Below are 288358 nucleotides of genomic sequence, written 5' to 3' on the forward strand. Positions count from 1 at the left end.
TATCAAGAAAAGAAGACGTTCCACTATTGACCCTTGAGGTACCCCATAGATGACAGGGCATTCTTCTAACTGGTATTCTTAGACGATTTGTGTTTCTTCATCTGTATGTCTAATACACACTTTTGCTTGTGATCACTGAGAAATGAACGAATCCATTCAATTGCCCATCCCCTAATGCCATACAACTCAAGGTTTCTTAGAAGTGTTCTGTGGCCTACCATACCGAAAGATTTATTTAAGTCTAAGAATATATAAGTTGCTTGCCGTTTTTCATCAATATCTTTTCAAACAGTGGTTGTGTATTCACAGACTGTCCTCTCAGTCGATTTCTTACTTCAGAAACCATGTTGAGAACTCGCTAATAGTCCATTTTTGTAAATTTTATTAAATTATTGTACATTATTTTTTCCAGTATCTTCGAAAAATAGGATGTTATTGTAATGGAGCTACAGTTTATCTTTGTCACCAGATTTGCATACTGGAATAACTTTGGAGGTTTTTAGCTGTTCAGGAAAAATGCCCACCTCTAATGAGCAGGTACATATTTGAATAAGTAGCTCAATAATAATTGTCGATGGAGAACTGTAAGCTTCTGTTGGGTATGCCATCAACTCCTGCTGAGTTTCCTCCTTGCTTACGTGATCCACAAATAATGACAATGTACAGATGTTGATCTTGTTTTCTGCTGACTGCTGATTTCCAACAAAATTCCTTTTTTTTTTTCTTTTAATCTTCAGCTGTTCCAGTGAAGTACTAGTTGAATATATTTGCTGATTAATTTGGTTCTGTAATCTTTTTATTGACATGTACCAAGCAATACTCACATTGGTTTTCTTAGTTTTGTATGTTTCCTTTTTCACGATGTCTCACATAGCTTTTACTTCTAGAATTTTTATATATCTATGATTATACTTTCTATTTGTCTGTTTTATGACTTTTTGTAAAATTTTTGTTTATGTTTTGAAGTGAGTGTGCGTATCTACTGACATTATTTGCCTTGAAAATTTGTCGCAGCTCTTTTTTTTCTGGCATGAAGTTCCAATTCCGTTAGTAATCCAGCCATTGCCACTTGCTTTATTTCTGATATATGCCATTTTCATAGAGAAGGCTGTACCAAAATTCTGTACCACTTTTTTTTAGAAATATATTGTATTTTATATCCAGACTTCGTGTTTCAGCAGGCTGATCTCCGTTGTGCAGTAAAGACTTAAGGAAATGTATTCTTTCCTGGTGGAAAATTCTACGTTTAACCTTAAGTATATTGTTGTTTCTCTATCCTTATTCAATGGCGTTGGTTATTATGAAAGCTTTATGGTCGCTGATCGCACTGAATACTTTTACAGAACCCTAACATTTCTCTTCATTTGTCAGGATTTGATCCAAAGCTGTTTGACTAGTTGGTATCATTCTCGCTGCAAGGTTTACTGTTACAGTAAGATTATGTGATTTGTCTGACTAGAGCGGCTCTCTCTTTAGAACTACTGAGAACGTCTATGTTAAAGTCACCACAAATTATATCATCACATCCTCTTGCATTTACTTTCCTTAGGAACCAGCCCATTTTTAATAGAAATACTTAAAACTTTCCAGTTAGAGAACGGCACACACTGGCTATTATCAAATTTAGTTCTGGAACCTTTATCGCTGCCATCTCGAAGTCTTTTTCACAATTTTGGTGAGTAATATTAGCTGTATGACTAACTTCTATATCATCAAAATTATTTTCGAAGAGTGACGATGTACTATAGCCACCAGTGCCTGACACACGAAAAACAAAAGGTAAAGAGCGATGGCACACGAATAGTAATGATGATGACATACAACGCTATAATCGATTCAAATTTGATATCTGATAAAGTAGTAATAGCATCGTGTCATCGCATTTGTGACGCGTCTGTCCCGAGGCAAACCTTTCTTAATGCACTGCATACTTTCTACCAGATTGAAATACTTTTTCACCTTTCGTTCTGCTACGGAGGAAGGATACGTTAGTTGCCCAAATCCAGTTATCATTCATTGAGAGTCTACTTCGCGAGTGTAGATTACACCACCGTAATTTCACGACATTTTAAGCAACTTTCCAATATCTGCATCACTTTAAAATCGTACCAAGATCTTATTCCGTATTTGCGAGGATTTCTTCATATATTGCTTCACTGTAAATAATTGCATCAGCTGCGGAAAGTCTGAGCTCACTATTAACATTGTCTACGATGCCGCAAGGGGAAACTACAGCCGTATTTCTTCCCGAGGACATGCAGCTTTACTGTATGATTAAATGATGATGGCGTCCTCTTGGGTAAAATATTCCGGAGGTAAAATAGTCCCCCATTCGGATCGCCGGGCGGGGACTACAAAGGAGGATGTCGTTATCAGGAGAAAGAAAACTGGCGTTCTACGGATCGGAGCGTGGAATGTCAGATCCCTTAATCGGGCGGGAAGGTTAGAAAATTTAAAAATGGAAATGGATAGGTTAAAGTTAGATATAGTGGGAATTAGTGACGTTCCGTGGCAGGAGGAACAAGACTTTTGGTCTGGTGATTACAGGGTTATAAATACAAAATCAAATAGGGGTAATGCAGGATTAAGTTTAATAATGAATAAAAAAAATAGGAGTCCGGGTTAGCTACTACAAACAGCATAGTGAACGCATTATTGTGGCCAAGATAGACACGAAGCCCACGCCCACTACAGTAGTACAAGTTTATATGCCAACTAGCTCTGCAGATGATGAAGAAATAGATGAAATGTATGACGAGATAAAAGAAATTATTCAGGTAGTGAAGGGAGACGAAAATTTAATAGTCATGGGTGACTGGAATTCGTCAGTACGAAAAGGGAGAGAAGGAAGCATAGTAGGTGAATATGGATTGGGGGGAAGAAATGAAAGAGGAAGCCACCTTGTAGAATTTTGCACTTAATCATAGCTAACACTTGGTTCAAGAATCATAAAAGAAGGTTGTATACCTGGAAGAATCCTGGAGATACTAAAAGGTATCAGATAGATTATATAATGGTAAGACAGAGATTTAGGAACCAGGTTTTAAATTGTAAGACATTTCCAGGGGCATATGTGGATTCTGACCACAATCTATTGGTTATGAACTGCAGATTGAAACTGAAGAAACTGCAAAAAGGTGGGAATTTAAGGAGATGGGACCTGGATAAACTGAAAGACCCAGAGGTTGTAGAGAGTTTCAGGGATAGCATAAGGGAACAATTGACACGAATGGGGGAAAGAAATACAGTAGAAGAAGAATGGGTAGCTCTGAGGGATGAAGTAGTGAAGGCAGCAGACGATCAAGTAGGTAAAAAGACGAGGGCTAATAGAAATCCTTGGGTAACAGAAGAAATATTGAATTTAATTGATGAAAGGAGAAAATATAAAAATGCAGTAAATGAAGCAGGCAAAAAGGAATACAAACGTCTCAAAAATGAGATCGACAGGAAGTGCAAAATGGCTAAGCAGGGATGGCTAGAGGACAAATGTAAGGATGTAGAGGCTTGTCTCACTAGGGGTAAGATAGATACTGCCTACAAGAAAATTAAAGAGACCTTTGGAGAGAAGAGAACCACTTGTATGAATATCAAGAGCTCAGATGGCAACCCAGTTCTAAGCAAAGAAGGGAAGGCAGAAAGATGGAAGGAGTATATAGAGGGTTTATACAAGGGTAATGTACTTGAGGACAATATTATGGAAATGGAAGAGGATGTAGATGACGACGAAATGGGAGATAAGATACTGCGTGATGAGTTTGACAGAGCACTGAAAGATCTGAGTCGAAACAAGGCCCCGGGAGTAGACAACATTCCATTAGAACTACTGATGGCCTTGGGAGAGCCAGTCATGACAAAACTCTACCATCTGGTGAGCAAGATGTATAAGACAGGCGAAATACCCTCAGACTTCAAGAAGAATATAATAATTCCAATCCCAAAGAAAGCAGGTGTTGACAGATGTGAAAATTGCCGAACTATCAGTTTAATAATTCACAGCTGCAAAATACTAACGCGAATTCTTTACAGACGAATGGAAAAACTGGTAGAAGCGGACCTCGGGGAAGATCAGTTTGGATTCCGTAGAAATGTTGGAACACGTGAGGCAATACTAACCTTACGACTTATCTTAGATGAAAGATTAAGAAAAGGCAAACCTACGTTTCTAGCATTTGTAGACTTAGAGAAAGCTTTTGACAACGTTAACTGGAATACTCTCTTTCAAATTCTGAAGGTGGCAGGGGTAAAATACAGGGAGCGAAAGGCTATTTACAATTTGTACAGGAACCAGATGGCAGTTATAAGAGTCGAGGGGCATGAAAGGGAAGCAGTGGTTGGGAAAGGAGTGAGACAGGGTTGTAGCCCGTCCCCGATGTTATTCAATCTGTATATTGAGCAAGCAGTAAAGGAAACAAAAGAAAAATTGGGAGTAGGTATTAAAATTCATGGAGAAGAAGTAAAAACTTTGAGGTTCGCCGATGACATTGTAATTCTGTCAGAGACATTAGGAAATGAGGCACTTAAAGTAGTAAAGGAGTTTTGCTATTTAGGGAGTAAAATAACTGATGATGGTCGAAGTAGAGAGGATATAAAATGTAGACTGGCAATGGCAAGGAAATCGTTTCTGAAGAAGAAAAATTTGTTAACATCGAGTATAGATTTAAGTGTCAGGAAGTCGTTTCTGAAAGTATTTGTATGGAGTGTAGCCATGTATGGAAGTGAAACATGGACGATAAATAGTTCGGACAGGAGGAGAATAGAAGCTTTCGAAATGTGGTGCTACAGAAGAATGCTGAAGATTAGATGGGTAGATCACATAACTAATGAGGAGGTATTGAATAGAATTGGGGAGAAGAGGAGTTTGTGGCACAACTTGACGAGAAGAAGGGACCGGTTGGTAGGACATGTTCTGAGGCATCAAGGGATCATAAATTTAGCATTGGAGGGCAGTGTGGAGGGTAAAAATCGCAGAGGGAGACCAAGAGATGAATACAATAAGAAGATTCAGAAGGATGTAGGTTGCAGTAGGTACTGGGAGATGAAGAAGCTTGCACAGGATAGAGTAGCATGGAGAGCTGCATCAAACCAGTCTCAGGACTGAAGACCACAACAACAACAACAACCATGCCGTTAATATAGAATATGAACAGACCCAACATACTTCACTGGGCCACACCTGTAATTACGCCTATGTCCGTCGATGACTGTCCATCAAAGATAAAATGTTGAGTTCTTCCTGTCTATAAATCACAAGTGCAGTCACATTTTTCGTTAGATACCCGACATAAACGAATTTATGTGTCTGGAAAAACGGTGGACGTAGCCGAATGAAATATTCAGCGACACTCAGTTGCGAACTAAGCAATCCATACTGTAACGCAACTGTGTATCTGTGGAACAATCCGTAACAGGGCTGCATAGTGGATTCTATGGGTCGTAAATGTCTTATTTTTTCAATGTGTAGTGGACTGCAAGACACCGAAAATTACATTAGCTCAACAACCGTAAGTTCCAGCGGTAGCCATTGACAAATCTTACGCTATTGGCTTCAAAGGATTCTGCTGCCAGAAATTTGGAGACCTTTTGAGTACTCCGCAATGAATCTTTCGGATCACCTTCTTGCCATTGGAAATCTTTGTTCCACTTATTAGGCCTTCACGAGCTCACTATTAGAATTATTGAGAGAGTAACGAAGTAGCTTCCTTGCTCAAAGATCGGAATCCAACAGGAAATGCCACGAAAGTTTTCCTGCAGGGGAAGAGAATGACATTACTCTGCCTCTATCAGTACGTTGATCAATGAAGCCTAGGATGTCTATACACAGCCGTAGAGCTGTTGGTAACATATGGGCCGAAAAATTGCAGCCGGCCGGAGTGGCCGTGCGGTTCTGGGCGCTACAGTCTGGAGCCGAGCGACCGCTACGGTCGCAGGTTCGAATCCTGCCTCGGGCATGGATGTGTGTGATGTCCTTAGGTTAGTTAGGTTTAATTAGTTCTAAGTTCTAGGCGACTGATGACCATAGCAGTTAAGTCGCATAGTGCTCAGAGCCATTTTGAAAAATTGCACAATTACGCTTATCATGACAATTACATCATACTCTTAAAACTACCTAATCGTGTGTGGCGGGTGGGTATTTCTGATACCACTATCTGACCCCTACCTAACCTGTTCCACTCGCGAATGGCGCGTGGGAAGAATAATTGTCGGTAAGCCTCTGCATTGGCTGTAATTTCTCGAAATTCTTCTTTGTGGTCATTACGTGAGATGTATGTGGGAGGAAGTAATACGTTGTCTGTATTTTCCTGGAAAGTGCTCTCTCGAAATTTCAACAGTAAAACTCTTGCCAATGGACTTCGTTGAGCGTCTCTGTAACGCTGTCGTGCCGAGTCAACGATCCCGTGACGAAACGAAATCCATACACATACACTCAAAGATAAAACAGTATATGATAGACGTTAAAACGCTTTGCCTCAGTTACCGCAATCTAAACAGACAATACCACAGTACCACCAAGGAACTAACTAATAACTCTTTAGCATTGCGTCACACCAGTATAGTTCAATCTGTGGCACTGGCAAGTAAATAACAGCTCAATTATTAATATTAAATTTTTTTCTATGTTTGAAGTGGAATGCTGAATTATGTCACTGAGGCACTATCTAGAAATACATTACAACTACCGAGTCAGACTGGTCACAAATTCCGTAATTTCATCTGAACAAGTTTAGAGTCGGAATTACATTTCAATATTTAAAAGAAACGTAAGTTCACCAACGCAAATATATACGAATATCCTAATACGTGGGACCTACGAAGCCTGGTAGAACTCACTCAAGTGAATTACGGAAGCGGAATCATTTACTTGTTGCACAAGCAACGCCAACGTTCCGGCAAAAAATTTTCCGCAGCAAACATGCACGGTAAAATGGAATGATTCCATTGGCTGGTACTAGTGCGGCAAATAAAAACACATAGTACAGACATTTATGCTAAGGCCACCAACGACCTATCTATGTGGTGCCAAAATTAATAACAGCAATAGTACAGATTATCAAATTAATTGGAGCCATAAGGATCTGAAGGTCAGAAACACAAAGCGAGCATTTAAGCGTTCACACTATGTTGCTTTAAGAACACACAAATGACAGTATTTGATGAGCAAGACGAAACAAAGTTCATCACCTTTTCCAATACGATATAACCGGCACCTTTTAATAGACCTCTACATTAAATGATAATTGTAAGACTTGGTGGTTACCAGGAGCGTGAAACACATCCAACAGCCACACCAGAGCCGACGTTATCTTCAGGATAATGCAATTTATGGTAATGGTTAGTACAACACATCCTTCAGTACAACAAGTCACTACCGGCTGCTTTCTCCTTGAAGCCGAAAGTCAGATTAACTACAGTATAATTATGTTCCTCACCTAATCAATGCGAGTGGCTATACTGCGCGTGAGCTCCAAGCAAACTCACACTATGACGTGACTCCGGTGGGGAGCGGAAAGGTAGCACTGACTCAGGTTTTGCTCCTTTCTACTTCGAATGACAAAATGCCTCAGCAGTTCTTAATTCTACATGAGAACGGGAACGACGGGCCAGCCACGTACGAACGTCAGCAAGCAAGGCCAACTGCACGAATCACCAAAGACACGGGTTCCCAGGTAGATGCCGTGTTTCTTGACTTCCGCAAGGCGTTCGATACAGTTCCCCAAAGTAGCTAGTTTAATTAGCAAAGTAAGATCATATGGACTATCAGACCAATTGTGTGATTGGATTGAAGAGTTCCTAGATAACAGAACGCAGCATGTCATTCTCAATGGAGAGAAGTCTTCCGAAGTAAGAGTGATTTCAGGTGTGCCGCAGGGGAGTGTCGTAGGACCGTTGCTATTCACAATATTCATAAATGACCTTGTGGATGACATCGGAAGTTCACTGAGGCTTTTTGCAGATGATGCTGTGGTGTATCGAGAGGTTGTAACAATGGAAAATTGTACTGAAATGCAGGAGGATCTGCAGCGAATTGACGCATGGTGCAGGGAATGGAAATTGAATCTCAATGTAGACAAGTGTAATGTGCTGCGAATTCACAGAAAGAAACATCCTGTATCATTTAGCTACAATATAGCAGGTCAGCAACTGGAAGCAGTTAATTCCATAAATTATCTTGGAGTACGCATTAGGAGTGATTTAAAGTGGAATGATCATCGGTAAAGCAGATGCCAGACTGAGATTCATTGGAAGAATCCTAAGGAAATGCAATCCGAAAACAAAGGAAGTAGGTTACAGTACGCTTGTTCGCCCACTGCTTCAATACTGCTCAGCAGTGTGGGATCCGTACCAGATAGGGTTGATACAAGAGATAGAGAAGATCCAACGGAGAGCAGCGCGCTTCGTTACAGGATCATTTAGTAATCGCGAAAGCGTTACGGAGGTGATAAATAAACTCCAGTGGAAGACTCTGCAGGAGAGACGCTCAGTAGCTCGGTACGGGCTTTTGTTGAAGTTTCGAAAACATACCTTCACCGAGGAGTCAAGCAGTATATTGCTCCCTCCTACGTATATCTCGCGAAGAGACCATGAGGATAAAATCAGAGAGATTAGAGCCCACACAGAGGCATACCGACAATCCTTCTTTCCACGAACAATACGAGACTGGAATAGAAGGGAGAACCGATAGAGGTACTCAAGGTACCCTCCGACACACACCGTCAGGTGGCTTGCGGAGTATGAAAAAAAAAGCACGATAGACAAATTTCAAAAACAATGTTCACCTTCGAACGGCTGTCTCTCTCTCTCTCTCTGCCCATTCTTCCGGGCGTTGCTGTGCCCGGCCACCAGTAATTCCTCCGGCCGCGCTTCCATGCCGCGGCCCGCATCACCCCCGAGCCGCGCACCAAAATCCGTTGATTTATTTATTTCATTGACAGTACAGAGTAACCCGCTGCATTGAAATGTAAGAGGGGTCGGATGCTTCTAAATCTACCAGCAAAGACTTCTTGTTATTACGCTCTTATTGGTATGCAGCTGTTAATGCTATTTTAAGTAATATAAAGAACATAATATATAAAAATTACTCTCAGCTTAAAGAGAATTGAATTCTTAACAGTTGCTAAGTGGTTCTACATAATTTGTTTCTACCTAATTGAGGAGAATATAATTTATATAATGTACAGTCATGGACGAAACGATCGAGACCCCTCGCCTTTTCGTTGTGCTGATCCGCACAGCTTTAAAGTCTGCTACACAGCATAACAGGCTAGGCGACGAAGTGCTACCACATACCGGGTGATCAAAAAGTCAGTATAAATTTGAAAACTGAATAAATCACGGAATAATGTAGATATAGAGGTACAAATTGACACACATGCTTGGAATGACATGTGGTTTTATTAGAACTAAAAAAATACAAAAGTTCAAAAAATGTCCGACAGGTGGCGCTTCATCTATTCAGAATAGCAATAATTAGCATAACAAAGTAAGACAAAGCAAAGACGATGTTCTTTACAGGAAATGCTCAATATGTCCACCATCATTCCTCAACAATATCTGTAGTCGAGGAATAACGTTGTGAACAGCACTGTAAAGCATGTCCGGAATTATGGTGAGGCATTGGCGTCGTTTGTTGTCTTTCAGCATCCCTAGAGATGTCAGTCGATCACGATACACTTGCGACTTCAGGTAACCCCAAAGCCAATAATCGCACGGACTGAGGTCTCTGGACCTGGGAGGCCAAGCATGACGAAAGTGGCGGCTGAGCACACGATCATCACCAAACAACGCGCGCAAGAGATCTTTCACGCGTCTAGCAATATGGGGTGGAGCGCCATCCTGCATAAACATCGTACGTTCCAGCAGGTGTTTATCAGCCAGTCTGGGTGTGACGCGATTCTGTAACATATCGGCGTACCTCTCACCCGTCACGGTAGTAGTCACTGACGTTTTGCTGTCCAGCACCATCGGTCGGACATTTTGTGAACATAGTTTTTTTTTGTTCTCATAAAACCCCATGTCATTCCAAGCATGTGTGTCTATTTGTACCTCTCTATCTACATAATTCCGTGGTTTATTAAGTTTTCAAATTTATACTGACTTTTTGATCACCCTGTACTATGCACAGATGTGAAATTCAAAACTATCCGAAATTTGTCAGACTGTTTTCAACCATGTGTAAGACTATACTAATGCTGATCAGTGTGTTAAACACAACACGTAAATATAAGATATAAATGAAAGAAGAAACGCCACCAACACCCAATACCACTAAGCTATGAAACTGTAGCAAATCAGAGCATCCTCGTTGTCCATGTGATGGACAATACGACTAATTCTCAACATAAATGTCAATTTAAGCAGCAATTTGAACGTGCTTCCTGTGAATCATGTAGCAAATGTAATTTAAATACATAAAAATATCTAGTAGATTAACTAACGTAATTATGAACCACTCAAGAACGTAAATCGATGGCCACATAGTTGTCAAACATATTCTACGGTGTTGCCATTCTCCATTAGACTAGCAGCAGGAAGAAAACGTTCGCTCAGCACATGTGCTAAGATAGCTAGCAGTTGCGAAGCTCGCGCTCCGAAGACGCCACATTTTATTATTTTATTATTCTATCTTAAATGAACTGCGCAGAAAATCATTCACCAGAAGTGAATAACTTTTTAGCAAAACCAGATGATATTAACAGCTTGCCGGCACTGCTTAGCCGTGCGTTCAACGGCGTCATACCACAGACCACGCGACTACTTGCGCAGTCAGTTCGAATCCTTCCCCGGCCATGGATGTGTGTAATGTCCTTAGATTAGGTAGGTTTACGTACTTCTAAGTATAGGGGACTGATGACCTAAGCAATTTCGTCGCATAGTTCTTAGAGCCATTTTTTGACCTTTCGTGTATATTTTCTTGGCGTTGACCTAGAAGCTCACTTTTTTACACCACCAAGGGACCGTATACCGCAGAAAGTGCGGTACATTTCCGCTTATTATGTCTACCCGTACTCGAGGTAAACGGATTTTAAGGGTTGGGTAGACAGACGGTCAAGAAAGTGAGACTAGTAGGGTTCCATTTTAACCGATTTAGGTAACGAAATCCTAACAACGAAAATAGCTACGAGAGTCACTGAAGATTAGGGCCACATAAATAATTCCCCCTACTCTTTATTCGAAATGTTCTAGTTGCAATCGATACATCAGTATATTAATCGTAGCTACGCTCGCGATCCAAATCACGTTTACAGGAATGCAGATAAAATCCATTTGCCTATACACGTGGTAATTCAGATCCCAGTATTAATGCCACCGCGTTTTAGAAATGCGAGCATTCCCATTGCTAGCTACCTTATGAAACACTTCGGCTAATGAACATTTTCTGGCTGTGGCGAGTCTAATGGAGAATTCGAAACATTTTAGAATACGTTTGGCAGCTATGCCGCCGTTTATTTCCTGGGGTGGTGCAGAATTATCTTACTACATTTACTCGCTAATAACAGTATTTTGTTATTTCGATAAACATCCCGAATGATTGTCACATAAGCGGTGACATAAAGGTAGTAAATTCATGTTTTTGAGTTCAGAAACACTATGCAACAGAAACTGCAGATCATTTTGCCATTTTCATTGCGAAATTACCGGCTTATTCATGTCTGAGGGCTGTTTGCTTGGGTTTTACTGCTAGCGTAGTGCTTGCTACTGCCAGGGAGGTCTGGTTTGTTTTCGGTTCTAATCTCGATGGTGGCAGATAGACTATCAGTAAAGCAATTTTAAGAAATTCTCGCGCCCCCAGTACGTTTTATGGCTACTTTTATTCTGTACCGGTGCCTTGTGGATGTCAATATGAAACTCTTGTAGAATTTCATACTTGTTGCTGCCTACTTTTTCCGCTCCTGTCAATAACTGAATTGACTTAAGTGTGTCTCTAAATGATTTTTAACTGAATTTCGTTATGAATCTTTACGCATTGTTAAATTTGCACAATTTCATGGTAGGTCAGCAAGGGTAATCCAGTACGACTGGTCTGAACGTTGACACAGACCGTTTCGCAGCAGAATACGCGTAATGTTTTGCTAATACTTAACGATCTGGGGTACTTTGTCTTACTAAAACAGTTATGTTATCTCGATACGCTGAAATTCATTTTTATTAGTACAGTTCGTACTAATTAGCGTTTCTTCTTTCATTTATATGTTATATTTACGTGTTGTGTTAAACACACTAATAGGTATTAATATAGTCTTACACATGATTGAAAACATTCTGGCAAGTTCGGATATCTTTTCAATTTTACTCCTGTCCATTGTATATTGGTAGCACTTCGTCGCCATGCCTGTTATGTTGTGTAGCAGACTTTAAAGCTGTGCGGATCAACATAACGAAAAGGTGAGGGGTCTCCCTCGTTGTGTCCACGACTGTACGTGTAAAAAAAAAGTAATACAGTAAGTATGGTGATAATAAGTTTTAATGTGTAGAGGGAGGTGCTATAATATATTGGGATGTTTAATACAGTCTGAGTGGCTTTTTGGTTGACAGCAGCATATTTCTACCTGTTTCTGGTGAAAGCGTCTCAGCACAAACTCGAGCTATTCTCTTGTGAAATGGTTAGAATGGTTTGTGTTTAAGTATGTTTGCTGTGTTTGTGTGTGTTTATGTATTATTTGAAGTGTTGCATCTCAGGACACTACATCATATTCAGAAGTAGTTTGTTTGTCTGATTGTTGTTAGTTGTGGTATATTCCATAAATCTTAGATACATGCACACCTTGTGTTATACCGATTATATACTGATAGAGCACTTTGGAATACATAAATTTTAGCTTTGCATGAAGAATAAATTTGTTAGTAGAAATAGAATGTACTTCATTGCTACTTGAGTGCAACATTCCTTAAATAATTTAATACATTACATTTTTAGTTTTACACATAGTTTACACAGAAAAAACATTTCATATATAAAATATATTTATTGTAGCTTTACATAAAGAAGAGAATATACCTCTGCCTACACATAATACATTACTACAAATAATGCATTACTGCTTGTGCACAGTATATTTTAAGCAATATGCAATGTGTCGTTGGGGAGGAGGAGCCTTTGAATAATAGTTCTTAGAGCCTTCTCCTCCGAAGCGACGTACCTTATTAGTAGAGTCTTAGAGTGTGGTGTCACTGCCTGTGTCGGTGTTTGTTAGCTTTATGATTGTTACTGCCTGTTTTGTTGTCTGTGATTTTTTTATGGCATGCAGTGTCATGTGCTGCTGGTCTGAGTCCCTTCCGTGTTGATCCCTTCTAAGTCATGTTTACTTAGTGTGTTGGTTCCTCCCACGGTTTCGGAATCCGTGGTCGCGCTTGTGTCCTCCCTTGTGGTTTGTTGTGTTCCTTATGCTTGTCATGATGACTGGATGTTGTGTGATGTCCTTAGGTTAGTTAGGTTTAAGTAGTTCTAAGTTCTAGGGGACTGATGACCATAGATGTTAAGTCCCATAGTGCTCAGAGCCCTTTGAACCCCTTATGCTTGTCTACGCCTCCTTCAATATAAGTTTGGTACTTGTATTCTTCGGGCAGTGAGTTCGACACACAATCGGCTAAGCTATTTATTGTGTTCACTCATAGGCATTACGTATTACTCTGGCAATGTCATTGCCGTTCTTTATAGGTCTCACATGTGCTAGCCTGTTGCATAGCAGTGTGGCATGTTCCGGTGTCCCACTTTTTTCGCAGGTACATATTTCATTGTTAGTTAGTTCCATATGGTTTAAGCCTACCGTATATGGCCCGTGGACGATCAGAAAATGGAGCATTCTCCGGCTTGGATCGACATGTTTTAGTTGTAATCTTCCTCGTACGTCAGAATGAATGTGCTCAGCAACCCTTGTCGGATGCCTCCCCTCTCTCTGCCATAATCTAATCCGCCATTGTTTCATTTGCGCTTTGTTTATGATGTTGGTTCCTTTATCTTGGTGACATTGTCGAGCCTGTCCATCTTTAGCCAACAAACTGCAGCTCTATAATGCTGACCCCATCACAACGCAGAATGCCTCTAGTGTTGTGATGTTGAAGACTCCACACTACGCTGACCTCGTCTGGCAGTTGTCTTTGTTAGTCTGTATGTTCAGTCTGTGAGTCCAAGCACTTTCAACGAAGCATTCGTTGGATTCAAGCATCGCAGTACCGTAGTCCTTATATTCTTAATAGGAAATTTGTACTGAATTGTGTTGAGACTTGCTAATTTGTGCATATGAGGGCGATTCGGAAAGTAAGGAACGGTAGGTCGCGAAATGGAAACCACAGTGAGAATCAAAACTGTTTTATTTGCAACGAGACATGTGTCGCAAAGGTGTACCGTCTTTTCAGTTCCCTCGTTATAGAAGACAGCCGCCAGTGCTTTTCGACGATTTTCTACTCTGGACTGCAGCTAGTCGTCTGCGTCAAAATATTGTCCTCATAGTCAGCGGTTCATTTGAGCAGAGATGACCCTCAGGGGTAGCTAATTACGGGCTGCATTGTGAGTGATCAAACATTTCCCATCAAAAACGCTGCAGGAGCATCTTCATTGCTCCTGAAAGTGAGGCCGAGAATTGTCGTCTAGAATGAACCGCGTGACAGTTATGTCATGTGGATTACATAACTTCAGGCGAAATCTTTCGCCAGGCCCTCATACTTGGCCGGAGACGCTAATTTCTAGTCATCTTTCCGTTGTCACTGTGAGCTCAGAACTGAAAAGAACGACATGATACGATCGGCGGGCGTACTACACACAGTGCCCGACGCGTCTGCGCAAAGCTTCATCAGATTTCATTGTGTTTTCCATTTCGTGACCGATCGTTCCTTACTTTCCGAATAACCCTCGTAATTTTGGAGTCTTTGTCAATTGTCAGTTTGCTATTACCTTTGAGAGTTTGCTTTTCTTCAAGATGCAGTCCTAGATAACGTGTGACTTGCTTCCTCTGAATGCTGGTATTGTCTAATTTTTCAACTGTGTTCCTCTGCAGTAACCCTCTGAGCAGTAAATATACGTTTTTTTTTTGTTGTTTTTTTTTCACCAAATTTTCATGTTCTGAAACAGTTGCGTGCCTTCTGTCTCAAGTGCTGCTTTCGAGTTGGCTTACACCACTACAAGCAGGTCATCTGCGTACGCCATCACACCTCTTACCGTGTCATCACCGCCCAGGGTGTTCAACAATGGCTCGATTGTGATGTCCCAGAATATTGGTCAGCACATCGAGCCTTGTGGACTTCCCTTCGTTACTCTCTTGACAACTCTGCGTGTACCAGCCGTCCACTCCTTCACTTTGTCTCTGTAGTAGTCGAGGAGGCTATTGTAGGGGGAAACTGATAGCCTCATTTCCATTAATCTGGCAAAGAAGGACGGCCACCATAGACCGTCAAAAGGCCCGGCTATGTCGATTAGTATGGCGATCACGTATTTGTCACTGACGCTATTTGTTACTGTCAGTGCTTCGTTGATGGTGTTTTCTATTGATCCACTTCCTCGAAGCCGAACTGATGGGGTGCTAGGCCGAGGAGGCGTCTGTGCGATTGTAGACGGCCAGACATGAGTCTTTCCCGTACTTGCCGAGAGTGTTTAACAGGCAGATCCGTGTCGGAGACTGTTGTCTCTTTGCCTTTTGATTTCATGATTATTACTACATTATCAGTTTTCCAGAGGTTTGGAATTCTGCCTGTCAGTAGTGACTCGTTGTACATGTTTGTAATAAATGGTGAGATTTGTGTTTTCCTTGGTTTTAATGTTTCTGAAAGTATTTTGCCTGAACCAGGTGCTTTTCGGTAACAAAATAGAAATGAGCGTATGGCATCGTTGGGGGGAGGGGGGGGGGGGGGGAGGCCCCTATTCAGGGAAGTTCTGCCGCCAGGTCTTACAAAATCTTATTTCATTCGATGCCAAACTGAGTGACTTGCGCGCCGTTGACGAGGAAGAAATGATGATAACAACAACATAACATCAAGTCGTCAAGCGGGGAAAATCTCCAACCCGGCCGGTAATCGAACCTGGGCCCGCTTACTTGGGAGGCGAGCATATTACCACCCAGCGAAGCAGGCTGACTGCTTTTCGGTAACGACAGGTATATCGATACTAAAGAAACCATCGAATACCCGTTGCTCGGCACGGGTCCCTTATTGATGAACAATACTCAAGAATCGGCTGAACAAGCTCCTTAAAAACCACTTCCTTCATGGTTGAGTTCCATAGCCTTAAGATTTTTCCTCTGAATCTGTCATCTGGTTTTGCTACTATTTGTTTAATGTGATAATTCCACTTAAGATCGCTCTGTTTCCAGCAGTTTCTCATCAATAATGTAGTTATTCAATAGTGGTTTTCTTTTCCTGTGCATGCGCAGTATGGTAGATTTCCTTACGTCCAGGGTCAACTGCCAGAGCCTGCATCTGTCTTACGGCGTTGCTGCTTTGTTATAGACAAGCGTACCATCTACGAATAGCCTCAAAGAGCACCTGACTCTTTCTATTAGATTATTGTAAACAATAACGGTTCTATTACACTTCCTTGGGATACTCAGTATATTATGTTCACATTGTAAGAGGTCCATGACCAAGGAATTTATTGCTAGCGCACTCGAGCAGATGTAATTTCCATGGATTGCTCACGCACTACCTGCGATATGTAAGCTACAATAGAATCGCAGACCAGAGAGCAGTGTCGGCTGCTGTAGGGGCAGTGTCAGCAGTAGGAGTTGTAGCTAGCAGTCGGGCGGTTGGGCTGGTCGTGGAGAGCGATGTAGTATAAGGTAAAAGCAGCCGCGCGCATAAGTAATTTGTAACAACTGTTTTTGAGCTATTGTTATGTCAAGTCACATGTAAATGTTTTTTGAAATCTTGTTATAATCTTTCTTATAATGTTTTGACAATCATTCTTTTGAATTTAAAGATTTTCCTAATTTCTCCTATCCATGCTCATCCCTATTACCGTAAAGAAAAATCACTTGTTTCATTTTGTACATAACAAATTTAGTGGCCAGCATTGCACTGAACTGTGCCAGAAAAATTTCTTATAGGAGCAGATATATACGCGTTATCCGGCGACTTCATTGAGGTAAGAATTTTCAATTTATTCAGAATGACTTTTCAGGGCCATGACGCAGCATTGCTGACGTCCAGATTCATCAGTTTAGATTCAGAGTAAGTTAATTATTGAAAGGTTATATGTGAGCCACAATTTTATTGAGAGGTTAGTCACCCATTTTTATTGCGAGGTTATGGAAGTAAACTGTTGGGAGGTTACACTAAATATGAATGTTAGAATTATTTAAACTGTTGGGAGGTTACACATGGCGACAGACAGCCAGGATCGTATTTTTTGTGAATTTCTGAGAAGTAGTTAGTTATATAACTGCTCTTATTTACTTAATGTTAAATGTAGTTTGCATCTGGCGCAACGCATTTGCTAATTTGTCACTCCTTCTTTCACAGATCATCAGCAATTTATTGCTCTTTCTTATTGTTGGATTTGTTCCCTTCTTGCTTTGCCTTTGTTTGATTTTGTGCATACCTTTGAGTTGTGAAAGTGCCGCAAAAACTGCTAACAGTACATCGCGATGCGTAATGAGTGAAAAAGCCGACTTGAATAATTTGACTGATAATACTAGCGACAGTCAGTGTCAAAATGATAATCCTCCAATAACAAATAATCAGTGCGTGCCGACCACCAGTAATGATTTTAATCTGAATGAAGAGCAGACAAATTCGATTATGTCCACAGTAAATTTAACGATAATTGATGACACGACACGTTCCGCTACAATGAACGTTGCATAGTTTGATACACCTGATTTCCAAAATTTACACAATGAACAGATAAATGTTGCTAGCGAAGATGAACAATGTACTCAAAATACGTCAGATTTATTTGATTCCGATGTAGTGACCAACAGTGCACATCCAATTAGGAAACCTTTTCGTGAATCAGACAATAACCAAATGGTCATGTAACGTCCCCTTAGAAAAATTAATGAATTACTGTGCTATTAAGCCCCTAAATTATTTGATTTTCAAACAGCTGAGCAGAACTGAATGTACTCAGACATTTCGCATTTCGCTCTTTACCTGTTCTGATCAACACTAAAATGAGACACAATATTTTTAGCGCAACGCAATCTGACTTTCAATAGTCCCCACAAAAGAGTGGCCCTGACTAACATTAATCTATACCTTTCACAAATCACTTACCTCACAAAAATCTTCGTTACTCGAACTACTGCAATAGAGCGAGCGCCACTACTGCCAGCTAAATAAAAGATTCAAACTACTGAAGGCACTAACTACTGATAGGCATAGTTAGGAAATGAAAGATTTTGATAGAGAAAAAACAATGTATTTACCTTAATGTTGTTCAAAAGTCATATTATATATATATCAGTTCATGACATCCAGTCTTACAAATTTACTGTCTCTGTCCAGATCATCCGCTCTCAAAACTCCGCCATCTCACTCCCCACATCCACCACTGCTGGCGGCTCACCTCCAACTGCGCAACGCTACGCGCTGTTAACATCCAGCTGCCCAACACTACAATAGCAAATTCCAACAATGCCACCCAGCCACAGACTGCAATCAGCACAGCCAGCGATTTTCATACAGAGCGCTACGTGGCGGTGGCGTTACCAATATGAAAACCTAAACAGCCTACTTACAGTTACACAAAACGTAACAAATGCAGATACACCATCACACAGCACAGAAAATAGAGCCGCTAATTTTGGCATGGATCAAGTTGTGGCATTATTGATACAACTTAATGAAAAAACGACAACCTTAATGAATCGAACAAACAACTTAATGAAAATTTCAAACAACTTAATGAAAAACAAGACAACAGTTACAAACAACTTAGTGAACAGATTACAGCCGTTGTCGAGCAATGTCATGATACCAAAGAACAGTTACGTGAGGAAATTAAGGCTTGTGCTAGAAATAGTAGTGAAGAAATTAGATCCGTTGCAAAAGAATTACGTAATACACATGAGCCACAACAAAATTACTTAGAGATGAAATCAGTGCAGTCGCTAAACAATGTTCAGAAAATGCAACACAGTTACGCGACGAGTTTAAATTAATGTCTGCAGAACTTTCACGCACTCTGGATGCGAAAGTCGACAAGACATTTGAACAACAGAGCAGCCAAATTGACGAACGTTTTAATCACCTCCTACAAAACAGTGAAACGCGTTACCGTAAATTCGTACAGGAACAGTATAAAGTAAAGAAACAAGTCATGGAAACAATTACTGCACAGACACAGGAAGACAAGCGTAAGTTCTTCAAACAGTTGAACACTGAATTGCATGGTGAAATCTCCGACCAAAAAACAAAAACAGACACTAATATTCAGACTTTGTAAAATAAATACACGGTAGACTTTCAGACAGTGACCAGCAGACTTGAACAGTTGGAATTAATACATGATCCCGATGCCATTAAAGCAGACACTAAGAAATTAAACAAAACCGTACGTAAAATGTAAAAACAAATTAATGTTTGTGACACTAAAAATGACGATCAGGTAATGACTGACTGACTGAAAAAATTGATGAATTAGCCAGTCGTATTGACGTTATCGAAAATGACAATGACACCAATCAGACGGTACGTCACCAGTTTCATTCAATGAAACACCTGAATTCCAAAACATACAGCAGAGATAGGTACGTCCAATAATACATTACGTAGAAAACTGTCATCTTTACAGCAAGAAGTGACTAAAATGAAAAATGTTTCAGCCTTTAACAAAATAACAGCATATGCCACATACTGAACATTCTGAACATTTGTCACAGTCACACAGCCAGTGTAACTTAAATAATTTACAGAGAGTACGTGACTTAGATTCAGAACAGACACAGACAGATTATCATACAATCCTGAACCTGCTCAGACATTCAGAGACGATAATTTTGGTTACACACATTTTCTATCCGTTAGGAAATTTAAAGTATTTAAAAATGATAGAACACAGATTCACCCTTTTGATTGGATACAACAATTTATTTTTTCATTTCCACCAACTTGGCCCCTAACACACAAACTTGAATTTATTTGCAGTTTTTTGGAAGGCGAACCGGGAACTCGTACGAGACCGATCGCGAGACAATGTTATTCGGAAGAAGAATTTCAGAATGCTTTTCTGTCAGCGTATTGGTCGAAGACGACGCAGCGAGGAATCAAGGATCAGTTAATAAGCTTACCGAATTATGAGAACTCCAATTTTCTCACTGTCACGCAATTTTTTGAACATATGGCACAGCAAAACCAATTTTTATGTGAGCCATACAGTGAGTCAGCAGTTATCCACTTATTTATTTCAAAATTACCACGATCGTTAAGAGTTAGCTGGACAGCCGAAAGAAAATATTTCGGCTTTTAGAGATCTGCTACAGCTTTTGTAAGTTCAGCAATCAAATTATTCCTTCATAAATAAAAAGTTTTCACAACATAACCAAGGCCAACAAGCATACAGTAATTACGATCAGCCACGCTATTTTAATAGCAAAGGTGATAAACGCTCCAAGAACTTGAATAACAGACAAAATTTTAATTATCAGTATCGTCAAAATTATCAGCAGCAGCAAACACCTTTTGGCAACAATAGAGGCTTTTCTCCCACAACAACAACGGAACCAGCCGGTTAGCATACCTAACCAACAATATAATGTGCAAGGTCAACCAAGCTTTAATGTTTGGCCGCCTACACGTATAGCGTCGGCTCCGCCAAATAGTAATCCACAGCAACAAGGAAATCACTACGTACAGAAGATACATCATTTCAACTCCTATCGTAACGCGCCGTATAGTAACGACTATCATGACAGACGTAAAAGTAATGAGCACAGTTTTCAGCGCACGTTTAATAACAGAAGGTCTTATCAGCAGCATAATCATTCACAACAACAGTTTATTATGAATGAACCGGACAGTCGGTATCATCCTCAGCCAAGTACGTCAGGACGAAGTAACAGAACAGTACAAATAGTTGAAATGCCACAGCATCCTCCCGCAAATAACAGCACGCCAGAAAGAATTTGCCTAGATACAGTACAGGTTGCATCTTCCAGCGAAATAAACAATACTATTGTATTGCAGGTCATACGTTCCACTGCAAATTTTTGGATTGTTCCCTTATTGACAACAGACGTTATTTTAGGTACAAATTTTTTGGTACAACACGACGCAATTATTGACTTTCAAAATTCCTATTTAATGTTAAAGGATGAAAAGGTACAATTGGCATTAAAATTTCAGCACGGTTTATCTGCAGAAGAACAGGCAATTAATCAGACAGAGGTCATTTCTACATGGCGTAACATAGACTGCCATTCCATATTATTCACAGATACGTATGTACACAACTACAATACACCAGACGAAGCCGACTGTGACATTATGCAAATGTTTTCTGAGAAGGTAAAACAGAGCAGTGCAAATACAGATGATGAACGTACAGAGCTACTACGCACAATTTTTTACAGCAAGCTCCAGTTTTTGACAACGACCCTGGTACTATGTCCGGTTTTATGTATGAATTTCAAGTTAAACAGTATCACACATTTAAGTCCAAACATTATCCCATTCCATATATCCACAGGAAACAAGTCAAGAAAGAATTGCAAGCTATGCTTGACCAAGGTATTATCGAACAGACAGTTAGTTCGTACATAAACCCGCTCCATATTGTTAAGAAAAAGGATGGCTCACTTCGTCTCGTACTTTATTCACGTCATGTTAACGACATTATTATTAATGAAACAGATCCCCCACAAACACTAGAAGAACAGGTATACTTGAAAAAAGAGACAGCATTGGTCGTATATTTTTACTATTGCAGAATCGATTTTCTGTCACTCAGTGACAGAAAATCGATTCTGCAATAGTAAAAATATACGACCAATGCTGTCTCTTTTTTCAAGTATACCTGTTATCTGGTCGTTGTGCACAAGACAACATGGAGTCGCCAATCACTAGAAGAACATCTACAGAAATTTCATGGTACTGCTATTTATTCCACATTAGATTTAAAATCGGGATTTTGGCAAATTCAGCTCCATCCGAACTGCAGAAAGTACACAGCATATCTCTGTTTTGGTGATTGTTATCAATTTTGCAAATTACCGTTCGGTCTAACAATTTCTTCAGCAGCATTTATTCGCGGTTTGAGTACATTACTTTCGATAGAACTTAAAGACAGAATCACAACTTATGCTATCTCCGACTGTTATATTGAAAAAGATTGAACCACCCAACAAAATTAAAGAATTAGTATCTTTTGCTACATCACGTCGACTAAGCCACAATGAAATTATTGACACTGCGCTCAACGACATCAAACGTGCCACAGAACGCCGCAGAAGACAGCAATAACAGGTTTGTACACGCCGTGACTTCCACATAGGACAGAAGATATTAGTATGCACACACTATTTATCAGAGGAAAGAGTAGATGTAGTAAATTTGAGCTTCTATTCGCTGGTCCATATAGAATTGACAGCATTCCTTACCCCAATGTAGTACATGTCGAAACTTTGAGAACCAGAAAAACTAAGGGCTATCACCATATTTCCAATATTAAACCCTTTATTGAATAAACATACTTCATGACTTATCACACTGTAATGCTGTTTCCAGATATTTATATGAACACTTATTGATGATGATCATATTTTTTTCTTGGCAAGTGCCCGGCAAGGTAAGGTTAGCAGGTCGTTTTTCTTGTCGTTATACCTCAGACCATGCACATTTTTTTCAGATAAACTTACATATTATGTGACCACTTATACATTTATATCTATGTAACTACTTACTGATGATGATCATATTTTTTCTTGGCAAATTCCCAATAAGGTAAGGTTAGCAGGTAGCTTTCCTTGTCGTTATATATCAGACTGTGCACATTTCTAATTTTTTTAATGTATATATGATGGTTTTCCTATCGAAAGTAGAATTTTCTCTGTATGCACTATGACATCTTTAAGATATAATAAATACCTGTTGACTTTGACATTTTGCTTTATGATATCCCAATATGTTGACTATTCTTCATTTTTTTGCTACTACATTATGATATTGTGTGTACATTTTTGCAGTTGAAAATTGTTTATGGTTTTGACTTTTATATTTTCTGTCATGCTATGCTGTATGCTTAGTTATATCACTAGAAACGAGTTTTCATTTAATGGGTATATGAATTAAATGCAAGATATTAATCCATATTGATCGTTTTCAGAAAGCGATAACGTGTAAAAGAAATAAATTACGCAATCACAGTGATTTACTATGAAATGGAAACTCCACCATCAGATTGAACGAAAGAAAATGCAATACCTTGTCATGGAAAGTAAATGGATCGGAATTAACAAGCATTAACAAGAATATACTGTGCACGCCATATGATAGCAGTCTTGACTAATTATTTTTCTTTCACAATATGAGGCGATTGTGGCAGGCTGTCAGACAAATCTACACATGTTAATTTTAGTGATAAAATATGCTAGAAGTAAGAACCTCTATAATATATGAAATAATGAATGATAATAAATAGCTGTATGAAGGAAAATGGTAATATGAATAATGAATAATGAAGTGACTATTTTTTTTATGCAGATGATAATAAATGATGATGAATAGTTACATGAAGAATATGGTAATATGAATAATGAAGTTTCTATTTGCAGATTATGATAATGATGATGTTTATTATTTTCTACTAGTTAAGAGATGCTATGTAGTTATTTAAGTATTTGCTGCAGATCTTTTTGACAGTATGTCATAAGTCGCATAGTATAATGACTGAATGTTTTCCGAAAGACAGGTACAGTACATACATATTAAGTACATGTTTAATTACCTGTTAATTCGAAGTTTACTACTTTTCAGTATAATATGAATACTTAGTTATTAAACCTGTTCTAGTACTTGCATTTTTTACCCAGTTGTCTCTATCATTCATGAATGTGATCACATATACTCTACTTGTTTGATAACCTTGCTACAGCTGACTCATGACGAATGATGCTAATAATCCTTATTTCCAGCAATAAGTCAAAAGCAAATATTTTCATGCCCCAGCAATTGACTATTGATCCCAACGCAATGCATTGGGCTAGCACAAAAAAAAATATTATTACTTGTCCCAACTATTACCAGTATACAACTAAATAATGCTACCAGTTAAAAATATATTTCTGGTCCTAAATATAATGGTAATTTTTCTGATATAGTAATTCCATTACGTCTATCTGTTTTGAACTAAACACCCTGAATACTAGTTCCAGTGTCTTACATTTTAAATATGTCTAATGTCACTTGCATGATATCAAATATAGCCACTAGCAGCTTGTTGCTACACGCAATAACTCCTATATTGAATGCATAATAAATGCTTTGTAGCTGCCCAACGAGTGCCAATAATTACTGTAATGAGATGACTTATGAATAATGTTCTGTAATACTTCATAAATGCTATGCCAATTATTACTGTAATGAGATGACTTATGAATAATGTTCTGTAATACTTCATAAATGCTATGAAAATAATTACTGTAATGAGATGACTTATGAATAATTTTCTGTAATACTACATACATACTACATACATACTACATAAATGCCTTGTAACTAGCAACGAATGTCAATAATTATTGAAATGAGATGACTTTTGAATATTATTTTATAATACTGCATCCATATTACATAAATGCTTTGTAACTAGCCAACGAGTGCCAATAATTACTGTAATGAGATGACTTATGAATAATGTTTTGTAATACTCTATACATACTACATAAATACTTTGTAACTAGCCAATGACTGCCAATAATTACTGTAATGAGATGACTTATGAATAATGTTGTGTAATACTCCATACATACTACATAAATGCTTTGTAACTAGCCAACGAGTGCCAATAATTACTGCAATGAGATGACTTGTGAATAATGTTCTAGAATACTCCATACATGCTTTGTAACTGGGCAATGAGTGCCAATAATTACTCAAATCTGATGATACAATATTGTAGTTCTGAATGATGGCTAGCATAAGACTTAAGGTAACCTTCACCTTCTGTCCTAATTACCACCAATTACAGCGATATCCATATGTCCTGTCCATCCTCATGATCATGGAGCACTGTATTTGGCTTTGCACTAATTCTACGTTGATGTAAAAGTATGGATTCTACAAGAATGTGGTGTTGACATCAAGCTGTCCTCCACCTTGAACGACAGAGATGTTATTATGGATCTCCTGTTTGGCGTACCTTATAAAGATACGGACTTTTAGTGCAGCTATGTGCAACCAACTGTGCTACAACCATGATGCTATCCTTCCCATTCCTTTCCTAGTTCATATAATAATGCTAACGACACCTACAGTGCATGTGCACATTATTTCATTTCTCAATGTGTTTAAATTCTTGTAAAATACTAACGACTTTTACACTGCATGTGTACTTTATTTCATTTCTCAATGTGTTTAAATTCTTGTAAAATGCTAAAGACTTATACAGAGTGTGCACTTTATTTCATTTCTCAGTGTGTTTAATTGATGTAAAATGCTAAAGACTTATACAGTGCTTGTGCACTTTATTTCATTTGTTAATATAATCAATTCTCATAAAAATGCTAGAGACTTTTACAGTGCATGTGCCCTTTATTTCAATTCTCAATGAGTTCAGTTCTTGTAAAAATGTTAAAGACTTTTACAGTGCGTGTGTACTTTATTTCGTTTCTTAATATAGTCAGTTCTCCTAAAAATGCTAAAGACTTTTACAGTGAGTGTGCTCTATATTTCATTTCTCAATGTGTTTAATTCTTGTATGAATGCTAAACAGTTATACAGTGGGTGTGCACTTCATTACATTTGTTAATATGATCAGTTATTGTAAACTGCTGAAGACTTATACAGTTCGTGTGCACTTTACTTCATTTCTTAATGTTTTCAGTTCTTGTAAAAATGCTAAAGACTTCTACAGTGCGTGTGCACTTTATTTCATCTCTCAATGTGTTTAACTCTTTTAAAAATGCTAAAGACGTATACAGTGCGTGTGCTTTCTATGTCATTCCTTAATATGTTCCGTACTTATATTATTTATCAATATATATATATATATATATATATATATATATATATATATATATATATATATATTACTGGCCATTAAAATTGCTACACCAAAAAGAAATGCAGATAATAAACGGGTATCCATTGTACATCACTAACATGTGATTACATTTTCATGCAATTTGGGTACGCCTGGGTATTGAGTCAAACAGACATTGGATGGCGTGTACAGGTACAGCTGCCCATGCAGCTTCAACACGATACCACTGTTCATCAAGAATAGTGACCGGCGTATTGTGACGAGCCAGTTGCTCGACCACCATTGACCAGACGTTGTCAGTTGGTGAGAGATCAGGAGAATATGCTAGCCAGGGCAGCAGTCGAACATTTTCTGTATCCAGAAAGGCCCGTGCAGGACGTGCAACATGCGGTCGTTCAATATCCTGCTGAAATGTAGGGTTTTGCATGGATCGAATGAAGGATAGAGACACGGGTCGTAACACATCTGAAATGTAACGTCCACTGTTCAAAATGCCGTCAATGTGAACAAGAGGTGACCGAGACGTGTAACCAATGGCACCCCATACCATCACGCCGGGTGATACGCCAGTATGGAGATAACGAATACAAGCTTCCAATGTGCGTTCACCGTGATGTCGCCAAACAGGGATGCGACCATAATGATGCTGTAAAAAGAACCTGGATTCATCCGAAAAAAGTTTTGCCATTCGTGCACCTATATTCGTCGTTGTGTACTCCATCGCAGGCGCTCCTGTCTGTGATGCAGCGTCAAGGTCTACGAGCGTCATGGTCTACGAGCTGATAGTCCACACTGCTGCAAACGTCGTCGAACTGTTCGTGCAGATGGTTGTTGTCTTGCAAACGTCCCCATCTGTTGACTCAGGGATCGAGACGTGGCTGTACGATCCGTTACAGCCATGCGGATAAGATGCCTGTCATCTCGACTGCTAGTGATACGAGGCCGTTGGGATCCAGTACAGCGTTCCGTATTACCATCCTGACTCCACCGATTCCATATTCTGCTATCAGTCATTGGATCTCGACCAACGCGAGCAGCAATGTCGCGATACGATAAACCGTAATCGTGATAGGCTACAATCCGACCTTTATCAAAGTCGGAAATGTGATGGTACGGATTTCTCCTCTTTACACGAGGCATCACAACAACGTTTCACCAGGCAACGGCGGTCAACTGCTGTTTGTGTATGAGAAATCGGTTGGAAACTTTCCTCATGACAGCACGTTGTAGGTATCGCCACCGGCGCCAACCTTGTGTGAATGCTCTGAAAAGCAAAAGCTAATCATTTGCATATCACAGTATCTTCTTCCTGTCGGTTAAATTTCGCGTCTGTAGCACGTCATCTTCATGGTGTAGCAATTTTAACGGCCAATAGACTTAGTGAACTATATATATATATATATATATATATATATATATATATATATATATATAGGTTATAGAAAAATGTTTTGCTCATGGCAAGTCCAACTGACTCACCATCCTGCCAATTTTTTACCCCCCAGTAGAGGGTTATGTAAGACGTCCACGACTAAGGAATTTATTGCTAGTGCACTCGAGCAGATCTAATTTCCATGGATTGCTCACGCACTACCTGTGATAAGTAAGCTACAATAGAATCGCTGACCAGAGAGCAGTGTCGGCTGCTGTAGGGGCAGTGTCAGCAGTAGGAGTTGTAGCTAGCAGTCGGGCGGTTGGGCCGGTCGTGGAGAGCGATGTAGTATAAGGCAAAAGCAGCCGCGTGCGTATGTAATTTGTAACAACTGATTTTGTACTATTGTTATGTCAAGTCACATGTAAATGTTTTTTAAAGTCTTTTGATAATCATCTTACTGATAAAGATAACTTTTGACAATCATTGATTTGACAAACTGCCTATTGGCTTCTGTCTCAGGTTCTTCGGCCGACGTTCATCTAATGATTTTTCTGACGTTTCGCCAGCACGAGTGGCTGGCATTGTCAAAGCTTCACCCTCCATTGCCGGTGGTGAACTGGAGCCGAGCTCGCGGGCGCAGACTATATGTACCTGGCGCGCCAACGTCCGAGGGCTTCTCCGCGGTCATTTCCGGTGCGGTTCTCCTCTTGCTACCTGCGACGGTCGTTCGCTGCTGTACGGGAAGCCAGGATCCGTTGACCTTAAGGCTTTCCTCTTTCTTGTTCAAACTGTTCGCGTGTTTTTGTATTTCTACAGCTTCTCTGAACAAGCGCGTGTGATAGTGGTTCTCTACAGCCAGAACTTCCGTGTCGGCGAATTTTATTACGTGGTCGGTCTCATTCAGTGCGTGTTCTGCCACGGCCGATTTCTCCACCTGCCCCAACCTGCAATGTCGCTTATGCTCCTTGATCCTGGTGTTAATGGATCGTCCAGTCATCCCGACATAAACTTTTCCGCATGTGCATGGTATGCGGTATATTCCCGACATTGAAAGTGTGTCTCTTTTCTCCTTCGCCGATCTAAGACACTCTTTGATCTTCCTTGTCGGTTTGATGATCGTCTTTACGCCATGTTTGCGCAATATACGGCCGATTCTGTCCGTCACTCTGGGAATGTATGGCAGAAAGGCCGTACCCGACATTTCTTTTTCTGGTTCCTTACTTCGCCGAGTGTTTGGCTCAGTTACACTTCTAATATAATTTGTGGAGTACCCATTGCTCCTCAGGACTGTTTTCAGGTGTTGCATTTCTCGTTTGAGGTGTTGCGGCTCACATATTCGTCCTGCTCTCGTTACGAGCGTACTAATCATGCCCCTTTTCTGGCTCGGGTGGTGGTTTGACAGTTTGTGCAGGTATCGGTCTGTGTGAGTCGGTTTTCGATACACGCTGTGTCCCAGGTTTTCGCCGTCCCTTGTGACCAGCACATCTAGAAATGGCAGTTTCTTGTCCTTTTCTACTTCCATGGTAAATGTTGGCATGGAGGCTGTTCAAGTGTCTTAGGAAGTCACAGAGCTGTTCTTCACCATGGCTCCACACCACGAAAGTATCATCGACGTACCTGTACCACACCTTAGGTTTGCAAGTGGCCGAGTCCAGTGCCTGTGCTTCGAATTGTTCCATGAAGAAGTTGGCCACCACTGGACTGAGAGGACTACCCATGGCGACGCCTTCCAGCTGTTCGTAGAAGTCGCAACACAGAAGCCCTACCACCTCGGCTGTATGGATTACCCAAGGAGCATAAGCGACATTGCAGGTTGGGGCAGGTGGAGAAATCGGCCGTGGCAGAACACGCACTGAATGAGACCGACCACGTAATAAAATTCGCCGACACGGAAGTTCTGGCTGTAGAGAACCACTATCACACGCGCTTGTTCAGAGAAGCTGTAGAAATACAAAAACACGCGAACAGTTTGAACAAGAAAGAGGAAAGCCTTAAGGTCAACGGATCCTGGCTTCCCGTACAGCAGCGAACGACCGTCGCAGGTAGCAAGAGGAGAACCGCACCGGAAATGACCGCGGAGAAGCCCTCGGACGTTGGCGCGCCAGGTACATATAGTCTGCGCCCGCGAGCTCGGCTCCAGTTCACCACCGGCAATGGAGGGTGAAGCTTTGACAATGCCAGCCACTCGTGCTGGCGAAACGTCAGAAAAATCATTAGATGAACGTCGGCCGAAGAACCCGAGACAGAAGCCAATAGGCAGTTTGTCAACAAGTGGCCACGAAAGCCTCAACAATTTTGAATCATTGATTTGAATTTAAAGATTTTCCTAATTTCCCCTATCCATGGTCATCCCTATTATCGTAAAGAAAAATCACTTGTTTCTTTTTGTACATAACAAATCTAGTGGCCAGCATTGCACTGGGCTGCCGGCCGGAGTGGCCGTGCGGTTCTAGGCGCTACGGTCTGCAACCGCGAGACCGTTACGGTCGCAGGTTCGAATCCTGCCTCGGGCATGAATGTGTGTGATGTCCTTAGGTTAGTTAGGCTTAAGTAGTTCTAAGTTCTAGGGGACTGATGACCTGTGATGTTAAGTCCCATAGTGCCAGAGTCACTTTTTTGCACTGGGCTGTGCCATAAAAATTTCTTATAGGAGCAGATATATACGCGTTATCCGGCGACTTCACTGAGGTAAGAATTTTCAATTTATTCAGAATGGCTTTCCATGGCCATGACACAGCATTGCTGACGTCCAGAGTTACCAGTTTAGATTCAGAGTCAGTTAATTATTGCAAGGTTATATGTGAGCCAAAATTTTATTTAGAGGTTAGTCGCCCGTTTTTATTGCGAGGTTATGGAAGTAAACTGGTGGGAAGTTACAATAAATGTGAAAGTTACAATTATTTAAACTGTTGGGAGGTTACAACTTGTGTCGATTTTGTTCCGTTAAGATACGACGTGTTGAGTTCTGGCTGCAAGGAAGTCTTGAATCCAGTCGTAAATCTGGTCCGATACTCGATACCTTTGTATTGTATTTTCTTCATTAAATGGCAGTGCCGGATGGTGTCAGATACCTTCCTGAAGTCAAGTAACACGGAGTAATCTGAGCGCCGTTGGCTACAGCGCTGCTGGTTCATGGAGGAACAGAGCGAGATGAGTTTCGCAGGATCACTGCGGAATTTGTGTCGATTTTTAGAGAGGAAATTTTCGTTCCCAGAAAAGGGGCTAATTCTTGAGCAATTACCGTAATTCTACAACAGATTGACCTCAACAATATAGTTCTGTAATGGTGTCCATCTGTTCTGCAGCCCTTCTTGGAACCTGGAATGACCAACGCTTTTTGTTTCTTTGCAGTTGGTAGGTAACCTTCATTGCTTTATCGATCTACGATAAAGAGCTGCTAGAATCTTTTAGATATCTCACTTGGTCCTGAAGCCTTTCGAGTACTAACCTTTGCTATTCCGCGATCGGTTATCTCAACATCTGCCATTATGGCGTTCGTACTGTGATTGAAAGGAGGGACTACGACCTTCCTCGGTGAAACAATTTCGGAACATCAAATTCAGGATCTCGGCCTTGTCTTTGGTATCTTCCGTTTCAGTGTTAGTGTGCTTTCATATGATATACCACACTTGTGTAAATAAAAATCTTTCCGCGCGTTTTGTTATTTTAGCAGGTGTGTATGTTGGCACTATATCACCTGTTTATTAAAATTTATAGTACAATATCTGTGAGAATGTTATGTAATATCGGAAATGACCACCTTATGCAGTTGCTTAATTCAATATATGTAGTACCACCGACAACGTAATCTAAATGATACACATATTAACACAATTTTGTAAGAAGTTGTGAATATCAATAGTATGATATGGCTACGTAGGGCTTTGAACAGGAGGCGTTCCTTTGCCTCGCGGACTTGTCTTTTGGGCCGTCGGTGTGAGCAGTTGGCGGTGAGTCGGTGAAGCTTTTTGGAGGGGTTGAACTTTGTTCCGTGCCTGCCAGCCATACCGTTTCAATACTTTGAAATTTTACTATTGAAAGAACAATGAGCAGCGCGTGCAGACCTGCACCTTTCGCCACAGAAAGACTAACTTTGCGCGAGTGATAGTTCTATTTCGTGCAGAGCTTTTGCCAACAATTATACAACATCATTGAGGGATTTTAACATTAAAGCATAGTAGGAACTCAGATACTGGTTCTACTTTCGCTGTAGCTTATTTAATTGGCGGCACTAACAAAGCTTATTTGCTATCCAAGCTATCTTAACTGCACTTAGATCCTCCTTTAAATTTAATATGGGAAACCACATGCTCCTTATTCCTTGATATAAGACAACCGTATCTTTTGTGATCAATACATAGAATTCAGACAGAACTTTGTCACTAGTAATTAAATTTATTTCCATAGAATTTCGATTATTTTCTTTAACTTATTTATTTAATTATTTTTGGAATGTGTATTTAACTTTGAGTGTAATCGATGCTTGTCTGATAAAGCTTGTTTAGGCACATGCTTAGTGGTGCACTAAACGCACCTAAGAATCATTCGCAAGCCCGATCCCTAACAAAATTTCATAATTAACTCTAGATAATTGATGTTAAACGTTGTGAAAACTTCCCTCAAAATCGGCGTCAGCTTACACAAAGTGGAAAAAAAATAAAAGAATGAAAGAAAGAAGAGACAAAGGGTGGATGGCGCAGCCGGCGTCGTTCCTACCATTTCTGTGGTCTAGTCGGTCTTTCCACGTACCACGAAAACCATTTCCGTCCGACTGTCAACTAAAAATGCGCCCCTGGACTTTCAGACCGATACCGGCTCACCTGTAGCTATTATTGATTGGGGGTCATAAGAGCGGGTAGAGTCCCCCCCCCCCTTACACCCATTCGACATCCCTCTTCGCCATTTCAGTAAGATCTTATTCCGATATGCGGCCAGTTTCCCTCTTCCGTACAATACCACTCCATTTCATTGTCGGCTCGCATTCTGGTCATCAGTTCTCACAGTACCAAAAATCTCTTACGCATGGACCTTTCTAATGTTTTGAACCTAGAGGTCCTTGAATCTGTTCTTTCTGTCCGGATAACTGCGAATAATTCATACTTACAGGTACTGCTGGTACAGTTTGGCTCCGTCTTCGAGCAGTCCAATATAGGCATCGTTGGCTTTGAAGGCCATGAGGCGACGCCCAAATTCTTTTAGGCACGCAACGTACCCTTCGCGCTTAGGGACGCATTCCGCTAAGAGCTACAACGGCTTCAGGATGCCAATGTCCTCACTCCGATGTCACACAGTCAATGGACAACGCCAATTGTCATCATCGACGCGTACCCCATTCCCAAAGTCGATGACATTCTCTCTCAACTTTCTGGTGGACGCAACTTCGCCAAAGTTGACCTCAAGGGGATGCCTGACTGCAGATACCGTTGGATGCCGACTTCCGGTAGCTTCTCATCATTAATACACCGTTCGCCCTGTTTCAGTATAATAGGTTGCCTTTTGGTACTGCCAGCGCACCCGTCATCCTTCAGCAGTTTCTGGAGCAATTACAACGTTAGTTATTGGGCATAGCCAATTATTTAGTTGACATTCTGCTGGTAGGCAAATACGCCCACAACCTAACAATCTTATTTCTCTGTTTGCAGCGTTCCAGAAGGCCAACCGCAAAGACAACAACGACAAATGCTGTTCTTTTCTCAATCAAGTGGAATACTTAGGGCCATGTATTCAGTGCTGCAAGGATCGGTCTGATGCCCCCAATATGTGGACGTCATTAAACATCTCCCTCCTCCCTCAAACATTAGTTAATTAAAGTCTTTCCTGTGCCAGTTAATTATCTCAGGTTCATTCCTCAGGCGGCAGCCATGGCCGAACTCTTATACAGGCCACTTGGCAAGAATGTGAAATGGCACTGGTCGCCCGACTGTGACACGACTTTCCGGGCACTAAAGAAAGCTCTCGTCCATGCCACGTGCTTGGCAGCATATGATCCATCCAGATCTCTGATCTTAGCTGCCGACGCTTCCGATTACAGCCTGGGCGCTGTACAGTCCCAGGTTATGGCTGGTGTGGAGAATCCCGTCGCCTTTGTGTCAAAGCCTTTGTCAAACGCTCAACGAACTATAGTAAAATTGAAAATAAGCTTTCAAAATTATATTTGGGGTCAAGAAATACCAAGATTATGTGTGTAGCAGGATCTCCACGGTTCTAACTGACCATAAACACTTACTTCCGCTCTTTAAAATGTTAGCTTCTGTACCCACGAAAACAGCTTGCCACCTCCAGCGGTAGGCCTTGTTCTTGTCTGGTTGTAACTACGACATTCGGCACCACTCCATCACTCACCATTCTTATGTTGATTTACTTTCTTACCAACCACTTGAACAGTATCGGGCATTCAAATAAGTTCCCGACGTGTGTTTCCACTTAGACGCTGCAGCGGAAGAAGCGGTCGGCAAACTGCCACTGGAAGCCACGCTCGTCGCCCACAACACGGCCACTGACCCGATTCTGGGAAGTTACTCACTGGGCGCAGGCCGGTGTCCAGACGACCGTCGACAGCTGCGTCACACGGATCTGTAAGCTTACTGGTATAGCTGAAACGAGCTCTTACAGGCGTCCTTCTACTCACAGGCGATAATGCTTGGACCAGGGTCGTCAAACCCGCGGCACTCTGCCAGTGGGCCCTAGATGGTAGTGCTCACTAAGAGACTGGGCCGCCAAAATGTGTATTGGTGATTCATGGACGCGGACGTAACCATGATGGTCACTATTAGTCACACGTGTCAGAGTCGTCAACAGCCCCCCTTGCCAGTCTTTCCTTCGCCAATTCCTCAGCTCCTTGATCCTGTCTCCACATCGATTTGTCGGGTTCATTTTTCGGGCACACCTCATCCCTGGTCGACGATGGTACCGGGTATGTCTCGCATAAATTACATCACTTCCACCAGGGAGACCATTCAAGTGTTCGGTCGCATTTTTCCATTTAAGGATTGTCTGAGACCACTTCACGCACTCCCACACCACACCACGTATAACGGCCGAAAGGAGAGGTTCTTTAGCACATTTAAAATGCAAATACCCAAGCTGATTCTCCGCCACCCACTGGAGACAGCGTTATAGCTCTTTTTGGCATCTTACCTGTCTATCCTATGCTGAGAGCTTACATTGGCGTTCCCAGTGGTCCTTACTTTAATGAACCCGTCCACATCTCTACCCCGCATTCGGAAGACCTTTTTTACTTCCAGGACCCCAGTTTGGACATTGATATATCACAGTTGGGCACCAGGCTTTATCTCCCACATGCACGGGGTGGGGATGGGTCCATGGACGAGGTTATCTTACTTACAGGCCCTATGTGTCGGGAACATATTTATCAGTTGCAGCTCTGCCGCGGGGAGACCTCTGCTATCAGTGACTTACCTTTCTCTTCTATTGCAAACATCAGCCGTCCCAATCACCCGGAGCCTGAGATGCTCCATCCCCCAGGGCATGACACAGCTGGCAGGGCCCCAGCCTTCGCAGATGATCGTCCATCGGCGCCACAACACCCATGGACATGGACCCTAGCATCCCGGCCGCCTCGCCCGCCGACACAGGCCTGGCAGAACCTCAGGACGTCGAGATGACGAAGATAGTGTCTGCGCAGAGCGCCTACAACACCGGCCACCCGCGGAACAGACCTGTAAAGCGGGCCCCGTACCGACTAGGAGTTAGCTTTGCCGGTTCTACGGTGTACGCAAACTCTCATCGGCGGCCGCTAGACGTATCTATGGTTCTAGCTTCTTCCTCACACAGCATGACGGGGCATAGTCAGCAATGTATCCACGAGAAGGCGCACTATATAGGCCCACGCGAGGTGCGGGAGGTGTTCACATCGAACTGAGTCGCTCTGTTAGCAGCCGAGGCGCCGTCCATAGTCCGCCGATCGCCAACACGTCGACCCCTGAAAGTCTTCATATCTTCGAACACCCCCGACGGCTACTCGGCCTTCGATGGTGCTCATCCAGGCTTACTCGAATAACTGTTGTGTTGATTAACATCTACAGCAAGGTCGAACATCCGTCTTGTGTAGTATTTTATTGGTGTGGACCTCATAAGTGGCACGTAGAACGATTACTTTGTTTGTCAGAAGAACTTTTTGGTTGGCAGTTAGACTTGTAATAAAATCTTTATAACTGACTTGGAACTTTGTTTTTGTGTCCATAGCCAGTGGACATAGCACAATGGATTGCACATGACAATGGATTGCACATGACATAGTAAAACGGAAAATTCTGCCTAAGTGCTCACAAAATGATGTTGCCATAAAGTCCAACCACTCCTCTCCAGTCGCCACAGACTCAGCTGATGAAGATATCCAGCCGTTGGCGCACTGCCCATCATCTGCAACAATACTCCGTAAGCCACGTTACGTTACTTTACCTTACGTTACGTTACGTGGCGGAGAGTATTTACGGTTCCACTATCTGTACCCACTTTCCCTGTCCCATTCACGATTAATGCATGGGAAGAATGTTCATAAGTAAACCGCAGTATTCGGTCTAATTTCTCGGATTTTCTCGTTGTGGCCTTTCACGAGACGTGTGGGAGAAGAAGCAATATGTTTCGCGTGGTTCTTCCGGGAAAGAACGCTCTTGGAATTTCAATAGTAAAACTCTGTGACCCAAAACGCTTCTCTTGCACCGTCTGCCAGTAGACTGTGTTGAGCATTTCAGTAATGCTCTCGCAGCGACCAAACGATCCCGGGGCACCGGTTCGTTTGATCTTGTCTCTCGCTGTTATTAATCTAACCTGGTAAGGACCCCACACTGATGAGCAACACACGAAACCGATCGAACAAACTGTTCATTAGCTACTGCTTATGTGGATGAATGACATTTCATAAAGTTTCTTTTCATGAGTCTCAAACTTGCATCTTCTTTTCCTCCTGTTTTCCTGTGTGGTCATTCCATTTGAGGTTGCTTCGGACGGTTACCCCTAGATATATTACGGTTGTTACAGTTTCCAATTGTTTTTCATCAGCTGCATAATAGAACAGCAAACGCACCAACTCTGGCAACGGCGTAACACGGAGGCACGCAAGACAGAGTTTCGACGTAGGCATCACGCCGTCAGGACGCCGCTTTTGCTACGGGAGACAAAGACACGTGGCGAAAGCTGTTCTATATATATATATGATGCTACCTGTAGTAATTAACATGGTAATAATAACTGTGCACACAAATCTCACACTCTGTCTAAGGACGTATACGCAGTGGATTTTTCCTCATATTCCGCAACACTGTAGTACATACTCAGATTTAAAGAAATGGCTCTGATCACTATGGGACTTAACATCTGAGATCTTCAGTCCCCCCCTAGAACTTAGAACTACTTAAACCTAACTAACCTAAGGATATCACACACATCCATGCCCGAGGCAGGATTCGAACCTGCGACCGTAGCGGTCGCGCGGTTCCAAACTGAAGCGCCTAGAATCGCTCGGCCACACCAGGCGGCTAGATCAATAGGGTAATCAGATTCAAAAGGAAGTAGGTGGCGGTAATTATTCGGAAATTAAGAGGCTTGCACAGAGCAGGGTATCAATGAGAGCTGCAAGAAACTAGTCTTCACATTGAAGTCCACAACAACAACACTAACCAAATCTGGTGTATACTTCTTACGAACCGAAACATGATCATTGCCCATAGCGAGATTGACTACCAGCATTTGGTAACGTTGTGGACACGTGACGCAGAAACGAACGTATACGAGTTCGGCAGAGACGAATGGGAAACCATTATAGCGACCATACGGGCTACAAATGCAGAAATCCATTGATATAAATGAGTTTGACAAAGAGCGAATTTTCTGGTACAGCGAGAATGGTTCGCTGTTCGCGGGCTGCTTACGAGAACACTTAGGAAAGTGGCTGAATTGCCATGAAATCACGAGTTATCAACAACACTTTGGACCTCAACGGCTCATCACAGAATGAGGAAGTCCGGAGGACTGCCCGCCCTGTAAAGCAGGACAAGCGGCGACTGTGGCAGGCCTGGTGACAGAGCACAGTGCTGGTGGAGGCACCAGTGTCTCGGAGCAGATCGCTCAGCGCACAGTGCTGAAAACTGCGTTCCGTAGCAGACTTCCCGTAACGTGGATCGACTGCATCTCTCTTTGGGCTCTGCATAGTGCAGTACCTCTCGCCGAGAAAAGCCGAAAATTCAGCGGCATTAACACATGACAGCTTTTTATCGGGTCGCAACCAGACTTCGTCTGGAAAATTTTTTACGCTAAGTTATCGAAAACGTTTACATATAGTTAGAGGATAGTTTATTACATTAGATAGTTTATGACACCGGCCCACGCGATGGATGAATCGCTGCACAACCACATGTAGAAAGTCAACGAATTTAGATATTATTATTTTATTCATCACAATAAAAAGAAAAAAAAATATGATTTAAAACTACTGCGGCCGGCCAGATTTAAAACGATTCTTCTATTGCCTTTCAAGTTTCCGATAAAAAATACGGTATTCTTATCTTTGCTGTTTACAATAAAAGACGACCTTCCTGCTCGGTTACCAAGTATTAACTATCAACATTACTTGTAGCATCGAAATGAAACGGTCTGCAACGCAGTAAGTAGGAAATCAGACAGCCCCGGTCCATTAAACACATATGGAATAGCAACTAATGACGCTCCAAAAGAAGTAGAAATACAGCGTACATTATTCGAAGCAGGTATAGCCCGATGTGGCTACACTGCAGTACATGCATAAAAGTATTTATACTTGGAACATTTCATAATGATTCTTATTACACAGCGAATATACACTCCTGGAAATGGAAAAAAGAACACATTGACACCGGTGTGTCAGACCCACCATACTTGCTCCGGACACTGCGAGAGGGCTGTACAAGCAATGATCACACGCACGGCACAGCGGACACACCAGGAACCGCGGTGTTGGCCGTCGAATGGCGCTAGCTGCGCAGCATTTGTGCACCGCCGCCGTCAGTGTCAGCCAGTTTGCCGTGGCATACGGAGCTCTTTAACACTGGTAGCATGCCGCGACAGCGTGGACGTGAACCGTATGTGCAGTTGACGGACTTTGAGCGAGGGCGTATAGTGGACATGCGGGAGGCCGGGTGGACGTACCGCCGAATTGCTCAACACGTGGGGCGTGAGGTCTCCACAGTACATCGATGTTGTCGCCAGTGGTCGGCGGAAGGTGCACGTGCCCGTCGACCTGGGACCGGACCGCAGCGACGCACGGATGCACGCCAAGACCGTAGGATCCTACGCAGTGCCGTAGGGGACCGCACCGCCACTTCCCAGCAAATTAGGGACACTGTTGGTCCTGGGGTATCGGCGAGGACCATTCGCAACCGTCTCCATGAAGCTGGGCTACGGTCCCGCACACCGTTAGGCCGTCTTCCGCTCACGCCCCAACATCGTGCAGCCCGCCTCCAGTGGTGTCGCGACAGGCGTGAATGGAGGGACGAATGGAGACGTGTCGTCTTCAGCGATGAGAGTCGCTTCTGCCTTGGTGCCACACCGTTAGGCCGTCTTCCGCTCACGCCCCAACATCGTGCAGCCCGCCTCCAGTGGTGTCGCGACAGGCGTGAATGGAGGGACGAATGGAGACGTGTCGTCTTCAGCGATGAGAGTCGCTTCTGCCTTGGTGCCAATGATGGTCGTATGCGTGTTTGGCGCCGTGCAGGTGAGCGCCACAATCAGGACTGCATACGACCGAGGCACACAGGGCCAACACCCGGCATCATGGTGTGGGGAGCGATCTCCTACACTGGCCGTACACCACTGGTGATCGTCGAGGGGACACTGAATAGTGCACGGTATATCCAAACCGTCATCGAACCCATCGTTCTACCATTCCTAGACCGGCAAGGGAACTTGCTGTTCCAACAGGACAATGCACGTCCGCATGTATCCCGTGCCACCCAACGTGCTCTAGAAGGTGTAAGTCAACTACCCTGGCCAGCAAGATCTCCGGATCTGTCCCCCATTGAGCATGTTTGGGACTGGATGAAGCGTCGTCTCACGCGGTCTGCACGTCCAGCACGAACGCTGGTCCAACTGAGGCGCCAGGTGGAAATGGCATGGCAAGCCGTTCCACAGGACTACATCCAGCATCTCTACGATCGTCTCCATGGGAGAATAGCAGCCTGCATTGCTGCGAAACGTGGATATACACTGTACTAGTGCCGACATTGTGCATGCTCTGTTGCCTGTGTCTATGTGCCTGTGGTTCTGTCAGTGTGATCATGAGATGTATCTGACCCCAGGAATGTGTCAATAAAGTTTCCCCTTCCTGGGACAATGAATTCACGGTGTTCTTATTTCAATTTCCAGGAGTGTATTACGCTTCTAATGCACTTCTATGATTACACTAGTCTGCATGACGACTGAAAATAAATGTGAGTTCTTTACTAACTTTTTATGTTGATTTAAAGACTGGTATAAGGTTCATTTCACTTTTAGTTACAGGAGTTATGTTAACTCAGTAAGACGGGCACACAGAAATGCTCCGGTCTTTACGTGAATGGCTTACAAGGGGACCGTATGAACTTCCCTTCATCTACATCTACATCTACATCTACATACATACTCCGCAATCCACCATATGGTGCGTGGCGGAGGGTACCTCGTACCACAACTAGCATCTTCTCTCCCTGTTCCACTCCCAAACAGGACTAGGGAAAAATGACTGCCTATATTCCTCTGTACGAGCCCTAATCTCTCTTATCTTATCTTTGTGGTCTTTCCGCGAAATATAAGTTGGCGGCAGTAAAATTGTACTGCAGTCAGCCTCAAATGCTGGTTCTCTAAATTTCCTCAGTAGCGACTCACGAAAAAAACGCCTCCTTTCCTCTAGAGACTCCCACCCGAGTTCCTGAAGCATTTCCGTAACACTCGCGTGATGAACAAACCTACCAGTAACAAATCTAGCAGTCCGTCTCTGAATTGCTTCTATGTCCTCCCTCAATCCTACCTGATAGGGATCCCAAACGGTCGAGCAGCACTCAAGAATAGGTTCTATTGGTGTTTTATAAGCGGTCTCTTTTACAGATGAACCACATCTTCCCAAAATTCTACCAATGAACCGAAGACGACTATCCGTCTTCCCCACAACTGCCATTACATGCTTGTCCCACTTGATATCGCTCTGCTATGTTACGCCCAAATATTTAATCGACATGACTGTGTCAAGCGCTACACTACTAATGGAGTATTCAAACATTACGGGATTCTTTTTCCTGTTCATCTGCATTAATTTACATTTATCTATATTTAGAGTTAGCTGCCATTCTTTACTCCAATCACAAATCCTATCCAAGTCATCTTGTATCCTCCTATAATCACTCAACGGCGACACCTTCCCGTACATCACAGCATCATCAGCAAACAGCTGCACATTGCTATCCACCCTATTCAAAAGATCATTTATGTAGATAGAAAACAACAGCGGACCTACTACACTTCCCTGGGGCACTCCAGATGATACCCTCACCTCCAATGAACACTCACCATCGAGGACAACGTACTGGGTTCTATTACTTAAGAAGTCTTCGAGCCACTCACATATTTGAGAATCAATCCCATATGCTCGTACCTTAGTTAGGAGTCTGCTGTGGGGCACCAAGTCAATCGCTATCCGGAAGTCAAGGAATATGGCGTCCGTCTGATACCCTTCATCCATGGTTCGGAAGATATCATGTGAAAAAAAGGGCGATTTGCGTTTCGCAGGAGCGATGCTTTCTAAAGCCGTGCTGATGCATGGACAGAAACTTCTCTGTCTCAATGAAATTTATTATATTCGAACTGAGAATATGTTCGAGAATCCTGCAACAAACCGATGTTAAGGATATTGGTCTGTAATTTTGAGGATCCGTCCTACCCTTCTTATATACAGGCGTCACCTGCGCTTTTTTCCAGTCGCTCGGGACTTTACGTTGGGCAAGGGATTCGCGATAAATGCAAGCTAAGTAAGGAGCCAATGCAGTACTCTGTAAAACCGAATTGGATTCCCATGAGGACCTGGCGATTTATTCATTTTCAACCCATTGAGGTGCTTCACAACCCAAGGGATGTCTATCACCATGTCTTCCATACGGGAATCTGTACGAGACTCAAACGGCGGTATGTTTGTACAATCCTCTTGCGTGAAAGATTTTTCAAATGCTAAATTTAAAATTTCAGCATTCGTTTTGCTGTCTTCCGTTGCCAGGCCAGCCAGATCAGTGAGTGAATGGATGGAAGCCTTCAACCCGCCTACCGATTTTACGTAAGACCAGAATTTCCTTGGGTTTTCAGCAAGACCTTTTGCTAACGTATGACGGTGGTAGTGGTTGAATGCTTCGCGCATCGCTCTTTTTACAGCAGCACGAATCTCTACTAACTTTTGCCTGTCCTCATTCTCCCGATCTTTCTTGTACCGCGAGTGCAACTGTCATTGCTTCCTGAGCATTCTCCGAATTGCGCTGTTAAACCATGGTGGGTCTTTTCCGTCCGTAACCCACTTTTTCGGCGCATACTTGTCCAATGCGTGATTTACAATGTGTTTGAAATTTGCACATAATTCTTCCACGTCCATCGTACTGGAAGTAAATGAAATCGATTCATTTAATTAGTGGGATGCTTACAACTGCTTATCTGCTGTTTCTAGTAAGAATACTGTCTTAGCCTTCGTGACCGACTTTTTAACTTTCGATTTGATTCGTGTTGACAGGCTATGTAGGGCACGACTAGGGTTCAACGTGTGTAAATAACAAGACGCAACTCTCAACCGTTTTCGAGAAAGTCGTGTTTGAACTTCTTACACGTGCTTATATAGTTCGTATGGTAGCTAGTAACCAAGGATTCCGCAGCCAAGAGACAAAGAATTTATTGCTAGGAGATACGATAAAATTTGTTGTGAATGAAACGGTGCAAGGTGAAGGATGACCTTACTTCCCCAATATAAGTGTGCCAAAGTGTCTTGCAGGAGAGTCCCCTGTCTAGGTCGTTTTTCGTACTATTTCTGGAACCCTTATTGCGGTCCACAGCTGCTCGACTGGGTGGTTGGTCGTTGTTTGGAGAAGAATTCCTTTCAGGTCGGAAGAACTGTTATAATTCCTAAAAAGGGGGAACGTCTATCCATGGGCGAAATTTTAAGAATAAGGCTTTAAGTGGCTGAAGGCCCACAGCTGATTTTCCAAAAATTCAAAAATACCTTAAACTTTAAATTTTCAATTTCAGAACGCACACTAAATGAAAAAGCAACCAACGACAATAACTAAATTTAAGAATAAGGTGTTAAGCGGCTAAAGGCCCACAATTGATTTACATAAATTGATTTACATAAAACACAATAATTTTGTTTTTCTTTTAAAACATTTGCTGTAATAGATTACCAACAGACCATTAAACATCCATGAAAAGGACAATGCGGACTACGGCACTTAGAAGCCTCGAGGGGGTCGGTGTGCCCTCGTTCACTTAGCTGAGACAGGTAGTGAGCCGAACGACACTTGGTCCGTCGGTAACCCAACAAAGGGATAACCACAAACCGACCGACAAAAGAACTTGCTTGCCACCATTCGGTACATGAGAACTCAAACACAAAATGTTACGGGCGTAATTATCCACAATCAAATATGTATATATATTAAGCTGTCAAAACCACACAGCATGTTGGACAGCGACAACATGTGAGGAAAGGACACTGCCTTAAATTACGATAGTGATCAGGACAGATAGCCGGAACACTAACGGCCACAAGGCAGAAAATTCCGCTGGTGCACTTGAACTGTAGTCAACCAATATAGTTAATTCCACCGCACGGCGGATAAATTTCAGCAATACAAACACTCGGTGTTGCTCACAGGAAAACCTCCCCAACAGCGAACCACCAAAACGAACCACACAATATGAATGGACGTGGCTTGGGTACTTAAAACACCATTCAGCTTTAACGTCCTGGGTCGGTGAGCCACGAAACTCGTAGCGATCGGACAGCTTCACACACACTGTCCGACACTGCGCAGGGACCGCTAGCGGACGCAGACTACTGCACGACATGGAGATATCCTCCCTGGTCGGCACCAACAGACCGACTAGCCACAGAATGCCGACATAATCTAAAATAGTCGTCAGTGGAAATAACGCCAATTTCACACAGTACCTGACAACCACTTGCACATAGACCTGAACGATAGCCAATAACTAAGCGCGCACGAAGACAAATCGGGAGTCGATGCGCGCGCGCACACACACACACACACACACACACACACACACACACACACATACACACACTCGACTCATGAACGATCGGCGAGCCAAAACGCGTCGTCCGGTAGGACGACCGACCGACGATGCACCAAGACCGTGGCCCAGCTCAAGTGATGCGTGGTGGCAATGGTCGGGCGACCCATGTCGACGTAGACCTCACTGTTGCACTACCCGACTGCACTAGTGCCTCATTGCAACTCCCCGACTGCTAAGTCCGGACTGCGCTCCAGACGCATTCCAACTGACTGCCAGACCGGAACTCGCTTACAACAGACAACGACCGGGAAGCGATAGCAGTCGCGCAAACATACTACAAGAGGGGATCTATCGATACGCGCTGTTAGCGCCGGTCACGGTCAGGCAAACCAGCAACTCAGTGACACCACTAAATTAAATTAACGCAGTGAGGTGGAAGTACGTTAAAAACAGGGTCTAAAATACATGATGGCGGGAACACGAGCCACACACGGCACACAGGCTCGTTAGAACGACTTGGCGCACACTCGCTCCGCCTCTTCCTTTTTACGACACAGTACTTGTTTCACTCCTTATCCTCTATTTATATTTTTGAAAAACTTTATTTTGAGAAAAAAATTAATATTAAAAACAAGTGATGCTACTATAGCTGACTTCTGTTTTTAGCAAAATTTTCCTTAATACTGCATCACAAAATTAGCTACATAGTGATTTAAGATTTCCAATCTTTATCTCAAAGACGAACATACAAAAAGATTTCACTCTTACACAGATCTTCAGTACTCACTCATTTAATCACCACTGTCGGCACTGTGTTATATGTTCTTACGAATCATACTCAATAAAACATTTAGGGTAGAGGGTTGGTGTCCTTCTCGACACTATTACAAAGACGGGAAGGGGAGGAATCACTTTGGGTGCCGTCCTCCCTTCTTTCTCCATACAGCTTGTTGCCTGCCTTTTATGAAGCCTCCATTTCCCTGAGAAACACATAACATATCCCAAACTTTTGTTCTCATATCTAAGTGTGGATAAAATAATTTCTACACTCTATTTTCCTTCTATAATTTAAGTAAATAAAAACATAAAAAAAAGTTTTGCATCACCTCGCTTCCGAGAGTTCGGGAACCTCTGCAGAGAATTGGAATAGAGATCAACATAAACATCATTTCCACCCTTTTTATCGCTCATGAAATCCACACATTGCACATTGTACCACCATACAGCGAGACCTCCAGAGGTGGTGGTCCAGATCGCGGTACACACCGGTACCTCTAATACCCAGTAGCACGTCCTCTTGCAATGACGCATGCCTGTATTCGTCGTGGCATACTATCCATAAGTTCATCAAGGCACTTTTGGGCCAGATTGTCCCACTCCTCAATAGCGATACGGTGTAGGTCCGTCACAGTGTTTGATCGGTCACGTCGTCCATAAACAGTCCTTTTCAATCCATCCCAGGCATGTTCGATAGGGTTCATGTCTGGAGAACATGCTGGCCAATCTCGTCAAGCGATGTCGCTATCCTGAAGGAAGTCATTCACAAGATGTGCACGATGGGTGTGCGAATTGTCGTCCATGAAGACGAATGTCTCGCCAATATGCTGCCGATATGGTTGCACTATCGGTCGTAGGATGGTATTCACGTAACGAACAGCCGTTACGGCGCCTTCCATGACCACCAGCGGCGTACGTCGGCCCCACGTAATGCCGTCCCGAAACAGCAGGGAACCTCCACCTTGTTGTCTCGCTGGACAGTGTTTCTAAGGCGTTCAGCCTGACCGGTTTGCTTCCAAACACGTCGCCGACGATTGTCTGGTTAAAGGCATATGCGACACTCATCGGTTATGAGAACGTGAAGCCAATCCTGAGCGGTCCATTCGGCATGTTGTTGGGCCCATGTCTACTGCGCTGCATGGTGTCGTGATTGCAAAGATGGATGACGCCATGGACGTCGGGAGTGAAGCTGCGCATCACGCAGTGTAGTATTGGACACAGTTTGAGTTGTAATAAGACGTCCTGTGTCTGCATGAAAAGCATTATTCAACATGGTAGCGTTGCTGTCAGGGTTCCTCCGGGCCATAATCCGTAGGCAGTGGTTATCCACTGCGGTAGTAGGCCTTGGGCGTCCTGAGTGAGGCATTTCATCGACAGATCCTGTCACTCTGTATCTCCTCCATGTCCGAACAACACCACTTTGGTTCACACTGAGACGCCTGGACACTTCCCTTGTTGAGAGCCCTTCCTGGCACAAAGTAACAATGCGGACGCGATCGAACTGCGGTATTGACCGTCTAGGAATGGTTGAACTACAGACAACACGAGCCGTGTAGATCCTTCTTGGTGGAATGACTTGAACCGATCGGCTTTCGGACCCCCTCCGTCTAATAGGCGCTGCTCATGCATGGTTGTTTACATCTTCAAGCGAGTTTATTGACAGCTCTGAACAGTCAAAGGGACTTTGTCTGTGATACAATATCCACAGTCAACGTCTATCCTCAGGATTTCTGGAAACAAGAGTCATGCAAAACTTGATGTGTGTAGTTGAGAAGTTATAAGAAAGAATTTTTCTTTTTAAAAATTTATTACTTGAAATACAATTATCAACTGTTTCAAAATAATTATTAGCAAATCGCTGCTCGATAAAATCGACACTTTAGCGCACTTTCGCTAGTAACCTCATTATTAAGCTTGATTCAAGAACTTTGCAGTTCTTTTTTAACAGTAGCTATTATGTTCTCGATGTGAACTTTTTTTAATAGTCACATTTTGGGCTAGTCTGCAGTTAACTTCATTAGCATATGTGTTGCTTTACTTACAAAGTTGAGTAACCCTTGTACGCTCTATCTTCACATGGCTCAGTTATCATACTCATAAGTATGCTAAAGAAGTTATTTGGTCGTAAGCAATTACTTTACTTTGTTAGATACACAATTAAAAAGCTGTTTTTAATATAACATGCGAATTGGGGAGAAGAGAAATTTGTGGCACAACTTGACTAGAAGAAGAGATCGGTTGGTAGGACATATTCTGAAGCATCAAGGGAAGACCAGTTTAGTATTGGAGGGCAGCGCGGAGGGTAAAAATCGCAGAGGGAGACCAAGAGATAAATAAACTAAACAAATTCAGAAGGATGTAGGTTGCAGTAGGTACTGGGAGATGAAGAAGGTTGCACAGGATAGAGTAGCATGGAGAACTGCATCAAACCAGTCTCTGGACTGAAGACAAAAACAAAAACAACAACAACAAATGCTCTACAACCTGTTTTTTTTAACACATTTGGTTATCTGTATCGTTGTCTGTCTGTGTCAATCTTTATTTATCAGTTGATCAAGTGCCGAAAGAATGATTACGCGTTTCTAAACCCTTTTTCATGAGACGTGAGGGAATTAAACACCAATTTTTCATCATTTTGCCATGTATGTCAGCGCACTGACTTCATTACGCTTACTTCTCCGTATTTTCATTTATCCATATACTTCACTTTCCTTCATATTTCGACGCTTCTTTCTCCCTTTTGTCTTCGTCAGCCTACTGACCCCATTATTTACAGATATATATTTTATCTGATCTTTACATTCTTTTCACACATCTACTTTAACTAATACGGACACTCTTTGGTTTGCCTCTATTTGCATTATATTCTTACTCCCTCTTACCTACAGACAGTCTTACTGCCAACATAAAAATTACTAATGTATGCAGAGTTTATTCTTTCTGATATTTGGAATTGTCAGCTTCAATAACTTCTCTTCAGGCGAAGTCTCTGTATTTTGTTGTTACTAATACTTTTTGAGGACCTCATTTATTATTTATTTACTTTAGCCTTTCTTTATCTATCACTGATGCTCATAAGTTTCCCAGTGTTATATTCAGACTTTACTATTGCAGGCTGCCTCTCATACTTTCAAGTCACCATCATTTGGACAAAGTCGTTTTCAGGAATCATTCTTACTTACTATGAAGAAAGCACAAACGATTATCCTATGTACAGCTCGAAGGCAGATATTCCTTATTTGCTATAGAAGAAGATAATGGAACTTGAAAAGGAAATAAAGTTTCATCCAGCTATGACCGCACAGTGTGCCAAACTGCGCATCCGCCAAAGAGTAACAGACTCCATACAGAATCAAATTACTGTCAATTTTGAAGGACTTCAGATCTGCATTGTTTCTTAGATCTAGTTCTCTCTTACTTTTAGGGTATTTCAGTCGGTATGCGTCTGCATGACCCTTACCTACTATCCTGAATGGTCCTTGATAAACATGCATAAACTACTTTTTTGTTTCTGCTGAAATTTTCTCAGATTTTTCTTTATTTTTTAGTAACACTAGTTCACGAATGTCCGTTTGCCCTAGCTTGCTTATTCTTTTCATCTATAGAGCTCTGAGATAAGACTAGAAAATCAACCATGATTGAAAGGATGTTATGAGCTTCCTTGTTAAACATTAGTTCACGAGGAACAAAGCCTGTTGCATCTTATTTAAGGTTGTTGATGATTTCTTCAAAGTTTTAGATATGATCGGCCAAAGCTGAATGCTTTCTGGCACAATAGGTTCTACACAACCTACTTAACTCGCGCGTAAACCTCTCGCTCATATTTTCCTGTAGAAAAGGTGCCAAGATCCTTATATGGCGAATTCCGGACTTTTATAGACACATATTTTTCAGATACCATTTGCGGGTCACTATCTTATAACAGACCCTTAGGCTTGCCAATCTTTACAGAATAGTCCTTATCCAGCTTTTCTGCCATCGTGTGGGCATTAGCTGTGTTTGTTTGATATAGTTTGACATACTTGCTAAAGCCGTCAGTTACCATGGATACATTCTCCTTTAGATGTTTAGAGGGCGCCAAAAATATCGGCTCCACATAATTCCAGGGGATCACTTGATTCTACATTGTGCATATCTCCCTGCACTGTAATACTTACTGCACGTACCTTCTGACAAACAACAAAGAATACTAGCCTCCTTGCTAGTCTACGATGCATGTTGTCGAATATAACCTTCTCACTTAATTTATCAATGCATTTCTTGGCTCCATGATGGTCATATCGTAGATGCAATTAATCTATAAGCAAATCCACAAGTTCGGATGGAAGACATGTCTTCCATTTTGCTGTATTTAACTTCCTTCTTCGAAACACAGCTGCTTTTGGAAGCAATAGTATTTTGTATAATTAGGAATGCCAAAATGTCTTTTGACTAACCTCAACTTATCATCATCATTTTGCTCCCTTCTTAAGTTTTTACATACTTTCTTCAAGGAACTTTCCTCCTTGACCTCATGTACGGCCAACACACACACCTCATTCTTATCTACTGGCGGCGGAATTTCTGATTGCCTGCATATCTTAGCACTTCTTGATAGCCCACCTGCTACCAAACTCTTCTTCCCTTGTATGTATTTAATCTTAAGCTCGAACTGCTGAAAGTACATAGCCCCTTAGCCTTGGATGTCTCAGTTTTCAAGTGTTTAAAAAGGTAAGTGCCTTTTAATCAATATATATTATCAAGTTGTGACCTAACAAATAATGTTCAAACTTCTGTATACCAAACACGATAGTCAGTGCCACTAATTCCGAAATCTCGTAATTTTGCTCAGCAGGCTGCAATGAACGACTCGCAAACGTGATTGTTTTATGTACCTCTTGGTCGCCTTCTGTTTCCATGTTTCCATCTGAAACACCTCTACTACAATCCTATAGCCACTTCTTTCAACTGATATGCAGAAGGCTTTTGAAAAATCTTTATGGTGTAATAGCGGACTACTCACTAAACAGTTTTTGAATTCTTCAAAATCGGACTGTCACTCTTCAGTCGAAACTCATGGGCTTATCTTCTTCAACAATTGGAGTAAACAAGGTGCATTAAACAAGTGATTTTTTACAAAAAAGCGGTAGAATCCGAATTAACCTAACATTGATCTCAGCCGCTTTTTATTTTTGGGCGCTTCAAACTCTTCAGTGACAGATAATTTGGAAGGATCAGGTAAATTACCTTCGCTGTCAGTTTCATGGCCCAAGAACTTTATTTTGTCTCTAACACACTCAGTCGTCTCTAATTTTAATTTCATGCCTCCTTTTTCTATAGCTTCTGGCACCCTGTCTAGCAGACAGACATATTCTTCCCATGTGTGAGTTGCCAACAGCGTATCGTCCACATAAATAGTGACCTATTCTAACATTTCCTGCCCCATTACATGAGTCATCACTCTTACAAAGGCATAAACACAAAAATGTTTCATCCAAATGGGACTACTTTATAATAGTGACACGCTCCTCCTTACAAATAGGTGTATATTTACGTGATTACTTTGCCAGGGGCAAATTCCAACACACACATGTTATGTCCATTGATGTAAGATACATAACTCCTTAGAACTTTTGTACCAATTCGTCCATAATTTGTGGACAGTCACTCTGTCTTAGTACAATCACATTTAGCCAGCGTGCGTTCAGTACATCTGACGGTTCCGTCATGCCTAAGCACAACAAAAAGTGGCTCTGAGCACTATGAGACTTAACTTCTGAGGTCATCAGTCCCCTAGAACTTAGAACTACTTAAACCTAACTAACCTAAAGACATCACACACATCCATGCCCGGGGCAGGATTCAAACCTGCGACCGCAGCTGTCGCTTAGTTCCAGACTCAAGCGCCTAGAACCGCTTGGCCACTTCGGCCGGCTAAGCACAACAACATGAGTATTAATCGCATGCTCAAAGACACCCCATGTCAACATACGTTGCATTTGTTTCTTAACAGATTGCTTTCTCGCAACACGAATCTGATAGGGTATCTTCAAAACTTACTGCCCAGGCTTTACATTCAAACAGCATTCATACACTTTAACTTCACCAGAGGTATTTGAGAATACATTGTGATGATTTGTTAATACATCCCATAATCTGGCCCTCTGTTTATCAGAAATATGATGTGTTTACTGTACCTTAACCTCTATTTCTTCCAGGATACGGTTCACATCCGCAATAGCATGTTGTCAATTATTTCCAAATTCAGAATCTTCCTGCAAGTACCCCTTATTCCTCATTACTCTGATAGGCAATTCTTTACTGCTGGCCACATAATTTACAATGAAAGGCTTCATAATCAATCGATAATCTGATAAAATAAACACTAAGTGGCTCTAATCAAAGTCAACTTTATCTTGATATTTAGTTAAAAGGTCGGTACCAATCAATATTTCGTCACTTAAAACCAAAATGGCTCTGAGCACTATGGGACTCAACTTCTGAGGTCATTAGTCCCCTAGAACTAAGAACTAGTTAAACCTAACTAACCTAAGGACATCACAAACATCCATGCCCGAGGCAGGATTCGAACCTGCGACCGTAGCGGTCTTGCGGTTCCAGACTGCAGCGCCTTTAACCGCACGGCCACTTCGGCCGGCTCCAAACATAGGGGGAACTATTATTATGTTACCTATACCAATTGGTATCAAAGCTTGGTCCTGTACTGGTCTAGAAACTTAGCCAGTAGCATCTATTATTCGTAAACCATTTACTTTCATGATAGTTAACACATCGTAATTATGAATAGAATCAAAGAATGCTTGGGACAAAGCACTTCCTTCGTTGCCACTATCAAAAAGACAGTGCACCGTTGCTCCTGAGATGTTAGTTTTTATAACAGGGTGAGTTATTTTAGTTTGAACAGGTTGCTTATAAAAGACCTAATAAATCCTTATCAGTCTGTCTGCAACTAAAGTAATTTTGTCCACTTGTAAGTACATTTATGCTTAGATATACGCGCTCATCAATCTCTACAACCGCAGCTGCCTGTTCCAACCTGTCCACCAATTTTGTAAATCAAAGCACTTGATGACTTCCTCTACTGTCGTTTGCTCCACATGAGCTGAACAACTTTCTATATGTGAACAACTGAGTCCCCGCGCAACATTGTTATCTATAATGCTGTCGTCTGCTTTTACAGTTTGTAGCAATTCAATACAGTTAAAAGGTTCCTTGACCTCATTGTTATCGCCGCCCCCTTCGTCTAACAACTCCTCTTACCCAAAACCTTGCAAAACTTACTCTACGTCCTCTGACGAAACCTTAGCCTTCAGATTACCACTATTGTCAAATATGTAATCTTTTACTTCATCGTCGCCCTCATCTGATTTAAACCAGTTAATTTGTTGTTCCCTATTATCTGCAGCTTTTACAGTTTGTAGCAATTCAATACAGTTAAAAGGTTCCTTGACCTCATTGTTATCGCCGCCCCCTTCGTCTAACAACTCCTCTTACCCAAAACCTTGCAAAACTTACTCTACGTCCTCTGACGAAACCTTAGCCTTCAGATTACCACTATTGTCAAATATGTAATCTTTTACTTCATCGTCGCCCTCATCTGATTTAAACCAGTTAATTTGTTGTTCCCTATTATCTGCAGCTTTTACAGTTTGTAGCAATTCAATACAGTTAAAAGGTTCCTTGACCTCATTGTTATCGCCGCCCCCTTCGTCTAACAACTCCTCTTACCCAAAACCTTGCAAAACTTACTCTACGTCCTCTGACGAAACCTTAGCCTTCAGATTACCACTATTGTCAAATATGTAATCTTTTACTTCATCGTCGCCCTCATCTGATTTAAACCAGTTAATTTGTTGTTCCCTATTATCTGCAGCTTTTACAGTTTGTAGCAATTCAATACAGTTAAAAGGTTCCTTGACCTCATTGTTATCGCCGCCCCCTTCGTCTAACAACTCCTCTTACCCAAAACCTTGCAAAACTTACTCTACGTCCTCTGACGAAACCTTAGCCTTCAGATTACCACTATTGTCAAATATGTAATCTTTTACTTCATCGTCGCCCTCATCTGATTTAAACCAGTTAATTTGTTGTTCCCTATTATCTGCAGCTTTTACAGTTTGTAGCAATTCAATACAGTTAAAAGGTTCCTTGACCTCATTGTTATCGCCGCCCCCTTCGTCTAACAACTCCTCTTACCCAAAACCTTGCAAAACTTACTCTACGTCCTCTGACGAAACCTTAGCCTTCAGATTACCACTATTGTCAAATATGTAATCTTTTACTTCATCGTCGCCCTCATCTGATTTAAACCAGTTAATTTGTTGTTCCCTATTATCTGCAGCTTTTACAGTTTGTAGCAATTCAATACAGTTAAAAGGTTCCTTGACCTCATTGTTATCGCCGCCCCCTTCGTCTAACAACTCCTCTTACCCAAAACCTTGCAAAACTTACTCTACGTCCTCTGACGAAACCTTAGCCTTCAGATTACCACTATTGTCAAATATGTAATCTTTTACTTCATCGTCGCCCTCATCTGATTTAAACCAGTTAATTTGTTGTTCCCTATTATCTGCAGCTTTTACAGTTTGTAGCAATTCAATACAGTTAAAAGGTTCCTTGACCTCATTGTTATCGCCGCCCCCTTCGTCTAACAACTCCTCTTACCCAAAACCTTGCAAAACTTACTCTACGTCCTCTGACGAAACCTTAGCCTTCAGATTACCACTATTGTCAAATATGTAATCTTTTACTTCATCGTCGCCCTCATCTGATTTAAACCAGTTAATTTGTTGTTCCCTATTATCTGCAGCTTTTACAGTTTGTAGCAATTCAATACAGTTAAAAGGTTCCTTGACCTCATTGTTATCGCCGCCCCCTTCGTCTAACAACTCCTCTTACCCAAAACCTTGCAAAACTTACTCTACGTCCTCTGACGAAACCTTAGCCTTCAGATTACCACTATTGTCAAATATGTAATCTTTTACTTCATCGTCGCCCTCATCTGATTTAAACCAGTTAATTTGTTGTTCCCTATTATCTGCAGCTTTTACAGTTTGTAGCAATTCAATACAGTTAAAAGGTTCCTTGACCTCATTGTTATCGCCGCCCCCTTCGTCTAACAACTCCTCTTACCCAAAACCTTGCAAAACTTACTCTACGTCCTCTGACGAAACCTTAGCCTTCAGATTACCACTATTGTCAAATATGTAATCTTTTACTTCATCGTCGCCCTCATCTGATTTAAACCAGTTAATTTGTTGTTCCCTATTATCTGCAGCTTTTACAGTTTGTAGCAATTCAATACAGTTAAAAGGTTCCTTGACCTCATTGTTATCGCCGCCCCCTTCGTCTAACAACTCCTCTTACCCAAAACCTTGCAAAACTTACTCTACGTCCTCTGACGAAACCTTAGCCTTCAGATTACCACTATTGTCAAATATGTAATCTTTTACTTCATCGTCGCCCTCATCTGATTTAAACCAGTTAATTTGTTGTTCCCTATTATCTGCAGCTTTTACAGTTTGTAGCAATTCAATACAGTTAAAAGGTTCCTTGACCTCATTGTTATCGCCGCCCCCTTCGTCTAACAACTCCTCTTACCCAAAACCTTGCAAAACTTACTCTACGTCCTCTGACGAAACCTTAGCCTTCAGATTACCACTATTGTCAAATATGTAATCTTTTACTTCATCGTCGCCCTCATCTGATTTAAACCAGTTAATTTGTTGTTCCCTATTATCTGCAGCTTTTACAGTTTGTAGCAATTCAATACAGTTAAAAGGTTCCTTGACCTCATTGTTATCGCCGCCCCCTTCGTCTAACAACTCCTCTTACCCAAAACCTTGCAAAACTTACTCTACGTCCTCTGACGAAACCTTAGCCTTCAGATTACCACTATTGTCAAATATGTAATCTTTTACTTCATCGTCGCCCTCATCTGATTTAAACCAGTTAATTTGTTGTTCCCTATTATCTGCAGCTTTTACAGTTTGTAGCAATTCAATACAGTTAAAAGGTTCCTTGACCTCATTGTTATCGCCGCCCCCTTCGTCTAACAACTCCTCTTACCCAAAACCTTGCAAAACTTACTCTACGTCCTCTGACGAAACCTTAGCCTTCAGATTACCACTATTGTCAAATATGTAATCTTTTACTTCATCGTCGCCCTCATCTGATTTAAACCAGTTAATTTGTTGTTCCCTATTATCTGCAGCTTTTACAGTTTGTAGCAATTCAATACAGTTAAAAGGTTCCTTGACCTCATTGTTATCGCCGCCCCCTTCGTCTAACAACTCCTCTTACCCAAAACCTTGCAAAACTTACTCTACGTCCTCTGACGAAACCTTAGCCTTCAGATTACCACTATTGTCAAATATGTAATCTTTTACTTCATCGTCGCCCTCATCTGATTTAAACCAGTTAATTTGTTGTTCCCTATTATCTGCAGCGTTTTCGTTCTCCTTCTTGTCCCATTTTTCTAACGTGTCCAAAATGCTGTCAACTAGACAATGAGAGTGGCTTAGCACATTACTGCTGCTGTCTGTTCCTATTTCATTCTCCCTGTTAACGGTTTGCGTGTGCTGACTGACTGGTCTGTGCTTTTGTTACTTGGTGTGTTACTGTTTCCGCTGGTGAGCCTCAGAGCCCTCATAAGGGGTCTTAGCTTCCAAAACGAGCCTATTGTGTTCATTCGATTCAAAATTAGATGGGTAGCATTCTGCTGTCCGTCTTGTCTCAAGGGTACATAATTTACATCTCTGCCTTCGTCATAATAATTACTGCGAAAGCGCCATGGCTGTCTACCTCCTCTTCCTCTAGCGCGGCCGGCCACTGTGACCGAGCGGTTCTAGGCGCTTCAGTCCGCAACCGCGCTGCTGATACGGTCGCAGGTTCGAATCCTGCTTCGGGCATGGATGTGTGTGATGTCCTTAGGTTAGTTAGGTTTGAGTGGTTCTAAGTCTAGGGGACTGATGACCTCAGATGTTAAGTCCCATAGTACTTAGAGCTAGCCTCTAGCACGACCTTGACCACTATAGCTAGATTTTGTACTCTGAACTTCTATACTTCTAGCATTCACGATCACATTGTTAATATTACCTTATAGTCCAATGATAATCATTCCCGGTTTCATCTTTTCTGTCAGATGTGGCAGCTGTGAAACCCACCTTCTAGAAAACTATTTAACTGATTCACGAACCGAAGTAAACTTTTTACCACTCCAAAATTCTCTCAAAACATCGTTTCGTTTGCTGTGTGACCAGTACTCACTAGGAAATGCAGTTCTAAATTCGGAAAGGGTTTCGTATCCATTCATTACGTCAGTTGAACACCGCAAAGCATCTCGTGACAAATTACTTTTTATAAAAGAAATTTTCTCAATTTCTGACAGTACATTTAGTAAAACATAATAGGTGAATTTATTTGTTTGGATCAAAACTTAAAAACTGACAACATCCGACGAAAGCAGCGTCAGCTAAAGCAACATGATGTACAGTAGTATTACAAGAAGTAGAAGAGGTTACTCTACTTTCCATGTTAGTAATACTGCTTGTAGTTCTACTGCCTCCACCCTGTCACATTTTTTAATCAACGTTCTTACACAGTTTCACACAATCACGTTTTACTTTCTTACTATCCCTCTGACAAACAATTACTTTATTTGATTCTTGAGTTTCTCCCGGCGTATTTGATAATCAAAATATCCACGGGTGTACTGCCGGTCTACAGTGTCCAACGGGCACAATATTTCGGCGATCACACATGTCGCCATCATCAGGTGAACTGACGGACTGAGCTCCTGTGAACGTGCCGGCACGGAGATCCGTACACTATGGCTGCTCAGGTGGAACTGGGTTCGGTCGCGGCGGCGGCGGATTTAAATACCCTCCGCCCGCGGCGCGCTCACTCCGCCGTCCGCGCCCCGCGCCACGGTCGCGCGGTGGAACAGATTGCGACGGCGTCGGTGTGATGGCTCCGTCCGCCGTGGTCGTCACAACTATACATTTGCTCGATTTACTCTTGATTAACCCAATCGCTGGTTCCCAAGCCTTGCTAAGATTATAGCCACAGTCACGATTTATGAGGTCGTCATTGGTGCGAATTTCGATGGCCTCTCTAACAACGCTGTCCCAGTATCTCGACGTCTGTACCAGAATCCTCGTGCGTTCATACTCCATAGCGTGATTTTCCGACAAACAATGTTCAGCGACCGCCGACTTGCTCGGATACATCAGTCGAGTGTGCCTCTGGTGTTCACGGCATCGATCCTCGACGGTACGCATCGTCTGACCAATATACGACTTGCCACATTGACACGGAATCTGGTACACGCCGGCCTTCCTCAAACCGAGGTCATCTTTGGCGCTCCCCACCAGTGCACGAGTTTTATTCGGAGGACAAAACACCGTTCCGACCTGGTGTTTCTTCAAAATGCGGGTGATCTTTCCCGAGAGTGTGCCTGTATATGGGATAAACGCAGTGCCTACCTCCTCCTTCGTGATTTCATCCATATCCACAGGTTGTGCTGTAGTGGTTGGGCGGAGAGCACGTTGAATCTGCCACTCTGAGTACCCATTTTTTCGAAATACAGTTCTCAGATGTTCCAATTCCTGGGGTAGACTCTCTGCGTCAGAGATAGTGCGCGCCCTATGTACTAGAGTTTTAAGTACCCCATTCCTCTGTGAAGGGTGGTGGCAGCTGTCTGCGTGCAAATACAGATCAGTGTGCGTTGTCTTCCGATACACCCCATGACCTAGGGTGCCGTCAGGCCTTCTCTTGACCAAGACGTCAAGGAAAGGTAGTTTACCCTCCGTTTCAGTCTCCATAGTGAATTTGATGTTGGGGTGTATGGAGTTTAGATGTGTAAGGAAGTCAAGGAGTTTATCCATACCATGTGGCCAGATGACGAAAGTGTCGTCCACGTAACGGAAAAAGCAAGTAGGTTTCCATTCGGATGACGACAGGGCTTCCTCCTCGAAGTTCTCCATGTACAAATTCGCTACCACCGGTGAGAGTGGGCTACCCATGGCGACTCCCTCCGTCTGTTCGTAGTATTCTCCATTAAAATGGAGACAGCGCTCTACAAGGAACACCACAACTTGTCGGCCATACGCCGAAGAGGACTTTCTCTTTCTTTCTCTCTCTCTCTCTCTCTCTCTCTCTCTCTCTCACACACACACACACAAAACACACGCACGCACGCACACACACACACACACACACACACACACACACACACACACACACAAACACACACACACAAACACACACACCGTAAACACTAGCTTTCGTAGTTTGTGAAAGGTGACAGTGAAAATTATGTAGTGTAAGTTTTTACAGTGAAGATAAAGGGAAAACCAGAAAAAATAGACTGTGAAAGGAAAACTACTGTAATGCAAAACATGAAAGACAGGAAAACCACAGGATGGTAACAAGAAAAAAAATAAAAGCACACTGATTTTGCTGAAACTTCAATGAAAAATGCTTGGGGAATAGAAGGAAAAATCTGTGTTTTACTCAAGGTAGACCTCTTCCAAAAACAAATTTATTAGTGCACGAGTTGCAACCAAGATGGCGAATTCCAAAATGACCTCCGTGTTGGTAACATAGGCTTGCGGGGTTTTCCTCCACTCCCATTCACACTACTTGATTTTAAATTTCTGTTTATCTACCAATTTTTACTTTAGAAAGGCAGTTCGTAGTCTATTAACCATCCTGCGATTCTTATTTAATGCTTTCGTTTGTACTATAAAATACGTTTCGTATACATATGGGGTGTATGAGAATATATCATAGAATTTGTGATTTATTTTGGTGTAGTATACTTCCGATGTATTTGTGTTCTTCGTACTTACGTACCTTTTAGTAATTCTTTTCGGTGAGTGACAGATTTTTTGTGACGTCTGGTTGATTCTTTGATGTTTTGATAATTAACTGAATGATTCTGTGGTGGAGTTCAGAGAGATTTAGTACAACGGCCGTTACTGGAGATATTGGCTAATGAGGCATTGCTATCAGGTCCAACACTAATTAGCGAGACATATCTCAGAAATCTAGAAAATGTGAGTATATGTAATGATGTGTTTGAGACTGCACTGCAACATAAGCAGATAATTCAGTTTATGTCAGTCAAACGGCTTACTGTTCTGTTTTGTTGAGGGTGAAGGTCTGAAAATATTTGCACTAAATAGCAAAGGACGGAATTAATGCCTTTTCAAACGCATAGTACCGCTTCTGGTAGGACATTACGCAGAGACGGTTTCCTACATATACAACAGCAATATGCCGTCAGCCTAACAGGTAAACAAGTAGGAGCCGGTGCTCGCAGAAACTTCCTGAGTTGGTTTTTTCAGAGGCTGGCCACAGGAGAACAACATACACCTATGACTTTACCTGCGCCCAGAATTTATCGCCCTTCGGGAACAGCTGCTTCTCTTGCGATACAAGCGCTCCCAGCGGAATAAGCTACAGAAGCTTTTTCCACATACGCGAGAAAAAGGACGACTCACGGCGTTCGTTCACATTTAATCAAACAGCTACAATGGTAGTTCATTCCATTATCCTACGTTACAAACCGTTCATAAGTTGTGACTATAGACATTAACAGTTACTTAAAGTGAGGGATTGACTTAACTGCAGCATAAATTCGCTTTATTTTTGTAATTGATGTTATCATTCATGTTCATGATTTTCGTCTTAATCATCTTGTCGAACTGACGTAATAACAGAGAGGACTTCCGTTTCACGTAAAGGGATTTCAATTCTCGCAAACCTACTTGCAGTCGTTACAATCAAAGATAATGCCAATAACAGTGTAACAGTGGCATACCTAAACAAGGTAAGTTCGAGTTAGGATGCTCTATGACCATAAGTCGAATGTCAAGTCTTGACAAAGCTTATGCAGAAGCGACAAGAGTTGAAAGAGATTTGGCACACACACCTGAGTGCGACAGCGTTCGGAAGGCGTCTCCTCACAGCATGGATATTTTAGTGACGTCACCATTTTACTGATAACGCTTATGCGATACAGAAGAATTAAATTCTTATTTCGGGGTTTTCAATTAGCGATGTCCTCACAGTGAAGCGTTTTAAGCAATATTAGCTAGCAGATTGATAAAAACGTAAGTTTAGAGTTATTGTCTTCGTGGTGCTACTTTTGGGCCTAAATAGCCTCCAGCCTATTTCATATTATCTTACTCTTGATTTGTGTTAGTGCTCTACACTATAGAATTATTGTAAGAGTAATTTAAGAAGACATATTTTGAGGTGAGATGTAACAAGTCAGTGATCTGAGTTTCTTTATCATTCGCTTTCTTAAGCATATGTGGCGTTATTGAAGCCTCATTACTGCCACGTATTACGTAAATAATTATGTAGTCATTTAGCTGAAATTTTATGCATATTTATGCTCTTTCTGGAAGTAGATTGTCTGCGTATTTCAGAATCATGAGCACAATGTGGTCATTAAAGGGTAATCTCAACGAATCGCTTCTCTCATTACCTAGACGTCATCATCATCATCATTTAAGACTGATTATGCCTTTCAGCGCTCAGTATGGAGCATAGTCCCCCTTATAAAGTTCCTCCATGATCCCCTATTCAGTGCTAACATTGGTGCCTCTTCTGATGTTAAGTCTATTACTTCAAAATCATTTTTAACCGAATCCAGGTACCTTCTCCTTGGTCTGCCCCGACTCCTCCTACCCTCTACTGCTGAACCCATGAGTCTCTTGGGTAACCTTGCTTCTCCCATGCGTGTAACATGACCCCACCATCTAAGCTTGTTCGCCATGACTGCTACATCTATAAAGTTCATTCCCAGTTTTTCTTTGATTTCCTCATTGTGGACACCCTCCTGCCATTGTTCCCATCTACTAGTACCTGCAATCATCCTAGTTACTTTCATATCCGTAACCTCAACCTTATTGATAAGGTAACCTGAATCCACCCAGCTTTCGCTCCCATACAACAAAGTGGGTCGAAAGATTGAACGGTGCACAGATAACTTAGTCTTGGTACTGACTTCCTTCTTGCAGAAGAGAGTAGATCGTAGCTGAGCGCTTACTGCATTAGCTTTGCTACACCTCGCTTCCAGTTCTTTCACTATGTTGCCATCCTGTGAGAATGTGCATCCTAAGTACGTGAAACCGTCCGCCTGTTCTAACTTTGTTCCTCCTGTTTGGCATTCAATCCGTTTATATCTCTTTCCCACTGACATAACTTTCGTTTTGGAGATGCCAATCTTCATACCATAGTCCTTACATTTCTGATCTAGCTCTGAAATATTACTTTGCAAACTTTCAATCGAATTTGCCATCACAACTAAGTCATCCGCATATGCGAGACTGCTTATTTTGTGTTCACATATCTTAATCTCACCCAGCCAATCTATTGTTTTCAACATATGATTTATAAATTATATGAAGAACAGTTGAGACAGGTTGCAGCCTTGTCTTACCCCTGAAGCTACTCTGAACCATGAACTCAATTTACCGTCAACTCTAACTGCTGCCTGACTATCCATGTAAAGACCTTTAATTGCTTGCAAAAGTTTGCCTCCTATTCCATAATCTCGTAGAACAGACAGTAACTTCCTCCTAGAACCCGGTCATATGCCTTTTCTAGATCTATAAAGCATAGATACAATTCCCTGTTCCACTCATAACACTTCTCCATTATGTGCCGTAAGCTAAAGATCTGGTCCTGACAACCTCTAAGAGGCCTAAACCCACACTGATTTTCATCCAATTGGTCCTCAACTAATGCTCGCACTTTCCTTTCAACAATACCTGAGAAGATTTTACCCACAACGCTGATTAAAGAGATACCTCTGTAGCTGTTACAATCTTTTCTGTTTCCATGTTTAAAGATTGGTGTGATTACTGCTTTTGTCCAGTCTGATGGAACCTGTCCCGGCTCCCAGGGCATTTCAATCACCTAGACGCACAGAAGTGTAATTTCAACGGACAACTGATGCCCTTCTACAATGTGTAGGAATATAAAGCTCTTTTTAATTCAATCTTGAGATACTTTTATTGACTAATTCTGCGAAAAACGAGGTCTGTTCATCACCCACGGGCGTAGGCAGCACCTGAATTTTGGGGAGCGCCAGTAACTAGATTCATTTTGTACCCGGGAGGACGACGGTTCAATCCCGTCTCCGGCCATCCTGATTTAGGTTTTCCGTGATTTCCCTAAATCGTTTCAGGCAAATGCCGGGATGGTTCCTTTGAAAGGTCACGGCCGATTTCCTTCCCAATCCTTCCCTAACCCGAGCTTGCGCTCCGTCTCTAATGACCTCGTTGTCGACGGGACGTTAAACACTAACCACCACCACCACCATTTTGTACCTGTTAATTGTTTCTACAATAACTATTAGTCTGTGATTCCGCAGGATACAAAGTTTTATGACATGTTTCTCATTGGGAGACATAACCTGAGCGGAGTTTAGATTTGTATATCACTCGTGTATTGTATTTATACAAACATCAAGAAAAGTTTTGCATCACCTCGGTACCGAGAGTTCCGGAACCTGTGCAGAAAATTGGAATAGAGATCAACATAAACATCATTTCCGCCCCTTTTACTGCTCATGAAAATCACACATTGCATGTTGTACCACCATACAGCGAGACCTTCAGAGGTGACGGTCCAGATCGCTGTACACACCGGTACCTCTGATACCCAGTAGCACGTTCTCTTGCAATGATGCGTGCCTGTATTCGTCGTGGCATAATATCCACAAGTTTATCAAGGCACTATTGGTCCAGATTGTCCCACTCCTCAACGGTGATTCGGCGTAGATTCCTCAGACTGGTTGGTCGGTCACGTCGTCCATAAACAGCCCTTTTCAATCTACCCCAGGCTTGTTTGATAGGGTTCATGTCTGAAGAACATGCTGGCTAATCTAGTCGAGAGATGTCGTTATCCAGGAGGAAGTCATTCACAAGATGCGCATGATGGGGGTGCGAATTGTCGTCCATGAAGACAAATGCCTCGCCAATATGCTGCCGATATCGTTGCACTATCGGTCGGGGGATTGCATTCTGCATTCGCGTATCGTAAAGCCGTTACGGTGCCTTCCATGACCGCCACTGGCGTATGTCGACCCCACATAACTCCACCCCAAAACTACAGGGAACCTCCAACCTGCTGCACTTGCTGGACAGTGTGTCTAATGCGTTCAGGCTGACCGGGTTGCCTCCAAACACGTCTCCGACGATTGTCTGGTTAAAGACATATGCGACACTCCTCGGTGAACAGAACGTGATGCCAATCCTGAGCGGTCCATTCCGCATGTTGTTGGGCCTATCTATACTGCGCTGCATGGTGTCGTGGCTTAAAGATGGACGTTGCCATGGACTTCGGTAGTGAAGTTGCGCAACATGCAGTCTATTGCGCACAGTTTGAGTTGTAACACGACTTCCTGTGACTGCATGAAAAGCATTATTCAACATGGTGGCGTTGCTGTCAGGGTTCCTCCAAGCTATAATCCCTAGGTACCTATTATCGACTGCAGTAGAAGCCCTTTTTTTGTCCGTTGTTGATCATTGGGTTTGGTCGTTGCAGACGTCACGTGACATCCGTTAAAGTTCGTTTGTTGATCCTTCCACTCGGTTGTTTATTACACGGGCCAACCAGCTCCCTGACCGAACACGCTGAGGTACCGTGCCGGCGACCTTAAGCGTCCTGAGTGAGGTATTTCATCGACAGATCCTGTCTCTCTGTCTCTCCTCCATGTTCGAACAACATCGCTTTGGTTCACTCCGAGGCGCCTGGACGCTTCCCATGTTGAGAGCCTTTTCTGGCACAAAATAACAATGCGGACGCGATCGAACTGCGGTATTGGGTGGGTTTAGTGACATCTCTGACAGTTCAAATGGTTCAAATGGCTCGGAGCACTATGGGACTTACCGTCTGAAGTCATCAGTCGCCTAGAACGTAGAACTACTTAAACCTAACCAACCTTAGGACATCACACACACCATGCCCGAGGCAGGATTCGAACCTGCGACCATAGCGGTCGCGCAATTTCGGAGTTAAACGCCTAGAACCCTCGTCCACAGCGGCCGGCTCCTCTGACAGTCAAAGGGACGGTGTCTGTGTACTATATCCACAGTAAACGTCTATCTTCCCGATTTCTGGGAACCAGGGAGACGAAAAGGTTTTTTTGATGCGTGTATTACTTCTGTGGTATTGATACAGATTTTCAGATATAAAATCATCGTCAAAGTTGAAACTTACTGGAGTTTAAAACTTTGTGCCAGACCGAGACTTAAACCCGATACCTTTTCATTTCATTGGCAAATGGTCCACCGACTGAGCTACACAAGCATGACTCACGACCTGTCCTGACAGCTTTACTTCCGTCAGTACCTCATACCCTACCATAAAACTTCACAGGAATTCTCCTGAGAAACTTGCGGGACTAGCACTCCTGGAAGAAAGGATCCTGCGGAGAAATGGCTTAGCCAAAGCTGGTAGAGTATTGCTCGAGACAGGAAAAAGTCCCTAGTTCGAGTCTCGGCCCGGCACTAAGTTTTAATCTGTCAGGACACTAAGCTGCAAATCGTAAATTTCATTTTGGATTGTCAAACATGTTTTCACGAACTTATATCGACTTTGAGAGTACCCTTTCTTTTAAATGTTGTCAGGACGGATCCTGTCCATAGAATGACCACTTATTAGAAAATAGTGTACCGTACTTTCTTTCAGTGCGTTATTCCAGGTAAATATATTGTACTGACAAGATTACAAGTAAGTGGTGAATTGTCCTCCTGTTTCACCTTGGATGTGATTACGTTTCACACGTGCTGAGCTACGGAACAATTAGAACAAAAATACAGGGAGATTTTCATGCAGTCAGAAAGGTTATCCGATGTCCTTTTTTGTAGAAGAATAATGAAATAATTCATTTGTAATTAACGGCTTTATCCCCGTTGTTTCCGAAGTGGTTTGATGATTAACTATTTTCTTTAGCAGTTAAGATTATGTACTCCGTTGCGGTTAATACCATGAAGTTGATTATTTCCTATTGTGTATTTCAGTAGATAGGATTGTGAATTGGGCTGTCCAGTCAGTTGGCCCTCAAACGTTAAACATATCGCTTTCAGCATGTAACCCAAAACTTATTTTACGTGATGACGAAGACATAATATCTTGGAACGTATCTTGCTTCATTAAACTATGCATACATAAATGGTGGTCTCTAATTAGAAACTAACTCTCGCTCACATTTAGGGATAGTAGGAAACTAGCTGCCCTTCTTTGGATATTTTCCATGTGCTCTGTCAATCCTACCTGGCAAAGATCCCATACGACATAGCAGTACTCCAGAAGACGACGAACACTCATAGTGTGGGCAGTGTCTTCAATAGACTTGGTACATCTTCCGACCTTTTGCCTGTAAAATTTTCTTCTAGCGTGTCTCAGGTGTCTTGTGATGGCTGTAAAACCAAAACCATATGTACAAATTAAGTAAAATGTGACGAAGCGTACGAATTCTACAATATATTTAAATATTAAGCCTACCGAGCTCTTCTAAAGGTCAAAGCGACCTAGTTTCGTGTTATCTCTTTAATAAACCAAGAACGAATAGTTTTCAGACAAATGCTTATTCGGAGCTTTTCTTGCTTTGTTGTGAGGAATACCTCTCAGGAGTTTGAAAAAGTATATTACTTTCAGCGTGTACGCTATTTATGTGGTTTGCGTACACTTTTGAATTTACAAGCTAGGTCGCTCCTGGGTTGAGCCGAGGTGACAGTAGCCGCGGCGGAATAGTGTTTTGCGGGTTTGACCGGTGCAGGTCGATGAAGGGTGCAGGTCGGTGGCGTACAAACATGCATTCGGTAGGTAATCGCCTGGAATTTCCAGGGAGAGTGCTGATGACCATACCGAAGACGAGCGAGTGGTCAAGATGTCTTCTTCCAGCGACAAAGTACACTGCTCAAGAAAATAAGGTGAACATGACCTTGGGTGTCTGACATTCTCCATTGCCCCTCCCCCCTCCCCTGGCAGCTTATCACTCTTTGGTGACTTCGTGCCTGGCTACCAGAGGTTCCAGATTTGCAGCAACTCTTCCATTCCCATGTTGCATGTTTATCCTTCTGCTATTTCTTCCCCCTCCTTTGGAGAAAATGTCCTGGGTATCTTTGGGAATGCATTCTGAAGTTTCAATAGCCTGCCATCGGATCAGTCCCTTTTCTGCTTTTTCCTTGTTCCGTCGTTCTCTATCTCCTCCCCTTCTTACGCTTCAGCGCTTGAGGTCTCTGTTTCTTCTTCCTGTCTGTGCGCTCCAGAAGGCCAACCCATGCATTTGACACGCAGCAGGTTGACTGGGTGACTGCACTGGCAATCACAGGCTTTTTTTTTTTTTTCAATGAGCCAATAACCATGCCAGTCTACATCTACTAAACGTAAACAGAAGGAGGCTAAAGGTTCGAAGAGTCTCCCAGCTGCACCTCAGTTCCTCTCGGTATCACATTCTGAAAAGTTCAATCCATTGCTACGGTTAATCCATTTATTGTTCGGAAAGATGTTGATGCAATTGCAGGCCATGTGAAATCCTGCTCTCGCTTATGTGACGAGACTTTGCGTTTGGAGACCAATAGTGATTTTCAAGCCCAACTACTGCTTGCAGCTTCGCTCCTCCACGGCTAACCTGTTCCTGTCGAGAATGAATTCTTAGTGTGGTGTTATTTACACTTGGTTGCTTGGTCTGACTGAGGGATAAATCCAAAAGTATCAAAAATGGCTCTGAGCACTATGGGACTTAACAGCTATGGTCATCAGTCCCCTAGAACTTAGAACTACTTAAAGCTAACTAACCTAAGGACATCATACAACACCCAGCAATCACGAGGCAGAGAAAATCCCTGACCCCGCCGGGAATCGAACCCGGGAACCCGGGCGTGGGAAGCGAGAACGCTACCGCACGACCACGAGATGCGGGCTCCAAAATTATCACTATGATCATTGGGTCACTGCAGTCCAGTAGGTACTGATAAAGGTTAATGCAAATTTAATGCCTATACGCACTCTTTTTCTCACCATCGCCTTTGGGGCTTCGACAACATGTGAGATGTTTTCTCTTGGCTGATTTTCTCAATCAGTTTAACGTCATCTGTCTTAACACTGGAGCACCCACGTTCATTTCACATTCCACGCACACCTATCCCCATTTGGATCTGTGGTTCTGCACTGACCAGCTTGCCCGTTATCTTGAGTGGTCCATTCTCTCTGATACATACTCGAGCGACCATTTCCCGTGCGGTATCCGTTTGCTGACTCCTAGCCCACATACAAGTAAATCCGACTGGCAGCTTTCTAACGCCGACTGGAGACTTTACTCCTCCCTGGCGACCTTCGACGAACAACATTTCGCCAGTTGTGATGACCCAGCTGGGTACCTTACGAAATTTCCCCTTACCACCGAGGAATGTTCCATATCTCGCACTCCTTCTTTTCCGTGCCTTGTCCTGGTCCCCTGGTGGACTGAAGCGTGTCACGACGCGATTCGCGCTCGGAGACGTGCTCCACACGTTTTTAACCGTCATCCTACGATGGCGCACTGTATTCGTCATAAACAGTTGCGTGCATAGCATCCTGGCATTCTTCGGGATAGCAACCAAGCTAGTTGTATTTTATTTACTAGTTCTTTCATGAATTTCACTCCCTCTTCCATCGGTTCTCTGGGACCAAGGTCCATTCCTCGATTTCCAGCCTGACCGGACTTGATTATGGATGATGTCATTCTACCTCCAACACCTGGGGCCGCTGTTTTGCGGAGATTTAAAGCTCCACTCATTATCACCCCACCTTCCTCCCTCGGAATCGAGTGGAGGGGACCTGGATGATATCTTTCTCCTCCCAGAATCGTTACTGCTGCAATGTCTCCTTCATTGTGAGGGAGGTGGTCTATACTCTCACTTAATCCCGATCTTGCTCCCCAGGTCCGGACGATATTCACATTTAGATGTCGCGGCACCTTTCTCTTGCAAATAAATACTTTCTCCTTCTCACGCACAATCCCACTTGGACAAATGGCACGTTTCCAGGACGCTGGCGTAAAGCCACTGTCATACCCATACGTAAACCCTGTAAGAACAAACATCTTCCTTCTAGCTACCGCCCCATCTCTCTCAGCAGTTCGAGTCTCGCAATTTACCAACCACTAAACAATGTGCGCGCCACTCTGTAGTTGAGCGTCAAGTGAGTTTGTCAACCCATGACATGAATGGTTTTCTGCGGAAATGCCAGACTGTGGCCACGTTTTTTGATTTAGAGAAAGCCTACAATACCTGATCTACGACTAGTATTCTCCATACTATACAAACCCGTGGCTTCCAAGGTCTTCTGCCCCATTTTCTTCAGGAATTTTTAAAAGAGTTTTCAAAGTGCATGTGGATTCGGAATTGTCAGATCCCTTTATCCAGGAGAACGGGGTACTCATGGCTTCATCCTGAGTGTCGTCCTCTTTTCTGTAGCCATTAAAGCTATTACGGCCTGTCTGCAACCAGATACCTCCGGCACCCTTTCTGTCGACGACAACGCGATCTATTGCAGTTCTCCACGGACTTCTCTCCTTTGGCGACGTCTTCAGCGATGTCTCTATCATCTTTACTCGTGGACCATCGACAGTGGCTTTCATTTTTCCACTGACAAAACTACATGTATGGATTTCTGGCGACGCAATGGATTTCTTCCACTGTCTTCACATCTCGGGCCTGTTGCTCTTCCGTTTTCCTAAATTACTTATTCCTGGGGCTCCTGTTTGATAGGAAACTTTCTTAGTCCTCCCACGGGTCTTACCTGGGCTCACGCTGTTCCCGGTCCCTCAATGTCTACGTGTCTTAAGTGGTATTTTTTAAGGAGTGGATCGGACTACCCTCCTCCGTTTGTACCTGTCTATAGTCTATTCTAAATTAGACTATGGATGTTTCGTTTATTCCCCTGCAAGCCCGCCCATCTTACTCCGTCTTACCGTAATCCACCATCGTGGAATACGTTCGCCCACTGTTGGTTGAGTCTCAATGCAGAATCTGACGAACTACCACTAAAGTTCCGGCGTGATGTCCTCCTCGGCGGATATCCATGCCGTTTATCTGCCATACCCGGCCACCCATCCTATGCCCTCTGTTACAATGACTCTCTTCAAAAGTCCGCTTTTGACTACTACTGTGACAGCTTAACTACGAGGGCAGTTCAATAAGTAATGCAACACATTTCTTTTCTCGGCCAATTTTGGTTGAAAAAACCGGAAATTTCTTGTGGAATATTTTCAAACATTCCCGCTTCGTCTCGTATAGTTTCATTGACTTCCGACAGGTGGCAGCGCTGTGCGGAGCTGTTAAAATGGCGTCTGTAACGGATGTGCGTTGCAAACAACGGGCAGTGATCGAGTTTCTTTTGGCGGAAAACCAGGGCATCTCAGGTACTCATAGGCGCTTGCAGAATGTCTACGGTGATCTGGCAGTGGACAAAAGCACGGTGAGTCGTTGGGCAAAGCATGTGTCATCATCGCCGCAAGGTCAAGCAAGACTGTCTGATCTCCCGCGTGCGGGCTGGCCGTGCACAGCTGTGACTCCTGCAATGGCGGAGCGTGCGAACACACTCGTTCGAGATGATCGACGGATCACCATCAAACAACTCAGTGCTCAACTTGACATCTCTGTTGGTAGTGCTGTCACAATTGTTCACCAGTTGGGATATTCAAAGGTTTGTTCCCGCTGGGTCCCTCGTTGTCTAACCGAACACCATAAAGAGCAAAGGAGAACCATCTGTGCGGAATTGCTTGCTCGTCATGTGGCTGAGGGTGACAATTTCTTGTCAAAGATTGTTACAGGCGATGAAACATGGGTTCATCACTTCGAACCTGAAACAAAACGGCAATCAATGGAGTGGCGCCACACCCACTCCCCTACCAAGAAAAAGTTTAAAGCCATACCCTCAGCCGGTAAAGTCATGGTTACAGTCTTCTGGGACGCTGAAGGGGTTATTCTGTTCGATGTCCTTCCCCATGGTCAAACGATCAACTCTGAAGTGTATTGTGCTACTCTTCAGAAATTGAAGAAACGACTTCAGCGTGTTCGTAGGCACAAAAATCTGAACGAACTTCTCCTTCTTCATGACAACGCAAGACCTCACACAAGTCTTCGCACCCGAGAGGAGCTCACAAAACTTCAGTGGACTGTTCTTCCTCATGCACCCTACAGCCCCGATCTCGCACCGTCGGATTTCCATATGTTTGGCCCGATGAAGGACACAATCCGTGGGAGGCACTACGCGGATGATGAAGAAGTTATTGATGCAGTACGACGTTGGCTCCGACATCGACCAGTGGAATGGTACCGTGCAGGCATACAGGCCCTCATTTCGATGTGGCGTAAGGCCGTAGCATTGAATGGAGATTACGTTGAAAAATAGTGTTGTGTAGCTAAAAGATTGGGGAATAGCCTGGTGTATTTCAATGCTGAATAAAACAACCCCTGTTTCAGAAAAAAATGTGTTGCATTACTTATTGAACTGCCCTCGTACATTGCCTGTCAAATTCCCAATGGGTTCAACCATTCATCGCCTTAACTTCGTGCCGCGGCCCGTGTTCATCTTGGATTCCATTTGCTTCCCAAGGACACTACAGTCTATCGCTGTAAGTTTATCGACCTTCGCACGCAACTTAGCGATAGCACCTTCGTGTACACTGATGGCTATAAGAACGACTGTGGTGCCGGGAATGTCCTCGTCATTAGTACAGACCATTTTCGGTATCGTCTTCCAGAATACTCATAGATTTTTAAAGCAGAGCTCTTCGCCCTCTATCAGGCCACCCAGTACACCCGGCGACACAGACATTTTAATTTTCTCATTTGTTCCGATTATATCAATGGCCTTTAGAGTGCCTGAGTGCTGTGCACATCGCATCCCCTAGCGCAATAGGTCCAAGAAAGCTTCCACTTCCTTGCTGTTGCGGGAGCCACCGGGATGTTCATGTGAGTTCCTGGTCAAACTGGTCTGAAATGAAATGAGGATTCTGACGCTGCTGGCAAGGCTGCGTCCTCCTACCTCGCCCTGCTCTTCCATTCCTTCTTACGATCTCCATGTTTCCGTCTGTCGGCAGATAGTGTCACTTTGTTATCACCACTAGTCTTCTCTTCAGGGAAACAAGCTCTGGGCAATTAAACCTCTCCCAAAGCCTTGGCCGACCCTTCTCGGCCCTCTCGTCGCGAGGTGGTCATTTTTGCTCGGTTGCGTATTGGGGTCACTTTGGCCATCACGTTGTTAGGAGCTGATCCCCACTACTTTGTACTCATTGTCCTCAGACTTTGAGGGTTCGCCATTTCCTGATCCAATGCCCTTTTTGTAACTGATTACGTTCCAGTGCAAGTTTTTCGTCTGAGGTATCGGCCGCTTTAGCGGACGACACACGGGCTACCGGCCGCTTCTTATTTTTATCCTTCGTAGCAGTTTGGTCAAGGACACTTAATCTTTGTTTCGGGAACTCCCCTGTCTCTATGCCTTATTTTGTGGACCTTTCTCCAAGGGGAAGCCCTTATTTTATCTCTCTCTCCTTCCATCAGTTGGGCGGAACGTATAGTGACTTTCAGCTTCTTTTACTTCTTGATGTTCTAGGGCCATGACATGGGCTCTCATGACCACAGTTGTTTTTGCGCCATAATACAAAACCAAAAACAATTCTCCATTGACAAGGATTGAGGACTGTGTATGTTACCAAATTATAGCTTCATCTTTCACAATTTAAGAACACAACAGAACATCAGTACATCTTCAAGTGTTTACATAAAAAGAACTGAAATTTCCCACAGCTGTCGAAAATAAAGTGGAAACAATCATTCATCCCGTCATCCTTTCACAGGACTTAGAGAGCTTTAATAAAGTGTACGTTCTCGCTTATCATGTATCACTACGTGACACCTACGTGGCGTGCTCCATATAAGTCCAAGTAGCTCACCCTGTGGTATCCCTTCCCATTCTTCAACGAGGTCCCATCAGAGATCTTGGGGACTGTGGTGGAACAGGACAACCACGAACGCGACTATCAAGCACGTCACCCACATCATAGGGTTTATGTCGAGACTCACCGCCGGCCATTCCATTACTTAAATGTTCAGGCTTCAGAAGGCATCCTTGCTGAAGCCCGCTACATGGGCCACACCGTCCAAAAGAATCTTTTCGATGTTCCGTCCGGTGGTAAGGCGAACATGGACGACGACAAAACACATATAGTTGTCAACACTGGAGCCTCCCGACAGCAACACAGCCATCACCTTGCGTCAGAGGATATCTGGACTTGGCTGTGAATAAGACGTTTTTCCAGTGATGAATTTGCCAGGTGATGTGGGAACGGCAGAACTGAAGGCGAGCTGCAGGGTGTTGTCATGTCAAGCAGGATACTCGACGCAGTCGCATGGGTCGTAAGATCCTCTCTCGTAACCTATTGAATATGAGCAACGTACGCCACACATATTAACATTTCTAAAGAAGGTGTAAGCTCGCACACTGATAATGTTTCGCGCTCTTTCCAAAGAATTTTGATAGATTCCGAAAGATTTAGGAAATAACTTCAGTAAGTTGTAAGCAACTTGAATTATCGAAATCTGCTATAATGTACCATTACTCTATTGTAAGTTACGGACTACTGTCTAATGAACAAAATGCGGGTGTATGGAATATTAGTCCTGCTTTTCCCATGCATTGAAGAGTTTCACCAAACAGAAAACAGTATGTTGTTCTTAGTGGGGAGAAACTTTGACCTGGTGAATAATGTCAGAAGTTGCGTATGGGTGATGCTGTTGTATTCAGGGCGTCCCAGAAAGGTCGCGACAAACACCGAGGGTTTGTAGAGAGTATCCTGAGGAACAAATTGAGGATAGAAACCCGTCAGGAAGCGTCATCCAAAGACGCTACAGACCGTCAGAGCTGTAGGCGCTGGCACCTGCCAGTAGAACATAACTTCGGCAGCAAACATGACTATGTACGCTGACACACCGTAGGCAGAAGTCTCCCAATGTTGTTTATTATTCAGGTCTTGCCTATTACGAATGCAATGCTCTGTTGCACCGGTGGACGACGATTTCAGACTTGAGTTGCACCCGCTGTTTATTTTTCTCCATTGTTCTTCGATATACAGGAAAAAAGTGAACTGCAGATGGAAACCCACTTTCGAAACCATCGTCCACCAAGGCGACAGAGCATTGTACTCATAGTAAGCAAGACCTGTCTACGCAGCAGGTAGCTCCATTTCCTTCACCGGCGATGGTGCCAACCACTCGTAATCAGTGAATAATAAGCAACATTGCGAGACGTTCCGCCTACGGGGAGTCAGCATACAAAGTCACATTAACTGACGAATGGGTGGCCTACCGGCAGACGCCGGCGCCCATAACTCTTGACACTCTGTAGTGTCGTTGGATGGCGTTTCAGGACATGGGCTTCTATCACCGATTTGTTCCTCAGAACATGCTCTACAATCCCTCGAAGTTTGTCGCAACATTTTTGGGACACCCTTTATAAAGAATCCACAACTCTAGAAAACTGTAACAATATGCAGGAATATCTGCATACGATGGTTTTTGGCGCAGCAATTGGCAGTTGACTCTTCAACATAACACATATAACGTACTACGTATAGATAGGCACGAAGACCCGTTGTTTTATGATTACGAGATTGCCAACTATCAATTGAAGCATCTATTAAATATCTGGCAGCAATTTGAAGTGGAACGCCCACATAAATTGAATCGTATGAAATGTGAGACGTCCAGCGTAACCCGCAGGACAGGACACATACAAAAAATTGTGGAAAGGGGCCAAAATAAGGGGTTGTCAGTTCCACTCGAACATACAACTTTATTATTTGATCAAACATTACAAGAGCCCAAAAATTTTTTAAACACACAGCTTTAATCTTTGGGACGTAATTACCGGCTGAAAGCCACTTCAATTTAAAAACGGCTGAAGCCAATAACTTAAAACGCCAGCATAATCATAAATTTAAATGGCAAGCCTTATCTTAAAACAGTTCTTTAATTAGGATGAAGTAAACAAGTTAAATTCAAATCGGCTGAAGGCCGAACACATAAAACTTCAAAACATTAAAACTTTGTTTTTTAAATACCAAAGTCCTTGCGTGAAACAATTCTTTAATTTAGGCTGAAGGCCTTAAGAACAAACAACTGAAAGTCAAACCAGCTGAAGGCCGAAGACTTAAAAATTGAGTTTTTTTTATGCCAAAGGGCTTACGTGAAACAGTACTTTAAACTAGGTTTAAGGCCTTAATAGTAAATGAACTCTAATTTAAAACACAAAACCGGCTAGAAGTCATACAAGTACCAACAATAAGAACAAATTTTAAAAAAAGGCAGTCCACACCAGGGCGCGCAGATGTTCTAGGGTCGGCCTGTAATTCAAACACTAACGCTCGCTTAGGTGAGACAGGCAGTCGAGCGAACCATTCACGACCCGACGACAGCCCAACCGACCGACAGTCAACAGTACAATGATCAAGATCAGTTCCGCTCCACACTTGCACCGAAACTCTAACGATGCTAACAGCGGAGACTGGAACAACAACCAGAACGGATCACAGATAACCCATAAGCGGTGGACGACCCAAATACACGTCGTCTAATCAGACGACCGACCAAACGGCCAAGCAAGGTCGTTGCCACTCAAACGTGTGTGTCGGCAATCGTCGGGCGAATGATGGCTATCCTGTCCTTCCTCGCTACTCAACGCCAACCGACCAATTCAGAGCCAGTACGCCAACATTTAAAATAACTTGTCAGTCAAAATCACACAAACTACACTCGGTTTCACGAACACTAGCACGAAGAACTAGGTAATGCTAACGGCAGTGACTGTACTATAACATGGACGAATCACGAGTCGGCACACACAGCCAACCCATAAGCGATCGCCGCCCAAATACACGTCGTCCGGCAAGACGACCGACCAACGACCAACCAAAGTCGTTCCCACTCCAATCTTGTGTGTCGGCAACCGTCTGGCGAGTCGTGGCGGTCCGTACGTCACTGCTGCCGCGCCCCGACTGAACTTGTGCCGCGTACCAACTCAAACACTGCCAGGTCCGAACTAACTGCTGGCATGTTCCAACTGACTGGTTGACACACGACGACCAGGAAGTAGTAGCATTCCAGCAAAGATAATACGGCAGGGCTTACATCGATAATCGCTGCTGCTGCCGCTCACGGGCAGGCAATGCAACAACTCAGGGGCACCAGTAATTGTAAATTAACATAACTAGGTGGCAGTACGGTAAAAAAAACGTAAAATTAGAAATGGCACGAACACGAGCCACGCACGGCTCAAAATGCATATGGCAGACTGAGGATGTTCAGGAAATATAGTCCAATCACGGAGGAGGTAGCATACAGAACACTCAAGATTTGAGTATTGCTCACCAGTCTGTTACTCACACAAGATAGAAATAATAGAAGAAATAGAGAAAATCCAGGGAAGACCAGTGTCTTTCAATTTCAGAGAGCCCTTGTGACCGCCTCTCGCACTGTGTGCACGTAGACGTTCCTAAATTTCGCTCTCTTGCCTTTCAGCTCAGCTACACAGCAGGATCTTTTGCCTCTGCGTCTGCTGCGTTTGGCTCCTGCTAAAGAGCAGAAATACTGTGTGTCCTCTGCCTGCATGTTCTGCATCTGGCTCTTTTGTATTCTGGTCCTTCTCCAGAGCAGACGTGTTGCCTGCCTGTGTTCTCTTTCTACTATAGTGCTTTCACCCTAAGACTTATACTACGACTGCTGCATTTCTGTGATATGAAACTGTTAGGGCAATTTGTGCACTACTAATAAACTGCACTAGTTTTGAATGTTAATCCGTAGTATAAGAATTATTTATAAATTTTTGTGCACTGAAAAAGTTAATTTTTTTACTTTTATATGCGCAACTGTGAAAGGAAACTTTGGTAAGAGAATCTATGACGCACAATATTTATTCTTGAGCACTGAATTCACTAGTGTTATGTTAAAAGCATATCATGCTAAGTCTTTTGTGCTTGTGGGGAAAGCTCTCGGAGCTTGCCAACAATGTGCTCTGTTTTGCCTGCAATTTGGTGCATCGCTCCTTTCATGGTAACGTTCTGAGGGATGGGCCAACGGCATTGTCGCAGTGGTAACACTGGTTCCCGTCAGATCACCGAAATTAAGCGCTGTCGGGCTGGACTAACACTTGGATGGGTGACCAACCGGTCTGCCGAGTGCTGTTGGCAAGCGGGGTGCACTCAGCCTTTGTGAGCCCACCTGAGGAGCTACTTGACTTAGAAGTAGCGGCTCGGGTCTCGTAAACTGACGTACGGACGGGAGAGCAGTGTGCTGACCACATGCCCCTCCATATCCGCATCCAGTGACGCCTGGGGCTGAGGATGACACGGTGGCCGGTCAGTAGCGTTGGGCCTTTCTAGGCCTGTTCGGATGGAGTTTTGAGGGATGATAATTAAATTAATAGGAATCAAAATGAGTCGTTTTCAGTTCTAAGTTATTATTATTAATTTGTTTTCTGCAAGGTTACGCACAAAACTACTACCAATTGCACAACCTTGACTCACGTCTTTCTTGCACGCTTTCTATTCTATCCCAAACTAGCTGCTCAAGGACACACGTTACTGCGGCTCAGTCTGGTTAAATGGGAAAGAAAGGAAAGGGAAAACACACGTTTCTAATATGGATGAGAATTGGAAAAATCTCCTAATCTTGTCTTCCCTGCCTCTGTACATCTCCTCTTCCCCTCTCTTTATCCGCCTCTTCCTTCTTCTTCTCCTTCCCATCTCCTCCTGTCCCTCTCTCTCCCCCTCTCTCTATACATTACGTACTCTCACCATTCTCCCATCTTCTCCTCCCCCTGCCAAAATCGTCTCCTGTTCCCTCTCTCTCCTTCTATACTGTTTTTGCCTAATCACGTTTCCCTTTATACATTACATACTTATTTAGATACATCGTATATTAAAAATAGGTATATGAAAACACAAGCGTATTCGAATGCGATGTGGTGTCAAAATTTCAAAGAAGAATTTTCGTAGCTTTACGATTTTGTTCAAAAAAACAAATTTTATTGTTGTCCCCTGTAATTGTTACATATATATTTATATATTATATATGGCGCTCTAGTTGGTATACAAAACACGCATATTCGAAAGCAACGTTGCGTCAATGTTTCAAAGCAGTGGGTGCAGAACTTACGGACAATTAAGGTTCTGAACACATAAACATTTACGTTTTTATTTATGGGTTGTAAATGTTCGTTTGTACAAAGTCGCGAATGTCCGCAATTTCTTAAGCATATGCTTTGAAATTTTGACACAACGTAGCATTCGAATACGCATGTGATTTTACATACTTGCTGGGACGCCTTAGAATATACGAGGGTTGTCCGGAAGTAACTTCCGATCTGTCGCGAAATGGAAACCACAGTGAAAACTAGAAACGTTTTATTTACAACAGTAAGGAAAACCTTCCACCTACTTCTCTAGGTAGTCGCCGCTCCAACTTCGAGTTTTGTCGTAGTGTTGTATCAACTTTCCAATATCCTCGTCATAGAAAGCAGCCACCTGTTCTTTCGGCCAGTTATCTGCACTGGTCTGCAGTTCGTTGTCTGTGGAAAAATGTTGTATTCATAGCCAGAGCTTCTTGTGGGCAGAGATGAGACTCAGGGGCAACCTATTATGGACTGTATTGTGGGTGATCAAACACGTCTCATGGGAAACGCTGCAGGAGCGTCTTCATTGCCCCTGCATTGTGCGGCCGAGAATTGGCATCAAGAAGGAACTGCTCGGCAGTTGTGTTATGTGGGTTGCATGACACAGGCGAAATCTGTAACCAGGCCCTCTTACATGGCGGGAGACGCTATTCCCTACGCAACTATACATGCTTACTGTTCACTCAAAACTGAAAAGAGCGATGCGACACGATCGACGGGCACACTAGAGACACTGCCTAACACAGATGTGCAAAGCTTTACTGGATTTTCCCAGTGGTTTCCATTTCGCGACCGATCGGAACTTATTTTCTGGACAAGTCTCGTATACAAATATATGTATTATATGTATTTCATTTTCGTTTACTGTCTCGCACGGCGCTCCATTGGGTATAGAAAAACACGCGCAAATTCGAATGCAACGTTGTAACAAAATTTCAATGGAATTGATGAAGAAATTTAGGAGATATAAATTTTTTTGTACATACTAAAAAGAGGTTTTTGATTTTTTTTAATCTACCAAAGCAGACCTCTTAAAACTAGTTTTCTTCTGCACGTATACAGCGGTGGAGTCATTGTTCCCAGTATTATCATCACTGCTGAAAGCCTTCAACAGGTAGGGCCTTTGTCCGCATCTCGTGGTCGTGCGGAAGCGTTCTCGCTTCCCACGCCCGGGTTCCCGGGTTCGATTCCCGGCGGGGTCAGGGATTTTCTCTGCCTCGTGATGACTGGGTGTTGTGTGCTGTCCTTAGGTTAGTTAGGTTTAAGTAGTTCTAAGTTCTAGGGGACTGATGACCATAGATGTTAAGTCCCATAGTGCTCAGAGCCAGGTAGGGCCTTTAACATGTCGGTCACTTCTTTCGAATATTCTCCAGAGAGCAAAAATGACGATCTTTTAGGATGTTTTTCAGTTTCCGGAAAAGGAAAAAGTCACAAGAACTCAGTTCAGGTGAATAGTGGGGTGTGGAACAATAGGAATGCCGTTTGAGGTCAAAAATTCCGTGATGGAAGTGACTCAGTCGCGGGACAAAATTTGATGTATGATGAAATTGTTTAAGTTCAACAGGTCACTTCCATCGTTATATTACACGAGCAAGCACACGTTTGACATTTTCTACGCTTTTTTTAATTTGAAGATCTCCGTGAGAGTGGTTCATCTTCAACGTGTTCCCGGCCTTCAAAAAATTACTTTTGAAGCGAAAATTTGTGCTCTTGGTAAGGAATGTTCCCCATAGACCTGTTAAAACTTTTCGAAGGTCATAGTCGTGCATTCCCGAAGTTTAACACAACGCTGCATTGCATAACGTTGCTCTGAATTCCACTTTTCCGTTTTCGTAACACACATCAAAAACACAGCTTCACTGATGGAGCTCTGAAAACTCACGTGATGGCTGTACACAGCTGAAACTCCGACTGAGCATCTGGAAGGAATGAACAACACAGCGTTGCCAGATCGCTCTCAGTGTTGTCAGGCTCGTTACTTTTCCCTCAGAAAAAGACCGAAATAGATTAGGACAGTTTCCTTATACGGAAACAAGTAAAAAATATCTAGCAAATATGAGCTCTAAAACGTATTTCTTAAGAGGTATGAGCACTTGTTCATTTTCGATACTATGAAACAGATCTCTTCTAATGAAAGGTCTTTGCTTTCCATAGTTTGGGAGGAGGAAGTATTGACCAAAACAAGAAAAACTGTTGCTAAAACGCATACATCAAGAACTATGAGTACTATTTCGTATTCGCTAGAATGAAACATCTTTTCTACTAAGAAAGTGCTCATAACTCTTACTCTTAAGATACGCGTTTCAAAGCCAATGTTAATCAGGCATTTTTTCTTTCGGCCATCCTATATGTATATACAAATCCACAATGGGGAATAACTCTGGATAGAGGCGAGATACGGCAAAATGTTTCAGATAAAAGTTGTAGATGTGAGATGAAAATCACAAAAATTCAAATTTATACTTCAAATCTCTCTTCGCTCTTTCGAAATCTGAAGTCATAAATAGAGTTTTCCACGAAAAAAAACTCAACTTTTGGATGACTCTCGATCATTACCTTTAAGATCATGGTTATTATATAATAAATTATCCCAATCGAGGCTGGTACTTTCTTATATATTAGATTATCACGATTGCTGACTGTGCTGCAATGATGAAAGTACAAAAATCATGGTTATTGATGATGATGCAGGACCCCTCATGCACCTTCCAGTTTGTACCTAACACCGTATTTTGCTGTATTCTTCTTCATCTATTTCAAGTTAATCCCTCCTAGAACTAAAAAATATTTGTTTATTTGACCTTTGTTGAACCTTACCATGACCTTAAACAATTTATTATTTTATAATTAAAATTTACCGCTCTTTTCAAACCTTAAATCAATTATAAGGTTCCAGTTTTAAAAAAAAATCACTTTAAGCTTCCAGATCACCTTGAAATTCACGTTCACAGTCACGGCCATTAGCTAAGAGTGATCTCTGCGTCGAATTATTCACCAATAGGGTTTAAAAAGGTGCACCCTATATGGGTTGCCATTTAAGAAAAATCTCTTTAATCTCGAAATCACACACACATGAGGAAAAGTATGTCGAGGACCGCATGTTGCTATACACCGACGAGCCTCACGATCACGACGTGTCATTCGCCCATAGATACAACACATGACACACCAATGAGCTGATATGTATCTGCCAGCGTTTGAAACATACGAGAGAGAGCAAATCCCATCGTAATATATGTGAATTTGTATCAGAACTTCTGAATCACACGTTGCTGGCATTAACGGAGTGTACAGTCCCATGTCAGGGAATGTGTGTCCTGTAAGCGAAAAGAGTGGTCAACAACGGAAGTAAAATCGCGGCGTGCATGACGTGTTCACAACACCTCTGCGCTGCTCACTCTGCCCGATACTCGCCGTGTCGACAGCTGCTAATGGCCGCGTCGCAGTGTTACTACAGTACCATGTCAAGTTTCAGAAACGAGGAATACGCCGACATCCACCTCACCTACGGGCTTGCAGATGGAAGAGCTGACGTTGCAAGGCAACTGTATCACGAGAGGTTTCCTAGCCGGCGCCTTCCATCCTCAAAAACGTTTTACTATGTGGACAGACGCTTGAGGGAGTATGGTGCATGTGTAGCACCTCCAGGATTTAGTGGTCGTGGCCGACCGTCGACGTACAGTGTGGATGACGAGGAAAAAGTGTTACAAACTGTTGCGGAGGACCGAACAATAAGCACCAGGTCTCTCGCCACTGCAATCGGAATGCCACAATCTACTGTTATGCGAGTACACCATTGAAACCATTACCATCCCTTTGGCATGCAGAAGGCACAGGCATTATTGCTGGAAGACTTTCAGAGGAGGATGGACTTCTGCAACTTCATCCTACGGCGTCAGACCCACGACCACCATTTTTCACGAAAAATACTGTTCACTGACGAAGCCAATTTCACGAAGGAGGGTATAGTGAATTCGCATAATTGGCACCAGTGGGCGGAAGAAAACTCCCACAGCACGAGGGTGCCAACAACGATGCGGTGTCAATATCTGGTGTGGTATTATTGATCTCATAGGGCCACATGTGCTACCACAAAGGTTTACAGGAGAGAGGTATCTGCGTTTCTTGGATGCTACATTACCGGGATTGTTGGAAGACGTTAGTTTGTCCTCTCGTATGAACCTGTGGTACATGCATGATGGTGCCCCTGCTCACTTAAGCGGCACAGTGCGACACCACCTGAACAACGTCTTCCCTGAATCCACTGGATTTCTTTTTGTGGGGCCATCTGAAATCTGTGATTTATGAAGGAGAGGTTGTTGATGTCAACACACTTCAACGCAGAAGTCAACATGACTGCGATATTATGCAAAGAGATACAGATATGTTGGACAGTGTTCAGCAATCCTTCCTGCGAAGAGTTCAACTTTGCCACACACATCGTGGCTGTCATTTCGAACAGTACTTATTAACCGCCACTGCAGCTTCTGGTCACGTGTTTCTATGTTAGTTTCGATTTGTACAGCTGTATTGTATTCGTTTATATTAACTGCCACGTACCTGTGTAATTCTGTTTTGTATTCTGCGTTATGTACTCGTTTCTTAAAACTAAGTCTGGGACCCAAAAACCAAATCATAAAACATGCATGTACAGCAGTGCAGCCCCACCTCACGTGCCTTTCCCTATGCCAACTAACCACGATACATAATACCGGCCAGTGTAACCGGTACGAGATAGATGTGGGGCTTGTCATTGCTTGCAGTGTCACACAGACCGTCGCTTGACGCCTCATGCCTCGCCTTCTCGTGAGTGGCTAGACTACCCACAACACTCGTAAGTTGTGCCCTGTTGCCGATCTCTCCCCTTGGCCGATGTCGGCGCACATTAACACCCAAAAGTACACTTCATATTTCCACAATTTTATCATTCAATTACATTGTCATTTATTGACATACGAACATGCGGAAAACGAACTCATCTTTGTAGCTCAGTGTGTGACAATTCGCACGACATATTTTTCCTCAGTTATGAGTCGCATTATATATATTATACACAGGGAGAGCCATAAATGAGGAAAAATATGTCGTGCATATATTTGCACGACATATTTTTCCCCATTTATGGCTCACCCTGTGTCACGCAGACCGTCGCTTGACGCCGCATGCCTCGCCTTCTCGTGAGTGGCTAGACTACCTACAACACACGTAAGTTGTGCCCTGTTGCCGATCTGTCCCCTTGGCCAATGTCGGCGCACAAATAGGGTGTTCGAGGAGGAAAGGTTAATATTTTACACAGTGATAGTGTAAGTAATTCTGAACCAAAAATGTTATATGAACGTAGATCCGCAAATGCTTCGTTAGGGAGGTATGGGTATTGAAAGGAACTTTAATTCTGCAAAGTTTATGTGCACAACGTGAATGTATACGTAATACAACTAGACTGTAGCTTGATTTTCTTGAAAACAATGTTACAGAGAAGTACATTTATGTTACACATTTTTACATAATGTTTATTTACTTGACATTTAGTACATAATGCATTGAAACATGCATGTTACATATATTCAGTTGAAAAACACGTACCACATCTTTTACAAACGGCTTTAACACTTATCGTGCAGATGTACAGTTCTCAGGATAGGTTTGAATATCCCAACATGAACGTCAATGCACTTTTGCGCTCTAGCGATAACATGTGGTGTTGCTTGTTCAATTGCCTGTGGTTGGTTCCTAATCAGTTCAGCAGCGTCCATGATGCAACGAAGCATTTCACTTTGTGCACCTCTGATCTCATTCAATCCCATAAACATAAAGGTATAAGGTCAGGTGACCTTGCAAGCCAGTTAATAGCACCGCCATGGCCAATCCATAGTTTAGGGTAGGTACGGTTAAGTTGGCCCTACACACTATTGTAACATGTGGAGGGGCACCGTCATGTTGAAAGTACATTCCAGTTCGCTTGGCTAAAGGAAGGTCTTCTAATAGTTCCACAAATGAATTTTCCAAAAAATGCAAGTCCCTCTCTTCCCTCAATCGCTGATGAGTAATAAATTGACGTATCAAAATTTTACCGATCATGCCACACCAAACATTTAAGGCAAAACGAACTTGGAAATTGCTATCCACTGAAGCGTGTGTATTTTCCCGTGACCATCGATGATTATTGTGTGTGTTGTTTATTCTATATCGTGAAAACTGGGCTTCTTCAATGAATAGTATATATGGAATGACTAATCTCAATTACCCAGTGACAGAAATGAAGTCGCTGGGCATTGTCGTCAACGTGGAGGTCTTGGACACGCTGTATGTGAAATGGATACAGCTTTTCCGCATGTAATGTTTCCAATACACGTATTTGTGGGACTTTCATACGCAGGGACATTCATCGTTTGCTCATACCGGGACTTCGCTCAACACTTGCGATAATTTCTTCCTGTTCTTGCAACGTTTGTTGATGTGCACGCTCGGACGAAATATGTCTACTTGTAAGAGAGCCTGTTACACGCAAAGTGATAAACACTTTCGTAAATACCCTGCGATCAGGCAATCGTCGAATCGGAAAGCACATGTGGTATCCTTCTCTTGCAGCGGTAGCACTACCGTCGCAGAAGCCATAAACATGCACCACATATACGAATTCCTTATTACTGTAGACGTGTGAAATTGTTACCAGCGCTTATACGAACACAGTTAACATCATACACTGCACAGTTAACCAATCCGTCGCCGGTACAATACACAATGTGGCTTACACGGCCCAACTGCGCCAACAACGGGTGATTGTAGTACGTACATCACATGACCATATTACGTGGTACGTTGCATAGCGCGAACATGGAATGTAGCCGTGCATTGTTTGCAAGAAAATAACGTTAGGGCCCAATTTTATAGCGTATACGTTCATCAGTTTTGCAGAATTAAAGTTCCTTTCAATACCCATACCTCCCTAACGAAGCATTTACAGACCTATGTTCATATAACATAATTTGTTCAGAATAACTTATATTATCACTGTTTAAAATATTGACCTTTCCTCCCCAAACACCCTGTATATAAAGTGTTTTAAACTTCTGAGCCGTAACAAAAATCTGAGGTATCCAAGGGTATGGTGATCTTACGTACTATCCCCATTAATACTAAAGAAAATTTGGCGAAATACACTGCTGGCCACCGTAAATGCAACACCCTGAAGGAAGCATCCGAATCAAGTGAAATTTACACCATGGGTTTGCAGCGATGAGATATGCAACTGATAGAATTTCAGCGCATACGCACATCACGCGCGCCTGTGGCACCACCTCATAGCGCCATTTAAGGCTTGGCGATTTCGACGAGTGTACGTTCGGCACGTGTGTTTACCTTGTGGTTGTTTCACATGACGATCAGTTATGCCTCGTAGACAACAGCGAACATCTTTTGATCAAGTATCCGAGTTCGACAGAGGAAGGATAGTGGCTTACCGCGATTGTGGATTATCATACAGAGAAATCGCTAGTCGTGTTGGACGAAACCAAACAACTGTAATGCGGATATGTGACCGTTGGATGCAGGAGGGTACGACGGACCGACGTGGTCGATCGCATTCACCTCGGTGCACCACTGCACGTGCTGATAGGCAAATTGTGCGCATGGCAGTGACGGATCGCTCAGTGACATCCCGAACCATAGCACAGCACATTGCGTCTGTAACGCATCATCCAGTGTCTGCGCGTACCATTCGACGCCGTTTACAGCAGAGTGGTCTGTCCGCAAGACGTCCATTGCTTCATCTACCATTGACGCAGAACCACAGACGTCTCCGTCGCCAATGGTGTGAGGACAGACGGATGTGGACGGCAGAATGGAATGACGTTGTCTATACTGACGAGGCACTCTTCTGTCTGCAGCACCACGATGGTCGGATTCGAGTGTGGAGACACCGTGCAGAGAGGATGCTGGACAGCTGCATTATGCACCGCCACACTGGTCTTGCACCGGGTATTATGGTATGGGGCGGTATTGGATATTACTCTCGCACGCCTCCAGTACGCATTGCCGGTACTTTAAATAGCCGGCGCTACATATCCGAGGTGCTGGAGCCAGTTGTCCTTCCTTACCTTCAGGGCTCGGCCACAGCCATATTTCAACAGGATAATGCGCGAACACACGTGGCACGCATTGTCCAAAGGTTCTTCGTCAATAACCAGATTGAATTGCTTCCCTGGCCGGCTCGCTCTCCGGATCTTTCGCCGATAGAAAACATGTGGTCCATGGTTGCTCAACGAGTGACCCAGATTACATCCCCAGCTGCCACACCAGATGATCTTTGGTAACGTGTGGAAGCTGCTTGGGCTGCTGTACCCCAGGAACACATCCAACGTCTCTTTGACTCAATACCGAGACGCGTGGCAGCGGTGATCTCCAACAATGGCGGCTACCCTGGCTACTGATTCTGGCAGGAACCACATGTCACAGACGTCTGTAAACGTAATTATTTGATACTTGGTCAACATGTTATCTACAAAATAAATCATGTTGTACTACCTCTTGTCTTTCTTGGTGTTGCATTTACGGTGGCCAGCAGTGTAGTTCGCGGGTGACCGCTGGATGTCAGGTTCCAAAGGGCACTTAGGTCGGAAAGTGGTCACATAACATTCGAAAATTTGTGGACTTTGTTGGACACATTAAAAACATAAAGTTTAAGGATACCGACGTTCTTGGGGGCTTTTATTTTCTCTCCCTTTTTACCAAGATCCCATCACATGAATCCTAATGGCCTAAAAATTTGACATAGAAAAGACTTACCTTTTTTGTCATGTCTTGACGTCGACAAACTTTGTTATCGAAGGTGATTACGATGAGCGGACTGAAAGACTAGCCAGGGGATTGCACTTTCGCCCCTTGTCATCATGTATGGAACACTTCGAGGAGGAAGCGCTGGAATCATCCCAATGGAAACCACCCTGCTTTTTTCGTTACGTAAAGAGTCCTTCATCATACAGCCACATGGAAGAGACAAGGTCATTAACATCTACATCTACGTGATTACTCTGATATTCACAAGAAAATGTCTGGCAGAGGATTCAATTAACCAGCTTCAAGCTGTCTCTCTACCGTTCCACTCTCGAACAGCGCGCGGGAAAAACGAGCACTTAAATATTTCTGTGAGAGCCCTGATGATGATAATTTCTCCCAAGTAGGTGAGTGCCGACAGAATGTTTTCCAATCGGAGAAGAAAGCCATTCCACATCTTTTCTAAGCTTACATGATCAGATCGGAAGGAGTGAAGACTGTCTCTTAAAAACGCGTTAAGAGCATTTTTATCAACTTTTTTAAATAGGTATACTTTTCGTTTCACTTTGATGGTTGTAGCTATTACGGTATTCAGCCTAGCAGCAACTGCCTTGTGGTCGCTAATCCCTGTATTCGTCACGTTACTCCCTATTTGTCCAGGATTATTTGTTGCTAAGAAATCAAGTATGCTTTCGCAAACATTTACGCATCGAGTGGGATCATGAACTAATTGTTCAAAATAATCTTCTGAGAAAGCATTCGTTACAATTTCGGATGACGTTTTACGCCTGCCGCCGGCTTTAAACGTACAATTTTTCTCAGCATATCGAGGGTTGATTCAAGTCACCACCGACTATAATTGTATTAGTGGGGTACCTACTTGAAATGAGACTCAAGTTTTCTATGAACTGTTCAGCAGTTATATCTTCTGAGTCCAATTAGTAGATTAGTAGTTTAGTCCGATTGTCAAGTGTAGCCTCTACCTATACTATTCCACAGAACTATCTACTTCAGTTGCACTACAAGGTAAACTGCTTCTGACAGCAATAAATACTCCATCACTAACTATTTAATCTATCTTCTCTGGACACTGTTAAATTGTTTGAAAAAATTTCGGCTGAACTTATTTCCGGCTTTAGCCAGCTTTCCGTACCTACAACTATTTGATCTGCAGTGCTTTCTATTAGGGCTTGGAGCTCTGGTTCCTTCACAACACAGCTTCTACAATTTACTAACACAATACCCATCGTTTCTACAACTACCTTACTGTGTTTTACCTGCCCCCTTTTAGACGGACGCCCTATCTGTGGTTTCCTGATACCCTCTAACCTAAAAAACGGCCCAGTCCCTTCCACACAGCCCCCACTACGCGTGTAGCCACTTACAGTTTGTAATGGAGTCATGACCTATTAAGTGGAACCCGGGAACCTGCCACCCGATGACGATAGTCAAGATATCTGCAGCCTACAAGGTCACAGAACCGCCTGAGCCTTTGATTCAGACCCTGACTCGGCTCTGCAGCGAAGGACCACAGTCGGTTCTATCGACGTTGCTGCAGATGGTGCGGTCCGTCTTAATCTCGCAAACAAGACTGGCAGTCTTTACCATTTCCGCTAGCCGCCCGAAACCAGAGAGACCCTCGTCTGATCCAAAGCGAGTCATGTCATAGGTACCGCCATGAGTTCAAATGGCTCTGAGCACTATGGGACTTAACATCTGTGGTCATCAGTCCCCTAGAACTTAGAACTACTTAAACCTAACTAACCTAAGGACATCACACACATTCATGCCCGAGGCAGGATTCGAACCTGCGACCGTAGCGGTCACGCGGTTCCAGACTGAAGCGCCTATAACCGCACGGCCACACCAGCCGGCCCGCCATGAGTCACCACCTGCAGTTGGCTGCACCCCGTACTCTTCATGGCATCCGGAAGCACCTGTTCCACATCCGGAATGACTCCCGACGGTATTCACACAGAGTGCACACTGACTTCCTTCCCCTCCTTGGCAGCCATGTTCCTAAGGGGCCCCATTACGTGCCTGATGTTGGAGTTCCCTACTACCAGCAAACTGACTCTCTGTGAATGCCTAGACCTAGCGGGCAGAGAAGCTTCCTCTGGAAAAGGGTGGACGACTGCATCGTGCTTAGAGACTTCGTCAGCCACAGATAACGCTCGAAACCTGTTCGTCAAACGAACCGAGGAGGCCCTACGATCGGCCCCTCGGAAAGTCTTTCGCTATCTGCCAGACTTTGTAATGATCTCCCACTCGACCACAGGTGAACGGTAAACCTCAGTGCAGGTAATACCAGGCGGCCACAGCAGTAGGCCAATCGGGGGACACATGGTACGTACTCGACATCCCTTGCATCCCAACATCTGACCCCTCCCCACAGTGAGCAGCCTCAAGCTGTGTGACAGAAGCCAACACAGCCTGGAGCTGTGAGCGAAGGGTCACCAACTCAGCTCAGAAGTTGGATGCCTTCGTCATAGATCTCAACTCCACATACCTGCACACCAGTTTTACTATGGAACTCGAAGTGGATGGAGTGTTCTGCTTTCTGGATGTCCTGGTAAAAGAAGAATGGGCAACACATTGGGCCACAGTGTTTACCATAAGAAGATGCACATCGACCTGTTCCTACACACAGTCAACTGCCACCAGCTTGGCAGAGGAATGAGGTGCTCAAAACACTGGTCCACAGGGCTTTCACCCACACTGACAATGAAAGTCTCAGCCAACAACGCCTGGACACCTGACATATACCGCTAAATAATGGCTTTGGGGACCGAAACCGATTGTGTTTTTGAATAAACAGCAAAGTGCAAGTGGTGCGGACATTTTCTACAAATATATACTTGGTATTGTCAAGTTAGGGGGCGATCTACACTGAAGCGCCAAAAAACTGGAATATACATGCGTTTTCAAATACAGAGGTATGTAAATAGGCAGGATACGGCGCTTCTGTAGGCTACGCCTATATAAGACCACAAGTGTCTGGCGCAGTTGTTAGATCGGTTATTGCTGCTAGAATGGCAGGTTATCAAGATTTAAGTGACTTTGAACGTGGTGTTATAGACGGCGCACGAGCGATGGGACACAGCACCTACGAAACAGCGATGAGTGGGGATTTTCCCGTACGTCCATTTCACGGAAGAACCGTGAATATTAGGAATCCGGTAAAACATCACATCTCCTACATCGCTGAGGCTGTAAGAAGATCCTGCAAGAAGGTGCCATGCAACGTGCTGTTTGAAAGAGATCTCCACCCTCTCGTACTCTTACGGGTATGTGGACAGCCCTGCAGGATTCATGGTGTCAGTTTCCTCCAGCACTACTTCAGATATTAGTGGAGTCATGCCACGTCTTGTTGGGGCACTTCTTCATGATCGCGGGCGCCCTACACGATATTAGGCTGGTGTACCAGTTTCTTTGACTCTTCAGTGTAAGCTATTGCAGAAACGTAAGTATACCTTCAAACAGCAAAGATCAATATTGTACAGTATTTATTGTGGTGACTGGTTTCAGAAAACAACGTTGCTATCATCAGATCTTCTGCAGTACATTTCAGTGAATCTTGACCAAATGCATCTTATATTCTGAAATACTGTGCGCGTTGGACATTGACATCCGTTCCTTCACCCGTGAACTACATCGTCATGGTTTATGTCGAGAGAAGCTGGATAATCGCAAGAGGAAATTTCCTTTAAAATGGGATATACAACTTTGGCAATTCAAACCCTCTTTTTCCCAAATATAGTATTATATTGGCAAGTTTACAAATCTTTAGAAAATATATTTGGACGTCCAGCAGGGTTACCACATGCATACTTTTTTGGTAAAAGATTACTGATATCCACAATGTTCTATTTTTCCTTTTTATAACGTCTGTACAAACTCGTAAATGGCGCTCTGTAAGTTTTACTGGCTTCTAATAGTGATGTCCCGTTCACCGTTGCTTCAGCAGCCTCCTTCATCGACCTCACGTAGCATATCGTTCTGCCTCCTTTCAGTTCATTGGTCCTCACTATCTGAAGAAGATGAAGGAATAATTATAATTAATACAAAACAGAAAACATTTTTAAATGCACTATACCTAACGTTGAATCAATTTTCCGCTGCCTTAATGATAAGATCTTAAAAATCCGTTCTTAGCTCCAAATTATATTTAAACACTCTTGTGAAGTAGTTCCTCAACACACTAAAAGATGGCAACACCAGTCACCAATGTGGCGTAGGAAGGATCCAGTATCATGCCTCAGCTTATTTCACGGCTTTCATTTCTTCAAACTGCAGGAAATCTCTAGCGAATGCCATGTCAGTTTTACAAACCGTGAAATAACCAGTTGTGAACCACTTACCTTCTATACTTTAAATAAATCTTGAGTAAATTTCTTATGATATAAAACTAAATCCACGTGTTCAATAGACAGGCAAGACTTCCGACAGCAAAATTCAATTACATAACGGCATTTCCGCCGGCCGTTGTGGCCGAGCGGTTCTAGGCGCTTCAGTCCGGAACTGCGCTGCTGCTACGGTCGCAGGTTCGAATCCTGCCTCGGGCATGGATGTGTGTTAGGTACGTTAGTTAGGTTTAAGTAGTTCTAAGCCTAGGGGACTGATGACCTCAGATGTTAAGCCCCGTAGTGCTCAGAGCCATTTGAACCATCTGAAAGGCATTTCCTCTTGGCTGTTGTCGCGGCGCACACACAAAAGCTTATAGCCCTCTATTCAACTAGTCCCGCTCTATCCTAAAGAGAATAAACGTAGCAGATGCTAGAAATGTCAATGTCGCAAGCAGTCTGTCGTCAGCAGTAATGGATTTACGCATAACAGTATCTAGACTGGCAATTTTTGGTCCAATTATAAAGAGTGTTTATTTCATCCCCAACGCTGTCATTCTCGTATAATTTAGATATTGTTGTGACTGTTCCATCACAAGCTCTACAATCAGATTCTTGAATACTCCAAAACCATCCTGCCACATACACCGCTCTCTTGTCTAACACGAAAACGGTCGTTTACGTCTTTTCTTTGCCAGTAAAATTATCAAAAGTGAAGCTGCAATCCGAGGCACTGCTTCGCAATCTCTTCCTTCGCGCACAGAACTACGATAGAAAAACAACGAGGAGAGCTATCTCTCCGCTCCCAAGGACATTCTGACCCCGGTGTGTGTAAATGCTTCAAGTGGTTCAAATGGGTCTGAGCTCTATGGGACTTAACATCCGAGGTCATCAGTCCCCTAGAACTTAGAACTACTTAAACCTAGCTAAGAACATCACACACATCCATGCCCGAGGCAGGATTCGAACCTGGGACTGACGCCTAGAACCGCTCGTCCACTGCAGCCGGCTAAACGCTTCCTAAACTTGCTCTAGCAAGACTCTCAGACACTTAAAGAGAGTATTCACAGGGAACTATTAACAGTAACTGTCAGCGAAAATTCGTCCCTAGTGTAAACAATTCCGCGAGTACTCGCAGAGCGCCAAACTCTCTGAGAGTAACAATCTCTCACGTGTATCCCAGCCCTTATACCGAACGTCTCTCGAAGGGCCACTTGTTCGCTCTACACGAAGTTTTGGGACTGCAGGAGAGACGCGTAGTTTTGCTGATGTGCGGCACCGCCGCCACCGCAGCGTCCCGGGAGCCGCTAGCTGGCGTCGCAGCACGCGGCACCGCATAGCGGCACCACGTAACCGGTCGGCCTTAATGCGAGCGTCGCGACGCGTCGTGGTGGGACGCGGCGCTGCGCGAGGCGAGGCGAGGCGCCTGCATGATTGATCGCTGGTTTCGCAGCCAAAAGTGGCGCCGCGAGGCACTCACAGCTGTAGTCACGGCACCGGCGGCAGACGCTAATTGCCGCCACAGCACGGCGCTAATGCGGCAGCAATCTGAGGCACACACCCTGCCACGAGCGCCTCCCGCTGCAGATTACTGACTGACAACGCAGCTGGGCAGGAAAGCCGTAAAAAATTAAAAATTCACCAGCGAGCATACAAGACGACGTGAGTATGATCGGTAAGAACTAATAAGTTGGATTCTGTGTGTTCAGATACAGAGTTTGGACAAAAATATACTACTGGCCATTTAAATTGCTACACCACGAAGATGGCGTGCTACAGAACCGACAGGAAGAAGATGCTGTGATATGCAAATGATTAGCTTTTCAGAGCACTCACACAAGGTTGTGGCCGGTGGCGACACCTACAACGTGCGGACATGAGGAAAGTTTCCAACCGATTTCTCAGACACAAACAGCACTTGACCGGTGTTGCCTGGTGAAACGTTGTTGTGACGTTTCCGACTTTGATAAAGGTCGGATTGTAGCCTATCGCGATTGCGGTTTATCGTATCGCGACATTGCTGCTCGCGTTGGTCGAGATCCAATGACTGCTAGCAGAATATGGAATCGGTGGGTTCAGGAGGGTAATACGGAACTCCGTGCTGGATACCAACGGCCTCGTATCACTAGCAGTCGAGATGACAGGCATCTTATCGGCATGTATACTAACGGACCGCGGCCGATTTAAAGGCTACCAACTAGCAAGTCTGATGTCTGGCGGTGACACCACACGTACAGTGGGTGCTCCATAACCAAGGAAGCCGAAGTGTCTGGTGTTTCACGAGGCACCTTAATGAAAATTTATAGTGCGTACAGACAAAGCGGAAAACATCATCCGCTAAGCTACAACCGCGTACGAAAGTGAGTTTTGAATGACGGGCATTGAAGAGGATTGCGACGACAGCTGCAAACATCACTACAGAACTGGATTTGGCACTCGCGAACCATGTCAGCAGCAAAATGACACGAACTTCCACAAGCAGAGAACTTCATGGCATACTGGAATTCGAAATCCACACAGGAGTAAGTCAAGTGCCCATGATCTCAAAACGTGGTGCCGAAGCCATAAATCCTGGACTATGGAACAATGGAAAGAGTCATTCGGTCGGAAAAGTCTTGCTCCACACTACTTCCAACATCTGGCTGAGTTTAGGATCCAAGTGGGAAATGAGGCGGAGGTTGGGTGGTAATTTCGGCAGCCATTTCGCCGTATTCAAGAATTATGCGACCTTTTGGTGGATCAGGTCCATCCCACGGTACAATATTTGTTCCCTAGTGGTGATGCTGAGTTCGAAGACGACAGAGCCTCTGTTCACGGAGCTCTCATCATACAGGAATGGTTTTATGAGTTCGAGGAATAGTCGTATCTCTCATGACTACCATCAGATCTCAGTATTACTGAGCCTTTGTGGTCTGCTTTCGAGAGAAGTATACATGATCGCCATCCACCTCCGTCATCATTACCTGGACTTACAACTATTTTTGCTTGAATAAGACCATACAGCACCTGTATTGATCGATTCCGAGTCGACTGGAAGCCGTTTTTAATGCCAAAGGGTTTCCTACACCGTATGAGGCATGGTAATGTGTTCAGTTTGTGGTGTTTCCATACTTTGTCCAACACGTGCATGTTAGTGATGTCAGAGAGAACCAGTATGGCATTAATTTGATTCTATCTATTGTGATGCCTGCTTACCACAAGGCGGGCATAAGCCCTTTGGAGATTTCTATATTCCTTAAGATACCACAGAGAATGTTGTAGAGAACCATAAATTCATCATCCCCAGGTGTTATCAGCATTCTAACATCGATATCTTGTCGTACTACAACTCATTCCCGCCAAGCCAAGTGCCAAGACATGAGCACTCGCACGGGGTCAGATAACAAAGAAAGAGGCCCCAGTTACTTAAAACCAGATTACCAGCCTTACAAAATACTGTCTGTATGCTCATCTTTCCACAGGTGGTTCCAGCACATAATGTCAAATCAAAACACCTTTCATCCGTCTAAGAAATTGTTATTTTATTGAGCAACCAGTTTCGGCGATGTATTACACCACCTTCAGGCCCCCTGAGGGACCTGTAGAAAGATTCCCAACTCTGATCCAGTTAAAATAGGGACCAGCATTCAATTACTGGTGTCTGTAGATTTCGAAATTTAGATGACTGAAGAGCGTTTCGATTTGATGACATAATATTGACCGTCTTGTTACAACTAACAATCTGGCATATTTCATTTTTTAATATTACTTTTATTTCGAAGCCTGCATAACTTTGCATGCAGATTTCCTCTCTAAAAAAATCTGGGTAATAAAGAGATAACCCTAGCAAGATCCATACACATCGCTCAAAAGTACCCCAGAATCTGAAAAATGATGCGACCATGTGAGAGAACTTGGAAATTTCTCAAAAATGGCGACCACCTTTAGAATCGGCTGAAAATTTGACTAGCTCATTCTTCTTCAACGAGGTGCCTTGATAGAGAAAGTGACCTCATTTGGGTCGGTTGGTGCCTTGTCAAGTTGGGATACATCAGAAGAACGAAGGCGTTATCTGCTTTCTGTATGCCAGCAGGTAGAACAGTCTTGTAACCATGAAATATAGAAGGGGGAAAAGAGAGAACAAGGATGGATGGGAAATCGTAACAGCTTGCCGTACATGGCACTGTGGTAATGTAGTACATGGCATTGTGGTAATGTAGTGGCGAAACTTGAAAATTTCTGATGGACCGGGACTCGAATCCAGATTTACTTCTGGGCATGAACGGTTGCCTTAACCGCTTCGGCCATATGGGCACGGTTCGTGACTCACAGTAATTCCGAACTTACCGCACGCTGCAATACAGCGTCTCTTGTCAGTTAAAGTGTTTACTTACAAATTCTTATTCCCTTGGGAGCTCGGACGATATTTGGGCATTCGCACTGAAACAAACGTCGAGGAGCCGTTACCCTCTTTTTCAGAAACACAAATCTTCATCTTTCGTTATTGCATTACCACAATACCTCGTGCAGCTAGTCGTCACGATTTCCCACACATCCTTTCCCTTTCCTCCCCCTTCCCGCATTTATGTTTACGTGGATATCTCAGCTGTGTTATCACGAGTGATGTCTATTCTGTCGGACATATCCAATAGAACAGTCACCACTCAGGCATATAGAGGTAGAACTTCGCCGGTGCCTTCCTTAGCAGTTGGCTGGGGACGTTTGACTTAGGAAGGTGACCGAGAACGACTCACTCCGAGGTCAAGAAAATGATCGTGTTGATTCATTGACCAGAGTACCGTCTGACGTTGTTCAGTCACCTGGAGTTAGTCTTTATACTTAATACCAATTCGGTGAGTTGAGCGTAGATGAAGCTGAGATGAGGTTCTTACGAACAAAGCGAACAACCAGTCCCCGAACAAAGAAAACTCTCCGACTGGATGCGGAATCGAACCCGAGATCCTGTGATCCACAGTCACCGACACTAAACACTATACTAACAGCTGGGAGTAGCCCGAGGCATTATAAAATTCTGGGACGCGACCGTCTCGCCCCATTGCCTTTCAACATCAGCGGTTGTAGTTATGTAGCACGTTCGGAAGACACCAACAGCTATCGCTCTCAGCTGCAGCCACTTCCCGCCTTAGAACTTCGCTACAATTTTGCTTGCCTCGGACAGAGACGCCTAATGTTGTCCACGATAAATCGCCACCGTTTTAACATAGCATTAGCAGCTGGTTTGAGAAGGAGGATTGTGTTACCCTACTGTACGCTGCACGTCACCTTCGACATCGCCACGTGGCAAAAAGACATCGCAACCACCTCCCTTTGTCACATCGGCCAAATTCGACATCCCTGATATATCTCGAAAACTTTTTCCCAACAGTAGCTGCAGTGTAGAAGTTCAAAATAGCTTATAGAGTAACCGGAAGTTGTTCCACACCCTGTAATTACTACTCGTTTAACTATTTACTAGCAATTCCCGATTCCCTTCAAGTATCATTAGTTTGCTCATGGTTGTCTACAAGGAAACTGTACTTTGGTAAAGGGTGTTCTCAGCAACTTGAAGGTGCTTGATCCTAATAAATGAATATTTTAATGGCGACTGGTAGGAAGTGAGCAAAGAGCTCGGAGTGTAAGCTGCTAGTAAATGTAGACATATAAAAAGAGATATTTCCTCCAAAAAAATTACTTACTCGAGGTCACTGGTGCAGAAAACAACAAAATTTACACTTGTTTGTTTAGGCTTAACACGATTCATACAAGTTATGAGCTCCATTTGCACGGAAATAATTTGTAAAATGCACATTAATGAACCCTAGTAAACAACTGCTCACGGTCGCCAAGTCTAGACCTGTGCGCGGCCCTGTAAGATGATAAAATTTTATAGGTTTCCCAACACATTAGACTAGCAGCTAAAACATTTGAAAACTCTCATCACAACAGTGAAACACGTTGGAACGTGCACAATAAAAATATAAACACCATATTCTAAACTAACATTTAGGGTTTGCTTAATAAAGCAGTTCCATAAACAACACACTTTAAATCCGAATAAGAACTTATAGCTCCACAATGCGTGAAAGTATTCAATAAAAGAACTGTTACGACATGTGAATGACACACTTCTTAAATCCCATGACAACAACCATAAAGGAACAACTTGTGCACATCATCTCCACAAAACCAGATATAATACAGAAAATTTTCTTTTAACTTCTTAGCGCGGAAGCTATGAGCATCACAGCTGAAAACACAACCATGGCTGAGAACACTACAAAGACAATCCCATGACAACAACCATAAAGGAACAACTTGTGCACATCATCTCCACAAAACCAGATATAATACAGAAAATTTTCTTTTAACTTCTTAGCGCGGAAGCTATGAGCATCACAGCTGAAAACACAACCATGGCTGAGAACACTACAAAGACAATCCCATGACAACAACCATAAAGGAACAACTTGTGCACATCATCTCCACAAAACCAGATATAATACAGAAAATTTTCTTTTAACTTCTTAGCGCGGAAGCTATGAGCATCACAGCTGAAAACACAACCATGGCTGAGAACACTACAAAGACAATCCCATGACAACAACCATAAAGGAACAACTTGTGCACATCATCTCCACAAAACCAGATATAATACAGAAAATTTTCTTTTAACTTCTTAGCGCGGAAGCTATGAGCATCACAGCTGAAAACACAACCATGGCTGAGAACACTACAAAGACAATCCCATGACAACAACCATAAAGGAACAACTTGTGCACATCATCTCCACAAAACCAGATATAATACAGAAAATTTTCTTTTAACTTCTTAGCGCGGAAGCTATAAGCATCACAGCTGAAAACACAACCATGGCTGAGAACACTACAAAGACACTGAAAAGGCAAATGGCCCTTCGGAAATTAAATCAAAGTTAGCTGTGGCTACACTTACAACGACATTGTTCATAACATACAAACTACTCGGCTGCACGGTAGTAGTCCGGGAAGCACAAAAGAGTTTTGTTTTAAAATGAATCTCACTGGTTGTTGCTCCGCCTCCGGTGCACTGATGAAAAAGGCAACTGGTCGATTTGTACACGCAGCTGCAATCGGTCTTCCAGTAGTCGGATCCTTCGGACTACGACATTTTTGGCCCAAAGTCTCCTCAGACGCAGTGTGCTAAGACGATGACAGAAGTGAATAGCAGTGTCCTAAGTGCTGGTCTCAACAGCGCGACACACCCGGCGTGGGGCCTAGTACACTGGCGACCGGCAACACGAAGACGGTTGGGGGTTGTTCGGGGGAGGAGACCAGACAGCGAGGTCATCGGTCTCATCGGATTAGGGAAGGACGGGGAAGAAAGTCGGCCGTGCCCTTTCAAAGGAACCATCCCGGCATTTGCCCGGAGCGATTTAGGGAAATCACGGAAAACCTAAATCAGGATGGCCGGACGCGGGATTGAACCGTCGTCCTCCCGAATGCGAGTCCAGTGTCTAACCACTGCGCCACCTCGCGGCAACACGAAGACTCAGAGCCACTGAACGAGGGATACACGCTGAGAGCGAAACTGCGCTCGCAGTTCTCTTACACAGAAGCGCCAAAGGAACCGGTATAGACATGCGTATTCAAATACAGAGACATGTAAACAGGAAGGATACGGAGCTTCTGTCGGTTGCGTCTATACAAGACAAGTGTCTGGCGCAATTGTTAGATCGGTTACTGCTGCTACAATGGCAGCATACGAAGATTTAAGTGAATCTGAACGTAGTGTTACAGTCGGTGCACGAGCGATAGGACACAGCATTTCCGAGGTGGCGATGAAGGGATTTTCCTGTACGACCATTTCACGACTCTACCACGAATATTAGGAAGCCGGTAAAACATCAAATCTCCGACATAGCTGTGGTCAGGAAAAGATCCTACAAGAACGGGACCAACGACGACTGAAGGGAATCCTTCAACGTGACAGAAGTGCAACCCATCCGTAAATTGCTGCAGTTTTCCTTGCTGGGCCATCAACAAGTGTCAGCATGCGAATCATTCAACGAAACATGATCGAAGGCCCACTCGTATACCCTAGATGACTGTACGACTCAAAGCTTTACGCCTCGCCTGGTCCCATCAAAACCGACATTGGACTGGATACATCTTGCCTGGTCGGACGAGTCTCGTTTCAAATTGTATCGAGCGGTGGACTTGTACGGGTTTGGAGACAGCCTCATGAATCAATGGATCCTGGATGTCATCAGAGGACTTTTCAAGCTGGTGGAGCCTCTGTAATGTTGTAATAGTGTGGGGCGTCTGCAGCTGGAGTGATATGGTACACGTGATACGTCTAGATACGACTCTGACAAGTGACAGGTATGTATGCATCCTGTCTGATCATCTGCATCCATTCATATCCATTGTACATTCTGACGCACTTAGGCAATTCCAGCAGGACAATGCGACACCCCCTACACGTCCATAATTGTTACAGAGTGGCTCAGAAACCCTCTTCTGAGTTTAAAAACTTCCGCTGGCCACCAAACTCCCCAGAAATGAACGTTATTGAGCATATCTGGGATGCCTTGCAACTTGCTGTTCAAAAGAGGTCTCAACCCCTTTGTACTCTTACGGATTTATGGACAGCCCTGCACAACTGATGGTGTCAGTTCCCTCCACAACTTTTACAGACATTAGTCGAGTCAATGTGACGTCGTGTTGCGGCAGTTTTGGGTGCTCGCTGGGGCCTTCACGATATTAGGCAGGTGTACCGGTTTCTTTGGCTCTTCAGGGTAAAATCGGTAGACAGGCCACGCGCCGCACACTAGTGGACGCTAAAAAACTCGTTTTTAACGCTTTCAGCACTGCCCTCTTTATACCCGGCACTTGGCTGTGAACTGGCATATTTAGTGGATGTTTGAAATTGGATTGAAAAGAACACAAAAATGATAGGAATATGGTTCTTGCATTATTTAAAAGGAAAAGGTAAGAGCCTTACATGAATGTGAGTTCATTTTACAATATAAAATACAAATGGGTGTTATAATTAAAAAAAGAATACACAAAAATGTCATTGACAAAAAAGTTTTACATGAACTCTGTCTTGAGTAATACCATTATACTGTATCTAAATTTTTAAAAAATATCACTGAAATGTCTAACTGCGGGTACCTGTAAACTAGAGTATTTTAATAGTTCAGATGTAGTTAGTCTTTGTGTGAAAATCCTGGAAACACTGTGGGACGCAAAGGCAACGCCACAGTCCTTGCACCACCATCTACTTTCTTTCCTGATGCGCTTACTCGTCTCTTTCTTCCCCCTGTATGAACATACTTTGCAATACCTAGTAGTATTCACCTTGTTTGCAGTGATTGGGACCTTCTCTGGAAAGTGCCTTGCAAATGTCCTCTAAATTTGTGAGGATGAAGCGGCTTGTTGCTGAAAAATATTTCCGCCCTTCTCAGCCAATTTCTTTCCCACTTTGTGAATAAAGTCTACTAGGGATACATTCTTCCTAGTCTTCTCGTTATATAAAATAAAACTGTTGACAGCTGACATGATAAACAAATGGAAAAAAAGCTTTTTCCACCAATTCAAAGATTTTCGGGCAAACGGATAACAGCTGGAGAACTGATCTGCTATGTCAGCCCCAGCTTTATTCTTATTGTAATCAATAATAACGTCTGGTTTTACAATTTCTGCTATTCCACCTTTGGCCCTCGCTTGAATGATAGTGCTGGTAGACTTATGCTGTGTGGAAAGACAAAAAACATCTCGTTTTGACTTCCACTTCACTGCCAAGTGATGGTGTTTCCTTTGAAAAACTATCTGACCTTATTTAGTTTTAGTGTTTTGAATATTCATGGCAAACCTTTCCTGTTTTTCATTACAATTCCCACTCCAAGAGTTTTATTTTCCCACAACATGTCCAAAAGAAATGTACTGGTGTAGTACCTATGCATATAAATGCAATGTCCTTTGCCAAAGTACTGTGAACACAACCTTTTTACAAGGCCCTGGATACTGTTGTCAACATTCCCTGCAGAATCTGTATGTAGATCACAGTTTAGCATATAACCAATTGATGTATCGCAGAGAGCATACAGTTTTATCCCATATTTATTGGGTTTGTTTTTCATGTATACTCGGAAGCCTATTCTACCACGAAAGGGACACATTGCCTCATCTATTGTCAGATCCATGTCTGGATAAAAACTAATTTTGCTTTTATTCACAAAGAAGTCGAAAAAAGGCCTCACTTTGTGAAGTGGGTCATGCTTTTCTTCGCCTCTGCTAATGAACGTAGCATTGTCATTCAAGTGTAACATCGACAATATAGCGCAAAAATCGATCGCGGCTCAGCAATTTACTCGCAAATCCTGTCTGCAAAAACGGGTCTGTTGACCAATAATCACTGATTTTCGGCAATTTGACGACGCACATATGCAAAATAATACTGAAAAACCAGTAAATCTCTAGCAATTTTACTGCAGACAACTTACGCCAAATAATTTATTTTCAGGCTACCTTTGAGTTTCATTGCCGTAATAACGTTACCAGCGTACCGATTCGTTTCACTTGTGATGAGCCGAATAATGTCGCCATCAAAGAAATAACTAAAATATCGAAGCTCCTCAGTGGCATCTGAAAAATGCGATGCTACGCCGACTACTTCCTGGAAATCCGGCAGTGCTGGCTGATCGTCTAGTTCCGACCAATCTTGCTCTTTGTGCTCAGTGAGCCACACTCGACCAGGTACCACAGATGGTGACTGATGGTCTGTACCACTCTCTGCATAGAAAAAACGTAATGCTAAGATTGGTACTAAGAAGTACTAAATTCAAGTGAATTAATGAACACTACTCACAATACAAAATGCGGTAATAACCTCTTCACTTTATAAACAATTGAGACACATACATACCTGAGTCATCACTTGTACTTTCGTCTGGAGAGTACGAATCCTCTTTGTCAGAATCGTCCATTTCAGATCCTGCATCTCCATAAAGAATATCTAAGATCTCGGCCTCCATCAACTCGCTACGCGCCATTTTCACGATCGTAAACACCTGTGAATGAACTGCAGATAACTTCGTCTTTGCAGTGCTCACAACCGCTCCCAGCATGAGATGGCCGATAAATGCTGGCCTCTTGAGGAAGAAGAATGAACTACCTTCACATTAGTTGACGAAAGTGCTTCAGAGACACGCTAAACGCGCTTACGGAGCCAAATAAAGGCTCGCCCGTCACCAGCGTCAGGGCGACAGCGCCCGTATGGCGTACGGGCACCGTGCTGTAAGTGTTAAGGGGATCCGGAGGTGCCTATGCTGCCCATGTTAAAATCACTAAGTTTGAGGAACATTTATGAATAAACTATCAAATAGAAAAATTTGAATTGTTTTTGACATATAGATTGGTTTAGTATTGCAGTTATGACACTGGGATTTTGGAGTATCTTTTCTAGTTTCCTTCCAATTATTTTTTTTATTAATGACCCAAATTTTTTACAAATAATTGCTTTATAATTAAACTGAAATGAGACTACTGAACATATTGCCAAATGGCTGTATTACAATGTAAGTTTGACCACTAGGAGTGCTGTATAAAAATTTCATCTCTCTAGCTTGAGTGGATTTTGAGAAAATGATCCTTATATTCGAAAAATTCTAATTTACGGGAAATGGCTATCAAAGTTTCTCAATATATTCCTGCACTATAGGACGGATTATCAGAGTCTTCTTCTTCATCCTCCAAAAGCTTCCTCTTCTGTCTTCTTTTCTGGCCTGTTGTTCCATCATACTTCATATGCCTTTCTCTTCTTTCTGCTCCTCTTATCCTTTCTCTGTCAATATTTCTTAGTGCTCGTACAGTGTTCACCCCAGCTATAATCCTAATGCCTTCAGAACTTCACACTTCACACTGTTCCCTTGGTTGTAGGTTGCTATTGCATCATAAATGCCAAAGTGCAGTGTTTTTATGCTTACAAACACCCTTTTAGGAATCACTTTCCAAATCAAATTCTTTACGCTCTCATTAGGATTCTGCGTCTTTCCGTGTAGACATTTGTGTAACAATTCTGGCTGTGCTAAGTCATGAAAAATTGGTTTTATTGCATTTATCACAGCTGCTGGCAAACCATGTTTGTGATCATAGTCCTTTTTTGCATTATATTTGCACCAGGAATCTTTTGGGCACAGGCTGTGTTGAGGGTATTCATTGGAAGAGGCAGTATGAAGGAACAATGTCCACAATGCTTTTCGCATGTCACTAACATTACTAGTATTTTGCCTTATAGCATACCCATAGTACCTCTGTAGACGTTCAATCACCTCATCAGTAAGCCTGCCTCTCCCTCCTATTGTCTTTCCTTCACTGAGCTTACTTGAACCCAAAGTTTGTCTGAGTCTTCGAAGCCGTGCACCCATACGCTTTTGCACATGCCCAATGCATTCCAACTTTGCAACTACAAATTCATTTCCATATGGTTTCAGTTCCTCTATAGTCTTGAAACCTTTGGAGTCACCATCCCCAAGGTAGTATTTGCACCTAACGTTGTATCTGGGAACTGAACGTTCAAAAATTTGTTTCACTCCATCCACTTCCATTGCTCCACTTGATCCACTAAAATTTGCCTCACAGGTTCCACTGTGCTCTCCTTTGATTTTATTTTTGCACCTACAATGTTTTGATAATATTGCAACATCTATCACTTTTGCACTATCACCACAAGTAGCAGTTACAACCCCATTCAGGGATTTATGACCCCTCTTTTGCCAGGAACCATCTAATGTCACTACCAAATCCCTAGAACCACCGTTCATTTCTACAGATTCCTCCACTGCTTCCTTCATGGTTTTCAAAGCCACATCTTCGACAGAGGATCCTACCAGTTCACAGTAGTATCCAAATTTGCTTGGAGGCGATGGCAAGTTCATAATACCACAAAACAGTTTACCAGCAGCAGACCCTTTTCCAATGGATCAAAGACCATACACAAGTCGAACATTCACATCAAACACTCTAGATCGTCCATTTTCACCAAAGAGACTGGCATGTGAATTGTAGAAAGTCACTTGATACTTGTAACATGCACAGATTATCTTCATCTCACAAGCTAAACCAAAGTTCTTTGTTATCTCGCTTCCCACGCCCGGGTTCCCGGGTTCGATTCCCGGCGGGGTCAGGGATTTTCTCTGCCTCGTGATGGCTGGGTGTTGTGTGCTGTCCTTAGGTTAGTTACGTTTAAGTAGTTCTAAGTTCTAGGGGACTTATGACCACAGCAGTTGAGTCCCATAGTGCTCAGAGCCATTTGAACCATTTTCTTTGTTATCTCTAGTCCCACTCCTACACTTGAACACATTTTGCGCAGAACACTTTCTTTCAGCACAGAAGATAATAATCCAATATTCAGTACTTCGTTAATATCATCACTGTCACTAACATATTCACGAAATCTGTCAATTCCACCAGTCAGCTTCTTGCTAGAAGATGTCACAGGGCTATGGCCGGCCATGTGTTGCTTAGCAGAAGAACGCACTGTTTCAGTAATTGTAGTATCGCAACTTGGTATTAGAGTTAATTTTCTTTTCCCTACGTTCTTCCTCTTCTTATATACACGGTTACTAAAACGTGCCCGCATCTCGTGGTCGTGCGGTAGCGTTCTCGCTTCCCACCCCCGGGTTCCCGGGTTCGATTCCCGGCGGGGTCAGGGATTTTCTCTGCCTCGTGATGGCTGGGTGTTGTGTGCTGTCCTTAGGTTAGTTAGGTTTAAGTAGTTCTAAGTTCTAGGGGACTTATGACCACAGCAGTTGAGTCCCATAGTGCTCAGAGCCATTTGAACCATTTTACTAAAACGTGGCATCGTAACCAGAACAACGCTTTACAAGAAGTATAATACTACCAACAACAGGCGCAACACTGAACTAATTCGAAACGGTAAACAGCAAAGAGACGACGCTCCGCGCTCTTAGCGCTTCATTTGTCACAGACAACAATGTAGCCAACCCTTGCACACTCGCTGTATGCGTAACATAAGGCGCTGTATGCGTAACAGGCCGAGAAAATCCCAAGCAGTTCGCCAGGAAGTCACGAGAGGGTGTTAGATGCATTCAGCGGCCACCCATTTCCTCTGCAGGCGTGGGGGAAAATGGTAATAACTCCACTTCTAGGGCGAGTAGAACAATAATTCAAAGTTTACATTAAAGAGGAATGTTCCAATTAATTTTCAGTAGCAAAAAAAAAAGTCGTAATTTTTTGGATTTGACCACCTCCGGCTCCCCTTAAGTTACTACGTTAAAGATTCAATAGAAGCCATCTATCGATTTCAGCTTCCGAGTTGATACACATCTCAATAACTTATAGACGTGTGATACCCCTCGGTATCATAATAAGTTTAAAACCTCCCTCGTAGATCGAGTGCCTTACGTGGTAAAGAATAGACACCGGAAATCACACTTAATTTTACAGGAAATGTATTCGCAATTGCGAAAATGAAACACCATAGACTGTTTATTGGAATGACAACAATGAAAATTTGTGCCGGACCGTGAGTCGAATTTAGATATCCCGCCTTACGCGAGTGGCCGCATTAGCTGCTTCGGTTATCCGTGAATGAAACACGGCCAGACACAAACTGCCACATGTTTTCGTCCATGTGTTACAACCAGCTCTCGTACGCAACATGCATTGTATTTATCGAGAGTCAGGAGCCTGGTATTGGCTAATAAATACGAAGTAGCAGTGCCTGTGTTATTAAGAAGTACGTCCATTGTACTTCTTAGTAATACAGGCGCTGTTGTTTCGCATACTTAGTTTTCTCACTAACAGGGCACGTGGTGGACACATTCCCAACCCACATTTAAACGAGTGACATTTTAGCAAGCAAAAGGCTATGAAACAGTTACAGTCTGCCCAAGACCACAGCTATCTGCAGCAATGGACAGTCGCCAAATTGGCAGCCTACGTCGCTTTAAATGTGAAGGCACCAGACCGTTTGGAGTGCTGAGAATAGCGTGACGCACAAGTAAAGTCCACCCATTCCTTCATCTGCTGCATACACTCTGCCCAGTTTCTTAGACGCACAGGTGGAATATAGTGACACTTGAGATTGAGGCAGAGGTGCCCTATAACCTGGTAGCAACTGAGGAATTTTAGCTTCCGCTAACAGCCTTTACTACTAGCAAATAATTATCTTGCTTCTTGGAACAAAATAGTGAGGAGGTACAAAAGACAGGAGGCCGAACATTTAGCAACAACAGTATTATTTCTCAGTGGATCACTATTACGTGAATATTGAACATGTCATGGTAAGCATAACAAAAGAAAACGTAATTCATTCTTACAGGCATTTAGAGTTCTGTCTTGGCAAGGAGTGAAGAATAATTCACCGAATGAACAGTAAGTCACCCTTGTTCTTATGGAAGGAACCACCTTGACATTTTCCTGAAGTAATTTAGGGAAACCACGGAAAAACCTAAATCAGGCTCGACTATTTAAAGCAGTAGTACTCCATTCAGTTTATCCTTAGCGTACAATATTGCTCGTAAAGAAGTTATTCTCACTATCAATCATTGCACATTACCCATTCTCTCAGCTAATATCAGGACCGCAGCGACAATGTATGATTTCCGTTTCGTGTATCGCAGATTCCCATTTCCTTGCCAGAAACACTAAGTAACTATGGATAGAAACTTGAAATTTCGAGAAGATGAGGGTCTTGTACTGTAGGCGTCGTTTAAGAAGGGATTTTTCGAAATCCTAACTCCAAGGTCATAAAATGGGGGATAAACGGCAACCTTTTTTATAAAAAAAGAATTTTTTTTTTCCATTAATGCAATTTTAAATCTAGGCCTAGGAAAACTGATATCTAGTTTCTCGGTCAGAAATAAAGAAATTTCAGCTTTTTGAAAATGTAACCATACGGGGTGAGATAGTGGGTGAAAGCTTGCCTTTTTTAAATATATTATTATTACCGAACTACTAAAGCATTTTTAAAGTTACATCTATGAACATTGTTATTCAACTTCTAGATTTAAGAAAAAAATAGAAATATGTATTTCAGTGTTTTTGGAAATTGAACTCCAAAAGAGGTGCAATAGGAGGTGATATTCTTTTTACGAAAATATGTTATTATAAAGCATTTTTAAAGCTAATTCTGCGAAAATTTCAATTTTGCTTCTCAGTTACACTACTGGCCATTAAAATTGCTACACCAAGAAGAAATGCAGATGATAAACGGGTATTCATTGGACAAATGTATTATACTAGAACTGACATGTGATAACATCATCGCCGGCCGCGGTGGCCGTGCGGTTCTAGGCGCTTCAGTCCGGAACCGCGAGACTGCTACGGTCGCAGGTTCGAATCCTGCCTCGGACATGGATGTGTGTCATGTCCTTAGATTAGTTAGGTTTAAGTAGTTCTAAGTTCTAGGGGACTGATGACCTTAGATGTTAAGTCCCATAGTGCTCAGAGCCATTTGAACCATGTTTTGATAACATCTTCACGCAATTTGGGTGCATAGATCCTGAGAAATCAGTACCCAAAACAACCACCTCTGGCCGTAATAACGGCCTTGATACGCCTGGGCATTGAGTCTAACAGAGCTTGGATGGCGTGTACAGGTACAGCTGCCCATGCAGCTTCAACACGATACCACAGTTCATCAAGAGTAGTGACTGGCGTATTGTGACGAGCCAGTTGCTCGGCCACCATTGACCAGACGTTTTCAGTTGGTGATTGATCTGGAGAATATGCTGGCCAGGGCAGCAGTCGAACATTTTCTGTATCCAGAAAGGCCCGTACAGGACCTGAAACACGCGGTCGTGTATTATCCTACTGAAATGTAGGGTTTCGCAGGGATCGAATGAAGGGTAGAGCCACGGGTCGTAACACATCTGATATGTAACGTCCACTGTTCAAAGTGCCGTCAATGCAAACAAGAGGTGATCGAGAAGTGTAACCAATGGCACCCCATACCATCACGCCGGGTGATACGCCAGTATGGCGATGACGAATACACGCTTCCAATGTGCGTTCACCGGGATGTCGCCAAACACGGATGCGATCATCATGATGCTGTAAACAGAACCTGGATTCATCCGAAAAAATGACGTTTTGCCATTCGTGCACCCAGGTACGTCGTTGAGTGCACGATCGCAGCTCCTCGTGTCTGTGATGCAGCGTGAAGGGTAGCCGCAGCCATGGTGTCCGAGATGATAGTCCATGCTGCTGCAAACGTTGTCTAACTGTTCGTGCGGATGGTTGTTGTCTTGCAAACGTCCCCATCTGTTGTCTCAGGGATCGAGACGTGGCTGCACGAACCGTTACAGCCAGGCGGATAAGATGCCTGTCATCTCGACTGCTAGTGATACGAGGCCGTTGGGATCCAGCACGGCGTTCCGTATTACCCTCCTTAACCCACCCATTCCATATTCTGCTAACAGTCATCGGATCTCGACCAACGCGAGCAGCAATGTCGCGATACGATAAACCGCAATCGCGATAGGCTACAATCCGACCTTTATCAAAGTCGGAAACGTGATGATAGGCATTTCTCCTCCTTACACGAGACATCACAACAACGTTTCACCAGGCAACGCCGGTCAACTGCTTTTTGTGTAGGAGAAATCGGTTGAAAACTTTCCTCATGTCAGCACGATCTAGGTGTCGGCACCGACGCCAACCTTGTGTGAATGCTCTGAAAAACTAATCATTTGCATGTCACAGCATCTTCTTCCTGTCGGTTAAATTTCGCGTCTGTAGCACGTCATCTTCGTGGTGTGGCAATTTTAATGGCCAGTAGTGTAAAAATAAAATTAAAAAAAAACATGTTTCACAGTTTTTGGAAATTCAACAGCTAAGAGGGTAGAATAGGGGATGAAACGTTCTATGAAAATATGTCATTGCTAAAGCATTTTTAAAGCCAAATCTTTGAAATTGGTGTTTGACTTCTCGGTTAGGGACGAAAAAATACGTGTTACACCGTTTTTCGAAATTCAATCCCTAAGGGGGTGAAATAGGGTCAGACTGATTCACTAAGTCATCCCCGCCCAGCCCAAAAGGATTGAAACTTGAGGTTTGTGTAGGGTGTTGATCTTACACTATAGGTATCGTTTAAGAAGGGTCTGTCCGAAATTTCACTTCTAATGGGGTGAAATAGGGGATGAAATGTTTCTTGAAAGTATGTCGCTATTAAAGGAATATTGAAGCTACAACTACGAAAATCAGTATTTGTTTTCTAAGACAGAAAATTAAAAAAAAAAAAAACGTATTTCAGCATTTTTTGAAATTCAACCACCAAGGAGGCGAAACATTGCCTGAAAGTTTTTTTGAAAATAAATAATTAGTAAAGAATTACCAAAGTACTTTAAGGCTACGTATATGAGAATTGGCAATTGACTTCTCGGTCAGAAATAGGCAAACACTTGTTTCATTATTTCTGGAAATTCGAACCATAAGGGAGCGCAATAGGGGATGAAAATTTTTAAGAAAATATTTCATTATTTTAAAAAAATTTTAAAGCTAAATTTATGAAAATTGGGATTTATTTCTCGGTTAGATATAACGAAATATTTGTTAGGGAATGGAAGTCGCTTTAGAGATATCTCCCCAAGAACACAAAACGCATGATTAACACAGACTTTGGACTCCAGCTCCCAGCATCGCTTTTGGGTCAGAAGTGCTTTCGTAAAAGACCATGCACATATGGCCGCAATTAGCTTGAAAAGCTTGGAAGGTGTTGCCGCTTGTGAATAACATAAAAATTTGATGAAATAACAACCAATAAAATCTCTGCAGGTCATATAGGCCACACGAGCGAAACAGTGGGCGCTAAGTTACTCTATCTGTAATGAGTGAGACGTTGAGTGCAGTAAGAGGATGTTGTGTTGTTGTGGTCTTCAGTCCTGAGACTGGTTTGATGCAGCTCTCCACGCATACAGTAAAGCTGCATGCCCTCGGGAAAAATTACGACTGTAGTTTCCCCTTGCCTTCAGCCGTTCGCAGTACCAGCACAGCAAGGCCGTTTTGGTTAGTGTTACAAGGCCAGGTCAGTCAATCATCCAGACTGTTGCCCCTGCAACTACCGAAAAGGTTGCTGCCCCTCTTCAGGAACCACACGTTTGTCTGGCCTCTCAACACATACCCCTCCGTTGTGGTTGCACCTACGGTACGGCTATCTGTATCGTTGAGACACGCAAGCCTCCCCACCAACGGCAAGGTCCATGGTTCACGGGAGGTAAGAGGATAAGATGTTCGTATTATAGGTTTCAGGGCTTTGGGAGTAAGATTTTAATTTTAAACATGACATGCCAGATATTGTTATTATTATTACTATTATTATTACTGAGCCGATCGCTGTCGATTATCAAAGACCCAGGACCAAACTCGAGGCAGCGCCACCGTGCCGCCTCGCTAGGGAGTCGCCACTCTGAAAAATAAACGAGCACACAGGCGCTCTAGGTCCCGTCTGCGAGCATTGCCTTGTGTGACGCCGGACGCGCAGTGTCTGTAACTGCAGTTTGAGGGAAGACCCGGCAGGGGTTATGCGGTGGCGCTCTCGCAGCTGGATGCTTGGTATCGTTCCTAGGTCGACACAGTCCACCTAACAGTGGAGCAGTCGTGGTATCTGTAGTGAATGGTCGCCGGATACGGTCTACTAGTAGAGCTGCCGCACATCGGCGACCAGAAACACCACTCGCCATATGGGTCGACTTCTGTGGACGCCTCACGAGATACTTTTGCTGATGGAGAACAAAATAACACTTGAATGCATGGTGGGCGTCACGTTTGGGTGCAAAACTCTTTTGATTTATTGTGGCTGTTCTGGTATGGTTTTAGAATAACAAAGAACAGACAAATAATAATAGATAATGATTGTAGTATGTGATCAGAGTATAGAAACTTTGGGCGCTTGACAATAGCTCTTTGTGTAAGGTCTGTTCATTGTAAGTTTGACGGTGAGTGATTTTTTCTGAAAATATTTCTTTATCGGGCTTCGTAGATTGCATAATTCCAAAGCCTTGGTTCGTACTAGGTCTTTGATACAATTCGTAACACGGAACCTTTGGCCTTGCCAAGACGCCGTTTAATTCGAACAATAGCTAGCAACACAAATTGAACACAAGATTAAATAATATCACTATATTCCCAAAATATTATACTAAGTTAAATTACTTAGACACATTACTTCTGTTGCTGTGTGCAACTATGAGTACGCCTAGTGAGATTGCGTCTCAACAAAATGGCTGCGTGCCAAACGATTATCTGCAGCAATGGCAGATATGCGTCCTATCTCGACAGCTACCAGAACAAAAAAGACGCCGTCTTCTCGGCAAGACAACTGAACTGCGTAATTATTCTGATGTTTCAGCGGTTGCACGCCACAATCGATACAACCGCTTATACTAATTAATATCTCAAATAATTCTTTATTTATATTCTGAACTTAGATCTACGTTTTTGCAAACATATCCACGCCCATCCTGAAAATGTGCCTTTAAAAGCTTTTGCGATGGCATTACGACAAGAGGCTATTCGTACTGTGAACGTTCGGGTGTATGTCTGAGTTTTGAAGTTGGTGAATTTAACTGGGCCTAAGGCTTTTGTTGGTTTAAGAAGTGGTTGTTTTATAAATATAAGTTAAACTACTTAAATTTTATGACGTGTTGTTGACACAATACGTCTTAAAATTTCTTACTGTGGGCCCACTTATTTTAGTGCCATCGAGTTTCTGTACTTTTCTTAAAAAAACAAAGAATGAAAAGGAAAAATGAGTTATGATGCTTGAAACATGTTACGAAAGATTACGGCCAACTTGCGAAGCCTTGTGGCTCTCTGTCAACTGGTTATTCTGATACGAAATTGAGTTTGCCCAAGTTGTACGTTTTAAAATTCTATCTTAAAAAGAGCGTATTGTCTGTTAAAATTTTCTTTGGCACTTCTGGCAGTAACCCTTTTAGTGAATATCAAGTATTGTTACTGATTTTTAAACTCATCTAACTTAATTTGATTCTTACCCCAAGATTGCCCAAATAATTTTCAGGCACATTTCCTTGAATTATGTTGAATGATTATTTTCCAGTGTACGTTTTGTAATTCTTTTAATACATGAACGTTTTAGATTTTTGCCTGTACCCAACATGTGGTCATGCATGCTGCGCAGGCATCAGTCAGGAAGGCCTTAAGAGCTGTTTGGACGCTATGCCGTTCGTTGCGTGGCCCTTCAAAATTTTGTTATGTATTCAAATTGTTGTTGGTTCGTAATTTACTGTTGAATTAATGTATATAATTTGTTTGATTCTCTGGGTTTGTATCCACGGTCTTTCCACGACAGATTGAGTATGCTTACGTTTTTGCCCAGTAGTACCACCAGAACTGCTCCATTTTATTATTATCATTACTTCGCTGTCATCATCTAGGACCACGTTAAATCTTGTTCATTTGGCAATGAACCTTGCTTTCACAGAAGCCCAGATTCCCTTCATTCTTTGTAAGTAACCTTGCTTACGCTCATCCGTTCAAGGGACAGCGCTTCTTCTTTTTCGTTGTTCATCTCGGTGTAGCCTGTTCGTAACTATCTTCTTACAGAAGAGATCCATGTCACAGGCGACTTCGGATTTGATTGCTAGAAGCTGGAGACCTTTCTTCGAATTCTAACCCACAGCGCTGTAGTTTAGAGTTTGATTAAAAAAAGAGCAAGCTATCCCAGTCCTTTCGTTTGAGAGTTTGATTAAAAAAAGAGAAAGCTATCGCAGTCCATTCGTTTGAGGTGATCGCAAAATCGTATACGTCTTTTGCGGTTTGAGTTTATAAATTTTCCTATTTGTATAGAATTCCTTGTTGGATCGTGTTCCGTTGATGCGATTCTAGTAATAGGATCGCATGACTGCCCTAATGATTTCAAGCGCTTTTTCTGCAGTTTTTCGAGAAGGCCTGTATTTGTATTTAGGGCTGGATTTATGCAGCATACGTAACTACTAGCTTCAGAACCGTTTCAGAGTGATGTATCTTAATATTTTGTAAAAGTTTTTCATAAAGATGTCAACCAGATACTTAAATTTCCTTACTCTGCTGATGTCTCCATATTTCGTCCGCAACTTTTGGAGGGCGCCTTTGATGCTATCATTACTTGTGTTTTTTCATATGATATATGCAGGCACATTGTTCGACGATTTTCGTTAACAGTTCTATTTGTGTCCTAGCAGCTTCTTCATCGTTTGACAGAATGACAATATCATCAGCGGAATGTGCAGTCTGCCAATATTCTCTTGGATTTTGTTCCAGTTCTCATCGGGCAATAGTCGGTGTCCTTCAGTCTCTTTCTCAAAGTCCTGGTCATTTACTTTTTCAAGAAAGTTTACGACAGCGCAACTGACGCGTGGCACGTTATCGACTCCGCTTCAGTCGTTAGTTTACCTTTAGACAAGAAATCCGTTGAGAAAGTTTATTTAAGACGTGAGTATGTTTCGGTTGTGGAGCTGTTGTTCCCGTGTGAGCAACGTGTTTGGAAAATTTGGAAATTTGTGGTAAGCTTCTATGCGACCAAACTGCTGAGGTCATCGGTCCCTAGACTTACACACTACTTAATCTAAATTAAACTAACTTACGCTGAGGACGACACACACACCCATGCCTGAATGTAAATTTCAGTGGTGACTACGAACTGAGTGTATATTTGAATAATATATCGTTAGAAGGCACTGACTGTTACAGACTGATGACAGGACTGACAGGACCCTCAGAACCTAACCAGCCGATGACGTTATACTTGCAAGTACCTTTATGAGTTCACGCCAATTTAACTGAGAGTCTATATTAACTGCTATGCTGTATACAGAGGTACAAGCTACACATAATTTATCAGTGTCGTTTTCCCTCTTCGAGCCTAAATTCAGAGCATTTTTATTTTCCTTTATGTTGAATGTTACTTTATTGCACATTGGCCAGTTGTAAACTTCCTTGAGGGTTTTATACGCTTCCTCTGCAAGGAGTTCGCAGATTTGCTGTTACTGTAGTACTGCCATCATCAGCGGAGAGATTTTTTCCCCACAACTAACACTATTGAAAAATACATTGGTCTATATCAGGAGTAGTACCATTCGTAATCTGTTACCCTGAGGAATTCTTATATTAATGATTTTTAGATCTGATAGGGGTTTTACAAAAAGTTTAGCCTTGTTTAAAGTTTGTGTTGTATCGAATTTTTGTATTATATTTGCTTAGTATGATCGCAACCGGTCATTAATTACACCTCTGATTCATAATGATGGAAGCTGATTTAGTAGAATCTGATGATCGGCTGCTTCAAAGACTTAAAAAAGTGCCTAGGACATACTCATCTTTGTCAAGAGCATCATGTACTACTTCCGTGAAGTCTACGGTGGCTGATTCTGTACCTCTACCTATTCGGAATTGTTGTTATTGAGAATGATGACAGTTGCCTGAACAAGAGGAACTGTTCTCGACTGATCCGACAAGCTTTCTGTAATCGCTCCTTCCGAGATGCTTGTATTCCCTTCTCCCACTCATGGTCGTCGCCACTGTATCGAGAACTGGCTAGGGCTGCTGCTTGACATATTTACCACCTTCGGGGGAATTTTTCTTCAGTATCTTGGGACCCCAGAAAGGTGGATACTGAGTTTTACGAGCTAGCAATGCAAGAGAGGAATTTATCTTCTTCTTAACAAACATTTACAGGGAATACACACAAGTGTGACAGGGGTCCATGTGGAACACATGGCGTACATTTAATTTTATATCGAGATTAAGTGTTCTTATATGTACCGGGAAGTGACTTTTATCTCTTTTTTCATTAAAAATACAAGTTTATAATATATTTGATCAATTTAGTATCTGTAGTTCCCCATCAGGAGCTTTACTTTTATATAATATATTTTCAATTCCATAAAGATGTTAATTGTTTATTTATCTTCAGAGGCCTGGCAACCAAGAAACATAACAAACAGTTGACTCTAGGAGCCTAAAATACTGATGACATTTTCTTTCTTATAACCAGTTTCCAATTCTGTTAATACGATCCTTGTTGACTGAACTTCAGTGGCCTGTCACCACATGCAGGAATCCTTAAAAACAGCTGAGGATCGCTACAGTAAGACAGTGTCGCCTAATGTATCAGCTAACCAAGCAGAAGTGTAGCTGTAATTTGCTTGTGTGTGTGATTTCATACAAAGAATCACAAAATTATATGAGCAAACATCGATTTATGGCGTGGAGTGCCCTGGAAAAACACATGTACGAAACTAATCCTATACTGCGAGAATGATACAGCAAAAAACGTTTATCAGCATCTACTAATAAGCTCCATTACAGTTTGCTGACAGACTTCAAGCGGGACGTCTCTCTGTAGCCCTGGTAACACTGTTAAATAGCATTTGGGCCAGACATTTAGCACCAAGACGGCACTGACGCTAGAGCGCTACGTGCATTGGCGGGTCTTAAAAGCAGTAACGAGGGGGGGGGGGGGGGGGGGTGGCGGTGGGCGTTCACAGGGTAAGGGCGCTGTGAGACTCGTCAATTGACATTCGTCATGGAGTGTTTCACGAGATCCAAACACCGCAAAATGTCTTACTTTCTTCTTCATCTGCAATTGGGCCTGGTGTGAAAGACAATGAACAGTTAATTTTCTTCTTCTACCATTTCTCTCCCAAGGATTATTCTTTGTTCTCTCCTTTCTTCTGAGTAGGTGATGACCTTGCTCTTTATTTTTTCTATAAACCTTTGAAATTCTGACCTTATTTCAGAATATCTCTTTACTCCAAATTTCTTTAGGTCGTTCCCCACGTCCTCTACATCTTTAATTTTTTCGGTACACTTTAGTTTACTCTCGTTCTCGCTTGTAACTTGAATTTTCAGTCTGCTCTTTTGTGTCTGCAGTGATCTTCATTTCTTTCCTCTTCTTCCATTATCTACCTCCTACCTCGAGTATAAATCCTCCTGGTTATCCCCAATATTAATGTAGACATTGTAGAACGATAAATAACACTTGTCTTGAAATCTTCTTGCTCTCGTTAATAGTTTCGGAACTTCAGACCCTAGACAAGAGGGGCAGTACTATTCATACTCTCCCAGGTTGGTCCCAATTGTAGACAATTTCTTTTATCACCAAAATGTCTGATTCAAAGCCCACCACAGTAAGTTCGCTTAGAAGACTTTGGTTACGGAGACAATTTCTTGATTCCTTTGTGACTACCAGACGTATGACTACGATAAAGCGCCAACAAATTGCAATGCCTCGTATTCGAATCCTATCATCAACATGTATGTAGATATTAGTGAATTCGTATTCCTATACGAAGCCTGATTTTAATCTTTTTGATGCCTGCTAAGCGTAAATCTGCCCTCATTTTCTTAGAAAATACCTTTAATTTCTAATGTGGCCTAAAGAAAGAGAAACAATAAAAATAATTAACCAGCGTAAAAAATATGTAACACGCCAAATATAATAAACCCCAGGTTGTGTTAACTTATAGCGTGTCGAACATTGTTTCATTCCAGTCTCACGGATTTCAATTTTGTAGCCTCTCTTTCTATTAAATGGAGGTCATATCAAATGGGTAACCGCGCCTATCAATACACCTCTGTTGTTTGAGTGATCATATCATGCTCCGATTTTACTGCTCTAGCTTCCGTATCGCAATGCACCCCCACAAATGTCGATACCAGCAAATTTAACAGTTTGTAGATCCTTTATTAAACAGTAACCTTTTGTTAAATGCCACCCTGAATGCATCGAGGCGCAGAGGACGTATAGCTGGCGTATTATGTCATATGTGAGTAACGCAACAACACCCACAGTATCTTTTTAATGCAGCAGTTCGTGTAATTCAAACTGCAATAAATTTCCGGTAGATCAATAAGAGATAAAGAAAACCTCATTCATTTGCGTCGCATGTATCAAAAAATCGTCTAGAGCCTTTGAAGAAATTTTAGTTACTAGAAAATGACAAATTTGTTTTAAAAACATTGAGATCCCACACTTCAGTCCACTCGAAAAAATTATACCATTCCCCATAGTAAAATTTCATCGCGTAATAATGAAACACTGTACCATTTACGTATTTTTCTTGTCCAGCACGACGCGCTTCAAGACTTTACTCTCATTGTCAAGTGCAAATATTGACAAAGGTATTTTATTTGATGAATGCATGTGTGTTACTCTGTCTCTCTTGACCTGCAGCTGTCTTTTTGTGGTTTTAGTGCAAGCGTAAAATATATTTTGCGATAGTTTTACGGCTTATAAAAGAAAATTGGAACCTAATAGTCAAGGGAAGGCAGGATTCGGTTACGATTGTGGACGGGGCCGTAATCAGTTACCATTGGTTGCCTTTTACAGTTACACACATTTATTTTTAAAACAGTAAATCCAGTCTCAACAATGACTAAAGAAATACCACATGTTATTAATGAAGGAATAAACAACTGTGTAAATAATAGTGTTTCCAGTGCGTTACAATTTAGCAAATCACCAAAAAATACAGATACAAATAATATTTTTTAAAAAAAAAGAAGCCATTGTGATCACGGCTGAAGGCCTTACACGCCAAGAATGGCAATAAATTAAAAATGTTTAAGAACTCGCTGCAATTTACAACTTACAGGTATTCAAATATTAAAAAGTAAGTGGCCACAAACACAGCAGAAGGTATCAGACGCCAGGAATGCCAGTAAATAAGGTTTTAAGGCTTACTGCTAAAATATAAATACCAAATTATTTTTTCAAAGGAAATCACCACAATCACGGCTGAAGACCTTGCACGCCAGGAACGGCAATTATATAAAAAAATTTACAAACCTGTTGTAAAACAGCAAATACAAGCAAAAGTTAATTAAAAGAAACAAGCAACTGACCACCAAACGGGTGAAATAAGATGATGGTACACGTTGTAACGTAACCATTACACTGCTAGATTTATTCAAGAATGTGACCAGGACTATTAACTAGACATGCATAGCCTTTAATGTAGGCCTTACAAGGTATGGCAATAAATAATGCAATAATAAAACACAAGGACCAGTTACAGACGGTGCTCCAGGACTCGACCTCTGAGAAGGTCCGGCAACAAACACTTTCGCGAGTGATGAGATAGGCAACCAAGAGTTGCATTCACTTCACAAGATGGTAACTCAGACTAGTAGCAGTCTAACGAATAACTAATGATAATCTTGCTGAAGCTACCTGACGTCCAATAAATTAAATGCAAGAATGGAACAACACGCCAAAGCCGGAACCGGATGACTGCACTACGCCCCAAGAATACTGTGCTTAGAGCGCCCGGAACGGGAAAGGAATCACTACCACCAGAGTTGAAGAATCACAAACGGCTTACAATCAAGAAAGCTGTGAAAACTACACGCCTTAGCAGACAGCAGTGGGCAGGCGAGGAAACATACACTGCCGTTACATACACTAACGCCCAGGGCAGGAAATTAGGGCGTTAGCGGCCAGCAGGAAGGAAAAATACCGCTGGTTGAACTTAACAAATTGTAAGAAGCTGAACGCAGTAAATACTAATAAGAAGTCGAGGAACGCTAATCAGACACGCTTTCCCGATGCACTCCGCTCGCTGCTCTTCGCCTCAGCGACACTACGAGCAGAAACACGAACCCAAGTCACTGGAGAATCGCGAGATGTCATAGTAGTGGAGGTTTCTCTACTTGAATTGAATTGCATTCATCCTGATGGCTGCAGGCAAGTTAACTGTACCCCAAAAACTGATACCCAGCACCTGTATTAAACAATGCATGCACATTTGCATGCTTACATTCAACATTCTGGCGGTTACACCCATTATTCATGCACTAGCATTTCACTCTTACAGTGGCTTATCTCGCACTTACAGCAACCTGTGATCTCCCTATGTTAATCACTTAAATATGTTATCGAGACAAACACATTCCCTAAATTTCGCACTGGACTCGTATTCGGGAGGACGATGGTTCAATCCCACGTCTGGCCATCCTGATTTAGGTTTTCCGTGATTTCCCTAAATCGCTCTAGACAAATTCCGGGATGGTTCCTTTGAAAGGGCACGGCCAACTTCCTTCCTTGTCCCTCCCTAATCCGATGAGACCGATGACCTCGCTGTTCAGTCTCTTCCCCCAAACAACCCAACCCAAACCAACCTAAATTTCGTACTGTACCTTAATTATTTTTGGTGTTGCGATTTCTTTCCGTCAGTGGTCTTTGTTGTAAATATTTGCTCTAGTTATTCTATACTGGAGATACATCTGAAGAAATTAATCAATTCACTTTGTGTTTCATCAAGGAGAACTTCCTCTCTTGATTTTGGTGGTATACAATAATTTATGGCTATCCATTAAATCCACTTTGGGTGATTTCTGGAAGTGGTGGATAATTTTAAGATTTTTGTTTCTGAATGGGTGTTCAGTGCTTTTTATGTGTGTTGGTATGGCTGACTTCCTGGAATGGTTATGTATGGAAGAATTGAGTATGATGAATGAAAGTTTATCAGCGACGTAATGCTTCCCGTTACGACTATGCAGGGATTTTAGATGTCGAATTAAGTTTCTGTCTTATATATAGAAAACTGATGTGATCTTGTTGACATCAAATCATTTATATACAAAATTAACGCTTTGGGGTTTGGTGACATTATCTGAAATTCAATCAAGTGACAAGCCCTAATCGAGCTATGAACCCGAGCCATCCGACTGTCAGAGGGATCTGCATCGGCCGGGATACTGAGTATCGCCTTCCAAAAAGATGAGATACTGAATTAAGAACTGTGCGCAAGGGATTTGACGATAGTTAAAGTATGGCTCAGGCATATGAACCCCTGGTCCACTAATTGCTGAATTAAAATTCTGGGCTATGTCAATCAAAGTTTATTACAATGTAATGTTAACATGAACCTTAGTAGGGTGCACGACAAACGGAACAGTTAATTAGGAGAGATAATTGAGATAGAACAAGCACTAGTCAACTCGGCAAAGTTATCGGAAAGGAAAAGAGGATTTCAGAAATAATTCCTAGCCTATCAACTTCCGGGTTACACAGTGAGTGTAGCTCCACTCTTCACTAATTAACTGACCAGAATAATGCACAGAAGAAGTAAAAGAAAACTATCTGTTAGATAACGATCAATTTGGCCTTAGGAGAGCTAAAGGCACCAGAGAGGAAGTTCTAACGTTGCGGTTTTTAATGGAAGCAAGACAATAAAATCAGGAAATGTTCATAGGATTTGTCGACGTGGGGAAAGCGTTCAACAGTGTCAAATGGTGCAAGATAGTAGAAATTCTGAGAAAAATAGGCGTCAGCCACACGGAAAGAATGGTAATATCCAATATGTACAAGAACCAAGAATGATCAATATGACTATAAGACCAAGAAGGAAGTGTTCGCATTTAAAAGATTGTAAGACATGGATTTACTCTTTCGCTAGTGCCGTTCAATCTATACATCGAGGATGCAATGCGGGAATGAAGGAATGGTTCAAAAGTGGGATTTAAGTACAATGTGAAATGATATCTGTGATAAGTTTCGCTGAAGATAACGATACCGACAGTGAGACGAGAAGAATTACAGGATCTGTTGAATAGAATGAACAGTTTAATGTGTGCAGAATGTCGACTGCGAGTAATTCGAAGAAAGACGAACGTTATGAAGAAATGAGAACTGCGCGAACCTTAACATCAGAATTAGGGATCACAAAGCAGACAGAGTTGAGGAATTCTGCTACCTAGGTAGCAAAATAATGCATGATGGACGGAGCAGGAAGGATATAAAAAGAAGGCTAGCACAGACAAAAAGAGCATTCCTGGTCAAGAGAAATCTACTAATATCAAACATAGGCCCTCTTTTGGGGAAGAAAGTTCTGAGAGTGTACTTTTGGATCGCAGCTTCGTATGGTATTGAAATATGGGCTGTCGGAAAACCGCAACAGAAAGAGAATCTAAGCTTCTGAGATGTAGTGCTACTGACGAATGTTGAAAATTTATGGACTCAAAACGTAAGGAATGAGGAAGTTCTCCACAGAGTCTGCGAGGAAAGGAATATATGGAAAACAGCAAGGGAAGAAGGGACAGGTAGAGAGCACATCTCTTAAGGCCCCAGGTATTAACTTTCATGGCACCAGAAGGAGCTGTAGAGGGTAAAAATTGTACAGAAAGAGAGAAATTGGAATATCTCCAGCAAATAATTGAGGAGGTAGGTTAGAATTGCTACTCTTAGATGAGTAGGTTGTCACAGGAGATGATGACTAAAAAAGAGAGAGAGAGAAATGTAGCCAGTGCCACAAGATAATCTCGCTACGATCGATCGATGTGTAGAGACGTGAGCTATGCACAATCCTGATGGTCGCCACCGCCACCGTCATGACAATGCAGACACTGCTTATGAGAGGGGATGTTTCACTCAGTGCTGCCTCTCGTCGCTGAAGCCCAAGGTCTCCAATCTCAGCACCGAAAAACGCTGCAAAATCTTCGCACCAAGTGTTCTCCTCGCAGTCCTAGCCCTAAGCAAAATCTCCACGGCGTCTCCCGCCCCTGTTTAGAGCAGAGCCCTTGCCACAAGTCACAATCCTCCAATTCAGTTTAGTGCGCCAAATTCGGACCATTGAGATAATCGTTAAGGAGGCGTCTGTTCTCCCACCATTGAGCTGGTGTAAAAAGTTCTCCAATCATCCGGCTTCCCATTTATGAAATTTCTAGAACTGACTGTCTAGCTGTTTCACGTCACCGATGTCTATCTTTTCCCCCAATCCCTGGTTTGTCTGTGTAGAGTAAAAGCTACTGCTCTCCCACTCTTTAGTATTTCTTAAGAAGGTCCAATAAGAGCATTTATGGCAAATAATGGGTGCCTACTATTTCGTAATTTTGTGTACTATGTTGCGAGCCTATTGTGAGACACAGAGAAGATAACTTCGGATAACGTGAAACTTGCAGCGTGGCAACTTGTGGTTGTGGTTTGGCGTCAGCCACGTACGAGAACGCCACTATCGGAGGTAGGCATCAGTAAACAGTGAAGGAAAAAAGCCGTAAAGCTAAAAAATAATGCAAAGTAATGAAATTACAGGAAAACATTTGTCTAGATAGCATATGTAAGTGATTATCACTGCAATATCACAATTTAATGTAAGCACGAGAAAAGTCATTACAAATGGGAAATGCTGGAACATTAAAAAACGTTATAACGGACAGAATATTGAATGCAAGCATCCACGCGTACATGCATTGTGTTGTACAGGTGTAGGATGTCAGTTCGTGGTATGAAGGTCCTTGCCTATTGCACTTGATTGCCGGCCGGTGTCGTCGAGCGGTTCTAGGCGCTGCAGTCTGGAGCCGCGCGACCGCTACGGTCGCAGGTTCGTATCCTGCCTCAGGCATGGCTGTGTGTGATATCCTTAGGTTAGTTAGGTTTAGGTAGTTCTAAGTTCTAGGGGACTGATGACCTCAGATGTTAAGTCCCATAGTGGTCAGAGCCATTTGAACCATTTTTGCACTTGATCAGCCAATACAGGGACCATTAATGCCGTTCATGGATGATCCAGTGTGTGGTTGTCTTCCGATGAAGTCCTATATGTGTTCTACTCGAGACAGATCTGGGATCGAGCAAGCCAAGGGACATGTCGTCACTATGTAGAGCATGTTGGGAAACACCCCCTGGAACGCTGTTCATAAATGGCAGAACAGCAGGTAGAAGCGCAAATTGACGTACAAATTTGCAGTCAGGGTGCGTGGGATAACCACGAGAGTGTTTGTGCTGTCATACAATATCTCAATCGCAAATCGTAAGTCCAGGTGTAGGCCCAGGGTACGCAGCACGCTGACAGGTCGTTTGAAGGCTCTCAAATGGTCTCCTCCTAACCAACACACGGCCATCACTGGCATTGAGGCAGAACCAGCTTTCATCATAAAACACAACAGGCCTCAAACTTTCCCTCCAATGAGCTCTATCTTGACACCATCGAAGTCTCAAATGATGTTGATTTGGCGTCAGTGGAATGCACGCTACAGGGTGTCTGGCTCTGAGCTGTCTATGAAGTGACCTGTTTGTAACAGCTCTTTGTGTCACTGTGGTGTCAAGTGCTGCTGAAATTGCTGCCGCAGATGCTCTACGATGTGCCAGAGCCGTACACTGAACACATTGGGTCTTCCCTCCCGGCAGTGCCATGTGGCCGTCTGAAGCCCGGTCTCCCTACGACCGCACATTCCCGTGACCACCGCTGCCAGCGGCCATGTACAGTGGCTACTGTTGTTACTGCGACCGGGACGGTCGCGGGGTAGAAATAACGGAAAGCGCGGCGGGACCCGCGGAGAGGACCGTGAACAACAACACAACGGGAAAGGACGGACACGACCAAGGAAGGACTGAACGAACAACAACAAGATCGAACGACGGAGTCACAAGGAAACCTAACAAACACGTCCACTCGTACACAGAACACGAAAGTAAGCTGTCTAACGCGCAAGGCGAGGTGTCAACAGACAACAGACGTACGCGAGATTAGACTGCTGGCTGAGCTTTTTTTTTAAGTTTCGATTCCCCCTGAAGGGGGCGGGCTGGCAGCAGTTTAGTACGCCGTTCTTCAGCCTACAGAATTTGTTTTAAAAAAGATGAAGATAATAAATAATAAAAGTTGGCGATAAAATCGGTGACTTAAAGGTAAAATGGCGGAAAATTGTGGAACTTAAAACATAAAACCAAGGGTTGATGATGCTAATAAAATACACAGGAAGCAAAAAAAATAATAGACAGACAATTAAAAAATACGGTGACAGTCTGGTTTCTGTTCGCAAGAGATATAAAATTTACACCCAGCGACAGCATGATTTCTGTTTGCAACACTTTGGAAAGACGCACAACACTGAACACTCACTTAAACACTGCACTAAAAAGTTGGCACAAATATGACATACCACAGCCGAGAGCAGGTGGGGTGAATCTGGACAGATGATGGGAAAATAAAAAAAGGGGGGGGGGGGGGGAAGGAGAGGAAAAGCGAAGGGTGAAACGTCTCCTTTTGAACAGTTATACAAGACTGTGCTTAAACTGACACACTATATTTTTAGCGCAACGCAATCTGACTTTCAAAAATCCCTACAAAAGAATGGCCCTGACTAACATCACAAATCACTTACCTCGCAAAAATCTTCGTTACTCGAACTACTGAAATACAGCGAGCGTCACTACTGCCAGCTAAATAAAAGATTCAAACTACGGAAGGCACTAACTACTGATAGGCATAGTTAGCAAATGAAAGATTTTACCAGAGAACAAACAATGTATTTACCTTAATAGTGTTGAAAAATCATAATATACATAACAGTTCATGACATCCAGTCTTACAAATTTCCAAACTCCACCATCTCTCTCCCCACATCCACCACTGCTGGCGGCTCACCTCCAACTGCGCAACGCTACGCGCTGTTAACATCCAGCTGCCCAACACTACAATCGCAGACAACAATGCAAACTGGCCACAGACTGCACACAGCACAGCCAGTGATTTTCATACAGAGCGCTACGTAACGTTGCCAATAAGAAAACATAAACAGCCTACTTACAAGGGGAAGGGGGAAAGGAGGCAATGAAGGATGAAGACCCATAAGACGGGTGGGGGGGGGGGGTGCTGAGCAGATGCAACAGGGAGTGGGGAAGGCAGAGGAGGGGAATACAAAAGGATTCGGGGGGGGGGAGAAGGGAGGTAGGGAGATGGTAGGCGGGGAGGCTGGCTGAGCGCGAGGCAGGCGCTTAAGGACGCTATCGGGATCGGGGGCGCTGCTGTTGGCCGCTGGAACCACGTGTTCCACTGTGGCGCCCTCACACTAAAAGCAGGCCAGGAGGCGCGCGCCGCCACAGCTTACGACGCGATGGTGCAGAGATTTCTAGAGGTCTTCGACGTCCATGACGTCCGGCGGGGATTCAAATTCCGCGGCGCGCGGTACCAGAGCTACTCTCTCGCCAATTCTTACTGCAGTATCACGGAAGTAACATCCAGCTCCTCGTAGCCCTATTACACGACCTCATTCAAACTCAATGAGGTACTGATAATGGTGTCTTTGTTGTCTTAACTGCATTCTTGACTAACAACAACTCACCACATCTCACGACTATTACAGCGTGTATTTAAAGCAAACCTGACTTGCATACTCGTACTGGTGCTACTAGCACCACTCGTACGAGATAGATCTGAATAGACATCATCTTTCAGACGTAGTAACACTCCTACTAACTTTCGTTAATGTCGCACGTCTCCTATTTGGTGTTTAGATTTTTTTTCGTCACTTTAGACAGTCAGATAAAATTTACGAGACGCTGATTGGCTGAAAGACAAGGCAGCCGATCCCTACCCTGTGTCACAGAGCTGGAAGGGCAGTTATAGGGGGGAAGGCCACCGTCAGCAGACATGTGCCTACCATAGCTCCTGCTAATTAATTTGTTATCAAATTTAGGGCATTAACTGTCTAATTGTTATCGATAGCTTTCTTAGTTACTGTATGGGCAGTGTTTTCGAGAATTACATTTTATTATTGATATTCCGCATTTGCAGTCCGTGGTTCTGAGGTCGTGTAATGTGTGTCTTCTGGATAATCTGCCTACAGTCGCACACCGGATATATTTGTGCAGTAAAGTGCAGTGTATTGTGTATGTGTGCGTTGTACACAATTTACTAATAAAAAGCGGTAGTAGAGCAAGCCTTTCACAGTTCGCCATTCCAGCTATACCTTCGCATCTAGTTCTGACGAGCCCAAGAACAGCGATTTCACTGTAAGAAAAGGGACATCATCTTAAACTAGCAGGTTCAGTCCAGTAACTTTATGCTAACAATGGCCTGAATTGAAAAAAAATAGGGGAGAGACGAAACCTTTTCCAATAATCTCAATTTGATGTTTTAGTTAATATACCAACAAGTCCCCGAAGCTCCCCACTGTGGAATCGGAACTATGATGTTATCAATCCGCCCACCGTCAGACTCTCTAGAAAATTTTTAAACGCTATAAACGCCCACAGAATTAATATAAAAAGGTCGTTTTTGCACCAAATCACAGGGGAATAGTTGAAAATTATTTCAGTAGCAGTGTCGTACATATACCTAACATTTCTTCTAAATTATATTAACCAAAGACGAGAAAGAAACATTTAATCAACCTTCTTCTTTTTGAGGCTTCTCTAAGAATAAATAGGTAGCTATATAACGTAATGACACTGTTTTTTCATGTAACACGTTCTTAGAGCTGTAAAACAATATCAATATTTTTCCCTATCGTAAATACAAGGAAGTTATCTGAATTTATTTATCATAAAGTGTGAATATTCGCTAACCTGACTCAAGTTCTGTAATAGAATTTTCCTTCATTTTCTCAAACAGATATTTTTAGATCCTACGTTAGGAGTGTCCAGTATATATGAACATCCTCCAGGAATACTGAAACATACGTTTAGTTCATCACAGGAATGTTCCTCAAATTACTGCTTCCATCTCCTCAAGAAGTCATATGAATATCTTAAACAACAGCAAACGTAGATTAACAAAATTTAAGTTGAAAGGCTTTTACAGCTTTCACAGTAAGGAATTTGGAGACTTCGTTGTTGTCATCGGAGCATGATACTGAGACTACCACTCTTGATTTTCCAATTCATTGTGCGTATTTACGTTTAAAAAACAATTGTGCATACAAATACCTTTAAATTGTCCACAATATATTGGTATTGAGAGTTTTATTGTAATATTTTTTAGTTGCTATATCATGAATAAACTATATATTTATTTCCGTTGGCAGTTTTCTATGTATACTTAAAATCAGGTCAATACAATAACTAAAACAAAGTACGTTTCTTCTGAGTAATTTATCAGTTATTTCGCATTATGGAGATGGAAGATGCATGCCTTATTTGCAAGCAGGACTTGCTGTCACAAGAGTAAACAGTAACTGTTACTCGTGGTATCGATACTAGAGTGAAAAGCAGTCGCCGGCCGCGGTGGTCTCGCGGTTCTAGGCGCGCAGTCAGGAACCGTGCGACTGCTACGGTCGTAGGTTCGAATCCTGCCTCGGGCATGGATGTGTGTGATGTCCTTAGGTTAGTTCGGTTTAAGTAGTTCTAAGTTCTAGGGGACTGATGACCACAGCAGTTGAGTCCCATAGTGCTCAGAGCCATTTGAACCATTTGTAAAGCAGTCTTCAACGTAAAGATGGATTACACAAAAAAAAAAAAAAAAAACCGGAAAGTGTTGCAGCAGTCCAGGTACATGTAAGCTGTCGCAAGAAGTACACACGTCCGAAAAGTATTGCAGCTTTCGTTCAACACTTTCCTTCAAAAATTCCAAAGCTGGGATCCGGTGTCTCTCCTTTGACTTCAAACACCGTTGCCTCCTCTGTGGAGAGGAATGTGATATAAACTTTGATAAAAATTTGCCTCTGGACCGCCGAAATGTTTTCTAAGTACGATTCATAAAGAGAAAACTCTGTATTTCGAGCGCCGCTAAATCTCTTAAGAGGGGGGTTGAAATGTAACAAATCGAATGGCAAGTATTATTCATTTAGTTTCTGCTGGAGCCAGATATCACAACAGCTGCTAGAAAGAATCTTTCAGAATTCCATCATCTCGGAAGAAAGAACCGTCAGAGGATGAAGAAATGACTGAAGCCCTTTAGAAACTTTTTTCTTCGTTAGAGATCTTTGATGAATGGCAACACTCTTTGAATCAATTACCCCAACGATTACGTGTTTATCTACCTTTCAAAAGTTAAATTTGCTAAGAGAAAACCCTGCGAAAAGAGCTTCAGGATCGTTTTTGGAGTCACATTATCATCACTAATATCCAGGACAAAAACCCACAATTGCGTGCCTTCACAGTACTGGTCACAGGATTCTCACAAATGCATCGTATGCACAAAGAAGACGATCCCGTATCAGAACGTACGAGAATAGTGTAAAACAGAAACTGCCATCGTGAAAGAAGGCGTTCGATCCGTGATACAACAGATACCCACCGACAGATACGACGTTCCTGGACGGCACGGAAGTCGTCCCAGAAACACTCAACATTTTAATGCCTGATATTTGCAAGAGACACTATATTGATGCAGATACTGTGATACACAAAGTTGATGTCATTTCCAACGGTATTACGTCATGTGCGAGAAAGAGGTCTTTCCTTTCATGCTGTTTTGTCAAAAACTGACATATTGAGCCCGTGGCTGTGTGCAAAATATAGGTTGACTCTTACACAGAAGATTACAGCAACCAGCAACTATTTAAAATGCTATTTCTTTATTTAAACAGCGCCCTTACCGGTTTCGAACCGGCTAGTTCACGTTTTACAATACATTTCGTGTTTTGTTTCCCCACCTGACGAAACTTCCTTGGGGTGGTGATGCACTGCAACCAAAACGAGATGTGAGACAACGTCTATTTAATTGTAATTGTGCCTCACGACGATTTTAAGTGATATAAACCAAAATGGTTTCTGCATTGTAAGTAACCGAAACATTGTCCATTTAATAATAATTTGTTTACATTGTTTAAAATCGTCGTGAGGTACAATTACAATTAAAAAGACGTTGTCTCACATCTCGTTCTGGTTGCAGGGCATCGCCACCCCAAGGAAGTTTCGTCAGGTGGGGAAACAAAATACGAAATATATTATAAAACGAGAAATATCCGTCTAAAGATGAACCTATAGGTTCGAAAACAGTAATGGAGCTGTTTAAATGAACAACTAGCATTTAAAAATGACTGGTTGCTGTAATCTTCTGTGTAAGAGTCAAGCTGTATCTTTCCTTTCATCCAGGCAATTAAGACTGGTCATATACGTATACAGACATGTTGGCTCTCGCCATTTTGTAGATATGCTTCTAACAAGTGTGTTTCTGTATTTTACGCAGAAATCCGTCGGTATTAAGCATGAAATTTACCACAAGATCCACTAAATGTTCATCAAAATTCTCTGAAGCAAACTGTTTTGACTACGCAGTCTGTAACGTACGTACAATCGACGGGTTTGGAGCATTCCACGTTATGAACGGGATAATGTGTACTACTCCAATAGAAGCTGTCCGGAAGGGCAAATGTGTCAGTTGATTAAAAACATCAGTACTAAGTGAAGCAAGAAAAGTTAATTTTCATCTGTATAATGATAATGATAATAAAGACAACATCGCCTGGATGACTGTGAAGCGAGCGGTTCTAGGCGCTTCAGTCCGGAACCGCGCTGCTGCTATGGTAGCAGGTCCGAATCCTACCTCGGGCATGGATGTGTGTGATGTCAATCGGTTAGTTAGGTTTAAGTAGTTCTAAGTCTAGGGGACTGATGACCTCAGATGTTAAGTCCCATCGTGCTGGTTCAAATGGCTCTGAGCACTATGGGACTTAACATCTGAGGTCATCAGTCCCCTAGAACTTAGAACCACTTAAACCTAACTATCCTAAGGACATCACACACATCCATGCCCGAGGCAGGATTCGAACCTGCGACCGTAGCAGTCGCGCGGGTCCAGACTGACGCGCCTAGAACCGCTCGGCTACACCGGCCGGCCCCATAGTGCTTAGAGCCATTTGAACCATTTGACTGTGAAGGACATCGGAACTGTACATAGCTGGTGTAAGCCAAAATCCGTTAACAATGACCTCCTTGCTGATCTTTCTGTGTATGTGTGGTTCCTGGATAGGCGGTCCCAGAAATGCGAATTACACGGAGTACGTGCATATCTTAAGTAGTCATAGGAGTTAGTATGATCTGTCTCCTGTATTGACACTTCCCTTCCTCAACCTGCAGTCAACTACCATGAATGCCATCTACATTGTACTATTATATGCAGTAGAACACCGAGCGAGGTGCCGCAGTGGGTAGACACTGGACTCGCATTCGGGAGGACGACGGTTCAATCCCGCGTCCGGCCACCCTGATTTAGGTTTTCCGTGATTTCCCTCAATCGCTCCAGGCAAATGCCGGGATGGTTCCTTTCAAAGGGCACGGCCGCCTTCCTTCCCCGTCCTTCTCTAACTCGATGAGACCGATGACCTCGCAGTCTGGTCTCCTTCCCCAAAAACAACCAACAACCAGTAGAACAGTGTAAACATGTGCAGGAAATCATTTGCACTGTCACATGTGATAAACCTTTGTTTCCAAAAACCACACGAATGGTGGCCGAATTACAGACGAATTGTCAACATTTGTAATCAGACTTGGCGGGTACCATACACTTATGTCATACTTCGGTGCAACAGGATTCATTATGGGTGGAAGTGGACTTAGAGAGTTATGTATGTCCCTAACAGCATTGACAAAATGCTGACTGTACATTTATTTGCTCGCACACTTCAGGCTCATTTTCCCACCCTGCCTGGCCTTGTGGCTCCAACAAGCAGAATCGGGACACTGACAAAACTACATCTGCAAACTTCCAATCATTACACACAGCCACATTTGACGACGTTCAAGCTATTGAAGATTTCCCCAACGTGCCCACAATAATTACGACAAACTACAGACTTTTATGAACGAAGCAGCACCGAGTAATTAGACTGCCAAATTTTGGACGCTGTACTATGAACATCACGAGGCTATTTGTACTTGCGGAATGCACTGGGAATTGGGGATTGCATCTAGAAATGATGAAATACGTGATTCCTTTTTCCCATGCAGCTGGCCACCTTTCATAAGCAAAATGTGCACATTTATACCTACGATAGATGTTAACACTCTTAGAAACTCTTACACCAGAAGAGTTCTAAAAATTTGTCACCGCAGGACTGTTGGCGATTAGACGTTGCAACAAAATGTGAGCTGGTTACTGGCGTGGCATGACGACAGAACAAGTACTGATGAGATCTTTCAAATCCTCTGATGGTGTGACGATTGGGCGTGGGAAAACGAATCAGCGGATGCACGGGATGACTGCATGTTCAGGGCTCATTAAGCACTTTGAGGAATTTTATGTTGTGGAAGTAACTTCCGCTGACCAGCACGTCCAGCTTTGTTCAAAAGTGGTGATGTGGTTTGCCTCTCATTCACTCACAGATCATACAGGCCTCACATCTTTGTAAAGTGGCATTACATCAATTGAGGCTCTTAATGATGACGTAGCAGTTAATGTCGGAAAACCTGCAGCGGGACGAATTGTAGGGAAAATTTCCATGCATGTTCATTTACAACAAAATTACAAGATGTGGATATTAGCATATAAGACTAGCGCCATCAAGATCAACGATGATGTGGTACACTTATGACAACCATGCAGTTATTCTTCAAAGTAAGTCATGTTGCGAAAACAGATGATGGCGTCCAGAAATGTATAAAATATGAACTAATAACTAACTGTTGTCTTTGTTTGATGAGTATTACATGAGATAAACACTGAAACCCGTATTGCATGATATATTAGATAATTGTATGCAAAGCATCTTTCACCTTCTCAAGACTGTGCCTATGCTGTAGATGGTAGATATTTATTGCGAAGAATTGTCTGACTACAATGTCTGACTTCCGAAAAATTGTATTGACTGTAATCTACCTGTGTGAGGAAACATATTGATAATAACTTCGTTGTCGTCGTTGATGGTTATTCCACACCCAGCACAAAAATTGAAGAGCACAGGCAACGTCGGGCAAAATGTGTCACTTGACACGCTCTTCACAGAAAATATGATGTGCACGGTGGGCCAAGAAAAGTTTCTAAACAGTTCTGGAAATAAGAAACGATTTATTGCTGGTTCAAGAAATCATCTGGAGGTTGGTAGTATTTTCACGCGCCAAGCACAGGCTGATGCTGATACAATGATTGTTTGAACAGCGCTGGAGATGGCAGAAGAGAAGGCAACTGTGGTGGTTGACACAGATGTCGATTTGTAATTACACTTTCTCCTTTTAATGTGACCATTTACTTTCACACGTCATCTATGGGAGAATGCCCTTCACGGACCTACCATATTGTGTCCCTCCAAGACGCTCTAGAACACTTATGTCAAGGGAAGTTATTTCTGCATGCCGTATCTAGATGTGACACAACATTATCTTTGTTTGGGCAAGGGAAGAAACAAAGCGTACTGACTTCTCCAAACACAGCCTAATCTACAGCCAATTATTTCGGTATTCAATAAATCCATTGCAAGTGCTCCAGAAGTAACAGAAGCAGGCGAGTACTTTCCGTTGGCATTGTATGGTGCTCCTAAAGGAACGACATCTTTAAATACTCCTCGATGTCAGCGTTTCCTAAAAGCAGTGGCAATATGTCCTATCACTTCTCAGGTGGGTCTTGCTCACAACATCTGCGGCAGCAAGGACGCATTCAAAACGTGTTAATATCTTACAAGTATGAAACTGGGTGTCAACTGAATTATCGTTGTCGTAGCGTTAGTTTACAGTGTTCTGTTTTGTGTGGATATTGCAATGGTAGCTGGTGTTGCAACTCCAATATACCCGATTTTGAAGATGATGAGGATGAAATTCTATGCAGGAGTCTCCGTTAGATATTAGTGAGAAAGATAACTCAGATGTTTAAGATGTGATTCATATTTTTAATAGCAAATTTGTAAGAACATTCAGCTATTCTTAATGTAACAAGCATAATCGTTTGTGGCACTCCATGTTGGCGTTCAGTATGCTCTTTGTTCATTGTTTTGCATGAAGCATTGCTTATTACTGGATACAGTGCACCATTATTAGGTGATTCAATGACAGAATAATATTTTCAGTAATGGTTACTTTCTGTCAAAATAATTTACATCTCACCTTTAACCACGCAGAAAAGCTGGTACGACAAAATTATAAAATATGTAAAAGAATGCGTCCCCACCATTCACGTAATTTCTTAATACAAATCAACGCTTTATATTATCTACGTATACTTGATTTATTTTTGTGAAAATATGCGTTGAGATATGTGCCATATTTAGGGAAACAGATGTTTCACTATCCTTTGAGAATATCACTTGTACTTGCAAGTCTTGTGCAAGGTTTTACAAAATGTCTCCTTAAAATTCTAATGTGCTGTCTGACTAGTGAATAATCACATCGTACCGTAAATAAATTCAGATAACATCCCAATTATTAATGATATGAACATGTTGGTATTGTTTTATAGCTCTAAAACTGTGTTACACAACTAGTGAAAAAAGTTTGACAAAATTATTTTTTTTCACTTTTGTTGAACATAACTCAGAATAACAGTTACAGATATGTAATGTATTGCTACATAAACATTTTTCTACTATTACTCTGTAATGTGATGCAAAAACGACCACTTTATGTTAATTCTGCGGGAGTTTATAACAGTTTAAAAATTAGTGTAGAAATTCTTACGGTGGTTACATTGATAACGTCATAACCGCAATTCTACAACCCTGAGGTTTGGGGACTTTTAATATGTTAACTAGGACATTTTGATATGTTAACTAGGACACCAAACTGAGACTATTGCAAAAGGTATACTTCTCCCGTATTGCATAAAGATCCTGGACTATTTGGTGGATTTCAGAACAACAACAGCTAGATGTGAGAGACCTGCATATCATGAATGGCGACCTTGTCGTTTACAGTTGGTCTAGTGCAAATAGATACTAACAACGGTCTTGCAAATGTAAGGGGAGTGTTGTAACATCCTGCGCCTTTTAGTGGAAGAAATCCTCACGCCACAATGGGTGAATCTGGTTGACACAACTTCCTTTTACAGGAGACCAAAAACATAGTGTAAGAATCCAATTTTGTCATATGATGACATGGTTGGAGACCGTGGCTGATATTTGAAAACAAATGTTGATGGTGTTGAGACAGCAACCAGCCACAAATTTATTATTAAGTTCCTTTATTCAAAAGGTACCATTCCAGTTTCTAATCATTACAATTCATCGTCATACGGCTTTCTTGTTTTAATTAGAACATGTGGTGCGTTTTTTATTGATTGGTTCTCCTCAAATATAAATATTACATAATTATAAGCATGCCATGCACATGGTTGCGTTATAGATTTGCATTGGGATGTGACTTACGTGAAATGTCGGTCTGGAGTATTTGTTTTCATAGTTTTCGTCCAACAAACGATACTCATAGTTTTCACCACATTCTTATTGTTGCACACATAAATTTGTATCATTAAGCACTTAAGATTTGTCACAGAATACATTTCCATCACGTTCTCATCGTTGCACACGTAACTTTGTATCACTGAGCACTTTAGATGTGCCACAGAATACATTTCTAACATGCATCACATGTTTTGATACAAAGAAAGTGTTTACAAGTACATGAGTGTCAGAGATGTTAAGAGTTATCGTAACACTATCAAGATGTCCCATGTCTGGAAAAGGATCATACATTCACTTATGCAATTGAAAGGCATTTTACACTAGAACAGAGAGACATTGATTTTGTGAATTTTAGAGCGAATACTGTTAGATGATAACGATGTTCCATGTCAAATAGTTTTTAATGGATAAGACAGTACGTTATTTATTTACTTTTAGCATCATGAGAATTGTAGTAACATATAAATTTGCTTCTTGATATGTAGATAGGTGTAGCAATATTATTTGCTTTGGGGGTGGAAAATAATTTTTGGAAATTTTTCAGGAAAGAGGTGTTAGCTAACTCAGTTTGTTCACTAAGAATATAGTCTGGGGGTGCTGTTTGTGTGTGTGTGTTTCTATTTCTCCTAATATATTGATAGTGGCCGTTTTTCTACTAGATGTAAAATTTTTAAGTTGTTCTCAGTGTTTCTCACTGAATGGTTTTCATCAACAATATGGGCTGCAAATGCAGATTTGTTCAAGTAGCCAAGCGTTAAAGCATCGTTGTGTTCTTTGTGTCTAACTTCAAAAATTCTGCCTGTCTGTCCAATGTAGAATTTAGGGCACGTATATCTTGAGCTTGTATATTCCTGATTGACTGTAGGTGCTCTTGGAGGTATTTACATAATGGATTATTTTTTGTTGTAATTTATTATCTGTGGAAAAGCTGATTGTGATATTTTAATTTTCAAATAAGTTTGCTATTTGGTATGATAGTGGTCCTATGTATGGGAGAGCAGCATATTTATGTTTGGCTTCTGTGGAACACTAATTTGTTTTGGAGGGCATGTTGTGTGCATTGCTGTTAAGTGGATCCATGGTTTTTGTTTTCATTTGTTGTGGAGAGTTTCTATTATTCTCCGTTTATATCCATTATTATGAGCAACTGTTTTAATTACATTGATTTCATTTTGTTGGTCTGTATCACTCATTGGTACTTTTTTAATTCAGTGTACCATGACTCTGAAATATGCCATTTTTTGTTGGTGGGGGTAGCAAGATGAGTTGTCAATACTGGCATCTGTTTTGGTAGATTTTCTGTAAATACTAAATTGATGTTTATGGTTACTATTACAAATCTTCAGGTCAGAAAGTTAATGCTTTTCTTAGTTTCATGTTCAACTGTGGATTTAATATTTTTGTTCGTTTTACTTGGATCTGCTGCTAATGTAACAAATGTCCAAAAATTATTTTCCACCATCCAAAGCCAATAAGCTACACCTACCTACAGATCAAGAAGCAAATTTATATGTTACTACAATTCTCATGATACTAAATATCAATAAATAATGTACTGTCTTGTCCATAAAAAATATTTAACAAGAACATCTTTATCATGTGACAGTATTCGCTCTTAAGTTAACAAAATCAATGTCTCTCTCTACTAGTGTAAAAATGCGTTTCATTTGAATAAGTGAATATATGATCCTAATCCACACATGGGACATCTTTATAATGTTACGATATATCATAGCATCTTTGACACTCATATACTTGTAAATACTTTGTATCCATCAAAACATGTGATGCATATTAGAAATGTATTCTGTGACAAATATAAAGTGCTCAATTATACAAATTTATGTGTGCAACAATAATAATGTGGTGAAAACTATGAGCATCGTTTGTTGGACGAAAACTATGAAAACAAATACTCCAGACCGACATTTCACGTAAGTCACATCCCAATGCAAATATGTAACGCAGCCATCTGCGTGGCGTGCTTATAATTATGTATTGTTTATATTTGAGGAGAACCAATCAATAAAAGACGCACCACATGTTCTAATGAAAACAAGAAAGCCATCTGACGATGAAATGTAATGATTCGCAACCGGTAAAGGTACCTTTTGAATAAAGGAACTTAAAAATAAATTTGTGGCTGGTTGCTGCCTCAACATCATCAACATAGTTAACGAAGCTGAATAGTGTTGCTTCCCTCGGACCAGCAAGAGATAGGAATCTTTTCAAACGGTTCCCCATGCTACCAGCTGTGGCAGCTTCCTTCTTCCAAGTCACCTGGCATGTGCACCAGAGAACTAGCAGTTGCACACCAGAGAGAGCGTCTTTCAACTAGGGGGCGCGGCCTTGCCAACGCCAGTGGCCCGACAGTTGCTGTCAGCGGCTGTGTGGTTTGCGGCATCAAGTCGGACTTGCCTCCGCTCGGAGTGACGCACTGTATGGGGCATAGGTTTGGGCACGTTGGCCATCAGGGTTTAATACGTGGCCTGTTGAAACGGCGGTTCTCTGACATCATTCCCGAGTGCGCATTATTGTAGCGATCTTGGCCCTGTGTGTCCTTTAAGTACCAAAATTTATTTCGTTTGTATGTTTAAGTCATTTTCCTCTCATTTCTGGATTCAGTTTGCATCATGTAATGTATGGAGAGGTTGGTGTTTTGGAGTGTCTGATTCAGTAGATGCTTAGGCGTTCCTTTATGAGATCATTGTGCTATCCGATGGTGCAGTGAGTTTGGTGGTGTCTAGGTTTGTTTCCCGACCCGGTGTCATGCCTGCCGGTGCTGAGCAGAATCAATGGGCTACAATTCCTAAGATGTGGTTCTAGCAAGCGTATGCTCAGCAGTAAACCTTGCGGGCTTTCTTATTAAATGATATGGTGTGGGTGTGGTGGCCTCAGCTACGTACCCTCCACCTCAGAGTTGCCATATTAAAAGTTTTGGCTGGTTTCGTTGTCTAGGGGCTGAGATACGTAGTTACCCCATAACAGGTCAAATACTACTGAGTCTACAGTATACTATAAGAATACACACATGGATCGAATTGTCGAAGGTTTCTATCACTCAGCAATTGATAATTATGAATGTAACATATAAATTTATAAATGAAAGATTGCAGTTAAGTAAAATCTGCAGGTACTATCTTAACAACTTTAAATGATGAGTACGATAGTAGAAGCAGTTTTGAGAATGCAGTATATTTCTGCAAAACACTTATTGGTGTCGAAGTTCCAGCAATTAAATGAAATATAAGTTGAATAACAGAGAACCACGCACTAACTGCTCCACTGTCCAAGTCTTTCCGCCGACTGTGCGTCCGTCGCCGTACCGTCCCGGACTCTCCGTGTCCTGTCCGTATCGTCTCTCATGCCACACTCTCCTGAACTCCTCTCCTTTCTCGTACTCTTCTCCCACTTCCATCCAGTCTCCCCATTCTCGAGCGCTGTGATTGGCTAGGGCGCTCCCATCCTGTCTTCAAGCCAACGCACACTCACAGTCTTAGTGAAACACATTCGAAATACAGGATTTACATTTAAATAACTTGAAATTAAATAAATATTCCTATGGCTGGACCATAAACACGCTCTAACACACATTATTAAATACATAAACAAATTAAATAATCATATATCAAAAGAATATAACAGAAGAAAGCCAGTATCCTAATGTCTCTGTGTTTTCTAAAACACAGTTAATAACTGACCATTTTCAACATGAACAGTATATATTGGATATAAACAAACACATAGATGAATAAATATATTTATAAGCATGGTGCTACCGTTTCTTCTTGTAACTGTGGAGTACTTACGGCCTGACGCGATTGATAGTAATCGACCACTAAGACCTCCAGTAACTCATGTACTATTCAAGCTACATGCCTGTAATTCATACCAATTTAGGTCTACACTAATAGCTTTCTAAAGACACATCGATAGACAAAATCAGATGAACCATTTAGATTTTGGAAATTCGTTGCTGGGTGTTAGTTGTATAATTTATCATCAGATGCTAAACTTTAAACTAATAAAGATATTGAAAATCTGATTACACCATCAGAATCGTCGTGCAGATAATGGTAATGTATATGTTTCTTTTTGAGATTTCATGATTCATCTGGCTACTATTAATTCCTTTACGAACTGTGAAATGTCTGCCATGATGGTTTCACAAAGTCCGCCACATTTGGCACTCTTGGTATACAAGTCTCTTTCATCGACAAAACGCCACCATGGAATTCCCAGCCACGCGACTGCTGGACCCCTCTTGCTTCGGCCAACGTCCAGTACCACGTGTTTGCTGCCGGGCTCCAGATTGACGAGTGGCGTGTGCGGCCACGCCAACTCCGAACTTAAAATATTCTCAGGGCGCCACAACTCGCCCGTTACCTCACACACCTCCACTTATTAACATTCGGGCTTGCCAGAATGTTCAGAAGTAGCAGCCTTCAGTTCATACAAGTACATATAAAACAAGTTTCAAAGAACAAAATTAAGTTATAAAAACGCCAGGCCAATAGTGTTTAAAATATTTTTGTGATGATGTGGGAGCAGCATGACTTCCGAAATAAAATAACACAAATTATGAACGAAACGGCATATTAAATAAATGCCTGCATTTTGGTTACGCATAATCAATTTTTTCAACAAGAAATAATATTCTTAAATGCTCTTTCACTTATGTGCGATTTTGTAAGCATTTCTTTTTCCACTCACTCAGCGCTAAGACTCCTTCATGTACAAATTTTTTCCGTCGCACAACACACGCTCACACGGATTTTTAGCACGAAGTATGGATCAGCTCACATCAGTCTTTTGACCAAGGGCCTCACAGAAATTGTGTCTGACTTTGAATTTCGAGTTCCACCGTTTATTGTGACAAAACTGTCTACAATGAAAACCAAAAGTAGAAACCCGTCAACAAACCATTTCCCAAACCAATCAGGATCCTCGCTAAAGTTTCCCTCCAGCGGAAACGATACTTTATGAACAAAGTCACAAGGCAAACGACTGAATCACAGTAAGCTCAAATTCCCACAAGTCCTATTTAATTGGCTTTAATCAATCCTACCTACCTCCATGCACCAAGATTGCATGCGCATACAGTTACAATTTTAATACCCTTCAAATTGACCACTAAATTCTTTGCCACACTGTTATACAAAGCATAAATCAATACGTATTTTATTTAAATCTACGAGGTCACTGATCTCCACACACCCTCAGTGCCTATACTTCCCCCTTTTGCACACGTACAGTGCCACAATAAGCTAACAAATTACTAATGAATCCCCAAATAAACATATAAATTATCCCTCCAAAATTACTACCACTAATTACAGATTAGAACAGCTTTCCACTTCTGCCCTTTCTCTATATACCCTTAGATATTTTAAACTTTTCTGGTTTCCACATATGCGGTAGCAACGACCGTAACATTCTACCGTTTTTTTTTTTTTTTTTTTTTTGGTCATCAGTCTACTGACTGGTTTGATGCGGCCCGCCACGAATTCCTTTCCTGTGCTAACCTCTTCATCTCAGAGTAGCACTTGCAACCTACGTCCTCAATTATTTGCTTGGCGTATTCCAATCTCTGTCTTCCTCTGCAGTTTTTGCCCTCTACAGCTCCCTCTAGTACCATGGAAGTCATTCCCTCATGTCTTAGCAGATGTCCTATCATCCTGTCCCTTCACCTTATCAGTGTTTTCCACATATTCCTTTCCTCTCCTATTCTGCGTAGAACCTCCTCATTCCTTACCTCATCAGTCCACCTAATTTTCAACATTCGTCTATAGCACCACATCTCAAATGCTTCGAGTCTCTTCTGTTCCGGTTTTCCCACAGTCCATGTTTCACTACCATACAATGCTGTACTCCAGACGTACATCCTCAGAAATTTCTTCCTCAAATTAAGGCCGGTATTTGATATTAGTAGACTTCTCTTGGCCAGAAATGCCTTTTCTGCCATAGCGAGTCTGCTTTTGATGTCCTCCTTGCTCCATCCGTCATTGGTTATTTTACTGCCTAGGTAGCAGAATTCCTTAACTTCATTGACTTCGTGACCATCAATCCTGATGTTAAGTTTCTCGCTGTTCTCATTTCTACTGCTTCTCATTACCTTCGTCTTTCTCCGATTTACTCTCAAACAATACTGTGTACTCATTAGACTGTTCATTCCATTCAGCAGATCATTTAATTCTTCTTCACTTTCACGCAGGATAGCAATGTCATCAGCGAATCGTATCATTGATATCCTTTCACCTTGTATTTTAATTCCACTCCTGAACCTTTCTTTTATTTCCATCAGTGCTTCCTCGATGTACAGATTGAAGAGTAGGGGCGAAAGGCTACAGCCTTGTCTTACACCCTTCTTAATACGAGCACTTCGTTCTTGATCGTCCACTCTTATTATTCCCTCTTGGTTGTTGTACATATTGTATATGACCCGTCTCTCCCTATAGCTTACCCCTACTTTTTTTCAGAATCTCGAACAGCTTGCACCATTTTATATTGTCGAACGCTTTTTTCAGGTCGACAAATCCTATGAAAGTGTCTTGATTTTTCTTTAGCCTTGCTTCCATTATTAGCCGTAACGTCAGAATTGCCTCTCTCGTCCCTTTACTTTTCCTAAAGCCAAACTGATCGTCACCTAGCGCATTCTCAATTTTCTTTTCCATTCTTCTGTATATTATTCTTGTAAGCAGCTTCTTGCCGTCTTCGGAATTGTGTGGCTGATGCTTTTCCGAATGTCAGATGGTATGTCGCCAGACTCATATATCCTACACACCAACGTGAATAGTCGTTTTGTTGCCACTTACCCAATGATTTTAGAAATTCTGATGGAATGTTATCTTTCCAACCTGCCTTATTTGACCGTAAGTCCTCCAAAGCTCTTTTAAATTCCGATTCTAATACTGGATCCCCTGTCTCTTCTAAATCGACTCATGTTTCTTCTTCTATCACATAAGACAAATCTTCACCCTCATAGAGGCTTTCAATGTATTCTTTCCAGCTATCTTCTCTCTCCTCTGCATTTAACAGTGGAATTCCCGTTGCACTCTTAATGTTACCACCGTTGCTTTTAATGTCACCAAAGGTTGGTTTGACTTTCCTGTATGCTGAGTCTGTCCTTCCGACAATCATATCTTTTTCGATGTCTTCACATTTTTCTTGCAGCCATTTCGTCTTAGCTTCCCTGCACCTCCTATTTATTTCATTCCTCAGCGACTTGTATTTCTGTATTCCTGATTTTCCCGGAACATGTTTGTACTTCCTCCTTTCATCAATCAACTGAAGCATTTCTTCTGTTACCCATGGTTTCTTCGCAGCTACCTTCTTTGTACCTATGTTTTCCTTCCCAACTTCTGTGATGGCCCTTTTTAGAGATGTCCATTCCTCTTCAACTGTACTGCCTACTGCGCTATTCCTTATTGCTGTATCTATAGCGTTAGAGAACTTCAAACGTATGTCGTCATTCCTTAGTACTTCCGTATCCCACTTCTTTGCGTATTGATTCTTCCTGACTAATGTCTTGAACTTCAGCCTACTCTTCATCACTACGGTCACTAAACTGTTCACAGTAACACACCCTCTGCCCTACCTTCCTATTCATAACGAATCCTACACCTGTTATACCATTTTCTGCTGCTGTTGATATTACCCGATACTCATCTGACCAGAAATCCTTGTCTTCCTTCCACTTCACTTCACTGACCCCTGCTATATCTAGATTGAGCCTTTGCATTTCCCTTTTCAGATTTTCTACTTTCCCTACCACGTTCAAGCTTCTGACATTCCACGCCCCGACTCGTAGAACGTTATCCTTTCGTTGATTATTCAATCTTTTTCTCCTGGTAACCTCCCCCTTGGCAGTCCCCTCCCGGAGATCCGAATGGGGGACTATTCCGGAATCTTTTGCCAATGGAGAGATCATCATGACACTTCTTCAATTACAGGCCACATGTCCTGTGGATACACGTTACGTGTCTTTAATGCAGTGGTTTCCATTGCCTTCTGCATCCTCATGTCGTTGATCATTGCTGATTCTTCCGCCTTTAGGGGCACTTTCCCACCCCTCGGACAAGAGAGTGCCCAGAACCTCTATCCGCTCCTCCGCCGTCTTTGACAAGACCGTTGGCAGAATGAGGCTGACTTCCTATGCCGGAAGTCTTCGGCCGCCAATGCTGATTATTTATCAAAACTTAGGCAGTGGCGGGGATCGAACCCGGGACCGAAGACGTTTTGATTATGAATCAAAGACGCTACCCCTAGACCACGGGTACTAAACCATTCTACCGTACCGACGCTAATCAGTCTCACTAGAATCACACTCCTTCATATACCAATTCGTACGAACTTCATTACACAAACTATACCCATCCACACTATTTACTTCAACCCTCTATAAGTTTTCTGTTAGTTCTTCCACACATTTCGCCGATTCACTACCTACAGCATGCAGAACTTTACTGTTTTTTCCCCTCCAAAATATCGACACTTGCAGCTTTAACAAAATTACACATCAGTTCATTCTTAAACACTTTACCTTCCTGAAATAATACAACGATGCCTAAGCCATCATCACCATAAATATTCATATCAGCAACTTTATTTCCTGATAAACCATTTAAATCACTACAAAAATTCACATCAGAAACCTTACTTTACTCCATCGACAAATTAACTTTACGTGAATCGCACACAACTTTCTCCTCCGCCGCTACATTACGCAAATTGCAGCTACCTTGTCTTACAGTTTTGGGAGTTGCAGACTTGCTACATTCCGCTGTGATCGGACAAAAATCAGCACAGATTGCCATTTCTACACACCTTTCATCCAGATTAACCCCCGATCCTATTTTACATACATTCTCACAGTCACGCTCTGAAAAATGTTTTAAACCCACACATTCATCAATAAGTTTCGTTTCGCCTTCATTCGTGACTACAAACGCGTAAGTTCCTTCCTCTGAAGTATCAATACCAGTAGCTTTTACATCATTACATAAATTACCATTACTCTGTTCCTTTAAACGGAAATCATCTACCTCCAACGATATATTAACTTCAACTGCTGACGAAACCAAAGCTAAGCCTCCCTTAGTAACATTGACGCTTTCCGCCGAAGCACAATCACCCTCATTTGCAGCTGGCGAGACCAAAAGCTACGCCGCCTTCACTAACATCGACGCTTTTCGCTGACTCGTAAATACTTGTTATTGCGACACCTTCCTTACTACAATTGCTACTGTTTGCTAATACCTCTTCGGAACTCTCCACACAATTTCCTTTCACAAAATTCATCTCCTCTTTAACTCCTTTTTGAACCACTGAATCTTTCCATTTATCACCATTCACACACTCATTCGTTACACATTCATAACTTACATCATTCCCCGCAAATTTATTCCCATTACTTTTACTTAAATCTCTCATAAATATGTATTTCCGCCGTTCGCGCCTGCTTTTATTGAAAGAGCCACATATATAGCCTTCCTCTTTCGCATACTCCATATTACATATTTGTTGCCTTTCTCCAAACCTATAAACATTTCTACCGTTACCATTATCTCCAGTCCTTTTCATTGCCTGTTTAGATCGCCATCCCTGGACCTGAGATGTGGCAAACATCAGTTTTCCGACCAGTTGTAACGCGATTTCACTTCGCGCAAATTTATCCCGTAAAATCTGCGTTCTTTACTCGGTTCCCATTCACAGAAGTTATCCCTCCTGTTCGTTCTTCAACCACTCTGCTCATTCCAGCTACTATCTCCCTGATAATTCCTTTGATTTCTCTCACGACTATTATTTTGGTGGTGATTATTTGGATCCCCATTTTGATAACTACCACCCAGTTTGCTCTGACGTTTAAACTTCAAAGCCCTCTCTAATTTTTCTACGGATTCTATAAATTCGTCCATGGATAACATGGACTATGGACAAGATCCCACTGCAAATCTTCGGGTAATCGACTTTTTAACGTGGTGATTTCCATTTAAACCCCCAAAGGATTTTTTACATGCATAAGCTTGCCAAGTTCGCACTTGCTAAAATCTCTCACCGTCCCATTACCGTACCTGTAACTCGGGCTGTTTAAGAATTCATTTTGGATCCGTGTCTGTTTTGCCTCACTCCAAAATTTATTCAAGAAACACTTTTCGATCTCTTCGTATGATTCGCACAAACTACATCTAACATTTTCCCAAGGCTGTGGTTCTCCCTCCAAGTGCCGTTTACCATATTTTATTTTCGCTTGGACCGACATGCCATGAACAAAAGCGTCCCTGTAGGCAGCCAAGAAATTTACTGGGTGATATCTTCCGTGATCTGTGTAACATTTCACATATCCGGTATTTGCCCAGGGGATATTTATAACCGCTGTGGTTTGTTGGGAGCCTAACGAATTTAAATCACTTTTTATCTGTTGAATTTGTTTTTTAAATTCATTTTCTCTAGTGATACTGTACTCCATTTTATCTTTAATTTTGCCCACTTCTTTCTCCCCCTCACCTACACGATTGACAATGTCACTAACTGTTAATTTACATCGCTTTTATGAGCATCTTGCGCTTTTATACAGTCGCTTACCTTGTCCCCAAGTTTCGTCTGTATCTTATCCATTTTTTCCCAAAGATCTTTTTCCACTGATTCGATTTTAGATTTTACTGTTACAACTTCGTCTGTAATTTTCACCATATCCAGCCGAACACATTTTAATTCATCAGCAATTGCTTTTTCAAGGTTACCCATAATTTTTTCAACTTCCTCTTTCACAGTGGAACCTATTTCAGTTCGCGTTGTACCTATATCAGTCTGAATTGTATCTGTAACTGTTTGTGATGTGTCCATACCTGTTCACAATGTACTTATATCTTTTCGAACTGCACTGACATTATTTGCCATTCCCTGGATCCTTTGCATTAGCTGAGACATCATATTTCCCCCACATTCATTCCCCTTGCCTGAATTCCTACTAGTTACACTTTCACACTCTGATTTTGGACTTACTGGCTCACTTCCGTTTTCAGAATTACACATACTAGGTGACTGTTTTATATTCGCGAGATCTATAAGTGGAGCTTGAACTTCAGAGTCACACATTGTCTCACTATTTGCCTTCGCACGCGCTAACCGCTACTGTTCCCTGTACTCTCAACCGACACGCAAATGAACTTTAACGTGATAGATTAGGACCTCTATCGATAGCATGTGTTAGTTGTGAAAAGTACTGTGTAATTTCACTATTTCATCAACACAGCGTCACCATGGAATCCCCAGCCATGCGGCTGCTTGACCCCTCTTTCTTCGGCCAACATCCGGCACCATGTGTTTGCTGCTGGGCACCGGACTGCAGACTGGCCTGTGCGTCCACGCCAACTCCGAACTTAGAATACTCTCAGGGCGCCACAACTCGCCCATTACCTCACAACCTGACAGGATTGAAATGTTTAAAATTGTATAAATGACTGGTGGTTCTGGGTATGGAGAAATCTTGACTTTGGTGGAAGTTGTGCCTGGTAACGGAACCATTTCCTGACTGAACACCCGATGATGGGAGACTGTGAAAGTGTCTAGTAGTAGCACAACTTCGACGTTCCATTAGTCTGTTCCAAACTTACGGCTCTTGTGACACACGAGAGGACATCCAGCATGTTGGCCCCATACTTCTATTGTTGACCTGCTGCCTTCTGTGCACTGGCTGTCTACATTGTCTTCGCCGAGTCTGCCACCTCCAGCATCACTTCACGCCGCAAGGAATTACGTTACATAATTGTAAGATTTTGCACAGAATCGGATAGGAAAGGAATATGTGGAAAACGCTGAGAAGAAGAAGGGACAGGGTGATAGCACATCTGTTAAGACATCAGGGAATGACTTCCATGTTACTAGAAGGAACTGTAGAGGGCAAAAACTGTAGAGGCAGACAGAGATTGGAATATATCCAGCAAATAATTGAGGATGTTGGTTACAAGTGCTACTCTGAGATGAAGAGGTTGGCGGGCTGCATCAAATCAGTCAGCAGACTGATGGTTCAAAAAAAGAAGTGTAATATTTTGATTTATTGCCTATTTTTAAAATGATCCTATCTCCTGTTTTAATTAATGTTAGTTCAGCAGTTTCGCTCTGTTGGGTAATGTTTTATGGGCTGTCACCCACGTTGTAACATTTCCTTAAATTTATCGTCTGGCGCTGTCCAGGTTTAAGTTTTTCAAGAGCCGTGATTGGCCATTTCTTAATTTCTTAAAATTGTTCTTAAAGTTTTGTTATCTGGCATTGGCCAAAGCTTTAATTAAAGGGGCTTTCAGATGTAAAGGCAGTATATTAACGTGTATCAAGTTATAAGTAACTGTATTACACATCAAGTACGTGGTTTCATTTTCATCAGGATCCCGTTTGTAGATCTGAATTTTGATATAAGACTCTTAGAAAGTCACACGCTCGTCTACAACAGAATAATTACGCCGCTTTTTGGAACTGATAGTTTTTTCTTTATCTTACATGTGTAAAATTCAAAATTAGACCACACCCTGTTATTCCTTATTCACGTTTTAAGGGTTCCGTTGGTTTGTTTTTAAATATACTAAGCGGCATTGGCTGCAAGTTTGCTTAATCTGAAACGCGAAATTTGCACCTCATGATAAATTTGTTTAATGTGAAACTGGAATTTGCAAATTTATAAGCTTTTGTAATAAATGTTTTACAACTGATAAATGATTTTTCCCCGAAACCCAGTCCAGTCCTTTTACGTAATTTTCTCTGAGTGTCTGGGTGCCATTTTACCACCCATCTTCCCCGAAATCACTGCACAGAGTGCAATGGCCTCCGCGAAGCGCACTTTGACCGGCCTCAGCACTGATTATGAAGCGGCTATTTACTTGTTGTGGACCACTCTCTCCACTGTTCATTACACTTACGTTTTTAGCCGGACTGTGCAGCATGCACTGTTCTCTTACACCTCACAGAAAAAAAGTTTGTGGGTTCATCGGAATGGCACCCAGGGGAACAACGCTGGTCTGCAGAGTACCTGCTTTCGACTGAGCAGAGAGACCTTATCCCTCCTCCTGTCAGTAAGAGTATCACTTGACCGTATCTCTGCAGGAATCTCAGCCTGCAGCTCCTTTTGTGGCAAACTCTTCACTCACTATACTAAGTCTCACAAGTGGCATATACAATTCTACTTGCAAAAGTTCCTGATCGGAGTGGAAAAGGTTAATACATAGAAAGGATGCCCTGACCGTTACAGTCACTGACATCGTTTCTGCAATTAGCAAAACGAGCGTAACCACGATTAATGCAGTTACTGAATAAACATGAGATATATCAGGCCAGGAACTGTCTTCTGTCACAGAAGTTACTTTTCTGACAGTGTGGACTCATGTAGAGTTGCTACAACAAGCACCTTACCTCGAGTCATATGAACACACAAGGGTCATGTTTTGAAATATGGTACAAAAGGAACATAGGTCTTGAAGCCACTTGATATACTAGAGTTTCACTCGGGATTCTCTAACTGAATACAAGTATTCAGAATTCTTGTGAGTTGATGCACACACACACACACACACACACACACACACACACACACACACACACACACACACCATTGTCCTAGAAATAATTAGGGTTTAAATAACCGAGGCTTTATAATGGACCGAATTTGAAACAACTTGCTCGCTTCTGGAATGCCCTAGGATACGGAACCAGATGGATACCGGACAAGCGTGTAAGAGCTGGGCTCCTATTAGATATCATCCATTCTTTCAACAACCATAATTCCAGTTATTATCAATTACTAGAATGTTAACAATCCAATAAAACTTATTCACACATATGCGCAAGCTTCCTTTAAGGAAAAACCTTTACACAATCAGAAAAAACTATGAATAAAACTTGTTACAAGGCAATATAATTACACACGTAGAACTTACAGAACGACAGGAGGATAGAACTAGCAAAGAGATTTAAGAAACGTTCTTTTAAACAGTAGTTAAAGCGCTCAATGGCTTTACCAAGCAGCGAGTAAAATTCCCTAAATATATCGTTAACAACAAATGAACAAGTTCCTAGAACAGATACGGAATAATTATTCAACCCAATTTGTTTAAGGTCAAAACAGCAATTTCTGACAATTATAAGAACTCGAGTGAATAATTTAGATTTTCCTGACAATGAAATAATTGACAAGGAAGCGCAATCAATTACAAGAAGTTACCAGGTTGTCCAGTGTAACAATAAAAAACAGTTGCAATTTAGGTAAAATCAGAACCTTTTAAAAACATAAAACATTCTCCCTTAAAACCCAAGCTTGCTCTGACGGCAGTTGTAGAAATGCTCAGAGGTGTAGAGCCACTCCCCGCACCCGAATTAACTGAAATACTAATCGTACCCCAAAATAATTTAACGATCAACAATTTAGGCTGGAAGAAAGCAAGATATTCAACTTGGATATCTCAGGGGAGAACTCGCCTAGACGAAGGGTGACACTGGCGACTATAACACCCCTCGGAGCCATGCCGCAGCGAATGAACACAAGCTGCACTTCACTATTGCTCGATCCTGGCACCCGTCTCACGCAAATACACAACGGCCAGCACAGCCGCAAGAGACGGGAAGCCACAATTAGCTCCGCCTGAAGAATAAATATTAATGTCAAAAATACGTAAGTGAAATCACTTGACACAAAAATATCGACATTCAATAACAGGACTCTGTATGTCCATATTATTGGAGATGGTTGCGGGACTCAGTTGTTCCATAGAGGATGTTAAATTGTCAAATTAAACACCTTTCAGCAGTCAAATTTTCAACCTTATTTTATTTCGCAACCAATTTCAGCGTTTGAGTACGCCTTCTTCAGGCACCTTGTAAGTAGGCTGTTTATGTTTTCTTATTGGCAACGTTACGTAGCGCTCTATATGAAAATCACTGGCTGTGCTGTGTGCAGTCTGTGGCTAGTTTGCATTGTTGTCTGCCATTGTAGTGTTGGGCAGCTGGATGTGAACAGCGCGTAGCGTTGCGCAGTTGGAGGTGAGCCGCCAGCAGTGGTGGTGGATGTGGGGAGAGAAATGGCGGAGTTTTGATATTTGTAAGAATGGATGTTATGAACTCCTATATATATTATGACTTTTGATGACTATTAAGGTAAATACATTGTTTGTTCTCTATCAAAATCTTTCATTTGCTAACTATGCCTATCAGTAGTTAGTGCCTTCCGTAGTTTGAATCTTTTATTTAGCTGGCGGTAGTGGCGCTCGCTGTATTGCAGTAGTTCGAGTAACGAAGATTTTTGTGAGGTAAGTGATTTGTGAAAGGTATAGGTTAATGTTATTGTCAGGGCCATTCATTTGTAGGGATTTTTGAAAGTCAGATTGCGTTGCGCTAAAAATATTGTGTGTCAGTTTAAGCCCAGTCACGTATATAATTGTTCAAAAGGGGACGTTTCATATGGCGACCCTGCCAGGATTCGAACCTGGAATCTTCTGATTTTTCTTGTAGTTTGTGTAATTAGTGTAGATTTTGTTTATTGCTAGTGCGTAATTGTAGAGAGAATCTCCTTTGTAGTTGCAGTCTTTCATTGTTGTACAGTGAAACAGTTGTGGCATGCATGTAGATTTGCAGCAAGTATTTCGCAGCTGCGCTTGCAATTAACTAGATATTATTTTCAGTGCTATGTTAATGTGTTCTCTTATTTTTGCTCTTCAAATTGTGTTTTCCTGGGTTGGTTCAAATGGCTCTGAGCACTATGGGACTCAACTGCTGAGGTTATTAGTCCCCTAGAACTTAGAACTAGTTAAACCTAACTAACCTAAGGACATCACAAACATCCATGCCCGAGGCAGGATTCGAACCTGCGACCGTAGCGGTCTTGCGGTTCCAGACTGCAGCGCCTTTAACCGCACGGCCACTTCGGCCGGCTTTCCTGGGTTGTCGTGTGAAATATTGTGACAATTATGGCGTGAGAAAAATGTAATACTAGGCTCCAAAGTAAACTGAGAAATGACAGTGAAGACGAAAGCAGTGTGTTAGCGCCACCGTGTAATGAATTAACTAATGTTCAGCATAGTAATTTGGTAATTGTGCAGAGGGAAATGGAGCGGGTGGCAAACAATGGCGTAGGCAGTGAAACAATTAGTGAACAGGGAAGCATTATCGATCGATCGGTCGGCAATAGCTCGCCTCAGGAATCCGAAATGACAGGACACAATTTTGCAAATACTGTAGATTCAGGTTTTGTGTCCTCACCGTTTTCTCAAATAAGTCAAGACACATTTTCTGCTTGTCAAAATTTGAATGTTGCCGGTGCAAATGCACTTCCGAAAAGCGTAGAGGAACAGATTCCAGACACTAATGCATTGTTATTACAGCTAATGCAACAAATGGAACAAAATCAGAGACAAATACAGCAAAAGCTTCAAAAGTTAGACACAATGGAACAACACCAGAGACAAACACAGCAAAAGCTTCAAACGTTAGACACAATGGAACAACACCAGAGACAAACACAGCAAAATCTTCAAAAGTTAGACACAATGGAACAACACCAGAGACAAACACAGCAACAGTTAGACGCAGTGGAACAAAATCTTCACACCACGCTTGAACAAACACGTGAGGATTTAACTACTGGGTTACATAAAATCGAATCGAAATGTCAAAAGTCTGTAACGACGTAAAAACACAAATTTGTGAGCATTTTCAACCTATTTTTTCGCGGCATGAAAATGCATTACAGAATCACGAAGCAGCCATAAAAGAACTGCAAACCATTGTTCATGAAAATCACGACACCTTGCAAGCTAAAATTGACTCAGTTGCATCTACCGATTCAGTTACGCAACTTGCAAAAACTCAGGAAAATTTAAAGGACACAGTAAATACTCTGAATCTTGGTTCAGAAAAACACACTGAGGAAATAAGTACACTATCGGAGAAAGTAGCCGAACTTTCGGATCAGTTCACTAACTTATCTACAAAGGTAGATGATGATCTGAATGACACAAGACCTGTAGTCATCAATGACACAGAAGAGTATGAACAAATTAAGAAATTCAAACAAAATCAGAATCAAATTAATACGCAACACAAAAGAGAAATCCGGGAAGTACAAGATCAGTTGGCACAAGTAATACAAAAATTACGTACTTCAGAGGACACTCGCGCTCCAACACGGGAAGAGGGACTTAGAAATACGGAACAACCACAAAATAATAACATAGGACACTTCGGAAATTATGAAATAAATTGGCAAGGCACTCCGAATTTTGAGATGGAACCGCCGAAACGACGTAACAATGACCGACATGCGACTCGCCGACATGATGATTTTGACTATAAGCTGTTCATTACTACACGTAAATTCAAAACATTTAAGAATTCTGGCAACGACATTCATCCACAAGCATGGCTCCATCAATTCTCTCATTGTTTCCCTCCCAACTGGTCGTTAGAACACAGATTAGAATTTATGTGTGGCTACTTAGAGAATGAACCAGCTGTAAGAATGCGATCGGTCATTCACGATTGTCACAGTGAAGGAGAATTTTATCATGCCTTCCTCTCAGCATATTGGTCTCAAGCTACACAAGACCGAGTAAAACATAGCATCATAATGATGAAACATTTCGAACAATCTGAATTTTCCAGTCTTGTGAAATATTTTGAAGACATGTTGCACATGAATCAGTACCTGTCAATCCCATATAGCCCCTCAGAACTCATCCGCATTTGCTTAATCAAATTACCTGAACATTTACGACATATTATTTTGGCAGGACGTTGCAAAGACGACATTGAAGCTTTTCAGGGACACTTACAAGATTTATAAATTGACACAGACAGTCGCGGGATGCGAAAACAGGAAAACAATCACTACAGGTCACATCCGTCACAATTCCGTGACGACAGAAACAATAACTGGACACGACAAGTCTATTCTTACAACGCAAATCGTGATCAAAACAGACACCACCCATATGACAACCACTGGCAGAGTAATAATAGTTACAGAGAAAGATCGCATTTCCATCGTAATGAATGTGACAGAGACAACCATAGAAACAGACAATGTGGGAACCAAAACAATTATTATCAAGGGAGACAGAATAACTTTAGACACAACGGTCCAGCGCACAGTTACGATTCAGGGAGAAATTCTCCACCACGTGACCGACAAGAAAGAAACTATGGAATCTACCGACATGACGACAGACGATATGATCGTAACGACAGACCTGAATTGCATCAGAACTGGCGGGATTTAAACAGGGCAGGGCCCTCTCGACAAGGTGAATTTGTAGAAGTTAGGTCTCCAAACCCCAATAACGACGCGCGCCAACAAAGAGACGGACAATGACTCGCACCACAGGCAGCCATGTGCGCCGGCTGGCTCAGCGAAAAATAACATAGACGCTAACCTTGAGAAAAATTTTAGCATTCCTTACCGACGTATACAACATGATAATTACTTTGAAGCTGAAACTTTGCGCACTAGAAAGGCTCTAAGGACTGCAATACATTTCACATGTAAAACCGTTTATTGAGAGATAATCTGCTTTTTAACTTTGTCTTTGCCATAAAACTTTTCACTTCACATTTCTAGTATGCTCTGTCACACTTAAGAAACTGTTACCATGCAACAATGTTTGAAGTTAAATATCCAGTCAAGAACCTAGGGAACATTTTTAAACAGAAATTACGAATAAATTGTTATAGTGAACAGACGACACAGTGTTGTTATTTGTACATTCTTGCTTGTTACTTGCACGATTACGTAACGACTATAAGGCTTACATACTTAGAACATATACTGCTAATGAGATTTCAATGCAACATTTTGGTTTACTTGAAAAGACATTCCTTATTTGAAATAGTTTTTGTGAAATTAAAGATGACTTAGTATTTGGTTTCTTTCACAGCTACACGATTATATCACAACGCTACTAATGAGTGACAATTTACAATGTTGCTTTTGCGGTGTTTCTGTTTTATATCTGCACAGTTTTTCTGAATTATTCTGAAAGGTAAAACATGTTTTAGTAGTAACTTTTGTGGTATAGCTACAATGAGACAGCCTTTTCTGGAGCACAACAATACGTTACAGCACAGTACTTTCTTCATCACGGCAATAAGCGTAATAACTAAGATATCTATACGCAAAGCATTTCACTTTTGTTTATCATGAGTTAAGTACATTGGCTTCTGCAGAACTTAGCTTTTGGAGGACAATAACTACGACACTTCCACAGAGATTATCTTACAGCAAGACGCACATTTAGCACTACAGGACACGCATTTGAGTGATTAATTTTGTACTTAAACCATTTATTTTTCAATATTTTTGAATTACAAAGAAAGTTTCCCATGATACTTTTCATTCCATTGCTGTAATCTGTAACACCTGAGGGTATAATTACATTTATCCTTAGGGGGGTACACGCTTACTTTGTGTACCATGTGTGTGGCAAGCACAAGGAGCCCTAGCTAATATGGTATTTGCTTATACAACTTTACACATCGGTACCATATTTCTCTAACACACAAATTACACAGCTATCTGATCAATTTTTTTACTACATCAGTGACACATGTTTACGCAATTACACAGTTGGGTAACTTCACACTTATGAAATTGTATTTTGTCTGTACTTTGTGAATTGTTCATATATTTTTGGAACCATTGTGATACTATGAGAGCTTTGAATGATGTATTTGGTAAGGGAGCATGATTTTTAAAGTACGTTTGAGGTAGATGACACTACTGAAATGAGCAGAGAATTTTTTTTAGGTTTTGAAATTATTGGAGGAAGCAACGACGATTTTGAGAGTTGACTGAGGTGTTATGATGTTATTATTACGATGACTATGTGTGTTATGCTGTTGTGGTATGTTTATGATCAATAAGCTAATGCTATATGAGTTATTTGAGTATGCTACGTATCTGTTATGATGAAATATTGAAGAAGTGTAGACGAATAAGGTAAGGAATAATGAGTAGTGGTTAGGGACTCTGGTTTGTGAAAAAGGTTGTTGGAAACCAAGAATCGTACTTTAAGAGTTATGAAATGTATGTAAATGCGTGAATGTATTACAATGCCGACGAAAATTTTTTTTGGACTCTGTTATATCAATAGGATTTTGTTTCTACAGATTTGTAACGCAAATTCTTGACCTGTGAAATATTTTATATGAGACTGTCACTGTAGCGGAAACTGCTGTTGTAAGTGACCACCTGCACATAATGAGTCGTGGGCACCCAGCTGTGTCAGACACCTGGAGAAAAAGCCATTAGTGTGTGCCTTTTCAGAGGCACAGGTAGAAAAAAAAAGGGGAGGCCATTATCCTCGCTATTGACATTCCTTTGTAGAAATCATCGCAAATACGACACGCTCAAACTTGAAAACATATGATTATACTGTGGAGCTCTTAATTTATGATATTTACTAAAATGCCTAATGAAACTATGAGAAAAATTTCATGGCTATTGTCTTGCTAGTTGAGAGAAATGCCATATGGCTTGCTTTATGTATTTATTTACTCATTTTGTTTAATATCTAGTTTCTAGCTGCACTGCAGCATTGGTTAAAATAAAATTTAATAGATGTACTAATATAAATATTTTATGCCTACAGATCCAGTAAAAAAATTATGATATATTCAAAGAAAAACGAAGGAGCATAAAAAGACATTTCCCTTCACAGGAATTGCATACAGAATTTTCTTTTCAACTACTTGGTAATTTTTTTTTGGTAGAATAACTTCTTGTGGTGCACCACTTTAATTACATAGACATTAAGATGTGAATATACATTTCCCTTGTCTGCATTGTTGTCTTTAATGTAATATTTTTTCTGCTTGAGCTATGTCATGTTTAGATATAAGTTATTTCATTTGCTGCTGCTGTTTACCAGGCATAGTGTTACTGAATTTGACTTTGTGTTACTCTGCTAAGCCAGTTTACTACTGGTTTATTTTTCTTGTTTGCTGCTCATTGCCTTATATTAGTTGTAATATTGTTGCTTACTTTGCCAATTTGTATTTTTTTTTGTCCTTGCTGTTTGTGTTAATTTGTTATGTGCTGCTGCATTGCCTCGTCCCTTGGTATATATATCTGAGCTAAGTAGATTTAAGTTAGCTTAAGAGGGGGTAGACTATATAAGAAACTAACTATGATGAATCGGAAGAAATGCATTGAGAAGCTATAAGAAAATGGTTTGGCCAAAAAAGTAGAGCACAGTGGAGAAAAACTATTTTTGAAAGAGGATGTGAACAGAATACAGAAAGCATGCTTGGATAGGATTTTTTTTTTTTTTTTTTTTTTTTTGGCTGGAGCAAATGTTGAAATAAGAGGGACGATGTATGGAATGAAGTTTTGGGTTGGACTGCAGTACCAAATGTTACACTGAAAACGAACCCTGTCCTTTCCATTGTGTTATCCCCCTATGTGTTTGTGTACTCTTGTATGTTTGTGTTTTTCCTGTCTTTATGTGTTTAGCTAATAAGAGTTATGTTGTAGAATTTTTCTAATAATATGTTCTTTACTTTGTAGAGATGCTTAGACATTATTTATTCTGTTTTGTTTTAATGCTCATGTGTGAAGTTGATTTTTAATAATTATTCTGATCTTTTATTTATTTACTTATGTCATAATTCCTGTAACACTGATGTATATGTATATTTCTATTCTTTTGTAAAGCCTGTATTACTACAAATTTATCTTAATTGTTATGTTCTTTAATAATGTATTTTGTACCTTTGTTATTGTATTCTTATGTTATAAAATTGTAATTGACACCAGTTCATCATATTATTAACTTGTAAGTTCCATTTCACTGCACACGTTTCTGTTGGTCATAGTATATGGACAATATGTGAGAAGTAGGGACTCATAGTGTTTGCACGTGTGTTAATAATTCAGCAAGGGACTGGATAACAGCATGGCTGGTTCTAAGGACAAAAAAATTTTTTTTTTTTGTGAGTGCACAAGTGGTGGTTTATGGACTTGCTATATTGTCCGCAAGACTCTTCGACGGTGATTGTGCACCTGCACAGTCGCAACAGATGGTTGCTGGCTGTCTCTACAAGGACTACAGTGGGTCTGCATCTTTGATGATCCACCAATACCATTATTTCTACAAGGACTGCAGTGGGTCTGCACCTCTGGTAGCCCACCAATACCGTAATCTCTACCAGGACTACAGTGGGTCTGCTATGAGATGACCTACCTACCAATACTCTTCAAAATTTCGACTGACTCTGCTGTGGGTTTGCTCTGTTGTGGACCAATACATGTCTGCATGTCAAGAGTCAGCACTGTCTTTCCGTTGGAAGGACAACACCACTTCTTCAAGATTGCATGGAAATCCACTACTTCGGTGTGCATTTTCTTTTACTGCTCAGCCTTTGAGAAAAACACTGCAATTTTACTGTGATAAATGATCAGGACTGTCTTTATGGACTGTGAGAAAATTTTAGTTGTTGACCAACATTGTATCAATAAGTGTGTGCATTTGATATCTTTGTTATTGTAATTATGAAAAATTTTATCATATCATTATTGGCCACTGCCCAAAACAATTTGTAAAATTTTTTGTGGGGAGCATGGGGGCTATGTAAGTAGGCTGTTTATGTTTTCTTATTGGCAACGTTACGTAGCGCTCTGTATGAAAATCACTGGCTGTGCTGTGTGCAGTCTGTGGCTAGTTTGCATTGTTGTCTGCCATTGTAGTGTTGGGCAGCTGGATGTGAACAGCGCGTAGCGTTGCGCAGTTGGAGGTGAGCCGCCAGCAGTGGTGGATGTGGGGAGAGAAATGGCGGAGTTTTGATATTTGTAAGAATGGATGTTACGAACTCCTATATATATTATGACTTTTGATGACTATTAAGGTAAATACATTGTTTGTTCTCTATCAAAATCTTTCATTTGCTAACTATGCCTATCAGTAGTTAGTGCCTTCCGTAGTTTGAATCTTTTATTTAGCTGGCGGTAGTGGCGCTCGCTGTATTGCAGTAGTTCGAGTAACGAAGATTTTTGTGAGGTAAGTGATTTGTGAAAGGTATAGGTTAATGTTATAGTCAGGGCCATTCTTTTGTAGGGATTTTTGAAAGTCAGATTGCGTTGCGCTAAAAATATTGTGTGTCAGTTTAAGCCCAGTCACGTATATAATTGTTCAAAAGGGGACGTTTCAACCTGACCGATGTGTAGGAAGAATCTACCTCAGTTGTGATCAAAACAGGGGCCATCAATACAAACACCAGGTAGATTCTTCCTATACGTCGGTCAGAGACCTGAAGATGGCGTAGTAAAACGCTGAAACTGCTTGCAAAATAAAATAAGGTTGGAAATTTGACGGCTGAAAGGTGTTTAGATTGACATCCTTCAATAACAGGAGGTGTGACCCAAATAACATAATGAAAGGTCTCCGATATTTCTCTACAACCCCTAGCAGTATCATATTAACAGACCTTATATAGGGAAATAACAAATAATAGAATAAATAGATAAAAGACCTCATTAAATTTACGTAAAGATGTGCCTGAAGGTACTGAACGTGAATAAGAATAATTAAACAGAAAACTGGAAGGACAGTGGCGTGGGCAGAAAGTCCACCCCCTGAAAATACTTTAAATAATACAAGTACACTAGCCTTATTGACGCCTACATAAAAGTGTGTAGCTGGTAAGCACCATGACATCTGCACATAGTTCAATAACATTTTTGATTAAAAACAGGTAATGACCCTAAACAAAAACAGATTTTAAGAAAGGTAAACTTTTAAACGTATCCAGAAGAACTGTTTAAACTAATAAGCTAATTAAACCAATACGTAAGGGGAGAAAGCCCTTCCACGATTCCACGACACACCTTTAAAGCTAGGCTGCTCTCAGAAACCTTTTACAAATATCAAGTACACATTAATGAGACACCAGTAAAATTACACAGCAAGCCGCTAACAAGGCAATAAGTTAACTAAGAGCAATGGAGGCCGGAGCAACATTCGGTCACCTAGCCGCAGACCGGCCCACACAACCAACAGCTACAAGGTTTGCACAGCAAGTTCATGCATCCGCGATGCAAGCAAGAAGGGCAAGAAACTATAATTTAAAAAATCAATTCTATAAAGTACACTAAGAGAAGGAACAATATTATTTCCACTACTGGCCATTAAAATTGCTACACCACGAAGATGACGTGCTACAGACGCGAAATTTAACCGACAGGAAGAAGATGCTGTGATATACAAATGATTAGCTTTTCAGAGCATTCACACAATGTTGGCACCGGTGGTGACACCTACAACGTGCCGACATGAGGAAAGTTTCCAACCGATTTCTCATACACAAACAGCAGTTGACCGGCGTTGCCTGGTGAAACGTTGCTGTGATGCCTCGTGTAAGGAGGAAAAATGCGTACCATCACGCTTCCGACTTTGATAAAGGTCGGATTGTAGCCTATCGATATTGCGGTTTATAGTATCGTGACATTGCTGCTCGCGTTGTTCGAGATCCAATGACTGTTAGAAGAATATGGAATCGGTGGGTTCAGGAGAGTAAGACGGAACGCCGTGCTGCATCCCAACGGCCTCGTATCACTAGCAGTCGAGATGACAGGCATCTTATCCGCATGGCTGTAAAGGATCGTGCAGCCACGTCTCGATTCCTGAGACAACAGATGGGGAAGCTTGCAAGACAACAATCATCTGCACGAACAGTTCGACGACGTTTGCAACAGCATGGACTATCAGCTCGGAGACCATGGCTGCGGTTACCCTTGACGCTGTATCACAGACAGGAGCGCCTGCGATGGTGTACTCAACGACGAACCTGGGTGCACGAATGGCAAAACGTAATTTTATCGAATGAATCCAGGTTCTGTTTACAACATCATGATGGTCGCATCCGTATTTGGCGACATCGCGGTGAATGCACATTGGAAGCGTGTGTTCGTCATCGCCATATTGGCGTATCACCCGGCATGATGGTATGGGGTGCCATTGGTTACACGTCTCGGTCACCTCTTGTTCGCATTGACGGCACTTTGAACAGTGGACGTTACATATCAGATGTGTTACGACCCGTGGCTCTACCCTTCATTCGATCCCTGCGAAACCCTACATTTCAGCAGGATAATGCACGACCGCATGTTGCAGGAACTGTACGAACCTTTCTGGATACAGAAAATGTTCGACTGCTGCCTTGGCCAGCATATTCTCCAGATCACTCACCAATTTAAAACGTCTGGTCGATGGTGGCCGAGCAACTGGCTCGTCACAATACGCCAGTCACTACTCTTGATGAACTCTGGTATGGTGTTGAAGCTGCATGGGCAGCTGCCCCTGTACACGCCATCCAAGCTCTGTTTGACTCAATGCTCAGGGGTATCAAGGCCGTTATTACGGCCAGAGGTGGTTGTTCTGGCTACTGATTTCTCAGTTCTAGTATAATATCATCTGCATCTGCATCTGCATTTCTTCTTGGTGTAGCAATTTCAATGGCCAGTTGTTTATATTAAATAACTAAATAAACAAAAAAACTATATAATACAATAGATCAGATAAGCAACGCGCGAAGAGCCCTCGAAGGGCACTCAGCCGATTAACGCATCAACTGTCCCCAAACAGGAAGTAGCGAGCACGACAAGGCACAGAAAGCAACACGTGCCGAACGCGTCGGGCACCGCCACGCTCCGCCTCCAGCCCGGAAGGCCGCCCAACTTCAACTCATCTGTCTCCTTGCCGCTATGGCTGCTCGCCAAGAGCCGAAGCGTCGCCTGACGGAGCGCAATGTTGCGCCTGCAGATCGGGAGAGGACTCAGGCGAGCCATCACGGCTCATATTCCTTGGAATATAATATGAAAGTACAAGAAAAGGAAGTAAGTTATTACCAATATGGACAGTTTCACCATTCACTGAGTCTGTACCCAAAACTGCAGTCACCTGCTTATCCAGTGGCCATTTGACTGACATAGACTGTTACAATTCTTGAGTTGAAGACAGTTTCTGTTATCAGGATTCGCCCAACAAAAGAATTTTTTTTTTTTTTTTTTTTTTTTTTTTTTACGTGGCTGCACGTTCAGAGACCGTGAATAGTTGCAAATGATAGAAAACAGCCCTCGGTCACTATTTTTAACGAATTAGCAGGGTTTCAACACTGCTAGGAGTGTCTTCCTCAGAATTTAAACCAAAGAATGGTCTATAACATGGTCACAGAATTATGACTAAAAACGTATGGTACAGAGTATAAGTACAGAATCATCGTGAAAGACTGGCAGTACCTATATGTCATTTATAAAATAATAAATATGCCAAAAGGGCTTTAGTCACAAAGATATTTAAAATAAAAGATTGTGATGGCGAGCCACTAAGGGCTGCTCGTTACTTACGCGGTTACAGGTTGCAAACGGACTGAGGTGCCCGCATTAACAAATGCGGCCAGGTGAACATGGCACTGCAATGAGAGCGTCATCTAGTAGCCGTAGATACAATTAGGCTACTTCACATTGAAATATGGGCAGAAATGATAGTAAATCAATAGTATTTGGCAAATAATCAATAGTATTTGGTAAATAATGGAAAGCAATGTTTGTTTGATAGTAGGATACAACATAACAAATGGTTCAAATGGCTCTGAGCACTATGGGACTTAACATCTGTGCTCATCAGTCCCCTAGAACTTAAAATTACTTAAACCTAACTAACCTAAGGACATCACACACATCCATGCCCGAGGCAGGATTCGAACCTGCGACCGTAGCGGCCACGCGGTTCCAAATTGAAGCGCCTAGAACCGGCCGGCCCGAAGCTTATAACAGTGAGATAAAACATGAAAACATCATTATGAAAAAGTAGATAGGACTGAATGACAACTTGTAGAAAGCAATATTGACGTGAAATACAGCCAAGAAACATTTGATAATTAGAAAACATAGGACTACCTTAGAAGGGAATGAACATTTCGGCAACCTGCACAAAGAGACCCGAAGTCAGATATCGAGTAACGGCTTTATACCGTTGAAAAAAAATTTTATTACGTAGCTGTAGCTATTTGTTAAGGGTGAGGCTATCCTTTCGAGCAAGATGTTTGAAAATCTCTAATTCTTCTATAATATCTAGTCTACGCCCTTTCTTTTCGGTGTGCAAAATGGCTTTAGGTGAATGACCTGTAATTAGAAGATGGTCGGAAAAAGACGAATTTTGGAGGGTAGTGCCATTATTTCTTAGCAAGTGTTCTTTATATCTGGTAGTGAAGGCACGTCCAGTTTGTCCTATACAGGATGTTACAAAAAGGTATGGCCAAACTTTCAGGAAACATTCCTCACACACAAATAAAGAAAAGGTGTTATGTGGACATGCGTCCGGAAACGCTTAATTTCCATGTTAGAGCTCATTTTAGTTTCGTCAGTATGTACTGTATGTTATATCCTAGCCAGTAATGCCAACCGAGCCCGCTACCAAAAAGGTTGGCAGCATCAAAGTCCAGACGCCGACCGCATAAGCAGCGCCAGCGATACAGGAAATCGCCGCAAGTCTGCGCGCGCCACCGCTGGCTTCTGGCTTCTTAAGCGCTGGAGTCGCGAGCGCTAGGACAGTTCTGGATTCGCCGCTCAGTTGTATACTGACGCCGTTTTTTTCAGAGTTTATCACGGTTGCCGTCGTTGGGAACGTGGTACCGTGATAAGTGTCCAGGGTCGCGGTTTTTATACTGTTCAAGGTGCTACTAGGGTGCACAGGAGGCATCAGAACCAGTTGCGCCGCGCTGGCAGCCCGGATTCTGCCGCTCGTTCTTTGTCCACAGATTTGGTCCACGGCGGGTTCCAGCCGCGCCTTCCGACTTCGCTGCCGCCCCCAGGGCAGCAGCAGCAGCCCTCGCCGCTACCACCCCGAGAGCCCGTCCCGTTGATGCCTCCCGCGCAGCTTCATACGGGAGCGCCCCGGGTGGTCGCTCCGGCGCCTGCGGTCCCTCTTCAGTCGCCACCGCCTTCGGAGCTGATGGACGTCGACCCCTCAGCCGGGCCGCCTTCCCAAGCGGTGGCTGTGCAGCCTGTACTGCAGCCGCTTTCCTTGGGCACCCCCAAGGAGTCTGACACCGCAGCGCCTTGTCCGGCGCCCACTCAGCAGCCGTCGACGCAGCGTCAGGAAACGCTGCCTCTCTTCGTGGGTCCCGACGCCCCGTCGCGTCCAGTACCAGAAGCTGCGCCCGTGGTCACAGGCGTGCACCCTGACCTCGGTTTTCAGTCGGTGTTTCCCGAGGCCCAGCGCAGCCAATGCTGGGGTGCGGACCGGGGACTGCCACCGACAACAGTCTCCGCCCCGGTCTCTTCTGCTACGTCTGCGGCCAGACCCCTCCCCCGCCGTCGACGCTCGCCACGTCATTACTCAACGACGGTGCGGCGATTTGGGGGGGAGGAGTGTTATATCCTAGCCAGTAATGCCAACCGAGCCCGCTGCCAAAAAGGTTGGCAGCATCAAAGTCCGGACGCCGTCCGCATAAGCAGCGCCAGCGATACAGGAAATCGCCGCAAGTCTGCGCGCGCCACCGCTGGCTTCTGGCTTCTTAAGCGCTGGAGTCGCGAGCGCTAGGACAGTTCTGGATTCGCCGCTCAGTTGTATACTCGCCACCGAATTGTGTACCTGCTAGTCAGTTGTGTGTTCATCGCAGCAGAGTTGTTGTTTGTCGTCAACCGACGCTGACCAAGCCGCTCCGACTCGAACTAGACAGATTTCTGTAGACCATGTTCACCACTGTGTTCTGTATCGTCGTTAATAAAGATAAGTACCGACTTTCATTTAATCCGAGTGTTTGGGTTACATCTTTCTGTTCACTGTTCCAGCGGTCCGGTCGGTCCGCTATTAAAAGTGTGGCAGTGACTTCGTAGGCCGTTTCTACAGCGAAGTGTTGTCGCTACGAAGGCCGTCACAAAACTGTACTTCCTCGATTCACCGCCATGATTTCATACGGGATACTCTACCTGTGCTGCTAGAACATGTTACCGCCATGATTTCATACGGGATACTCTACCTGTGCTGCTAGAACATGTGCCTTTACAAGTACGACACAGCATGTGGTTCATGCACGATGGAGCTCCTGCACATTTCAGTCGAAGTGTTCGTACTCTTCTCAACAACAGATTCGGTGACCGATGGATTAGTAGAGGCGAACCAATTCCATGGCCTCCACGCTTTCCTGACCTCAACCCTCTTGACTTTCATTTATGGGCGCATTTGAAAGCTCTTGTCTACGCAACCCCGGTACCAAATGTAGAGACTCTTCGTGCTCGTATTGTGGACGGCTGTGATACAATACGCCATTCTCCAGGGCTGCATCAGCTCATCAGGGATTCCATGCGACGGAGGGTGGATGCATGTATCCTCGCTAATGGAGGACATTTTGAACATTTCCTGTAACAAAGTGTTTGAAGTCACGCTGGTACATTCTGTTGCTGTGTGTTTCCATTCCATGATTAATGTGATTTGAAGAGAAGTAATAAAATGAGCTCTAAAATGGAAAGTAAGCGTTTCCGGACACATGTCCACATAACATCTTTTCTTTATTTGTGTGTGAGGAATGTTTCCTGAAAGTTTGGCCGTACCTTTTTGTAACACCCTGTATAGTAAGAGGAGCAAGTATCGCAGACAATTTTGTAGTCACCAGAATTTTCTAAAGGGGAACGAATAGAATGTAAATTATGAATGAAGTTTTTTTCTGATTGTTGTTAGTAGAAAAAGCAACGTTTCAATCGTATTTCTTTCGAAGAATGCGCTGGATCTGATAAGAGATAGGCCCCACGAAAGGAATAGAGAAATATTTTTTGAGTTAGATTCGATAACAGAAGTGCTTAGCGTAGTAATTCTTTTAGCAGTTTTCTTTTTAAGGACATCATCTACTATGTTAGGTTTATACTCGTTGTTAACTGCTATTGTTTTAAGTAAATTGATTTCGTCGTTGAACTTTTCTTTAGAAAGTGGGGTGGAAATGGCTTGGTGAACAGCAGAATGAAAGATGGCTTTTTTATGCGATTTTGAATGAGTAGAAGATGAAGGAACGATCATCTTTCACGACGATTCTGTACTTTTACTCTGTATCATACGTTTTTAGTCATAATTCTGTGACCATGTTATAGACCATTCTTTGATTTAAATTCTCAGGAAGACACTCCTAGCAGTGTCGAAACTCGGTTAATTCGTTAAAAATAGTGACCGAGGGCTGTTTTCTTTCGATTGTAAAAGAAAGTGATGTGGTTCATCACCTCAGTGAATGTTTACGAAACACTGTCCTGAGTTAAATTTCTAGCGTTTTCGCAATGTCTGATGACAAAGAGCGCAACGAACGAGTAATCTATGAGTCGAACTGTTGACCACTACTGATACTTACGACGTATCGAGAACAATGCACAGGCGTCGTTCGAAGTCAAATACAACAGCGCAACCTGCAGGCTTGGTTACTGTTTACATTGATGTTGAAGCATGTACTTCCCGCGGTCTTTCCAAATTTACGTCCAACCCCACAGGCGATACTACACTTCACAAGTCTCCTACACTTAAACACTTACCCTTAACATACCTAACACGCAAGCTACCAAACTAATGTTTTAAAGTTTTGAACATGGCTGCATGGTCAGCAACCGTTTACAAAGTAAAATTAAACCAATAGCAGCCCTCGGTCGCAAAAAATACGTTTCGACACTGCTATGGGAGCCTTCACCAGAAGTAAAACTTAAATTGGCATGTCACGTATTAAACTAAAAATCAAGCGATAAAGCTTTAGTCACAAAATTTTTAAAACAGAATACATAAAAGGCAAGGCACTATGGGCTACTCACATGCGTCGAGCTGCGGTAGCATCAGACTAACGCTCATTACGAAGTCTGGGCACGGGTCGCAGAACTACGAATTGACAGTCAGCGTGTAGGATGAGCCAGTACATCCTGTTCCTTGCCTTACCTCAGCCAAATTACGGAGAGGAAAGATGGTGAATCTAACACTATTATTTCATTATCACATTACAAATATACTGATGAGCCAAAACATTATGACCGCCTACATAATAGCTTGTTTGTCCGTCTTTGGAACGAAGTACATTACTGATTCTGCGTATCAGGGATCCGACAACCTGTTGATATGTTTGTGGACGTTTGTGGCATTAGGTGATTCATGGCATTAGATTATTTGCGTACCCGGTGATAGCTCCCGATAGTGACCCAGATGGGTTCAGTAGGATTTATATCAGGTGAATTTGGTCGCCGAGACGTCAGCGTGAAATCACTGTAACGCTCCTCAAATCACTTTATCACAATTCTGACTTCGAGACACGGACCATTATACTGCTGAAAGATGTCGATTACTACCGAAAGTCACATTCAAACGCAGGAGAATGTATCCCATTACATAATATTGCTCCCACCAGCCTGAGTCCGTGGCGCGTTGCACGTTTTGAGCCGCCGTTCACCTCATTGACGGCGATTGAGGAGACGACCATCGACCGAATGTAGCAAAAACGTGATTCACCCGAAGAGCCGACACGTTTCCTTTGATCGACGGACGAATCCTGAGGATCCCGTTCCAACAGCAATGTAACTGACGTCATTGGGCCAACATGTGAACACGAAGGGGGGTCTGCTGCGGAGCTCCATGTTCAACAACGTACGATGAACGGTGTGCTTCAAAACACTTGTTCGTGCACCAGCGTCGTGCTCTTTCGGCAGAGATACCACAGATCACCATCTATGCTACTTTACAGAGCAGACGAGCCTCCGAACCCACGTTCTGTAAAGTCGTGGAAGTCCAACCATTTACCGCCAATTGGTAGTTTCAGTGTCCTTCTACCTCTTTCCATAGATGCTCATTGCAGTAGCAGGTGAACATTCGACAAGCTTCACCGTTTTCTAGACATTCTTTCACAGGTTCAGAGTACTAAAACTCTGCCCTTTGTCAAAGTCGCTCATCTCAGTGGAGTTCCCCATTTGCAGCCCATTTTTTGGCTAGGGTGATTCCCCGTTCGGGTCTCTGCTCCGCTTACATGCTTTTGTTACAGTGTCACACGTGCAAGCAACGTCACCAGGCGGCATACAGTGCCGTGATGGGCAGTCCTCATAATGTTTTGACTTGTCCGAAGAGATTTCGGGATTGCAGCTGGTCGTCGTGAACTTCAGTCCACGATATTTCTACTGAGTTCCGTGATACAAATTGCGCCCTACCTCCTCAACTATCTAATTGGTGTATTCTATGAGTAATTTACATCTTCTACTGTAGTTTTTACTCCCTCTAGTACGAAGGAAGCTACTCCGTGATGTTTCAACGTACGTCCTATCATGCTGTCCCATCATCTTGTCAGGGTTTTCCTTGTAGTTATCCTTCACCGATTTTGCGGAGTGCGTCCTCTTTCCTTATCTTATCAGCCCATCTGTCAACACACTGGTCTAGCTGGGGACATCAGTGAAGTCTAGTTAGGTGTCAAAACGACCACTGAGCCAGCTCCTAAGAAGACTGCCCCACTTGAGGTGATCGATGGAATAGTCATCAAAGATTGCAGCTGACAACTGTAATGATGTGTGCAACATTATTCCAACCTATCCTCATATCCAGTCAATACCGGCTCAAGAGCGACAGGAGAAATTCCTCAGTTGTCAACTAGCCACGAGCTGAACGCCATACTTATTAAGGAGGAGCTTCAGAGAGCGGTTGTGCGTTTTAAATTGAGAAAATGCCGTCGTAAAGACATCCATGCAGAACTTAAAAAACTGCTCCCAGTTCTCTGCAACCTTTTATTGACATGTATATACGCAGATTGAAGAGAAATGCATTTTCTGTCGTGGAATTACACTGCTGAGTATCGTCTGAATATCTGTAGCCCTTGTGGCCCTGGGCAGACGGGAGAAGCTTTCCGATCGTGTGTACTCTCTAAGTCTCAATGAAGACTTCGAGCTCAGCGATCTGCTGTTGATGTGATCTTCAGAGTCCAGTTAATTCAGGAAAGACCCCATTTTTCACTGCATTGATCGACTTAAATGAGGCATTAGATACAGTCAGCATGGAGAGACCGTATACTTTACTAGTGGAGATACGATATCCTCCAAAACTTTTTAAGATGATCAGGACTTTTCAAGACGATATGGAAGGCGCTGTGAAATCCAAACGAAGCACAACGGTCCTTTTATTGTGCAAAGAGGAATTGATCAAGAATTTACTTGTCCCTACCTTGTTTGTTACATTCTTCTCGTCACCTCTCAAAGCTGCTTTTGGCGAAACAAACTGGGCATCCATCCACATACCAGGACTGACGGGAAATTTCACAACATCTCGTAACTCGGATCCAAGCGCTGAGGACTTCGTTGCTAGGAACGATGATGCTCCATTTGTAGCACGTACTCAAGACGACCTTCAAATGCTTAACGTCAAATTTTCAGCTACATGTCCATGAATGTAAAGAGTACTGTGATCATGGCGCAAGGATACGCGGATACTCCCGCCATAACATTAGATGGCTCCTTGTCGAATTCAGTCGACAAATTCTGCAAATCTCGGCTCGTTAGTGTCAGAAGATACAATGCAGCACCAAAGAAACTGATATAGACAAGCGTATTCAAGTGCAGAGATATGTAAACGGGCAGAATACGGTGGAGATGTCGGCAACGCTTACATAAGGCAACAAGTGTCTGGCGCAGTTGTTAAATCTCCATCCCCTCGTACTCTCATGGATTTATGGACAACCCTGTAGGATTCATGGTGTCAGTTCCCTCCAGCAGTACTTCAGACACTAGTCGAGTCCGTGCCACGTCGTGTTGTGGCATTTCTACGTGCTCGCGGGGGCCTACACGATATTAGGCAGGTGTACCAGTTAATTTGCCTTTTCAGTGTATTTCTCTGGACGATGAAATAAAAACGTGAACTGGAAAAGCGGCGAATACTTTCGGGAAACTCAGCATTGGAGTAGGTGACAATGAACACCTTGCAATGACCACAAAAATGCTCATCTATCAACCGTGTGTGCTGTGAACCGTCTTGTATGGTGCTGAGACCTGTACATCATACGGTAAACGAGGACGTAGGCTCAACACCTTTCAGATGCGGTGCTTGCGAAACATTCTAGGCTTAACGTGAAGGGACTTGTGACAAATGAGACGTCCTGTATATAACGAAACTACCGGGTATCACAACCATTCTCAAGGAACGTTGCCTGTGGCAGCTACGACACTTACATTGTATGGCCATTCCCTTCTTCCCCGACGCACAGTGAGATATCACATGCCAAGAAATACCCTGAAAGACCTTCTTTGCTCTTTAAAGACAATGACAAGCGCGTTACGAACGCATTTAATGTTGATGAATGAGAGGAACACGCCGAAGACCGCGGCAGATGGAGGAAATTCGTCAACGGCCGCAGCCAGTTTCAAGGAGGCGCCTGCCTCAACAACTCAGCTGCGATACGACCGTATAGACATGCGCTTCCGACGAATTACTCTTTCGAGATGGTATACACTTGCTGCACCTGTGGGTGTCAAGTGAGCTGTTGCATTGGACTCTTGATATGTTTTGCGGTTACCCCACGGTTTCTGCTCCAAACGTACATTCTCATAAACCTATTCCTCAAATCAAGGCGTGTGCTAGTCTGCTTTTTATAAGGGGCGATCAAAAGGTTTCCGTTTAAGGACGTGGCTGCAGTGAATACGCAACGTAGGGCGACTCCGATGCGGGTATATAAGCACAGATGTGCAGACGTGTAGACAATGGACTAGTGTAGCATTTGTGTCTTTCCGACGTGCTTGCAGTAAATGCGGAAACTGAACTATATCGAAGTTATTACCAAATCCACCGAATCAGGACAAACGTTTTGTAGCTCTTTCCTTAGCTGTAGAAGGACAAAGATCGATAGACATCTATCGGAGAATGAAGAACTTTGTATGGGGCATGATATCAGTCGAAAACCAACGTTGTGGAATGCTGCGCCAAGTTTCGTACTGGTCGCGATTCTATTACCGGGGCCCATTGCCTATCGGTTTCAAGGAACTTGGTGTCTCCATCACTGGGGAACGGTAGAGCGCCACGCTGGAGAAATTACGGCGTGCAGTTATTGCGAAACGTAATGGAAAACTGTGAAAGGGGTACTTACTGTTGCTTCATGATAACGCATGTCCCCAAATCGCAAATGTGGGAACGCTAGAACATCCGTCCTATGGTCCAGACCTCTCCCCATGCGATTATCACGCCTTCGGTCTCTTGAGTCCTTGAAGATCGATGGTTCCTGTTGGAAGAGGACGTGCAAAAAGCAGTTACCGACTTCTTACTGTAGCAGGTTTTTTACCAAATGGGTATCTTCACCCTGGTGCATCTCTGCGATGATTCCTCAATGCTCATGGAGATTTTGCCTGGGTTGCTTGCCAGTTCTCGTCTGTACGACCTTCGAAGCCAAACATTTTGGCCGCCCCTTACATCTGCATCTTGCTTCATCCATCACGGGGTTTTTGCGTACGAAGTAGTAGAATTCCTTGCCCTCGCTCATCTGATTTCTGCTAATTCTCATTGTTTCCACCTTCTTTTGGTTTACTTTCAAATCATATCCTGTTCTCTCTAGACCATTCCATTCAACAGCCCCGTAGTTCTCTACTTTCACTGAGGGTGGCGTTGGCATTGAGGAATCTTATCACTGATATCCTTTCGCCATGAAATTTAATCAGATTCTCTCACGGCCTTATAAAAGTGAAAAATAATCTAGCGTGTGTCATAAAACAAACCGGTGCATATTAGCGTATGAGCCCTAGCAGCTCATTTCACTACCGTTAACTTTTAGCTGGCATCACCAGAGGGCACGAATGACTTCCTTGTGTGGTTATCGCTGCCTCGCCTAGGCTTCTAAAGCGCCCTCTAGAGTCGCGTCTAAAGAGGGCGGCGCAGGCACTTGCTGTGTAGCTTTCGCACAATGTGGAGCCGGGGGCAGCAATCGTGCTTGGAGTGACGGACACGCGGTACGGATCGGCACGTCTTTTCCGGGTCGTCGTTCTCTCTTCATCGCCAGGACTGTTAGGAAGGCAAACATTTGGCTCGCTTATGCTGTGCCAACTAGCTGTTCAGCTCTTTTCCATATTTTTGGATCTGTAATTTTAGAAATAGTGTATTGTCCTATCTGCTCTGTGTGATTTTGAAGTGACTTGTCTCAATCTGCTGGCTAGCGTTCTTTCTCAAAAAATATTTGTCATGGTTAATGTTGCCATGTTTACGTAGTGTTCCCAGTTGTCACGCATAGCTATATCAGGGGACTACGCCTTATCGAATTAAAAAAATAATAAACTTCCTATGCAAGGAAAACAGGTTGTTTTCACGATGTTTTGGAAGCTGCTGGGCTCCAGTTAATGGTAAGATCCGAGCACGTTGTATATTGTATTCCTTCCTGGAAGTAATCACAGCTTTCTTTCTGTAGTTCTCTGTTAGCGAAGCTTAATTCTTAGGGCGTATGAACATACGGATGTAAATCATGGTTACTTGTAGTACAATATAGTCACTTATATTTTTCTTTTGATGTCAACAGTACTTACTATGTTGTTGGGAGAGTATTTTGTGTCGGCGACTTCTCACCGCGTGAGCCTAGCTTACTGGCTGCCGTGTGCACGGCTCTTGAACATTTCCTAGCGCGGCTTGCTGATTGTCTGCTGTCCTTGTTGTCTGCGCTCAAGTTGAGTATCTTATGTGATTTGCATTGTAAACGAAATTTTGCTATACGTTGAGAGGTCTTCGATTAACTGGCTTCGCACGATAAGTTTTCCCTTTATAATGTATAATACATATCGCAACCATATTCTAAGTTTACTATAAATCTTGATGTATACCTTTTGCGGGTCTGCCTAATGTTTTGAAGAGATTTATCTAGAAATGTTTTAATTATTTTCATTAGCTCGTTTATTTAAGATGGTTTAATTTAAAAATTTCAAAAAGGCCAAAATTGTCAAATCAACTTTCATTTTCTTAACTGTTTCTGGAAGTGGATTACTCAAAAATATATATAAAAATATTGTTTTTCAAGGAGTAAATGATGTTAGTTAAAGGGGTCTAGTCGTTCCACGTCCTTTCCTTGATTCTGGTAATTCTCGATTTCAGTGCCAACCTCACGCTGATACATAAAATCGATCTGGGTCCTGCCTTCGGTGCCTCGCTGCGTACAAACAGAGTGGAAACTCACCAATTGTGAGAATATATTGATTGATAACCCCTGTCTCCCTTTATCGCTAATAAGCAACGGCGTCGGTGACAGTGTGGTGAAGCAGTTTCGCCTGTCTCCCGTACGCAGGGCGTGTTGCGTAGACGCGTGCGTGAGTATCCGCGGCGAGCAGTAATCCTTCACCGCACGACTGCTGCTCACGCGTGGCGGCTCGACGTCGTTAACAATGCTAATACGCACTGCTCCCAAATCCCCGTACAACGCACAAAGATATACTGCGTGCCAGTTCACCGGCGACCAGCATATCACAATTACACTGACAATACCAGGGCGAGCGCATTAGCTGACGGAGGCGGTGCTTTACGCGTGTGCAGCGAGAAACAGAATTACACGCCTCAGGGTCGCAGATTAACCGGGCTCAAGCTCTGCCCGGGGCAATTGCGTTGGTGTCTTTCGTAGCTTTTTGACACGGTAGCAAACTGGTTGGGGAGTGGCACTTTATTATTAAAACTATTAAACTCTTGACATTCAGAAAATATACAGTTTAATGGTAGGAGCAGTGATGACCAGTGAAGAAAAATATCGCCCCATTTTGGGTGGGCCAGTTATCAAATTAAGTACCAAGTAGTTGCAGTAAAGTTATTAATTTGCATATTACGTTGCTCATTAAAGACAGTTACAGGTCAAGAACGTCAATTGATGGAGTAAGTAATTACACTAAGCAACTGCACATACGGTTTAACGCCCAATGATATATATCTACCACGGGGAAGTCAAAATTATCCAACCCTAGAACATTAAATTGGGAGGGGGGGGCGTGTTACATTGTTACTAAACCATCGTATATTTGATCACTCCTTATTTTATTCAAGAGAATTCATAATTTATAGTCTTTGGATTAGTTAATTACAATTTTAAGGCCTCCAGCGGTGTGCCACATACAAAATAATCTATACTGACAATACCAAACTGGCGGTAACGGCGAACTGGTGGCCACTGCAATTTTATGAGGCTTTAGTAATCTGGGGATAAAGTTGCGGCCACATCTAGTGAGTATTGCTTCACACAGTGGAGAAAGGCAAAACACAGGCACGCCGGCGACGGAGGCGTTGAAAAATAAGCACGCACAGATAGCCTTGCTGACAGCAGCAGTCTACCAACAGACTGAGGCAAGGACGCACACAGACCGAGCGCCGAGCGAAGCCAGGAGAGTGCTGAGTAAGGGGAAGTGGGGCGAGCACGCTAAGTTACGCTGCAATATACTGCGGGAGTAATAACAAAAAGCTACCACCGAGGGTAAAAAACGTCCTCATGCCGGATATAAATAGTGGAGCGCAGGCAGCAACAGACAGAAGCCATTAGGAAGCAGTTCGGATCTCAGGACGGACGTGGTCCGTCTCCAAATGTTCAATCTTCGTAGGTGACGATTCCGGAAGTCTGTTCCAGCTCGCAGGAGTCATCCGTTCGCCGCCAGATGTCAACTTCAGCTCTGGAGGTCGGCCCGAGCTCGGTCAGCACCATGGCTGACTAACTACAGCGAGAACTTCCAGCAGGACCGGCCGCAGCGCGGTCTCGGTCACAGGTGCCGCCGGGGACTGACGCCCGGACTTCACGGCAACCCGGCCCCACGACGCGTGGTCCGTCCGTCACGGAACCTCGCGGACATCGCGACTGACGGCTTCCCAGCCGCCGGTGCAGCAGGCGTCGGCAGCCGACCTCACGGCGACGCGGCTCCGTGGGCGTGCCATACTGGGCGCCTGGCGGCGACGAGTTCATCTCAACCACAGGGCATCCTGGCTTCAGCGGAGCACTGGTGGATCCAGAGTGCCATCAGCGGCGCGCATTGCGCCCATTGTCGGAGAATCTACACAGCAGCAGCCAGGCGGAGGGATCCGCAGGGCTGGGCAGCGACGACGAGGGAGAAATTGTAAAGTTCAATAAATAATTGTAAAACTCCACGCCGTCTCAGTCTTCGGCGCAGCCACTGTGTCTGCTGCTAACAAGTAATGCAGAAGCCGTAACAGTACTTATGTTTTACGCACAAAATTCATTAAGGAACACGTTGCCACGGCCGTAAAGACCAGTTTACGGCAACGCTGGCCAACCTTAAGTGAACAGAATTTCACGGAGCTTAAATGTCATTTACGACATACAGGCTAACTGAGCTACTTGCCGGTGACCATGCAAACAAGCTTTAAAAAAGTGTTCAAATGTGTGTAAATTCCTAATGGACCAAACTGCTGAGGTCATCGGTCCCTAGATTTACACACCACTTACTTAGGACTTCATTCCTTTGGCCCCTATGGGGGCATAGGGCATCCAGGAGAACTCGCCATCCGTCTCTGTCTTTGGCCATTTGCGTCAATTCTGCCCAGGTCTTGCCAACTCTTTTTGCTTCCCCTTCCACTGTCCTCTTCCATGTGCCCCTTGGTCTTCCTCTCTTCCTTGTTCCCTGGGGATTCCATTCCAATGCTTTTTTCTCGGTGGCTCCATCTGGTTTTCTCAAGGTGTGCCTCAACCAGCCACACTTTCTCTCTCGTATCTGGTCTTCTATAGGTATCTGGTTTGTTATTCGCCAGAGCTCCTCATTACATATTTTTTCTGGCCACCAGATATTCATGATGCGGCGAAGACATCTATTTATGAAGCTTTGTAACTGGGTTGTTATCTTTTTATCCATTTTCCAGCTTTCACTGGCGTACAGAAGGACAGCCTTCACATTTGTATTAAAAATACGGATTTTTGTTTTGTATGTGATATTTCTATTTTTCCAAATTGGATACAATTGTATGAAGGCAGCATTTGCCTTTTTAATGCGGTTTTTCACGTCATCTCCAGCTCCACCATCTTCCGCCACTATACTACCCAGATACAGGAATGAGTTGACAGTCTCCACTCGCTGCTCACCTATTAACAGGGGCACCTCCATGTTACCTGAATTTACTCTCATTTCCTTTGTTTTGCCTGTATTTATCTTGAGGCCAGCAGTCTCTGCTTCTTCTTTCGGCAAGCTTAATTTAGCTTGCATATCAGTCAGCCTTGGAGCTAATAAAACTATGTCGTCTGCAAAATCCAAATCCTCCAGACGTTCGTGGATCCCCCACTGGATTCCTCGTCTCCTGCCTGCTGTGACTCTTTTCATAACAGAGTCTAGAATGAGTAGAAAAAGTGTTGGTGACAAAATGCAACCCTGCCGGACTCCAGTTGTTACTTTTATGGGCTCTGTCATATTTCCCTTGTGGAGTATGCAGCATTCGTAGCCATCATATAGATCTTTTATAATGTTTAAGATCTTCTGTGGTATGCCATACTTCCGCAACATCTGCCAGAGCACTTTATGCTTCACGGAATCGAAGGCCTTTTGAAAATCAATGAATGCCAGGTACATGGTTGCTTGGAATTCTTTGCTTTGCTCTAAGATGATCCTAAGAGTGTTAATAAGATCAACACAGCTGCGTTGTGCCCTAAAACCGGCCTGTTCTTTACGCAGTCGCTTTTCAAGGGATTCTTTAATTCTGTTTAAAATAATTCTGGTGAGGACCTTACTGGGCACTGACAACAATGTAATACCACGCCAGTTTTTTGGGAGCTTTACCACCAAGCCATTTTTCCACTCCTTTGGAGATTTCTCTTCAAGCCAAATATGCTTCAGAAAAGGATGGAGCATTTTAACAGTAATTTCAGTATCGGCTTTTAAGAGCTCCGGTGCTATGTTGTGTAGGCCTGGAGCCTTTGTATTTTTTAGTGTTTTCAAGGCAATCCTAATTTCGTCCATTGTGGGGCACTGCAAATTTATATTGTGGTCTTCTTCGACTTCCTCTGGAACATCTCTTACTTGTTTCTCTTGGTTGTCTTCACAATTTAACAGTTCCCTGAAGTGCTCCTCCCATCTCTGTAGCTGTGCCTGTTGAGTTGTAAGCATCACACCATTCTGGTTCTTAACTGGTCCTTCATGTCTGAAGTTCTTCATTGACAACCGTTTGGTAATGTTGTAGAGGTCTTTCATATTTCCTTGTCTTTCTGGTGACACCACTTAAACTAACTTTAACTTATGCTAAGAACAACACACACACACCCATGCCAGAGGGAGGACACGAACCTCCGGCAGGAGGGGCCACGCAGTCCGTGGCGTGGTGCCTCAAACCGCGCGGCCACTCCCTGCGGCAAACAAGCTCTACAGTTGGTAAAAGTGCTTACATGAAATTTGTTTAGAATACAACAACTTTTTAGTAACAGTTTTGAAGGAACTTAAGCTTACGTCTGAACACACCTGGACGGACAGGTAGCTAACCAGGCGCATTGAAACAGTGAGCTTTACGGTGCGATAGCAGCCTTGCCGCAGTGGTAATACCACCATCCGTCAGGTCACCGAATTTAAGCGCTGTTGGGCTTGGCTGGCACATGGATAGGTCACCGTCCAGGTCTACCGAACACTGTTGGCAAACGCGATGCACTCAGCTCTCGGGAGGCCAATTGAGCTGCTACTTGATCGAAAATTAGTGGCTCTGGTCACGAAAACTGATAACGGCCGGGAGAGCAGTCTGTTGACCACATGACCCTCCATATCCCCATCCAGTGACGCCTGTCAGTAGATGATGGCAGGGCGTTAGGTCGGTACCGTACAGCTTTACGAGGCCTGTTCGGACGGAGTTTACGGTGCAAAGTCGACCAAAACACTGGGTTGATATTATACCGTCTTTAGGTGGTGTTGCTTCGATTCACTTAAGCAGAGGGAATCAGTTGCATTATATCGTAAGGAGAATTGATTATAAACATAAAGATTCCCTTGTCGGTACTATATACAATTAAAATACAGAACACCAAAGCAAAACAAACGCTTAATATTGGGGTTTACAGGTAAGCAACAACTGCAATAGCCGACCAAATATATAGAAGGAATTAGCCAAGCCTGCCAGACAGAAACGACAAACAACCTAATCGCAAGACAGCTGTTACACAGGCAGCTAGCTCGGAAAATAGCTAACGATAAGTAACACGGGTTTACTAGAATCAGCTGACCAGTTGTCTTACCAAAATAAATACCTTTTCCACAGATGTATGAGGAGCTACATTGCAAAATCATTTTAGAAATACTACAAGATCGAATTTGACCTTATATTCGATAAATAAGGTATTAAATAATGGTTAATCTATCCTGTAACACACGTGTATAGGCAAAATTAAACACTATTCTAACAAAATAAAAAACCAATAAAACAATTTTGCCGGCCAGGGTGGCCGAGCTGTTCTAGGTGCTACAGTCTGGAACTGCGCGACCGCTACGTTCGCAGGTTCGAATCCTGCCTCGGGAATGGATGTGTGTGATGTCCTTAACTTAATTAGTTCTAAGTTCTACGCGACTGATGACCTCAGAAGTTAATTAGCATAGTGCTCAGTGCCATTTGAACCATTTGAACCATTTGAACCAAGGCACTAATGAATTAAAGAAGACCGGCGAGTAGTGAATAATTAACACGTCAGACAGGTAACTTCCAGAAAGATTTGTCAAAAAGTGCGAGGTTGCGTACGCAAACAACCCAGACACCCTTCTCAGTAACGTAGGACGTTGACAACAAAATCAAATTGTAGTTCACGTTCGCTGCAAATCGTCAGTACGTGTCCAGAAAACTGGCTAAATAGAACCTTGTAGAAAAATACAAATGAGCGCCTTTGGCTTTCAACAGCAGATTAGAAGAACGACCACGAATACCAGCTAGACCCGAAAGGAACCAAGGTGCAGTAGGTCACACATCACTCAAACAAAATTACTCTCCGTTACAAAAGCTCTCATCATATAATCCATAATAAGAACACATAACGGTTCCTCCACCAGTCTCGCTTCCTCCAGCGGTCGAGTAGTTGACAGTTAAAATCCAGCCGGCGGGATGGCGCCGCCATCAAACTGTGTTCGGCCCAATAGAGTGCTCACACATCCACGGTAAACCCGGATCTCCAACTGTCCACATCGCTGCCAGCAAATCACTTTCTCATTGCTAGCCGAGCATGCCTCTATCCCGGTTTTCCGCCTCTAAAAATGGTTCAAATGGCTCTGAGCACTATGGGACTCAACTTCTGAGGTCATCAGTCCCATAGAACTTAGAACTACTTAAACCTAACTAACCTAAGGACATTACACACATCCACGCCCGAGGCAGGATTCGAACCTGCGACCGTAGCGGTCTCGCAGTTCCAGACTGTAGCGCCTAGAACCGCACGGCCACTCCGGCCGGCTTTGCGCCTCTTACAAGCCCTCTTGCGGACAGGCGTCCTCTGTGTCCCATCAACGGGACAGATACAAACACAGGGCAGATACAATCGATACCTGAGCCAAGGATACACATAGCACCGTATTAGTTACCAAACAGTATAATCCAATCCCAGTTTATTTTATTTGGCTTAGGATTATAATACTATAGACTGAAGAGATACAAACCTACATTTAAAGCGTTTGGGCATTTAGAGAATGTTTTGATAATGTTGACTAGAATCACTCTTTGATATTCTGTAGTTATTAGGCACGAAATACAGGAAGCAAATGGTTATCCACAACTTGTACAGATATCAGACTGCAATTACAAGAATACAAGAACATGAAAAGGAAGCAGTAACGATAGTTGGAAAGGGAGTGGTAAAAGGATGTAACCTATCCCACGTGTTATTCAACTTGCACACTGAACAAGTAGCGAGGAAATACTGAGGAAATTAGAAAATTGAACCAATTTTCAGGAAGAAGAAGAAATAAAACCTTTGAAGTTATCCAGTGATACTGTCATGTGAAAGACAGCAGGGACGTTAGAGTCAGCAAAGAACTTGGTCAGCTGCACAGAATGAATAATGAGATGGACATAACACAGTAGTCGCAATCACAACGCTCCATCCCAGTTCATATGCACTAGGCACACAATTACTGGGAAAAATTCAGAGATGGCAGAACTGCAAACTGCACCAGAAGCAGTTACTTTGCTCCACACCAGCACACGCGTACTCTCAGCTGCAAGCGTTCTGAACCGCATTTTTGGGGTCACCCAGTAGCACGATATTTCTCACGTCACTGGTCACGTAACTGAGTCGTATTTCCAGCTCTTAAATAGTTTACTACACCAAACCAGTTTCGTCCTGGTCAGCACACCAGTTGTAAGTGAGCTAATTATAGCTACAGCTAACGTACTCCTCTTCAAATAACGTCCCAGTTCACCAATCACCCAGTACGTCTCACAACTTGAAATAAACAAGCAAAAGCTTAAATTTCGACTATAGATCATTATTGTCCATCTCCTGACAACAAATATCCACATCACATATATCAATCGGAACAAACTCTTCACAAACCTTCTAAAAACTCTTCTAAAAACTTTTTCTCTCTCTTCCAAGACTGACAACAATGTGATTGAATTTTGACATCAGAAGGAGCGATTTGTTTCACTTGGTAGAAACTTTCTAAAACCAAGATCGCATACAAATTTCTTTATTTACAAACAACCAGTTTCGTCACACTTCCATGTCATCTTCAGGTCTTCAAAATTTGTTTGTTATAAAATGTGTCAGAGTTGGACCTAATACCAAGTTGTCATGTATATAAAATATAGCACTTGTATTTACTTATTACAAACTTTTATATAATGTGGTATATTTTATCCACATGACAATTTGGCGTGAGGTCCAACTCAAAATGAACACATTTTAGAGCAAACATTTTTGAAGACCTGAAGATCACAGTTCAAGACCGTCGAAATCTGTTGCTTGTGAATAAAGAAATTTTTATCCGATCTTGTCTTGAAAAAGTTTTTACTGGCAATAATACAATATTTACTCGCTGAAGGCGCGCAGAAATACAAGGCACACTCGAAACTTCACGATTATAAAGATACTACAATATAACACAAAAACGTCTTATACTAACACTACAAGCAAAGATTCATACTGTGGACAGCCACTTACGAAGTTTCACGGTAGAGTGCATAACTAATGAAAAGGTACTGAATCGAATTGGAGAGTAAATATATTCATGGCACAATTTGACTAAAACAAGGTATCGTTTGACAGCACACGTCCCAAAAGTTCAAGGAATCGTCAAGCTGGTTATGGATGGAAATGTAGTTGATAAACGTTGCAGAGGGAGACAGAGGCTCGAATACCGTAAGCAGTTTCAAATGGATGTAGTGTGCAGTAGTTATATAGAGATGAAGAGGTTTCCACAGTCTTCAGACTGAAACCACAACAACAACTGTCAACCGGTATAAGTATAAAAACATTCAAATTTCAACACCATGAAGGCGGTGTGACTGATGACCACAGCAGTTGAGTCCCATAGTGCTCAGAGCCATTTGAAGGCGGTGTTCAATAAACATGAAATTGATATGATGTGTATTGCATGCTTCAATATGCAAAAATTTAGCATATCATCTCCAATGCAAGTAGTAACCAAGGAAGGAATAACATCAGCATGATCTTTTTTTCGTTTCATCGTCTTTGGAGTACGATGAATCACTCATTTCTTTCCGTCTTGTTTCTTTCCTTGCGTCCAGTATTTCTTCTTTCTGACCTTCTTCTTCCCTTCCTATATGATAACTGAAGTCACTTAAAATGAATGGGTAAATCAGCTGGGATCATTATTATACGGAATACGAGAGAGACCTTTACATCTCACGGATCATTGAGAATAATAGCTCTAATGACAGTATTTGACATAGTTTTATTCTGTGAACAGGTAGGATTACAGGATTTCAGGCGATTCATTTTCCATCGCAGTATTCGAATCACTTGCAGACAAGCAATAGATACAACCATTCTGTTTTCTGTTAAAACCGGCTGCGAGGAAGAAAACGAAACAGCATAGTTTTTGTATACAATTTTTTTTTAATTGTGTCTAAGAAGAAAGAATATGTGTCGAAGCCTTTCTGCCGGCACGCTAGGGTGATTATAATTAAAGTTACAACTTTCAAAACGCTGTAGAAATAACGCCTCTGATCAGAATGACGTCAAATTGCAACGGAATATTACCGGAGAAGGGGAACACGTATGGCAGAAGAAAAATAAATAGTTGCAAAATCTAGCAACGTGTGGCACTGTAAGCATCATAATTTAATAGTGGTCGACTACAAATGACAAATGAGTCATACAACAATGCCTAAGGTGTGCGTTTGACGTTAAACAAACCGTATTACTCAGTGTGCATTGGTGTACAGGCGTGATACTGTTAGTCACGTAAGCCCATCCACCACGGATGGGAAAAATCGGTTTTTAATTGTCCTGAGGCCACAAACCACATAAAACGCATCACTCACATCTGTTTGTAATTGTCCTGAGGCCAAAAACCGCATAAAAAGCATCAATCAACATCAGATCGGATTATTAATTTCCGTGTGAATGGCACAAAATATGTTCAATATTCTGTCCACAGTTTTCTGCAACAAGTTGAAATCGAGAAACAGCATGTTCCACAACTCATCGAAGTGTTCCCGGGTTCACGTTCAGAATGTGTTGAGTAATGCGTGCCTTCAGTGCAGCTAAGTTTGCAATCGGAATACTAAACGTAATAGTGAAATATGCAGCTAAACTTTATAAAACTGGAATATGGACGTGAAAATGATAATCAGTATGCAACTAAGTGGAGAAAGTGTCACCACAGCGTAACTTTAATACTGATGCTTCATCTTTATGTAAGTACAGATATATTTTGAGCAAATACTGCAATTGTCCCACTTGTATCTGTTTAGTAACCAGAAAATATCTTTTTTGTATTTATACAGTGATCTCCAGAAATATAAACATCTACAGGAATGTATAAACACCTGAGGATGGGCGCAAGCCAGAAACCGGACGTGTGACAAATAAATAAACTTTTATTGTGACTGGTAGCAGAAATTTTTCTGCATCCTATAAAGGAACAGTCACGGAGTTGAACAGCATTCACTACGGATGAAATTCACTAAATACAACATCTTTCAGATAGCTCGATAGCCAGAAGTCACACGGATTAAGATCAGGTGACCGGGATGGCCAGACCGTAGGGAAATGGCGGCTGATAATTCTAGCACTTCCGAAATGGCGCTTCAGCAGCTGCTTGACTGGATTTGCAATGTGCGAAGGTGCGCCGTCTTGCATAAAAGTGATCCCATCCACACATCCAAGCTGTTGGAGAGCTAGAATGGCGTGGTTGCGCAAAAGACACTCAGAGCGCTTACCAGTGACGGCACTGGTAACAGAACCGGAAGCACCTGTCTCTTTGAAAAAATATGGCCCTATGATAAATGATACCGTAAAGCCACACCACACAGTGACCTTTTCAGGATGAAGTTGTACTGCTTGATGTGCGTGTGGATTTTCCGTTGCCAATATTCGACAATTCTGTGTATTGACGTACCCTGTCAGATGGAAGTGGGCTTCGTCTGTCCACAAAATCTTGCACGTCCAATCAGTGTCCACTTCCATGCGAGCAAGAAATTCTAAAGCAACTAAAAGCTGACAGGTCAACAGAAGCAACTCGAGCACATGGATAATTTTGAATGGATAGCAAAAAAGGGTGTTTCGTAGGATTTTACGCATCATGCTCATGGTTATGTCCAATGTTCGGGCAATTCTCCGTGCACTACACGTTTGCAAACCACCACTCGTCTACTCCAGCACTGCTGTGGCCACTACTTCCACTGACGTCGAATCAGTTCGTTTCCTCCCTCTACCAGGTTGCACACCAAAAGAACGCGTCTTTTCGAATTTCCGAATCATTTTCTCCACACCCACGGCAGTCATCGGACCAACGCCTTTTTTTGAAACCCTTCAGTGTCCGGAACTTCTGCAGAGCGATTTGTGCACAGTCATCATTCTTGTAATACAGCTTTACAAGCAGAGCGCGATCCCGCATTGAGTCAGTCATGGCGGACGTCGCAAACGCGAAAGGAGGAAAAGCTTGTTTATACCAACTTCAGTGAATTGTGCGCATGACAGGTGTTTTCATTTACATATTCTGACGCATACAGCAGCATCTATTGATCAATTTTCACACTATTTGTGTTCTTCTGACATACGTTTTCCCCCTTCTCCGATAATATTCCGCTGCAATTTGACGTCATTCTGATCAGTGGTGTGTGTTGCTCCGGTAGAAACAGACTATCGTCTAAAAATGCGAAGAAAAATGATCAAGAATAAACGTTAAACGTCCTGTCCTTATATTTTACTGTAGATTTGGCTTGAAAGCATGTTTTTCCGTGTTTGGTGTTTACCTGAGTTGTTCTGTTTTCAATTCTCTTAGGTCTTTTTTCAGTTTCCATAAAGCAATTAGGTTTCGTTATGCGGTTGTGGAAGAAATAAAAAATTCTGAGATGACCGTAAAAATTTCGTTTTCTTATAGTATCTGAGAGTTTTCAATTTTTTGTAACGAATTTCGTTCTTGACGTATATGAGTATACTGAAATTTCGTTCCTACGATTTTTTTTTAAATTTTCATTCTTTCATTTCTAATTTTTCTGTCTAGCCTATGCGATTCATGTTTAGGGTTTCTGCTACATAAACAGTTTTGGCTTGATCATTGTTTTGTAATACTTTAATCTGGACTCACATGAAAGGGATTTCTTGTAGCATATATTTTTCTCTCTGTCTTTTTTTTTTTTTTTTTTCGTGGACTATATTTCCATGCGTTCTGTTGCATTTCAACTAATCCATTCTATCTATTCATGTATGTTCTGTATATATTTCGGTGTCGGTTGTTTGTAAGAAGATAGTGTTTTGGGACATGTAAGAAAATAGAACATCTACCATCACGTGACCAAATTCCACTATCACGTGACGGAATTCGACTGGGGGAGAATTGTGGCCTATCGAGACTGCAATTGAAAGCTCTGTGATATTACGGCTCGTGTAGACGGGATCCTACAACTGTCATGCGAATATCGAATCGATGGGTCGAAGGAGGCGTACTTAACGCCATGCTGCATCTCTTTGGCCCCAAGCGGCTAGTGCCAGAGAGGAAAGACGTAGTGTTTGCTCGGTCTTGTAGGATTGTACGGGCAAGCCATGTACATTAACTCAGAAAGCGATCTTGCTTCTTGGTAGCAAGAGAAGTGTTCATACAGACATTCCATTTCATTTACTACATTCTTAACAAATTGCAGACTGATATTTTAAAAACTGGCTAGGTGCGAGTAGGACTCTCGCACTGAGTGTTCCTTAAAAATTTAATGATGTATGTAGGTAGTTCACCTATTCTGGGAATTGAGAATCTCAATCATTTTTGCCTGCCCGTACACGTTCATCCGCTCGATACAATTTGAAAAGAGAATCGCCCGATCGGGCAACATGTTTCAAGTCATCAACAGTCCAACGTCGGTGTTGAGGGGCCCAGGAGAGGAGTAAAGCTTTGTGTCATGGAGTCATCAAGGGTACACGCGTGGGCCTTCGGTTCCAAAAGGCCGTATCGATGATGTTCCTTTGAATGGTTCGCGCTTTGACACTTGTTGATGGGCCAGCATTGCAATCTGCAGCAATCTGCGGAAGGGCTGCATTTCTGTCAGGTTGAACGATTCCCTTCAGTCATCTCTGGTCCCATTGTTGCAGGATCTTTTTTCTGCTCGCAGCGATGTCGGAGATTTGATGTTTTAAAGGACTCCTGACAATCAAGGTACGCTCGTGAAATGGTCGTACGAGAGAATAACCACTTCACTGCTACCTCGTAGATGATGTGCCCCGTCGCTCGTTCGCCGACTATAACAGCACGCTCAAACTACTTAAAGCTTGATAACCTGCCATTGTAGCAGCGGTAACAGATGTAACAAGTGCGCCAGACACTTGTCTCATATAGGCGTTGCTCACCGCAGCGCTGTCTTCTACCTGTTTACATATCTCTGTATTTGAACACGCATGCCTATAGCAAATTCTTTGGCGCTTCAGTGTTCAAAATGGCTCTGAGCACTATGGGACTCAACTGCTGAGGTCATTAGTCCCCTAGAACTTAGAACTAGTTAAACCTAACTAACCTAAGGACATCACACACATCCACGCCCGAGGCAGGATTCGAACCTGCGACCGTAGCGGTCTCGCGGTTCCAGACTGCAGCGCCAGAACCGCGCGGCCACTTCGGCCGGCCGCTTCAGTGTATTTTAGACGTTATGCTCGTTGTGTTACGAGTCTGTGTCTGATGTCGTTGTTGTTTTGTGCCTTTTTCTGTTTCGGCGCATCTACATCAGTGTCTGTGCCTGTGTCTGAGTTTGTGTCCTGTTGTAATGGTTTTTGTCTGCCTGTTCGTTATCTGCCTTATGTATTTTCTTGTCTATCAACGATGCTGCTTATAGCTCACCATTTGTTTGCGTTTCGTAACATTTATGTTACAGGTCTTAAGTGTGTGAGAGTGTTGCAATGTAATTCACGTGTTCAGGAGACCCATATGCCCCACATGCGTACATACCATTCTAGCTAAGACCAAAGCGGTTCATTTGTGCAGCGTACGGGCCGTGAGCAGTCACAAAGTGACGTTGATCCGTATGCTTCAACTTCAGCCAAAAAAGTGGAAATGAGCGGATTGCATCGTTCGCAGGGAGGCCCCTATTCGGGGAAGTTTGGCCGCCAAGTGCAAGTCTTATTTCATTCGACGCCACATTGGGAGACTTGCGCGCCGGTGATGAGGATGAAATGATGAGGACAACACAACATCCAGTCCTCGAGCGGAGAAAATCCCCAACCCGGCCGGGAATCGAACCCGGGCCCGCTTGCATGGGAGGCGAGCACGTTGCCACCCAGCTAAACAGGCGGACACCAGCTTCAGCGGTTCCCAAATTTTGAATAAATAGAAAACGCGGTAGCCACTGCCGGTCGTCTATAACTCCGGTTGCCATTTGTCAAGCGCCCAGCTGTTTAATATACGCATGCCTACAACGTTTTCCCGTGTTATTTCTGGAACCTAATCATGTGTGCCCCACTTTAGCCAGAATGCCACTTTTCTGTGGCAGATAGTGGTGTCAATGGGGCAACTCCTCAGAACCACACACAAGGCAACTACAGATGTGGTGCCAAATACACCTGACATTCTGAGTGGCACTCTATTCTTGCCACACTGTGTTCCTATAAGTCACAAGGTACAGGCAGTGCGCCGATGCGCCAAGTAGTTTTTATTGGTGATATTTAGCTTTGATAGTTGGTGCTTCAGTTTCGCTTTGTCTGTTGCCAACCTCGTGTGTACATTGAAAGTAAGTCGTTCGTCAATATGTATTCCTAAATATCGTGTTAATTGTTTCTTCTCTATGTTAAGGTTACCCATTCTAATAAGTCGGTTCCATTTCAGTGCCCCTTTGAGTAATAGATATATTGTTTTGTTTACAGCTGTTTTGAGTTTGTTTTGGCTACACTAGTTACTTATACATGGAGAAGTTGTGTAGGTTTGTGTTCTAGGTGTACTCGTGAGATTGCTGACACAAAAACTAATAAATCAGATTCATAAGCGACTACCCCTTTTACACTGTCACTCTCATCCTAGTTGTTTAGGAGTGGCTTGATAGCAATGTCTCAAAATATTGAGCCTTTCGGACATCCTTTCGTTGTTTTCGCGATTATTTTCTGGTGTCCTGCTTCCTACTCTGCTGCCCTATTTTTTGCAATAATCCATTAAACTGTTGCACGGGACAGTTGATATTTGCAGCTCCCTCAAACTATAAACGCAGGCCAACAGTCGCGTAAATATAGAAAAAAAGAAATATCTGCGTAAGTACTAGTTGTGTAATTCAAATTTAAAAAATTATGTTTCGTCTTGTTACAGCAACAGTCCTAGAGAAAGCACCTGAGAAGTCGATTCAAATTGTAGCTGCATATTTATCGTTCGTCGCGTGTGTATCTCCAAAGCGTGATTGATTGCATCAGCTAATGATCTTTTTGCCTTAAACTGCGTTGTTGTGCACTAAGGCCAAAGTATTGCGTGTGTGACTGTAGTCGATCGCAAAGAAGCCGCTCCTGTGCCTTAGCTAATGTGCTTAGGAGACAGATTGACCCCATATTTTGGGGTCAGTTGGGTACTTGCCCTCTATTTTCTTAATAATGACCACGTTGGCTGTTTCGCAAAGAGCAGAGACTCTTCCTTGTTGTAAGGCGTCGCTTAGCGTGCCCATTAGAAAGGAGGTGTCTAGAATGAAATGTTCACTCTACAGCGGAGTGTGCGCTGATATGAAACTTCCTGGCAGATTAAAACTGTGTGCCGGACCGAGACTCGAACTCGGGTGCACTTGCCCGCGAATGGCAAAGGTCCTGAGTTCGAGTCTCGGTCCGCCACACAGTTTTAATCTGCCAGGAAGTTTCAGAAAGGAGCTGATCTGTGTGACAGTATTACTAAGAGTTTCCGAAAGCATTACATCTGGAGCGGGTGTCCCTCTATTTTTAAGTCTAACTATCGCTAGCGCTACCCTTCCAAAGGCGAAATGAATGGTAACATCGCCATTTTCGTAAATATTACTCACTGGGTCACGTAAGGGCGTATGGCGTTGTTGGTTGTGTATTTCTTCGTAATCAGGGAGTAGCTTTCTCAGCAGAAACTCTGCTGACCGTCTCCAACCCTTTGTCGCCCCTTTTAATGTAGACAGAATTGTTGCGGCCTTAGTTTGTTCCGTCTGTAACTTAAACGTTATGCTGTACTGTAGTTGGGTTTTAAGAAACTTGTCGACATGATTCTGTCTTGTTTTGTTTAGTTCTCTTTTGTATTTCTGTTTCGCGTCACAGTATAGCTTATGGCTGAGATGCTGTTCTTGTGCTCTCTTGGCTCCTTGGTAGTACCTTCTTTTGTTACGTGAGTCTTCCCGTAGTCCTGCCAACTCTGTAGATCGTGGTAGTTTATATTTCCATCGCGCTCCCGTTCGTGGAATGGCTGGTGACTGCACTCTTTCGAGTAAGTTTGTCACATTATGTGTTTCGCAGTCTAATGAGTTTTGTAGTCTATGCTACCTCGGGTAGCGTTTAGTGAAAAGTCTACTATGTCTAAAATTTTCTGCCAGTTTGCCCTACCTAGAGGTAGCGACAGATCTTGTGAAGTCGTGGTATGTGTTTTTGTGTTAATGATCACGGCATTGTGGTCACTGTGTCTTACTTTGTCCAGTACTTTCCATTTTTTAAGTGTGCCAGTGAGTTTTTTTGCTAGTGTATATTACTGACTCCTCCAGCCTTACCACAATACGTTGGTGCTTTTCCTCTATTGTTTAATGCAAAGAGGTTACACTCATTTAAGATGTCAATTATTATGTGTTCTCTGGTATCTGTTCTATCAACATACCAGAGCATAGGGCGGGCGTCAATGTCTGTGAGTATTAGTAGTCTTTTACCTCTGGAAAATTGTCCATTTTACTCTGATTAGCTGAACGAACTGTTCAGTGTTGTAAAAATACTTATATGATTATCCATTCATCGTGACCGTAAGAGATTTCAGCTGTGTTTGTTACCATTAAGGTTGTGTTTGTTACTAGTATTGCAGACTTTGTTTATTTTGCCCATTTGACAGACAAGTAATGTTTTGGAAGCCCTGGAATTTTTCCACCAGACATACGACTGTGTTATTCCTGGAGATGGAATACATCCGCTCTTACTTTGTCCAAAAGCCTCCTAAGTTCGTTGCTTACTAATGAACTCCTCATACAATTTAATTGTACTCGTACCCATTATCTTCGAACTGATATTTTTATATTAACGCGGACAGTGTTACGACATCTAGAGCACAGCGACTATTGTTGAGGCTTAGTACGATGAGGCAGCAGGCAGAGACACGCCACTGGTAGTCTGTCCAACCTGCAACACTGGACACCAGAATGGAATCACCTGTGCACAGTGTCTCCTGTGGATATGTCTGTGTGTGTGGGATCTCGCAGGAGAACGGACGTTGTCAGACTGCAACCTCGTCACAGAGGCCCAGCAACTGGTGTGACGGCATCGGTACAGAACACGATCACCTCTGGTTCGCATAGCCTGTAACTTGGAACGCATGCGCTACATCTCAGACCTGCTGAGGTGGTTGGCCGTGCCCTCTCTTGGAGGTCGTTGTAACTTCACTCAACAATATGGCAAAAGGCCACACGTTGCTGTTCTGAGCCAGCTTCATAGAAAGGCTGTTCGACTGTTACCGCAGCCAGCACTTTTCGCAGATCTCTCGCCCACTGAAAATGGCGTCACCACAGGCCAGCCAGCAACGAGTGCTGAACTCTGGCGTCGAGTTGAAGCAGCACAGAATTTGTCTTCCAAGCTCAGTTCGACTCGATTCCCAACCGGGTTAGAGCCTTTGTTGCTGCAATAGCTGGTGGCTCACCCAAATTTCACACCATATATACCTCAAATTGCCCAAAATTTAATAATCTATTCTTCCTTATGTACTGAATACGCACAATAAGTACAATTCCGGTTTTTCTATCCTTCTTACAAGGGACCCTCCCCATCACACCCCCCTCAGATTTAGTTATAAGTTGGCACAGTGGATAGGCCTTGAAAAACTGAACACAGATCAATAGAGAAAACAGGAAGAAGTTGTGTGGAACTATGAAAAAAATAAGCAAAACATACAAACTGAGTAGTCCATTCGCAAGATAGGCAACATCAAGAAGACTGTGAGCTCATGAGCGCCGTGGTCCCGTGGTTAGCATGAGCAGCTGTGGAACGAGAGGTCCTTGGTTCAAGTCTTCCCTCGAGTGAAAAGTCTACTTTCTTTATTTTCGCAAAGTTATGATCTGTCCGTTCGTTCATTGACGTCTCTGTTCACTGTAATAAGTTTAGTGTCTGTTTTTCGACAGCACCGCAAAACCGTGCGATTAGTAGACGAAAGGACGTGCCTCTCCGATGGGAACCGAAAACATTTGATCGCAAGGTCATAGGTCAACCAATCCCTCCACAGGAAAACACATCTGATATATTCTATACGACACTGGTGACGGCGTGTGCGTCACATGACAGGAATATGTTGTCGACCAACCTAACTTGTACACTTGGCAAATGGGTAAAAAGATGCTTCTACCTTGTCCGATTTAGGTTTCTTGCCGGTGTGATAATCACTCCAAAAAAAGTGATGAAAACATAAGAGTTTGTCACATAAACTGCAACAACTGAATGCAACAGTTTCACAGTCGCACAGTTTTCCCTGTGCTCTGTCAAAACATATGTTTTTAACGTTTTCAATTTTTTCCATCTGTAGACCGTCAAATCCTGCATATGTCCAAGCAAATCTGAACATGTCCTGGAATTTTGGAGAGCGAAGTTGATTACGTGTGAGTGCCTGAACTTTGATATTTGTCTGAAAATAAGAAATTAAACTCTTCACTTTTTTTCCAATTTGTTCGTTGTTGAGCGTTGTGTTTGGTCATTGCGGACGTCACATGACATCCGTTCAAGTTCGTTTGTTGACAGAGACCAACCGGCTCTCTAACCGAACACTCTGAGCTACCGCGCCGGCTATTTACTCTAGGGAAGACTTGAACCAAGGACCTCTCGTTCCGCAGCTGCTCCCGCTAACCACGGGACGACGGCGCTCCTGAGCTGACACTATCCTTGATGTTGTCTATCTTGCACACGGACTACTCAGTTTGTATATTTTGCTTACTTTTTTCATAGTTCCACACAACTTCTTCCTGTTTTCTCGATTGATCTGTGTTCAGTTTTTCAAGGCCTATCCACTGTACCAACTTATAACTAAATCTGAGGGGGTTGCGATGGGGAGGTTCCCTTGTTAGTGTTGCCATTTTAATGGACTGAGGGCATACTTGAAACTTTGCAAAACTTCGAACGCAGGTTTTAGCAAGTAGTATTCCTTAACGTTTTCCAAGGTAATGGTTAAGGTCTCGACTTTTCCAAATTCTCATTAATGAGCGGGGAATAGATTTTGAGTTGATACTGCGGAAATCTCACATATTGTAGATCCACTTAATACAGTGGAGCGCAAAACTTAAAGACGAAAGTAGCTTTCGAATGATACATCACGGCCAAGTAAAACAGATAGATAAAATACAGCAGGTAACTGAAGGAAATAGCAATGAGACGAACAGTAATGACACTTTTATTCAAGACAATAATCTCGCTGAAGTCACCGCGATTTATGATGGTCATCTGGACGTTAAAAAAGGGAGGACATTGTTCTTAGTATGGTGTGTGGTCACTACAGACGGCAATGCACGCTCTGCATCCTGGTCCCATACTGACCTCAAGGTTGGTTAGGAAGTATTGTGGTAGGGCGTTCCATTCCACCACCAGCGCAGTCCACAAATGCTGGCTGGTCGCTGGTGCCTGCGGATGTGCTTCAATACGTCTTCCCAACGCAAGGTGGGGGTGGCGGGGCGGGGGGGGGGGGGGGGCAGTCCATTGGGCAAATATTCTCTCGTTCCCAGAGCACCTCCACTTGTGCTGTTCAATTCTTTCGCGCGTCATCAACAAAAATGAAGTCTGGGCCTAACGCATCCGTAAAAAGACGCTTATGGGGAAAGTGGGAAGGTGTACAGTGTCGCAGTAACGTTGACCACCGAGTGAACCTTTTTCAAAGATTGTGTCTCGCCACACCATAACGCCTAACTGCCAAAACGATCGATGTTCTTGGGTTCGTCACGGGTTCCTACCTCTCAATATGTGACGGTATTTCCAGAACCGCTACTCATACTGAATCCCTTCTCAATTTGGAGACAGCAGGACCCCACTACTCCTCACTGGTGCACTTCCTTTGACTTTGGTACCACCGCAAACGTTATCACCGCTGTGTGGCTGTCAACGGAAGACAATGTTCTGAACAAAGGCCAAAGAGACTACTCCCCTGCATTTGCCGTTCCACTGAAGAGAGTGAGATTGCGTTGTTTGTAAGCCTGTTAAAAGTGGTTGCAATTGCAATTTCTCGTAGCTGAAGGCCCCTTGCTGTTGCATAATAGCTGACTGTTGTCGACAATCACTTCTCCTTCAGGTAGCAACGCCTGTGGTACGGAACGCTCCCCATGTTTAAAATAATTCTGTGGGCAATAACAAACTGCTAGGTCACACTCATCACACTTCGTCCTTCTCCCAGTTTCCCGACAGTTCTTCGCCTTCTGAAATCACTCAAATGTTATAATGACGAACATTATCACAGTGCATTGCAACTGCTCGCAGATTGATATTGTAATGAGGAACATAGCCCCAACACACCGTAACTGCTCGCGCATCGATACAGACTGTATTTTCCCATTCCTTCAACTGTCTCGTGTCGCGGAGCCAGGCCCATTTTGCACTACAGTCACCCTTACGTCATACCAGGTGACGGGCAACTTTCTGTGAACGACTGGGATTGACAATATCGTTCCTCACTTGCATTCGTTTCCACCGAGTAGTTAAAGAGTTACTTTATCTAAGTCGTCCTTAAATTTTGAAGAGCAGTGGATTTTACAATTGGTTCACGTTACCGGTACAAGGCTATCCACAAAGGGCATTTCGCTAAACTATGGCAGGATATTAACACAAGAATGAATTTTTAAAATGTATCAAAGTATCAGTATTACGTTGAAAGGTGTACATATTCGGAGAAATGGTTATGAAAAATGTATAGGTCTAGAAAACTTCAATCTGTGTGACACATTTGACAGTTCATTTGGAATGTTTCTACTTGGAACATCTTTGCATGACGAACATATGAATGATACGTATTCTCTGAATAACAGAGGTTCTAATTGAAAAAATCTCCTTCCTTATTTATTATATATGTCACTGAAGTTTATCCCCTCAACTTGAATGAAAAATATGTTTGTAATAAGTTGAACTGTCACGCCTTGCAGCATTGCGTGAACATTTATTATCATTTCTGGAAAAAAAATGGACGAAAACGTGTAATTTGCTAATACAGCCTGGTAAAGAAATCAAAATTGCATACTGCAGCGCAGTAATTTATTTCAGCTCATCGTTTTCACAGTGCAGACCCAGAAAAGCCGAATTATCCAATGCCAAGATAAGAAACAATTACGTAGCCTAAATGAACTTTTTCAGAGAAAATTACGATCAGTTTTCATTACTTAAATTTCATATAAATTTAGTAGATGTGTTATTATAACACAGCACATTTACGTGACGCGACAATTAGCAATTGCGTGTGATTGCTAAACATTCTTTATTTCCAATTTCAGTTCAGACAGTCAGATGCGTTTCAGATTAATTGGTATCCCACACATCAAAGTAATTTGCACAGGTATGTTCGTGCTTAAAACTAGCGTAGCAAAGGCGATTCTAGATCAGACACTGTAATCGAAGTTTAAAAATACCTGCTTTTAGATATCTAGCGAGAGCTCTTGGCTCTTGCACAGTTCTCAGTTTACAAGTAAAAGTATATTGGTTTCATCTGTCTACCTGTCTGCGCATGATATGGTCTTTTGTAAGTTCTCTGGTTTTTCGGTTAGATTAAAAGGTTCTGCTCTGCAACTGCATTTACAGTGAACAATTACTGATGCACTTTGATCTTCTGGTTACATTTTAATTTACCATTAATAAGCGTTTGCACGCTGCGCAATATTATAAGTGAAAAGGAAAATTTTGTGCAACAACATAGTACAAAAAAGCTTTATCGACTATTAGTTTCTAAAGTCTTCTTATTTTTCTTTAATTGCTACTATTGGTGAGACCGCTGAGTTACAAATTGAAGGCACTCAGCCTGTGCATTGTGTTTCGAAATGTAGTGTTGAAATATGGAAGTAAAAGAGTCGAGAAACTTAAACGCTCAAAATTGTAGCTGAAAAATGTTCTCGTTGTGAGGTAACATAGTGGCTCAGGAAGGCGAATTTTTTAGAGACAATCAGAGTATGTTGAGTAGGAAAAGCACTGGAGCAGCTCTACCAGATAGTGAGATTAATGCTGAAATAAAAATCTCCTAGAAACATACAGTATGACAAATACAAAGGATAGGAGTAATATAGAACAGGAAAATAATAGTATTAATGGGCAGGAAAAGTATATTATTATTAATCAAATTCAAGAGTGTAATGAAGAGATGAGGGAAATAACAGAAGATGATTGGAATAGGCAAAATGAAACTATTAAGGAACAGGAAGAGGAGTTAGGGAATATTATTGATTTTAATGACAATTTAGAAAATAGGAAAAGTCTTGAGAGTAGAGAAACAATATTTAGTGATCAGACTTCCTTTATCTGTCGGGTAGTAAATATAGATAAATCAGCAAATACTCTTATAGACATTAGAACTGTTGACACACTGCTAGTTCAAGATGTAGTACATAATGACAAAACAGGTTGCAGTTCAAATAGCTTACGGGAACGCAGCCGGTTGATGTCGTCGATAACCGCCGATATTTCGAAAGGAGCATACCCTGCCATTTTCAACGAATAAGTGCAACAAGTAAGCGAAACTCCGAAAAGATAACACTCATACACACTGTAAACACTAACGCCACCGCAAACCCTAGATGCCAGACGTCGAAAGTTATCGAACTGAAATTAATAACCAATGAGTCAGGTAGCATAAATGCTGTCCCTCTTTTATTTATTTATTTATTTAACTTTTTTTTGATGATTTAAAAAATGCTTCATATCTCCGCAGTGTGTGTGAATATTATCTTTCAGGAATTTCTCAGAAAACGGAGGTTTTAAATTCTCCTGCACATCGACTGCTTGCTGCAGTTATGCCTTGAAAATGGCAGGGTGCGCTCCTGTCGAAATATCTGCAGTTGACGGCGTCACCCGTCTGCATTCCCGTAACTTATTTGAACATCGTGTACGCCAGGAGAAACTGAGGTCTCAAACTAAAATCACCTATCAGCTAATGAGCACATACAAACTAGAAACTTCTCCTGTAGAAAGTGAAAAAGATAGTACAGTAATAGGTATGGGAATCGCACTCAACGAAAATAGTGAAAATAGTTGTCAGGTAATCATAGGAAACAAGTTTGTATTTACTCCAGCAGTAAGTGAAAGTGTTAACGCATAAGTAAATCAAAATGTTTGGTACAGTGAAATAACTAATGAAGAAATAAACATAACACAAAATGAGGTATTACCCAAAACAGATACTACAGGTGTACAAATTTGGCAAGAGGTGTCTGTAGAACGGGAGACTGATACAAGTAGTACAAAGACTAGACCTGAAAACACAGAGGTATTACCATTTAGACTAAACACAGTATTCACAGACAGAGTAGTGGAAGCAATTTTTATGGATGTAATGGATGTACAAGAAACAGGTAAGGAAGTGAGTTTTGTTAAACTTTATAATGTGTTATCTTCTGAAAAGAAAGATCAGCTAGATTTAGTTATTCAGAATTTAATATGTCAAGTACAATTTCTTGAGAACTATTCTCACAATCAAACATTGAGTAATGTTCCAAAAATATTTAAGCTAGTCACAAACTTGGTGCAACTAACAACTCTGAAAAAGATACTGACTGTACACATAAGAAGACGTGGTTGTTACAATTCATGTTATTATATGACGCACACTGTGAAAATTTTTTTTTCATGTTGATATTAACATAAGAAAATAACAAATCACTAAACAACGGAAACTTCATTTTCTTAGAAGTAATGAAGTAAAAGTTTCTGGTGCATTTGTAGGTGTGAAGAGATAGTTATGTATTATGGATTGAGGAAGAGTAATGAGAATGTATTTTGTGAAGTATAAGAAATCATTGTTGATAACCCTTTTACGGTAGGATATTAAAGAAAATAAAGAGTACAGAGTATGTTGAATCTTTAATAGAGGGATTATTTGGGAGTAATCAAAGAAATCAAACTGTGTGCTAGGGAATGTTCATTTTAGGTACGAAGCTTAGAATGAATGATTGGTCTGGTAGATGAACTGGAGACAGTGGTAAAGCGGTGACGTATGAGAGTGTAGATTTATTGTTTTGATCTGTATCTCATAGTAAATTTCCAAAAAACAAGACTGAGTCAAAATGCCATTGAACTGATGGCATACAACGTTAACGCAATAAAAGGATTTAGAGTTTAGAATTGCTCTTCTGCTATGATAAGACTGTACCGCATTTGAGCAGTAAGATAATATTACAAATACAATTCTCGGGTTTGCTGCCGGAGCATACTGTGTAAATTACACAATATTTCATCGATGCAACTGCTCGACATGTTCAGATGGTGGTAGTTCCTGCTGTCACTGCTGCAAGGCGCGACTGATGATAATCGTACGCGGTGACGAAATTTATTACGCGGGGGAGCAGTCAATGCGCGTCCCCGGGAAGACGCTTGCAGTTGGAGGGAAACGGCGCTACTGGTAGCTCCTGCTGGGAGCTGCAGAAAGGCCTTCCGCGCGCGCGTTGTTGGCAATGATTGTGCTCCCGGACTCTGGTGCTGTTAGGAGGTACATTAAATCTCAGCAGGTCGTTGCATCGCGTGATGAATCTGAAGTTCATGTTTCCCTGTTTTGATTCAATTGCAGCCAGTACTGGATCCCTGGTGACACTTACAAGGGGAGGCCGCCAATTGTGAAATTCAGATTCGATTCATACTGCGCATAATAAAAGCTCATGGCCAGAGGTGTAATGTGGCAAAGCACCAAGATGCACTTCTCAGCCGTTGTCGAGAAAATCGACGGTTAAAAGAAACCGTTGCGGTGAAATACTCTCAACGATTAATAATTTTCCTCAGCGTCGTAGCGCAGCGGTAAGCGCTCGGGTTTGTCATCCGAAGGTCGCCGGATCGAATCTCGCACCATGCAACTTATTTACAGGAAAAAATACTTAAAAAAAATTGCATGGTGCGAGATTTGATCCGGCGACCTTCGGATTACAAACCCGAGCGCATATATAATTCCCGGCAATCAGTTGCAACAATTATGCATATAATAAGTTGTTGAAAGTCGTTTGTCGTGGAAAAACTGGCGACTTCGAACATCATTATGTTTTCCGCAAAGAAAGTTGTATTTCACAAATGTTATTAATTGTCTTCATAATGTTAACCACGTATAGTTAACGGAAGACGTAGAAACGATATTCCGAAACGAATACGTATAGCGTAAGTCAAACGTTCGAATTAGAATAGATACCCCACGAACACAAATTCGCTGTGGCAGCTATGAAATATAAACTCCGTTGCTCGCTCGTTACACTTGAAGGACAGATGTTGAATGGGCCGAAACGAGCCGCCGCATAACAGCGTAGTTGCCTGCTAACTTCGAAAGAAGGTAGATGCGGTCCCTAGCGCAACTTATAACATCGTCGAAAATCAGTGCGGATGGGAGAGCTTCGGTACACCCCGTTAAAAAAAACGGAAAAATGGAGGCGGTACAATTGGAGAGCGATCCGCCTTCACCAACATGCATAAGCCAATCATATATATATATATATATATATATATATATATATATATATATATATTTGAATTACAAAAAACTAATAATAAAAAAAATTGCATGGCGCGAGATTCGATCCGGCGACATTCGGATTACGAACCCGAGCGCTTACCGCTGCGCCACGACGCTGTGGAAAATTATTAATCGTAGAGAGTATTTCACCACAACGGTTTCTTTTAACTGTCGATTTTCTCGACAACGGCTGAGAATTGCATCTTGGTGCTTTGCCACCTCTGGCCATGAGCTTTTATTATGCGCAGTATGAATCGAATCTGAATTTCACAATTGGCGGCCTCCCCTTGTTAGTTGAAAACCTGCAGCCTTGTTGATAAGATTGTCCGCCGTACGGACATGTATGGCCTCCTTAACAACACAGACCCAGAGAGATGAATCTGGGGAGAAAATTTCAGTCTATTCGTAAAACATACGATTCCCAATGTTTAAACAATGCTCCGCTACTGCAGATGTATCATATTACCCCAGGCGTGTATGAAGATAGTGTTCGACGCAACGATCTTGCACGGTTCGGTATGTCTGCCCAGTATAAGATTTTCCACACTGGCGTGGGATCTGATAGACGCCGCGTTTCCTAAGACCAAGGTCGTCTTCCACTGAGCACAATAAATTCCTCAATTTTGCTGGTGGCCGAAAAACACTCTCGATGTCGTGCCTTTGGAGGATTGTTTCTCTTCTGGAAGACATTCCGTCAAAATAGCGCAAGAACGCCGTTGTAGTGGGTGCCTCTGCATCTTCATTTACCCCCCTGCCCCGAATCTGCTTAAGACTGAATGCATGGCGTATCTGTCTATCGGAATAGTCATTCTGTTGAAATACCAGCAGGGGGAATACGAGCACCGCTTTCCTCCAACTGCGAGCGTCTTCCCGCGCACGCGTATTGACTGCTCCCCGCCTGAAAAATTTCGACGCCGAAGCGCAATTATCGTCAGTCACGCCTTGCAGCAGTCACAGCAGCAGCTACCGCCACCTGAAGATGTCGAACAGTAGCATCGATGTAATATTGTGCGACTTACACAATACGATCTGGCGGCAAACCCGAGAAGTGTATTTGCAACAGATCCGTCGGGAAAGCATGAAAAGTCAGAACAAGATAATATTAACTTATGAACAAGAATTTTTTTGTGACTGATGACTAACTGAAATTTTCTGAAAATATGATTCTTCCTGATGATATGCTCATAGTAGTCACCAAAACCTTTTCCATAACCTTGTATCATATCTGTTGTAGTTCGATGTTGTAGTTTAGAATGTGTTTGTTAGTAGACGCACTAAATAAAAGAATACCCTGTACATTGCTTTTCTTTTTTTTTCTTCTTGGTGATTTATCAACTGACTCTCGACATAATGTAAATAGTAAACTATCCTATAGGTACCCATTGCTCGTATTATTCTATACATATATTGTACTTCAGAAGTCATTGAATAATATACATTTCTTTACACATAGATATTATGTTCCTACTTGTGTGATACACACAAAATTCGAAATTTCATGAAAATTCTCTAAGATGATATAAGTAGCTTGCTTTCATGAGCCACCTTATTCTCAGTACACTTAGCTATACAGATATAACTATCCCATTAATATTTGATTCCAGCTTGGAATTTTATGTACTTAACATAATATATAATAATTGTTCACTTATACTGCATGTATTATAAACAATCATGGGAGGGATACAGTGCTGTAAAAAAATGCACAAACACACACACACACACATTACATTACATTGAGAGGAACTCTCACATGGATGGTATTAAGATTGAGGCGTTTATGTCTGCTTCATTTATTGGAGTGATAGAGAGAGAGACTTGCTGGACATCGCCTGATCACCACGTCAAGTGCACCACAATGGTTCACCATTTTGTTAATGCTGGCGTTTCATCAAGTACAGACTACATGCAATACAGGTGACAGTATATGATGTAAGAGTCAACATAGCTTTTCTTCTGCCTACTGTGAATGAATGGGTTGTCAGTGATGCAGAAGACTTAACCTTTGTCTCCACTAAGTCTGCTCTCATGTACACTACTGCTATTTCGTCCAGACTGTCAGTGGAAAGTTGATCACTTTACTAACATCCAGAATCGGCCCTTTGGTCTATAAATACGTATCCTTCTCTTTAACTGTGAATATGTGAAACAAATACTGTGTCCTTGTAAAAACAAAGCGTTCTGCATGTGACGTTTGTCATTAGTCAAACATTTTCACTTCCCAGTGCTTGTCGTTGTTCCAAAATTATCTTATGTCTCAAATGAGACAGACAACTTACTTGTTTCCAAGGAAATCAAACTTTTTGTCTGTACATTATGTCAACATTTGAAGGTTATTTAGTTTATTTCTTTGTTGCAAATGTATAATACTGTTCTTATATGTATATGATTAGAAATGTCAATTAGTGCGGCAAATTTGATAATTTGTTTGGAATGTTTACCACTCTGAACACCTCTGCATGCCAAATATGTTGGAAGTTTCTTAATTATTTAAACTCGTGTTTGTAAGAGTTAAGTTGGTATCTGGGAAATGTGTAAAACTTATTTTAGTACCTGAATATGTAAATCTCAGCATAGGGCAACGAACTACTGTGAAAATTAATTTTTGAGCGGAAAATGTGGAGCTCACGCTGCATGATATGGAACCCACGCTAGTTGGTACATTAAACAGTTCGTCTACAGGAAAGCAATCCGTTTACAAAGGCATTTACATACGCCATCTGACTGCAAAACAAGATGATTCAGATTAAAATGTTGGGCCTGAATATTCCTAATCTTTAGTCTCGCGGACAGTCACTATATCATAACTGTTACTGTAATTACACGGTAAATTAACATAAAAATTCAGACATCTGAATTTCTCATAAAACTGCTTGAAAATTCACAAATAGCACTTTACTGAAATCTTCTACTGGTATTAAGCATCTGAACTGATGAGATATTATTTTCGCAAATACACTCTAACAGTCACTGTGGACATGAACTTTGGTGGTAAGTAAAGCTGTTGGCCTACCTGTGCGCACGGATCGCTCGCCTGCTCTGAAACCTATTGCTTTTAAGAATAATGATGTGACTCTTAAAAATAAATTTTCGTTTGCCGTACTTGCGAGGTGCAGTGCAAGACGGCGTCTTACTAGTTTTCACAAAAAGCTTCTCATTGCACAATTTGCGATGTGCAATGCGTGTGTACAAACAGTCATGAAGGTAAAAATGAAAATGGGGAACAAATCGTAACGACTGATAAATGAAAAAAGTCTCCAATTCTAACAAAGCTTCTTTAAGTCATGATAGCAATGCACCTTTTCATAAAGATATCACACCTTGACAAATTAGCAAAAATGTTTCTAAATTACTCTCCTGTGTACAACTGCCTTCATTAACAATTGTTTCAACGGGAAGACAAGATGATGTGCTTAATTACAAAATTTCTACAACAAACTTCAACTTCACACACTGTTCTAACAATAAGAAACTACACAGTTACAAATATAAAAACCTGTACTACCTTAAAAGTTGTCTTTCATCACTCTTCCATTAATATAATCTCATCTGCACAATATCTCTCCTCAAAACATATTACAAAATTCTTTTTAAACAATGCTGCCCCCACCACACAGCAGACCAGCTTTCATACTTTCTAAAGAACATTGGTGGACTGTCCAACACACACTGCTACTGCTACTCTCGGACTTACTCTCACCAACATCTCTGGCATCAAACACAGTCTTTTAAAGTACATTTATCAAATTTGCAACTTTATTCACATTTATGGGCAAAACGTTCTGAAAATTGTCATGAGAAATAGGGCAGCCCCCTTTCATCATTCCGCCCCTATTAAACAAGACTTTTGCAGTGTGGTTTCTGCTGATATAGTAGCAGGAGGCACTCAAAAGTTCTCCAAAAGAAACACAAAAACACGATACAAAATGTATGGTTATAGACACCTAGGGTGGGAGAAATGTATACAAAGTATTAGTAAGCAGGTAAAAAGAGCTACAAACATGGTACATAAGTTGAAATACAAGTAACGGTACATACATGCAAACAAGTCATTGTACATATTTGTTGTGATACAGAAACATGGAATAACAAAACGCTTGCTGTTGTAAATCAGTAATCTAGTTCAGTAGAATACAGTGACATAAATACATAGAATTTTACAAGAAAGTACAATGCATTACAAAGTCATTACAATTAACTGTACAAATTCTTAAAAGAAAACTATAAAGACAAATAAAAATTCCTACCAATTCAAATAAAGTAAGAAAGGTGCACACTTTTCATGCAACATGGTACAAAACTTTACATAGCAGTTACAATTGTTCGTTCAAATGTTTGAGAAAATTTTATAAAGGCAAGTGAATGTCCTTGTCAGTTCATATAAAGCATATTTGCAGTATGGTACAAAAATGATTAAAATTCTCTGTTCAGAATTATTGAAAAACCCATGACGACAATGCCATGCAATAGAGGGAAAATAATATCGCAGCAAAATGTCATATGCATCACAGTTTTGTTACATACACACGCACATCACAGTTGCACCAGGATGGTAGCTTGAACACATTCCTAGGGCAGACTCAGGGAACACACTACTTTGCCTTCAGTTTCCCCACTGACAACCGTCAGAGCTCAGAATAAGTATGTTATCCAGGTAGACACAGGGAGGAGGAGTGTCTTGTCACAACTTCCGCTGATAACCTAGAATTCCAAAAGCTACAATTATTGCTGTAGAATTGTCATAATGAGAGGTTCTATTGGTCTATCTTTCATAAGCTGAGACATGGTGCGACACTCAACTTCATGCCACATCAAACTGCATGAAGCGATAAAGTACCTGTATCAGATTCGCAACTTCATTCAAATTTATAGCTAAAATTTCCTGAAAATCGCCATGGCAAATCTGGCAGCTCCCTTTCAATACCAGTGATATTTACTTATTTGCTACTAGAGATTGTAGTGTTAGGAGAGTAGAGGCGGGGCGAACGTGGGAGGGGAAGCAGTCGTCTGCCAGAGAGTGATAGAGAGTGGCAGAGCGAGTAGCTTCGATGGCAGATGTGCCACACACAGATTTTTATTTTACATATTCCGTGATGCGTACTTTGAGGATAAAGAATGGTTTCTGGAAGGGTTGTATAGAGAGAAATAGCACTTCGGAGAACAGGTAATTTATATTGAGTTTATTAGCGGCAACCGTGAGCTCAGAAGTTACTGCAGTGTAAAGATTTCACTGTGTTTAATAATAACTGCGTATTGGTATCCAGAGTGAATGATCAATCATGTGTTCAGTATTATAATTAGTTTCTCCACCAAGATTAATGCGCTGTCACATCTCGCACCATTGCACGAACAGTGATGCTCACTTGTAAAAAAAGAACAAAGAAAGTTTAATTTGGTAATGCAGAGTGGTAAAGGAATTAAAAAGGCAAACTGCCCCACAGTGATTTACTTCAGCTCATCATTTTTGCAGTACAGACGGAGAAACGCCGAGTTATACGTTCGCTCAGTAGATACGTTTTTATAGCAGGGCACGTTTCCGTTACGCAATACTTAGCCAATGCGTGTGATTCTTTTATGATAAAGCCATTCTGAATATTAGTGATTACTGTTCCTTATTTCCAATTTAATTTACATTCAGTTATATGCGTTTCAAATTGATTGGTATCACATATATCAAAAGTAATTTACAGGGGTAAGTTCGTGTATAAAAGTAGGACAGCAAAGACGATTCTAGATCAGTCGTCGTAATCGGATCTTTTTTTTTTAAAAAATAGAAAAGAACATGCTTTTAAATTGTTAGCGAGAGGTTTTGGTTCACATACGGTTCCTAGTTATGAAGTATACTTTGATATGACACTTACAAATCTATACAGTGAAGCATCTTGGTAAATAAAATCACTGGAACACAGCTTGTAATCAGCTTATAGAATGATACATTCCAACTGACTCCACATTTCTGTACGTCCTTTGTAATCTGCTGTGTAAACTTTCGTATGTGCCTGATGCTGATGATATGTCCATTACATCTTCCTCTCTTACATGCAGCGAAATGTCAGATGGCACTCATTGACGTAAATCGCACGTCTGACGGCTGAGGCACGACATTCACTGCGAATTGCTGTTCAACATTGAACTGGCGTTTGCTTGGAAGGTATGAACGGTATATTAAGACGATCTTCCACAGTTAATACTACAAACAGCTTTTTCTGCCCTCTATTTTCTTTCAAAACACATGATATCTGGGCGCCACGACACTCTCATGGGACGTATCAGTTTAATGTTCTCTTGGGCGATCAGTCTCAAAAGCGTCAGTTCATTCAATGCAAGTACATGCTGCACTCATTGAGGGAGCGAGAATTGTTATGCTTGAAACCTACATCTTTGACCGCTGTGTACTTCCTCTTGGGTATAGCTCCACCCCAAATTAGAAGGGCAGTCGTTGCAGAGAAAAGGCAGGAAAATGCAAACAGACGATCCAAGAAATGTGCTATATAACCACACTGTTCTCACGTCATAGTCCTATCAGGGAAGGAAAATTACGAGTAAAAATTCGTGTAGATGCAAATCTTTGTAAGATGGTAGGAGAGAGTGCTATGACTAACCTACTAAAAATCCCGACCGGTAGGTTGTGAACATGAACGTGAGGGTGGGAGTGGGGTGTGGGTCGTTTAAATGGCATGCTTTCTTGCTTTTCCTGAGTTGCTCGAGAACCACATGAAATTATTTTCTATATTCACATAAGAGAACTAGACAGGAAATTTTTGGGAGGCACAGGCTGTCTGTAAACAGAAAAGCAAGCAGTACTCCTGAAAGAAGTTGCCTTTTCCGGAGAAACGCCACAGCTGCCTTCTTACAGGGTGAGTAAGATCCAGTTTCCTTTGTAGTAGTGTAGAAAAGCGTGCAGAGATTTACATAGATACTGTCCATATGAGTTTTTTTGTATTAGTATTATTAGTAGCTGATGCCTGTATTCTATGTAGTTTTAATCCACTGTGCGAAAAGCAAACACTTATATGGCATGTCTGAATTCTGTGTCGCCAGGACTTCATAAGGCGTGATGCGGAGGGTGGCTATAACTTTATGAAATACCCAGTAATTGCTTCCTGTGACGAAGTGGGTAGATGGAGTTATCACCCGTTCTCTCTTCAGTTTGCATACCTGCGAAGAAGGGAAGTGCATGACCACAATCCGACGACCTACATTCCCTCGTTCAATTAACCTCCATCCTCCGGCACCCTTTCTACCTGGTACACCGCAAAAGCACAATTTATCCGTTAACAGAGCTCTGCTGCACTTATACGTTTAGGAAATATATAATACTTGTTCTTAACCCACTTCATTTAACGATAAACATTACTTTGATACCGTTAAAACATATTTTTTTTTATAATCTGCATTTCTTCCAATCCCAGAAACACAAACACAAACATATTGAACAAGCTGTTCGGCTGATATGCGCCCCTCTTCCTCTAAAATGAACTGGTTTACGGATCTCAACAGACCTGGCTCCAAGGTTTGATTTAACAAGGTCAGATTCTGCCTTGACAAAAACTCTAAAGTGGTTTCTTACCAGTACAGCTGTGGCTGCGTAACATTTAGTTGTGTGACTCCTGAAACTGACGCTGGCAGATGGTAGGTTGGTCCTATTATGCTACACTTAGTTCCATTGATTAAAATTCCGCTCTTCACGAGATCTATACGTTTCGCTTCTGCAAATATTCCCCGCACAAAACAACTTGCTACTACTGCCAAATGCCCGTAGGTGGAGAAGATCCAGTGCATCCCGACGCGTTGCAAGCTCAATTTTGGCTCCACTATGTCCCTTGGACAGTCTATTCCTTTCCCCCTAGCTAAAAATAACTTCACCGTGCACGTGTCCCATATTTGTAGCTTAACAGATTTTCCTCCAACATTCACTATTTTTTATCCAAACCCAACATCGACTGTGTGACTATTTTCATCCTTAAATTTACGTTAAATGAACCGGTGCAATAAACACGACTTTACAGACCCAGCACTGTCGATAACGTAAAATTTAAACAAGAAATCATACGACTCTGACATCGTTCAACACATATTTATTACGGCTTTGCCGCTAAATTTACTCCGACGCATCTATTTCTCCAGAACTGCGTTTGATTTCTCCTCCAACAACATTTCACATACGTCAGACGCTACACTTCCCTTTTCAGTGACCTGAGGACAGGTCACCATCACCATCACCATCACCATCACCCTTCCTCCCTCTTCAAAAAGGACTGCTGTCCGCAGCAGGCTATATTTGAAAACACATACAACATATTGAAATACCATGCCTAATTAACCTATGCAAACCCACTGACAAACAAAAAAGAACTACAAATACTCAGCTACTTTCTAGATCGCAAAGCACACGGTACTTCATGCTGTACTCTCTCGTTCTTCCTCTTTCCTTCCTGTGACACGCCTGGAATCACATCCAGGCAACCCTTAAATGGCGTAACCGCCCAACATGTACTGTTGTCGTTCTAGTTGGCAGTTGAAGCTTAACATTAACTGGAGATGTGGTTTCAACAACTTTGTATGGCCCTTGATACCTCGTGAGGAACTTCTTCGTTTTCCCTTTTTGCGTATAAGGGCTGGACAGTATTACACATTGCCCCACTCTATACTGCGGTAAACTTCCTTTCCGCTTTACTGCGTCTCCCTGCCTTTCCACAGCCTTTGTATTCGCCTTTTGTACCCGTTTCCAAACATCGCCAATTGTTCTCGCGAACTGACGTACCGATTCACCAGTCCATCCTTTCTGTAGCTTCACTAAATCGAATGGTGACGGCATTTTTCACCCGTACACTCCCTCATATGGAGACAAACCGGTATTTGTATGGACTTTTGCATTGTATGCGCATGAAATATGCTTCAAATACTCGTTCCATTGACGGTGATGAGAATCCACATAAAAACTCAGCATCTTCCCGATTGTTCTGTTCCCGTTCTCTCCTTCCGTTGGCCTGTGGATGCAACGCGCTCGTCCTCAACTTCTTCACATTCAACAATTTACACAGTTCCTTCATTAAATCCGATAAGAAGTTGGTCCCTTGGTCAGTAATTATTCTCTTGTACACTGAACTTCAAAATCCAGTTGTTTACTAATGGTTGCACGACCATTGCTGCCTGCTGATTTGGCATAGCCACCATCTCCACATACCTTGAAAAGTGGTCTATTATTGTCAGAGCGAATCTGATCCCCGATGGTGTTCGCCTAAAAGGTCCTAAAACATCAACCCCGAGCAAAGAGAATGGACATGCTGCTTCCAGTAATCGTTGTAGCTGTATCTGTTTCCGACTCCAATCTGCTCTCTGTGCACATGGTATACAATTCTTGACATACTGATCCACATCTCCTTTCCTACCTCTCCACTAATACCTCTCCTCCACTCTCCCATTCGCCGCTCTAGACCCTCCATGACCAGATAACACGTGATCATGTGCTACCTTTAAAACCTCATCCCTCAACTTTGCTGGCACTACTACCCTTGGCTCTAAATTCGTTTCCCTGCGCAGAAGACCGGCCGGGGTGGCCAAGCGGTTCCAGGCACTACAGTCTGTAACTGCACGACCGCTACAGTGACAGGTTCGAATCCTGCCTCGGGCATGGATGTGTGTGATGTCCTTAGGTTAGTTAGGTTTAAGTAGTTCTATTGTATGTATTGTATTGTATATTAACCGGGGACCTAGAAACGACGGAGAGTCTCTGTCCCCGCCACAGCCGCAGTGGTCCCCAACCCCACGACTACTACCGCAGCGCACTTCACCCCTCCGCCGCCCCACACTGAACCCAGGGTTATTGTGCGGTTCGGCCCCCGGTGGACCTCCCAGGAAACGTCTCACGCCAGACGAGTGTAGCTCCTATGTTTGTGTGGTAGAGTAATGATGGTGTACACATACGTGGAGAACTTGTTTGCGCAGCAATCGGCGACATAGTGTAACGGAGGCGGAATAAGGGGAACCAGCCCGCATTCGCCGAGGCAGATGGAAAACCGCCTAAAAACCATCCACAGACTGGCCGGTTCACTGGACCTAGACACAAATCCGCCGGGCGGATTTGTACCGGGGACACGCGCTCCTTCCCGCCCGGAAAGCCATGCATTAGACCGCACGGCCAACCAGGCGGGCAAGTAGTTCTAAGTTCTAGGGGACTGATGACCTCAGAAGTCCCATAGTGCTTAGAGCCATTTGAACCTTCACAGAAGACTGTCGTACATCTGTAATTTTTGTCATACTGCTAGGTCATGACCTATGACTTCTACTTTTGCCACCTTCCTACTTAGTGCATCAGCATTACCGTGCTTCTTCCCAGGCTTGTGCACCACCTCGTAGACGAATTCACTAAGCCACATAGCCCATCGACCGAGTCTAGTAGACAGATCCTTCAACCCCAACAACTACTTCAACGCAGCATGATCTGTCACTGCCCGAAATCTTCTCCCGTATAAATAACATTTAAAATATAGTGATTCCATAGATTATGCTAAGCATCTGCCTCTGTTGTTGAGTAATTCTTCTCTGGTGCATTCAACTGCCTAGACGCATAGGCTACAGGATATTCTTTCCCATCAATGTCCTGACTAAGAACACACCCTAATGCTTGATTCGATGCATCGCATGCTAGTATACACTCCTTTTCAAAATCTGGAAACACAAGAACCGAACTTTATGTTATCACTTCTTTCAGTTTGTCACACGCTGACACTCTTCTGTCCACTCAAATTTCACACCCTTCCGTAAAAATCGCGCCAACGGCTGTGCTAAATCTGCAAAACCCTTCACGAACTTTCGATATAAATTTCAAAGTCCGATGAATGACTAAACTTCCTTAACTGTTATCGGTTCCCGAAAATCCTTTACAGCCTATACCAACTTCGGATCTGTTCGCACTCCGTCCTTACTGACAATATGACCCAAATATTTTACGTCTTCTAATGCGAAATGACATCTCTCCAGGCTCATCGTCAAACGAGCTGCTCTTAACCTCATAGAGTCTTCCCTTAACCGCTGTTTATGTTGCTCCATACTACTTGATAACACTATAATGTCATCCAAATAGACAAGACACTTCCATGGTTTCAAACCCCTCAAGACACTGTCTAGCAAGCTCTGAAACGTTGCCAGAGCGTTTTTCAAACCGAATGGCATTCTAATGTACTGGTAATGGCCTCCAGGTGTAGAGAAAGCAGTTTTTGGACGACCTTCTGGAGCCACCTCTAACTGATGATAACCACTTGTCAAATTAATCGTAGAGAAGTACTGGCACTGTCTTAAGTGATCCAAAGCCTCCGATATGTTTGGAGTGGGGTATGCTTCCGTTACTGTCTTATTATTGAGGTATCGGTAGTCACAGCAGAACCTGTATTTCTTAGGTATCCTATGTATAACTAATGGAGTTGCTGGTAACGGCCCTTGTGGAAAAAACCAATCCTTAAATTCCCACAATAATTCTTTCATATGCTCTCCTTCTCCTCCTTTCAAATGCTTAATCTTGTGACGCAATGCAATTCTATCGGCAGTTGATCGCTTCGCCTACCTCTCGAAAACCAGTCTTCGTCATCTGGAACGTCTAAATTTGCTACTAAAACTCCTTTCCTCTAATTCGTGTCTACAGTGCTAAAATTATCCACGTTCACGGGAACTATTCGCCCGTCGTTCCCCTCCTGCATGCGTACAACACTACGTTTTACAAAACAACCCAGAGAACCCAAATCTTCAGTATCCTCCAATGGTTCAATAACACATGCCGTACCCACAGGTAGAGTCGACTCCACACTTACCCAAAGCGACTTCCTGGTGCCACTAGACACACACAGATGTGAATTAAGCCTTAATGCTAATGTACGCGGTTCAGTTGGTTTGTTCATTACGTTGAACGCTCCTCGCGACAGCTCTGCATTGACAACAGTTTCCCCAAGCGGAAATAATATTCCACCAAGTTCCACAGTTCGTTGTTGAAGGTCAATTTTGGCATGATGTTGATGCAAGAAATCTACTCCTAGCATTATGTCCTAGACCTCGCTTACCCATGGTACTACCTCCGTGCATGCATTAAATCGAACTTTCCCTATGCGAAAGTCAACTGTCACCGACCCCAAAGGGGGTGACCTCCTTATCCCCCACTCTACGCAACCTATAATGTGGAAGGGTCTAACTTCCTTCGTCCCATTATATTCTCAGTAGCCACTGACACTTGCGCCCCTGTGTCCAACAAAATCTTAAACTTTTTAGGTCCTATGGATCCAACCACTGAACATTCCACCTCTGCATTCATATTCGTAGCATTGAAATTAAATGGGAGCTCGCTTAGGTGGGTCTTGGGCCCTCTCTGTCGTTAACGCTCGTCCACCTCTCCTTTCTCCACTTCTCCATCCTCCACGCTGCTGATTTCCCACCCTTCCTCTATTCCTCGGTGACTGGGTACATTGCCTCTGCACGTGTCCCATACGTTCGCACTTAAAAAATTTCACACCCGCCGTAAATACTGTTTGCCTCTCGCATACCCCTGTTGCTACGTCTCTTTCCTCACATTGAATTGCCAGCTGAATGGCCGAATACAAATCCTTCAGAGTCCTTTCACGCGCTTTCCGTGACATATGCGCCGGTAACCCTCTCTAAAATACATCAAGTGCCCTCTGCTCAGTCTCCTGCACCAGAATACTATTCGCTTCATCGCTCTGACCCAATTCATAACTATACTCATTAATTTCCCTTATCCTGTCCGCAAATTTCTCCACCGTCTCCCCCTGTCTCTTTGTCATTGTACTTAACCTCTCCCTAAAGTACCGAACGCTATTCTGCTCCTCGTACCTTTGTAAAAGCCCATCCTTTAACTGCTTAAACTGTCCTGCCTTCTCTAAGGCGTTGCTGTCATGGACTGTGTGGCTGGTCCCGGCGGAGGTTCGAGTCCTCCCTCGGGCATGGGTGTGTGTGTTTGTCCTTAGGATAATTTAGGTTAAGTAGTGTGTGAACTTAGGGGCTGATGTTCTTAGCAGTTAAGTCCCATAAGATTTCACACACATTTGAACATTTTTTTGTCCTGCCTTCCTTAATGCCTCAGAAGGCCTTACATATGTTTTCACTTCATCTGTTAATCTAATATTTACTATATGTAACAACTGCTCATTAGACCAACCATTCATCACCGTTGAAGTCTCCAAGTCCTCCACAAACAAACGCACATCCTCAGATGTCTTGCCAGAAAACGGAATAATCAAACTTGCAGCGGCTGGATCAATCTCCTGCACATTAGGCAAAAACGACTGATCAGATGCGGTTTCCTGCTCACTTCTAGATGTTACTTCATTTCTCAACCACGTATTGTCTGCTGTCAATTGTACTACTTTTTCCAACAAAATCCGCACCAGCTCTGTTTATGACACACCTTGCGTCCTTGTCTCTGCCATTGTGTTGCTTTCGTTCCCAGTTAGTCCCGAAACAAAACGATTAAGTACAAAAATAACCTGACTTCCTACAACTCTTTATCATCACACTCAGTAATATCATACTCAAATTAACACCAAAGTAATTACATGCCGAAAAACCATGTTACTCCCTAAATATACTAACACTTACTGTGACAACAAAATAATATGCCCAAGCAAAACATCTACAACTTGGCTTGCCAGGAGCCATACTCGAGAAAACAAAACAGAAAGAAAATGTCCAAAACTCAAAAGAAAAATTTTGACAGCACTCACAACATCTTGTGACTGTACTGCAGGCGGTGGGCTCGAACATCGTACCGGACAGACGACATCCGCTATTCTGACACCAAGTATTGTGAATGGGTGCCAGGAGGTGCCGTAATAAAACTCGGTGAGAACTTTCCAAATGATTTATTTGTTACCACTACAGTGCTCCGTTCACCTCGGTCTGCATCATATGGCCCCGCAATGCTAAGGAAGCAGTCCAGTGGCCTGTGCAACGCAACGCTGTGTTGTGCCGGCCTAGTCTGGCCGCTGAGTTCCGATGATGTCAGGATGGCTGCGCCAGCAGCCGACTCAGTGGCCACCGTCCTCGTTGACTCCGTGCTGCTCCTATTTATACACAGTTGTGTGCCTCAGTTTTACCAAGCGTGCCACTTTGCGTCATGTATGCATAACACTTAGGTTGGCCTGTGGCCCTCCTCTGCCTGTGACATGCAGCACGGACACTGCTGTGTGCGCCCTCTCTGGCAGTTCTATGACCCTGTGGCCTCTATTTGCCTTCGCAACTGTTGGTATGTGTAACTTACTGCAATCCAGCCTGCAACTGGCTGTAACTCCTACTCCGAATAGCACATAAAACTAGCTTTCCCTATCTTAAACGGTGGGGCCGCTACAATAGAGAGAAAGAGCACTTCGGAGAACAGGTAATTTATATTAAGTTTATTAGCGGTAACCATGAGCTCAGCAGTTATGGTAGTGTAAAGATTTCATTGTGTTTAATAATAACTGTGTGTTGGTATCCAGAGTGAATTATCAGTCATGTGTTCAGTATTATAATTAGTTTCTCCACCAAGATGAATTAAAGGATATTTCGTTAGGGATGCAAGAGAGAAAATCTTACGTAATGTAAGTTTTGTGTAAATGTAATAGTCCATATTAGTCTGAGTTCCTTCTGTCTTATTAAAAGGTTTCAATCTAATTGCAAACTACCCTCCTGTTTATTTACAAAACATTTCACTGAAGTGTATTCCCAAAATTTAAATAAAAAGTTTGCTTTGTAAAAAATGCACTGTGACATCTTGCATCATTGCACCAACAGTGAAGCTCATTTGTAAAAAAAGAACAAAGAAAGTTTAATTTGCTAATGCAGCATGGAATAGGAATTAAAAAGGCAAACTACCCAGCAGTGATTAATTTCAGCTCATCACTTTTGCAGTACAGACGGAGAAAAGCCGAGTTAGCTCAGTAGATGCGTTATATAACAGGGCGCATTTTCGTTAAGCAATACTTAGCCATTGCGTGTGATTCTTTCGTGATAAAGCCATTCCGAGTATTAGCGATTACTGTTCGTTATTTACAATTTCATTTACAGCCAGTCAGATGCGTTTCAAATTGATTGGTCTCACATACATCAAAAATAATTTACAGAGATAAGTTCGTGTTTAAAAGTAGGGCAGCGAAGTCGCTTCTAGATCAGACGTTGTAATTGGATTTTTTTTAAGAACTTGTTTTTAAATTGTTAGCGAGAGGTTTTGGCTCACACACGGTTCCTAGTTATGAAGTATACTTTGATATGATAGTTACAAATCTATACGGTGAAGCATCGTGGTAAAAAGTCACTGGAACATAGCATGTAATCAGCATATAGAACGATATATTCCAACTGACTTCACATTTCTGTACGTCCTTTGTAATCTCCTGTGTGACCTTCCGTATGTGCCTGTTGCTGATGATATGTCCATTAAACCTTCCTCTCTTACACAGCGAAATGTCAAATGGCACACACTGACGTAAATCGCACGTCTGACGGCTGAGGCACGACATTCACTGCGAACTGCTGTTCAACATTGAACTGGCGTTTGCTTGGAAGGTATGAATGTGATATTAAGACGATTTACCACAGTTAATAGTACAAACAGCTTTTTCTGCCCTCTATTTTCTTTCAAAACACATTATATCTGGGCGCCACGACACTCTCATGGGACGTATCAGTTTAATGTTCTCTTGGGCGATCAGTCTCAAAAGCGTCAGTTCATTCAAGGCAAGTACATGCTGCACTCAGTGAGGGAGCGAGAATTGTTATGCTTGAAACCTACATCTTTGACCGCTGTGTACTTCCTCTTGGGTATAGCTCCACCCCAAATTAGAAGGGCAGTCGTTGCAGAGAAAAGTCAGGAAAATGCAAACAGACGATGCAAGAAATGTGCTATATAACCACACTGTTCTCACGCCATTGTCCTATCAGGGAAGGAAAATTACGACTAAAAATTCGTGTAGATGCAGATCTTTGTAACGTGGTAGGAAGGAGTGCTATGATCAACATAATAAAAATCCTGACCAGTAGGTTGTGAGCATGAACGTGAGGGTGTTAGTGGGGTGTGGGGCGTTTAAATTGCATTTTTTCATGCTTTTCTTGAGTAGCTCGAGAACCACATGGAATTATTTTCTCTAATCACATAAGAGAACTAGACAGGAAATTTTCGGAAGGCATAGACTGTCTGCAAACAGAAATGCAAGCAGTGCTCCTGAAAGAAGTTGCCTTTTCTGGAGAAACGCTACAGCTGCCTTCTTACAGGGTGAGTAAGAACCAGTATTCTTTGTAGTATTGCATAGATTTATATAGATACTGTCCACATGGGTTTGTTGTATTAGTATTATTAGTAGCTGATGCTTATATCTATGTAGTTTTAATCCACTCTGCGTAAAATAAACACCCATATGGCATGTCTGCATGCTGTGTCGCCCGGGGTTCTTAAGGTGTGCTGCGGAGGGTCGCTATAAAATGGTTCAAATGGCTCTGAGCACTATGGGACTTCCAGAATGAGATTTTCTCTCTGCGGCGGAGTGTGCGCTGATATGAAACTTCCTGGCAGATTAAAACTGTGTGCCGGACCGAGACTCGTACTCGGGACCTTTGCCTTTCGCGGGCAAGTGCTCTACCAACTGAGCTACCCAAGGTAGGAGATGTGGTACTGGCAGAAGTAAAGCTGTGAGGAAGGGGCGTGAGTCATGCTTGGGTAGCTCAGCTGGTAGAGCACTTGCCCGCAAAAGGCAAAGGTCCCAAGTTCGAGTCTCGGTCCGGCACACGGTTTTAATCTGCCAGGAAGTTTCACTATGGGACTTAACTTCTAAGGTCATCAGTCCCTCTAGAACTTAGAACTACTTAAACCTAACTAACCTAAGGACATCACACACACCCATGCTCGAGACAGGATTCGAACCTGCGCCTGTAGCAGTCGCTCGCTTCCAGACTGTAGCGCCTAGAACCACTCGGCCATACCGGCCAGCGGGTCGCTATAACTTTGTGAGACACCCTGTAATTGCTTCCTGTGGCGAAGTGGGTAGATGGAGTTATCACCCGTTCCATCTTCAGTTCGCAGACCTGTGAAGCAGGTAAGTGCATGACCACAATCCAGCGACCTACTTTCCCTCGTTCAGTTATGCTCCATCCCCCAGTCCCCTTTCAACCTGGTACACAGTGAAAGCTCTGCTGCACGTAAACGCGGATAAAATATTTAATACTTGTTCTTAACCCATTTCATTTAACAATAAATATTAATTGATACCGTTTAAACACAGTTTTTTTTATAGTGTGCGTTTCTTCTATTCCCTGCAACACAAACAGAGAAAAAATAAGTAGAACGGTTTTCTCGTAGGAAACTGAATTTATTTTAACTTTACTACCGGAAAACGGTAGTCTAGAAGCTATGTTTTTGAGTTATTCACGAAAAACATGACAAAGTTACATTTAAACGCAAACTTCTAGCACTCAGACGTCGGAGAAATGGTTCAAATGGCTCCGAGCACTATGGGACTTAACATCTGAGGTCATCAGTCCCCTAGAACTTAGAACTACTTAAACCTAACTAACCTAAGGACATCACACACATCCATGCCCGAGGCAGGATTCGAACATGCGACGTGGCGGCCGTGCGGTTCCAGACTGTAGCGCCTAGAACCGCTCGGCCACACAGACCGGCAGACTTCGGAGAAACAATGATGTTATGTCGCTTGCTCATTAGGACACATACTCTTCTAAAGGGCAGAGTCTTTTGCAAATATTCTGCACGAAACGCATCAGGCTGTTTCTTCTTTCCAGTCTGACACCATGCGTCTACAGACTTCAAAACTTATTATAGCCTCTGGCAACGTTCCCCCGTCCCCATGTACACCTGCAACCTGTCAGACCCCACCTCTTCCTATGAATGTAAAGTTAATCCTCCTCCTATCAAATCTGAACTAACCGATCCCATTTCTTACACCGCATCTCCAACTTCGTTACAATCATCTTCGTAAACACCGCTGTCTAAACAAAATATCCTTTGTGCGATCCCATATCCTCAAAAGCAGTCAGTTTAGTATATCGCATAATTACCACCGCCTAATAACCCCGGACCACTCTTACTTCATTTAAATCCATCTTGATACCATTTTTCTAATTAATGGAGCCATCATAAGCTTGCACAGTGCCTTGTTCACGACCTGGGCCCACGGCTTTGTCGTATCTGCAGCACACTCGAACCCTACCATCAGCTATTATTAACTGAAGTCGGAACTCTTCTGACGAGGTCACTGTTTTCCAGTCGTCTAGGGGCCATACTCGAGCAATTCCATCAGCTCTTAACAGCTAAAAAAGGTGTTCAGCTGACCAGGCCACGGTTTCTCAATCGTGAAGGGTCCAACCGATAATGTCACCAGCCAACGAGAGGTTCTAGCGTCGATCGTCTACTGGCATATCCCATTTAACGCCAAATTTCACCGCACTGTTTTAACATACAGAGGGGTCCAAAAAAATGTATCCCCTGTTTAAAAGCCCATAACTGGCAACCTAATTGACGGAGTTGTCTCATCTTTGGTAGTGTAATAGTTTGTAGTTCCGGCAATCACCACACAAGCGTTGTATTGCGTTGTTTTGTTTTGTCAGATGACAGTCGCCAGATAGTGTTTTGTTCTTAGTTGCACCTAGTTACTCGAGTAAACATGGCTTGCGCAAGGCTTACATTCGATGAAAGGAAGTCAGTTTTGAAGTGGTATTTTAAGTATGAAAACATTAATGATGTTCAACGGCAATGGCGAAATAAGTATCAAACGGAGCCACCGACACGTTTAACGATTCGTCGCATTCGAGATAAATTTGAAGCCGAAGGCTGTGTTAAAGATGTACACAAACAACGATCTGGACGACCTGTAACAGTAACAAGTCCAGCTAACTCCCGTCGTGTGTTACAACAATTCACTCGCTCACCACAGAAGTCTGTGAGACAGTGTGCCCGTGAAAGTGGAGTGAGTCGCTCAAGTGTTCGGCGAATTTTGAAAACAGCAAAGTGGAAGTGCTACATCCGACGATTGCTACACTCATTGAACGAGGACGACACAGATCGTAGAATGGAGTACTGCGAGTGGTTTACTAACATGGTGCGCAACGATGAAGAGTTTGCAGAGATGATTGTGTGGTCTGATAAGGCACAGTTCAAACTCAATGGTACAGTAAATCGCCACAATTGCATCTACTGGGCCGCCTAAAATCCAAATGTCCATGTAGACAAAGCCGTGAATTTGCCAGGAGTAAATGTGTTGTAGTGTCGGCAGACTTGCCAACACTACGTACACTAATTGAAAGAGGCGGCCAAGATGCACGCGCTAACTCACGAAGGATGGAGTGAGGTCTGAAACAGGATACGTGATGAATGTGATAAAGAAAAGAAAGTAGCTACTAGAACACTTAACTTTTATATCGTCCTTTGGTATACAGCATTCTTGATGATACAAGTGAGACTATCTTGAGATACATGCAATGGTACAAATGGCGCCTTGCTAGGTCGTAGCCATTAACTTAGCTGAAGGCTATTCTAACTGTCTCTCGGCAAATGAGAGAAAGGCTTCGTACGTGTAGTCGCTAGCAATGTCTTCCGTACAACTGGGGCGAGTGCTAGTCCGTCTCTCGAGACCTGCCATGTGGTGCCACTCGGTCTGCGATCCTGACAGTGGCGACACGCGGGTCCGACATGTACTAATGGACCGCGGCCGATTTAAGCTACCACCTAGCAAATGTGGTGTCTGGCGGTGACACCACAAAATGTGTGGTGTGGGTTGTCTTACCGGGCTTGATTGGGCCATTCTTCTTTGACGGCACAGTTACCGGTGAGGTGTACCTTCAGAAGCTTCAGACATCCATTTTACCTGCCATCCGAGACTTCTGTGGAGACGGAAGAGTTTACTTTCAACAATATGGTGCCCCAGCCCACTACCAAAATCGTGTTAGGACGTATCTCGACGAAAATCTACCAGGAAGATGGATAGGCCGTAGAGGTGCTGTGGAGAATCCTCCACGTTCCCCAGACCTAACTCCTCTGGACTTTTACCTGTGGGGAACACTAAAGGACGTCGTTTATCGACAAAAGCCACGCACATTGGATGAACTTCGAGAATCCATTGTACATTCATGTGCAAATATCCAACTGAACACGTTACAGTCAGTAGTTTGTGCTGCTGTTCGGCGGCATAGTTTGTGTGTGGATGTTAATGGTGACCATTTCGAACACCTACAGTGATATCTTTAAGTTGAACTTCAAGCTACACTTTCACCAAAAATCAGACAACTCCGTCAATTAGTTTGCAAGTTATGAAATTTTAAACAGTGGATACATTTTTTAGACCCCTCTGTATAAGTTCGTCTTACGTCCCATATTGATTTCTGTGGATATTTTACACGTTGTTGCTCGTCTATTAGCACCGGCAACTCTATGCAAACGCCGCTGCTCTCGGTCCTTAAGTGAAGGACTCTCGACAGTGTGGATCTCGAAATAGTGAAGTCCCTATCGATTTCTGAAATGGAATGCCCCATTCGTCTAGCTCCAGCTACCATTCCGTGTTCGAAGTCTGTTAATTCGCCGTGCGGCCGTTACCACACCGGAAACCTCTCCACATGAATCAGCTGAGTACAAATGATAGCTCCGCCAATTCACTCTCCATTTATACCTTGTGAAAGTGATACTACCGCCATTTGCATGTGTGGGTATCGCTATCCCATGACTCTTGTTACCTTAGTGTATAATAATTTTCATACTATTTTTGGTCACAAAAATAAAAATAATCCTAATGTTCGGCTTCGATTAGTGACAGTCATCTTCAGATCGCTGAAAATAGGTATTACTAAGTACCACAGTGTAATTGCTGAACACAGATATGCTTTTTCAATTGAAAGTAACCACCCAATTGAGATGACATGTCTCTTTACATTTTTATGACACATTCCAAGGATAATAAGGATTTGTGGTAGTGTCAAAAAGAGTATTACCAATTGCAACCGATCGACATAATTACACCTATTTTTTCGAAAAAGGCTAATATATTATCACTGTCATAAGAACAAAATACCGCCATAATAAAACGTTCTTGCTAGTCGATTCAATAACATTCGAGAAATACGAGAGAAATGTAATTCTATACGATGAAAATAATTTTATTTTACTCCTCTTACGACAGAAATTTAAACTGACAGTGTTTATTATGAACTAGTAAAATCGCTTAGAGGTGAATAGTAAGATGTAATGTAGATCTCGTTGCGTCTGAGTAGGAAAATAGTGAAACGGAAATACATTACAAACGCGAGATAACGAATTGCTTTATTAAAATTCATATAGTCTAATCTTTTTTCAGGGATTCATGTTCCATCGAGGTGATTTTTTTTTTCAAACAGCCTACACAGGGCTTGTTGCCAGGGCGGTAGTCGACTGAATTACCAAGATCTATTAGGCCAGTCTCCAGGGAAGAGGACGAAAAGTTTAATTACTTAGGAAAGGCTATTGACGTTTCGGAGCCCCAAAAAAGAAGACTAGTGAATCGCTTAATTATAGTGAGTGCACAGGCATTCGGTTCTAAGAGAACCGTAGACTAAACTAAGCACAGCTGAGAATAAAATGGGTAGGATAAATGTGCTCAGGACAGTCTGCTTCGTTTTACACTTCTGGCAGCAGCAGTGCGCTAAAAATGCAGACACGGAAAATGTTAGTTCCTCTACTATTATCCAGCACATTGAAGACGGAATGATAACGAGATATAATCAAATCCAACACATATGTGTAACAGTTCTAAAAGGTACAGTTACCCACCTTCCTTGCCAATTTAATTTGCTTTTACACACATCAGTCGTGAAATAAGAACTGATCTTCAGTAACAATTTATTCTATGTGCTTCGAACACACAGGGTCATTGTCTTTCTTACAGTGTTGCTTCTGTTGCGTGCCTCAGATATTACGCTTGCAACAGACAAATGCTTTGGTTGCAAAAGCACACATTGTATGTTAACTTTATGGTATATCGAAATACGTAGTAGCTCTAAGGATAAGATTTACAATTTAAGATTCAGGAACACATTTTATTTCACACCTCTGGTTATGAATAGAAATAACAGATTTTGAAATGTAGTAAATTACCGAACAGAGGATTTTGCTCAATCGGCTGGAAAGTTAGGTATGTGAAGGTGATATGTGAAGATCACGGTGAAGAAAATGACAAGCTGGTTTCTTCGTTTTCGTCTTGAAATAAGTTATGTAGAATATAGTTCACTCAACCGCTGTGGATATTCATAAACTGCAAGAAACGCATTCAGCAGAAACGAGTAACGAGAATGTCATTTCTTCTTCTAATTCTTCACTTGTTTATTAACACAGAAGTTAAATTATATTTAACTTTTTCAGGGCAAAAAAGCATTAAATCGGATATGCCCGTCCCCTTATTAATCTGACACAAAATTACTTAGGCTAGTCTTCTCCTCACTAATACAGCTATATAAAGGACAGTACTGCAAGTAGGCTGTTTAGGTTTTTATGTTGGTAACGTCGCCTAGCGCTCTGTATGAAAATCACAGGCTGTGCTGTGTGCAATCTGTGGCCGGTGGGCATTGATGAAAGAGTCGCTATTGTAGTGTTGGGCAGTTGGATGTTAACAGCGCGTAGCGTTGCGCAGTTGGAGGTGGGCCGCCAGCAGTTGTGGATGTGGGGGGAGAGATGGCGGAGTTTTGAGAGCGGATGATCTGGACTGATCTGGACGTGTGTCCATCAGAGACAGTAAATTTGTAAGACTGAATGTCATGAACTGATATATATATATATATATATATATATATATATATATATATATATATATATATATATATATATATATACTCCTGGAAATTGAAATAAGAACACCGTGAATTCATTGTCCCAGGAAGAGGAAACTTTATTGACACATTCGTGGGGTCAGATACATCACATGATCACACTGACAGAACCATAGGCACATAGACACAGGCAACAGAGCATGCACAATGTCGGCACTAGTACAGTGTATATCCACCTTTCGCAGCAATGCAGGCTGCTATTCTCCCATGGAGACGATCGTAGAGATGCTGGATGTAGTCCTGTGGAACGGCTTGCCATGCCATTTCCACCTGGCGCCTCAGTTAGACCAGCGTTCGTGCTGGACGTGCAGACCGCGTGAGACGACGCTTCATCCAGTCCCAAACATGCTCAATGGGGGACAGATCCGGAGATCTTGCTGGCCAGGGTAGTTGACTAACACCTTCTAGAGCACGTTGGGTGGCACGGGATACATGCGGACGTGCATTGTCCTGTTGGAACAGCAAGTTCCCTTGCCGGTCTAGGAATGGTAGAACGATGGGTTCGATGACGGTTTGGATGTACCGTGCACTATTCAGTGTCCCCTCGACGATCACCAGTGGTGTACGGCCAGTGTAGGAGATCGCTCCCCACACCATGATGCCGGGTGTTGGCCCTGTGTGCCTCGGTCGTATGCAGTCCTGATTGTGGCGCTCACCTGCACGGCGCCAAACACGCATACGACCATCATTGGCACCAAGGCAGAAGCGACTCTCATCGCTGAAGACGACACGTCTCCATTCGTCCCTCCATTCACGCCTGTCGCGACACCACTGGAGGCGGGCTGCACGATGTTGGGGCGTGAGCGGAAGACGGCCTAACGGTGTGCGGGACCGTAGCCCAGCTTCATGGAGACGGTTGCGAATGGTCCTCGCCGATACCCCAGGAGCAACAGCGTCCCTAATTTGCTGGGAAGTGGCGGTGCGGTCCCCTACGGCACCGCGTAGGATCCTACGGTCTTGGCGTGCATCCGTGCGTCGCTGCGGTCCGGTCTCAGGTCGACGGGCACGTGCACCTTCCGCCGACCACTGGCGACAACATCGATGTACTGTGGAGACCTCACGCCCCACGTGTTAAGCAATTCGGCGGTACGTCCACCCGCCCTCCCGCATGCCCACTATACGCCCTCGCTGAAAGTCCGTCAACTGCACATACGGTTCACGTCCACGCTGTCGCGGCATGCTACCAGTGTTAAAGACTGCGATGGAGCTCCGTATGCCACGGCAAACTGGCTGACACTGACGGCGGCGGTGCACAAATGCTGCGCAGCTAGCGCCATTCGACGGCCAACACCGCGGTTCCTGGTGTGTCCGCTGTGCCGTGCGTGTGATCATTGCTTGTACAGCTCTCTCGCAGTGTCCGGAGCAAGTATGGTGGGTCTGACACACCGGTGTCAATGTGTTCCTTTTTCCATTTCCAGGAGTATATATATATATATATATATATATATATATATATATATATATATATATATATATAATGACTTTTGAACACTATTAAGGTAAATACATTGTTTGTTCTTTATCAAAATCTTTCATTTGCTAACTATGCCTACCAGTAGTTAGTGACTTCAGCAGTTAGAATCTTTTATTTAGCTGGCAGTATTGGCTCTCGCTGTATTGCAGTAGTTCGGGTAATGAAGATTTTTGTGAGGTAAGTGATTCATGAAAGGTATAGGTTATTGTTAATCAGGGCCATTCTTTTGTAGGGATTTTTAAAAATCAGATTGCGTTGCGCTAAAAATATTGTGTGTCAGTTTAGTGATGATCAGAATAAGTAAAGAAAGAAATGTCTGAGTACGTTCAGTTTTGCTCAGCTCTTTGAAAATCAAATAATGTAAGGGGTTTACCAGCACAGTAATTCACTAATTTTTCTAAGGGGACGTTTCATATGTCGACTCTTAGCCGAGGATACATCACTGGAATCTTCTGATTTTTCTTGTAGAAATCTTGTGTAATTAGTGTAGCTATTGTTTATTGCTAGCGCGTAATTATAGAGAGAATTTCCTTTGTGGTTGTAGTTTTTCATTGTTGTACAGTAAAACAGTTGTGGCATGCATGTAGATTTGCACCAAGTATTTCGCAGCTGCAACAGCAATTAACGAGATATTATTTCCAGTGCTATGTTAATGTGTTTTTTTTTATTTTGCTCTTCAAATTGTGCTTTTCTGTGTTATCGTGTGAAATATTGTGACAATAATGGCTTGTGAAAAATGTAATACTAGGCTCCAAAGTAAACTGAGAAATGACAGTGAAGACGAAAGCAGTGTGTTAGCACCAATACTTCCAGCTAAATAAAAGATTCTAACTACTGAATTCACTAACTACTGATAGGCATAGTTAACAAATGAAAGATTTTGATAAAGAACAAACAACGTATTTACCTTAATAGTGTTCAAAAGCCAATACTGCCAGCTAAATAAAAGATTCTAACTACTGAATTCACTAACTACTGATAGGCATAGTTAACAAATGAAAGATTTTGATAAAGAACAAACAACGTATTTACCTTAATAGTGTTCAAAAGTCATTATATATATATATATATATATATATATATATATATATATATATATATATATCAGTTCATGACATCCAGTCTTACAAATTTACTGTCTCTGATGGACACACGTCCAGATCATCCGCTCTCAAAAATCCACCATCTCTCTCCCCACATCCACCACTGCTGGCGGCTCACCTCCAACTGCGCAACGCTGCGCGCTGTTAACATCCAACTGCCCAACACTACAATAGCGACTATTTCGACAATGCCCACCAGCCACAGACTACACACAGCGCAGCCAATGATTTTCATACAGAGCGCTAGGTGACGTTACCAACATAAAAACCTAAACAGCCTACTTACAGTACTACCATGGACAGGGAAACCTCAAAGGAAGAGGTCACTCTGAGAATAACAACAACGCAAACTAACAGCGGTTCGGACATGAAACAAAATCATCAGCAACACACAATAGTTTGTCCCGTAGATCCTTTCACATCTATGCAATGCTACGAAACTCAAAGGTGCTAAAATCTGAACTGAGTAACTCGTAAACAATTAACTGTAAACTGTAGAACATACTATACAGATGTACTACAAATCATTACTCTAAAAACCAATAAGACAAAAGCTGCAATTTGGTTCGGGGAAGATGAATGACATATATCTCAGTCTAAATTAACTATTCGATCCGTTACTCAATGAATGAACATTAAGTTACGACCACCTCATCGAAGACAAAATCGTACGTAATGCCTTGTGACGTTGGCAGTTAATCATTGCCTATCCCCGGTAGCGTAATGTAAGGACTCTATTCAGTTCGCAACTAGTGAGTAAAGGAGCATGATATGGATGGGATAGGGAGTATCGAGGTTTCATTTAGGGCTCCCCACTCACAAAGTGCAGTATTTCTGGGATCCCAGAGAGTTCTCATAACTAAAAGAAATCAACAATGATGTCAGCAAGAGGACACGACAATTATCATCATAACATCGAAGGAGAGTGTGAACGTTAATAAACGAGTCAACCGCATAGTTTGGTAACTTATATCTGTCTTTGGTGGTCTCGCTGTAATGATCCTTTGCCTGTTCTGTGTGACGTGACCATTTTGACATTTAACCGTGATTTTATGTAAGGACAGGGCTTCATAAATGCTATAACCAAGCGTGGAGAGAGAGAGAGAGAGCAGTAGTCATAGACAACACAAACTCAGCAATGAATTTTTACTATATTCAATGGGAAGTAAAATGCCATCAGTCTAAAGTAAAGACACTTATTAGTTGTAAATATTTCGTAGTTAACATTATTGCAATGTAATATAAATAAAAGATAAGTATAAAGCTAACACCAGTGTACGTAATTCACGTTAACAAAGGAGTGTAATTGGGAGGAAAAATATTCTTGCATCAGTTTGGGAGGAGCGGATAACTTAATTTTTTTTTTTTTTTTTTTTTTTGAGGGGAGGTGAGAGAATTGGAGTGGAAACTGCGTTGATAAACTTATTTACCAGGAATAATTCAAGGATTTTATTAATAGTAGTAACACACTCACAAAGCCATTATACGCCAGTGAGACACTGATGTCACACACAAAGGCCGACCTTGGGAACATTCTCACATAGGAAAGAAAAATAATTAACAAAATTATTGGACCAAAACTCACGGACGAAGGATATAGACTTCACTCTAGGGACATCAAGAGAAGTTCTCCAACATCGCAGCGGATGTTAGAAATAGGCGACTAAAATTTTATGGACACAACAGCAGACCTGACTCACCAACAGAATCCTCAGATACATCCATGGTCTCAAGACCTCTACACACTGGATGACACAAGTCAAAACTGATCTGGAAAGATCTCAGATAGATTCAGCGGACGTCTGGAAGAATAGGAAGAACAAGTATTCATGAGTGTTTCGTGTGGTCTGATAAAAGCCCAGTGACGTGTGTAATAATAATAATAATAATAATAATAATAATAATAATAATAATAATAATAATGGATGGAAGAGACAAGAAAGGACTTTAGACAACGTCACAGAAGACATCATACAGGAACGTTTCAGGCTACTGATCAACACTGCAAAAGTTCCTAGCCAGCAACAAAATTCGCAGCCTAGCAGGGCAACATCAAATGAACAGAGGCAGGCCTTTAGCCAACGCATGAAGAAGTTTTGGGAACATAAGAAGAAAAATATATATATACCTTTGTCTTACTTCTAAGCGGTCTCTAAGTGGCCAAATTCTGTAACAATAATAACAACACAAGGGCTTTTTAAAGAAGATTCAACACCGGTACAATGTTGTTTCACTATATCATTTAGTAAATACAGTGAATTACAGAAAAGCAATTGTTACAATGATCAATATTTCCATTTCATTAGAAGCGTTAAAATGAAGAATTCTCAGTTCATCTAAGGACCAGGCAAGGCATCTGATGCAGGTAATATGATTCAGATTAAGGACTGAATTGGACAGCTCCAGTTAATTAGTATATTTGACACAAATTACTGTTCACTGGTGCGATTATTTTACAAAAGTAGATTAGTCACGTACTGGTGCCTGCGATGATGCGCGGCAGCGCGTTGTATACACTCTCCGACGTTGACATGTATTTTGTGTATTTGTCACTCGCTCAGACTCAAATACAGCTGACAATGACGTAGAAGTATTGTGGTGGCAAAATCCTTCCAACAGTTTCGCAACTGTGGAGCTACTATACCGAGCTAATCTCCACAGTTTCATCACAAAAGCTAAAGCGCGCCGGGCTGCACCATACACTTGTGCTCAATTCAAGTTCCGCAGGCTGACTTTTTCCCTCTCACACAACTGCCTGCTTACCGCGCCTTGGCAACATTCCTGCGTTAACCGCTTCCCCTATCTGCCCACTCTGTCTCTCAGATATTACTAATTTAATACAAATATAGACCTATCTATACCGAAAAATTACGTATCTTCAAAGTACATGGCTTACCTAATTTGTAATCCTAACATTGTTACTGTCAACAAAAAAATGAAACACTTATTTTAACTGTAACAAGTGTTTACCGCTACATGTATTTGCATTATGTACCAAAGAACTTAACCTTGAACAGTAAAAACAAAAATAACGATGAATAAGTCTTAAAACAGCCTAACGAGACAATACTGAATGGATAACCTACAATAATGATGAAGTATTTAAAAAAATAAAGAATGTAGTAACGTAAGAATTTAATAACGTAGTAGGCAGATACGTGTACAAATGTCAACTTTAACTCTGAAGCCACTAGCAGTAGGATACTGATGAAATAAACTTACTCAATGGCGAGCTCGTATGATACTGTATGCGCCTCGGTTCAAGCTCAAATCTAAAACTGGTCGCTAGGGACGCCAAATTCAAAATTTGTACAACAGTCGCGTATGAAATTATGTTCAGGATCAAATAGGTCAGCAAAATTCTCCAAAGAATCACTGCAAATCTACAGAGTGCTGAGAATCTAACTGAAAGCATTTGCAGCTTTTTGAAGCAAGTGAGACCAGAAGAGGTGATTAATCGTGTGCCACAGATGCAAAAGTTCTTGCTGACGAACTCAGGTCTCTTTCAGGCTTTGAAAATGAAACGAAAATTCATCCTAAGAGAGCGAAGAAGCAATTTAACTGATGATTGTTCTGATGAATCTATTGATGAAGGTGAATCAGGACGGTCCTTTAAAAACTACCTTATTGTTGATACAACTACCTGCTCATTTGATGAAGGTTTGAGCTTCTACACAGACACAGTAAGAGCTTACTAATAATTAACTTCAGCTTCCTGTAATATATTCATGCTCTGCTGACGTGGGACAGCAGAGAAATAAAAACAGTGTGCACGGCTCTTGAGACTATGTTAGTGATATGACATCAGTGCTGAAGAACTAAAATTTTGATCTTATATATCATTCTTTCTACAGAGATAGCTCCACAAATCTCGCTATCTTAGATTACAACATCATTTTATTAACATTTTTCCCAATACTTTTCTAACTTCAGCAGTTCTCATGACTTCACATATATCTGTAGGTAGTGGTGAAAGTTGTCAAAACTCAAGTTCATAAAAACGTATCTTGAGTGACACTTTAAATGGTTAGTAATAGGTGACTGGTTACCTTGAAAGTCATTTGCAAACGAACTGGAGGAAATTAGCCAATGTGGAACCCTTGAGCTTTACAGTAACGCCTAGTTCACACGTCTACACTAGGTTGCATGAAACTGTGCTACCTGACCAATGAGCTTGCGCGGCGCGCGTTTGCGCAGCTCGATGGTGAAACTAAGCAGTTTCCGCTCGTTCCAAGTTTCGCGACACTACTTGCACGAGTTTGGAAGTTAGGTGTTTCAGTATAGTGTAAACAAACGGAAATATGAAGTGGGGAACGGAAGAATATTTTTGCCTTTTGGACATATACGCTACGCATAGTGTGGAATTTCAATGACGACAACTACGAGGGTTGGAACTTTAATAGTGGCAACTATTTATTTACAGCGCGTACAAAATATATACGTGTTTCAAATAGTTCAAATGGCTCTAAGCACTCTGGGACTTAACATCTGATGTCATCAGTCCCCTACACCTAGAACTACGTAAACCTAACTAACCTAAGGATAGCACACACATCCGTGCCCGAGGCAGGGTTCGAACCTGTGACCGTAGCAGCAGCGCGGTTCCCGACTGAAGCGCCTAGAACATCTTGGCAGCGGCCGGAGTGCAGTAGGTGGTATAGCGCTTAGCAGCCCCATCAGTCAAACAAATCAGTAACAGCTTGCACTGTAAGTGCTTGAGCATCGCCCTGCAAAATGATGGTCAGGTCCTGCAGAAAGTGTCATCACTTCTGTCTCTGTGCTGGAACACAAACTACGACCAGCTTAGAGACAAAAGTTATGACACTGTTTGCAGGACCTGACCATCATTTTGCAGGAAAATGCTCAAGCACGTACAGTGCAAGCTGTTACGGATTTGTTTGACTGATGGGGCTGCTAAGTGCCATACCACCTACTGCACTCCCCTGACTTAAGCCCTCGTGAGTTTAACTCGATTTCTAGACTGAAGGAAACACTTCACGGCATTCGCTTCAGAACTGCTACAAATTCGTCGGGCCATAGATCGCGCCGCTTGAACTGTCAATACAACTGGCACTGCTAATAGTATCCTACGACTTCCACATCGCCGGCAACGGGTTATACACAATGCTGGTGACTATTTTGAAGGTCGGTAAAACTTTGAAGCACATATATATTTTGTGCGAGCTATAAATAAATAGTTGCCACTATTGAAGTTCCAACCCTCGTATAAAATCAAACAGTGACGTGTTGCTGCACATCGGGCCATCCTACGCCATCTAAAGACTGATGATGCCTGAGCTACAGGGCAAAATGCATTCAGTTAGGAGTACATACACAAACAAAGTAAGAAAAATGCACGTAAGCAAAACATCTGGCCGTGGAACAGCCCACGTCTACAAGACGAAAATCCTATGGTTCGAGATGGCTGACTCGTTTTTAAGGAGAACTGTGTACAAGAGAAAAGGATACACAAATCTGGTAAGTTGAATTCTTTGCTCGATATTCGTTTATTTAAAAAGTCATCACTGCTTAACATTCACAAGTTGTAGTACTGGTACGTATTTTCGGACTCCTAAATTTTGTCAGGGTACAGCTCAATCTGTAACAAAGTAATCTGCAAACTTTGCTCTTCTTAATGCTGCCTGTTTTGAATAATTATTGCTGCCGGTTGTAGATCAGCATTTATGCTCCTCCATGTCCCTGGCTGGTAAAATCCACTTTCCACATTCTCCTGGTCTATCAATTGGGACTGTACATACTGTTGGGGGGGGGGGGCTGATTTTCCCTGGCAGTTGAGGACAGCACATGTAGCCCTGACAATTTTGTCCACTATTTGTGGGCGGAGTCGTCTTCGTTTCTCAAATACACGAAATTTCGTTACGCGAGAATTCTGAACGCATTTTCTACACCACGTCGAGCTCTCGAAAGTCTGTAGTTGAATATTTTTTCTTTTACACTCAGTGGGCCATGTTTCAAAAAAGGCTTCATCAAATACGATGTCAACGGGAAAGCATCGTCACCAACTAAAATTCCGTCTTCTGGCAGGGCGAGAGTTCTGGATCCTATTCTCAGTTTTAGTGTACAGCTTGCACAAATGCCACCATCAGACGCCCTCCCTGCTTGACCTATATCAACATGAGTAAAACAGTAATTACTGTCTGCAACAGCAAAGAGAACAATGCTGAAGGTTCCCTTATAATTGTGGAATTCAAAAACACTTCTTGATGGACATTTAATCATTACATGTTTCCCACCTACTGCACCAAAGCACGGGAAATGCCATCTAATTTCGAAGTATTTAATTATGTCCTTCCATTCATCTTCAGTCTGGGGTACCTGTAATAAATTAGTCAGGATTACTGATCCAAACATTGCACTTCATTAGAATGATACCAAATTATGGTCAGGTATACTACAAGCCTGGTTATAAAATCTCATTCTCCCCCTTCCAGGATGATAATAAAGAAACTTAAGAAGATGAAAATCAGCATGCATTGGAAGACACACTAATAAGAAAACAGTCTCCACCCACACCTAGCATGAACAAAATCAATGACAGAGTGAATGTTCAAACTTGCAGCAGCAACTTGCAGTCAGCATCAAAACACAGTACAAAGAAAAGGAGTGTCGAAGACCCTTTGCAGCTGCTCCAAAATGCTGTCGATGCGCTGAGGTCAATTACAAATCAGCCTGAGGAGGAGGATGAAATTGCCAGGTTTTGCAGGAGCATTATGAAGGAAATGCGGAAATTTCCAGAAGAACATAGAACAGACGGAGGAAATCCATTCTCTAATTATTCATAAGCGGAAGCGTTTCTTGGCCGAACGGCGAAAGAAAGAACACGTCCATTCAGAACGGTTAGTTGCTGCGGAGGAAATACTAGATGGCAAATAAGAACTTAATTGTAATGTTGTGGTCTTACGGCAAATATATTTTTCTGACTTTTAATAATAATATTACAAAAATAACTAAACAGTGTTACGTTTTACCTTCGTGTATTCCGCAAGTTACATTTAGATGGTATCATAAACAGTTGGAACAAATTTTGCAGCTGTTGATTTAGGAACACGATACGGTTATTGTAGTGGAGAATATGAATCGCCACTTGCCAGGAAACGCAGCGTAATTTAGTAACTTTAGCTCTAGCGACAATGCTTGACGCATTACAGCACCTTTTTTGCTTATTGCATAGTTCACTGTGCTTAAAAGATACCTGAAATCGTCCGGTGACATTCAGAGGTGATTAAAATAACTTCTTGGATCTTCCACTACAATTTCTTTTAGCAAGGTCGCTCAGCAACAGCGCTGACGTCTTTTCTTGATCCACTCACCATCCTAAACACGTATCTTAATTTTTATCTTTTTTTTTTCTTTTTCTTCTGAGGGCGATGTAACGCTAAGAAGCATTAACTCCACCTCATCACGTACAGGTGCCAAAACTTTCATTTTAGATAAGAATATACGGCGCTCACAAACGACGAAACTGAAGAGTACACTGAAGGCAGCGTGTCTACATCTTAATATAAGAACTGATTAATCACTGAATTGGTAAGCATTACTAACGTGGCAACATTAACAAAAGGATCCCAGTGAATAGATGAAATGAGCATAATTACATATGATAAATCAAATAATTCAGTTCAAGCAAGAGCTTTAGCCTTAACAAGAAAGTAAGATAATCAGTCAAAAATCTAGAAATATGAAGCCTGGCTTTTGGGCTTCAGAAACACCAGATTGGATGCATTAAAGATAATTTTACATAAGTGGAGGGGTTTTGTTTGAAATACCGTCATCACAGTTTAACATAGCTTATTGAAAGAAAGCATCATATTAAAAATTCACACACTAATTTTAAACCATGATTTGCCGTTGCTTCTTACTTAATTATTTAACTCACCTACACTATTATTATTCTGAGCGCTGAGGTGTGCTGCGGTGGTAAGTAAAACGGAAATCTTAAGTGCGCTTCTGAAAAGTTGACACAAACATAAACGATTCACACACACACACACACACACACACACACACACACAAGGATAGAGATAAAAAGAATTTTACCCATCACAAAAGACAAGGGCTCAGAGGTTCTCCCTGTCGCTGTGATTGCATTCTTATGAATGTGAATACTATGGAGCATTTTCCGACAAATAAATTTATCTGCATCATCTTCCACATGAAACGATGGTACGTTGGCGTGAAACACTCACAAAGGCTGTGAATATTCAACAACAAAGCAAAATTACGAAGACTCGTGAAAACTTCAAGAACACAAAAGTAAAACGTATAGACACAAGCAGAAATAAAATATCACGCGAAATTTATAATAAAACTTATTCAAGTTGGCACTGAAATTTCACAAAATAAAATTAACCACGTGCTATGAACAAAGCTACACAATCTTAAAACTTTAACGAAATTAAAAGCAGAAGAATTAAAACACATACACACGAGAAAAGCTCACTTATACATTTCTCAATTAAAAAAGAAGTCAGACAACTGAAATTTAAACCTGTGCTGGAGTAACGAACTTCCTACATTCGTATTCCGGTTACACCAAGCAAGGACCTCAAAAACTTACTAATACAGGAAATAACCTCATGTCTTAACTCTGAAAAATACAATAATTCGACTACCGGACTTTAACAGCTACGCACCATCACACATTAACACACTCACCAGCGCCAGTCCCTCTTAAGACTACCATCTTCACTCGCCAAAGATTCAATCCAGAGTGACGAGAGCACGGTTTCCCTGTAACGAACTGAACTCTCAATAGCCGGAAGAGACCACTCAATCATTCATACATAGGTTAAAGAGAGAAGGGACTTTAGGAAGCACAGAATGTAGATGATATACATAGGTTTGAGTGTTTACTGGATATATCGATACTTTAATGTAGCTCTGTACCACTCAATCGTAACACACACTAAGTGCAAAACTAAATCGCTAACGACTGAGTGTGAATAATACGAAATACAAGTTAAATAATATGAAACGAATCTAACAGCGACGTTTCAAATCCGTGGAGAACGAATATTTAGTCAGAAATTTTAGACAGCGAAAGTGATACTTTGATGTCAAAAAAATTGCGATTCTATTTTGAAATATTTGTCTGTTAGTATCCAGCAAAATTTCAAAATAATTATTTCACAGGAGGAAAAAGTATCAGCACACATACCGAATAACTGAATGAATTATACATGACTTTGTCAATGGAATATTTCTCTTTCGTATGACAGCCAAATTTATGTTTCTTTTTCAGTTACACGAAAAAATATAGTGCCCATTTTATATGATTTTTTCATATACTTTCATGGCAAATTTTCCTACATTTAACTTCAACCGGTGATTTTTCTTCGTGTATAACATATAACTTAAGCAGTTAAACACTGTGTTATTGTTAACACGTCAATATATAATTGGATTATCTTTATTTGTAGTTCAGTCCTGCCATTTCCGATAGAAAATGAACTAATTTGTTAATTATAGAATTAAAAAGTTCCATTATTAAACTAATAATAACAGAAATTTTATATTTACTTCTTTCAGTTCAGCTTAATAGAGAGAACGTTTTTATTGACACTAAATCAATGTAATATGTCTAGTTCTTAACCAAAAGCTTTTAGAGATCTCATGAACCACGTAAAACTGAAAGGATGCGCAGGGTGAACCGAAACTCCACCGGCAAACTTTCAGAGGTTGTTCACGGATCCCTCCTGAGTATTTTGGTTTAAGGGTCACACATTCGCTGGCGGCTCATTACAGAGTTATTGCATTTCGTTTGGTTTCCTGCCCCACGTAGTTTCGTATCTGCATTGCTCTGAAAATAGTGAACAGCAATGCAAATGTCGACGGCATGCGCCGTGTGTCTTGTTTCCATTCACTCAATGTAGCAGCAGTTGACAACAAGAATGCGCTCAGATTTGTATTCAGTACTGTTCGAATTTGTTTTCCGGCAGTGTTAGTTGTGCATTAATACTGATACACAACAGCAGAATGTATAGGTTTACTGATGAAGAGGCGGCCGACGTGCAACTCATGTGAGGCTTCGCTGAATTCGTAGAATACCGACACGACTCCATGCTGAGCTGTTGCTCCACGGACGGTAACCACATCACAGTACTTTTACATCTGAAGGTTTTTTAATTACCCACTTTTGTGTTGCATGTTTTGGTAGTTGCAAGGTTCAGACGTCTTTACTGTTGTGAAGGTATTTTCACAAAAACAATGGTGACTGCCATAACACACAGAATAAGTTATAAATACATTATTACTCAGTAAGAAGCCGCCGGAGACCGTGGGTTCCTGATACCAAAACACTCAGAGGGTAGCCCTGAAAGTTAATAAGTTTAGTTCAGGTTCAACTTGTACAGCGCCACAATAAGATTCTGAAATTTATTTCTGTCACAGAGAAATGTCTCCTTGGCACTCATATTAAAAAGGCAAACAGCCTACTGCGAAGAGCACTAGGTAAAGATTTGGTTTTAAATGTCTTACAAAGAGCGTTAGGAAAGGCAGCTAAGGGTGGGGGGAAGGGGGTGGTTGCCAAATGATGTGTGCCTTGTGTCAAAAAATACTCTCTACCCGCTCTGGTTACGTACGCATGATGCAAAGGCTATAGATAGATCAGGCTGGAAATACCTTGCGGAATGGTTATTGCGAACCAGTAATTATACATCCCACGTACGCCAGCTTGATCACCATATACGAGGGTGAGTCAAATTAAAACCTTAATTTTTTAAAAAAAAATATTATTTACTGTCCAGAGGTGGTACAAAGCTGTATCACTTATCAACATAAAAATGGCGGAGAAAAACGTTTTGAACTCCTGTGTCACCTTGTCAGCATGCATGACAACACCATGTTCGACAGAAACAGCTTAGCAAATTCAATTTTAAACTTTCTTGGATGTATTTGTATACAACGCTTACAGAGTGCATTAATTTCTTTAGAAAAAAATTCTTTTGGTAGTCCGCGCAACCACTCATGCACCGTGTGGTGTACCTCTTCATCAGAAAGGAACTTCTATCCTCCCATTGCGTCTTTGAGTAGTCCAAACATATGGAAATCACTTGGTGATGAGGAATGGCGCCATTCCTTGCTCGCTCTCTTCGTTTCCGGTTGGTGGAAGTGAACCAAGGTTTCGTCCCCACTAACGATTCTTGCAAGGAAGCCATCACCTTCTCGTTCAAAGCGCCGAAGAAGTTCTTCACAAGCATCAACACGGCGTTCTCTCATTTCAGGAGTCAGCTGCCGTGACACCCATCTTGCATACACTTTGTGAAACTGGAGCACATCATGCACAATGTGGTGTGCTGACCCATGACTAACATGTAAACATCCTGCAATGTCATTCAGTGTCACTCGGTGGTTATCCTTCACTATGACTTCAACTGCTGCGATGTTCTGTGGAGTAACAACTCATTGTGCCTGATCTGGACGAGGAGCATCTTCCACAGAAGTCACACCATTTGCGAACTTCCTACTCCATTCGTAGACTTGTGACAAACATGCACCACCGAACTGAACCTTCATTCGTCGATGAATTTCAATAGGTTTCACACCTTCACTATGCAAAAACCGAATAACAGAACGCTGTTCTTCCCTGGTGCAAGTCGCAAGTGGGGCGGCCATCTTTATACTGATACTGCGACGGTATGTGTGCATCTGCACTATGCTACCACCTACAGGCCATTCTGCACGCTGTTCGTAAAACACTTACCAACTTAAAGGAGAACGGCGCGAAATTTCTATTTGTTATTACAAATTTAAGGTTTTCATTTGACTTACCCTCGTACGACTGCATGCTGCCAAAACGACGCGCAGTTCTGCTACATTCATCGCCACGACTGCTTTTGACTTATACCCAGCCTGGATGCCTGACACCTCGGCATCAGTCACGTAGCAAACAAATTCGAATCAGTTCCTACCTACTCACCGATTTCACCAGTTTATTCTAGACAAACGGCACCAAACAGTCACGAACCTGGGCTACATACAAGTACAGCCCCACCCGCTGCTGGTTACGACCGCTGTACGCTGGCTCTGTTCCAGATCGTTCGGCGTGACGTACATTCACAGCCACTAGTGCGAAGCCTGCAGGGAGCTGCAGCATCTAAACACGACATCGCCTAACAGCTGGGACAGTTATGTGGGACCCAGCCCCTGAGATAAAGCGCCGTGCCGGTGATGTAGCCGTATCTACCGCCGCCGGCTCTCGAACCTCTGCCTGTCCGCTCAGTAACGGGACATCCGGGCAACAAAGCACGTTGTCGGTGTATCCGGAGTACGACACTAGGGCCAAGCCACCTCCAGCTCCTATTATAGCCACATTATATACTAAAATTTTTAATTTATCGTCAAAATTATCTGTAGTCATTATTAAAAATATTAACGGCAAAATTTGTCCTGTGGTACCCCTGAAGTTACTTCTACATTTTTCGACGACTCTCCATCCAAAATAACATGCTACCTCGTCCCTACGAGAAAATGCTTCCTGTTGTTCCCCATACGATTGTACCTCCGTTAGTAAGCATTGGTGTCGTTCTGAAACATAGCCTTTGGTGATGCCTAGAAAATTATGATCTTTTAAATGCCCAAATTAAAGCTGAATAATTATTGCTAGGAAATAAACGCCGAGAGATTACCACCTACTAGATGTACAGAACTGACAAGTTCTGGTTTCTGAAAGGCTGCAGATAAAGCAACACTAAAGGACTACAACCAACGGAAATTCGGTAGTTACACAGTTCAACTTAACTTACTCGCACTGCCGACAAAACATTACTAGTGTACTTATGTGGATATGGTGTCTGTTCTTTCTGATATGTCCGAAAGAACAGACACCATATCCATAAAGGTATATAGTTCTGGCAATACCGGCCATGACTTTCTTATGTGCGGATGCACGCATATTACCCGAAATCTTACGGGACTCGGTACGACTGTTCTTCCACGAGTAATGAGTGTGTTCGGTAGGGACACAGTGAATGTAGTGTGTGGACATATAAGGTGAGAAAGTGGATCTCGCGGGAGGCGTGCGCGAGATAGTCCCTACAGTCGCACTATCCTCTGTGCCCTCGGTGGCACAGATAGATAGAGCGTATGCCATGTAAGCAGGAGATCCCGGGTTCGAGTCCCGGTCGGGGCACACATTTTCACCTATACCCATTGATATATATCAACGCCTGTCAGCAGCTGACGGTATTAATACATAATTCTAATTTCGTACTACTAATGTCGCGTTGCCATAAAAGAATCAATCGACGGAGATGCTACGAGATATTCTTTATCCGCAGCAATCATAAACGTATCAAAAATATACATTAAGAACTTCGCAAAAACGTATCTCCAAAACGTGTCTCAAACACAAATTTTTCTACTGACAGGAGTAAGTTTCTGTCACAGCCAGGCCAAATGATGGAGAAAAACGTTTTGAACTCCTGTGTCACCTCGTCAGCATGCACGACAACACCATGTTCGACAGGAACAGTTTAGAAAATTCAATTCTAAACTTTCCTGCGTATATTTGTATACACATGTGGTTGATCAGCAAACAGTTGTGAATGCATTCTTTGTTAATTGGTTACCTATTTCGAAATTGATGATCATGCATGCCATACACGGTTTGTGATATCTGTTCTGTACTATTTAGGTGGATGACTTTCCTTCGAAGCTTCTAAAATTATTTTGAGAAGTCGCATCGACACAACTATTCAAGTTGATGTGTAGAATCTGTGAGACAGGTGACATACCACCAGACTTTCAGAAAAATAACGCCCATACAATCCCGTTAACAGCACGGGCAGTAAGTGCGAGAACTATCGCACAATCAGCTTAACATCTCGTGCACCCAAGTTGCAGTCAAGAATAATATACATAACGAATAGAACGCAAAGCTAAGGTTCTTTTATATGACATTCCCGGTGGCGTTAGGAAAGATGAAGGCGCTAGAGAGACAGTTATGACGTTACGCTTACTAATGGAAGTAAAAACTTAAGAAAAAGCAAGACACATTCTTGTTATTTGTCGACCTTGTAAAAGTGTTAGACAATGTAAAACGGTGCTAAATATTCCAAATATTCCAAATACTCGCCTACATAGAAAGGCGAGTAATATACAGTATGTACAAGAGCCAAGAGGAGAAAAATAAGAATGAAACACCAAGAATAATTAGGGAGGATGTACAACAAGCGCAGTCTCTCCAATCTATATATCGAAGAAGCAGTGATGGAAATAAAAGAAAGATTCAGAAGTGGGATTTCAATGACAAGATTCGCTGATGACATTACTATCCTCAGAGAAAGTGGTGTAAAACTGCAGGACATGTCAAATGAAGTGAACGTTTTAATGAGAATACACTGTGGACTGAGAGTAAACCTAAGAAAAAGTAGTGAGTAATAACAAAAATGAATTAAATGAACATCAGAACTTACGACCATTAAATAGAAGAAGTGAACGAGTTCTGATAACTTGGAAGAAAATTAGGACAACATGGGCGAAGCAAGAAGGACATAAAATGCAAACCACCATCGGCATAGAGACCATTCCCGGCCAAACGAAGTTTACTAGTTTCAAACATCTACTGTAATTTGAATGAACGTCGGAGCACAGCTTTTTATGGAAGTGAATTATGGACTGTTTTAAAACCAAAATAGAAGATAATCGAAGCGTTTGATGTGTGGTGCTACAGAAGGACATTCAAAATCGCGTCCAGATACGAAATGTGGTGAGTTCGCGCAGAATCGGAGAGAGGAGGAACGTGTGGAAAACATAACACTCACAAAAGTTGAAATGTCCCCTTAGAAAAATTAGTGAATGACTGTGCTGATAAACCTCTTACATTATTTGATTTTCAAACAGCTGAGCAAAACTGAACGTACTCAGACATTACTCTCTTTACTTATTCTGATCAACACTAAACTGACACACAATATTTTTAGCGCAACGCAATCTGACTTTTAATAATCCCTACAAAAGAATGGCCGTGACTAACAATAACCTATACCTTTCATAAATCACTTACCTCACAAAAATCTTATTTACTCAAACTACTGCAATACAACGAGCGCCAATACTGCCAGCTAAATAGAAGATTCAAACTACTGAAGGCACTAACTACTGATAGGCATAATTAGCAAATGAAAGATTTTGATAAGGAACAAACAATGTATTTACCTTAAAAGTGTTCAAAAATGGTTCAAATGGCTCTGAGCACTATGGGACTCAACTGCTGAGGTCATTAGTCCCCTAGAACTTAGAACTAGTTAAACCTAACTAACCTAAGGACATCACAAACATCCATGCCCGAGGCAGGATTCGAAAAATGGCTCTGAGCACTATGCGACTTAACTTCTGCGGTCATGAGTCGCCTAGAACTTAGAACTAATTAAACCTAACTAACCTAAGTACATCACACACATCCATGCCCGAAGCAGGATTCGAACCTGCGACCGTAGCGGCCGCGCGGTTCCAGACTGTAGCGCCTTTAACCGCTCGGCCACCACGGCCGGCGCAGGATTCGAACCTGCGACCGTAGCGGTCTTGCGGTTCCAGACTGCAGCGCCTTTAACCGCACGGCCACTTCGGCCGGCCTTAAAAGTGTTCAAAAGTCATTACACACACACACACACACACACACACACACACACATGGTTCAAACGGCTCTGAGCACTATGGGACTTAACATCTGAGGTCATCAGTCCCCTAGAACTTAAACCTAGTTAACCTAAGGATATCACACTCAACCATGCCCGAGGCAGGATTCGAACCTGCGACCGTAGCAGTCACGCGGTTCCGGACTGAAGCACCTAGAACCGTACGGCCACCGCGGCCGGCGGTTGATAGCAAATGTGTTAGTAATACCTCCGACGATACTTGAGATAGCTGTAGAGAATAGAAACTGCAAGAGAATACAGCGACTGCAGTACATCCAACAAATTATTGTGGAAGTTTGGCGCAACTGCTACTCTGAGACGTTAGGCACTAAACAGGTGTTTGTGACGGGCAGTATCAAACTAGTCAGGAGATTGGTTGGGAGCTTGATTAGGGGGAGGGGATCAAATAGTGAGATCGTCGTCCCATCGTATGAGGGAAGAATGGGGAAGGAAATCAGCCGTACCCTTTCAAAAGAATAAACCATGTGCCCTTCAAACCGACCACACTTTTAACACTAGCTAGTAGTGCGTAATTAAGACTCATTTAAACAAACAGCCTGGTGAAAGTGATGTCCTTTAAATAATTAAAATTACTGAGGACGTGGTTGCAGTAGGAACGTACAGATGAAGATTAACCTAAGATTGGACACCATGAAGGGTGGTACTAGTCAATCGAAACGCTCGCGAAGAAGTACTTATTATGAATTACGAGGTACGATACGCATCATTCGTATTTGTCCTGACTAACAAGAGCACCTGCATCAAGTCCTCTATCCAAGCCAAACAACAAGCCGATAATTGTTCTTCTGGCAGAAATCGTTTCCGATAATACGGTGAACAGCGGACAGTAAGTGTGACGCATATGAGCACACAAATACTGCAGTCGAATTACATTCCTTCCTTCCTTTAAATATGATGCTGCCGCAGTCCCTGGGAAAACTGAGGCCGTGAGTTAGGTGCCGGGATCTAACCTGAGCGCCGCTCGTGGGACGCTGCTAAGCCTGAATGCTTGAGCCTGCGGACGTAGTTTGTTTCGTACCCCCACGTAAATCCTTCCACGCTCCTCCCTACCAAAAGCTTTCGGAAGTAACTTCGGCAAGAGTTACTGGTATGCTTAATAAACACTGCAGGTGCTTTCGTCTGATTTTTGCTCAGAAATCTGGGAGTTTGAAGCCAGCAGACTACGAATTCATGAGCCAGAGTAACTTCACGGTTATTGTTTGCCACGGTTCAACGCAGACACGACGTTAGGATTATGGAATTAATATGAGAGGTCTTCCAGTGCACCCTTACAGACACGTCAGGTGTTGTTACCAGGATAAATACTGATATGGGCTGGTACTGAACTGTAATACTGTAAAATATCGTTTACTACCGCAGTCCAACATCTCGCACGAGAGAGGTAAGTTCAAAACAGATGTTGTTATACAGACACGTGTTTTAGTACACGTAATGGACAATTTCGCAGTGTGGTGAGTGCATGGTTGTGTTTCTAGATTTGGAATTCGGCTCAACCTTGTTTATAAGAGTCACATAATCCAGCTTGGAATTCCAGCAGTGTTCCATGTACAGAAAAAATCCAAGCTCCACCGTGGTTCTTCTTCCACGTCATGCGCAGATAACTAGGAGCGTATACCCTATTCAACAGGGCGACTATTACTGAAGCACAGTATTAGTAAGAGAAACTTTAGAACTGTCGACTACTGCTCCTGTATCTTCAATCAAACACTAGTTTATAAAGATCATTGCAGCTTCAGTTCTGTATTACTGACACATCTTCCCCCTCACGAATACATACAAAGTATTCAGCAGCTCCTGTACGTTTCCGTAATTATTTTCCTGCAACCTGCAATATTTCTTCTTATGCTGTCACATGTTCTGGTTTATCATTGTACATCTTTAATTGTCAGCTAAAACTGACTTCAGCAGTCCCATTCTCCAAGAATGAACTCAGATATATCTCCTTTTCTTTCAGATTACTAAGCCTAAATAGAAAAGTGGCTCATGCAGGTATTGTTCCATTGTTTCTTTACCAGTTCCTTAGGCCAATATTTTAACGGTTCCACATATCTACTTGGATCACTGATATATAGAAATACAGAAACTTTAATCGCTTAAATCGTGTAGTGGTAGTCGCTCCAAAGACAAGCTTCCATCTTAGGCTGATGATCATTTCTAGGGCGGACTTTGGTTATGTGTGTAAATATATTAAGAATGTGTGTTGTAATGACACATTCCTATGCAGAGACATACAATATCTTGAAAGCTGCGCCAAAGATAAATTGAGAGGCATGTTATATTATAATCTTTGTAAAGTTCACATTGGATTCTCTTTTGTTTCATATTCCAAGGAGCTAAGGGACACTTTCGATTGTTGCCTTGTGGAGGATGGACGTGATTTTTGGACTGTGCGGAAAGGCAGCCATGTAGTTAGTAATTATGGTTTGTGCGACGAGCACAGTAAGTCTTATTGTGTTGTGAATAAAAAATAGTGAAAAGTATCGAAGTGTTACGAAAATTATTTATAGCGATGTAGCATTGTATTCCTTGGTTTCCACCGTCTTCGTGAAGTGAACTGATGCCGACTCATGATGGTACACACGGTCAACAAAGAGAAGAACATCGATGGCGACTAATGAATTAATATTGTGGCAGAAGGACTAATTCTACGTCTAAGGTGAGAACTCTGATTAAATCAACAATGACGTGGAATTTAAAATGTAAAATGTTTTTTATTTATTTCGCCACACTGGCGACCGTGACAGGACAGTGCTGGTGGAACAAAGAGTAAGTACTTCATTGTTATACTACAAATGTACTTGTACTAATTACTGTTTCTCTGTTACATGACGCACATGGAAAATGACGAATAAGGTGAAACAATATTAACTGTATAAACAGATGGCACAATAACCAGAAGGAACAAGGACAAGGATTTACAAACCTAACGTAATCGTGAGTGACGCAGCTCAGCCGTAATTAAGGTAGGAAAGCGCAAACGCATGCAGCGGCTGCACCTGGCTTAGCTCCACTTAAAGCAGAACCTTTTCCTTTCCATATTAAAATTCTGGTAGTGTTTGTGGCAACACACAATTACACTTTGATAATTACTTTTTTATGTTCAACAATCGCAGAATTAGAAGACGTAGTGCGCCATCCTGTAAATTTCCGACGCGCTACAAATAACAATCGCGAGATATTTTTATTAATTCAACTGCGAGAGAGTTTAAAGATTTAGATTCAGTAAAGTACAGATAAAAACAATATCTTCACAATGGAATCGGAGAATTTTAATTTGACAAATGTTCATGGACACGTCACCGATTCTGACAATAGTGACGTAAATGATGACGCAATTAGTTTTTCAGCACAACATAATGTAGAAGTAAATACAATTCAATTGCACTCCACAGGGATTAACAATAACGAACCACTTGCAAATGAAACCTTGTACACAGTCGATGAAGCATCGATTACCAGATCAGATGAAAATATTTCGCGTGAAATCAGTGAACCTTGCCCGGTTTCGATTCAATCAGACCGTGGCAGAGAAACAATGGCAACAAATAATGGCATAAATACAAACACACAAGCTTCGTCAGTTACGCTTGAGGCACTATATAGTCTGATGTCAAACGTGAGCGAGCAATTATCTGATTTAAAGATCAGTCACAACACAACGAACACAAAACTGGCGAATCTAGAGATCAGTCACAACACAACGAACACAAAACTGGCGAATCTAGAGATCAGTCACAACACAACGAACACAAAACTGGCGAATCTAGAAATCAGCCACAACACAACCAACACAAAACTGTCGAATCTAGAAATCAGCCACAACATGACAAACACAAAATTGTCAAACATGGAAATTGGGTTCCAACAGCAGCTTTCAAGTGTAAACACGCAATTTGAAAACATGCACAGACATTTCGATCAACGCTTAAATAAACTCACCAATGAAATCGATCAAAAGATCGAAGACAAAGTCATCAGAACAGTCAATAGTGTATACAATGTATTTGCAAATGATTTAGAAAAGAAATTGTCAGATTTTACAAACAGGAACAGGAACTGTCAGAAATCGTAGAAACACACAATCAAACACAAACCGTACAAAAAGAAATACATGAAAACGTACAGGCTATTCAATTAAATTTAACAAGAGTACAGTCCGCATGTGAAGAAATACCTGACCAGGTTAATAAAGTTAACGAAGAAGTCGGTTTTCTGAAACAGGAGACTCGACGTATCAACGCGGACATTATCAAAATAAATGAAACTTTAGAAAACGGTAATGTAAATGAATCAATAACTGACCGGGAAACAAAACTTTTTGAAAAATTAGGTAATGAAATCAAAGTAGCCGAGGACAGAATACGCAAGGAAATTGCTGGTAGACTGAATGTTTCAAATGACTTGCCTACGTCAAGCAATAAGCAGCGCGACACTTATTCGCCCGTGCCAGATTACGATGTCAATAACGCAAAACATCACGCGCCCAGTCCGGTGTATGTGCACGCACCGGCACAGGCAAACAATGGCTATTCGCAAAACGCGGTGCTGCAACAGGCAGTAGGCGTGTCGCCTTGCATCTCGACGATTCTAGTCGATGAGAGCCTGTTGAAACATAGACAGTTTCCAGTTTTCTCCACAGAATCCAGAAAAACTCATCCAGTCGTATTTGTAAGAGCATTTAAAAATGTCTTATCAAGAAACTGGACTGAGGCACAGAAGATTAGATATGTAGTAGGCTTCACACAAGGCGACGCACTTTTGTGGGCCACAGACATGGCTGAACAGTGCGTCACCTACGAACAATTTGAACGGGCTTTCTTGGAGAAATATTGGTCTGCTGGGGTCCAAGAAAGACTGCGACGTGAGGTATTCAACCCACAACCGTTCAACCTCAAAAACGGCGGGTTGAGAAAGTATTTCGAAAAGTACTTGAATAAGACGCGCTATTGGAACAATCCAATACCGCACGTAGATGTTCTCAAAATTCTGAAAAACAGACTACCCGCGAACTTACGCGAAAAATTGGTAACCATACCGGAGAACGACCTTGAATACTTTCTTTCCGTGCTTGACTCAATTGATCTAATATACGAAGAAGAGCCGAGCACAAGTAATCGGAATGAATATTCCGGAACAAATCAAAACAACGGTAACGGATATCATTTTAATGGCAGTGGACAAAATCCACACAGTTGGCATCCGTATGCGACAAGGCCAAATAATGGAAACTGGAATTACGGAAATCGGAGGAATTCGGCGCCACAGAGACGTGAAGACCGAAGATATAATACAGGTTACGGTCCACGCCGGTATGGAAATGATAGAAATCACGTGAATGATTGGTCAGGTCCGCGTTATGAAAGGCAGCACACAAATGAAAATTACAATAGTTACGGTAATAGAAATGACAGACCAAGGAGGAATAGCGACGGCCTGTCGCAAGAAAATATTGCACGCAGCGGTCCGGAAACAAATTGGCGACAGAATAACCACTCAGTACATTTCGTAGAGGTAACGGACAGTACTGAAGCAACGCCGTTGTCTCCCCCGGTAAACAACAATCGGTCGCAATGAGCCCCCACCGGCCGACCGATTTGACAACAGGGGGCACAAACAAGCACACATTACATCTTGAACAATTATTTTTAAGATATGATCAGGATGCTACCGTAGAAGATGATCTATGTGAAGAAGAGATGAAAGCACCGGACAAGGTAAGTGACCTCGTGCAGGCTGTAATAACAACAAAAATATAGGAAACGTTACAGAATTTAACATTGGACAGGAAGTACTATTACGTACCCACCCAAAATCCTCTAAAATTAAGGCATTAAACAAAAATTGGCAGTTGTTGTATGATGGCCCTTTCATTATAATAGACAAACCTCACCCAGGATGTTATCTGTTAGGTGACACACGAACGGGCAAGGTGAAAGGGTTATACCCCCACAAGGACATCAAGGAATTTTTTCATTAAAGGTCATATGTTATTTTAGCAAAATTGAAATTGTACAACCTTGGATCACATAGTAAAATTGCTGTCATTAACCTAAGAAACTTGCGAACAACTGGGGGCATATGACAGCTTAAAAACGCATATTTAACCAAACCTAATGAAACATGTGTTACTGTGAGTCTTAACACTATAAAATAAACCATACGGTACTTTTGTAGTCTAACTCAGTTATTTAAGAGAGAGGAACAATGCCAAATTAACGCGAAGGCCAGAGTTTGTTCGCTTGAGACGAGCAACAAACCACACGTCGAAGTTGCAAACCAACGCTCAGCTAATGAGCACGTGATAGCTGCATGTCAAGACGAGGTCACATTGGCCGCGCTGTAGGCAGCGAGCCGGGGAGAAATCTTCCCCCCCTTCCCTGTCCGATCAGCTGAGCGTATACAAAGCGCGAAGGCGCATGCGCAGTCGAGTCCAGACGACACGTGGCTCATATTACACGATGGCGGCTATCACGAATAATGCTCACCAACAATGCAGAGTTTTCCCCGCGCCTACAGTCCAGTCGTGGTACGTAAGCGCGCATGCGCGGAACGTTTAAAAGTTTTGAGATCATGCTTACTATGAGACACAGAGACGAAATCCATTCAAAAACAAGAAAGAAAACGGTACACAAGTCTTGTAAATAGTAACTTAGAAAATTTAATTATAAGCTGGTATTACGTAATAAAAGTGAACATACAAGTACATACTGGTCATGGACGGTATTGTAATATTATATTATACTGAGTAAAAATCTTAGCTTGTACGGAAGGAGAAAGAAAATAGAACAAAAAAAAATGCAGATATATAACCGGAAGAAAGGCTATGTACACGGGAACAACACACAATTACGTATAGGGAAAAAGCAGCAAAGAGGAAATCAAAGAGATAACGCATACATTTACATTACACAGTAGCTAGCGATTTTCAGAATGAACAACAAGGTAAACGCGGGAATTTTTGTAACTAAGGAAAAGAATGACACAAGCTTTAAAATAGGAAAATAATAAACAGATCTATGCAGCGTGAGTAATGAACTGAATCGCTCTCAAAACAAATACCTAGGATTTATAGAGAGAGAAACACATTAACGTTAGGAAACACCTAAAGCACTCAGCAAACAACTTTGATATAAGCTATACACGAGGTTACATGTACGAAAGCTAAAGTGTAAAGGAGGAAAATATGGAATGATTGCGCATTAATGGACCGTAAGGCAGTTATGTATGTGAGAAGAAATATTTAGTTGTAAGTATTATTAGTATGAGGGGACGATGCTCAGCACACCCTGAATTATTTTGGAATATTGAGGGAATGGTGCAGGGTACCGAAAAAGGGCCCCACCAGCAAAGTGTATATTGTACTGGTAGATGTTTTTTGTGTGTATAAACGTATGTATGAATGTGTGAAAGGCGAAAGAAGCTCTGTACATGTACGGAACCTAAACAACATAGAAGTTTTTAAGTAACATTAAACTCTAAGACAACCTCGTATAAACATGTATACCTAACGTCAAGAAATAACTTAATAAAAACCGTAAAACTCTACGAGTTTACGAGAAAATACGAAAAACCTGATACCCAGCGCAACATTAGCGATTCTTCACTCAGGTATGCAGAAGGAAGGTATGAATTACTTTACACACTTGAAATATGAAATGATAAATCATGTCAAAATTATATCTTTCATACATATAAATATTAACAGTCACAAAGAATGAAAATGATATCGCCGCTATACGAGAAACAGGTAAGTAGCGTGATCGACGACCTGTAAGCAAAGGAATCGTCTATAAAATGAATTATGAACAGAAAACGTCATACAGAATATCATGCCGCACTGAAGCTATGAAAGTCTGATTATTCGTGTACATAGATTCTCATGACAACCGATGCATTAAAATGTCTGTATTTTTTCTCCCATGATAACACAAGACGCCTATAAGCGCACTTTAATTGAAGATGATACACGCACACAAGGGCGTGCCGCTATTATGAAACACTGTACATATTAATAGTACCTACACCCTGAACTTCAAGATTTTATGTTTATATGTCTATGTTAATGTAGGAAATTTTATTAGAGGTAATGATTTACAAGCACACCAGAACGTGCTTAAGCACAAAACACTGTACATATTAGGTTATGCTGCATATAAATGATTATTTCGTGCATTTTCAGATTTTATAGGTAAAAACCGTAGCATACACGTAGTCGTTGCCATTACCCTAAGTAGAAGGTAGAAAATTCCCTTCCCGAGCTGTAGTGGGGCGGCTACAGGTGTATTCTCTGCATGCTGATGCATGTCGTTGCGTATGAAGAATACGTAACGAAGGTAAACCTTAACATATACTAGAGTTCAAGAAGGAAAACAAAGGACTTGTTCCTTCTAACTGATTAATGGAAAAATGTGTGTGTGTCAGTAAAATCCAAGACGAAGAAGCCACTTCGAGTGGTCAAAAATTTTTCAATTTTCGTCGGTAGTTTTTTCCTGTAATTAATGTAACCAATGTATTGTATGTGTTATTTTTGTTCAATTGTATGTGATGTATTTTGTATTTCATGCCAAGTCCCGTGACTTACAAATTATGTACATTGACCAGAAGTATTGAGGGAAATGAATCTCGGTACAATAGGTAAAAGGGGTTAATACGAAGAAAAAAGTGAAGTGAAAAGAAAGTTTCGATCGTAATACTCGCGGTTAAAGTGGTGTGTGTAGAAATTAAAATTGTGCAAAGTAGTGCTACGGTGCAAGTGTCAGCGAGCCTAAGCAAGTGACATCGAAAATTTAAGTTTGTATCGTCAAACGACCCATGGCGTCGCAATAAGAAAAGACAATGCCAAACAAGTTTGACATGGTACGCTTCTTACCAGGAGCTGCACCGACGGGATCGTCCTCCGCCTCGCACATAGTGTGGTGTGTTCTTCGGGGCACATATTCCAATGTACCTCGTCGTATCCAGTCTAAGTACTGGAAGGAACTACAAAAAGCACACGCATACTGAGGTTCGGAAGTCTCGACGGTACCCACACGTCGGTGTATATTCAGTGCACTGGCGCGCGCATTCAACCAACGTCGCCCGCTAACGGACGACCAAACAATCAGGCGCGCGTATCACCCGCCCATATTCAACACTGCGGATAGCGAACAAAGCTCGTCGCCCCAGAATAAATACAGAAAGCAAGACAAGGACTTAATTTTCAACTCTGATGAGGAAGGAAACATTTGCATGTAACGTTGTATTCATTGTATATTTTATTGTACAAACTTTACTACATGATGTCATTTTCTCAGTATTAACCAGAACTTTGTATATTAGGATTAAGGTTTGTAAATATTAGCATAAGTATACCAAAAAACTGACACACACTCAGAAATACCAAAGAATTCAAAGTGCCATGAAAATGAGACAATAAAAATGAAATTTGTAAATAAACGACCCCAAAACCTATCAATTGCAAGGTCGACTACTGTATCCTGTCAATCAAATAAAATTTTCTAGTGACAGTATACAGTAGGGGGGCAGTTGTAATGACACATTCCTATGCAGAGACATACAATATCTTGAAAGCTGCGCCAAAGATAAATTGAGAGGCATGTTATATTATAATCTTTGTAAAGTTCACATTGGATTCTCTTTTGTTTCATACTCCAAGGAGCTAAGGGACACTTTCGATTGTTGCCTTGTGGAGGATGGACGTGATTTTTGGACTGTGCGGAAAGGCAGCCATGTAGTTAGTAATTATGGTTTGTGCGACGAGCAAAGTAAGTCTTATTGTGTTGTGAATAAAAAATAGTGAAAAGTATCGAAGTGTTACGAAAATTATTTATAGCGACGTAGCATTGTATTCCTTGGTTTCCACCGTCTTCGTGAAGTGAACTGATGCCGACTCATGATGGTACACACGGTCAACAAAGAGAAGAACATCGATGGCGACTAATGAATTAATATTGTGGCAGAAGGACTAATTCTACGTCTAAGGTGAGAACTCTGATTAAATCAACAATGACGTGGAATTTTAAATGTAAAATGTTTTTTATTTATTTCGCCACAGTGTGCAGTATTGAGCAATCATGGTGTTATTCTTCTCAACATGTTTCTCTTTTACTGATAAATAGACTTCATCAACCATAAAGGTTAGGTGGAAATTAAATTATTTGAACCAATTTCTCTATTAACAATTATATGCTAGAGAACCAGCCTTCAAATTTACATTATTATCAAGATATAAAAGGAAAGAGAGTGAATGTTAATCTACTCCCAGACCGTACTCTCTCCTGAGCATTGTCAGCTAACTATGTCACATCTTCTTTACATATGCCTACCGATTCCGTGTTTCATTATATTTCTTCCAATATCTTAGCCAAATGCTGTTGAAAACCTTTTACCTTGTTTCTACGTAGTGCTGTTCTGACCACGAAATCGTAACTTCTTTGACTGTAATGCATATTTCATTATCAAGCCCTTGACTCTTTTCTTTTGTTGTCATTGTTGTTGTGGTCTTCATTCCGATGATAAGTTTGATGTTTTAATCAATGCTAGTCCATCCTGTGGAAGCCTCTTCATATCTGCTAAAACACTGCAACCTATATCCAGTTGAATCTTTTTTTCTGAAGTCAAGTCATGGCATTTAGCCGCTCAGGAATATTCTTCTGTGCTGGGTGACGGTGACATAGTCCTGTAAAAGTCTGTATGTGTATGTGTTGGCTTCTAGTACACTCTGCACCCTAGTATTTCATCCATCTTCCTCTGTACTTTGACAAAAAATAATATAATTGCACCATGACTGACTGGTTCGAGGATGAACTGAATTTCCTTGTGCAGCTTCTGCAAATATACGTGAAACATGCCTAGCGTGGTCTCATTGTTTGGCCCTATATCGAGTATGTCTATACGGTTCTGAATTAGCAGGGCTAACGTAATGGAGCCGAGCTGGGTGTCTAACACATCCTTCCCACTGGTTTCTTTGCTTTTCCACAGCATTTGGATAACCTTATTTCAACCTCGGCGATCGGACATTTATTACTGTTTGGGGGTAGGGGTAGGGGTTGTCAACAGAGAGAACGTGCATTTTTTTTTTCTGAGAGTGTGTCTAATACGGAAAAGTGTTCCTCTTTTCTACAACTCATAGTCCAAGTAGTTACATTACAAGTCATGAAAAGCTGAACTAAAATAAGTCTACACGAATAATGGAGTTTATTGATAAGAGGACACACAAATGTACTCGTTATCAAGCTTGTAGTCCACTCACTGAGAGTAATGGCTGTTCGCTACTGGGTTTTTTCGCAGTAACCAGTTGCGTTGTTATTTACTCCGTGTAGCTGATCGGTAATATACCGGGTGATCAAAAAGTCAGTACAAATTTGAAAGCTTAATAAACCACGGAATAATGTAGATAGAGGTAAAAATTGACGCACATGCTTGGAATGACATGGGGTTTTATTAGAACCACCCCATATTGCTAGACGCGTGAAAGATCTCTTGCGCGCGTCGTTTGGTGATGATCGTGTGCTCAGCCACCACCTTCGTCATGCTTGGCCTGCCAGGTCCCCAGACCTCAGTCCGTGCGATTGTTGGCTTTGGGGTTACCTGAAGTCGTAAGTGTATCGTGATCGACCGACATCTCTAGGATGCTGAAAGACAACATCCGACGCCAATGCCTCACCATAACTACGGACATGCTTTACAGTGCTGTTCACAACATTATTCCTCGACTACAGCTATTGTTGAGGAATGATGGTGGACATATTGAGCATTTCCTGTAAAGAACATCATCTTTGCTTTGTCTTACTTTGTTATGTTAATTATTCCTATTCTGATCAGATGACGCGCCATCTGCCGGACATTTTTTGAACTTTTGTATTTTTTTGGCTCTAATAAAACCCCATGTCATTCCAAGCATGTGTGTCAGTTTGTACCTCTCTATCTACATCATTCCGTGATTCATTCAGTTTTCAAATTTATAATGACTTTTTGATCACCCGGTATGTAAGAATTTGTTGATGGCACTCGCCTTTTCTTTTAAAAAAAATGATTCACTAACGCAAAAGCATCACGGGAACTGTCAGCCAACCTCAGTGACGGGCACTTCAAGAGAGGCATTCTGCATCTTCGCGAGGGTTGCAACTAAAATTTCCTGCAATATATTGCTTCGTCCAACGCGTATCTCCAGGAAAGACCATCAACGTAAAATCAGAGAAATTCGAGCACGCATAGAATTATTCGCTAGAATAGAATTAGAATAGAATTAGTCAACATCTAAACAGTATAAACCAATATGAAAGAAGTAGCAGCGATCACGCTTACTAAAAGGGGCGAATTTACCTAGTTGCCACCCCAAGGCAGAGAAAAATACTGCCATTGCTCATCTGGACATCAAAGTACCACCAAGTAACTTAAATCAGTACGTCACTGAATAATATGACTGCTGCTGTTGATCAAAATAATAATAATAATAAATACCTGCATACTGAACGCACCGCATTCAAGTCAGGCAAAGCCGTTTACAGCATGCTTTCTTTGCAACAAATTGTCGAGCACATGTTTGTAGTACTCTAGTTGCTGTGTTATGTCAGAATTCGTGGAGAGGACCACAAGACTCCTGACTCTTTCCTGAGGCATAGAGGACCGCAAACAGTTCTTGAGTCTTTTGGGGAGTGGGAATGAGCGCCCGTCGGAACAGTTGGTTGGCGCGTTTGACAAAAATATTCTTAGCATAATACACACATCAAAAAAAGTTTGCATCACCCCGGTCCCCAGAACTCCAGAAGACAGACGTTGACTGTGGATATCCCTTTGACTGTTCAGAGATGTCACTAAACCTGCCCAAAGATGTAAACAACCATGCATGAGCAGCGCCTATAAGACGGAGGGGATCCGACAGCCGATCAGTACCAGTCATTCCACTAGGAACTGCCTAGACGGTCAATAACGCGGTTCGATCGCATCCGCATTGTTACTTTGTGCCAGAAAGGGCTTTCAACAAGGGAAGTGTCCAGGCGTCTCCGAGTGAACCAAAACGATGTTGTTCGGACACGGAGGAGGTACAGAGAGACAAGAACTGTCGATGACATGCCTCGCTCAAGCCGCCAAAGGGCTACTACTACAGTGGATGACCGCTACCTACGGATTATGGCTCGGATGAACCATGGCAGCAACGCCATCGTGTTGAATAACGCTTTTCGTGGAGCCATAGGACGTCATGTTACGACTCAAACTGTGCGCAATAGGCTGCATGACGCGCGACTACATTCCCGACGTCCATCTTTGCGACCACGACACCATGCAGCGCGGTACAAATGGACCCAACAACATTCCAAATGGACCGCTCAGGATTGGCATCACGTTCTCTTCACCGATGTGTGTCGCATATCCCTTCAACCAGAGAAACGTCGGAGACGTCTTTGGAAGCAACCGGTCAGACTGAACGCCTTAGACACACTGTCCAGGGAGTGCAGCAAGGTGAAGGTTCCCTGCTTTTTTTTTGGGGTGGCATCATGTGGGACCGACGTACGCCGCTGGTGGTCATGGAAGGCGCCGTAACGGCTGTACGATACGTGAATGCCATCCTCCGACTGATAGTGCAACCATATCGGCAGCATACTGGCGAGGCATTTGTCTTCATGGACGACAATTCGCGACCCCATCGTGAGCATCTTGTGAATGACTTCCTTTAGGATAACGACGTCGCTCGACTAGAGTGGCCAGTATGTTCTCCAGACATGAACCCTATCGAACATGCCTCGGGTAGCTTGAAAAGGACTGTTTATGGACAACGTGACCCACCAACCACTCTGATGGGTCCACGCCGAATCGCCGTTGAGGAGTGGAACAATCTGGACCAACAGTGCCTTGATGAACTTGTAGATAGTATGCCACGACGAATACAGGCATGCATCAATGCAAGAGGACATGCTACTGGGTATCAGAGGTATCGGTGTGTACAGCAGTCTCGACCACCACCTCTGAAGATCTCGCTGTATGGTGGTACAACATGCAATGTGTGGCTTTCATGAGCAATAAAAGGGGCAGAAATGATGCTTATGTTGATCTCTATTCCAATTTTCTCTACAGGTTCCGGAACTCTTGGAACCGAGGTGACGCAAAACTTTTTTTGTTGTTTGTAATTCAAAAATAGTTCAAATGGCTCTGAGCACTATGGGACTTAACATCTGAGGTCATCAGTCCCCTAGAACTTAGAACTACCTAAATCTAACTAACATAATGACACCACACACATCCATGCCCGGGGCAGGATTCAAACCTGCTACCGTAGCGGCCGCGCGGTTCCAGACTGAAGCGCCTAGAACCGCTCGGCCACTTCGGCCGGCGTTTTTAATTCTTGTACGTGGTTTTCACGCAATACGCTACATAAAGTACTTAGGGAGGAGGTTTTTGTTTCGTTGTTCTTCACGTATGCTTTAAAATTAATGATCTCATCACTCACAAATTCTTCCAAATCGTCTTTGTAACGCTGTTCCCGTTTTCTAGAACATGTTAATTGTTCATTGCTGTCTCGTAAAAGCAAAACTACTTAGCAGGTCAGAATTGCAACAAAACCCTTCCAACGACCTTTTTTTCTCTTACTCATACATCACTCTCTCTATAACAACCCGAACGAAACTATTTCCAGCTTTGAGAGTGTACTCTTTCTTCTTCCTCTTCATTTCTCATGGTTCTGAAAAACAAAGTCTTCTGTAAGTACCTAGGAAAGTCAGTAACCTGCCTTCGTGAATTACTGGAAATACAATCTGTGCGACATGACCTTCTTTATCGATATTATCGCGAAGGAATTCTTTTGCTATCCAATTCGCAGGATCGTCAGAAACTGAATCACTTTTATCACTCATTTTATATTCGCCATTTGGGTCAAATGAAATGACCGTTTCCGCGCCGTTATTATTGCTTCAAATACCGGAAACGCCTGACCCAGATAAACTAGACGTAGTACTATTTTCGATACTGTTCATCACATAACTACACTCTACATTGTTACACTGTGATTTTCTATAGTACAACTCGAGCTGTAACTAGCTGGCTGTGTTGATTTTTAAATAGCACATCTGTTCTTTATCACAATTCCCCCTTTCTAATTTGCCTTATCTTTCTCCAGTTCCTGGTAACGAGAACCATTTACTCTTCTCCGATTATCACTCATTTTAATTATACTAAAATACAAATCACAAACAAAACATTGAACAACTGCATTCTACAGTTTCTTATTAAACTGTACTGGCAGCCAAGCATCAGGCTGCTGGAGTGACTGGCGGCATTTGTTTTGAACGTGAAAATTGTACGGACATTGTTAAGTGTAGACTCTGGCTACTCCTGTGTGTGTTAGCGGCGTCTCCCTTCACAAACCTTAATTTCAGCGAAATTTGCCTTCTGTCACGACGTAACTTCATTGCTTAAATAAGTCCTCTCTATTTTCTGTTGCCTGACGAGACTGTTCATGAAATTTGAGCTGATTGTTGCCAATATTATTTCACTGTGAAGTGAGTTCGCATTCTATTTTCAAGAGTTGTCAATAAACTTTTAAAAAATATTATAAGCCGCACGTCAAAATCCACCGCACCTCAAAATCTGCCGCCCTAGGCAGCTGCCTTGTCTGCTTAGGCCTAAATACAACTCTGAGTATTACCCATTGTACCACTCGTTAAGTTTCTTCTTGGTGCACTCCCGTATAGAGTGCCGGGATAAAAGAGTCATCATGTATAGTGAACAGACGACATAATTTCAAAACATGATAGTAAACTAAAGTTTTTTGGGAAAATGAAAATTCAGAATTAAAGCGGAGAATGGCTTATTCAGAAGAAACGTGCATTCAGGTTATGATTTAAATAGATGTTTTCAAAGTGACAAAGTGACAATGTCTGAGAGGTGTTGACAAACAAAAGTGATGACCAATGTTTGTCGGTTGGCTACGCTGGGCATTGGGTACAGACGGAACCTGTGTAGCGTCAGCTCCGGATGTACGATATTTGTGAACCGAGACAAAAACTTGATATTGGCGCTCACCCTCCTCCTCGAGCGTTTTTGATAGGACGTCAAAATCGATTTTTCAAAAATATGTTTATTTTGTATCGCACATCTTTCTGAAGAGGTTGATGTGTAAAACATATAAGTTCCAGGAAATGCAAGATATGTTATTTGGTCTTAAGTGTCCCAAAGTGCAGTGACACGCCTCTTCACACAGCATTCTTCTGTCGCACGTCACTACATTTCGCTCTGTGAAGTTCATACGGGTATATTTTGCAATGGAAGCCATCAACCCTGTACTCAGGACAGTGCAAATTGAAATGTCCTGTGGTGCCTCCCTTGCTCCCAGTCTGCCAGTTTGACAGACTACGTCCCTCAAAAAAATCAAAGTTAATACTGGGTGGGATTATTTGTGAGCAGGAGAATGATAACTCTTCAGAAAATTTGCACTCTTTATTGTCTATTAGCTAATAACTTCCTCTTTTGTTTGACATGAAATTAAATATAGGAAACATAAAAGCAGTGAAGACCAGAGACAAGCAAGACAGTACACATTTCTTCAATCCTCAGGTCCCAGCATTTTTTTTCTCTCTAAGCTCGAGGTCTTGCGGTAGCGTTCTCGCTTCCCCCGCACAGGGTCCCGGGTTCGATTCCAGCGAGGTCAGGGATTTTTCCTGCCTCGAGATGACTGGGTTGTTGTGTTACCTGCATCATCATCATTCATCCCCCTTACGGTCGGAGGAAGGCAATGGCAAACCACCTCCACTACGACCTTGCCTACTACAGCGGTGAGGGTATCGCTCATCGTCCCCTACGCTCCTCGGAGAATGGGACCTCATCAATCTTCCTGCATCTTTACACTGCGTGCTTTTCTATTACCTCATTAAAGTTAATCGAACATTTTGCTACATGAAAAATCAAAATATCGTTGCCTAAAACCGAAAAAAACTGTCAATATGCGTAGTATACAAGACTGGTGTGGTTTCTTGATTTGATTACGTCTCTTTTGTCACTGTCTGCTAGATACAATAAAATAGGCCTTTCTAATATTGCAGCAGTTGTAATACAAGCGAAATAAGCGAGAGTGTTTTGGCACAAATTGTCATTTTTACCTACCTCATTTACATAACTAACACGACAATATAATTCACGAAGTACCAATATCAAATGCCTATTAAGCCTACTACAAGCAAAATGTTCAAGTTAAGAAATAGTTTCACATTTCATTCATATGCTCCAGTTTCTCAAGCATGAGATCGAAAAGTAGTAGTAGTAGTATGAAATTTTTTTATAAATTTTGAATCATCATATTCTTCCATGTAATTTGTGTGAAGTCCTCGTTTCTTCTCCTCCCTCATTCTGACAAACGATCTTGTCCTCACTGTTACTATTCCTGCATTGTCAAAACTTATTCTCCAGTAAATTTTACTAACCCTGCCAGAATCACCGGTTAAGTTATCCCGTGTTTATTCTCTGGTTACGCGTTATTATGTGTTTGTAGAACAGAACTTACGCTGTCGCTGACCGGAGACTGTACAACTGGTCCTTAATACTTTAGTGTTCCGGCAGAAATTCTCTGCCCAAATTTCATTTTCTGGGATACACCGAGAAGAAAATATGTAATTTGTCTTACCCGTTCTTCCTGTTGGTCGTTTATTGCCACTTGGTAGTCTGAATCTATGGATTTCGCTAATAATTATAACAAGACCCAGAAGAAGGCCGCTGCAACCGTGACCGAAACGTTGGTTTTCTCCAGCAGCAGTAGCTTTATACATTATGACATAGTACCATACCCAGAAAACCTTTATGTAGACCGACTCTGGCCGCGGAAGCCTATACAATTAAACTGTAACAAAGCTTATCATTGGCACTCCCAATCAACCAAATAAACAAAGAGCGAATTGCGTTCATCCGTTCGGGTTTATTCGGCTCAGCTCATGTAGCCCCTTCCCATTTTGTTTACGGGAAAGTTTTTTATTTCTAGACGAGACACCAGGGGATGCGTCAAAAACCAACAGGGAAGCGTTTCAAAATCATATGAACAGCCAATAGACAAACATGCACTGGATGTTAGGCGCTTTGTGAAACAAGGTTCTTTTCTTCGAGAATATGAATTTGGCGTCCCTTGAAATTGCCACCCGGGGCAGATACCCCAGTTTGCCCCCCCCCCCCCCCCTTCTAGACCCGGGCCTGGATAGTGCTGCACTTACAGAACAATGGAGTGAGTGTGTACACTGTTACCACCTCACCCCGCTGTTTCTCAGGTGAACCCACGATGATGCTGCCACCCCAGCAAGGTCTCAAGTTGAGTTGGCCAAATAACACGAATATGACTGTTGTTATTTTGTTTACACATTGTAATTTGGGTGCAACAAAATATTTCCATTAGATTATTACACTTTATGTACAAGCATTTTTATTGAACGGTCAGTATGTGCATTTTGAATAGTTTGTACTGATACCACTTCATGTCACGAGATTTTCACTGATTTCAACTTCATCAATTCATTCCTTTCGCCATTCTTTTGTAAGACTGACTAGTTGCTTTTTCTATATTATACGTTATCACCGTATTTCACACGTTTTTATTTTCTACATAAACTGTTGAGCATTATTATGAAAGTATTGTAGCGTCTCCTGGCCAATCGTCATAAAAAGCGCGTGACAGAATTTTTTCGGTGTGTGTAAGACCAGTTAACATGTATCGATATAGTGCCACGCAAATGGCGAAAGAGAAATAATTTAAACACGAATAAACATGACCAAGTGAAGCAATAAAGAAAGACTGTGTAAACATTTCACGAATATATTATGTGTGTATCTAGAACATTCACAATTATTTGACATTTTATGCATTTTTTAACTTTGAATCCATGACATATTATTATCTTTGAGAATCGTATTCTTGTTAAATGAATTAGTGATTATGATCTATGCCTCAGATAAAAAGGACAATTCAGTACATGTATACATAGTAAAAAGCATTGTAATAATTTCTCTGTTCTCTTTGGGTTTCGTTACGAGTAACACTTGCGTGTTAAGCAAATGTATATGCTGGCCGTGAGTCTTTTGTTCATGAAGCTTGAGATCAGCCATTAGGCGAGTTTTTGTAAGAGGGTGTGTAAAATTAATGCATTTTTGTTTGAATGTATAGAGTTTGAGCAAATATGTTTTTAAAATAATTTGTGAAGTTGCCAGCCATTCGTCCCGTAAATAATTTAGACATTTTCAGCATTTAATTTAGCGGAAGCCGCTGTACCAATCTGCGAGGGCAACGGCCGCAGACGCGGCACATTTAAAACATATTTATTTCAGGCATCGCAGTCGTCTCGCCGGTAAAGCGAGGTAACATAATAATATTTAACATTTTCTTACAACTTCCAGCAGTGCCGGCAGACTATATTATATTATTCAGAGCATTTCTCAGTTTGATTTGGAAGGTACTGTGCGACATGTTCTATGGGATCACAAAAATATAACGAATAACTGTGTTATGACTTTTTCATTTTCACATTTTGTGGCAAGGTCTGCTATGTGAAACTAAAGCAATATTTTACATTTTTTCCCTGAGATTAAGAGAACGCGGGCTAGCCGCGCGCCTGTTCTAATTAACAGTATTCAAAATCCACTACATAACGTAACCAACATTCAGTGCTGTGACGATCATTTGAATTTCATTACTGACTTTTCTGAATACGATACAAGGTAGTGAGTTCAGATACAGTTTTCTTTCTTTCTTGATTATGTTGAAGTAGCAAGTGAATGTTTCCTACATGATTATCCAGAGCAGATGTTGAAAAGCAATAATTTGATCCAAGGTGTGGCACATTTATGATAAAAGTGTTTATTCTCTCTCCCACTCCATGTCTGAACTTAACATATGTGTGCTAGTGTGATTCATACAGCCAAAGTGAGAGGAGGAGTAAGGGAGACGGAATAGTAGGCTGAAAAGTAGTCTCCGAATTATTTCTGTAAGAACTATTAAGGTTTTTCAAGCAAAACAAACGTTACTGACTTCTACATCTTTATTCTTCCTGTCTACATTTTTATTTCTCAACATAGCCACTCTGGTGACGAACACATGCCTCCCAACGACAGATCAGTTTGTTGATACCGTCACTGTAGAGTGTTTGACTTCGTTCACGGAGCTGCAACCTCACTGATGCTTGCACCGCTTCATCAGTATCAACGTGGAGTCCTCGAAAGTGTTCTTTACATTTTAGAAACACTTGAATATAAGATGGGGCCAAGTAGAGACAGTATGGAGGATGTTCAGTGACAGTGAACCCAGGTTGCCGGATTGATGCGGATGCCGCAGCACGTGTTTGCGGTCTGGCGTTGTCATGCTGAAAGAGAGGGTGCTGAAATTCGAAACTAAATTAAAGCACGCTGTCACACGCCGATTTCGTTACGTTACACATCGCCATGTTACACGCTACAGTACGGAGCTCTTCTAGAGGCAGAGGGATGTGAAAATGTAGACATGAAAAACAAAGGTGTGGAATGTTGATACCGTTAGTTTTCTTTATAAAGCTTTAATAGTGTACACACATAAAATTTGACGGCATTGTTTTTCAGCACGCCGTCGTACATTTCTTCATTTTCAAATTCTTACGTCTAGTAGAAAAATGTTCAGATGTGTGTGAAATCTTATGGGACTTAACTGCTAAGGTCATCAGTCCCTAAGGTTACACAATACTTAACCTAAATTATCCTAAGGACAAACACACACACCCGTGCCCGAGGGAGGACTCTAACCTCCGACGGGACCAGCCGCACAGTCCACGACTGCACCGCCTAAGACCGCTCGGCTAATCCCGCGCGGCGTCTAGTAGATCTGAAGATATGCAACACCTGTAATTTCTGCAGAAATTTTATGTGACTGTAGCAATGAATAAACTATTTTAAGTCTGTACTGTGCTCTGTTCGATAAGAACTCTTCAAAGGAAATACATTTCCGAACATTTAGTAAGCAAGTAGGCTATTTTATTTACTAGACAACGATATAGAATGGTATATAACGCTTTCCGGAAGTTATAAAACGTGGTATTAATCTCGGCTATCTGCAGCCCTCGACATCCTTTGAACCAAAGGGGCAATCTAATTTTCACACTCTCATCGTTACGTCATACATGTGCCAACTGTAGTTCATAGAGCTAGGGACGAATCCTCTTACAGCTCAAAGCACTCAACGACGACACCAGCAGTGTCAGAAAGTGTGGTTCTTTATGTTAGAGAAAATCCGTAGGTTACACCTATTGCTCGTTGAAGAAGCAGGACTTTTGCAGTTGATCTACAGGAATGGGGGAAAGAAATACACTAGAAGAAGAATGCGTAGCTCTGAGGGATGAAGTAGTGAAGGCAGCAGAGGATCAGGTAGGTAAAAAGACGAGGGCTAGTTGAAATCATTGGGTAATAGAAGAAATATTGAATTTGATTGATGAAAGCAGAAAATATAAAAATGTAGTAAATGAAGCAGGCAAAAAGAAATACAAACGTCTCAAAAATGAGATCGACAGGAAGTGCAAAATGGCTAAGCAGGGATGGCTAGAGGACAAACGTAAGGATGTAGAGGCTTATCTCACTAGGGGTAAGATGGATACTGCCTACAGAAAAATTAAAGAGACCTTTGGAGAAAAGAGAACCACTTGTATGAATATCAAGAGCCCATATGGAAACCCAGTTCTAAGCAAAGAAGGGAAAGCAGAAAGGTCGAAGGAGTATATAGAGGGTCTATACAAGGGCAATGTACTTGAGGACAATATTATGGAAATAGAAGAGGATGTAGATGAAGATGAAATGGTAGATACGATACTGCGTGAAAAATTTGACAGAGCACTGAAAGACCTAAGTCGAAACAAGGCACCGGGAGTGGACAACATTCCATTAGAACTACTGACGGCCTTGGGAGGGGAAGTCTTGACAAAACACTACCATCTGGTGAGCAAGATCTATGAGAAGGGCGAAATACCCTCAGACGTCAAGAAGAATATAATAATTCCAATCCCAAAGAAATCAAGTGTTGCCAGATGTGAAAAATACCGAACTATCAGCTTAATAAGTCACAGCTGCAAAATACTAACACGAATTCTTTACAGACGAATGGAAAAACTGGTAGAAGCCGACCTCGGGGAAGATCAGTTTGGATTACGTAGAAATGTTGGAACACGTGAGGCAATACTGACCCTACGACTTATCTTAGAAGAAAGATTAAGGAAAGGCAAACCTACGTTTCTAGCATTTGTAGACTTAGAGAAAGCTATTGACAATGTTGACTAGAATACTATCTTTCAAATTCTTAGGTAGCAGGGGTAAAATACAGGGAGCGAAAGGCTACTTATAATTTGTACAGAAACCAGATGGCAGTTATAAGAGTCGAGGGGCATGAAAGGAAAGCAGTGGTTGGGAAGGGAGTGAGACAGGGTTGTAACCTCTCCCCGATGTTATTCAATCTGTATATTGAGCAAGCAGTAAAGGAAACAAAAGAAAAATTCGGAGTAGGTATTAAAATCCGTGGAGAAGAAATAAAAACTTTGAGGTTCGCCGATGACATTTTAATTCTGTCAGAGACACCAAAGGACTTAGAAGAGCAGTTGAACGGAATGGACAGTGTCTTAAAAGGAGGATATAAGATGAACATCAACAAAAGCAAAACGAGTATAATGGAATGTAGTCGAATTAAGTCGGGTGATGCTGAGGGAATTAGATTAGGAAATGAGAGACTTAAAGTAGTAAAGGAGTTTTGTTATTTGGGGAGCAAAATAACTGATGATGGTCGAAGTAGAGAGGATATAAAATGTAGGCTGTCAATGGCAAGGAAAGCGTTTCTGAAGAAGAGAAATTTGTTAACATCGAGTATAGATTTAAGTGTCAGGAAGTCGTTTCTGAAACTATTTGTATGGAGTGTAGCCATGTATGGAAGTGAAACATGGACGCTAAATAGTTTGGACAAGAAGAGAATAGAAGCTTTCAAAATGTGCTGCTACAGAAGAATGCTGAAGATTAGATGGGTAAATCACATAACTAATGAGGAGGTATTGAATAGAATTGGGGAGAAGAGGAGTTTGTGGCACAACTTTACACGAAGGGACCGGTTGGTAGGACATGTTCTGAGGCATCAAGGGATCACAAATTTAGCATTGGAGGGCAGCGTGGAAGGTAAAAATTGTAGAAGGAGACCAAGAGATGAATACACGAAGCAGATTCAGGAGGATGTAGGTTGCAGTAAGTACCGGGAGATGAAGAAGCGTGCACAGGATAGAGTAGCATGAAGAGCTGCATCAAACCAATCTCAGGACTGAAGACCACAACAACAACAACAACACTACAGAAGTCTAACCGTCGTGCCAGCCAAGGGTTAGTCATTCCTAAGACTGCCAGATGTCCAGATTTCTCTGGATTTTCGCTAGTTTTGAGGCTGTTCGGGGGCCGTCCTCCGGGATAAACCCGAAACTTTTGCGCCTGCAGAAATATTATTAAATCGATTTTAATAAATCGCAGTTAAAATTCACTAAATGATGACTGGCACCAGAGGCAAGCATCCTTAGACGCTGTACTATACACGTATTTTACAAACTTCTTCATCGTGATCAACGACAAACCGTCAACAATCGACAATCGCAGCCACTGCGCCGCTGCCCCGACTGCCAGACACTTGGGCGCAGGCAAGCCAACTGTGCAAGATTACGTTCCATTAAACACACTCGCGCCGTGAACATAACATCTCGATACTGTAGCACGGCGACTTGCCTATGTCTGGATTATTTTTTTTCGTTAAGATATTTTACTTGTCACGACTTTTCTTGTATTGGTCAACTTATCATCGACAGACTATATTTGATCGGAAAAGTAATCCTCTTTGACCCAAATGTCCGGGGTTTTCGAAGTCTTAGTCCTGGGTCGTCAAATTCAGTAATTGCCGGCCTAGACATTCCTCAAACGTCTGACGTCTGTATTTAGTGGATATGTTCATCTTTCAAATCATTCAGTTGCCCTTCATGATGATGAAAATAGAAAGTGTAACATTTTATGAATTCATTCGTATATGGAGGTGGAAAATAACAAATTTATTTCACTTTTCTTGTTCACTGATGATGCTGCGCTACAGGTTGATAGAAAAGAGTACCATTTAACTCTGTAAAGCATAACTTAAAAGCAATCATTGTCGTTCAAAGAAGGCAATACTTTCACTTACAGAAAATATATTTTACTGGACGTGAAGGTAGAGCCTTTTTTAAACGATATTAACTTACTTTCATTTTATGCGTTGTGTCTCACTGAATACTTTAATATCAGTACAGAACTTTAATTATATTTTTCTGTTATACTTCGGAGACGTTCAAAACCTTGTGTTAATATATAAGCGTGGCTTACAGAGACTTATCACATTTCACAACCTCATATCCACTACATGAATCATCATGGAAATTGGTTTTGATTTTAACTTACGTGTAAGACTAGAGGTTTTATTTTCACAGTAATCATACCATTTTACAAGAGTATATCTTTTACATGCAAATCCATAAATCTAGGAGTACTTTTTACAATGCCGTGCTTCTGGCGACCCTGGACAAAGACTTCGAAAACCCTGAAGATATGGGTCATATCGGATTACTTTCCGTGACACATACACACACACGCACACACACACACACGCACACACAGTCTGTCGACGGTAAGTTGGCTGATACAAGTAAAACCATAAGGAGTAAAAAACCTTAACGTAAATAAATAATCTAGACTTATGTAATTCGGTGTACTGCAATATCAAGAAATTATGTTTGCGGCACAGGTAAGTACAGTGGAAAGTACTTTTGGACAGTTAACTTGCTACGCCTAAGTGTGTGGCGGGCGGGACGGCGGCGCTGTGAATGCGATCGTCGATTGTCGACGATTTCTCTTTTACCTCAGTGAAGTAGTATGGAAAATATGTGTATAGTAGAGCGTTTAAGTGTGCTTGCCGCTGGCTTTTTAGTGAATTTTAGCTGAGATTTATTAAAATCTGTTTTTGTTTCCATTTACTGGAATTTATACACACTCAAGAAAGGTCCCGATTTATCCTGGACGGTTGCATGACCCCCCCCCCCCTACCCCCAGTTCCCCAGGACGCTCCCGTACTCCCTCGAAACTAGGGCAAATTTGAAGAAACCCCGACGTATGGCGGCGGTAGGTATGACTTAACAGTTGGCTGGTACAGTGGTGGGTACACTTCTGTAGACCAAGAGCAAAACTGTACTCAATGGATTCAGTAACAACCACACGGTGTGGCCTCGGTATTTTCTACAACATAAACAGCCACTTCGTGACACTGCTGGTGTCATCGACGACTATTTTGAGCTGTAAGAGGAAGCGTTTCGATCTCTCAATTACAATCGCGCCTCGTAGTTGTAGCTTAATTGCATCTTCTGAAATAGTGGATGGAGATTTTTTTTTTATTTCTTTGTTGTCACCGTCCGATCACGAACGATGCCGGTTAGCACAGGTAGAAGCACGCATTGTTGCCGGTTCCAAAGTAAAGTTGTTGTACGCGCATACATGTGCTTCGCACTTGAAGAAAGCGTGTATCCTGGAAATTATGTCTCTCTCTTGCTTATGAAGAATTTGTCACTTGCCACCACCATCAGCGATGAAAACTCGCAACAAATGGAATAAAAATTCATTGTTTAATGCTTGTATCGGCTACGATATTCACAGCAGGGCACTCAGAACACTATTGAACGCTCATCGGATGACGGAGAGGTGAGCAGAACAAGCACAAAATCGACCCCCATCGTTTGTGACTCCTACGTTTCCTCATATTTTAACATAAACGAGGAGGTGAGGAAGCTTATGCTCTAGGGAGACGGTTAACAGCGACCACGTGAACAGGGAACTTACAACTGAAGTCGAGGTAAGCATTTAGTTTCGATGAGTAAGTAAAACTTCAACCCAGATTTCTGTCCTCATTCGGCTACAGCTGTGGTCGTCGAACTTTCTTACTCTAGAGCCATTATTAACATTACTGGGAAGCAGCTGGGACCGCATATGTGACGATCGTATTGTTAACTAGCTGTTAGCCATAGCTGCACTTTCAAGTCTGCAGATTTGTTATGATGAACGACGGTGAGTAAGCAAGCTGCTGTACGTGCAATATCAGCTGGCCTCACGGTCTGCCCATTTGGGTAAGCATAGAAAGTGACGTGCGCCCCTCTCCCCCCCCCCCCCCCCCCCGCCCTTCCAAGATGTCCCAACGCGCTATGCATGAGCATGGGGAGCGTCGCTGCCGACCCCTGTCTACAGAGGGGCACGAGCATGTGTGTACATCTATGCATCTATTGAAGTAGCTATACATTATACGAGTTGTACATTATGCAACAAATAGTGTGGGAGTATGGATGAAATACAATGAAGATTTTATTAGCATTGCGTTCATTATTTTGAATCATGTCATGTGGCACATTCCAACCAATAAAAGCATTTTCACAAATACGATAAAGATCAAAAGTGAAAGAGTAATTAGTTTTTTCAAAGAGTAAATATGTTTCCGTTAAATGCGTGATATTCTTCAAATCAGTATTTTGTCCTACACACTTTCTTAAGTAGCTTGTTCTTCCTCATGGTTCAGTCTATCACCATATCAAATTGAATCGACACCGTTTCAGTGGGTTCGTCGTGAAAAGTAACAGACAGAATTACTTTCGCATTTGTAATATTAGCATGGATAAAACTTTAAATTACGACAGCTATTTTTTTTCGAATCCGATTCTGATGAATTAAAGCCTTTACAGTGTTGTAAGTTATGCTCAAGTTACTTGTGAAAAACCCATGAAAGAGACCAGGGTGTTCAAACACGGACGAAAATGGCTGTTTCGGATGAATCTTTGAATCAACATATCTTTTTTTTTCTGTGATCCAATTTTGATGAACTAAAGCCTACGTTACCTTCCATTACAAACGTGGGTGCACTCAGCGACTGTGACCTGATTTATAAATGGTAGAGCACAGTAATCAGTCGTCTTTATTTCCAGGTTTTATTTGACAAATCCAGATTTCGGCTAGTGCCTAGCCATTATCATTGCACTATTTTATAGTCTCAATGCATGTCAGTTTTCTGTTGTTCGTGCGGTAGTCACAGCCGAAATCTGGATTTGCCAAATAAAACCTGCAAGCAATGACGACTGATTGCTGTGCTCTATCATTTATAAAGCCTGTGTGGTACACCATGCTATATTCAAGTTACCTGCGAAAACCGCATAAAAATTCGTCTAGTAGTTTTGGTGAAATCTGTACTGATAGACATGACAGTTTTACAGATTTCTTGTTGGTACAGAATACATGTAGAAGAAGAGTGGTAACCCACATAAATTGGCATGTTACGAGGCCCTATGAGACTATCTGTAGTAGGGGTACAATAAGACTGCCACTGTCCCGCAAATACTGATCGTTAGAAATCAGCACCATTCGGAACACTTTGTGTCGACTGTTCTGTGTTTCAGATTGTTGCCGCCCTCATCGACCAGAAAGCTGTGACTATGTCTGAGGGAGTGTTGCCTGTGTGAGTGGAAGATTAATTTATTAATAACAGTAATTTTATTTATATTTAAATGCATTCTGCAACAGACGACACGATCCTAAATATTTACTCTTTTGACGGTAATTCTTCTTCTTCTCATTGCCTTGTATTACAACAGCCTTAATTTAATTTCACAGTACTTGCTGTAAATATGTACAAAGGGCGTTCAAAAAGCTTTTCACAGTCGTCCCTAATTTTTGTATTTTTTGCAAGAGAGGAATGATTTTTTTTACGAACATACTTCGGACATTTTGCTATAAGTTGGTATATAAAAGTATTTTCTTTTATTTACAGGTGAGCCATAACAGACCGTGAAGTAGATGTCAGGTTGCGACAACGGTCGGTGGAATTCCTCTTCAAGACTCGATACGACTCTGCCTCATCGGTTCACAGGAAGTTGCTCCCTGTTTATTGGGAGGACACGGTGGATCGCAGCAGTATCCAGCGGTGGTTGCAGAGGTTTATAGAAGGTGATTTTTACTGGACAATCCTCGATGCGGTAGACCATCGACGGCAGTGAATGATGTGACTACGGAGACCATTGATCAAATCATCCAAAATGACGGATGTGTGACGACACGACAGGTTGCTGAAATGACTCGTTTATCATTGCGTAGTATGGTATCACTAGAGTACCGAAACATCTGTGCACGTTTGGTACCAAGATTATTAACAAGAGAAATGAAAACGATGAGGAAGAATGTGTGCGATGGTCTCATGAAGACCTTTGCTGAAGAGTGGAAACAGTCGTTTGACGGCGTCATTACCCAGGATGAAACATGGTTGTTTTTGTCCGAACCAAGACTTTGACGAACAGAAGGCCGAAAGATGATGGTCTGCTTCTTCTGAGATCAGTGTGGTGTCATTTTCATTGACTTTTTGGAACCTGGCTCCACAATTGACAGGTACCTTTACTGTTTGTCATTGGACAAGCTGCGACGTGCCATCGAGACCCACAAACCAAACCTTCAGGGTCAGCTCATCAGACTACACCATGACAACTCCAAACCCCATACAGCCCTTATGACGCAGGAGAAAATCAGGAAAATGGATTGGAAAATTGTTCCTTACCCTCCCTACAGTCCGGACTCGGCTCCGTCAGATTTTTACCTATTTGGCCTACGAACGCGGTTAAACATTTGATAGCGAGGAAGACCTTATTTCCTGTGTCAAGCGAGGGTGTAAAAGCAAAAAATTTACCAAAGTGCATTTACATCGTGGAAAGGATGTTGGGCCAGATGCGTTACAGCTGATGGAGGCTACATTGAGTAGTCTCAATGTATAGCTAAATGTACCAAGTTGTTGTTGTTGTGGTCTTCAGTCCTGAGACTGGTTTGATGCAGCTCTCCATGCTACTCTATCCTGTGCAAGCTTCTTCATCTCCCAGTACCTACTGCAGCCTACATCCTGCTGAATATGCTTAGTGTATTCATCTCTTGGTCTCCCTCTACGATTTTTACCCTCCACGCTGCCCTCCAATACTAAATTGATGATCCCTTGATGCCTCAGAATATGCCCTACCAACTGATCCCTTCTTCTAGTCAAGTTGTCCCACAAATTCCTCTTCTCCCCATATCTATTCAATACCTCTTCATTAGTTATGTGATCTACCCATCTAATGTTCAGCATTCTTCTGTAGCACCACATTTCGAAAGCATCTATTCTCTTCTTGTCCGAACTATTTATCGTCCATGTTTCACTTCCATATATGGCCACACTCCATACAAATACTTTCAGAAACGACTTTCTGACACTTAGATCTATACTCGATGTTAATAAATTTCTCTTCTTCAGTAACGCTTTCCTTGCCATTGATAGTCTACATTTTATATCCTCTCTACTTCGACCATCATCAGTTATTTTCTCCCCAAATTGCAAAACTCCTTTACTACGTTAAGTGTCTCATTTCCTAATCTAATTCCCTTAGCATCACCCGACTTAATTCGACTACATTCCATTATCCTCGTTTTGCTTTTGTTGATGTTCATCTTATACCCTCCTTTCAAGACACTGTCCATTCCGTTCAACTTCTCTCCCAAATCCTTTGCTGTCTCTGACAGAATTACAATGTCATCGGCGAACCTCAAAGTTTTTATTTCTTCTCCATGGATTTTAATACCTACTCCGAATTTTTCTTTTGTTTCCTTTACTGCTTGCTCAATATACAGATTGAATAACATCGGGGAGAGGCTACAACCCTGTCTCACTCCCTTCCCAACCACTGCTTCCCTTTCATGCCCCTCCAGTCTCGTAACAGCCATCTGGTTTCTGTACAAATTGTGAAAAGCCTTTCGCTCCCTGTATTTTACTCCTGCCACCTTTAGAATTTTAAAAAGAGTATTCCAGTCAACATTGTCCAAAGCTTTCTCTAAGTCTACAAATGCTAGAAACGTAGGTTTGCCTTTCCTTAATCTTTCTTCTAAGATAAGTCGTAGGGTCAGTATTGCCTCACGTGTTCCAACATTTCTACGGAATCCAAACTGATCTTCCCCGAGGTCGGTTTCTACCAGTTTTTCCATTCGTCTGTAAAGAATTCGTGTTAGTATTTTGCAGCTGTGACTTATTGAACTGATAGTTCGGTAATTTTCACATCTGTCAACACCTGATTTCTTTGGGATTGGAATTATTATATTCTTCTTGAAGTCTGAGGGAATTTCGCCTGTCTCAAGTATGTTCACAAAAAATTTCATTCTCCTCCTGCAAAAAAAAAAAAAAAAAAAAAAAAATTAGAGACGACTGTGAAAACTTTTTGAACGCCCTTTGTACTGCATTTGAAGATGGCAATCTCTGTTCATTCATGAATTCGTGTTACTTCCGTTTGAAATTTGAGCCATAGCAGCTTATCGGTACGAGTCGGGCACGCCAGTGAGTTGTCATTACTGGAAGCCAAATAATAAAACTTTCCCTCTTTCACATCTTGTAACCCCCCCCCCCCCCAGTGGCCGCGCTACTTACCCCTCTGCCCCTGAGATAAGCGGCCATCTTTACTTACCTCACAGTAGAATTCACCATCGCCAGTTAAAATTAAGCACGTCTTAGAGTATTGAAGCCTCTGTAAAAAATTTTGTTTTTTAATTAGCAGGACAACTAAACTCTAAAGAAGCTCTTAACGTCAGCTCACAACTTTGGCTTCGGGTGTTAGTGCTGGATGCATATTACTGTAAAATACTTGATTCGGACCGCATCAGGCCCTTTAGCCGCAGTTTGACGACCACCGGTTTAGAAGATATTGTCTTGTGAAATCTGATAAATCTCCATAATTCATTTTATAGACGCTACGACAAGCAGTGAAAGGCTGCGTTGGTACACTTGTAATTGTACAGTATGTATGTGATGTGTGCGGCTGCTAGACTATCAGCTTCGTCGCCAATCGGACTAAGCAGCACAGCTTGTAGAGGGCTAAGTGGGGCAGGCAAGGTCCCTGTGCGGCGTTCCATTCCCCCAAATCTGGCCGCCCCCGGCGTCGCCGTGACGAGGGCCGGCCGGCCAGCCGTTCCATTTGCCTAATTACTACTGGCAACCATAACTTAGGTCAGGAGTAACGCGAGTTTGATTAACTGTGGCTTCTGGGAGCCGAGCGCCGCAAGGCGGAGCATGCGCAGCGGATGAGCGCCGCAGCCCCTTTCGCAGGTCGCTGGTCGCTGTCCAGTTCAGTCGGGAGCGACACCGAGCCAGCGAGGTCAGCCCCGCGCGATGGACGACGATTGGGAGCGATCGTGGCCACAAAGCAGCGCTCTGGCAATGGGGTCGAAAAGGGGATGTATCAGTTATTATTCTCTTCCTATACCTCTACCGTGGTTGTTCAGCGCGTGCCTAGGCTGCAACGCCAGGTAATGGAGGGAAAATTTAAAGAAGTGTACGAGGTGTGTGAGGAAAGTAATTTGACTGTTTTTTTTTTAATTTTTATCACTTTTAACAACAATATTGTCCTCTTGAAAGTAGTTCCCTTCGGCCGCTATACACCGACGGAGTTCTCAGTCCCGTGTGACGTATAAATTTTCGGTGCCTACAGTGTCACGTCTTTCAGTGTCACACAAGTTTTTATTTTTAAAGGGGATCACTTATGACTATTTTCATGGGTTCGGCCCTCAAATTTCCCCCTCATATCACAAAATTGTCGAATGATGTAGTACAAACTGAGAAAATAAATTCCTTTTAAAGCACAGTTTCGTATAGAATTTATATTCAAAACCTTACACATATGTCAGAACAAATCCTACATCGAGAATGCTTTACACAAGTTTAAGGGAAGAAATGCTTCCGATAATTATTACAGTATTTAAAGAACATCCAAATATGAACAGGCTTAAATGAACAAACAGTACATGAGACTTTGTTAATCAATTCAACTGTAAAAAGCTAAAGAGCATATTATTAGCAAAATGAGAAATATGCAAAAGTGAAATGCCAAAATGGGCACTTCTCAATTGCGAGTAAATCAAAACAATCAGAATGGCTGAAAGAGAGCACACTAGCATGAGCCATAAACGAATAAGAGCTAAGCAACTAAGCTCATAAGAGAATAGGCAAAAATGAGATGCCAAAATAATGAGAGATGGCCGAACTCCGTCGGCACTTATATACGGTTGCGCTCGTGGCGGCACCTCGCGGCCCGTACGCAACACGCGCGCCTGCGATCGCAATGCACTCTTAGCGCTCGCGGCGGCGTCTAGCGGCCCGTACGCAAGTTGTGCGATTGCTGTCGCAGGTCGACCCTAAATCTATGATGTTACACCCGATAGCAGCGCTGAAGCTTCAACTGGTAGCGTCTTTAACACGCCGGACGCATTCTTTTGAATGTACTCCAGAGGCCCAAAATGACGTACAATTTAAGGCCTTTTTCAATTTCGGGAAGAGAAAAAAGTCACGCGGACACAAATCAGCTGAATAGGAGGGCTGCAGAACAACAGGAATGCCTTGTGAGGCGAAGTATTGGCCTTTAGAAATGGGGCGTTGTCATGATGCAGCATGCACTTGTCGGCAGCGTCCAGTGTCACTCGATTCATGCTTTCCGTGAGTCTTTGTAAAACACTCCATTGACAGTTTGTCCTGGAGGGAAAAATTCTTTATGTACGATACGATCTTTAATTTACTCATTCGAGCTTTTTCCAGTCGAGGAGATGTATCAGTGTGCCATTACTCAGATTGTCGCTTTGTACCCGGCCGTTGTGGCCGAGAGGTTCTAGGCGCTACAGTCTGGAATCGCGATACCGTTACGGTCACAGGTTCGAATCCTGCCTCGGGCATGGATGTGTGTGATGCCCTTAGGTTAGTTAGGTTTAAGTAGTTCTAAGTTCTAGGGGACTGATGACCTCAGCAGTTAAGTCCCATAGTGCTGAGAGCCATTTGTCGCTTTGAGTCAGGATCGTACTAAAGGATCCACGATTCATCAACTGTGAACACACGTCTGAACCATTGACTATCTTCGCAAGAAGTAAGAGTTTGGGCAACCTGTGCGCATTCGCACAGACGAAGGTCAATGGCTGGGTAGCCTTTAACTATATATACGAAGACAGTAACTAGTTCTCGAAAGAACAGTTACTGTTGATGACCGTGCAGCTTTTCCCAGCCATTGACCTTCGTCTGTGCGAATGCGCACAGGTTGCCCAAACTCTTACAGGAATTGCCAAAGCGTGCGCGAGTAATGAGTGGGTGGGCAAATGTCTATAAGGTACAATACTATGTAGAATTGTGTACAGTTGGGAATGTGAGTCTCACGGGAAGCGTGCAAGGGATAAGTCCCTGCAGTCGCGCTATTCATCTGTGTCCTCGGTGGCTCAGATGGATAGAGCGTCTGCCCTGTAAGCAGGAGATCCCGGGTTCGAGTCCCGGTCGGGGCACACATTTTCAGCTGTCACATCGAGGTATAAAAACAACACCTGTCGGGAGCTGAGGTTGTCAGTCATCATTTATTCCAGGGAAAAGCTGCACGGTCATCAACAGTAACTGTTCTTTCGAGAACTAGTTACTGTCTTCGTATATATGGTTGTGGTTGTTTGTATCCTTCTTGTGTTGACTGGCGCCATTTGGTTTCGAAAGAGTTGCCTGTCTTCTAGTGGCAGCAGCGGCGGTATCGGTACGTAGTAACTGTGGCCCTATCTTTGGTGTGAGGTCGTTGTTCTTCCGGGTCGTGTAAGTGAGCGGTTTGGTTGGGGACTCTGGAGGAACCAAGAGGACAGTGCGAGAAAAAGCCGGGACCGCTGGCAGCACGCATGCACTGCCGGATGGGAAGGCCGTGGTCGCGAGGGTACACGACCTAGTCGTCAACCCGATCCAACAAGCTTTAAGTTGAGTGGAATTAATCCTATTAGTGAAACCTCCACCATTGTGAGATTTCGCGATTCTCCAGTGACTTGGGTTCGTGTTGCTGCTCGCAGTGTTGCCGAGTGAAGAGCAGCAAGAAGAGTTGCTGTCCGGTAAGGTGTGTAGTTTTGACAGTTTCCTTGATTTATAGGTCGGTTGGTGTTTCTTCTACTCTGATAGTAGTGGTTCCTTTCTCCTTTTGGACGCTTTAAACACAGCATTCTGAGGACGTAGTGCTGACCGCCGGTTCTGGCTTTGGCGTGGTGTTCCATCTTTGCATTGGTTATAGGACGTTAGGTAGCTACAGCAGATTATCATTAGTTATTCTACCACTACTCTCAGTTACCATCTTGTGAAGTCAATTCAACTCTTGGCTGCCTTTCTCATCTCCCGCGGAAGTTTTTTGGCCTGACATACGCATAGGTCGATTCCTGGAGCACCGTCTGTGACTAGCCCTTGTCTTTTTAATTGTTATTATTTATTATTGTATTACCAAGTTACCATCATTTGTCTCACCTGTTTGGCGATCAGTTGCTTGTCCTTTTGAATTAACCTTGTTATTGTATTTGCTGTTTTATTGTATGTTCCTAAATTTTTTAATGTAATTGCCATTCTTGGCGTTACCGCAAGTTTAAACGGTTGTGCTACCAAGTTTACTATCATTTTGTCTCACCTGTTTGGTGATCAGTTGCCTGTCTTTGAAATTAACTTTTGCTATTGCCTTGCTTTTGACAGTATGTTTGTTAAATTTTTGTAATAATTGCCATTCTTGGCGTTAAAGACCTTCAGCCGTGACTGTCGCTACTTGTTTTAAAATTCTAATGTGGCAATTGTATTTTAGCAGTTAACCTTTAAGACCTTGGTGATTTGCTTTCAATATTTTAATAAGTGTAGTTTGTATGCTGCAACAGGTTAAACAATTCTTAATTTATTGCCATTAAGGCCTTCAGCTGTGAGTATCGTTACTTTTAAAATTTTAATTTGGCAATTGTATTTTAGCAGCGAGCTTTAAGACCTTGGTCACGTGTCTTTTATATTTTAATAACTGTAATTGTAAGTTGCAGCAAGTTTAATCAATTCTTAATTTATTGCCATTAAGGCCTTCAGCCATGAAACAATTCTTAAATTATTGCCATTATTTTAATTTGTGATGATTTTAAATAAATTGCGTGTGATTCAAAGAAAAGCCAACCAATAGTAACTGATTACGTCCCCGTCCACAATCGTAACCGAATCCTTCACCACCAGGTCCCAATATCATCACGAAGAAAGGTTTCTATACCAAACCATACTTAACATTTAAAAGTTGAATAAAAACAACCAAAAAATATTGTACAAATAACCAATGGAAATGTATCCGGATGACGTCGTCGACAACTGTCGATATTTCGACAGGTGACCACTCTGTCATTTTCACGGTAAAATTGCAGTAAGTCAGCGCTGTGTAAGTGAATTTAAATCCTCGGTTTACAGAGCTCTTTCGGAGAGATAACACACACACACACACACACACACACACACTGCCGACACTAGCACCATCCGCAACCAAGATGACCCTCGCCAGAAGTTATCGATAGCGAAAATTACTAAACTGGTGACGTAGCATTAACTCTGTCTCCCTGTTTTTTCGACAAGAGAAGAAACAGGATTCGACACAGAATAAAAGGAAAAGCCACTACCTCCATTTGCAAGGTTACCTGCGAATTTAATCTCAACTGCTTCTTTGATAACAGTATCCCAAAAGTTGGAAGTGCATGCCGGAATCTCCGAGTTGTTATATTCCATAGGATTACCAGTGACAAGACAATGTTCCGCATTGGCAGATTTGCTGAGCTGTTGTGTGTATGACGCCTGTCGGCGGTTGTCAACGACGTCATACGGCTGCATTGCCTAACTTATTTGAACATTGTATACGCTGGGAGAAACTCAGGTTTCACAACCAAGAAATATAATGACAGAGTAATCTATGTTCAAAATAGATAGGAACCTAATATATGTTGAAGAGAAAATAAGCTGTATCTAATTCCATAGCAAGATTCGAAAGACTCCTTCTTATATCGACATGATCAAAAACCTAGTGTCCGACCGTTCGCAAATTTCGGTTGTCAACGTCCTACCAGGAGAGTAGAGGGCCACACTGTACCATTAAGCAGCAGCACCCGCTGCTCAGAGGTGTGGAACTGGAAACGATAAATCTTTCACTTGCCCTGCATTCACTGTTATCCTCAACTGCAGGATGGCGCACAAAAAACCTGCCACCCACCAACTGTCATCTACTGTTTCGAAGGTGTTGCGACTACGTTTTCTGTTGTTTGTACGAAAGCCGTTGCAGCTTGGCAAAGACGAGTGAAGCAAATATCTCAGTGTGATGTATCCTCGCAATGGCGGAGGCGTTCGGGTCTACCGGTTTATTATAGAAACGCAGGACATTTTTGATAAGAAGTTTCCTGGCGTGTCCACACCAGCAAAGATCAGTATACACAATTTGGTGACAAAGTGACGTACTACAGGGTCAGTTGCTGACGCAAAAAGATTCGAACCCCGACCGTTCGTACACTTGCTGTGATAGCGTATATTCGAGCACGAATGGTCCAGAGTCCAAGGAAGTCGACAAGTAAATTGTCGCAACAAGATAACGTTTCGTGTAGATCTTGTCAACGTGTTTTCCGCCATTTAGGGATGAAGCCCTACAAAATCACATGTGTCCACGAACTGAAGGAGGAATATAATGCAAAACATGCTTGTGTTAAATGATTGCGAGTGGAATGTTGGATGCGCTGCTGTATTTCATGAGTAATGAAGCCTGGTTCCGTCTGAGGGGTGGTGTGAACTCCTAGAACACCAGATACACGTCAACAAACTACCCTTATACGATTAACTAGGAATCTCTTCACGGTGAAAAAAAAAAGGAGTGCGGTATGTTGTGTCAACAAGTCAGATTGTGCGATTGTCGGACTGGCGAGCAGACTATTCTCGGAGCCGATTGTATCAGAATACTGTTACTTTGGAAAACCTCAGGCGTACAGTATTAGCTCTCTGGTTCACCGCGCAGCTTTTAAAGTAGCTTCGTCCATTCGTTCAGTCACTCGGAAGGGTGCACAGGAAGGGGCGTGGATAAGATAGGGACATTTATGTAAGAAATTAACACATTTTAAGGCGCAACATTCCTCCAGAGGATCGTCAGTGCAGTAAACAAGTGGGATTCAGTGTGACTCATGTTTCAGTAACACGCTCGGAAATTCTAAGTGACAAATCTCATGAGTCTGGACTGATATTACTGTTTCAGGGTGATTAAAGGCATCAGGAAATGTAAGAAAACACTTACAGGCTACGTAATAGAATCCACACACACATTAAGCCAAACTCTCGTACGGCAGTTTACTTACGAGAGGAAGTTATGACGAAATCAGGCTGAGACCATGAAAGTTGGTGATAAGTGTTTATCCTCCTCTAAATATTCACGCTTCAATGTGACATATTTATACCAAAGATAGGTTACTTGCCTGGGACCTTGGTAGTATAAATTTTCATTTACACTGTTCAGGAAATGTTGCACCTCGAAAATTGCCTCATCGTGATTTTGAAAATGCCTGCCACACTATGGTTTCTTCATCCTAGGAAACAGGAAGAAGTCACTTAGTGCCACACAGGAATAAGTGGGGAGGGACTGGGGATGAGGTAGCCCACAGAAATAGCATTTATGACTGTGTCCTGGGCAGAATGAAATTGGACGTTGCGAGACATTAGTTTCTCCCAGTGTATATAATGTTCAAATAACTTACGGAAACGCAGCCGGGTGACGTCATCGACAACAGCCGATATTTCGACATGAGCACACCCAGCCATTTTCAAGACAAAACTGCAGCAAGTAACAGCTGTGCAAGATAATTTAAAACCTCGTCTCTCTCTCTCTCTCTCTCTCTCTCTCTTTCTCTCTCTCTCTCTCTCTCACACACACACACACACACACACACACACACGCACACACAATGCAAACACTAGTGCCGTTACAAACCAAAGATGACCGACGTCAGAAATTGTTGTTGTTGTGGTCTTCAGTCCTGAGACTGGTTTGATGCAGCTCTCCTTGCTGCTCTACCCTGTGCAAGCTCCTTCATCTCCAAGTAACTATTGCACCCTACATCCTTCTCAATTTGCTTAGTGTATTCATCTCTTGGTCTCCCTCTGCGATTTTTACGCTCCACCCTGCCCTCCAATACTAAATTGGTGATCGCTTGATGCTTCAGAACATGTCTTACCAATCGATGCCTTCTTCTCGACGAGTTGTGCCACAAATTCGTCTCCTCTCCAATTCTGTTCAGTAACACATCATTAGTTAAGTGATCTACCCATCTAATCTTCAGCATTCTTCTGTAGCACCACATTTCGAAAGCTTCTATTCTCTTCTTGTCTAAACTACACTCCTGGAAATTGAAATAAGAACACCGTGAATTCATTGTCCCAGGAAGGGGAAACTTTATTGACACATTCCTGGGGTCAGATACATCACATGATCACACTGACAGAACCACAGGCACATAGACACAGGCAACAGAGCATGCACAATGTCGGCACTAGTACAGTGTATATCCACCTTTCGCAGCAATGCAGGCTGCTATTCTCCCATGGAGACGATCGTAGAGATGCTGGATGTAGTCCTGTGGAACGGCTTGCCATGCCATTTCCACCTGGCGCCTCAGTTGGACCAGCGTTCGTGCTGGACGTGCAGACCGCGTGAGACGACGCTTCATCCAGTCCCAAACATGCTCAATGGGGGACAGATCCGGAGATCTTGCTGGCCAGGGTAGTTGACTTACACCTTCTAGAGCACGTTGGGTGGCACGGGATACATGCGGACGTGCATTGTCCTGTTGGAACAGCAAGTTCCCTTGTCGGTCTAGGAATGGTAGAACGATGGTTTCGATGACGGTTTGGATGTACCGTGCACTATTCAGTGTCCCCTCGACGATCACCAGTGGTGTACGGCCAGTGTAGGATATCGCTCCCCACACCATGATGCGGGGTGTTGGCCCTGTGTGCCTCGGTCGTATGCAGTCCTGATTGTGGCGCTCAATTGCACGGCGCCAAACACGCATACGACCATCATTGGCACCAAGGCAGAAGCGACTCTCATCGCTGAAGACGACACGTCTCCATTCGTCCCTCCATTCACGCCTGTCGCGACATCACTGGAGGCGGGCTGCACGATGTTGGGGCGTGAGCGGAAGACGGCCTAACGGTGTGCGGGACCGTAGCCCAGCTTCATGGAGACGGTTGCGAATGGTCCTCGCCGATACCCCAGGAGCAACAGTGTCCCTAATTTGCTGGGAAGTGGCGGTGCGGTCCCCTACGGCACTGCGTAGGATCCTACGGTCTTGGCGTGCATCCGTGCGTCGCTGCGGTCCGGTCCCAGGTCGACGGGCACGTGCACCTTCCGCCGACCACTGGCGACAACATCGATGTACTGTGGAGACCTCACGCCCCACGTGTTGAGCAATTCGGCGGTACGTCCACCCGGCCTCCCGCATGCCCACTATACGCCCTCGCTCAAAGTCCGTCAACTGCACATACGGTTCACGTCCACGCTGTCGCGGCATGCTACCAGTTTTAAGACTGCGATGGAGCTCCGTATGCCACGGCAAACTGGCTGACACTGACGGCGGTGGTGCACAAATGCTGCGCAGCTAGCGCCATTCGACGGCCAACACCGCGGTTCCTGGTGTGTCCGCTGTGCCGTGCGTGTGATCATTGCTTGTACAGCCCTCTCGCAGTGTCCGGAGCAAGTATGGTGGGTCTGACACACCGGTGTCAATGTGTTCTTTTTTCCATTTCCAGGAGTGTATTTATCGTCCATGTATCACATCCATACAGAGCTACACTCCATGCAAATACTTTTAGAAAATTTCTGACACTTAAATCTATGCTCGATGTTAACAAATTTCTCTTCTTTGGAAACGCTTTCCTCGCCATTGCCAATCTACATTTTATATCCTCTCTACTTCAACCATCAGTTATTTTGCTCCCCAAATAGCAAAACTCCTTTACGACTTTAAGTGTCTCATTTCCTAATCTAATTCCCTCAGCGTCACCTGATTTAATTCAACTACTTTCCATTATCCACGTTTTGGTTTTGTTGATGTTCATCTAATATCCTCCTTTCCAGACACTGTACATTCCGTCCAGCTGCTCTTCCAGGTCCTTCGCTGTCTCTGTCGTCGGCAAACCTCACAGTTTTTATTTCTTCTCCATGGATTTTAATTCCTGCTTCAAATTTTTCTTTTGTCTCCTTTACTGCTTGCTCAATATACAGATTGAATAACATCGTGAATAAGCTACAACCCTGTCTCACTCACTTCCTGACCACTGCTTCCCTTTCATGTCCCTCCACTCTTATAACTTCCATCTGGTTTCTGTACAAACTGTAAATAGCCTTTCGCTCCCTGTATTTGACCCATTACCATCTTCAGAATTTCAAAGAGAGTATTTCAGTCAACATTGTCAAAAGCTTCCTCTAAGTCTACAAATGCTAGAAACATAGGTTTACCTTTCCTTAATCTATCTTCTAAAATAAGTCGTAGGGTCAGTATTGCCTCACGTGTTCCAACATTTCTACGGAATCCGAACTGATTTTCCACAAGGTCGGGTTCTAATAGTTTTTACATTATCCGTAAACTATTCGTGTCTGTATTTTGCAGCCGTGACTTATGAAGCTGATAGTTCGATTAATTTCACACCTTTCAACACCTCCTTTATCTGGGATTGAAATTAGTATATTCTTATTGAAGTCTGATAGTATTTCGCCTGTCTCATACATCTTGCGCACCAGATGGTACAGTTTTGTCAGGGCTGGTTCTCCCAAGGCTATCAGTAGTTCTAATGGAATGTTGTCTACTCCTGGTACCTTGTTATGACTTAGGTCCTTCAGTGCTCTGTCAAATTCTTCACGCAGTATCATAGTTCCCCCATTTCATCTTTACCTACGTCGTCTTCCATTTCCATAATATTGCCCTCAAGTACATCAGCCTTGTATAGACCCTGTGTGTACGCTTTCCTCCTTTCTGCTTTCCCTTCTTTGCCTAGAACTGGTTTTCCATCAGAACTCTTGATATTCATACACGTGGTTCTCTTTTTTCCAAAGGTCTCTTTAATTTTCCTGTAGGCAGTATCTAGTGATATAAGCCTCTACATCCTTATATTTGTCCTCTAGCCATCCCTGCTTAGCCATTATACACTTCCCGTCGATCTCATTTTTGAGACTTTTGTATTCCTTTTTGCCTGCTTCATTTGCTGCATTTTTTAAATTTTCTCCTTGCATCACTTAAATTCAATATCTCTTCTGTTACCCAAGGATTTCTACTAGCCTTGGTCTTTTTAGTTACTTGATCCCCTGCAACCTTCACTATTTCATCCCTCAGAGCTACCCATTCTTCTTCCACTGTACTTCTTTCCCCCATTCCTGTCAATTGTTCCATTATGCTCTCCCCGAAACTCTGTACTACCTCTGGTTCTTTCAGTTTATCGAGGTCCCATTTCCTTAAATTCCCATCTTTTTGCTGTTTCTTCAGTTTTAATCTACAGTTCATAACCAATAGATTGTGGTCAGAGTCCACATCTGCCCTTGGAAATGTCTTACAATCTAAAACCTGGTTTCTATACCTCTGTCTTACCATTATATCATCTATCTGAAACCTTTCAGTGTCTCCAGGCCTCTTCCACGTATACAACCATCTTTCATGATTCTTAAACCAAGTGTTAGCTATGATTAAGTTGTGCTCTGTGCAAAATTCTACCAGGCGGCTTCCTCTGTCATTCCTTACCCGCATTACATACTCACCTACTACTTTTGCTTCTCTTCCTTTTCCTACTATCGAATTTCAGTCCCCATGGCTATTAAATTTTCGTCTCCCTTCACTATGTGAATAATTTCTTTTAACTCGTCATACATTTCTTCAATCTCTTCGTCATCTGCGGAGCTACGAGTAGTTCGCTATAATCTTGTACTACTGACGTAGGCGTGGGCTTCGTGCCTGTCTCGGCTGCAATTATGCGTTCACTATGCTGTTCGTAGTTGCTGACCCGCGCTCCTATTTTTAATTCATTATTAAACCTACTCCTGAATTACATCTATGTGATTTTGTATTTGTAACCCAGTATTCACCTGGCCAGATGTCTTGTTTCTCTTGCCACAGAACTTCACTAATTCCCACTATATTTAACTTTAACTTCTTCATTTCCCGTTTTAAATTTTCTAACTTCCCTGCCCCATTAAGGGATCTGACATTCCACACTCTGACTCTTTCTCCTGATAACGACGTCCTCCTGAGTAGTCCCCACTCTGAGATTCGAATGGGCGACTGTTTTACCTCCGGAATATTTTACCCAAGAGGACGCTATCATCATTTAACCATATACACTCCTGGAAATTGAAATAAGAACACCGTGAATTCATTGTCCCAGGAAGGGGAAACTTTATTGACACATTCCTGGGGTCAGATACATCACATGATCACACTGACAGAACCACAGGCACATAGACACAGGCAACAGAGCATGCACAATGTCGGCACTAGTACAGTGTATATCCACCTTTCGCAGCAATGCAGGCTGCTATTCTCCCATGGAGACGATCGTAGAGATGCTGGATGTAGTCCTGTGGAACGGCTTGCCATGCCATTTCCACCTGGCGCCTCAGTTGGACCAGCGTTCGTGCTGGACGTGCAGACCGCGTGAGACGACGCTTCATCCAGTCCCAAACATGCTCAATGGGGGACAGATCCGGAGATCTTGCTGGCCAGGGTAGTTGACTTACACCTTCTAGAGCACGTTGGGTGGCACGGGATACATGCGGACGTGCATTGTCCTGTTGGAACAGCAAGTTCCCTTGTCGGTCTAGGAATGGTAGAACGATGGTTTCGATGACGGTTTGGATGTACCGTGCACTATTCAGTGTCCCCTCGACGATCACCAGTGGTGTACGGCCAGTGTAGGATATCGCTCCCCACACCATGATGCGGGGTGTTGGCCCTGTGTGCCTCGGTCGTATGCAGTCCTGATTGTGGCGCTCAATTGCACGGCGCCAAACACGCATACGACCATCATTGGCACCAAGGCAGAAGCGACTCTCATCGCTGAAGACGACACGTCTCCATTCGTCCCTCCATTCACGCCTGTCGCGACACCACTGGAGGCGGGCTGCACGATGTTGGGGCGTGAGCGGAAGACGGCCTAACGGTGTGCGGGACCGTAGCCCAGCTTCATGGAGACGGTTGCGAATGGTCCTCGCCGATACCCCAGGAGCAACAGTGTCCCTAATTTGCTGGGAAGTGGCGGTGCGGTCCCCTACGGCACTGCGTAGGATCCTACGGTCTTTGCGTGCATCCGTGCGTCGCTGCGGTCCGGTCCCAGGTCGACGGGCACGTGCACCTTCCGCCGACCACTGGCGACAACATCGATGTACTGTGGAGACCTCACGCCCCACGTGTTGAGCAATTCGGCGGTACGTCCACCCGGCCTCCCGCATGCCCACTATACGCCCTCGCTCAAAGTCCGTCAACTGCACATACGGTTCACGTCCACGCTGTCGCGGCATGCTACCAGTGTTAAAGACTGCGATGGAGCTCCGTATGCCACGGCAAACTGGCTGACACTGACGGCGGTGGTGCACAAATGCTGCGCAGCTAGCGCCATTCGACGGCCAACACCGCGGTTCCTGGTGTGTCCGCTGTGCCGTGCGTGTGATCATTGCTTGTACAGCCCTCTCGCAGTGTCCGGAGCAAGTATGGTGGGTCTGACACACCGGTGTCAATGTGTTCTTTTTTCCATTTCCAGGAGTGTAGTAAAGCTGCATGCCCTCGTGAAAAACTACGGCTCTAGTTTCCCCTTCTTTCAGCCGTTCACAGTACGGTACAGCAAGGTTGTTTTGGTTAATGTTACAAGGCCAGTCAGTCAATCATCCAGACTGTTGCCCCTGCATCTACTGAAAAGGCTGCCGCCCCTCTTCATGAATCATACGTTTGTCTGGCCTCTCAACAGATATCCCTCCGTTGTGTGTCAGAAATTATCGATAGTTAAATCAATAATCAACACGTGAGGTAGCATAAAATGTGTCACTCTGTTTTCTTAACAAGTGACAGAATGAGATTCGATGCAGAATACAAACAAAAATCATCATCTCTATTTATAAGGTCACTTGCTAATTTATTTGCAACAGCTTCCTTAATAACACTATCCCAATACTCGGAAGTGCGTACCAGAATCTCCGTACTGTTATATTCCATAGATTTTTGTTTGAATTCTGCATGGAATCGTGCTATCTCACTTGTCAAAAAACAGAGGTATAGAGTTTACACCACATCACTTGTTGATTCTTAATTTCACTATGTATAATTAAAAAATGGTTCAAATGGCTCTGAACACTATGGGACTTAACTTCTGAGGTCATCAGTCCCCTAGACTTAGAATTACTTAAACCTAACTAACCTGAGGACATCACACACATCCATGCGTGAGGCAGGATTCGAACCTGCGACCGTAGCAGCCGTGTAGATCCGGACTGAAGCGCTTAGAATCGCTCGGCCACTGCGGCCGGCTATCTTTACGGAGTTTTTGTGATAATCGTGATTTCAAATTCGCTTGTACAGCGCTTACTTGCAGCAGTTTTGCCTTGAAAATGGCAAGGTGTGCTCCTGTCGAAACATCGGCGATTGTCCCCGACATCACCCGGCTGCATTCCTGTAAGTTGTTTGAACTAGGACGTTGTAGAACTAAAACATCCTCTTGGGAGGCTTTCCACGACGCTTCGTCTTGAGAGCTTCCCATACACTCAGCAGGTTTGCCGTTTACGAGAATAATATGTTAGCACCACGCCATGGCAGTCCCAAAAAACACTTAGCATCCATCACCTTGTCCGATACTGGGTCTTTACCATTTCCGGAGTTGGTGAATCCACTGATTTCCACTGTTTACATTGTCCCTCTGTCCTGGGCGTAGTGACACTCAATAGTCGTCCATGGTGGTTAGGTGGCTAAAGAAGTCCCTTGTAAGTGATCAGTCACGGAACCCAGTGGGCGGCGGCGACTTCTCTCATGTTCAGAATGTAGTGAAAGTTATTAAAAACTGGTCCACGACTGATTTTCACTTTTACACTGTCGTCTGTAATGTTTTACGCCAATCTTCGATCACCGGATCCGCCCTTTCCGGTTCGATTTCCGATTATTGACAGAGATGGTTTACCATTTCTTTCTTCGCCATTTATACTTTTTTGACCCCACAGGAAGCGTCTATGCCACTTAACCAATGCGTCATATGTTGGTGCATTTTTGCCGTACACTTCCACCAACTCAACACCCAGCTCCCTTCAAGTGCAGAAAACGAAGTACCTCACAATTGTCCGCTTTATCAATGGCCTGCGTCATTTTGTATTTTCTGTCTTCCATCTGCGTTCTATGGCTCTAGGTGCGGAGGTTTCCGTGTGTATCAGAACTGCAGACACGTACACGGAAACAAACAAGATATTACGTTCGACTGCATGGGGTCACGGTGACGCATACTGATTAAGATTCTCTCGAGCTTCCAGCCACGACAAGTGATTAAAAATTCACGGCCTATCTGCCGCGTGCTTCTCAGTCATTGTCAAGTGATTACCGTCGTGCGGTTACCGTGATATCGCCTGTGACGTCACTACTGCCCAGTCCAGTGCCGTACAAGGTTGCAAGATCGCCACACCCGCTGTCCGAAGCTGTGCTTCACCGCTAACCGCCGTCGGAAAATTTAATCTCGATGTCTTTTATAACAGTATCCTATAAACTATTTGCTCTTTTAATAATAGATTTCCCGTCGAAGGATGTCCATTTTCCAGATGATGTTCTGCTACCGTTGACTGGACTGAAACACCTCTGAGCTCTATACCTTGCTGTTCAATAGTGCGCATTGCAGTGATTAAGCACTAAAATTTTATGAGCCATAATACACCTCACCAACATACAAGATGCTGCAATCGCCTCTCCCTCCCCCCTCCCTCTCCCCCCCCCCCCCTCTCGTCACCCAGCCATAAAATTACAGGTGTCCCTTTTGGAACACTTGTGCTAAATCTTATAATGAGAAATAATTTTTCTACAAATTCTGTTCCGAAATTCAGGTATCTTGTAACATAATTTAATGTAATCAAAACAAAAAGCACAATATTTAATATAAAGAACAGGTGCTACCATCTGCCCACGTAGCAGTGTCACTTTTCTCCATTTCCTCATTTTCTTAACTGCTTCCGGCCGCAACAAACAATCAGTTGCATTATAAGCTGCACAGGGAAGCGGAAGTTTTGGTTGCGCACCTGTATTCCTATGCTTGTACGGAAGCTCTCTATGATTTTTTTGGAAATTTAAATTTTCTGGTTGAAGTATTTCATTAAATAATACATTGTTCTAGTTACACAGTACGTCGTTCCACGCCCCTGTCCATTGCAGCACCTTGGTCACTCACTGCCAAGTTCTCTGGTGCTGGCGGAGCTATAAATTATTGTTACGTTGCCATTTAATACATGTGTATCATTTGAAATCTCCGATGCCGACTTGTTCCAACGAGTTAAAAGAAAAAATATCTGCGAGGAGCCGGAACGCCGTTCGGATTTATGCTTCTTTAGGAGCCGACTAATCTTTCCTCTTACTGAACCACAGAAAAACAAAACCGTAAGTTTATTCGTACCCTCCCCTGGGGCGTTGTGCTTACAAGTCTTTGGCGAAATGGCTTGCGATACTGTTGTGTGCTCTACTCGTTTCCTTTGAACACATGACATAAGTCGCTCAGTTCTTTCGGCAGATTTTCAGCGTACGAAGCAGCCTCCTTCCCGTGCATCTATAGCCTCTGAACGAAACTTTTCTTTATTGGGTTGTACGAACTAGTTGTGTGCAGACACCTGTCTGTGTGGGTGGATTTTTCGTACACACTATGGCTGAGACAATCAGTTGCTTTTCGGTGGACAAGGACGTCAAGAAACGGCAAGGCACCATCCATCTGCTCCATCGTCTACTTGATGGGGTAATGGATGCTGTGGTCCATGAACTCCTCCAGCGTTTCACGTCCACGAGGAAAGACAATGCAAGTGTTGTCAACGATACAACTAGGCTTTGAAGGAGCCGTGTCCAGGGCTATGTTCTCAAATTACTTCACAGGCAGGTTGGCTACAACTAAAGGTAGCGGGCTACCTACAGCGACGCTGTCCATCTGGCTTAACTATTCTCCACCATACAACATATACGACAACGACAGAGCGTGCTTAAATAAATCCACAACAGTGCAGTCAAAGAGCTGACAGAGCAGATATTTAGTGTGTTTCATGCGGCTGCACGTGAGTACCAAGACCGCATCAAAGCTGACAATCATAGCTATTCTCCAAGGTGCAACGTTTCATTCGACTGATGATGATATTAATAGCGTAACTTGATTTTTTTCAGGATGATAATTAGAACTTCATGAGTACTGCAGAATGGATCTACGCGACAAATCAAGTGTCTGGCCTGTTGATATTTACTTTTGAAAAAAACATCATCGGATTGAATGCAGTTAGTACAAAAGCACGGGCTGACCCAGCAACAGCTAAAACAGTCATACGTTAAAACATCAAGTAGAATGAATGTAAAAATTCACCTGGATGGGGGACTGCCACATTAGGCGAGATCACACTTCTCTGAGTTAGCTTTCGTCTGAGATACCCATCTCACTCCAACAGAAATATTCGTCATCAACATTTATCCCGCTAGTGGAGCAGAGGTCATGCCCCAAAGTTCCAGATGTCTTGACTTTGCACCAATCTGAAACGTTTCTAGAATGTCTCGTGGAGTGAGTGCGTGCTGAATTATTTGCGGTGTCCTTTCGGTCGAATAGGGACGTAAGATCTTTGCACCTTTCCCTGCTATTCTAAAGCAGTAGTTGATGTCTTAACATCTGCATTACCCTCTTCCTTCTATCTCCTGAACAGCAACAATACAAATAGGGCACCATGCTCGACACTTACTCATTATTCACCTTTATGTAAGTAAGTAAACTTACGATACATCACGTGAAGACTTTCATTGGACAGTTATCCAAACAGTAAGAAAGTTAAGGATTAGGGTGGATGAAGGACCCTTTCACATTCAATTCTAGTTGACAAGGAACCCCTTGAGTGCGAGGTCGCAAAAAACCCATGATGTTTACGGCGTTCTACGCCATACATATTGTCTACCATGTAAGCACAATATTGGCTGCTAATGGCAACAATGAGCGGGAGTGGAGGCATCCAATGGTGAGCACAGCATGAGGCTCTGTTACAATGCTAGTTGTGTCAATATACGAGGTGCGGTTAGAAAAAAACCGGACTGATGCTGGAAAAAACATTTATTTACAATTATTTACAATTTCATGTTATCTCCTTCAATGTACTCTCCTCCTCGGTCTCTACACCGCTCCATACGAATTTTCCACTGTTCATAGCAATGCTGCAGATCATTTTCGGTAAGTCCATACATTACTTCCGTCGCTTTTTCTTTTACTGCTTCAACAGTCTCAAATCTAGTTCCTTTCAAAGCTGACTTGACTTTAGGGAAAAGAAAAAAGTCACAGGGGGCCAAATCAGGTGAGTAGGGTGGATGATCTAAGATGGGAATGTTGTGTTTTGCCAAAAACGTCTTCACTGACAACGCACTGTGAGCTGGGGCATTGTCTTGGTGAAGGATCCATGACTTTTTTCTCCACAAATCGTTCCGTTTTCTCCGTACTCGCTCACGTAGGGTAGCCAGGACGCTAATGTAGTAATGCTGATTCACTGTTTGTCCCTCTGGTACCCAATCAATGTGCACAATCCCTTTGATGTCAAAAAAAAAACAATCATCATTGCCTTGAATTTCGATTTTGACATTCGTGCTTTTTTTTGTCGTGGAGAACCAGGAGTTTTCCAATGCATCGATTGGCGTTTAGTTTCGGGATCGTAAGTAAAAAACCACTATTCATCGCAAGTAATAACATTTTGTAAGAAGGTGGGATCACTTTCAATGTTTTCCAGGATGTCAGAACAAATCATTCTTCGGCGTTCCTTCTGTTCAATTGTGAGACACTTTGGAACCATTTTTGAACACACTTTGTTCATGTTGAAACTTTCATGAAGAATCTGCCTAACACTTTGCTTGTCAACTCCTGTTAACTCAGACACTGCTCTGATTGTTAAACGGCGATCTTGTCGAACAAGTTTACCGATTTTTTAAATGTTTGCATCAGTTTTTGCTGACAATGGTCTTCCAGTGCGAGTGTCATCACTGGTGTCTTCGCGGCCATCTTTAAATCGATTAAACCACTCAAACACTTGTGTTCGCGATAAACAATCATCGCCGTACACTTGTTGTAACATTACAAAGTTTCACTTGCAGATTTTCCTAGTTTGAAACAAAATTTGATGTTAACACGCTGTTCTTTCTGTACACTCAACATTTTCCGACGCACAGACAAAACGTCAACTACTTAAAACAGACGCCACGGGCAGACTGAGTGCAGGAGGCAGATGAAACTCGAGCAGTAGGCGGAGCGAGAGTCACGTGACAGGCCACGCGACTTTCAGCCTTATTGCATTCGTTTTATTGTTTCACCAGTACTAGTCCGGTTTTTTTCTAGCCACACATCGTACAGCAGAGCAGTGGAAACGATAAACAAAGCAAACATTACATTATATTAAGAACAGTTACCGAAGTCGACATTTCGTCAGAAAGGAACCCAGGGAACTTCGCAGAATGAGAAAGAAGTGGCAGATGAAATATCTGCAAGATGAGGCAGTGGGAGGTGCAGTGCCGTACACGCTCAACCGTGTGCACAGTGTACTTGAGGAGTACAATGATAACGATTGTGCTTAACAAGTGAAAGTGATACCGACGCAGGCATCAAGCCGTGTAGTTAGTTCATCATCCTTGTCGGATGCACACATATTACCCGAACTCTTACAGGACTTGGTAAGAATGTCTTCCACAAGTAAAGAGTGTATTGCGTACGGACACTACTAATGTAGTGTGTGGACATACAAGGTGAGAATGTGGGTTTCGCGGAAGGCGTGCGCGAGATAGTCCCTGCAGTCGCGTTATCCTCTGTTCCCTCGATGGCTGATATAGATAGAGCGTCTGCGATGTAAGCAGGACATCCCGGGTTCGAGTCCCGGTCGGGGCACACATTTTCACGTGTCCCCGTTGATATATATCAACGCCCGTCAGCAGTTGAAGGTATTAATATATAATTCTAATTTCGTTCTAGACGGCTGAAGGTCATCAATTGTGTCTGATCTTTCGGTCATGTTCGAAAGAACAGGCACCATATACATATAACAATATTTTTCTTTTCCTAATTATTAACACACACTTTCAAATTAGCCTTACTAAAGATTGAATTTGCGACCTCGCACTCCTTTTGACGCTTTAGGATTGTACACACTATCGCCTTAGAGAAGGAGATCGAAGGTATTCAGAGGCGTGATGTGAGATTTGTAACTAGCCAATTCCGTCAGTAGCATAATTTTACGTAGAGGCTCAGGAATCCTAGGGAGAAATTTTTTTGGAGAAAGACAACGTACTTTTCTTTGAACGTTTGTGAGCAATTTTAATGAATCTATACACGAGACAGTGCGACAATATAATTTGCAACAGGGTCAGTGCCTCCATCGTGCATTTCAAGAAAGTTTCAAGAGAACATATTAAGAGGGTTCAAGATGTGTAATTTTACCCACGGTTTGCGTTAGCCATTGAAACAGAAAAAGGATATTAGTCAAAGGCTGCTTCTAGAATACTGAAATTAGCTCTAGAAAAGAGGAGATTATTAAGGCCTTTTGAACTTCATCATCATTCTCACTGTTGTGTTTTGCGAAACAAAGTAGTCAGACTCTATCTTCAAGTGCTGTACAGTGGATTCGCTCATGCCTTACATCCTGCCAAGAGCGCTTAGTGACTGGAGCAGCAAGGTCACAATGAGAATAAGTAATTTCAGGTGCCCCTCATTAATCAATACTGTGTCCATTGCTTTTAACACTCTATTTTAACGCTATGTCTACTGTTCTCTTCAGCTGCAAGCATCACCTGAATACTGTTGCATTTTGAAACAAGTTCGTCAATTAGAATCTGCCAATTAACTGACCACCTGGTTTCATAAGTGTGTTATGCTACACTACTGGTCATTACCATTGCTACACCAAGAAGAAATGCAGATGATAAACGGGTATTCATTGGACAAATATATTACACTAGAACTGACATGTGATTACATTTTCACGCAATTTGGGTGCATACATCCTGAGAAATCAGTACCCAGAACATCCACCTCTGGCCGTAATAACGGCCTTGATACTCCTGGGCATTGAGTCAAACAGAGCTTGGATGGCGTGTACAAGTACATCTGCCCATGCATCTTCAACACTATACCACAGTTCATCAAGGTTAACCGCAGCCATGGTCTCCGAACTAATAGTCCATGCTGCTGCAAACGTCGTCGAACTGTTCGTGCAGATGGTCCTTGTTGATTCAGGGATCGAGACGTGGCTGCACGATCCGTTACAGCCATGCTGATAAGATGCCTGTCATCTCGACTGCTAGTGATACGAGGCCGCTGGGATGCAGTACGGCGTTCCGTATTACCCTCCTGAACCCACCGATTCCATATTCTGTTAACAGTCATTCGATCTCGATCAATGCGAGCAGCAATGTCGCGATACGATACACCGCAATCGCGATAGGCTACAATCCGACCTTTATCAAAATCTGAAGCGTGATGGTACGCATTTCTCCTCCTTACACGAGGCATCACAACAACGTTTCACCAGGCAACGCCGGTCAACTGCTGTTTGTGTATGAGAAATCGGTTGGAAACTTTCCTCATGTCAGCATGTTTTAGGTGTCGCCACCGGCGCCAACCTTGTGCGAATGCTCTGAAAAGCTAATCATTTGCATATCACAGCATCTTCTTCCTGTCGGTTAAATTTCGCGTCTGTAGCACGTCATCTCCGTGGTGTAGTAATTTTAATGGCCAGTAGTGTATTTACGCCAACCTTCTACAGAAAGGATGAGAATTGTCATCTTCAGTGATAGAATGAATTGCACGAGACTGATAAATAATACGAGGGCTATTCCGAAAGTAAGGTCCGATAGGTCGCGAAATGGAAACCACAGTAAAAATCAA

At 42.4% G+C, this 288358-nt stretch overlaps 1 protein-coding gene and 1 non-coding gene across 2 annotated transcripts; both read left to right on the plus strand.

Annotated features, from left to right (window-relative positions):
* The first annotated feature begins 35049 nt into the window (after window positions 1–35049).
* LOC126234905 (proline-rich protein HaeIII subfamily 1-like) lies at window positions 35050–184741 on the plus strand. Its single transcript, XM_049943644.1, has 3 exons — window positions 35050–35221; window positions 160639–161156; window positions 184730–184741. The coding sequence occupies exons 1-3, from the start codon at window positions 35050–35052 to the stop codon at window positions 184739–184741; spliced, it is 702 nt and encodes a 233-aa protein (XP_049799601.1).
* Window positions 184742–269647: 84906 nt separating this feature from the next.
* Trnat-ugu (transfer RNA threonine (anticodon UGU)) lies at window positions 269648–269721 on the plus strand. The gene has a single exon. It is a non-coding gene; the product is annotated as a tRNA-Thr (tRNA).
* Window positions 269722–288358: the final 18637 nt, after the last annotated feature.

Source organism: Schistocerca nitens, chromosome 2 (assembly GCF_023898315.1).
Source record: "Schistocerca nitens isolate TAMUIC-IGC-003100 chromosome 2, iqSchNite1.1, whole genome shotgun sequence".
NCBI lineage: Eukaryota > Metazoa > Arthropoda > Insecta > Orthoptera > Acrididae > Schistocerca > Schistocerca nitens.

Excerpts from the sequence above, each read along its gene's own strand:
- LOC126234905 (XM_049943644.1), top strand. The coding sequence starts at position 35,050 with ATGGACATGGACCCTAGCATCCCGGCCGCCTCGCCCGCCGACACAGGC. Across the intron at positions 35,222-160,638 it reads ACTAGGAGTTAGCTTTGCCG|ATTTGGTCCACGGCGGGTTC; the intron begins GTTCTACGGTGT and ends CTTTGTCCACAG.